This window comes from Pseudochaenichthys georgianus, chromosome 17, assembly GCF_902827115.2.
Source record: "Pseudochaenichthys georgianus chromosome 17, fPseGeo1.2, whole genome shotgun sequence".
Lineage (NCBI taxonomy): Eukaryota > Metazoa > Chordata > Actinopteri > Perciformes > Channichthyidae > Pseudochaenichthys > Pseudochaenichthys georgianus.
The window spans coordinates 34,028,982-34,315,024 of record NC_047519.1 but is presented as its reverse complement, the minus strand read 5'-3'; the positions used below and the strand labels follow the sequence as shown (position 1 = coordinate 34,315,024).

Here is a 286,043-nt window from a genome sequence, read left to right as displayed (position 1 = left end):
TAATCGTATTTTTCGCAATTACGATTATGGCTTGCAACGATTACGAAAACAAGTAATCGAAATAAAACGATTATTTTTGTATTATTATTACTTTTTTTTTTTTTTTTAAATTGGCTTTTCAGTTTAGTTCTACTTAAAGTTCAGGGTAATCAACTGATAAAAACATACTGTTAAAAAAATAATTATCCAATAAATTGATGTTTTCAAAGTAAACGGATAATCGTTCTTAATAATCGTGATATCAATTATTGACCCAAATAATGGAGATTATGATTTTTGCCATGACCGAGCAGGAGAGAGCATAATCCCCGGGGAGCTCCTACATACTCTTTGTTGTGTTTCAGAGCCAGGTGGTCCGATTCAAAGTAATACACATCTGGCTCCTCCTCCTCTTCCTCCTCCTCTTCCTCCTCCTCCTCAGCAGGCTGGCTCCTCGTCACCTCCCTGCTTTGGTCCTCCTCTTTAGCCACCACGGCCACAATGTCCTCAGCCATGGAGACCGGCCCTTCACAAGAGGGGCCCACAGAGCCTGAGGGCGCAGGTTCCTCCACCATAGGGCAGGCCTCCTCCTGCAGCTCCACCTCCCCCTCTTCCTTCAGGGGACCATTGTCTCGAGGAGGAGAGCTGAGCTTGGAGGAGGAGGCCTTGCCACCAGTGGCTGCCCTCCTGGGTGAAGTCCGCAGGGTGTATCTGTGTTCATAGAGCTCTGTGAAAGCGGGGGGCGTGCTGGATACTGAGGGGTTGTACCCGGGCTCTGTGGGGGAGGGGGTTGTTGCTAGAGGGGGTGTCGTTTCTCCTGAGTTGCTGTTGTTGTTGTTGTTGATTGGACTAATGTTCATGTTAGTGGAGGAGGTGGAGGCAGTGGCTTCCTGAAGCGGTGTTAGTGGCCGGCCGTTGGTGTCGTTCTCCGTCTCGATCACCTGCTCCTCGTGAGAGACACACAACGGCTCCCCCACCACGTCCACCTCCACCTCCTCCACCTCCTCCTCCTTAGCCACTATCAACTCGGGGACAGGGTCCATTGGAACAAACGTTGGTGCAGGCGAGGCTGGCGACTCCCCTGAGCCAGAGACCTCCACCTGCAGAGGGACAGAGTTTCTACAAGGCACAGCGGGGTGGGGGGGTGAGGGAGCTGCCGTCTGACTGCCGTTAAGCAGCAACGGGGTGTTGGAGACAGGGGGGGGGGGTCGCACTCGGCTCTTCAGTGAGTGCGCTGGGTTCCTCTGCTTTATTCTTCTCGAGTCCATTGGAGGCCTTGTGAGCATTGGGGGGCCGAGTTGCCCCGTCACACTCCTCGTGTCCATCCTCTGCCTTCCCCGCCGTCGGCTCACCTTCCTCTTGAATGTGGACAGGTGAGGCCGGAGAAGAGTTTTGGCTGGGGAAATCCTCACAACTGTTGTCCTTGCTAGGCTCCGGGACAGACACTGGACTGTCAGATGTGAGAGGCTCGGAGTCCTCGTCGTGTCCCTGAGACTCTGCGGATCGGGAGCACCGCTTGGCCCTTTTGATTTGAGAACAGGCGTCCCGCGAGCCCTTCCCTCTGTCACAGTTCTCCGACTTCTCAGGACTAATGTCTTTTTCTAAACAGGATACGCTCCGTTTCCTGGTGCTGTTCCATTGCTCCGCCTCAGCCGGAGAAGCATTCGAGTCAGTCAACTTTTCCTGCAACAAGGCCTGTTGCTGGCCATCCTGCTGAGCGTCCTGCTTTGCCTCGTACTTGGTGTCCTGCTGCGAGTCCTGTTTAACGTCCTGCTTAACGTCTTGTTTGCTGTCCTGTTTCGACTCCTGCTTGCCGTCCTGCTTCTTCTTGGGCGAGCGGGCCCTTGGCAGCGGAGAAACCGAGGTGTCCTCCGTCTGGGCGATGCTGCGGTTCCTGAGGGTTCGACCACAAAAGTTCTCATCCAATCCATTGAGCCCCACTGACGACCTTGTGACACGCGAGGAACGGGACGCGGCCATACTACGGCGGGTGCCTACAGTCTCCTCATCCTGGTGCTCTCTCCTCTGCAGCAGAATGTGGGCACCTGCAAAACAAACAGATACATGCATTACATTAGGTCCAAAACACGACTGAAGAAAGCAAATATTTACAGCTGAATTAAGACATCACGACACCACCTTTGCAACAACTATACGTTTGATTGGTGCCTCTTGCTAAGCATGCTAAAAATGAAGTCATGAATGGAACTCTGGGCGTTTCAAACAAAAGCGTTCACCGGTAGGCCTTTGTTAAATATGGCCTGGGTCATTGCTCAGCTCACACCAGAGAGTATTGATTTATCCTGTCATTGTAGCTAAGCAACCCCTTCTGTCCACGGGCAAAGGTAGATGTCTTATTACAGGTCCGTGCGGAAGAAAGTAAAAAGAGACAAAACATTACGCAATAAAGACATCTCATTTTTTGACTGTTCTTTCTCTAGCATCTATTTGGGAAACATTGCAGCTCATATATACTGCTGCAAGGAAACAGCCATTTAAGATATTACAGTGCCTCAAATACAGGATAGATTGTGTCAGATACTGGAAGATTGTTGCTCTATAAATGGGTTGATAAATAATGTAACAAAAAATGTATTATGTGCAGTGTTGGGACTAACGCGTTACAAAGTAAGCGCATTTGCAACTTGGAAATATAACCACTATTTTCAATTTGTGGGGATAAAGGACGCAAAAAATATTACGGTAAAATGTAAACTGTGTGCAGGACAGAAAGCATTGTCGAATAACAGCAATGCCAATCTCTTGAAGCACCTAAGTAATGTACATGGGGCTATAAAACTCGTCGCCAAAGACCCCACCGCCTCAACCTCCGGCAGTGACCCAGGTGGAGCAACACCATCTCAACAGCCAAAAAACGATCTTTTTTAAATCGCCACATGTCACCCTGAGTCAACTAAACAGATCGATTGCCAGGTATGTTGTTGAGGACATGCGGCCCATCGCAACGGTCGAGTCTGTTGCCTTCAGAGAACTAGTCCGCAAAATACCAGTGAAAGCATTTCATTTTCAATTGTATTGTTATTATTTTTAAAGTAAAGTAACTTGTTAGTAGTTACTTTTATAATTTAGTAACTAATAAAGTAACTAACCCATACTATAGCCTGCAAAATAATCATTAAAAAAGGTCCGATCTTCCATTTAGCCTACAACACCGATCACAGTGTCTTTTCATTTCACAAATGTCACAGCTTGAATCTCATTTGTATGTGCTTGGTAACTCGGGAGATAAAGGTGACGGCCGCGCAGCGAGCATTTGAAACAAGGAAAAGCCCTGAAGCTGTCAAGCAGATGACTTGTAAAAAAAAAAAGAGTAAAATACCTGCATCGAAATCAAATGCGTAAATATGTTTTATTGAGGGCATATTTATCCCCTCCCCGCACAGCTTACTGCTTGTTCCGTCACACAAAGAATAGATAATGTTGACTGATTTCTGACACAGAAGCAACACTGTATTACTTACAGAGACAACAGGTGTGCCATCTCACACGGCAGACTGTTTCTCTCTGAATAGCAGGTGCCAGACGACCAACGGGCTGCAATCCTTCCAGCATTTAGCTAAATGTACTAACATGGAAAAGCTCCAACAACAACAACAATCCTACACAAATCTTTACAGGCTTAGAGTTTGGACAACCACAGGAAGTTGATTGTGATGCTCTAAACCCCTGAGGCAAAAAGAAAAGGCACAACAAAGATTCGCCTGAGGTATTCCACGGACGAAGTGCACCTCTGTGCATCTGGACCAAAATGCAGTGGCTTACAGCGTAACCAGGGGAAATAAAACATAATGCTACCAGGTATGCTGATAGGTAATCAATTCTGGAAAACGTATTGTATCCTAAATAACCCACAAATACCAGGTAGCCTTCAAGCAAACACAATTCACTGTAATTTCACTCCTTTGCTTTTCTCAAAATGAAACCACTGTTGCTATCGAGGCAACTTGATTCACTTAGCGTATTATAAGCTTATACAATTGTTATAAAGCGTATACAGTGTTGTAGTACTTTGATTCTATCCATTGCATAAAGGTGAAGCAGATGCAAATCAATGTATCAAAGCTAATATGTTGTGACTAAAAAACTGCAGTAGATTTCTCATTACAAGGTAGGAGGGCCCTCTGAGAGCCAAGGCCGTTTCAATTACTGAAAAATAATGCGTGTCTCCGGTTTCTTTTCCCATCTGTCTGGGACATTGAAAGGAAATAAACATATTTTCTAACAAAACCCTGCTCTTAAGGATTACGCCATCACCAGCTTAGCCATTGCACTTTCCTTTCAAGAGGCATACTCCAAATGGTCCAGACCTGAAGGTAATGCTACCCTCCTCATGTCCCAGGTCAAAGGTTGGCGGTTTCCTTCGTCCCTTGCTTCGTTACTCTTCAGAGTTAATACCAACTGCTTTGACAGGAGCCTTCTCCACCGTTCTGTAACAACATCCTTCCCCCTGCTGTCAGTGGAGACTTCACGTCAAATATTGTTTTCGGCTTCACGAAGACATTGAATAAACACCTCCCCAGCGTGAGACTGCAATCCTCAAGCTCAAGGACTTTAAATAAAAAACATACACGAATCTGCTTCATATATATTCCTCCTGAGTAGCTGCAGATCAGCTGTGGGGTCTCCTAATGGTGTTCATGAAGATTGGTTTTGCTCGAGCAAAAACAACTCGCAACAAATATCCTCGAGGCAAAAATAACTCAATCAAACAACAGATGACAATAAAAAATGTAACGTGGTAAAGGTCATTATAAAGTGACTCAGTGGAATATGATCTCACTTGGTGTCCTTTTGCAGAAAATGACAAATTAGAGAATAGATCACAGCCATTAACGATGTGGACGTGGTGCTTATTTATATTCTTCTCAAGTACATGAATCTGTGGCCCTGTCACAACAGAGATGCGTTTTAAAAGCTCCTCACTGTGCTAAGCTAACGCAACAACAAGAACACTTTGATAATATGATAATATTCCTTCAGGGGGCAAACATAATAGTCACCTGGAACAAGCACTACCACATGCGCAAATTACTCACACTCCGCTAAAGACTCCAGCTGAGAAAGCTAATGTGATTTGGCCATGCATAAAATAAGAGAGAAAGAAAAACAGAAAGGGGGGAGCAGCTGGGGGGGGGGGGGTCATTCAGACTGAGCACTCACCATTAGACTCAGAATCGACTAAACAAATTAAGTCTGCTCATCTGACCTGCTGTCAAAAACCAGTTAACTAATCATTATTTTTAAATGATCAGGGGGTTACCGGACGGCTTTATGAAACATTTGTCAACACGTCCTTGTCCCGATAATCCACACATTGTTTTCACAGCTGACAAAGCCATTCATAAACAACTGATGCTGCCTTCAGGTGCCTGTCAGAGAAACATCACAATAAGCTTTCCATGAAACAATGGCAAGCAAGTTATTACTTTAATCCAAATACCTGTTCTAAGAGTAGGCTCAAAGGCATTTTAAAGAATGATGCGTTATGCGAGATATGTCATAAAATAAAGAGTTTTAAAAAAGGCCTGTTTCTTTTAAGTCCAAACTCTTAAAGTACAAGAACTTTTCATTTAGGGAAACAATTAAAAAACTGGCTATCATTTTTCTTAAACTTAGTTTTATTGGCTATCGTGAATCAGAATCAATTCGAATCACAGCTTCAGTAATAAACGTAAAAGAAATAGATGCTGTTGGCCACTGGTTGAAATCCTGGGAAATTATTTTTTTTTTTTACACAGTTTTCTTCTTTAAATTCCCCCATATAATAGTGCGCGTTTTAACTATTTGTACCCCTATAAAAGGTTATTCAAATAAAAATAGGATTGTTTTGGTAGACTATTCATAAATCATGTTAAAAATAAGGCCATAATGTCGGACAAGAGGTCACAGACAGACATTGCTTTGTTTTATAGGGGTCAAAAGCCAAAAGGGTTGTGAATAAGTGCTTCAGACCACAGAGCAGCTTTGATTTGTGTTTTCACTTTACTGCTGGGTATGTGACAGTCGACAGTTACAAAACACAAAGGTCCTTTGTGTGTTTATTTTGTCTCGCATATAAACATTTGACTGTGATAACTTCTATTCAAAAATATAAGAGCACGTTTAAAACTATCCCTGCCTTTTCAAGGAAAACATCTCAACACAGCAAGTACACCTGACAGAAACTGTTTTAGCATTTTGTAGTAGAAGAGTTTAAAAATGTTTAAGTCGGCAAAGGGGCAATTTCCAGTAGCAGGGTATATGCAGGAATCCTGACCTTTTTAAAGACCCTTTCCATACATTTTAAGACCTCATCGCCACTTTGAGGTTTAACCGGTTACATTGGCGACACACTTTACTAGGGATGGGTATCGTTTGAAATGTATCGATTCCGATTCTGCTTATCGATTGCGGTTCTTATCGATTCCCCGTTTCAATTCCAAAATTGTAAAAGAAAGAGGTCAAACGTTTAGATAACAAAAATATCTTTATTTTTTTAAGCTTTAACTGACATTTTCACAAATAAAAAATATACATGCAATACAAATGTGTTGCACAATAGCTGTGCTTTATTTTAACTGAGCTATGCCTGTGGCAAGCTATTAACAGGCTTTACATCCTTGTCTTTTTCTTTTTTAGTGTAGTGGAGCCTCACTTCAGAGCGTTTCGAGCGTTCACCGCGATCCATCTTTGGTGTTATGAAGTGACTGAGCTCGTGAACGGTCTACGGGAGGGCGGGGGGAGCCTCGCTGCGGGGAAACTGTGGACCCCTGTCGCCGCAACTTACATGATGCCGTTTAAAAAAATGAAGGGCGGTGCATTGCACATTAAGGAACACTTAAAACAATAAATGTGCCAAGTGTAAATATGCCGGATTTAGCTTTGAGCTACTTTCTAACTGGGTTGTTTGAGATCATAAAACATAACAAAAAACATATATTGTTCCTGTTACTGATTTCCATCCCAAAATCCAATAGAACAACAAGGGATACTCTCTAATAGTTGCAAAATAGCTCTTGAGCAAGTGCATCAGTCTCACCACAATGTTTTGATTATAAATGTCATGTTATTGCTCATTAATACATGGTTTAAGCATAGTTATATCTGTGCACAGTAGCCACATGGTTATTGTTTAGCTTTTGCCCAGCTTTATTTTTCTTGTGTTTTCTATGTATGTACATTAAGAGCACCAAAAGACCTGAGTCACATGTACGTACTTTGCCATGTATAACTGCTGATCCTGACAAGGACAGCGTATGCTCATAGGCAGCAGTTTAAACATGAATGTTGAAGGTGTCATTGCCTGAATATGTTATGAGTGGGTGCAGCTACTGAGACAGACAGTACCCATGTGTGATTGTAATTCTCAATCAAACCACTTCCTGTACTTCACTAAGCGTGTGTTAGGTGAAGTTATGTTAACACGTGCGGATTACTTTACTATTATCATGACAGACCAGGACTTACACACGGGTCATTTTCTATCAACAACATTTTATGGCTATAAAACCCAGTTAATCATAAGCAAACACACACATACACAAGTTACAACACACCTTACTAGCTCAGTGTGATGAACACTATTGTTGGAGAGGCAGCTAAGCTAACACTTGAGTTTAGGCTGAGCAATTGCTTTTAGGAGAGAGGAGCAAGCTTTGAGCCGGTTTACCGTTTAGTTGGGCAGTTCATCTCGGTTGTTGACCTGTAGTTCAACACTTCCACAGAGCCTATTGGCAACACAAAATCCACGAAGTGTTGTTGGTTTACATAACGAAAAGAAACGCTCAAATCACAACATCCCAGCTCATCAGCTGCCGAGAGATAAATGTCTAAAAAGTTGAATGCTGTTAATCCGGAGACTAGACAGCGCAGCAGCTGCATGTGCCGTCGGCTGGGTTAACACTAGTTTACAGCAGGTGAACTCTTAAGTTTGGGCTAAAGACCAAAACAGTCAGTTCATGAAGCTGGGCAGCAGGCTACACGTTAGCAAACAACTTCCAAGCGAGCGTTGACGAACCTGGACGTTAGCTTGCTGTTTAACGGACTAGCCTTAGCTAACTAACTTACCGTTAGCTCCCAGGGCTAAATATATCACATTAACGCTTGAGACACCAAACTGCAGACTGTTGCACCCGTGAAATTCACATATTATCCGACACGCTTCCCGTGACACCCAACTAACAAGTACACAACAGTATTCAAGCCTGTTTTGTTCTTCTCATGAACGACTAGTTAGCCAAGTTGGCTAATGTAACCTCTGCTAGTTATCCCATAAACTGCATCGTGCAGTGAAGAATCGTGGCGGTTTGTTAGCCCCTGAGAGAGCGACACTAACATGCTAGCTAAACTAGCCCGACAACTGATACAGTCATTAAGTCCACCAATGATACACAAACCAATGGAGGGGTTCTCTACTAACATTGTATTACACCGAGGTTTCCAGTTCACACACCGACAGAAGCGACATGATTAACAGCAGTGCTATAACGGTAGTTAGTAACCAGTTAGCAGCTAACCACGGCTAGCTGCTGCAGCCGAGTAGAAGCTAGCCAGGCTAGCTGATTGTTCCGCGCATAACTTTGCCGATGTATTTGTGTACTGCGAACAATGCCGGTAAGACATTTTTGGAGGGTCAATAAATTAAGGTTTTGTTGTAATACAAGCAGCGAACTGCAGGCATACTTCTAAATAGCGTTTGTAGCTTAAGAATTACACATACCTCACTTCCGTAAATTTGCTGCACGTTCGGCCGCAGCCATGTTTTCAATCCAGTCAACTAGTCGGGGTGTGAGGGGTGTGAGCCGACTCAACCGCGCTCTCAAAACGCAACACTGTACTGTACATTTCTGCCCTGCCGAGAGAGCAACCGGGCAACTCTTCTCGAGGTCCCCTCGTTTATTTAACCATTATTTATTGACAGTTTTTCTATAATGGAAAACACAGTATAATTTACTTTTCTTTTATATTTATCCTTGTTCCTTATCTAACGACCACTATAGGTACCCAGCAGAAATGGAAACAAAATCAATGTGATCAGTGTTAAACATGTTTTCATCAAGTTTTAATAGTGTCAGCCAGCAAAATGCAGGATAGATCTTATTCAAGTGACATCCATATGCAAAAACTTACAGTACAGCATCCTGATTTCCCCCCATCAGCATTACGCAACACCATGCCCATACAAAAGAAAAAGGCCTTTAATTAACTAAACTGATGATGCTGAATACATACTGCAATATTCTTTATGTAGCTGTATATTTTAGTGAAGATAGATCCAGATCATGAGTTGCGTGCACATTTTATGAGCAGCTTGCATTAACATGCATTTACATGTGATGTTAAACTGTGATTGAGTGTTAAAGCATGCGTTCTTAAAAGACTATGGCTGCAACAGATTTTCTACAAAAAAAAAAACTATTATCTTATTATTAATCACTCCCTTCTGTGGTAAGTTACCAAGTGCTGAATCTTTACCAACATACTATCAGTACTGGTACATTCAAATACAAACCAGACCTTTGCGTGAGCATGCCAATTTGTACGTCTACAGAACAGTGCAAAACGAAATTAATTCCTGAGACTACTCAGTAATTAGTCCCTTCATAACCTTTGATTGAATCACTTTAAGTGTCACATTTTCCTTCTCTTACCATTCATTGGACAATGTTCTCTTTCAACAAGAAAAATATGTGATATATATATATACAGCAAGGTGTTTTGTGATTCATCAATATCAGCAACACAAGACACATGGACATAAAATATGTGCTCATTTGGTCAAGAAAAAAGAAGAAAAGAAATATGGCATTCAGTGGAATTTTTAGCTGCACAAAATGTAAATGCTTGGTTCTGAAAATGACCTGACACATGAATACGACAGTGCTAATATAAATTTAAAGAGCTCTTTATACAGATTTGTACAACATGACAAACCTTTTTTAGACATGTTAATTCCCTCTGTCAGCCGTCGAAGGCTGTCACGTGGCGGCAGAGTCCTTTGCTTGAATTCTTTTTTGAAAAATAAAAGTCAAGTGCAAAATAAAAAGGTTTTTCATTTCTTGAATGTTTTACGTGGTTTTTCCAAAGCTTGTTTTCTAAACAGAGCGTGTTTCCATTTCGATTTTCTCCTCTGACTGCGATGATTCTGCTTCCTGGTGGCTGACGTTTGGCCGAACCGTTACAAGTGGGCCGCCGCCGTAGATGGAGTGGAGGAAGTTCCACGTTTCTTCAGAGATCTGCCCCGAGTCAGCTCCTAAAGAGTCAAACACACACTTTTTAATATCACTAATATCTCAAGTTTACCAATACTACAATCCACAGAGGCTCTGCAGAAGTTATAAGAACAAAACATTTGTATTTACCCATCATTTACATTGCTTTTACTTATATAATGCGTCTTCAAGGAAAAAATAATCACAATAATACAATATAACATCAATAATAGTAAGAGTTAGTACCTTGTTTGAGTGTTAAATGGCCGTTCTTGTTTACTGTTATCTTGGAATTATCAATGGCTCCCGGTTGATCTTGAAGGAGGAAGAAAGACAATTAGTTGTTACAATAATTCACTGCAGTAATATGCTTGCCTACATTACTTCTCAGAGGCACTTTCTCTTGCATAATTGTTTCAAAGAGCAATGATGTTAAAGTGTCAAATGTTTTTGTCACACGATGAAAAGCAATCTCTGCTCCCCGCTTGCTACAGAGAGAAAAAACAAATATATGAGGAGCAGAAGTCAGAAGGAAAACAGAGATCTGCAGACGTGCCAGATGTAAGCTGTTATAAATAGACAATACAAAGCAAGGGAAGCAACACAAATCTGAACGAAATATATTTTGACGCTTCGTTTTGCTGTTGCGGGAGGGAAACTTGTCTCGGGGGACTGAAGCAAACTCTTTGAAGATAAATCGAGAGAAGATGCGGGACTACAGTTTCTTTTGAACATGAGCAGCTTTTGGGAAAGGGAACATTTGGATGTCCCATAAAAACAGTGATTTTTACATGTTTTTACATGTTTTAATGTAGAGACCTGACTTTTTTTTTTTTTAAAGAGAACAAAATCAGAAGCATTTCAAAGATGTTGTGACCCTATATGATTGTACCTGTTCTTCAAAACACATTGGAAAAAAGGCAAAGCTTAGAATAGAAACAAAATGAAAGAAAAACTGAATGCAACAAGAATTCAGAGGCATTTCAATAAATAAAAAATATTACCAGATATCAAACACAACTGTCATGTATGAAACATTTTGCCCTTCAATCAGACATTTAACAGGGATGGGCGTTGAAAGGCAAGACTTCTGTCCAATTACCATTGTCTTTTCCTTTGACAAAGCCCTCCCACTCACGAAACCACTGCATGCTGATGCAGTATATGACCACTGGAGACTCCTCCTCCTGGAACGCCTTGTTCAGCTACAGAGGGGAGAGAGGAAATGGGGGAGGAGTGAGCAGTAGAGACAAGAGGGAGGAGAAAGGACGCAAAGGGATGGGGAGGAGATAAAAGGAAGGGTGGGGGGTTGAGGGAAAAAAAAAAATCAAAATTAAGTGAGGATGAAAGGATTGAGAGGAGAGAAGATGGAAAAACCTAATCAATTCTCTCTGGTAGTTATTCCAATTAGAAGACAGTCTTAACACCCCACTGCACCAATTTCATCTTTCATGAAATGAAACAATCCCTGTTCCTCTTGTTATCACACACACACACACACACACACACACACACACACACACACACACACACACACACACACACACACACACACACACACACACACACACACACACACACACACACACACACACACACCACACACACACACACACACACACACACACACACCACACACACACACACACACACACCACACACACACACACACACACACACACACACACACACACACACACACACACACACACACACACACACACACACACACACACACTTTATCTCTCCTTTTGAGCAGACACTGAGTGAGCACACAAGAACAGCTGCATCTGTCTCAATGCATTAATGATAAGGCTTTCATCGGGCTCACACCTCTCATCTCCTGCCGGGCTGAAGAGCAGCAACACATGCAGCCCATCAACTGGTTCAATAGACTGGAGAACAGGCCTCCCACGAGTATTGGATGCACAAAGGCTCACTGACACATTATCACCCACGCCAATTTCCCCTGTATTTAACGAAAACTCAATTTATTTCTGGTGAGTGTAAAAGAAAAAAAAAAACGTACCCTGACAAACATGTCCAGCTCTGATTTGCGCCGTTTCTCCAGTTTTTCTATTTCGATCTGGCACGTGTGGCAGACATACAGGTGGTTGACAGCTGGCCCTCCTCCGTACCTGCAGGGAGCCGTACACATTAACTCACAAGGATGGCATTACACTTTACAAAAAGGAAATTATACTGCTTGATAATTGACTTCCCCATATAGCTTAATGTACTCACTGTTGGATCTGTCTACTGTATGTACCTGCTGTAAAGGTGATCCCACACGTTCTGAGGGAGCATTACTACCAGGTCGTCGATGGACGTTGCTTTGTTGGGGGGCACACCTGATGAAACATATTAAAACATCCGTCAGATATTAACACTGTGACATGTTTAAGTGACAGTAAGGAAGCATGTAAGCATGGGGTAATTCATATCTTGGTTATCTTGGCCAGAATGTTTGATATTGATCAAGATAGCAAAATAGGCCTAAAGAATACTGGAACGCATTACCTTGAACTTATTTTAACAACAAATGTGTTTACTGTTTCAAAGATAGGAAACTTTTTTTTTTTTTTCTCTTTTATTGGTTAACGCTCCAACACATTGTACGTGATAGGCTAAGGGGGGCGACGTCGCTAAGCGGTTGACCAATCAAAACGGAGCTGGCCAGCTAACCAATCAGAGCAGACTGGGCTCTGGTTTCAGACAGAGGGTGAAAAGAGGTGCTGCAGCACAGGCAGTATGAGCAATATAAAGAGCTTTTTGAACATTACGGCCCGTCCACACAGCGGCGTGCGTTGAAGCTTGCCGGCGGGCGTGTCTGAAACTCGACCAACAACCAATCACATGAATCTCCCGCCCCTGACACACAAGCAGCGGTTTGATTGGCTAGAGCTTGTACTGGCATATGATTCGATTGGCTGACGCTTCTGCCGAGGCGTCAAAAGTTGAACATTGCTCAACTTTTGCAGCGAGCCACGCCAGCTACGCTCCACGTCGCTTCCCACGATGCAGTTCGGCTAAAAGTGACGTCACCCCATTCAAAGTGAATGGGCAGAAGCGTTGGAAGCTTCAACGCACGCCGCTGTGTGGAGGCTCCGTTAAAGCATGGAGACACTACTGACATGAACCTGAACATCATTATACGACACGTCCTCTTTAACCTTTTCCATCTGAGAAGAAAAACTTTCATTTCCAAACTAAAACCATAATATTTGGGTCACAAGGCAGAATAATTGGGAACCACTGCATTGCATTTCTTCTTGAGATATCATGTGCAATAACCTTTTGATGACTGCTTATTTGAAGATCTCTCCTGGGAGAAATTGCTGCCAGAGCCCCTTAATAAATGCTTTGCATGGCTAAATATATATTTCTGAAGATGCCCTTGGCTATGCAGGGAAAGTGAAAATAAACGGGTGCAAACGGATTTGCACTGAAAATAGCCTGTCGGTGCTTATTTGCAGAATTAAACACATTCTCTCCTGTGATTGTAATCCAACAGCTTTATTACAAATTGTTTTCTTTTTCCTGCTTAATGTTTTATTCCATAATGTTCAGCGCATAGGGCAGAACAGAAAGCAGATTGATTGGCACAAAAGGCTTTTAAAATGCTCCCCTCTTCTCTACTCCAATGCACGAGAAGGATCATCTGAGCACAGAGAAACAAAACCCCCTCTTAAAGTCTGCTGTGTTGTAAAGGGAATACTCTGCAGTTTACGTCAAAGTCGAAACTCCACAGCAGAGGATGAAAGCAAAGGCTGCGTTCAGACAGGATAGAGCCCCATTTCCCGCTAAACGCTTGTGCACAGAGCAAGAAAGAGGGTTTCTGTTGGGAGACAGTTTGACCTCTCAGGGGCTTCAGTACGATGATGACACACGCACCTCCATGCGAACACAGGAAGTCGTCGTTGGAAATGGGCCCCGGCTCGGCAAAGGTCTTGAACTTGTTAAGCCACTGGCGGGAGATGTAGAACTGCAGGAGGCTGGGCTCCATCATGTTGAAAAGGCCCGACACCCTCCTACGTTCCTTCAGAGCGTCCTCGTTGCTCTTTCTGCGATGGGAACAAAGACACAGATGACTCACTGCTGATCAAAAGTGAGATGCAAGTTGTGAATGTCAAAGCAGCACAGGCAATCTTAACAATGTCGCACAGAAAACTCAAAGCCTTACTTGTAGAAGAGCACATAAGCCTCGGCATTCTGGACGCAGGATTCAGACACCTCGGTCACACTTTGGTCGTCAAATTCATACCACAGATTGTTCACATCGTTCCTGCAGTACGCTATGTAGTGGCCACCTGGGATCACACAGGGGGAGGGATTAGAGCCAATGGATGCCGGGCGCTCCTGTGTGCCAATAAAGGCGGATGCCCCGGTGTGCGCAGACTTACTGCTGGCAGTGCCGTGGTGACAGATGACGGACAGCAGGTCATAGTTGGTGGTCTGGGCGGGGCTGTCTTTGGCCAGGAAAGGCTGCAGGTCCAGGCCCTCGAGCGGGAAGGACACATGGGTGCTTATCTTGGTGGAGAACATCAGTTCGTGTCTGAAGCGCTTCAAGTGGACACACAGGATCTGGAGAGGAGGAACGCACGAAGTTGTATTGTATAAAAGCGAAGAAAATAGGAATAAAGGTGATGAAGTATTAGTGTGGTCTGTATACCTCTGGCAAGCTTTGCATTTTACAAAATTTGACTCCGTTTCGTAGTCTAAGAGAAAAAAAGGATGCAGATAAAAGGTTACAGATTCACACATTTTTGTTGTGAGAAGACACAGCAGTTTAATAATCCGCTAAGTCACAATTACTCACTTCTTGCATTTTTCACAGCTGTACATGTTGTCTCCTAGAAAACAACAAGTACGGGGTTATTGAGACATCAATCGTTATGTTTGTGCTGGGAGAACAGATCTACGGCCACACGCTCACCCTTTAGTTCATCTCTCGCAAAGAAGGCCGCGAGACAATCTTGTAGCGTAACCACTGGGCCCCAGAACCAACTACAAATAACACAGAGGTGAACTTTACACAAAGAGGATACGGACAACTTAAATCAATTGTGAAAAATGTGAATAAAATGTACATATTGGAGCACCTCCATTCCACTTGTTTTGGGAATGTCCATAAGAAAAGACTTTTTGCAAAAGCCTCCAGAGTTAGTAACTATTTTTAGGAAAATAAATACTTGGAAACACAATGATAAAGAAATGGCCTATGTACTGTACACCCATAGCCTATTTAGAGCAATGGTATGATATCATTTATGAAATGTTATTAATGGAATAAGATTAGCTTCTCCATGTGGCTTTAGGAAGTGTATGCAAAATGTATGATTTTCCACAGCGCTAATCTTTTTGTTTAAATCTGTAGATTTGTATCTCAAATGATAAACACCTCATGTTCTTTGATCGTATTCTTTAAACATTGTATATGTATAGTTCAGTCAAAGTCTCCAACTAAAGTGTGAGCTGCTGTTAAGTGATCTGAAATACAAAGTGAAACCACACCTCTTGATGTATTCCATGACAAAAGAAACCCAGCCCTGCGGAGCATAAGCATCCCCACAGGAGCCGGCCTTCACCAGGGCCGTCTGGTGGGTGGCCGAGTGGAGCTTGGCCAGGTCCTCCTTCCCCGGGATGGGCAACGAGATATCCTGGAAGTTCTCCAGGGTCACAGACACCTGGCAGCAAACACAGCAAACACACAGTTCAGCTTCAGTTTCTTCTAGATTCCAGATTCAAGGCTTTTATTGTCATGTGTGTTGAGCTACAGCGCAGTTACGACAATGAACATATTAGGTCCCAGGCTCCTCCAACAGGGCAAGACAAGGGTATCTGCAGGAACCCTGAAGTCAAGACCTTTTCAGACCCTTCCCATACATTGTAAGACCTCATCGCCACTTGGAGTTTTAACCGGTTACCTTGGCGACACACTTTACCTCACATTGACTATATACAGTATTGATTGTTCTTTCTCCTTATCTTCCAACCATTTGGACGCTAACTTGCATTTCCCCATAACGATGTTATTTAACAACCGGCGTAAACGGACCTCCGCGCGCTATCAAGCAGTGAGCGCGCGATGTCCTGTTCAGATGACGTCAGATCCAACGGGATGCCATAAATAAACTCCACAGAATCACACGACACACCTACGCCATGATTACATTCAGGCAGACTGTAGAACACAACCTCTCTGGACCATTGATATACTTACTGAAAACAAGCTACAAAGTGTAATACCTTGGAAAATGCCGTTTAATACTTTTAATAGCCTTCATTTTCACTAAATTGATTTATCAACTTTTAATACTTGTTAAGACCCCGCGGACCCCCTGTTATGGCCTGTGGGATGAAACTGTTCCTTAGTCTGGTGGTTGTAGTCCTCATGCTGTCTAACAAACACCAAAGTTGATCATTTCAAAGACATTCCATTTGAGGGCATTGAAATGAAACGACTCGACGTCCTGTTCTCTCGTGCTGCTCGGCTCCTGTGCCTCCCCCCCTCTCAGCAACCCCATTATCTTTACATTGAAAAAACACACTGACCCGATCGCAGGTGAGGCACTGAACTGAGCTGACAATGGTCCCGTCAAACACATCTGAGATGACACTGCGGTACTTCTTCTGCCGCTTGCTCTTAGGCGGGCAGAATGTGGTCACTGCTGGGGGAGAGAGAGAGAGAGAGAGAGAGAGAGAGAGAGAGAGAGAGAGAGAGTGTATCACTGTATATATATATCATCAATAATATGCAAACATTTGAAATGTATGTTAACGTTGTTAATTATTTTGTATTGTGATGCTTTGGCAACATTGTTTAATTTAACTTTCATGCCAACAAAGCCCCTTTGAATTGAATTGAGAGAGAGAGAGAGAGAGAGAGAGAGAGAGAGGAGAGAGAGATGAGAGAGGGAGGGAGGGGAGAGAGAGAGAGAATAGTGTTTTACAGTGTGTAGGCAGAGACAGACAAATGATGTAACTATCACGCTAAAATCCTGGGGCAGGTTGCACAAAATGTTCCTTAAAGTCAGATTTTAGAATTCCTTAAAATAAATCAGTTGCACGAAACACACTTAAAGGTGGGTAGGTAAGTTTCAGAAACCGGCTTGAGATACACTTTTGTTATATTCCATAGAATGCTCTTAACATCCCGATAGCAATGAATATCTGAAGTGCTTTGACAACAAATCCATCCATCCATTTCATCTGTGGAAGCCGTAATACTGTAAAAAGTACAATTGCCGCCCTGTCTGTCAGCCTTCCATCTCGTGCACGCACAAATGTATCTCGTGCCCTCATTGGGCGTGCATTGCAGCAGTACTTCAATGACTCGCCAGCAACAGGCGGCCACTTTCACCAGTCTGCTGACGTCATGTTCACGTGTGTTGGAGGAGGTGCTCTGTAAGGAAGTCTGAAGGAAGGGGCGGATTCTTTTCGGCTGCGTACTTTCAAATTTTAGTGCACTCGAGCCGGTTTCTGAAACTTACCTACCCCACCTTTAAGCCTTATTTTAAAAGACTTTCTTAAAATGTTCAATCAAGTAATTACAATGTTCTCCTTATCTTGGTTGTAAACTTAAGGAATTATTTCAAGTTAGTTAAACTATTGCACCAGACCATAGCAAACAAAGCAAAAATGTAAGGTACCTCTGCTTTTATCTTAAACACAGCTTATTTGAGTGTCTACTTAAGGAGAATGCTAAGGGTCTTTTGTGCGACTGGCCACTGACTTGTTAAGCTTTGATTGCTGATTTGACTTCCTCTGATTATGCAGTACCTTTCTTGTGTGAGGGGTTGATGCTTGGCCAGCCCGAGGCAGCTTTGGGGGGGCTGCTGGACATTTTGGGAATGTGTCCCTCCATCGGGACGGGACTCTGTGGTCTGGTGTTGTTCGACATTTGGATGTCTGGGAAGGAATCTGGCACAAAGGAGGCCAAATATTAGACTTCGGCATAACTTTGACACTGAATATCACTCGGTACATTTTGAATCAAACTAAACAAAATCATTTCTTCCAAAATCACCTGACATCCTGCTTTGAACCTTGATGGCCCCCTGGCTGCTGATAATGGGCGTGTTTTCAGTGGTGGTGTCCACATCCTTGTCCATGTCCACTCCGGTGCTTCCACCCAGAACCCCATTAACTCCAGAGCGGTACAGGTCATTAATCATGTTCTTCTCCTTCTGCCACTCCCTGTTGGCCTGGATCTCTTCTTGTTCAGGGATCAGCATCTCGGCCTCGTTGGTGTCCTCCATCATCACCTTCCCGCCCTGCACCTCGTTATCAGCTCGATCGCTGCTGCCGCACGACTCGCATGACTGGAAGTCGTTGTCCGACTGACTGTGGTTGTCCCCCTCGGGGCATTCGTCCACGGTAACGCCGTTGGACTGGTCGTAGGGCTCGTGCTGCGTCTCCTTCAGCTCCTCGTGGAGTTGATCCATCAAGCAGCGCAGAAACTCCTGAGAGTCCTAAAAGCCGAGTTGGAATAATCACAAAAAAGGTGATTTCCAAATGTGTTCTAGTGAGAAAAATGAAATGTTCTGCAGCTATTTTGGTCACAGTGGTTTGTAAAAAGAATCGTTAATTTCCTCTCCCTGAAAGTCGTATAAGGCAGCACATATTCTCCCTAAATATAATGGAGTTTGACAGACACAGCAAAGCTAATTATTTTCTCCTTGTTTATCCCGATTCTGCTTCATAAAACCCAAAAGCAAACGCTCGTGAATGTGTAATCAAAGTTAATGACCCGCAGACATCCAATCTGCGCTCTCCAGGATCGGGAATGTTAACTTTATTCACAGCAATGCTGATTCCAAGGAAGCGCAGCCCGGCATGGCGTGACGAATGGATATTCCCCGGCTAACTCCTCTGAACAAACATTGGCAAGCCGAGAGGAAACCGGCCCTTTCATCAGTTCACCACTCGGGCTTATAAAACCCTTCCTTACGCACACTAGACAAAGGCTAGATGTGCTCCAGTGGAAAGTCTGTGGGAATTCTTCATACTCGTGACACCTCAATCTTTCTTTTCAAAGCCTGAAATGAAATCAAGCCATTTACCTTTTGCGTTTTCTCGATAGGATTAATGTGTGCGTTTTCATGTAAAAGTCAGAAGTTCTGCGTTAGTAATTGTAAGGCAGGGGATTCAGTTTATCTGGCTGAGTGATTCGAGCTGGAGCTAATGGGATTTCTGTGAAGGAACAAGCATGGGGGGATATGGAGTGGAACAGAAAAGGGGAGAGGCTGTGTTGTAAGATATGAGCCCACTTTATAGTCTGGGCGTCAGACCCATCATAATCCCAGCTCAGCACAAACTCATTCTTTAAGGATTCAGTTCAAATCCATGTTATGTATTCATATTTACTCGTATTATTCAGATGACTTGCAAAGCACAGAGGTAACAGAAGAAAAAAAATCCCCTCCCCTATGTCCCAACAACCGATCCCAGAAATACTGTTGAATATTTCTCCGACCGTGAAGAGTGCCTCCATGTTTTATTTATAGTGAATATGTGTGAATGCACTTCAGTTGCACATTCATTTCACCGTCTGACCCACCTGCTGAGAGTACCCTCTGAACATGGGGTTCACGGCTTTGATCCCCTGGAACAAGTTGGTCGGGACCACATATGAGGGTCTGCAAAGTGACAAAACACAGCATGCTCAACACGTAAACACAATATCAAAATTAAGTATTTTGTAATGTAGAGTTTGATATTCAGAGTTGGCTGCGGAGTCATATTTTAAAGAGGACACATTGTGCAAAATACTGTTTCATATTTTTGTTGTGTGCCTCTATTGTGACATGTTTCCATGCTTTAATGCTCAAAAAGCTCTTTGTTTTTCTCATACGCCCCTAGGCCTATCACGTACAATGTGTAGGAGCGCTAGCCAATAGCGCAAGTGTTACGAAGTGATGTCACTATGTTAGTAACATCGCTAAACAAAGGAGTCTAATGGAGGTGTCTCAGGCAGGGAGGAGAGAAACACTTCCTGGATTGAACTCGGGGATGTTAGCCTTGCACAGAAACCTATAAAACACACTACAGGAAAGGAAAACCCCCAAAAGCATAAAAGGGCCTCTTTACACATGGGGGAATAATGAAAGAGACCAATAAAGTATTCAATCAAAAGTAGCTTGTGTGCAAAGAACAACTTTAAAAGTGAAAGCGCCTACCTGTTCTTGTGCCAGAGGTCGGACACGAGTTTCTGGTAGCTTTTGCTGAGAGCGGGCTTCTTGTCCGTCTTCACCATGCCGCCGCATTCAAGAAAGAACTGTGTCAAGGGCGGGCTGCAGTGGAAAGAGGGATGAATATATCATTCATAGGCACTAAGAAGCTTTTACTACAAATATGTCCATAACAAATTGAATAAATGACCAAAAAGCTGGCAATGCTGTGGCTAATTCTGGAAAATCTGCTTGTAATCCTCAATAGGCCGAAGAAAAGCAGTTTTCATTTAGAGAGGCGCAACATAAGGCGATGCTTTTATATTCTGTTATGCATTGGAATACCGTAACATCAGCAAATCAGTGAGTATGTGTTTGCGATTACATTCATAAAGGTCACGTTCAAAAAGACAAATGGGGAAGGAGAGATTTGAGTTCAGCATTTCCACATAGCGCCTGCATTTTCCATTCATTTTGTTTCATTGCACCCACATGACTCTCCTAGAGAAATATCACAAACTCCCAGAGGCACTGGCTCGTGGTAGAAAACTCCACACGCAGCTGAAAGTTGAAGGACATAGCAGGAAAGAGAAACAGCTGAGGGGATTGAGTTTGATGGATACAGAGCGGACAGGAAAAGAGACAAACCACAGAAATGAATAAGGCATCGAGTGTTCCCTTTCCCTTGGCGGGAGAAAAGTCCTTGGAAGTGAATAATGACCGACAGTAAGTGGAAGAAGCGGCGCTCACACAAATAGACATCAAAGGAAACTTTAGAAAATGTCCCTCCTTCTCGCAGCTCAGTGACTCGCTATTTTTGGAACGTGATTTAGATTGCAAATTTTGACCCACATCTTCACCCACTTTGACTTGAATCCAGACTCGGCATCTTCAGTTTAATTAAAGAATACAAATCGACCCCCTAGGTAGACAGTATTTAAGAAGAAGAAATGGGTTTGCTGTTTCCTATCAAATTAAATAAAAAGGAAGAAGCCTCGGGCGCTGAAGTGGAGCTCTACTTTAAGTGACCACACCGACAATCCCATCACGAAGAATACATCAAAAGGATTGGTGACGGGAAGGCTGTGGCTCAGTGGTTAGTGCGCTGATCTTCAAATCAGAGGATAGCAAGTTCGAGTCCCACTGCAGTCAGCATGTCGTTGTGTCCCTGAGACACTTCACCCCAAATCAGGGGCGGACTGGCCATTGGGAATACCGGGAGTTTCCCCGGTGGGCCGGTGCTGTGTGTGGGCCGGAGGGCCAAAAAAAAAAAAAAGTTTATAAAAAAAAATATCTTTTTTAATCTGATTACAGTTACTTTCGTAAACTTGAAGTGAATACATTTTGGATTACTTATTGGAATTATTGGTGGAAAGATTTCCTCACACCATTTAATATTCATTACTAAAGTTACAGCCGAATCATCACAGCGCACAAAACCGCGCAGATGGACCAAAAAGCGGGTCCGCTCAGTGAAACAATAACAACGTAACATGGAGGAACAAAAGTCTGCATTTAAATCATGTGTGTGTGTAGAGGTGTGTGTGGTTAAAACACATCAGCCACACCGCTCTTTAGCCTTTCTAATGATTCTGAAGGTAAACACAGTGAAAGGCGGTGCGCGAAAGGCACTGCACGCTCCTCTTCTCAGAGGCTGAGTTAACCCTCCCGCTGCCTCCTGATGCTGCAGCCATTTCATGAAGTGAAGGAGGTGTTCCTTCTATAAAACAGCTGCGGGCAGCAGATACTGTAAGTGTCACAGACATGAATACATAGATCAAGGCAGACTGGTGCTCACACTCTCCTGTTTTGCCAATCTGGTGCTTAAACAAATATAGCTCTACACCCCTGGCCGAAATGTCCTTAAAATGAAGTCCGAGTTCGACATTTTAATTCATGTCCTGCCAACACTGGCAGGACAGAAGGCGACACGCCCTTTCTAAGCCATGTTCTCACATCCCAAGCTGCATCCCCAAAAAGTGTATTGTTGTTACAACAGGGTTCAGGGGGAGTGGCTGTACGGCTGCACCCGTAGGATAGAAAAGGGGGAAGTGACGTCTGACTCAGAGGTCGCGCGGCTGTGGAGAAGAACGTGTTGCCCACATTCTGTTACTGAGTTTAGGCTAGTTAGCTAGCAGGTTTATTGTTTTGGGTGCAGTCACTTTTGCCTCCACTTGCTGTTAAAATAAATGTTGAAAGAAAAAGTTAATCTGTTTACCGTTCTGTTTTATATGGGTGTTGAAGAAGAAGAAAAAGAATTGGGAGGGATGAAACCTTCTTAAATGATCACGTTATGTCCGGTGCCTTGCTCAAGGGCACCACGGCAGGGCAGGAGGTGAACTGGGACCTCTCCAAGTAGAAGTCCACACTCCAAATAGGTCTGGTCGGGACTTGAACCGGCGACCCTACGGCTCACAGTCCAAGCCCCTACTGACTGCCATAGATTTAGTCCCTAATGTTGCTCTCAAAATGGACCAGATTGATGCATTTAACTTCAACATTTAAAAAAAAATCTTCCCGGGGGAGCTTGCCCCCGGACCCTCCTAGAGGAGGGAGGCCTGTCTGTCAATTAATCCCCAGTCCACTTTTTCCCCCCAGTCCGCCCCTGCCCCAAACTGCTCCTGTGGGGATTGCCCACAGTACTGAATATATGGAAGGTGTTTGGATAAAAGCGTCTAACAAGTGACATGTAATGTAATGTAATTCAATAAACAGTTAAAAAAAGTATGCAGCAGACAAGGAGAGAAATAGTAAGTAATTACAGTTTTATGTGACTCGTAAAAAGACCAAGTGGGAACAGGAATTGGGGTGAGGAGGAGGAGGAGGAGGAATTGGGAAAGACTTCTTTGGTAACAGAAGACCCGACAGGGAACTACAATGGTCTCAAATGGTGCACTGCAGTAATTCTACAACAAATGATACGCAAATGATACGCTGCCTGTTGAGTATTACAATAAGAAAGCTCGAATCGAACTTTCCACATATGCTGAGTGGTTGAAAAAAAAATGTATATAATGGAAGCTAATGCTAAGATTACAGAGGGAACTATTTTAGAAAGACGGAAGCCACTAATGGAGGTATTAAGGGGAACATTGGGAGGAGTAATTGGAGGATATATTTCTTACAAAAGTTGGACTGCAGGTGATAATGATACCGTTAAGTTGTCGAATAAAATGAGACAAAATAACAAGGGCTTTTATTGTTAAGTAGTGTGGATATGTTCCTACATATATTTGACTGAATATTCATCCCCATTTACGGTGAACTTAAAAAGTAAATAAAACATATTTCGTGTTTGTTTCTTTTAGGGCTTTTTTATTTATTAGGGTGTACTATTATGTATTTATATCTAAATATGTTTTAATGTATTAATTTATTATATTGCAAAAGTGATGTGAGAAATAACCAAGCTAAGAATGAGTTTGAGAAACAAGATAAAAAGCGTGCTGAAAGTGAAAGTAACGTGAAGAACCAGCAAAGAGCGCATGTGAAGGGTCCGACAGGTGGGTGTGGGGTCAGCAGGTGAACACAGACTCACCAGTTGGATAGCGCCTGCAGGGCTGCGTTCATGTAGCAGGTGTTCCCGATGTTCTTCAGCCCCGTCAGGCCTGAGGGACACACAACACACCGGGGAAATTAAAACAAGCCACTCCTCAAACGCTTGTAAATTTGGATGGCAGTCGAGGTAACACCCACTCCTTTTCTAAGATTTATATTCTGCAGCAGGAGTGGAAAAAAGATGGCTACCTGCCTGGTGTATTTTAAATCAGATACTGTGAGAGCAGCTTCATCTTGTCCACCCTTCAAAGTCTGATACTGTTACTCCTGCTCAGACCAATAACTTCCACACCCACGAAGCAGTATAACATTATAGATTTTGTCATTTGAACTCCCGTTATTTGTCTTTTATTGGGGTTGTATTCATGAAATATGTTTTGTACTACAGTTGAGGAAATCCTTCGGGTGATGTAAACGGAGGCATAAAGTTGCCTTGGATTCAGCAAGTAATGCTGTTAATACGTTTTTGATTTAGTTTGTGATCTTCAGCTCCATCATGAACCGCCCAGACATGCATCATCTATCTGGACACATTCCCAGAAAACTGCAGACCCACTGCAGCTCTTTAAATCAAGGCTGAAGACTTTTCTATTTGCCACTGCTTTTTATTAAATCAATAAGTACCGTACTTTTCGGACTATAAAGCATATAAGCCGCAGCAGCTAAATTGTCCGTCTGTTTTGCTCTCGTTCTGTCTCTCGATTCCACTTATACTTTGGCGCGCTACCTGTCTCACTCTTTTCCGGCCTCCAGCTTTTCCTGCTGGAGCCCTCCGGCCTCCAGCTTTTCCTGCTGGAGCCCGCCCTTAAAGGTGGCGGGCGCGGACCGGTCATAGAGCCCATAGCGTTAAAGGTGGTTAATTTGACCTGTAGGTTCCCTAGTGGCCGTTAGCTGTACAAACAAAACAAAATGGGGGAAAAAAGTCGCGGCTTATAGTCCGAAAAGTACGGTACTCATTTCTTCTTAAACTGCACAGAACATTTGATTGTATTATTTTATACCGTCTTATTCTAGTCTGTTTTTGTATATTTGTATTCTCTTGTCTCTTCAATAACTGTTCTGAATTGATTGTGAATGTTTCTTTGTGATGTGTTTTTTTTTTGTGTGCATATAAATCAACTTGCTTTGTCTGGCTGTCGAACACAAGTCCCTTTTTGTAGCCTGCATTTGTTCACATTAAGGACAAAACATGACCATTAACAGTATGCTAAATTAGCAGTTCCTGTTGCAATGTACCCCGTTTACAGCCAGCTACCATTGTATTACTTTTAATTCAAGAACATTTAAATAACTGATGATTCTTGGGCTAAGTTTGGAGCTATAAGTAGAATTATATTGATATGCTATAGAACCTTTTTGTCTGATTCCTAAGCAGATTTAGTTGCCGTTTTGTTTTTTTTGCAATAATCACATCGGAGATATTGTCTTTGGAAAGTATAAAAGTCACTGAATCAAGATCATCTAATTATGTCTATGTATTTAGATTTGATGACTCAGGCAATCGGGTTGAAGTAGCTTATTACGGTTTGCAAAGCCTGTATATTGACTTGCCTTCACTGCAGAGAGCATTACTCCGCCTCCTGATCACATGATCTGTAATTGTGACCAAAGTAATGGAGGCAGTGACTGGTGCTAATACCTGAGCTACACCACAGGTGTGTGTGTGTGTGTGTGTGTGTGTGTGTGTGTGTGTGTGTTGTGTGTGTGTGTGTGTGTGTGTGTGTGTGTGTGTGTGTGTGTGTGTGTGTGTGTGTGTGTGTGTGTGTGTGTGTGTGTGTGTGTGTGTGTGTGTGTGTGTGTGTGTGTGTGTGTGTGTGTGTGTGTGTGTGTGTGTGTGTAACCATCGTTGCTAGTCGGCTCCTATCAGCGGCTACATGTGACGAGCGGTTTCAGATCACAGTTGTGTGTAAATCGTTGGTTAGTTGGTTTTGTTTGTCTTTCAAGCGATGTTTTGATCGCTGGCTGTGTGATGTGTTCAAGTACAACTTTCAACAGAAAAGGATAAGGGAGGGGTTTGTACTTTGAAGCCTGGCGAGCCCATTAGCTGCTCTTATTAATTCAAATCATATTCTGTGCTTTGAACTAAAGCAACGGCTGATGACTGAGCTCCTTTCACTTCAAATCATTCATGCAATGTTTATTTTTTCCTTGTGTCCTACTTGCAAAAAAGAGCTGAAAACATTGAATTACACTTTAGTCACCTCCCTGATTGGACTACATTATTTTTGATTATACAAAATCATAATCTGGGGAATAAACTGAAGATTTTTTTTAAAGGTATCTTTCCTTGGCAACTTTTATTTGTTTCCCAACAGATTTGTTGACAACAATTTGAACTTTGAATAGCGTCTTATGACTGCCTACCAGTACAGATGTAATATGTGAGTGGATTATATTACTGTCAATATTATGAGTCATTCATTGTGTGTCGAGCTGACCTCTGGCTCGCAGTTCGTCCTCCTCCTCCGTCTCCATGTCCAGGTCTTCACATCCTCCATTAGGGGGCACTCTCAGAGAGGTTGGGCTCCCAGGGGCCCTGCTTTTATCCTGGATACACAAGATCTCAACATTAATCTCTTCATCCAGTAAATTAATAACCAGCGACAATTGTATTGACAATCAACCCTAACCATGGACATGCAAAGAGAACATTTTAATGTCGCATTCAATCAATCCTCGTGAACTGTTATTCAATATTCAACCTGCTTTATGACTGCAGTACAAGATGGCACACAGAGCTGGATGTTACCTGTGCAGAATTCTGAGGGGACGGGAGGGGTTTGCTGCCGCCGTGAGGAGACCGGGGTCCGAGTTTACGCTCCAGAAACACCTCCTTCCCGCAGGCGTAGCACCACACTCTGAGCGTGGTCAGGTTCACGGTGAGGTTGTGTCTCGTCTCCTGCACACAAAGTTGTTGAAGATTGTGAATGGACATATCAGACGCAAAGGGGAAGAAAAGATAGTGGTAATTATGAATTTAAGGAAAGCTAATAAAGCACATTGTTATCACTACATTCTTCTTTATCTTAACACACGCGGCATCATTACACAATCAACATCTTGTTGTTGCTCCTATCGGAGTCCTGCTGCCTAAATCCATGGAGTATTCACTTTTATCAGAGATTCAAATCGCAAATCTCCAGCTGAACAAAATCTATTACTCGAAGCTAAATTAGTTTCTCAGCCCAAATAACGTATCATTAGGGTCAATGTATAACACTGACTAAATGAAAATGTATGTTTAACAATGTCAGCGTTTGTTTACATATTGATTTAGTGGTTAAAATGAAAATATACAGAGAATGTCTTCAAATCTTGAGGCTGCAGTGATACAGATATAGATGAGTACCTCATACAACCCCACTTAAAGAATTCAAACTATCTTTTTAAGTTTGCAGTTAAAATAGTCAAAGAAAAGAGAAGCCGGCACTGTATCCCTTGAGGCCTTCGAGCTTGAAAAAAGGCTCAATAATAGTGTTTTTGTTTGATGTTTTATTAAAAAAACGAATCATTTTAAGAAACTGCTGTTCTACTCTGGCACTCACTTCCCCTTCGGTTTGCTTGCAGGCACAAAGTCAACCTCCTTACACTTTCCAAACGGAAAAACAAAACTTTGAATACACTATTCTCGGTGTACCACTGTCTTGATCACGAGTTCTGAGCTGGGTCTCTCAGGTTTGAGGTTTAGTTTGAGGGGGGTTAAGACTTTTACACTGGCCGAGTTGTGCCGACCTACTGCTGCTCTGACAGAAAGCAGCAGGCTGGCAGGGGACAGGAGACTGAACGTGAGCAGACTGCATTATTCATCAGGGCTGCATTAGTCTTCACACAGAGGGGGGGGGGGGGGGGGCACAGCAGACTGAGGGTGGGCATGACACTTCCAAACCTTAATGATTTATGAAGGAAAGAATACCAGGCAGGGCATCAATAGTAATGGATTTATAGCTTAGAGGATGTTTTTGTGTTGTGTATTACAATTAACTGTTTATAGCTTTCACAGGAATAATTTGTTATGTTAATGTATTTCTTGTCAACTCTTTTTTTTACATTATAACTTGAAAAACAATGTCTTGGATCGAAATCCTTCCCCAGTGCTTCTTCTGCACAAACAGAATCAGGCTTGAGCTATTGCAACTTGTTATCGTGTCAGCAGCATATCAAAATGTGTCCCAACCGAACACTGCTGAACTTTTATGAGACTGCAGCACCAGGTGGGATTCTGCGTCAGTGTGTGGTCTTCATGAGGATGAGGCTTGATGCTCAAACATAGTTCAAATGGATGGACAGTGTTTCCCCGATGCTTTCAATATTAAAGATGCAGGAAATATCATCTGCTCCGAAGATTCACCAAAAAAGCTTAAGAGGGCGCCCTTAAATCAAGATGACGTGGTTTGAGTCGGGGGGTTTTCTCTGCAGGGCTGAAGTAGGGCTGCACGATTTGGGGAAATAATCTAATTGACAGATATTGCGATTTGCTTTGTTTTTAAGCGACCCAACGGAAGTTTATTGTAAAATGCGGCCAGATCTCTGGCTAGGAAGGTCGCATCAACGTGCTCCCGTCTCTAGCACCCCCGCAGACCGAGCTACGAGTGAACAAACTAAACTTACATGAAACTTCTGTTCCGTTGCTTTAAAGTCAAGCTTCAGTTTAACATTCACCCTGTAATAGATGTAACACATGTGATGGAGCATCACTAACCTGACTCAGATGCTTTGTTTCACCAAAGCATCTAAAGCTCCATTGGAAGCCATTTGGAAAAGTATTTCAAAAATTACTCTCCCCAACCTTATCTCAAAGTTGACAAGCAATATTTGAACGAATGCATTTAATACTGCAGAAGAACTGACCAACAGATCAAATTCCCATTCCTTATCTGCAATGCGAAGAAAGATTGACAATGTTTGCCTTTGTTGGAGTTGCCTCAGAAGTCCATTTGTGTGCATAATGTTTGTGTGGATTGACACAGTGTTCGAGTGGATCTCTTGCTTCAAAATGATCTGATGGAACTGTAACTTTCACAGTCACTCTCGTACAGAAGCATGAGATCTGATCCAACAGCAGTCGTTCTCATACATAGTCAAGAGATTTAAATGTTTCCTCCCCTCAGGGCCTCCAAAGCACTAATCAAGCATGGCCTTCATTCTTACAAAATGTAAAGATGGCTGCTGTGTGGTGGGAAAGAACACACAAAAGGCGGCTAGGCGAGCTGCTCAGACAGATGTCCTGGATAAGGGGACAGATATCAAATTCAGGCTCTGTGTCCAAAACCTTGGAAGTCTTTCATCAGTTGTGGCGGCTCTACTGTTGAGGAGGTTTGCACTTGAACAGCCACTTTCTGGACAATAGTGTGAGCAGCTATACAGATACTTAGAGGCCGGGCAAATTGTATGTTTGCTCTCATAATTCTCAGTCTCTGCTCCGCGCCCCACTTGGCCCTGGCGTGCAGGAGGAGAAGCTTGAGTCAATAGTGGGAGTGTAAAGATTCAGGAGGGGCAGATACGGTAACCATGGAACTGGCTGCTCAATCTCCCTCACTCTCCAGAGGAATGGGCCATTCATAATGGATGATCCACTGCTCAAATTGCACTGAATTCGGAGGTATAGGCAGGCAGGGCTGGTCCGATGCTTTTTTAACAATGAGTGCACTTGAAAAGCTAAAGAAATGCAAGCGCGGCTCTTAGATAATGCTAAAAATAAAAGGAGTGGTGGAGGCCGTTTTTCTTTGCAGTGGTATTCCTGTCCTGCCATCTGTGCGTCCTCTGCTCCCTACTGACACCACAGCTCCTCGTTGGCTTACATCTTTTTTCACTTTCCCAGTCAGGACTCCAGGACGTCCTGCTCTTCAGTCACACCCCTTACTCGCTCCTTTTGCTATGCATTCATTCATATGTGTCCCGCTGAAAGACATGAGGCTCACCTGTGAGTGCACAGTGCTGTGGTCGGTGTGAGACTCTCCGCAGCCCACGTATGCACAGCCGTTCTGCAGACAAACAGATGATGCGGGAATTAGAAGGTAGAAATGTAAGAAATGAGAATCAAAGGATTGTTGTATGTTATATCAGCATGTGTTCTTCTGGTGAGCATTGTCTTACCTCCAAACACGCCCACAGATTTGGTCCTCCAACTTTACAGTCTTGGCACTGGCCCTGGAAAAATATGAAGACACTCCGGTTAGATTCACATTGTGGTTTTTTTAATGGAGCACAGCGAGATAGCGACAATATTCAAAAATAGATTTGGCTTTTAATTCAGAATAAGTGATACATCAGGATCAGTACTTCACATCACCATAAGAAAACACACTTATTAACTGCAGTGCAATTGCAAACAAAGAAAGCATGAAGCAACCAATCAGCAGGCGGATTAGAGAATGAGAGAAAAGCCAACTTGTAGAGCTTATAAATGTGTTTTGGACCAGAGTCAGCTGATCTAATAGAAGGGAGGAGATTGTTCCATAGTATGGGTGCTGGGTGAAAAGAGCATTGGCTTTAGTGATACTTTTGCACGCGGCACAGCTTACAGGTTTTGGTTGATTGACCTAAGTATCAGTGGTCTAAGGGGTTTCTAGCTCAGACATGTAGGCAGGAGCTAAGTATTTAAAATGTAACTGGCAGCAAAAGATGAGTTATTTAAGATGTTTGGTCAGAAAGAGCTTAGACACCATGTTATTATAAGATTTAAAAAAAGAGAAGTATGTTATAAGTAGGGCTGTGGTCAGAGCCATGATGGAGGGTGGATGACTCACATGGGATTTCTGAATGAGTTCCTCCTTGGTGATTTCCCCCACACAGTCCAGGTGGGGACAGTCACAGCTGGACCCCGGAGACATCACTCACACACAGGTCTAAGAGAGAGAGAAAGATGGATGTACGTTTATTGATACAGCACATTTTCAGACACAGAGGCAATTCAAAGTGCTTCACATCATCATTAACACTTAACGGAAAGGAACAATAAATGAACATAATGGAATTCATAAGAACCATGCATAAAAGAGATACAGAATAGTTTAAAAACAACATTGTAAATGCAGTAGGTGCTAAAACAAGTTAAAGGGCTTCTGGGTAAGCAGCAGAAAAAAGTAGTGTTTTCAGCGGCGACTTAAAAGAACTCGGCGTTGGTGAAGACCGGGGGTACAATGAGTAATGAGACCAGGGCTCGAGCTTAAAGAGCCTGTGACACGGTTTTCCCCCATCATCCAAACCCATCAATTTGAGTACATATTGTCCCCTTGAAAACCGTTACTGAACTGATTTTGGATATTTGTACTTTGATAACCATTAATCTGCCTTCAATGTTGACAATTTTCTGGATCTTCTCGCGGATTCTTCAAGTCCCGCCAAATGATGGGTGACGTCATTGCGGGCACAGCGCTCCAGCTGCACCGTCCAGGATCCCAGCATCTGCATGTAAACCTTTATATATATACAGTCAGATGTAAACGCACGACGGCGCACACAGCAGCAAGCTCAGACAGCGATGACAGGTTAATGTTGAACGTGTCTGAGAGCTCATGAGGCTGAAGGATCGGTTTATGTTGTATCTGTTAGAAGTTTAGGAATGAGGTGCATCAATATGGGCGATCATATGGTCATGTAGCCAGTGGTGGAATGGGACTAAAAATCATCCCGGGACTCTCGACCGGCCCACTTCGGTACCGCTAGTAAGCTGTCAACGGGGGGAGTGGGGGTTGTCAGGGTGCTGTAGATAGTAAATGTAAATATGTAAATATTTGTGTCACTGCATCCTGGTAAAATACAAATATAATGTATAATGTCTGTGTCTTTGACATTAGCGCTGCTCGCCACCTGTGCCCTGTACTACGAAGCCAGTTCAACAGACCCTGGATATGTTTGAGTAACAAACAAACTAACAACAACAAACTAACAAACGAGATCTCGCTAAGCAGTCCTACGACGCTGGTTGTGAACTCGGTAAATCAAGCCAGGGTTTCTCTCTCCAGCTGAGAGCGCGTTCACGTCTAAGACACGAGTGGATCTGACTTTAATTACATTTGTCTCGAGTGTTTCGTCAACATAATGTGTTAAATAATACTTCTGCATCCAGTCTGTGACACTGTGAGTGTTGCACGGCCAGATGAGGCTGGAGAAGCTGACTCAGATAAGGAAATATATGATATATTATGATATTATATGATCGATGATCTGATTGATGATGTAATATGAATGATAAGTGCGACACGTCGGCGTCTTCTCTGCATACGGCAGTTTAAACTGTATTTTCTTTATCCTGTAATATGACTTGAGAGATTTAAACTCCGCACACTGAGTTGATCTCTGTTCTATAGACGCCGGAGGCGGGCAGCGTCAGGTAAAAGAAGTTATTTAGCCTTCTCAAACCTGAGCCTCACGCGCCGCCTATGGAGGATGTGCTAGTTACTTATCCGACCGGCCCACCTCGGTACCGGCCCATCGGGATTCGTCCCGATGGCCAGTCCGACACTGCACCCAGCCCACGTAAATTGTCAACGGGGGAAGCCTCGCTGCGGGGAAACGGTGGACCTAGTGTCCCGATCGGAGTGGGAATAATAATAATAATCCGTGCATTTTATCCATTAATTTCCCCAACATTGTGGTAAAAAAAACACACGTTTAATCCACGTTGTTGGTGTACTACAACTACAAAAAGCACCGGTTTGTTTTTTCATCAGGAAATGCAGACCAGCACAAACAAACGATTTTTAATCATCATCCTCACTCATCATTTAATGTATCATATGTTCGCCGAATTGACATGAAAGCACTAATAAATGTAGTTTCATCCACTTGAGTTTACAACTACAAAACGAATCGATTTGTTTTTACATCACATCCGACGGGAGGAAATTCAGCAGCTCTCACTCCCGATTTTAATCCTAATGTAATCATCATCTTCACCACGATCATCTATGTTTATGTCCGCCGAATTGACATGAAAGCACTGACAAATATGAATATACTGTAGTCAACTTCATTAAAACGTTATTAACGTGCCTAATCTCAGTAATTCACCATTTCTACGCATGACAACACACTTTGTCCGTGTTTGGCTCTCGAAGCGTTCCCGCATTGACGTCAGTTCCGGCTTCCCCCAAAACTTCAAAATGAGTCAAGGAATTTCCCCGCGATGTTCGAAATTATTGATATTTAACGGAACGGTATCGCTTTTTCTTTTTTAAACTGACGGTTCGAGATTACTAGTAGCCCAATATTTCATTGCACAACAGTTGTTGGGATGGTGTCACAGGCTCTTTAAGGACGTCCCGTCGTCCCGGGGCCGACAAAAATAGTGTCGGGGAGGATAAAAAGTAATTTTGGGACGAATTTGGGACGAGAGTTAAAATTAAAATATCCTGCTAACTCTACTACAAACGGCGATGAAAATGAAACCGACTGCACGTTTTGCGTAGCACACAGTTATTAAACCTCCTTGTCAACATAAACACACACGCACGAAACATTTAGCAACCCGCGAAATACACACACATGTAGCCACTGCTGTGCCGCTGGCTGTCAGCCAGCCGCCCAGCTGGCTGTGCCCGCGAATTCCTGGTCCGCAAATTCGCGCTCTCTATGGTCTAGCCAGATTAATATAATATGGCTCTGGGTCTAGCTATGTACTGAGTGTGTGTATTTCGCGGGTTGAGTGATGTACAATGACAATGGCATCCCGTGGAGGAATTCTGAAATGTTTTACCGTTACATCACAAAAACGCACAGCAGAACCAGACCCTGGAGCGCCGGCCTCTTTATTTACTTACTCCTCTTCATCCCCTATGAGTAATAAGGCTGAGATGAGAACCCTCCATCGTGTTTAGTCCTTAGCAATATGCTGCGCCTCCCCCCATGTAGCGATGGGTACCGAGCCCCGGTATTAAACGGGCCCCGGACCGGAATGATTAAAGACAGTGGTAACGTTAAGCTCCGACGTTATCAGACTTTTTATCGGTACAGGAGACATTTAAAAAATATATGTCATATGTATTATTGCTACATACACATTATATCGCAGTTTTAGTTTCACAAACTCCGTTTCTAATATGCAATAAGACTACAACATGCGTCAATGATGTATTTTCGAGCTTTCCAATCCAGACGAGATCTCTCTGTCCCGTCTGGGTGCGAGGGGGCGGGCCGTTCGTAAAGGTCTCCTGACTGTGTTACAGACTGTCATCCTGGTTAGTGGTTACTCTGGGTTCTGTCTTCAGGACAGTGTTGGATTTTTTTTGATAATTGGATGGGACTTGATTGGATTCAATATTAGAGTAATTTTCTCGTTTGTGTGTTTGTTTAAATATATTTGGCATTTGTTTATGTGATTGAATGATTTACTAAAATAAAAAGGTTGATGAATTATCATCTAATGATTTGTATGATGTTTTATTTATGTTAAAGGTCACTTTGAATGATTTTAACTAATGATAATGTAGAAAAAAAAGGGGAAAAAAATCGGGACGGTCCACATTAATTTCGGGACGGCTTGGATTGTATTTCGGGACAGTTCCGGGAGGATGGGGAAAAAAGTTAGTCGAGAGCCCTGAATGAGACACCATTTTCAGGTGACTAAAAAACAGTGTTGGACTTCTTGTTTCTGACACACTCTGAAACAGGCTACTGTAATCTGGGAGACGCCGCCAAACAACATCATTTTTCCAAATCAGCAACACGACCGACAAATTTCTGTTATTATAGTCACCAGTTCAAGTCCCGGAAAGACCAAGTGCTACCGAGGTGTCCCTGAGCAAGGCACCGTTCCCTAACTGCTCCCCGGGCGCCGTTCAAAATGGCAGCCCACTGCTCCTAACACTGGGATGGGTCAAATGCAGAGAAACAATTTCCCCACGGGGATTAATAAAGTATATCAAATATCAAAATATCAGCCGCTGAAGGAGATCAGCACGCTACAGCTGTCAACAAATGTGGAACAGGCAGTCTGTTGTTGTTGCTGCTGTATCACAGGAGGGCTGACGATGCAGAAAGAAAAGCAGACACAGGCTATAAGATGTATGAATAAGTTAGAGCAAATCTTAAAAGTATTCCATTCTGCTGATAACCGGTGAATTTAAAAAAAAAAAAGTCTGTTTTATGTCAACTCCAGGAAGGATTTTTCCAAAAAGATTTCTAGCACTTGATTGTTTGTTCCTAATACAAACGGGTATATGTTGATCTGTCCTTTGTGCTGTCGATCTTCCTCGTCTCCTACACACTTTTCAGTGTAGATCAGACAGCTCGCAGACATATGAGCGCTGTACAGGGATGACAGGAAACCACTGGAGGATTCTGTATCAGGTTTCCTCTTCAAATGGAAATGCACTGCTTCAGGAAGCCCTCAGGAGATTGGCTTCAGGAGTGACAAAAGACTTGGGTTACTGGAGTCTGTCAATCAAGGGTTGTGTGTTTAGAAAAACTGCTGCATCGTGACGCAAACAACTGTCTCACTGTGAGCAGGGGGCAAACACAGAGGTTTGATCAGCGACACATTCACTCAAGACAACAAGTACATCTGTCAACAAAGCCCCTTTAAAAAAATGCCGTGACTGAGTAGACGAAATGTAAGGAAGTGAGATAGCGAAAGCAATTATGATAAAGCAATTATCAGATAGCAGAAACATTCCAGGAGTCACTCAAGCTGTAAATAATTCACTCTTTATCTACACTGTCCTCAAGAAGTCAAAACAATATTGATTGTGTTTTTTCCTGTTTTGAGAAACTTTCTCTGATGAAAAAACGCCTTTTTAAACCTAAAACACGTAAAGGCACCAGAACATTGAATGTATGGCCACTTTGTTCATGGCGAGGTGACAAAGTGTAGACCTTGTTGGCAGCTGCACATGTAAGAGTGTTTAAGTGTTTATGGCACGATGACAGCAGAGCTGGGCGTGCAGCCCTCGACTGCGCTGCACGTGATTCAGCACACTTAAATCACATCATCATGGTACAACCCACACGAGTGTCGCGGCTATACCGACCAGAAACCAAATGATGTGCGAATAATCAGGTGCTTTATAAAGACCTCCAATGATCCATTCCACACGGTACTTTAGGACACAAAAAAGCTGATGAGAAACAAAGCCACACACAGTTGTATTTGTTTTAGAGGCTTCTATAATTGCCTTGCACTTTGGCAGCAAGCAGTTATAAGGTCAACAGATCAAGCTCGCGGTGCCTCCAACAGAGATCAGTCACTGTTACAGCTTATAGAAACACACACAAGGAGGAACATCTTATTAGGCAGTGGTTTCACAGTCTAGGCTCCTGCGATTACGCAATGCTAATGGAGGGAGGAATATCTTTCTATTTCACCATCCTCCTCACCCTTTCCCTTTCTCTTCAACCAACATCATGATACATGTAATCATGCACAGTGGTAACTAAGTACTCAAGACTTGAAGTACTATACTTTTGTACAGTTTTGAGGGACTTGAGTATTTCAGTTTTTTGCTACTTTGTACTTCTAACCCATTACAATTCAAAAGGTACTTTATCTCCCCAACATGTACTTAATACCTTAAGTTACTTTGCAAATTTGGATTAATTATGTTAAATATAATCAACACTTAAATAAGACTTAAATGACACCTGGAGTAAATTCACAAGCTATCCTGCACAGTATACAAAGTCATTCAATTAGCTAACACAATAATTAATCAATACTTTAAATCAAAATATATTATGTAATATATTATTCAGAAAATGGACCAACCTGCACAGTGAGTACTTTTACTTTTGGTACTTTAAGTTTATATTTGATGCTAATACTTTTGTACTTTTACTCGTGTAACATTTTGAATGCAGGACTTTTACTTGTAACAGAGTACTTCTACACTCTGGTACTTCTACTTAAGTACAATATATGAGTACTTGTTCCACCTCTGGTTAATCCTGCACAAAGAAGTATTACAGTACAGTCTGGGTGGGGCGTTGACCCAAAACCAGGCAATACAAATGGATCCGATGTTCCGAGATTCCTTGTAGACGCTTAATAACAGTACATTAACACTGCTAAGTACACCGTTACTAAACCAAAGTAGCCTGATAACAATACTTAGCAAGGAGAGCCACCACAGAAGGGTCATATTAACACTATTTTGAAAACGTACCGTTACCTGCCAGTTAACGACATTTTAACTGATCATCTGACAACTCATTTCAGCAAGGCCAAAGCCTCTCCCATAATGGAGAACATACATTAAATATCGTTTCGTGTGGCTTTGGCCTTGTCCATTTCTCAAACTGAGCTGTCAAAAGCAGGCGAGGCATTGACAGCGTCACAGTCTGACTAGCAATCTTTCGATGTTAGCATTAGCTTTTAAGCCAATAATTATTAAGCAAGTTAAAATAAATGCTTCGAATGCTAGCCATAGCAGTTGCAATATATTCGTAAGCAAGCGGTGGATATAATTAGCAATATGTGATATTTTTAGAGATTGTTTTCTATTGATAACCATCTCGTTCGTAGAATGCTACATGGCTAATGCTAGCAAGCTAACGTCCCTGTATTACATGATCACTGGCAATCCCACGGTGACTAAAGTCAGCAGAGAGCTAGCTAGCATCCAGAAATAATATCAGCCTCGATCCTTACCTGCACGATTAAAAAGACTCGACGTTTTCTTGGGTATATCCAATGCTATTTGATGTCTTAGAAACGGATTCAGTGTGTTTTTAAGACATATTTCAAACAAGAAATCCTTCACATAAACGATAATCGTTCCTGTCGCTCAGCGTGGTTGCTAACGTTACAGCTGTCTCTCCGCCCCTCTTCCGGTACAGAAGAAAACACTTCCCATAAACCATAAAGCCCTTCCCAAGTTCCCATCCAACTGTAAATATTACACTAGACATTTAATATTTGCTTTTTAAATGTTACGAGCTTTATGTTTGTGTAGAAGCATTATGACTTTAATACAGTATCATCAATCCTTAATTAGCTTAACAAATGTAGTGTTGCTTTCCATGTCATGCGTAGAAAATGTGTAATGAAAAGCAATGAGATTAATAATAAATACATACAAATATGTGTCTTTAAAATTGTGTATTACCTGAATTAAGTATACATTGGCTTTGGGGAAAAGTAGAGAGGAGAACAATTACAGTAACACTTGATGGCAACACACAATCAACCCAACCCAAGCGCTATCAAGCGTGTTTGGTGCATGTTGTGATACTAACAGTGTGGAAATACATATCAATGCAATACAAATAATAAGAATAAAATATAATACATTTCTTTTTGAGTATAAAAATCGTAAATAAAAAAAAACGTTGTTTTACTTTTTAGACTGAATCAACTGAAGATAACACAACATTAGTTATTTCTCCTTTCTGCTATGTTTAAGTGATATTTATTTACATTTATTTTTGCTTATTTGTCATTCAGCAAAGCCAAACACACACTTCATGGTTACTATCTCATCATATTTTCATGTACATATATTGACTTTCCTTTTGTCTTTGATTTGATTTCCCCCCTCATACTTAACTTTTTGTATCTAATAACCTGATTTGAATAGCAAAGATTTTGACTTATATACCAAAGGATTATCTATCTATTATTCATGCAATCAATCATATCATTTATAGTGGATAACACACCAGGATGAAATGCTACAGTAGCTCAATAATACAATTAAAAAGGGGGAATATTGATGAATTAAAAACATAAAACAAGATACAAACAAGACAAAAGAAAAAATCGATATACACTTTTATGCATGATGGATTATACATGTTTAATGTTGTTTTTATAGGCAATAATTTAAGCTTTGTTAGTTCCAGGTTTAATATGTGCAATAAGTTCATTTCAATAAGTTTTGCAATGAACATTGAACCAGTCCGGCCCTCGACTAGTACCGATTTTTTTATTTTATTTATGAGTTTGACACCCCTGCTGTAATGCAATCCTAGTATGGATTTTAAGGTGAATTCACAAAATAAATATACTGTACTTGCAATACTTTGAGAAGGCCAAGAGATGGTGCTGAAACTCCATAGAAACGACAGGGAGCCATTCTTTTATTTTGAAAGTCCCGCTGGAGACCTTCACTCGGCAGCAACTGAGGTCAGCCGGAGCAGTGTGTGCGGAGGAAAACTCTAGATGTTCAGGTAAATCCATTCATAACTACCGTTTTTACACTCGGGTAAAAAACAACCACCCATGGGGACGAGTCGACTTGTTTGTCTGTTTATTTAAAGCCGGTTCAACTGATGAAGCTAACGTTGATAGCCGTTATTAGCCTTGGTAGATAAGTTAGCATTAGCTGCTTAGCGAGGCCAATAACTGTTGAGTGCTTTAACTGTATAACCATGAGCTAAAATCATTCATATGTTCCTGAGCTAACATGAGGGTGTTGTTCTTCTTATTCATGTCCGAGTTTTTCTCCTTAAAATGTTAGTTGAAACTTGATTTAAAAAATGCTGATTTGTTGTGTATTTTTGGTGTTATGCTAATTAATGGAAGTTTGGATATTTCATTGTTATCCATGGATGTATAAAGAGAAGAGGTCTTATCAGTGTGATGATATGTATTTAAATAGCAAATTACCTGTTAACACTGCTTCACATGAGGCAAATAAATCATCATAACAATATATAAAGCACACTGAAAAGGCAATTAAAGTGATTTAAAATGCAATACCATAATACAGAAGCGTATCTAATTGGATGTAGGAAATACAAGCACACTATAGTCGTGAAATAACATCAGTTTGCTCTCTTATTAATGTCTTAATAACTATTAATAAGTGAAACATCTCTAAATGAATAGATTGCAATTGATTAAATGCATATATTAATGAAGAGGCAGACTTGTGCTTCATCATCATTTAGTTGTTTACTTGTCAGTAGTATATCCATATGTTAAATGACTCTATCTGTGCTTCTACAAAGTCCCACGCTAACTAAATCTTAAAGTCAAATGAGGGGATACAGGTTTACAAAATTCCAACTAGAAATTGATCTGCATGTTTTAGGAGTAAGAAGCAATGTTAAATGTTTGAGCCAAAGCATCGTAATTTTGTCAGGGTAAGACTCTAATGGGATAACCATGCATGTGATGAGCCTTGTGCGCATTTTAATTGGATGCTGCTGCATGTTGTCTTGTCAGGTGGATAGACAACAGATTAGAATTGAGGTCTAATAGTGAGAGACTTTGTTATTTCGTTAAGACAAAGCAATGCTAGGTTTAAAGGAAAACAAAGCCTCTTAATCTGTAGTCAGAAAGCCTGAATACAATGTAAGGTAAAGTTGAAATGCTTCTATGGGCGTGCCAATGACTCACACATTTCACAGTCTATCTGGTCTTGCATCTTAGTATATTTCCACATACAGATTGACAAGCCTTACTTTCCTCAGGTGAGGCAAGGGTTGCATTTACTGTATGTCGGTGCCTTTATGTAATAACGTGAGTATATCCCCTCATGAGCCTCCAAGGTTAAACCCTTGCATGTCATCTCCCTCAGCTGCAGCAGAATGGCGATGAGGATAAGAGGGTTGCTGCCCAGCCATGGATAGATCGTTACAATGACACATGAGACCCTCACTAGCACCCAGCTGTCTTTCAAGGCGGCTGCCCTGCGCATGGTGGACCTGCCGCTGTCCGTGTGCAGCTCCCTGACTCAGGTGAGCGTGTGTGTGTGAGTGGGGGAAGTCTGAAAACTGCTTTGTCACGAGGAGTTCTCACTGGTTTCTGTATCTGCGTCACCAGAGGCGAGTCTGTGGTGGGTACGACTGCACTTCACGACCTTTTTTTAGCTGCCTTTTATTAGGTGTGTCTCGTTTATTGATTGTGTTTTATCGTCTTAATATTTGTCCTAAAATAATAGTGGATCGAAATACGTTGGTAAAGCTTTCTGTGAATATGGAATAAGAAAGCCTTTATTGTCGTGTGCAGAGTATAAGGATATAAGAGCATTACTTTTGATCACTGTAAAGACACAGGAGAAACAAAACTCATCCAGACATCATTTAAATGAATACATTTTGCAATAGAATAAATGTAAATATTGCAATAATTTACTTTAGATGCATCTATACATTTCTTGCCCAACGTCTTAAGACTAATTACAAAGAGAGTTTCATAAACACATGGAGACTTAGTATTTATTGTTACAATTAACCTACCGTTTCCTAAACCGCCAATATTTTGCGACATTTTCTTGACAAATCGTGACTGGCACGCATCAAAATATCCACACTGTCCCCAAAAAGTCTGACATGCCTTCAACAGTTTTCTATACTTTACTCGTATGTTTTTCAATCTTTATTTCATTAATCTGGAGGACACAGTATAGCTACAACAAACATCTGTTTATTTTGTGTGTGTGTGTGTGTGTGTGTGTGTGTGTGTGTGTGTGTGTGTGTGTGTGTGTGTGTGTGTGTGTGTGTGTGTGTGTGTGTGTGTGTGTGTGTGTGTGGTGTGTGTGTGGTGTGTGGTGTGTTGTGTGGTGTGTGTGTGTGTGTGTGTGTGTGTGTGTGTGTGTGGTGTGTGTGTGTGTGTGTGTGTGTGTGTGTGTGTGTGTGTGTGTGTGTGTGTGGCCAGAGTCATGAAGCAGATCTGGTTTCATGGAGCATCTGATCTGAGCACGTCTGACTTGTGTTGCTCACAGGAAAGGAAACACTTAATTTCAAACATCCCATTCCCTTTTAGCGGCTTTTTAAAAAGTCAACACGACTGCGCAGTGAGAGCTCCACGCTGTGTTTATGTAATCTTCAGTTGTTGGGAATATGCAGCAGCAGTGTCTGGATAATCTCTCTGTCCTGGGTGAGTGTTTCTATCTATAGCCAGAGTGGGAGGTGGGGGTGCACACTGCACTCTATAGGAAGATGGTTCTTTAAAATGTGGGTGACAGGTTGGCAGCTGAGCCTCAGCGCTGCGTGTTCTGTCCTGCGGAGAGTTATGCAGCCTCAGATGAACTCTCTCTGGCGGCACCTGATGCAACAGCTTGTTATCTTTTGTTTGCCCTTTGTGCCGCCTCTCACTTCCATCAGACCTTTACCTACACTGTGTTGCTGTAGAACAATCTTCTATGTTACTGTGGACTGCAATAGCCTCTTTTGAAGCACAGCTGTATGGCCTCAGTCTGCCTAGGTTGTCTTTAGGTGGCAGACTGTTCTTACAATATTTAAAGAACATTCTCTGAGCTGCAAACACCATTTGATTTAATTATTGATGAATGTGCAGTTTTTGTTTTCAAATAATGCTCATAGTCAGTCAAAAGTACATCAGAAAATGGCCATTTCAACTTCACAGAGGCAAACGTCTTCTTTCGTTCAACCAAAAGTTACAAAAAACGTTTTAAAATGACGTATAAATGGACTGTACTTATATATGACAACAACATATTTAAGAGCAGGCAATTAGAGAATATTGGAAATGAGTCATAATTTCTACTTGGAAAAATGAGTGGAGCAATTATCAAATTATCATGAGCAATTATTTTCCTTCCTGTATATTTATTTTGAATTATTACAAAACAGCTGTGCACGAGTTTTCAATACTCTGTGCTGTGAACACATGTTGGGTGATTCTGTATCAAGTGGTGATGACGGGCAACATTACCTTCCTTCCCAATCTGCTTCACATGTAACGGTTTCGAGTTTCAATTTAAAACACTTCCCTCTTCAACAGTCAGGGCAAGGCACGTGACAGTTCACTAACAGGATGTGGAGCGACAGAGACTTTTTTAATATCAAATTAAATAGATAATAACAATTCTGCTGCTCTGGCTTCTTTTTAAGATGAATAAACATTAAAGTGCAATCTCTTCCTCCCTCTGCCTGTCCTCCAGCTGGATGTCAGCTCAGGCACCAAGAAGCTGGTGGCCGCCGCTGCCTTCGGCGCCGTCTCGCTCCTCTTCCTCGCTCGCCGCTTCCAGAGGAGGAAGGGCAGGAAGAAGAATCTCTCTCCTCAGTGGGAGCAGGACGGCTTCGAGTTGATCTCTTCGGCCGCAGGAGGGAACGGTAAAACCCTGTGATGCCTCTTCAGTGAACGAACAGTTTGTCATGTCATCATGTTGTGCTGCTGCTGCTGCTGCTGCTGCTGCTGCTGCTGCTGCTGCTGCGTCACCTTGAACTGTAAACTGCAGAGAAATGATTTTTAACTTATTTAATCTCACTTTGAAATGTTTTACACTGATGACAGTCCCGGAGTGAAATGAACTGATAAACTAGCTATTAGCAGCAGGGGAGTCAGAAAGGCAATCTTTAAAAAGGATGCGAGTTCAATCCCCAGGAAAGGGACCGTGCACATTGATGAGCACAGCTGTACGTGTGCCCGAGAAGTCCCTCAACAAAACAAACACTTATCCATTCGTGCTCATTTCATATGATCACTGCTTTCTGATCTTTGACTCGATCCTTATCTCTGAACTCTCGTCTTCCCCAGATAACACCAGTCGGAACATCACTCTGTCCCTCAGCTCGAAGAAAGGCCTCTCCTCCGGTCTGCTTCTCAACTCGGGAGACTACAGGAAACTGTCCGGCTCTCTGCTGAGCCTGGCCTCGGTAAGACCCAGGCAGGGTTTGTAAATATGTAAAACCCAGACACAGAAAGCAATAAGGAAACATTACGCCTTCTGACGGCTTTCCTCACTCATTCAAATAACTTTATTGTCCGTTCAATCAGAATAAAATGGAAATGTGTCTTTGGAACTGACCGACAAGACGACAAACACCGTACACATAAAACATTGTATATTATAGGCAATTCATACAAAATATGTTGTTGTTTTCGATGCGTTCACTGCTTGAAATCTAACTCTGCTCCCCTGTGTGTATTTCCAGGTGAAAAGCATGAACTCATCGAGCAGCAGCACCTGCGCCAACGAGTCCATCTGCTGGGACAGAGCGGTGGAGGCGGACATCTGCAGTGTGGTCAACTTACCTGTGACCACACCTGAAAACCTCTACCTCATGGGTACACACACACACACACACACACACACACACACACACACACACACACACACACACACACACACACACACACACACACACACACACACACACACACACACACACACACACACACACACACACACACACACACACACACACACACACACACACACACACACAACACCTCCATTATGCTCTTCTGTTGAAAGTTGTACTTGAACACATCACACAGCCAGCGATCAAAACATCTTTTGAAAGACAAACTAAACCAACTAACCAACGATTTACACACAACTGTGATTTGAAACCGTTCGTCACATGTAGCCGCTGATAGGAGCCGACTCTAGCAACGATGGTCACACACACACACACACACACACACACACACACACACTACGTCACCTCACAGTGGCCGTTTCTCAATGTCGAGTATACCTGCTGCAGAGCCACTATTTCAAGTATACTACATCATCGGGTGGCGCCGAATGCTGGGCATTTAAACAGTCCTTCGGCGCCACTCGATGACGCAGCATACTTGATATAGTGGCTCTGCAGCAGCTTTACTCGACGTTGAGAAACAGTGTTTGTAATTAGGAGACTTGCAGTGAATTTGTTGGAATAATTAAATCCATCCTTTTTAGGCGGTTGCCTTGTTTCAAAATGGAGCTTTTGTAGGTATTGGATGTTCAAGGAGACTCAGATTATTTTGTTGTTGTGTGTTTGCAGGTATGGATCTATTCGAGGAGGCGTTGAGGCGGTGGGAGGAGGCGTTGACGTTCAGGAGCAGACAGGAGGAAGACGACGCCAGCTGTGAATCCGTCAAGGCAGGAGACGAAGAAGCTGTCGCTGAGCAGGGCACGGAGGTGAACACACAGAAACACACCTCATTATTTAACTCCAATCCAACATATACAGGGTAATGCCACGCCTAACCACGGCCCTGCCTGGATGTTTTCCTATAAATGCACCCGACAAAAGAAACAGACGAGTTAAACTTGATCTAAAAATAACCTGTACTCCGTCGGTCTCCTCTCCTTTGAGATGAAGGCGGACAGAACATGTTGCCCTCTCTCAGTGCTCCAGGTCACACATGAGTAAACAGCACTTTGAGTTTGATTGTTTACCGGCTAACTGGATTAGTGCGGTTTGAATAGTTAATCTTGGCACCCAAACATATGCCCGTTGTCTGTTGCATAAGTCCTCAAAAACAACAGTACCCTCTCCTCAGTGCTGCCACGAAACAACGATTATCAAAAGGTTGATGAGTTATGCTAAAAAGTGGAATCGTCGAGACACAAAGAAGGGGATCTTTAGAGGGAATAGGGTTTTAAAAACGTCTTTATTTGATCTCCCTTCAAGCTGATACTTGTTCAAACAGCCTGCTATTAACCCTTCCTTTTCTAACTTTGCTTATTAGATAAAACACAACAATTGAAATAAGCCTAAATACCAGAGCGACACACAAAGAAAAAAGAAACATAGATATAAATAAAGAATGCAATAAAAAAGCAACCAAAACGCCGTCAATGATAAACATAAAAGGCAGTAAAGCAGCATCCTCTTCACCACAACAACCACAATAATCTCATCCCTTCAAAGTTAAAAACCTTAATCAGGAATGAAATGTATCCTCTTAACAAAGTGAGTTGCATTTGAGTAGCATATACCGTTATATGTCCCGTTTGTAAAATGCTGTTGTTACTTAAAACGGTTTACTCTAGGCTTTGTGAGCCATGTGTCCGTGGTTACCAGATGTTTGTGTGTTCAGGAGGGGATGAGTGCAGAGTTCCTCCTCCGGCTGAAGTCTCTGCTGCAGAGAGCCTACAGCCTGCAGGAGGAGTTTGAGGGGGTGCTGTGTCTGTCGGAGCCCTCGTCCCTCTGCCAGGGTGAGTCTCTCACACTCTGAACGGTCCATGGTCCATACAGCCGTAAGCAACTCGTCACAATGGTTCTCCTCCCTCAGATGAAATGATGTTGGACGTTCTGTCCAGAGAGGAGCTGGACGACGTGTGTCTGAGGGACAGCATGAGCATCGCCTCCAACGACTCCTTTGTGTCGGCTGCTGAGGTAACAACAAGAGGGACTATAATGCAGCATATTTAAATATATATATTCTACTTGCATCCTAGGAACTCTTTATGCTTGAATGAGAACATCCTCTTACATTTTAGGGAAAGATTTCATCAAGCAAAGTCCATTTTCTGGATGGAAATATTCCTAAAAAACAATAATAAGTAATAATAATAATGAATGCAACACTTTATACATTTCCTTGTTGGTGGAAAGAAATGTGAAGTGTGAATGACTCAAAAGTACCCGTAAAGTTTCAATTTACAAACTGAAAAGGAATTTAACTTCGATACAACCAACGTTAATATCTAGGCCAGGGGTAGCCAACACGGTGCCCGCGGGGGTAACGTGAGTCGCCCGCGGGGGCAACGTGAGTCGTCCACGGGGCATGTTCTAAAAATAGCTCGCCAAGCAAATCCAAAATGTATAAAATACACAAAACAAAAAAGGAAATGTAATTAAAAGAATCTACACCACAAGATCAGTGTAATCTGCTTAGGGGGGCGTTCACAGCGTGGCCTCGAACACCAAACTGCCCGTCGTATCCCTATTTCAGGCACTCCAGCCTCGGATGTCCGGCAGCTAGGATAGCAAAACGGAGTGTATAGTGTAGTAGGTGTTGGTGGGCTGGTAGAACCCCAGAGCAGTATCAAAACTGCCCCTGGAGGGGAAACCCCGTGTCGTTGGGAGACCCCTTGGTAATTAGGGCAGCTTCAGGACCCACAATCCCTAACCCCCAATGTTGATCCCCAGTTATACCAACCAAAACAATGCAAATGTAATATCACACACAGCCAGAGTCAAACATTAATGTCACAGCAGTGATATCACCACATCAGCAGAGCATATGTCATATTTCAACATCAATCAAAACCACATCAACCACAGTAACCAATGCGAAACAATAGTTTAACCTTAGCCGTTTCTATTCCCCTTAAACAATTTAAAATCTAAATGATCAACTAATGTCAGCCTTTTCCAGGGAAGGGTGTTCTTACCTCACTCTGAGAGCGAGCAGATACCTTCAGAAACCACCAGAGAGACCAGGAGTTGGGTCGAAGTGTACAAAGTACAAACCGGTTTTATTAAGGTTTAACAAAAATAGAGGATAACAAGAATCCTTGAAAAAGACACCAAGTCAAAATACAAAAGCAACAGGTTCAAATGTCCTAAAAAAGCCTCGTTTCTTCTTCTCTATTCTTCTTTATAGTCTTCATCCTCCTTTCTCTCTTTGTGTCAGAAGGAGGTCGCAAATGTTCGACCAAAATACAAATGATTGCGGCCCGCCACAATGAAATCAATGTATGGGAAACACTGGGAGAGGTATATCAGTGAAGTGTGAGTCATTCCGTAATCCAGCACCTGAAACAAGAGCAAGTGTAAATCACAAACTGCACTAAGCATCAAATACTCTACAAGTCGTTCACAGCAGGAGTTTGATTAAAATAGCTTCAGTCTCCAGTCTCCACCCCCCCCCCCCCCCCCCCCCCCCCCCCCCCCCCCCTGGTGTTTACCTGCAGCTCCCAGCTGATCTCTTTAAGTCACTGGGGGGGGCTGTTGTCTGTGCCTCCACGGCTACTGGTGCACTTGACCCACAAAGTACAGAAATAAACTGGTCGGCTACTGACTTGTTCCCTGAGGCTTAAATCCTTGAATGTTCAGGACCGTTATCCCCCCCCCCCCCCCCCCGAGCTGAAGGCGCTGCACATCTCCACACATCATATCAAGTAAATAGCTGTTGAACATATACAGATATTAGCACCTGTAAAGAAGTACATTTATCTTCAAAATCGAAAAAGCTTTGATAAAGGTTTTCACACCCTCCGCAACCCTGCGTGACATTTACACCGCGGGAGAGGAGGCAGAGATTAACCGGGGCGTCACTCGGAGTTATAAATAGAGCTTCAACATTCTTCCCTTTACAACATGCTGTCGCTCTGCAGCTGCTTCCACTGTAGTCTCCCAACACCTCGTCAACACGGGGAGGTCTCTGGTCTCTTCAGAAGTCGCTCTTTATAAAGTGGAAATCGGCGCATCTATAACTCATAATGGTGATTTAATGGAGGTCTACCGTGAAGCGCAAAGTGTATCCTTAAAGGCCACCTTGAATAGAACACAGCTTTATTGGCACATTTTCTCTCCTGTCACTTTTCGCTGTTGAAAACGTATCGAAACAGTAAATTATAAAAAATATTTCCAGCATATGAACTGAGGATTCTACAATTCCTTTGCCTTGATATTTCCTCACAAAGTACCTTAAAGTAAGGCAAGGCAAGTTTATTTATATAGCACCTTTCAGCACCAGGCAATTCAAGGTGCTTTACAAAAATGAAAGACATTCAGATAAAGGCATTTAAAAACAGTAAAAGATAATAAAAGAAACATTGAATGAAAAATGAAAGACATTAAGAAAAAATACATGGATAAAAGTTACAGTGCAGTCTAAGATATGAACAGTTCAATTAAAAGCAGCGACAAAAAGAAAAGTCTTCAGCCTGGATTTAAAAGTGGTCAGAGTTGCAGCGGACCTGTAAAGTAAATAGTCTTTTGTTGTAATCTGGTCTTCTTCTCTTTGCATGCATATTGGAGAATCATAGGAGGACACAGAATGATAAGATGAGATAAAAAAGGACTTCATTCATCCCGAAGGAAATGTTGTGCCAGAGTTACAAACATACAATAAACACAGCAGCACAATAATAATAACACTGTTCACTAACAGTGCAGTAAAAGAGCAATTCAATAACTACAGGAAACATAGATGGTCACATCATTAATGTAAATATTAACGGCATTAATTATGATTCAAAATGATCATTATCCACAATCCCATGCTTTCAGCTGGCGGAGCACCGAGAGCTGCGCAGCGTCCTCGCTCTGGTTCCTCACCTCTTCTACGAGGAGGCGCTGCAGATGGCCGAGGACGGAAAGATCTCCTGCAGAGTGCTGCGGTAATTTATATATGTATACATCTTTGGTATAAATAATATATGTACCTTCCTGAAACATATTGTGAGGAATTCATTGCTTTGTCTGCCAACATTTGATCTAATGTTTTTCTTGGTGTTCTTCGTCAGGACTGAGAAGCTCGGGTGTCACGGAGACATCGACTTCCTCGCCAAGTTGCACTGTGTGCGGCAGGCCTGTCAGGTACAGAATAACCTAATCCATTCAAACACGTCATGATGGAGGTTAACTCATGTCATCATTTGAATTGCCAATTATTTTTGACTAAATTGCTTCCATGTGGTGGTTTCTAGTACATTTGTATTGGTGTGTTGAAAAAATCCAGCTAGTATTGAAATTGCTCCATTACTAAAAACATGACATTAGATAGGAACGGTTTGACTCACACATTTACAGCCATTAGGTGTTGAATTTGAATTGTACATTGTTTGAGTCAAATGTCGTCTTTCTCCAGCTCATCCTGTGTGACAGAACCACCCGGATGTTTCTGGCCGACACGGGGAAGAAAATTCTGTCTTCAATTATTGTTAAAGCACAGAAGGTGAGCCTGAAGACAGATCGTGGGAATTCTAAGACTTGATAAGAGTGCTTCCCTTCCTCAATGTTTCTTTACTTCCAGAGCCCAAAGAGGTTTGAGGAAGTGTTCGAGGAGATGATTTCCTTCGTGGAGCACACGGAGCACTGGGAGAACACGGAGGTGGAGCTCGCCACTCGAGGGGTACGACGCTGCTTCTTCTAATACATATCATATATATATATCCATATCGTCTGACTGTTCGCTGTCAGAATTCAACAAGCTACCAAGAAGATGTCCTCTTTTCAAAGTGTAACACTCCCTCCTCTCCCTGACCAGGTGAAGCACTTGAACTTCTACGACATCGTGCTGGACTTCATCCTGATGGACTCCTTTGAGGATCTGGAGAATCCTCCCGTCTCCATCCAGAACGTGATCAACAACCGCTGGCTCAACAGCTCCTTCAAGGAGACGGTGAGGAAACAAGTGGATTTGTAAAATGGGCCAAAGTCAAGCACTTTTCAAGCTTTCCAGCTGTTGTAAAGTAGCTATTTATATACGGAACACACTTTATATGCAGTGAACTGATCATTTGACTTCATTATTACATTCAATCAAATACATTTTGCTATAAACAAGCAAAACATACATTTATGGACCGTTTTCTTTAGAAGGGGGACAATTACAACTACTTTATAATTCAATTCCACACACTCAAGACTTTGAAAATACATTATAATGAACAATTCAAGGATTTCTGAACAATAATACTGTAGTTACATACTTTAAAAGTTTCCTTGTTTGAATGAAATGATTTGTGCTTCTAATGTTTTCCTATTGGGGCTTTCCATGGATGATTACACCGTTATGTATTTTCGCAGGCGGTGGCATCCAGCTGCTGGTCAGTGATGAAGCAGAAGAGACAGCACATGAAGGTAAAAGTCCAACATGAATCCCCCTCTTTTCTTTCTGACAGCTTTTATTTCAGGGCTAGTTAAGAATTCCTACGGTAAATCCTATTTCATGTTCTTAATGACCGCCTCCTCTCTCGGTGTCTCAGGTTTCCGACGGCTTCATCGCTCACTTCTACGCTGTGTGTGAGCAGATCAGCCCGGTGCTGGCCTGGGGCATCCTGGGGCCGAAGAGCTCGCTGCACGACTTCTGCTGCTTCTTCAAGGTCCGCCTGTGCCCCAAACCGTTATGTGATACGCACTTTATACCTGCCAGAACCAGCTTTACTTTTAATGGCGTCACAGCTAAAGTTTCATATCTCTTAAAGGTGGGGTAGGTAAGTTTGAGAAACCGGCTCGAGATACACTTTTTGTTATATTCCATGGAATGTTCTTAACATCCCGATAGCAATGAATATCTGAAGTGCTTTGACAAAAAAATGTCATCTGTGGAAGCCGTGGCGCTGTAAAAAGCACGACCAACCATCTGAGCCGGCCCGGCTAAAGTAACTGGATGGCCTACCTGCCTGTCAGCCTTCCATCTGGGCACAAACTTATCTCGTGCCCTCATTGGTCATGTGCGCGTTCGTGTGTGTTGGAGGAGGGGCTCTGTAAGGAAGACTGAAGGAAGGAGTAGTTTTTTTCTGCCTGCGTAGTTCTAGCACACTCGAGCTGGTTTCTCCATTCTTACCTACCCTACCTTTAATATCCTGACCAAATATGTGCTCCAAAATAAGTATTTAAGACAAAAAAAAAAACGATTCTACGGGAATATTTATATATATCTGCCTCAGTGTCCTGACTGATCTCTCCTTCCCCCCCAGGACCAGGTGCAGTACTTCCTGAAGGACATCTTCGACCTGGACAAGGTGCGGTACTCCTCGGTGGAGACCCTGGCGGAGGACATGCTGCACCTGCTGCACCGCCGCTCCGAGCTGCTGCTGGCCTACCTGGGAGCCGAGTCGCTGCGGCACGCCAACATCTGCAGCGCCGCCAAGGTGACGCTGCTGCCTAGCAACCTGATGGAGGCCCGGGTGCAGTGAGAGGAGAACACACACCCAAAAAATACCAGAGCATCGAAACACTAGTTTACCGTCAGCAGAGTTTACAGGTCATCTGTCCACTTATGTTGCACAACACTTCTCATTTAAGGAATTCAATGTATCAGTTTCACCGTGGTCAGACATCACATCTCCCATCATGCTTTGTGCTCTCATTGCTCTGTATGTGAGGATAAACTGTACCTTGCCTTCACACTTGAATGGCCTCCTCTTCCCCGCTTCCTATTCTCTGTGCCATGGCGGCGCACGTTTCAAAACTATAGCAATAATACGTAAAAAAGCTGTGAGACATTTGATCGTAATTATATCGCAGTGTATATTCTGCTGTGTAAGTTTAGTGCGGTTAGGAAGAAGGGTGTTTTTCAGTATTTATTTTACTAAGTAGAGTTAAATGATGCAGGGTTTATTTATATTTTTTAAAGCTTGTAGTTGTGCCTGTGAGCATTGATTGATTTGTGATCTGCTTCAAAGATATAGTATGAATGTCATATAATCTGAGATGTATTTCAACATCCTACTGCACATCAACAATGCAAACAATTAAATGTACGAGCACATCACTTAAAAAGGGAAATGTTAAATGAGTTGGTCGTTACATTTAGAGTCCTGGAAGCTGTTATGTTTGGCACCGTGACTCACTCAGCGTATAAATCCCATTATACCTTCGATACAGGAAATACAAGATTACACACCACTATTGCGTAATACTGCAGCTTTTTCACTTCAAAACACGCTGAAAGCCTTACGACAAAATCACATGTTCCAGCCTTGTCTTCATCACTGAATGTCAGTCTTATTAATACTATATATATATATATATAAAGATTGTCGTCTGCTCCGCTCACCAGTCACTGCCATGTACAGAACAGCTTTGAGCAGCAGAAGAAAACTGAAGAATTGTATGCATTGTGTTAGATATTGACATTGTTAGTTCTTTAAAGGATGGTTTAATTTATATAAAAGGTGCACCATAAAGCAGAATACAATGCACTTTAAAATAACTGGCTGTGGATGTTCCTCTTGGTAATGTTTGAAGTTGAGGCCTCTTCAGTCACAGTAAGGTCACATCAATACCTCTTTAGGTTTGAGATGTAACCGTTCATTAATCTGTAGAAGTTTCAAAGTGTTAATTAAGTCACTCTTTCCAAGGTTTCTTCAATGTCAACAGGTTTTCTTGGTATAGTGGTAAATTATATTTAGGTTACTTTATTAATAGACATGTCAACATCATTTTTTGCAGAACGAATAATTGGGTAATCGATCTTGTTTTTTGTTGGACTACTTTACATGAAATAGCGGTGACAGACTAATTCTGGAAGTTCTGCCTTTGAGTGGGCTGTACATGGAGAAGTTTTATTTTTTTAAAGCAATTTTAACCCCATTTGTTCAGTTGCATTATTAAAAGTGGAGGTAAAGGCATTTGATGATAAATGTGAAACTATCCTTTAAGTTCATCTTGACATTTGTGAGTTGTTTGTGTATAAATAAAGCAAATATAGACTTGAGAATGTGTTTGATTTTACTTTTTAAAGGGGCCCAATTATGCTCATCTTCAGACCAGTCTGCCGATTGGTCAACCGCTTCAAGATGTGCCGCCCATCACGTACCATTTGTTGGAGCACCAGCCAATAGCAGTGTGAGTGTGACCCAGAAGTAAAGGATGTTAGCCTTTTCAGACCAAGCACCCATAACTCTCCAGGGAATGGAAAACCCCCAAAAGGATAACATGAAAGTTTTTCTTCTAAGTGAAATAAAACTCCGGCGAATGCATCCAGATCATTTCTTACAACTTTATTATGAACATGGCAACATATCAAAGTGAGAACAGCTGATTCAAAAAACAAACAGTATTTGATAATATACACATCACATGAAATCTGTTTAACCTCTAAGGCATGCTTCTGGTTTTGTCTTCTACACCCACCCCCGACCTCGGTGTTGAAACACTGAGCATTTCACACGTAGACAGACAGTAAGTGACCCTTTAAACTACAGAGTAAGGTTTGAAAAAATAGATGACCCCCAAATGTTACTGCCAATAAAACATGTGATTTAAAGTACATCACTTCCTGTCCTCGTCCAACTTTCTAAAGCACATTCCTATATATATGAAAAGGTATTAAAGAAGGCATTCAAGCGAAAAAGAAACCATCAGACAACTCTAAATACACTATGGCAATCATGGTTATAATGACAGTAATCCGAGCTGAAAGACATGTATCTGACCAACACTTTGCAATCACAGAATTTAAATGTCATTGCGTTGCTGTTTTACCTTATCACTGGAGCTCTTGAACGGTCTACGTTCAGCAGTGGGGATTGACTCCTTTTGGGGACAAACTACGACAGGGCCTGATCTATGACCAACACTGTGAGCGAGAAGTGAAGGCAGCAGCGTTTCAATAGGAGATTTGCACTGCACGTGAGAGCAGATTCACACCACGACAGAAAAATAATAAATCATGTATTTCACCGTTTTCCTTTTAAACTACAGGTTGCATTGCTAACTTCTGACAACATGGCATGCAGTGTGGATTAACCAAGGTCTAAAAGCATCGAAACAGTCGCTGTGAGACTTACCGGGATGCAAAGATAAGGCTATCATCGAATGTTAAGGACAGACGAAAAAGACAACATTTCCTCAGTGAGCCTATGCAACAACTTTTTCTGGATAACGTCACTTTTTGAAAAGTCAACAAATCATACAGCGCACATCATGCAGTTCATTCATGAAAGCAGATCATCTTTTAAAAAAAAGGCTGTTCATACTTCAGATATTATATCCTGGACATTTCTTTTTACGACTAGGCATAAAATGCATGTTAAATTCACAGGTAAGCATTTGTTTGCATGTAAATCGGTAATGTCTCTGACAAAAACACTGTTTCCTTAGGTTTCGCTTACCTGTGTTATTGCAGCAGAACCTAAGGTGCAAGGTCTGGGACGACACTGCAAAGATCAGATATAACGCACTGTTTGCCATCAGTGAACAATGCTTACAATTAACAGCCTTTCACAACAGTGCTTGTTCAGAAACATATGTCAGAAAATCAATACTGGGCTCGTCAGAAAGCACTTCCACTACTAGCATTCCACATGCTGATATAGGAGATAAAAGTTATGGAACCTAAGCATGCTACACTTGAGTTATGCAGTAGGACTTTTCTTAGAAATATGTTGTAATGAATGGCATTAATAATAAGAAAACATGACAACGGCACTTAGCAGGTCAGGTATTCAAAAACGCAAAAACCACATCCTTAATAACAGTTCCTACCAACAGTGTAACAGAGCGCTGACATTCAAACCCTCAGTTCAGAAATCCAACAGAATGCTACCTTCACAAACAGTCTAACAATCTACAAGTATCAGCATACTGTAAATGATTCACGGTCTGATGTGAGTCACACAAGGCGAAATGAGTCTCAGTAACATGTGGTAATCTAAAGCACTATTCCTCTCCTCGGAACATTTCATACTTACCCAGTGACATGGGGGGAAATGGCAATATTTGGACAAAAATACTACATATTTTTGCAGTTCAGAATGCATCAAAAAAGGCTTTTATGTCTGAAGTCAGTCACAGTTTTGTACTTACAGTATAGGAGGGCTCAACTGATGGATGAAGACTGCTTAGCCACACGCCCCTACAACATCTATGTCCTTATATTGGATAAACACTAACAGAATGGGGACAGCAAAACGACTTTTTGCAATGTTTTTATATTAAAAAAACATTTGTTTATAAAAAAACAAATTTATACATGTGAGTTAGTTCGCATTTTGAAAAGGTCAAGACACACGTTTCAATGCATTTTTGATACAGTGGCAATTTACCTGACTGTCCTGGAAGAAGAACAGCACAAAAAAAAATATAGAGATATATATATATATAACACTAAAAATATGCAACATTTCTTGCAACCACGTTTTCTGAGGAACATGTTAAGGAAGAATACTTGCTTACCGCTTTTTTAAATTTGCCTGTGGAGGAGGAAGTGTCTATATCAAGGCAAAATACAGTGCATACTACCTCAACAATGTCAGCAAACCAGACAGAATTATAAAAAAAGGGAGTGCCACAGCAACGCAGTTAATGCATGATACGAAACATGGATACCTGACGACTTTCTTGTGACAAAACATCTCTCTACTGCAGAGCAAAATCAGAAACAAGTGTAAAAATAAATGTCTATCAACAAGGACGTGTGTTGGTCTGAACCACTCGGGATCATTGCACGCACATAATGTATCTAAGAGCCTTATAGACAGTTGGAGAGAGACAGGACAGCACAACTTTGAGTCAACCATTTTGGACAATAAACCCTGGCTAGCGTTTGAAACCTCCCTCCCCCTCGGTAAAACATACAGATTCCTCTTTACCCTTTAAAACCACCCCAACTTACCAACACAGGAGGTTTAAGTTTGTTTTATTGCAAAAACACAACAGGTAATAGCATTTTAAAACTGAGATGATTTACATGGTAATGTCTACAGCTTAATAAACATGAGTTCTAACCACATTTAATGTAGATACAGGGCTGGAATGACCATATGTATAATTACCTCACTAAAAACAAAGCATTTACAAGAAAAAAGGAAAAACAAAAAAAAGGAGAAGGACGTGTTCGCCGGGAAATCTGCCATCTATGTGAAACACTTTCAAACCAAGGGAATTTAAGATCTTCATCAAGGCGGCTGCATCCAAACATTTAACAAAGGATTTTGTTTCGACAATGTAGCATTTACTCTATGTCCGCTTCACATTACTGGCCCTGTGCAGAAGAAATACATAGAAGATACATTGCATGTTAACAGCGGAATCAGCGAATCAGCTTCCCAAAAGAAAAGCTTAACACCTGTTTAGGGAGGAAGTCGTTTTGGTTAAGTGTGTGTGAAGGTGCGGCCGTCACTGGAGCCCTGTAAACCCTGAGGAGGGAAGGCGGTTACGGCACTAAAGAATTGAATATGCAGTGGTGTGGCGGGCATTTTATCGGGGTTGTACCTGAGGGGCTTGTGGTGCTGCTCCTGGGTTTGCTGTGCCGTAGTACGCAGCCTGCTGGCGGTAGTACTCCGCCCAGGCTGCGCTGTAGTCAGGCTGACCGCCAGGCTGAGAGGCAGCTGCTGCGGCCGCGGTGGCCTGAGGGGCCGCTTGACCTGAAGAACAAGAGAGATTGTTGGCACGGCGATAAGATTCAGGAAAATGAGCAGTAGATTATGTTGTCACGTGTGTTACTAGCCAATAGAAGTGCAAGTGTTACATGGTGATGTCATTGTTCTGGGAGTAAACAAAGGAGTCCACTGGAGGAGTTTCAGGAGGGGGTGTTGACTTTGGGATTTTAGCCTTTGCAGACTATTTACATGCATCAAAAGCTATATAACACACTAGAGGAAAGGGAAACCCAAATAAGCATGATGGGCCCCTTGTATCATTTTATAAGAAGGTGAACGAACCCACCACCACTTCCTATAGGTGGCAGGACAGAATCCTTCTGCCTTTATATTGGGCGGCTGGGAGAGCAGACACTCTACTAGAGAGGGCTGCTGAATGAACACAGCCACCCTTCAACATTAAAAACATTTCAATCAAAGCAACAACAAAAACATTTCTCCTTTCCAGCCATTGAAAATATAAGGAAACGACTCAGTTTCTATGAGATGACTACAATCAGGGTCAAACTTCATGACCACTTCGTTTGCCTTTGAAAACCAAGTTGCACCACTTTATATAAAGTGTATTGACCAAACTTTATTCCCGATTGTCGCCATATTGAGGCGAAGTCCCTCCCTTTCCGGTGCAACACATGGGGCCTTATTTCAGAAAAAGTATGTATTGAAGTCAACGGAGAGAGAAAACTTATCTCTCGATCCCGTTTGAATTGTGCCACGAATTACACATATGATGTTTGTCAATCTTAAAAATAATTTCCATGTCAAAAACTCAGTTTGTTGTTAAACTGTTGAAATATAAGAGTATGAAAAATACGCAACTAGAAAGACTACAAATCCCAGAGTCGCGTAAGTGACCCACTAAATATAAGAGATAGCTAAGGTAACTTTAACAAGATGCCTGTGTGCTTAGTACCAGGTTGTTATCATACCAGCAATGGGTCTTGCTCGTTCTTTCGCTTCCTGTCTGATGAAAGGACCAGGAGTGGCTTGATCAAGTTAGCTACCTAGCTAGTAGCAAGCACGTTAGTTAGCATTACAGCCTTAGCCTTGTCATTTTTATTAGCCTTAACATTAAGTAACCCAAAATGTTAAACAGTAAGAGTAGTAGTCCTATTTCGTGAACTCTTTGAAGAGTACTGTCACACCATTGTGATCATTCTATAATACACTGTTTAACCTGTTGAGCACCAAGCCTGTTTTTCAGGCTTTAGGAATCCAAACTATAACATATAATAAGTACCTTGTATCAAGATTGATGCAAAACAAGTGACATTTGACCTTTTTAGACAGATTTAGCACCAAAAAAAAACTTCTGGGGTCATTTGACCTATCTCTGGCCCCCCTTGCTCGATTTTGCTGATTGACATCTCCTTCTAACCGTAAGAGCCAATGGAATCGAGGGGAACTCCCACATACTCCTTATTTGATAATGTGTGTGTGTGACTGCTGCATAGCCAAAACCGGAAGCTGCGATAACTCTGGTGGCTACCATTAGCAGCTAACTTTTACTCTCATTTTTTCATAAAAATGGATTTATGGATTATAAATAAAACAAATTATTCGACAGAAACATTATTAACCTATGGATTAACCGATTCAGCCGCGTTTTTTCTCGTTTTAATGCCATTGAACAAGTCTTTTGATCAGATTGACAGCTACGGTGAGGTACGTGTTATGATGTCTGTGTTTGGTTCCCCTGTCGCGAGTTCGGATCACTCAGTGATGATATATATATACCTAAATAATCTGTGGAACCTCAGCTTTAATCGGATATCTTGTATGTGCAGCTACGATAAGTAATAAGGGTATCTTTATCTTGAGTTCTGTGCCAAAGTGCGTTAGCATTTTTCATTCAGGGGTCATTTAGATGCTTCTGATGAGACTTGTGTTTTGTTTTGGTAAAAATGGTTTGTATCGTCAGTGAGCTGAGATTATTCCCGTTAATAGGTTCTTAAATGTTAAGATGCCCTGAGACAGTGTCGTGAAAAAAATAAATAAAAGACCCACGAAGGGTATTTGGGGCTTAACAGGCAAAAAAAAGTCTTAATTCACAGAAGAAGAAAAAAAGGTTACTTGCAAAATTATCTTTTAAATTGACAAACATCATATGTGTGATTCAAATGGGATCGAAAGATAACTTCTCTCTCGCCATTGACTTCAATACATATTTTTTTTTAATACGGTCCCACGGAAGTCCACCGGAAGGGGAGGGACTTCGGCTCGATTACTAAAACATACAAGAGGCACTGATGCATACATAAATGAGTCGAATATGTTGCCACTATTATAACTTGATGCATCAGAAACCATATCTAATAATAAAGCAATTAAAAAGAGGACTATTAGTATTTCACTAGGAGTACTGACCTTGTTTCTTGTAATATTCCTCCCAGGCTTTTGTGTAATCCTGAGGTTGTTGACTCTGTTGACCTGCAAACAGAAGGACAATAAAGTGTCAAATCATTTCGGTTTAGAAATCAAATATGAACATAAAGGAAAATCCTTCTACATGGCTTACATCCATGAGACAAATGAAACATATTGCATCTAATGAGACAAATGAAACATATTGCATCTAATGAGAAACAAATGAAACATATTGCATTTAACTTTACAGCCATTCAGTAACACAGAAAACTCATTCATAAAGCCCAATTATAATGTAGAAAACAAGCTACTCTAAGGCTGCTCTGGGTCCTCAGCTCAGTCCTGGAGATAGTAAGACGTGTTGCAGTCTAAACGGCACAGGCATCAAAGGTCAGACTGCCTTGTGTTAATAGTAGTACACTGTAACTAGGTTCGTATATCTGCCTGTCCACTCTGCAGGCTGCGGGTCACCTGTTACAGAAACACGGCGCCGTGTAATTAGTGAATCAGCAGAGTCTGCTCCTGTCTGGGTTCAGGTCCACCAGCTTTGGGTGCTGAAGGGAAACGATCCTGTCCCTGGGGTCAAATAATATGTTCTGCAAAACCCATTAAAGGTGGAACACAACCACGTCAAAGAAGATGTGAGCACAGAACACTACTAGCCTCAAACTCAAGTACGCTACCCTGCTCTACTCCTGCCTCAAGTTTCTGCTTCTCTCAGAGGAACTAATGGAGACTTCGGTCACCTTGGCCGTTGGACTGAGTCGTGCCTGGAGCTCCGCTCGTTGGGGTCATGGGGGCCTGCGGCTGCTGGCTGTACTGAGCGTAATAAGCTGCCCACGCTGCTGCATTGGCGTCTGCTGCTGCTTTATCTGGACATAAAAAACATTTTGTTCAAGAGAAAACCTAAGATAAGAGCTGTTTGTGTTTAGCCAATGAACAATGCCACCGTCAATCAGGATTTTAAAAACACGTTGCATGGAGTATTTTTCATTAGACACATTTTTGTAGTAAGTATTTTTTTAACAAACCTTGTAGGTGCTCACTTGGATCCGGCTGTCCTTGTTGCCAGTGAGGGTATCCGTTGCCCCATCCCTGAGGCTGGTAAGGCGCTGGTGGACCGCTGATGAAGGAAAAAACATGAATTTCATTTACCCTAAACATCTTATATTATTGTCATCATGTGAAGATGTCCAGCTTGGGTGAAACCAAGCAGCCCCTGTACTTACTGAGGTCCTGGGGGTCCCTGGTTGTATGGCCCGGCGTTGTATGGACCCATGGGAGCCCCGGGGGGTCCAGGTGGTCCAGGAGGGCCGTGTGGGCCTGGACCTCCATGTCCTCCACCGGGGGGGCCGTGTGGCCCGCCCATCGGAGTGACAGGTCCCTGAATACACAGAATCACACCCTGGTCAGTAAACAAGCTTAAAAAATAAGCAATATATCCAATGGGGCTTTAAAATTAGCTCTTGGCGTCTCACCCCGATTTTCTCCTCGACTAGCTGCCTGGCGTAGTCGATCTGTTGGGGGGAGCCCCGTACTGTGAACATTTTGATGTTGGGGTCGGCGTTGGGGGGAGGATTTCTCTGCAGCTCGATCCTGGCTCCAGACTGCTGGCTGATGCCCTTTATCGTCTCACCGCCTGAACAGTTCAGAAACCATAATTAATTCACAAGTCCACTGTAATTGAGTCTGTTATTTAACCAGACATGACGCATCATCTGGTAGAGGGGCCACTTACCTTTTCCGATGATGAGGCCGGTCTTCATGGTTGGGACAGTGAAGGTGAACTCCTGCAGACCACCAGGGGGGCCCATGTTCCAGTTCCCTTGCCCGCGGCCACGCCCTCGGCCCCCTCCGTGTCCTCCTGGGGGCCCGCCAGCCTGAACGCTCCTGAGCAGGTCGGAAATGATTTCTGCTGCATGCTGCGCCTGGTCGGGGGGGCCCATGATCTGTGCTATCCTCTCAGGGGGGGTGCCGTCATCTGGAGAAATAAAAAATAAAAGGATTAGGGACCATCCAGACAGAATATAGGTTTTTGGTGAGAGACATGTTTAAGTCTTGTGTTCAGGTCTCAGATTAAAGGTTTAGGGTATCCATCAGTTCTCAGCGTGGTGCATGATTTTTCATCACGGACCAAACACATTAACAGCGTCCAAAAGACTTTGGCCACAGTAGCAGTCCAAAACATTTACCTGGTTTAAACTGAATTCTGACGCCTGTGTCGTTCTGTATTTTCTTGATCATCTCTCCATTTCTGCCAATAACAATTCCCACTGCAAACCGAGGAACAGGAACCTACACGAGGAAAGAAAATAAAACCAGTTCAGAAACAGACTCAACATCTTCTCTCCAAAATAATTGACACATCTTGATTGAAACACTCACATCCAAGCTGTCTCCACCATTTCCTCCTCCGCCGTCGCCACCATTACCACCACCATTTCCTCCTCCACCATTACCACCACCGCCGTGTCCGCCCCCAACTCTTGATCCGTACTCTCCCCTCTGCTCCCTGAAGCCTTGATCTCTGATCAGCTCCATCACCATCTCTTTGGCTTGCTGTAGAGACAAGAAATTACATCTTATTACGGCACTTCTTCACTAGTCACCAACGGCGAGCAATAAAAGACGCTTAGCCATGAGACAGTAAGGATATAATGACCGTCTTTTTACATTTAAAACATCCGTTTTAAGGCGAGACACCCCAGGTGAATAGGGTATTTTATTCTACGTCAACAGTCCTAAAATATCAATTTTCGCCATGTTTTTAGGTATACAATGTTGTATAATTCAGGCTATGAATGATATATGAACAAACCCTTCTGTAAAAGCCTTCATAATATTGATAGGAATATAACTGGAAGGTTTGGTGTCTCTACGTGCTACTGAAGTTGAAATTTCGAACTCAGAGTAGGAGAAAAAACTCATTTTGAGAAAACGACCTTTAAAGATTGCAGTGAGGCGCTAGCTAAACCCTGCTGTTCTTTGGATGACAGCTTGCGCATCGACGCTTCATCGACCGTGAAGGTATTTCATGTTCGGGGTCATTTGTATAATCTTGCTTCGTGCAAGTGACAATTGTTGTCGTCTTCTCTGTGAACGTTTTCGCCGTTCTTTTGCCATTTCAATTTCTAGCGGAAAGCTAACCAGGAAGTGTTTTAGCACACCACGTGACGCATCTGAGCGAATCACGTTGTCAGAAATTGACACCAGCCAATGAGATTTCGTTTGTTGGTTTAAGACCCCTTTGTGCTTCCACGATTGGTTGCTGATACAAAGGAAATGACCATATTTGGATCCGATGAGATTGTGCAGGAGCTTTCCAGCGATATCTCTGTTGACATGGTGCACACAGCGGTCGCGGTACTTTATGTTACGTTAGAAAGCTAACTTTTGGTGAATTTAGCAGAAATCTACAGACGCAAATAGACAAACTATAGTAAAATAAACACCTAAATGGGTATTTTTTTCTTGAAAGAACACATGTTATAAAATCAATAGACCAGTACTTGAAAAACGATGTTTTTGCCTGCCGTGTCTCGCCTTAATGTAAATGCAATTTTGATGACATTTATTTTAAGAATGTTAATAAAATGGGGTGGGGACTCACCTGAACTTTAAAGGGTTCTCCTGAAATGCGGAGTGGCTTATCAGCGCCTGTGTTTTGGGGTCCATCTTGGATCATGACCATCTTCACTCCAGCTCTTTCCTGCAGGTTAAGAGAAGAATAAGAATGTGCGCATGCCAAAAATGTCATCTAATAAACGACTGCTCTCGTTTTCACGCCCACTCTTTCTACTTAAACTCTGGCGGATGCTCACCTGAAGGCCTTTGATGGTTTCTCCTCCCTTCCCAATGACGAGTCCGGCTTTAGTGGCAGGGATCATGATCTCTTGGACCGACGTTCCGGGGCCATCGTTGTGGTTGAATGCTGGAGCTGGACGCCCCTTCTCAACTATCTCTGTAAGTAGTCTCTTTGCGGCCCTAATGGAAGAAACATTACCATTAAACAGTCTGAAATCCCTGACATGGATCCAACTAATATTAGGTGTTTGTGAATATGGTGTATAATAAAGAGTTGACTTACTGGATGGATTCTGGTCCTCCGGTCAGTGTCACCGACCTATCGGGCATACCTCCACTGTCTATATCAGAAACATGCAGTCAATTCAAAACATCTCAGTCATTATGAACTATAATTTTCTGAGTATCACTGGAGCCAAAATATCAGCAACAGATCTAAACATACCCGACGCAATCTGTATCTTACATCCAGACTCTTGCTGCAGGCGAGAGATTTGTTCGCCTCCTCTTCCAATAACTATAAGGACAAAGGGTGTTACCCTAACGCACTCATTATCAAAAGACATGCTCAAATTCTTTGTTTTTGGGCCTACACTTACTGAATCCAACCATGCCATCTGGGACCTTGAATTCCTCTGATAATGACCTGAGAATAACAGAACAGATCAATCAATGTGATCTTTGTGGTAAATATTTAAATAAAAAAATATTCATAATTTAGCTTGAGTATCTACCTTGGGGGACCACCCATTCCTCCCATTCCTGAAAACGCTGCAGAAAGACATTACAATACATTAGGTGGGAACAAATATACAACACAGACCTTTAACCCATGCAACAAATTCATGCTAATTTTGGGGGCAATTACTCAAAGGAAGGGAATAATAACAAATTACAGCCACAAATTCAACTGCAACTACAGCTACGTCACCAGTTCACTCACCGTCGTTTGTAGCCACTTTCTTCGTCTCTGGTTGGTCTGTGACAATATGACATAATAACCAGTATAAGTATCTATCATTACACCCACTATCACATTACAGTTCTTTAATCTAGAAATGGCTAATCAACATTACCTGAAATTGAAATGGTTAAGGCAAACAGCAAAAGCCTGCATAGCCACCATACATACAGAGCTAAATGTACTCTTAATTATTACGCACACCCAGAAAATCCCCACCAATTCAATAGTCCTGCTATCAAACCCTCCACGTGTTAAATGTTGGTTTCGGTCTTTATTTTTTCATTTTGTCAGATTTCTTGCAGGATATACGTATCTACGTACCTCAAGTCAGAAACTTGGTAAATAAGAGGATTTATAAGTATATTTTATACTTTTAGGGAAAACAAAGCTGAAACCAACACTGCCTCACCAGAAAGTAAGTGTATATATATATATATATATATATATATATATAAAATCACACTAAAATACCCATTACCGAAAAATTACATTAGATCACCAGTGATGGAATATAATCAAATCGATTTACCCATGTTCTGCAGTAAGGAACCACTGTAATTGTAATTATACTGCTCCACTAGTTCAATGTTGTTACTTAGTAATTCTTCATGTCAATAGTTCCTCAAATGTATACATTTTCATTGGCCCTGATTTGATAGTGAAAATGTCATCCAAGTCTCAACACATGCACCTAAACATGGTGGATTGGTTCAAATTAAAAAGGGAAATAATATGGTTTGGGATAAAATACTTAATGTTAAGCGTATTAGTTAAATGTAAATTCTAGTCAAATTAAGTTTAGTAGTGGCTAAAAAACACACATGCAAGTATTAGCTATGAAGACTTGCATTGAATCGATTTGAACCACTGACCGATATTTAGGTTAGGCATGGGAAAATACCCACCAGCGTCCTCCAGGGGCCTTTTCTGGCCTCCGTAGCCGAAGTCGTTCGTCTGGGGCGCTGAAGGAACATCACCGCCGATCTTCGCTGCAATCTGAAACAGAATAATTAAACAAAACGGAAATTAAAGATGATTTATTAGCCGTTTTTGTGTTTGACCCGTTTCTTTCTGCGGCCTAGCGTTAAAACAAAAAGAAACTACGCTCCGGAAGTGCGAGCCAACAAAGGAAAATAAAACGTCCGCTTTAAAATACATTACGGTTTTACGCCTATGTATTTTGTTCTTATCCCATTACAAGTATATAAGTGTCCGATCATTGCATAGATTTGTAATGTATTTGTTTCCACATCTGTTTTCGCTTTTCATCGTCATGGTTAGCATAGCTTAGCTTCGCGTGCTGTCGTATCTTACCTCGGGGAGAAAAAGCATCAAAATCGTGCCTTTTCGCCCCCTCTTTCGATGATTATTTTTTACTTACTTGATCAAATGATGTTCTTACCTGCCGTGCTCTCTGTAGAGCGTCTTTAAAAGCGTCATTCATGCCTGGGCCGGAGTTAGAGGACGGAGGAGCCACGCTGCTGTAGTCAGCCATATCTGATGATCTGCTGCACAGCGACTCAAGATGGACGGTTACATTCACGAGATCTGGACGGGAAACTCGCGGGGAAATGAAGTATCGCGAGAAGTGTTTAAGGCGCGGACAATACATGTTTTTTCTACGGGTAAATCTTCTCTAAAACTTTGCCTGTAGGAAACAAATAAATTAAATTGTGCAAAAGTAAAAGCCCTCCAATATAACACATTTCTAAACACCTTTATTCCTAAGGGACCACTTGTTCTGTGTTTTTTGACAGAGAACTATACATCTGTAGACTTATACAATTTGCTGTCATATTATTTACTTTGAGACTTTTTAGAAAGTATACTTGGATTCAGGGTAGTATACTCTTATTACCCTTAGTTTTATCTTATAATGTATAAATTATATGTAGGTTTAACTACCAAGCTGTAGGCTTTATAAAGTAGTAAGAATTAGCACAATCTTAACCAGATTTATAGAGCTTTATGAATTGCATTGCAGAATGATTTCTTGAAGTGCAATATTTCAAGTTTCAGAAAATGATCTGAATACATGTACTGGAGTATTATAGGACTAAAGTAGCAGAAAATAAAAATACTCTTGTTGGCTACTGCTCAATTGTGCGCTATTATTTAACTTCCGCCTTTGACTGTCCAGAATCTCCTTATCTGATAATACCTTTGTAGCTGTGTCTTTAACAAGGAATTGTTTGTAATGTTTTGCTCATTGCATGAAAACACATACACTGTTAAATTATAGATGCAAATAAGATATCTGACCACTTTTATGAAATAACATTTTATGTACAGGCCTCACACATTTACACGCCATAGCCTCAAGCAGAACATTAATACACTTTTTCACATTTTGGATTTCAAGTCAACCATGCATTTAAAAAATGTATGTCATAAGCTCTGTGTCTTTGGTAAACCATTGAGTTAACTCAAGCTTCAATAAAAAAAAAAGAGTATTCAAGATTTAATCACATGATGAATCATTGGTTCATCCATTCTTTAGTTATTCCAAGATTCAAGTTGCTTTTGTAAATTCTGTTAACTTTATTAAGAGTTCACAGTTTTTAGTGCCGTTGTTTTCTGGAGTGATCACGATCTATGCTAAAACTCTAAACTCTGTTTAGGAAACCAGATCTTCAAATGTTCTAGTTAAAGTGTAGTTTATCAAAGCACATGGAATAGCTCTGACAAAGCTGGCTCCCATCCCATTATAATATCCTCTAATTCCTCCTCTTTCATATATCCCTAAAAGTCCTTGTAGTACACCTGAAGCTTGACGAGAATCTTGGCTGAAAGCTGAAAAACAAGACAAATTTGGATGAGTAAAACGTCTCAAATGGTTCCAAATAATCTTAAAATGTGTGACAGAAAATGGTGTACCTTGTGCTTGCTGCTGAGTTCGGATCACAGCCAGCGGGTAACTGGTAATTTGTCCAGAAGCAAAGGCCACAAAACTGAAGAAAAACAGTTTGGAGTCACTGTTGTAGGTGGGATTATTCCTTGCCCAGTTCATGATCGACTGCAACAAGAAGCAAACAGTTAATATATGTTTCAAATATTTCAGATGACCGTATATTTGACCGTTGAGAGCTGAATTGTCTCACCTGATGAACTGCACACTCCACGCCTGCGTAGGGGATCATGCAGAGGACGCTGGGCTTGAATCCTCTGTAGAAGGAGGACAGCGACTCGTTTCTGTAGATGGATCGAGCGCATGCCACAACACCGTGGTAGGTGCCGGCCTGCTGCAGGTTCAACCTCACCTTCAGCACCTGTGGAGGAGATAAGAGGAGAGAGATTACTAAAATAAAACACTGTTTCAAAACATTACAAATGATAAGTTTCAGTTTATTATAGACATTGTTGGGATTAATGCAAACAACAGAGAGCAGTCTCAGGTCAAAAACAACTTCCATTTAAAGGGTCTATTATTTAAAGGTCTATTATGCTTTAAAAAAGGATGTTTTTTGCAAATGTCCATGTTGAGAACAAACAGGACTGTTTGAAACTGAAAATGTCTGATGTGAAAAGTTTATTTGAAGATACGATGGATTATACATAGGCCTACATGAACACGTTTGGTTTGCCTAGAAAATAAAACGGGTTATTTTAGAAGTAGAGTAAACAGTAACATTTACCTGTGTTTTACTGAAATTAAACAATGTCACTAATCTGCATGACTTGGACTCAGAGGTCAACAACTATTGTGGGAAAAGTCCCCAAAGCATCACAGACAATGAATAACATAGACATCTGTTAAGTGACCTCTTTAAAGTGTCTATTCTCTCTAAGGAGAATGAGACACGCCAAAACGTTGACGCTTACATGGTAATTGTATTACCATTATAAATCACAAGGAGGGGTATAAGCAAGCACGATGGCCCATTCTGCTTTCAAGTACCAGAGCTATTGAAACTGCCTCAACAGCAGATGGGTCAGGGTTTAAAGGGTCTTGAGTATTCTGTAAATAAAGTCTATAAAGAAATGACGCCAAAAGATAACACTGTGCAATTTTTCTCTCTCAACTTTTTATGTTAGTCACAGTCATCGAAGAAGTACTTGTGCTTTAATGTTGCAGCGGGTAAAGGTGGAGCTTAATTTAAATAGCTTACTTATTATTGTGCAACCTAATCTACACAAAAACCCACCCAAACGCTATGTCTGCAACTCTAGTAAAGGTCTCAAACAAATGTAGTGAAGTTTAAAGTACTATATTTTGACACCGAAATGTAGAGGAGTTGAATCCTAAAGTAACATCAAATCTACTTGATACTCGAGTCAGCAAGACATTACATTACATTGCATTTAGCTGACGCTTTTATCCAAAACGACTTACAATAAGTACATTCGACCAGATACAACCTTGAAGAAAACAGAATCATGTAAGTACATCAGGTTTCATAGAGCCAAACATTTCAAGTGCTACTCAACAGGCTTTAGATAAGCCAGTCCTTTGTTAGTATATAAGTGCTTTGTTAGCAGTTCTTTGTTAGTAATTCTATCGCTCGAAGTGGAGTCGAAAGAGATGAGTTTTCAGTCTGAACCGGAAGGTGTGTAAGCTTTCTGCTGTCCTGATGTCAATGGGAGCTCATTCCACCATTTTGGAGCCAGGATAGCAAACCCACGTGTTTTAGCTGATGGGAACTTGGGTCCCCCTCGCAGCGAGGGTGCAGCAAGCCGTTTGGCTGATGCAGAGCGGAGTGCACGTGCTAGGGTGTACGGTTTAACCATGTCTTGGATGTAGGAAGGGCCAGATCCATTCGCAGCATGGTACGCAAGTACCAGTGTCTTGAAGTGGATTCTAGCAGGAAGCCAGTGAAGGGAGCGGAGGAGTGGAGTGGTGTGGGAACATTTTGGAAGGTTCAAGACCAGACGAGCCGCTGCATTCTGGATGAGCTGCAGAGGTCGGATGGCACATGCAGGTAGACCAGCCAGGAGGGAGTTACAGTAGTCTAGGCGTGAGGTGACAAGAGCCTGGACCAGAACCTGCGTTGCTTTCTGGGTCAGCTGGGGACGTATCCTCCTGATGTTGTAAAGTGTGTATCTGCAGCAGTGGGTTGTAGCAGCGATGTTTGTTATCTAGGATCACACCCAGATTCCTTGCAGTCTGAGTCGGGGAAACAACAGAGGTGCCGATGTTGATTGTTAGGTCAAGAGTGGGACAATCTTTTCCCGGAAGGAAAAGCAGTTCAGTTTTGTCAAGGTTGAGCTTGAGGTGATGAGCAGACATCCACTGATAGATGTCAGCTAGACAAGCAGAGATGCGTGCGGCGACCTGGGTCTCTGAGCGGGGAAAGGACAGAATTAGTTGGGTGTCATCAACTAATGGCAGTGGTATGAAAAACTATGCAGGCTAATGACTGATCCGAGCGAGTTTGTATACAAGGAGAAGAGGAGGGGACCAAGAACAGAGCCCTGAGGGACCCCTGTAGTTAATTGACAAGGGTCAGACTCTGACCCTCTCCAAGTTACCCTGTAGGTACGGTCTTTGAGGTATGAGGTGAGGAGGGAAAGTGCAGTGCCTGAAACTCCAAGTTTTTGGAGAGTGCAATGGAGGATCTGATGGTTCACCGTGTCGAAAGACCTTATGAATGCTCATGTTCATCCTGCCGATAATGTCTAAAGCACCCAAGTGCTAAATATTATTCACAGTATTTGATACAACTTTTGAAAGAACATCCATAACATTCATCTGTTTGCAACTTATATCAATATTCCAATTACTTGTATATGGACTAGTCTGCACTATTTCTATTATATTCTATTTTATTTTATTTACTTGCACTATTATCTGTTTTATTGTTGTTGCACTGTTGGAGGAGCCTGTGACCTAAGATTTTAATTATCATAACTACACTGTAGCTATGCACAAATGACAGTAAAAGCCTTGAATCCTTGAAAAAAACAGAAACATATTCTCATTTGTTTGCAATAACTAAACCAAAGCATCATGATGTACCCAACTAGGACATTTGGACATTGATGATTTGTGTTAACCTGTAATGGGACACTGTTATTAAAATATGAGGACAGGACAGAGATGTTAAAGCATTCGACCTGCCTCAGATCTGTAATACCTCTAAAGGGTAGAAGGCAGCGTGGGCGACGGCCCCGGACACACAGCCCAACCCGAAGCGCTGCTGCACCGTCAAAGTCTGCTGTGTGCTGCTCTGCGTGTACGCCTTCATCTGCACAAAGTAGAGAAACTCTGAGTGAACTGCTGAATTATAAATAGGAAGCTACTGCATGAATAATTTACTATAGAGAGTTTTCCTGCGACTGCCTCACCTGGGCATAGATAAGACACTGGAGCGTAGTCTGTGGTGTTCCTTTCAGCACGTTGACGGCGTTGCCTTGCCACATCGACCGCAGACCACCAGCCCTCATCTCCGAAAAGCCCTGAGAGAAGGCTTTGGATCCATGAACCTGCAGAACACAGAAAATATCAGAAATATCAACTGCTTATAGAGACAGGGACAATACATGTGCAGTAACCTGAAAAAAAAAAACCTTTGTTGAGGAAAAGAGGTACAGGTGCTATTCGAGGTCGCTGAAATACACTAGTATTGACAACAACTGTGAGATTTATTTATTAAAAGATGTTTATGATTTTGAAAATGTTGTTGTAGGTAATAACAAAGTGCCTAGGACATCATTTAGGCTTGTCTTCATTTTCATTGTGTCTTCTTTCCCAACACCTTGCACACAAATGAGTGCAATTCTTTTTTAGCAACAAATAAGTTTTAGAGAGTTTGAGAAGCATTTAAGATGTGATCTGATCATCTTTTGTGTAGTTTACAAAGCCAAACATTAACATCTCAAACTGTGAAGAACAAAAACTCAGATAAGTGTTCTTTGTTGTTAAGTGCTGTCCCGGATTGGTTGTACTGTGTCTTGAAGGTAAAGATAGCCTGTTATCAGCTAGCCTTCTTTGTTTTACATAATTTGCCTGTTCCTGATACTTGAAGATCATTCAGTGCTGTCATCACAGTTGCTTATGCTTCTCAAATCTTTAAAAAGTTTGCTTTAGAAACAGCTTGGTCTGTATCTCATAATGTTTCTCTGTAGCTGACAAAAAATAATAATAATTACTATCTGTATTTTTTTAAGAAAATTGTGAAATATGTGCATCCAGGGCTGTCATAATATCAGATGTTCAGTACATGGCTATCATGGTCAAAATATTATTATCATTACATGTCATTTGTTAGACGCTTTTATCCAAAGCGACTTACGTACTCAATACTGTGGACAATCCCCACAGGAGCAATTTGGGGTGAAGTGTCTTCAGGGACACAACGACATGCTGACTTGAGTGGGACTCAAACTTACTACCCCCTGATTCGAAGTCCAGCACTCCACCACTTAGCCACAGCCCCCAAATAATTGATAGAAAGATTTTTCTAAAATATCCATTGAAAATCCCCAAAAATATCATCATTTATAAAGCCTACTTTAACATGCCTCAATTTGTTCAGGGTGATCCTTTTTTCATTTGAACATAATTTGATTGGCATTGCTGGAGAGAGAGATTTGAGATGTACATTGATAACGACTGTTTCTCTGTAACTGTTATACGTACTATAAAGGAACCTGGAATTGCTATCAGAATTTGTAACCACATCTAACAGTAAAACTTGTTTTGAACGCTGACAGATGCTGGTTTACATCATGTTGTTAAACTGACATGAAGAAATGTTGTGTCTTTGAGAAACCTTTAACGCCTGATGCTTCATGTGGTTTGGATTCTGTTCTCAAAGTCTATCAGAAGGTCATTTAACCAAGCTAAACAAGCACAGATCATCTAAACTGCAAAGACCTTTGGGCTCAGATGGATGTGTTACATAGTCTAGATGTTATGGGATGCTTTAGAAGATAACACATATTCACGTTTATAAGTGTATCAGATCAGATAAACTAAGAAAAGGGATGTCAGTATCTCTGTAAGGACTTGGTTGGCAATCGAAGGGTTGCTGGTTAAAGTCACAATCAAAACAAAATACAGAGTAGCTGGAGGGGTGTCCTTTAGCTTCCTTCACCTAAACCGCAGAGTGCTCCATGGTGTCGAACCATTGGCAGGCTCTAACCCACTCCTTGAATGCAGTTATATTTACCTACATGTTTATGCATGTGTGTGTTTCAGGCATTTGCCAAAAAATTGGAATTTCCCCCTGGGGATAAAGGATGTCTTGTCTTAACATGCTTTTCCCTAACACCTGACCCTGGATCTGACCTGCAGTTGTGTCTTCAGACGGTCGATGGGGGCCGTCACAGTTCGGGACACAGCATCAGCCAGACCCGCTGCCAGAACAAACGTCCTCCACGCCCCAAAGCCCGACGCCTTCTCGGGGAACTCGATGGGCATGGCACGACTCTCGCCCACATCGAAAACCTGCAGAATGAGCATTCATCATCTTCTATTCTCTGGTATCACTAACGCTGAAGTGGATGTGTCACAGTTTCTGCACATCATGATCAAAAGTAACACAGTTGACCGTGAAGCTGCCAAAAAATATCTTACCATACTGTGTTTCCATGACGACACCAGCTCCCCTATGTTGTCCACAGGGTTGAGGATGACGTGGTGCAGAAACTCAGCCCAGTCCACCGTCATGGAGCTGTCCTTATCCATCCTGGAGGATTGATAAACACGTGTTGGTTTGTTTTGATCACAGACTGTAATGAGCAGCTGTGTGATTTCCTCATCAAACATCATCCTAGTATTAAGTTACCAAAAGACCCACTGATAAGATTTCAAAAGTTGCTGGTAATGTCCTTATTGATCAGTTGTGATAAAGCTCTTATGAGCCTTTATAATATCATAATGCACAGGTTTGCTTGTTAGTGAGTTCAAATTGAAGGTCCACAAAACATTCATTTATTCTTTTCTTACAACAGGATGGTCAAGATTATAATTTTTGACTAAAAGTAAGGAAACTATGACAACAATATGTTTACACCCTAAACTGCCTATATTACAAGAGTTTATTTGATATTATTAACAATATCTAGGTAATAAAGACGTGTATGACAAAGTAATCAGATTTCAGTTTGGGCTAAATTGATATTATTTTTGATTTAACAACCATTTCTTTGGTTGTTTATTTATTTTGTATTTTTGTTTGTACGTTTTGTATTGCTTACTGCTCATTTTCTTTTTGAGCTTATGCATTTCATTGCAAAAACATGTAAAAGTGTATTATTAAAAAAAAGGTTTTCAAGTAATCTATGAGTTCTTACTAACCCATTATCACATGTGCAATATAAATACAATATAATACCCCCTGTAAAGGTGTGTGTTTCTTCTAAACGCAGGTAAACCCAGTGCTACAACTGATAAAGTCCTTTAAATACAACAAAATAATCCATGATGTAGTTGGATAAATATCTTACATTTGAATAATTTGTTTTGCATTCGGCTTTGATATGACCACTCCTAACTCCTTAAACAAACATATGATGTCCTCCTGGTCAATCACCCCTGATCAGAGAAGAAATGCACATGATTACAAACAGATAGGGCTCTTTGCGTTATCATATTTCAGGGAAGTGATACAGTAAACTCTCTGAGTGCAACGGTCACAGTCAACAGGGCTGCACAGGGTGCTGTGTACCATAAGCAAGTCTACTTTTCCTTTCTGACCTTGAAAACATAATTTATTGTCATAAAAATTCACATTAATAGCTGTTTATAAAGAAGATGAAAACATGTGATGACTCATCTTCTACATAAAACACATTGATATGCTATAATTATTGTAATAATATTCATATATGATATTGTTAAAATAAGAAGAGTAATGCCTAAAAAAAAGATTAAAGACTCTAAACATGGGGTTAAATGTACGTTTTTAACAATACTTTTGCACTTTGTCGCATTCTCTTTTGTTTCCTTCATAAACAAAACATTATCAGACAAACGTCCCACTCACCACACTTGTTCTTGTCAAGGTCATGAAAGTGGATTTTCCATTTCCTCTCTCTGTCCATCATGTAACCGAGGAACTCTTTATAATCCAACAGGCCATCTTTGTTTTTGTCATAAGATTCAATGATATTCTAGGAGAAAGTCAGCAGGTGTGTTGATTAGTGAATGAATGACATAAGGGTATAGCCTTGTGTATTGCTGTTTAGATAAACATGTATGCATTTGCAACATTACCTGGACCTTTCCATCAGCTGAGAGGATCCCATGCTTCCTCATTTCGTCTTGGAGCTCCGACACTGAAACGAATCCATCGTCGTTTTGATCCAGTTTAGAAAATAAACCACGAAACTGATCCATGGTGCATTTAGAAACAAGTCAACCCCAGTTTCAAAAAAATATGTTTCAAAAAGATGCACTCTTCTTCATCAAGGGAGAAATGCATGCATTGATAAATCATCAGATATTATTGAGCTGCAGCTCTGCTCGGACGCTGACTCATTGGCAGCAGTGCTCAGTGCAGCAGAAATGCTTACTTTATCTCAAAGAGAATGACGAATTCCCTCTATGGTGCAGCAGGTGGCGCTGCTGCTGCGAGAGAGCCCACCACCGTCCATCATCACTGTGCCCTCTCCTCTACATCCTGAACCTGCTAGTGTTCACCAACAACACACAGGGCATTGTAGCAATACAAGGACATATATGAACATGTAGGCTACTTGATGTTGTGTTGCTTGTGGTGGCAAAAAGGAAATAACTTTATCTTGGCTTAAACCACTGCAACCAATCATAGACACACGTGTTGTGTTGAGGTGGTTAAGGCAAGTGGATACAATGGGAATGATGTGGAAGCTGAGGTAGGAATCAGTGAAACACACACGCACACACACAAATGTACAAAACAAAAGCACAGTAAAGTACAATAAACTAGAATAATATCAATATTCTGCTTCTGTTGGTCAGTGGTTTATGTGAAGAAAATGATAATTTTAGAAAATAAAATGTGCGTTAAGATATACAAATTATATATTTAGGCTACATAAAAATAAGTAATAATAATACTTCTACACACATTAGTACATTATATTAAACAAAGAAAACCAATTAAGTTTTTCAAAGTTGAGGCGTAATTATCATGTCTATCATATGTGAATACGCATTGCATAGCCTATCCCATTTCACCTGTGTTAATCTCATATTATATCACACACACGCACGCACGCGCACACACGCGCACACACATGCACGCACGCACACACACACACACACTCACCGGAAGCAGAATTATTTCATATTTCTGAGTTTGACTTTGGCTCTGCGGATGGATGCAGGGAGGAGGAGGGAGCCGAGGCTATTTAAAGAGGGTCATCCAGTCACGGATAAATAGCAGAAGGTCCTCCGCGCTGACTAACCGTCTCTAAATGTTTTTCATCCGGCTCTGTGTGTCTGTCTGCGGCTTCATGTGTCCAGACTGAGCCTCTGCTGACAGCCTTCCGACGACCAGCACTGCATACATCCCCTGCAAGGGTATTTCGTGGTCGTTTTTACAAGGGGATACTTGGGGGTAAAAATGGGTAAAGATTACTATAAAACGCTGGGCATCTCCAAAGGAGCCACAGAGGAAGATATTAAGAAAGCTTACAGAAAACAGGCGTTGAAATGGCATCCGGACAAAAACAAGTCTGCATCAGCCGAGGAGAAATTTAAGGAAATCGCTGAAGCATATGAAGTGCTGAGTGATCCGAAGAAAAGAGAAGTTTATGACCAGTATGGAGAGGAAGGTAAGGTGTTTTTATTATTTTAATGTAATTATATTTTGTGTCACACCTTCAATATACCGGTAAAATCCCGTTACAAAGCCGGATTGACTGGATGTAAAGCACAGCTGGCTTTAATTCAAGTTTCTCTGTAACCAGCAGGCTTAAAAACAGCTGTTCAGCACATCATAGGCCTCGATCTGTGCATCTATTATAAGAATGATCAAATGCACCATATCTGCAGTTATAATAAGCCCCTGTTATGAGAGAAATAAAGGCCTGTCACCATTTCCAGCTCAGACTTTCTTACAAATGTGTTTAATATACATTGTTTTATTTGACAGGGATAGTGCATTATGCACTATCCCTGTCAAATAAAACAATGTATATTAAACACACTGTGCATATATATAGCTATAACCTAATTTACATCTGAATTGAATTGATCATATCAAAGCATTTGTGCACAGTAGGCTATGTCGTAACTCGGTACCTGCCATGTCGTATCTGAATCTGAACAGATGGTAATGGGTGGGAAGCATGATGTGAGGAAGGAGAACATATCACAGATAATCTCCTATACAGCTCCTATATAGGCCTATAAGAAACTACATGAGGCATAGTAAGCTTTTTTACCATTTCATTTAGCAAGTGTGCAAAACATCTTAAGGAAATGTGTACACTATGTCTCCTTTAAAGGCTCACTCAATCCATGCAACAGAGTATCTGTGTTTTTTATAGATTGGTGATAACATGGAAGTTGTTATCAGAAATGCCCATGAGTAGACATGAGTGAACACCTGAGTATATGATATATGCCTAAAATGGAAGATGTTGAGAGTGTATGGTTTTAGCATGTGTCCAGCATAGACTGCCCATTAAAAGACACAACATTTGACCTACATTTACAAGTGTTGGAGACTCATTAGGATCATTCTTATGTAAGGGAACATGACACTGAGGCTTTTTAACAGTACTATGCTGGCTAAGGCAAATTAATGATAATAACACATACCATGTTTTTCTAATTACATAATAAGAAATGTATCTTTGGTGAGGCATAATACAGCATGTTTTACCACTTTCCCCTGAAACTAACCTTATGATTCATACATTATTGAAATAGCTTGTTGACTTAACAATTAAATTCTACTGTCTTGGGGACTGGATGGTCAATGTGTGCATCATGTGTGGAATAAAGCTATCACACTGGTGAATGTTGATGACTGACGGATCATTCTATCTCCCATCAGGTCTCAAGGGAGGAAACGGGCCCACGGATGGACCGGGCAACACCTTCACCTACACCTTCCATGGAGACCCTCACGCCACCTTCGCCACTTTCTTTGGTGGCTCCAACCCCTTCGATATGTTCTTTGGGCGTAAAGCAAACGGTCGAGACGACGACGACATGGAGGTGGACGGAAACGACCCCTTTGGTTCCTTCAGTAACTTCAACATGAACGGTTTCCCTCGGGACCCTCACAGTGGACCTGGAGGGCCACGCAGGAAGCAGGACCCCGCCATCATTCATGAACTGAGGGTCACCCTGGAGGAGGTCTTCCACGGCTGCACCAAGAGGATGAAAATCTCTCGCAAGAGGCTAAATCCAGACGGCAGGACCATGCGCAACGAGGACAAGATTCTCACTATCGAGATCAAGCGAGGCTGGAAAGAGGGAACCAAGATCACGTTCCCGCGGGAGGGGGACGAGTCGTCCAATACCATTCCTGCGGACATTGTTTTCGTCATCAAGGACAAGCCACACCCTCACTTTAGGCGGGAGGGCTCAAACATTGTGTATCCTGTGCGTGTCAGCTTAAGACAGGTGAGTTATCTTCTGTTCTGGCACCCACTCATGACTGTGTGTTGTATTATTAGAGTCTGATAGATGGATTAGTCACATACAGGGGTGTTTCAGATCAAGCTCATATTTATTTTAGAGTGCTGCTTTAATGCTCTGATGGTGACAGGTGGATTTCCCCTGGAAAGTGCATGTGTCCTGAATGAGCTAGTTCCAAACTAAACACACACTTTGTCTTATGTAATCTTCAACATTGAGAAATAGGAGCCGTTTCACAGGGAGGGCAGAGAGGCGGTCGCCGCCCACATGCAGACATTTCAAGATGTACTTTTGTGGTTCATCCTACTCTCCTCAACACTTTGAGATCTCAGTGCTTCAGCTCTGAATATGTGAGCGATTCATGCGAACAGCAGCCGATCAGCTCTGTGCGACGTCAATCATCACTTGTTTTAGTTTAGTCACGTTAAAGATTTCCGATCACATAGCTTCATTTCTTTGCTTTTCTTTCTGCTAAAACATATTTTACAACTATACTCAAATAGAATATATCAACATGACTTTAATCTGACCTCCAAGAACACTTTCCGCAGCATGTCATAGTCTTCCTCAGAAATACAAGAGAAAGCACAATGATTATATCCAACTCCAAATACGATCTTTGAATAGAGAGATTACGGACAGCTGCTATCATGTGATGACCAATGAGCAATCTCCTCGACAGCTGAGCAAACTGCATCCAATAATATAGACTGTTGATGTGTTTATGGATCTTAAATGGAGCTTATGTAAAGATTATTTTGAAACAACAGTCGTATAATTTGCTCAGTGTTCAATTAACTAGGTCTAGGTGTTCGATATCTATCTATTTATCTTGGCTTTTTGTGTGGGTCTGTGAATAAATACAGAAGTCATTTATAATTGTGGTAAAGTCTTATAATAAATCATGTCAAATATATTCATACATTTCAATATAAACTGAGCGCCATGTAGCAACATCTTTAAGGGTATTTAAAGCTGAATATGGTAGATATTCAGAATGCAGGTTTTAGTGTGTTGGTTGAGGAAATCATTTAGCCAAAATGTAAAATGTAAAATGTTACAAAATCCACACATTTGCTTATCAGCAGATTGTGTCAATGTGAAATTGGACGATCAGCAACAAAACTAATGCAATATAAAAAAGTTAGGAAGAATTAAATATGATCCTTTCTCCACTTTTAGCTGAATTAGTGACATGAACATTTTCTATTGTTAAAAAACAACATTGTCAACATTGTCAAATTATTCACAATGATTGTTCAAATCTAAAAATAGATAATAGATCATTTTGGTTCATGTAATATATAGCAGTAGATCATTTGCCTTACTTATCAGTTTATTATTTTTTTTTTTTCTGCTATATTGTGTTGATATCAGAACATATTCTTACTAATATTCATTTAAAGAATATATCAGATCACTAGTTTACTTCAGATTCAGTTGTTATTATTCCTACATCATGTCTGGGTTGCTGTTTCTCACACTGACTTCCATGTTCCTGTGTTTTTCAGTCATTGTGTGGATGCTCTGTTACCGTGTCGACGATAGACGGGAACTCGTGCAACATGAAGATCACGGACGTCATCAAGCCTGGCATGAGAAGGACTGTCGCCGGGCAGGGTCTCCCCGTACCCAAAAACCCCGAGCAGAGAGGAGACCTGGTGGTGGAGCTGGACGTTAACTTCCCCGACACGCTGCCCGGAAACGCCAAGGACGTCCTGAAGCGACATTTACCTACTTAGGAAGAACGACAAGGACTAGACGAGAGAAAAATAACACATCACAGCCCTTTACTTACACACACACATACACACACACACACACACACACACACACACACACACACACACACACACACACACACACACACACACACACACACACACACACACACACACACACACACACACACACACACACACACACACACACACACACACACACACACACACACACACACACACACACACTGAGAGTTCACAGATAGACCCCCACAATGATTGTGCAATTTCTACTTAAATCTTTCTATTTTTAGCATATTGGCAGATATAATGTTTTGACGTAAAAATTGGCCGAAAAGCAACAAAACTAATTGTAACATAGAAAAGCTTAATTCAAGGCATTCACCTCTATCTAGTTTTTCCTCCTGAATACTGAGAATTGTATTAAGGTCTAATAACCGACAACTTTGAGTCGTAGCACCCTATTGTAATCAAAATGATTATTGTTATTATATATTTATATAATGAATAGTTTTTTTCCCCTAATAAGTCTACATTTTGAGGACATTTTATACAAATAAATTAAATGTCCTGCTCAATACATTTCTTGGTCACATTTCTTAAAACTTAAAACTGTTTAATGTAATGTAAAAATATCATATTGGCCTAAATTATCTGACATTTTAAAACTGAATTAGGATGTCAGGATTAAAGTTCACAGGTACGAGATTAATAGGCAAACACGTGTTAATGTGTGTAAAGGACGTCCTAAAACGACATGTACCTTCTTTGACAAGAACAAAGACTAAACGAGGGGAGAAAAGCAGTCGCCCACGTTAACAAACCCACACACACACACACACACACACACACACACACACACACACACACACACACACACACACACACACACACACACACACACACACACACACACACACACACACACACACACACACACACACTGAGATTTCACAGATGGAACCCCTGCGACGAATGTGCAATTTCTATTTCTATTTTTGAGCTATGCGGTGTTTGTATGAATACCATGCATGCTGCCGAGTTGATATCAGTGCAAGACATGAAAGATTGTCTGTATTGTTGATATCTGAAAGAAACACACTTTATGTATGTGGCAACAATCACTTTATCGTTTTGTTTGTTGAAAATATTTTGTAGTGAGTCTACAGTTGCCAGAAAAATGAACATAACTGGAGTGCTAAACTTTTTTCTGACAGGCTTCATTACTGACATTTTTACTTGTAATTCAGTGTTTAGTTTGTCGTGTAGTAGAGCTGCAATGATATATTGATTGACAGAACAAATATTAGCCAACTATTTTTGATAATAATACATTGTCTTGCAAAAATGGTTTAAAAAAAATGCTCTTTTCAGTCTCTCCAATATGGAGATGTTCTGCTTGTCTCTGTTTTATATTTGACTAAACTATATATATTTATGTTTTTGGACTGACGAAACAAGATATTTATAGGCAACACCTTTGAGAAACTCGGATGCACATTTTTAAGTTTCAGACCTAACGATTAATTGTTTTTAAATCAAAAATGATATAATGGTCACTTGCAGCCCTTCATGTCGAGATACAACCCTCAATTTGGAGGCTGTCTTAAAATCTGTGTGCAGGTTACTCAAATGAAAACATGGTTGAATGAAATGGATTGTCTTGTGTGCATCTTAGAGTTATATGTGAAGAAATTGTACTTGAATTTTAAAATAAATATTTCCACATGAAATCAAGTTCAGCTGTTTTTAATTATAAGCATGTGATGAATCCTCCTCCCTGAAATATGCCTATATTTCAATTAGCAGATAGAAATAGTTCTCTTCTGACTTACTTTTAGCAGTGAAATGGGAATTGTTGACGTAAAGCTTATATACCAGGGGCGTCAAACTCAAATACACAGTGGGCCAAAATTAAAAAATGGGTACTTGTCGAGGGTCGGACTGGTTCAATGTTTATTGCAAAACGTATTGAAATGAACTTATTGCACATATTAAACCTGGAACTAACAAAGCTTAAATTATTGCCTATAAAAACAACATGAAACATTAAATAATCAGTTGCATTCATTTCTTATGGCTCTATCTGCAGCTAAGAGTCATTTCTTATGATTACATTTTTCCACAGGCCGACAGCAGCTTCAACAAAACTATTTCCCTCAAAGAACAAACCAAACATGCCCTGTTGTCGTGAGAGACAAAGTGCAGAAGGAAACATCCATTGAAACTCAGTTAGCTGCTCTGATGCTAGTTCAAGCCAGATACTTGGCATCTCATCTTGGGTGCAAGTTCATCAATGTTTGGGGTCAGGCTCTGAGTGGAGGAGACCCTCAGGATGGAGTGAAGGTGTGCGTGCAATATACCGGAGGGCCAGATCTAATAGTAATTAGAAATGATCCTGCGGGCCGAAATGAAATCCACTAAGGGTCTGATTTGGCCCACGGGCCTTGAGTTTGACACATGTGTTTCATTTTCTATGTGCAATTAAAAATATGTTTGACTGGATGTGATGCTTATACTAATGACGAAGCTATGAATGTGTAAATATAGCTTTGTGGTCTCAGCTGCTGGAGATCAGCTGCCACCACAGAGGCCTCTTCTGTAAGTTTTCCCACCAGGGGACGCCACATCACTCACCACGGCTCAGGGGCCACAGAGGAGTGACCCTCTATATAATAGCGGGCCACTTCTGCTGACATTTGTGCTAATTATAGTTCAATCTGTCTTAAATCAACTGTTATTTTTTTTTGATTAATTCATGTCTATGCAAGGTCCTTGTTTAATAATACAAAATATTTTAAAGCCAAATAAGTTTCATTTTTTCAGGATTTTTTTGTTGCGTTTCTAACTCCAAAGTCCAAAGTATTCTGATTATTTAATTTAGTAGAAGTTCCTATAATACAACGAAAAAGCGACATACGAGATTTACTATTTTACATCAAGTTTTTGGATTAATATTAATGCTGCTTTATATGTTGCATTTTGCTTTTGTAGACAAAGGTTGTGCTCATATCAACTTCAACAACACCTACATATTCAATGTATCGCAAACATTCATAAAACCTCAAATCTGAAATGTAACTAAAGCTGTACAAATTATTATTGTACTTTTTAAGAGTTGCGGTAACAATACATCCCTTTTCAAATGAAGTGGAGTAGAAGAATAATGTAGCATAAGGGAAACACTCAAATAAAGAAAAAGTATCTCACAATTGTACTTAGGGTAGGGTAATTACTAGAGTAGAAAGTAAAATGTTCTATCTTAATAAAACATGTGTTAGATTATTTTCTAAAAGAAGACAGAAGACAAAGCCTCTGGAATACAAAGTGTTCTTTTTGCTAGAACAGATTTGTCACACATCAATATGTGTGTGTGAGAGATTTGTGCAAATGATGAGTCACTATCATCCACGGAGGGTGGAGGGTAAACACTGCTCCTTCTATGTGTGTGAGACTGATGCTGATGTTAAACTGTTGTATCAAAAAGAGGAAAAATATAGTGTTTGTTAAAGGGGAAAACATTAAGACAACACAACAAATAAACTACTTTTGTTTGTTTCAGTGGAGGAAATAATGCTCAGATATTTGACCTATAGTAAAAGTAGAAATAGTACATTGTTAAAATACTCTGTTACAAGTAAAGTCATACGTTTAAAGTTTCTCAAGTAAACGCTTAAGCACCTAAAAGTAAAAAAAAAGTTTTCATTGTGTCTGATAGTATCAGTTAATTTGCAGATACAGATGCATCACTAATTATAATCAGCGATTTGATTAGTTTAATCTGAAATGTGCATTAACATTCCTTTTTCGAATGAGAATAATGTATTTTACCAAGTTTTCACCCAAAAGGAAAATTGCTTTGGTATATAATGTAACATTCATAAAAAATAAATAAAATAAAAGCAAATGTTGAAAAAAATAATGTTAAAGAAAAATAAAATAATGGTAAACATCTTTTGAATTTCTACAAGATAAACATATAAAGAAAAGCATACAATAAGAAAAAATAAGTACTTATAAATGTAATTTGTCCGAATTAAAATCGGGAGAGCTGTGAAGTGCACAGTCTGCAAATGTAGAATAACTCTGATATTGCTGCTCTTACTTACAGGTACAATATCTGAAATATTTTCCCACCATAGAATTACCTGCAGCAGCACGTAATTAAATAAATACCAGAATAATTGTCTAATTTCGCTGTCCCCTCCTGTGATGGAGCACAGGTGCACTGGGCTGATCCCGGGTCGGTCCCACTGCGCCTGCGCCCCGCTGATAGGCAAACAGAGCAGCTATTGTTAGCTGCGGACTGAAGTCTCCAGCAGGTTGTGTCAGAGTTTATCCCACACTCACCACCTTCCTACCTGTTGAATATTCACTACACCTTTTTTTGTTTTACAAGAGCCTCTGTCGAAGAACAAAGCTAATCTGTGTGGGGCAGGTGAGGAGAGGGAAAAGTGGAAGGAAGGAAGACAGGAAATCTCGGAGGAAAGAAGGAAGTAAACACGACCGTTGGAGGACTCAACAGGTTCAAATGTTATAACAACGGACTTTTTATAAACTTCCGACGTCGAAAAACGTACTAAAACAACAAAAAAGATGCCGTTGGGACCATGGAGGAAGAAAAACAAGTCGACGAAGGAGCAATTGGTGGAAAACGAAGAGGTCGGCAGCGGACACGCAGGTGCTGGGAGCTTGGCTAATAAATCCTCGGTGAATGGAGCAGGTCTACCGCCTCCACCGGCCAACCTGAGGCCCAAACTGGTGTTCCACACGCAGCTCGCGCACGGCAGCCCCACCGGCAGGATCGAGGGCTTCTCCAACGTCAAGGAACTGTACGGGAAGATAGCAGAAGCCTTTAATATCAGCCCACCTGAGGTAAGAAGAGCTCACCTGGTGTTATAAAGAGTCATGGAAGTGATTTCGTGGTGCGTTCAAGTGCTTAATTTAAAGTATTCGCTACAAGGCTACTTTATAGCTGGATTGGATTAGTATGATCTTTAATCACTTCATCACTTGCAAGTGGAGCTACTTTTAGTCACTTTGCATTGCCTACTTCTAGGTATATTTGGTATAAATCATATTTTATTAGTTTAAAACATATTGTATTGGTAATCTGAACTGAAGTTATTACATCATTTAAGTTGAGTACAAAGGACATGCTTACCCTCTTAAATGTAAGTATAATATAAAGTATATAATAATAAACACAATTATGAAACAAAACAAATCTAAGAAAAAACTATTTTAAATTAAATTCCTCCACTACTTGTTTCTTGACATAAACTCAGCAGTTTTACTCCACTACATTTCAAAGCCACATGTTTAATAAGTGTGGCAATACGTTTCCTTTCAGATTAAGGTAATTAATAATTGATCATTTAATAAAACACAATCCATAGTTGTTAAATAGTGAACTCAAACTCTCCCAACTCACTACTCCACTGGCCCCTTGTCTGTTTCAGGTGACAGAGTTATTATAAGTTCCATTAGAGATATATATTACATTACATTTAGCTGACGCTTTTATCCAAAGTGACTTACAATAAGTGCATTCGACCAACACGATACAAACTTGAAGAAAACAGAATCATATAAGTACATCAGGTTTCATAGAGCCAAAACATTTCAAGTGCTACTCAACTGGCTTTAGATAAGCCAGTCCTTTATTAGTTTATAAGTGCTTTGTTCGCAATATATATATTCCCTGAAACCTTTAAGGTTACTGTTTGTGGCCTAAGGAGATCAAAATATGTTAAACAAACGCTAAGATTACAAAACAGTGAAATGAAATGATGCAACTTCATGTAGTTGTACTCGACTTTGATTCTTCTTTCCTACCCTTTTAATCACAACCCCCAGGTGTATCTTGTGACTGTTCGAGACCCGTGAATTGTAAAACACCTGACCAAACCGAACTCCACCTCAACCAAGTACATTAGTGAAATGCTGTTTACTCATTTTGCATCATTTTACTTTTGATCTTTAATTGGATTTTGCTGTGAATACTTAAATACCTACAGTACATTTCTAACGGTGTAGTTTTACACTGTGGTATTCCTGCATTTACTTAAAGGAGGGGTAGATAATTCACTTCAGAAACACTTTTTGTTGTATTCCATGGAATGCTCTTAACATCTTGATAGCAATGACAATAAATACATAACAAAATGTCATCTGTGGAAGCCGTGGCTGTAAAAAGCACGACCAATCATCTGAGGCGGCTCCTCTCACTACTGCAAGTTGAATACCAGCAGTAAAGGTTTGGGTAAACAGTTTTATAAGTCGCTTTTCTTAGAGATTATCCACGTGGTGTCCATTTAAAGTCAAGTTTTATTGTCCCACGTCAAAGCTATATGATGTTTGCAAAGGCACGCCCTGCCAGCATTGCACGGTGCACACCTTTAACTCTGCAATTTTAAGATAGCTCTGTCTTATCATCATTATAAAGTCACTGGATACCTCTATTTTTAGATACAGTTTCATTCAGCATCATGTTTTTCTGCAGGGCAAGCAGTATAAAAAGCATGTCAATAAGGAGGAGATACTCAAAACAAAAGGCGGCTGTTTCCTCCTCTAAGCCCAGACTTCTTAAGCTGATCTTTTCAAAGGAAAGTGTGAGTAGCATGTTTGGCTTTTGTCAGCCTGAAATACAACTAGATAGTCCGGCGTGGCAGCCTGTTTTCAGTCTGCTGTGCGGTAAAATCAGCAGACAGGAACTTCCTTCCCCCAAAGAGATACAGTCGCTTCATCCAACAAGTGTGACAGTTGGAAAGGAATTTCTCAGGTGTCATGGTACACCCTGAATCACACAATACACGACATCACAAAAGATTTACATGTGATAAGTGGAGCGTTCCCTGAAACTCACCATTTGATCGTGGGAACTGTTCTTGAGGGGCTTTAACTGCAGTTATTCACTCAGCTATCTATGGGTATATGTTCTATCATGTCTATCAATAACACTCATTAGGACTGTTCTGTCCAGACTTGTTTAGTACAGAAACTGCCTTACTGCCATTTCTTATCCTAACAACAAGCACAGAAGAGGAGCTAATGGAATTTTGGATTTCAGCACATTTCTAGCAGCTTGCTTGAAACTACTGGTACTCAAACCTTTATGTCTCTGAGCAAGTGTCTTTGAGCAAATCATTGATCGTGTGCCAGCTTTAGCACTTCTGATTTGTATAGGGATAGGAATTGAGAACATGTTCCATTTGAGAACCGGTTTGAAAAATTATGCCTCAGAGGTTTTTCATTTTTATTGAGGCAGGCATGGTTTTCAGATAAGTGCATGTTGCGAAAACTCATACCGAATGATGTGAAACTCGGCTTCGACGCTGCTGGAAACGTTCAAAAAGTCATGGCCAAGCAGACTTCATTTCACGAAGAAAAATGACAACAGTCCTACTTGTAATATCTGTCAAAGGGTCATCCCAAGTAAAGGTGGAACACAACTAACACCACTAATACGTGGAAAGGTCTTTTGACGTAAAACAGGCTTGAATTCCTGGAATTCCATGTCTTTAACTCCCTCTCTACTCAGTACGCACGATTGACACTGCTTTCCAACTGAGCAGCAGGATGTCTACCAGGGTTAAACATCCAATGTTATAACTACACTAGCGCCACATAGGCAGGATAAACAAATTGTTATTAAATAATACAATTACTGGGTTGAAGCTTAAAACCGGTGAAGGCTTATTTTTACCACAAGGACATTCTTAAGGATTAAATAAGGAAATATACAAATAATTGTATCGATTAGCAGAATCGATAATGTCATTGATATTAATAGCATCATATCAACTGGATCCCTTGTCCCACCCCTCTGTAAAGTTAGTGAAACTCGATATAACCGGACCAGTAAAGATTCCCAATGTTGTTCATTTTTGTCGTTGCCACATGAACAGTTTCCTGCTGAAGTCATGCTTTGAGTCTTGCCAAGCAGGTAACAAAAGAAAAAGAACAACCCACATTTTCAACAAAGCTTCATTCTTGGTGTAGAAAGTTTGTGTGCCACTTAATGGTCTACTCTGAAAAGTGGAATAGATAGTAACACGGAGACAAAGACAGACGCAGAAGGATGGAGTGTGAGTTGTTGTACTCCACAGCTTTTACCACAGGAAGTCCCTCACGTCCTGCTCGGTGGGCATCGCCTCAAATCTGACCAGATAACTTGTCCCAGAGGACTCTGCCCAGACCTCCTCCCTCTATAAACACCCCAAACCTCCCCCTGCTGCACGTGTTCACTGGAGGTGACCTGTCTCTCCCAGAATAAAAATCGATAAAAAAAACTACAATCTACTTTTCGATGGATACCTGCAAGTAAGGCTTTGTTCTGGTTCCAACGGTGTGCTACGATACCAAAATGACACATTTTCTCAATCTATAAAAAGGTGCTACTGATATTTTGTCCATTCTAAATTACCATTAAGTTAAAAAAGCTTCTTTCTGTAACAGTTGGAACAAAACCTGAACATTATACTTGTAGGATTTATTGCAGGGAAAACTGACGGCATCCGATTTTCAGGAATTAAGATTGAAGTTGGATCTCAGTTTTCTGCTGTAGGATTTGATTATTTTCTCTATCTTCTTATCTACTTTCTTTATGATATGATGATACTCAATGGTGTTTGTCACATTATAGTCAGTATTATGGGGGAGGAGCAAGTGGAGGGTCCAGTGCATCATGACATCTTTTTTATCACATAACTGTCAAACACAGCCTACTCTCAAAATGTGCTGAAAGAAAATAATTCCCACTGAGATCACACTTAAGCCATCTGCTTTAGCTCTTTAATCAACATGAATATTTATTTGATGTACTATTAATACACATTTACATATACAAAATATCACAAGTAGCTGTAAATAAAAGATTAAATCATATCAAGAAAATTATTCTTTTACACATCCCAGAGAAAGGATATAGTTAAGGATGGTTTTAAAAGTAATTTGTTGTGTCATTTTAAATAAGAAATCAGACACCATTTAGTAATTTTTTTAGCATGTTATCAATGTAAAATTAGATCTAAGTTAAAGGGGACCTATCATGCAAATTTCACTTTTTGAATATGTGTCTCCGGTGTGTCAGGGAACTCACGCAGCGTCAGAAAATAAAATCCTCTCTTTTCCTCCGTACCCAAATCTCTAAAAACGGGGCTACAACGGAAATGAAATGAAATGATGATCCAGATTTGCGACCGATATGACGTAATATCGGAAATGTAGGCTGGCTTTACACCCACGGCTCTATCAGAAACGTTGCTATAAACCAAAAATCAGCACTTTAGAAACAGGAAGTGAAACAGAGGGATATGAGGCATGGCTAGAATGGGTGATCTGTTTGGTATTTTGAGCAAAACACTTTTAAAAAAAATAAATATTTTTATATATCTGAGACCTATGCTATTGCCTAAATACCTTTAAATCTGATGTTGGATTTTATGCAAGCATAGTGACTTGTTTGTTAACATTTTTAATTCTGCCTTTCTGGTAACATTTTCTGAGAAAAACAAAAAATAGGAGTCAATTGTATCCCTTCTTAAATTCAGATGATCAAAACTGTTTCTAACAGATTTCACTTTACTGTCCAACCTGGTTGCCGAATAAACATGTGTGCAGTATACAGCATGGCATGTGGGTTAAACTGTAGTCAATTCAGTTAAATAAATTGGCAGATGTTGCTTCGATAATAATAATCATGCATAAATTCTACTCCTAAAATATCTGCTGTGAAGAAACTAATCATTAACAGTAATTTTGGAACTGCCTCATTCAATTTAGCGTGACACTAAAGTAAACTAGAGGACTTTAATTGTCGCACATAGAGCCATTAGAAATCATAGCTGTGTCTGTTTGTAAACCTCTCTAGGGCTCTGAGGTTATGAGTGCTTGGCTGGGCCCCATATGAATTATGTAATGAACAATAGCATTGTCTTCCTTGTGCTCATTGCCTCTAATAAGTGACACATTTATTTCCTAAAATACTGCAATAAAGCATCGTGGTGCCTTTTTAATTCGACACAAGCGCTCATGTTAAACCAAGTCACTTTATTTAGGAAGCAGAAGTGATGGAATCTGTCAGAGTGAAATAATAACAGTGAATATATGATGTAAACTTGGCTCAGTCTCCATGTTATCTCATGTAAGACACCGTGTTTCAGTCTTTACACGAAGCATTGGATCTTTTTATGTGCTCGGGTCAAAGTCTCGTTGTTGTCCTCTTCAGCTGCAGAGTTTGAGGTGTGGCTCGGAGACGTTGCTTCTCGTCCACCTGTTGCAGTGAGAGCGTGCTCACCAGGAACACACACACACATTTGCATACTCTTTGAATATCTGCGCTGCGGTCGTGTTAAAGAACAAGTTATTTTGTCCTTTTTGTTTGGCTGGTTTGCAAGTGGTAGTGCTTCCATGTACGCAGCCAGTCATTTGTTCATCAGGGGTGGGGGGGGGGGGGATTAGGGGGAATAATCTCATTTGATGAAGTTTGAGTCTGCTGTTTGTATTAGCCGAGATCCAGCACTCACTTGTAGTACTTTGATAGTAGTGTACTGATCCAGTCCAACTCAAATCAACATCACAACATTCATAGTCCATGTCGGTGTGTAAAACATTAGAGACACCTGTCATTATATTGCAGTCCAGTTCAAAACCACTGCAAATTACATTCTTCATAATAAATACTTCCCTGACAGTGTACCAAAACTAAACATTATGAGTTTGTATATTCAGAATTAATGGTGGATTTTGCTCGATTTATAGATGTTTTTAAGTAAAGTAGTCACCCAAATAGTACATACACAATTACTTAATTGTCAAATAATGTTCAGTTAGTGTAATATCATTTGCTTATACCTTTGACAACATTCTTTAAACATGAAAAATGTAACTTATTCACTGATTTTGTGACTAGAATCAAAACTGGTTTAAAATCATTATAAGAAAAATATTAAAAAAGATGGTTCCATAGAACGACCAATACTCTTTCAAGGAAATGATCTAAAAATCTCCTTTATATCTTAAACTGTACTTTCCCTTTAAAAGAGTAACACATTCTGAAGATATGCTGCAACATGATTCAAGTGAACATGTTGTGGTCACATATAAGTGTGCTTCATTACACCTGTGGCGAGCAATTTAGCAACAATTCTCCATGTGTGACATATCCAACACTAACAAGGAGTGTGTGTCTGTGGTCAGACCCGAGGTGTGTGTGCCGGTTTGTCCCTGATTGGACTGGATGTGGTTTCTATAGGGCTTTAAGTGGACCTGCAGCGCTGCAGAGGCAGCTGAGCCTGCAGGGCTTTTCTGAGGTGAGTCGAGCTTTCTCTCGGCCTCTTTGAGGATTGATGCGTGTTTGGAGACAAATTACACTCGGATAAAAAAAACAATGTGTGTTATGATTACCTGTCTGGCATGGTAGGGTGATGTATCCGAGATGGTTTGACCCCCGTTTGCTTCACTGACCTCTCTCCCTCCCATCATAGCTGTAAATGGTCTGCTATTACTGCATTGGTATCAACCCATTCATTCATCTGCAGTTTATTCTCAAAGGATTCTGTTTTCTCAGTGCATTCACGAATCAAGAAACCAACCGGTTAAACCAGGCTTACTTGAGTTTGATAATCTTAGCAGGTCAGGTTGGTTCTCAGTCTTAGCTATCAGGCTGAACCAGAGGTAAATAGTTTCAGTGTTGATGACTTCAAACCAAACCCAATAATAAGCAGCTTTTTCCAAATATGTCCTTTTTATTTAATTTAATAAAAATCAGAGAGGATCAGACACCCATCATTCTGTCAGACAATCTGAAGTTACTTAGTTTTTAGTTGTTGTAGTTATGTCGCATCTTGCCTGTTATACATTATATTAAGGCCTTTTACATACAAAGAAAATTCACACCCGTCTGCGCTAACAAGTGTAAACTGTTTTTTGCTTTTTTGATGGCATTTGTTTCGTTAGTTTTTGCTTTTAAATTGTAATCTTGATTTTATATATCTATGTTCTTCTTATTGTTTTTGAACATCCCAGTTTTGTATTTCCACGTTTGTTTCACTCTGAATTGATGGATCAGTGCTTGAAAACCAAAATCAGGTTAGCTCTAATTTGACTTTATGAAACCGATGAATCTTCCCTAAGTTGTCAGGCTCACTCACACGGACTCTTACTCTGTTTTCGAGTCACCTTTTTATGAAACAAACCCTCAGTTTTCATTCTGAAGAATCGCACACTTGGTAAATGATTACAGTGGCTTAAACGCTGACGGATGTGATATCCTGTTGGAAACTCAGCCTCACCACAATACACAGCTTACATCAGCATTCCCTGTTAACTGCTAACACACCTGACCCAGGAATAACTCCATGAGAAACAGGACATGTTCAACAGTTCCCTTTCAGCCTGAAACTCTCCTTTAATCATTCTTACCCTCTTTCTGCCATTCAAAGATCTGCTGGAGAGGCTGTAAGTGGACAGGAACAGGTTTCCCCAGTCAACACAGTTTAAGTGCAGGACATCATTTAGAGGTAGATCCAATTAAAGGCTGTATTTACTTACCTTTCTTCAAACACAGGCTGGAGGGCCGGCTGGACAGAATGCATGTATCTGGAGATTTGTAAACATTCAATACATGTATTCTCTTACTTGTATATCGTTGAATATCTGCCTGACAAATGTCTCATTTTGTCTCAATAGCAATTTATTACAAGAGCTTGGGGACTCTCTAAAGGTCGTTAGTTTTAGTACAGTTACCAATTGAGTAGCTTTGCAGCAGTGTGTCATGCTATAGCTAAAAGGAAACCACTTAATGTCATTTTCTGCTGCTGTCTCAATCAAAACTAAATGATTACCACATGTGTTGACTTTGTGACTTGGCTTGGGACCATGGGAGTTTTCCTCCATCTTTGCTGTCCATGCAGTCGGTTTCTTTCGTGTTTAAAGTTAAGTAGGGTTTTACCAGTGAGACAATTTCACTGGGCGGGTGGTGGGGGGTGCGCGGAGAAAAAAAAACAAAAAAAGTTTTAACAACATTTTTATTTATTGACTTTTCATTCCTGTATAATCATTTTGCGCAAAGATGGCACTGTTTGTCAGAGCACTTCATCCTTCTGGGATTTCATGAAGAACAGCTCCAACGCCTGTGTGTGGGGATTGCCCACAATATCGAGTATGTAAGTCGCTTTGGATAAAAGCGTCTAATAAGTAACATCTAATCTAATGTGTGTATGGGAACGCCTCTGGTGCTGGTCCATGTAGTAACGTGTGTTGTTTATTGTTCTCTCTTATCCTTTCGCCTGTATCTACTTGTCTTTCAATCCTTTTTATTTGATTTTAGATTTCTTTATAACTAATGCTGTTGATATATTGTTATTTTAAGGGTGTCTCTTACCATCTGGCCGGGGACAACAGCTGGAAATTAGCCATGTCGGCTAAAGCTGCTCCATTTACTGTTTTTGCGACAGTTCATCGATGGGGACTGTCCACGACACTATAAATAAATAAACTAATAATCTTAGATTCTATATGTGAGCACTTCAACCAATTAGGTTTGCATCTAACAATAGTTTTCATTATCAATCTATCTGCCAATGGTTTTCTAGGATTAATCGCTTGGTCTTTAAGATATCAGAAAATAGTCAAATAGTCTTCTTTTAAATAAGAAACTTCTCTCTCTCTTTTCGAGGCTTAAAACAGCCATTTTGCGTGAATACTTAACTTATGACTCATCATTACAGCAGCTGTAATGCCACATTTTAGCATCGTCTCAAAACTCATATTAAGATTTGCTCTGATTATTCTCCCCTCGACTGTGTATCTTCCTCTTTTGATTCATCGACCCATGAGTGTCTCTATATTGTGTGGTTCTGAACAGATGGCCCTGCCTCTCCTTTCACTCGCCCTCTGCGTGTGGTTATCAGGGTTGTGGTCAGGGTGGTGCAGGCAGTGGGAGGTGTAGTATCTGTTGTAGTGAGTCAGGTTTGTAAGAGGAGGACAGTGGCTCTGCAGTGTGTGTGACGCTGCATCCCAGATACACCCGTCGGTGTGAACATGCTGAGAGCAGGCGCAGCCTTGGTAACCGGGTGTAGGCGTCTGCTGCCGCTCCTCCCACTCACTCATGGGTAATGCCCTGCCTGGAAGGGGGTACTGTTATGGAAAAGATCCATCAATTCAGCTACACCCCTCCCTCCCTCGCCTCCTCTCCTCCTCTAGTGGCCTCCCTTTATTATAATCTCATTCTTTTATAGTCTGGTTTCCCAAGGCAACGCATGAGGCCATGTTGGTAAATGTGTGTGTGTATGTGAACAAGAAAAGCCCAAACAAGGCCGGCCTCGCTGCCAGAGCCTGATTGGTGCTCAAAGGTCATCCTCCTGATGGAGCAGCACAACCAGGAAGTCAGACACTAAATCCTGTCGGGGTATTCTCCCAAGCCAGAGTATGAAGCTCATATCACAACAGAGGCTGCATATGGAAATAACTCATAAGGTTGATTTAGGTAAATAGAGATTAAAGTAGATCACTTTACCTTTTATATACTTATACTTACAGTTTCAGTGTAATCATTTGCAACTATGTTTGAATTACATACGTTTTCTTTTGTATTATATTCCCTTATTTTAACTTGAATTATTTATATTTAGATTCAAAATCTATTACTTTTCTTTATGATAATTTATTAAATGGTTAGTTTAAAAACACTTATTAATAATTCTATATAGAGTGCCACAGTGACGCGTCCTAAAACCCGGGATTAAGCTGCTTCCGGGTACAAGTTGAAGTTGAAGCTTTTTTTTTAACAGTTTGCAGGAGGCAGGTACTTGCTTTCAAGCAGAACACGGGGGAAAACAAACTTAGCGGAGTGTTTACGTGTTCGGTGTAATTACGTACAACGGCCTCGACAACTTCTGTAGTCCTATTCAGCCACTTGGTAACAACCATCGTTTTTCAGACAAGTCAACTCTTCAGAAATCGCCAGTGGGCTCACTGCTGATGTATTTAATGTCGTAGAACAAAACGTGATCTCTCCCTTCAATGGGTGTCAACCACAGACCTTATTTCCAGCTATTTTCCAAAATCCTATGGAGAAATCCCATTGCTTTTTGTCGAAGGAACCGGAAGTGGTAAAATGCTAACTTACTTCCGGGTTTGAGGACGCATCACTTACCTCCCCATGCTTACCTCATTCACACCAACGCAACTCCGGTTCAAGCTCCGTGCTAGAGCTTTTCAGTAGGGATGCTCCGATCGCCAATTTCGGGGCCCATCGCTGGAATCAGTATCGGCCGATACCGATCTCCGATCGAGTGGGCGGGGCCTAAATGGAAGATTTAAACATCACTTTAAATCTTCCATTTAAAGTGATGTTTAAACTCAGTTAATGGGGCTCATTCACTGGAGCTTCCACAAACAACAATCAACTTAATTATTACATTCAAATTATGTACATTATTCAAGTTAACTTTGGAAAATAACACGGGAGAAATGAGCGGAAGCGCTCTCTTTTCCTCTCTCTCTCCCTCTCTCCCTCTCTCTCCCCCCTCTCTCTCTCCTGACAGCCTGTCAGTATCTCATGCAGCTCACTGATCCAGTAATGAGTGACCCGACAGTGAAGAATAAATATATTTATAATAACTAGTTTAGCTTGTTCCAGAGGTAGATAAAATAGCTAAGTGTGTTAGGTCTAACTCTTGTGTGTTTCGTTCCGCTCACCGGTCCGGCGGGCGGAGCTGCAGGATTTCTTCTTCACACACGTTGCATACCGCTATTTTACTCTCTTTTCCCAACGTGACGTATGCGGTGCTTTTGCTCTGGCCGAACCATTTTTTGGTGCTCAAAATGAACCGGATTCCGGAGCTAAGAGGCTCCTCCGCTGCGGTGTGAACAGGAAAACCCGGTGCTTTTCAAGCTCCAGCTCCGAACCGGCCCTGAAACACCGTTGTTGTGAATGAGGTAACTGTGGCACCATTTTTATTTTTCTTTTTATACTTTTCTTTCAGACTTTCTTTGTTAGATGTTCGGTCTGCAAACATCCACACGAAAATTATAAAAACATGATAAAGATAAGAAAAATATGTATTTAAAAAAAGAAGAAGTGTCTCCGCAGATAGCAGTATTATTATACATATGTAATATGCTCTGTTGGAAGGAGCCTGTGACACTTGCTGCTAAAAACTGCTTTGTTGTGCATAAGATAAATAAAGAAGCTGAAACTGAGATCTTATTAATAGCTTCTGTCTAGGAGAGCGTAATAAATGATTCACTCCCATCGGTCTCCTCCTCCGGGGTTTAAAGTGCTGTTAAATCAGACCGCTTGTGTATCGTGTTTCCACGGATCACATCTCCTCCCCCTCTGTCCTGCCAAGATGTGGCAGACCGTTAGGTGTGAAGCCACATTTCCACATTTCTGGCCGAGGATCACAGGCTCAGGACTTAAAACTCAGACACTGTGAGGACACTGTGAGGACACTGAGGGGACAGAGGGCATAACTTGGCTGCTGCAGTGAAGAGCTCCTGATGATTCCTGTATTTAGCACACTGCTGCGTCATCTGCACTCAAACACTTTTATTTTTGAATCTGCGTCACTCTTCAGGCTGTGACTAGCATGAGGGTCATCTGTTGATTGTGTATTAAAGATGAAGACATGTTGTCATTTACAGTAGGGCCTCGTTGTTGTTGTTGTTGTTGTTGTTGTTGTAAATGTTAAGTGATTATAGTATTTTTTTAAATGCATTCAATCACCTTTTATTGAATCATCATAATAACTTTCCACACTACTTTTTAAGCTCAGCGACCTCATTCTTCTTACTATACTTTAAAACTTCAAACATTCAATGCTTCCTCTTTTAAAACTACACAGCTATTGCAATTTAGATTCTAAACCGACTTGGCAATAAACCTGATTCAGATTTAATAATGCTTCTTTTTGAAGTCAGTCTCTTTGCAGGGTGTCCGCGGGGTCTTAAAAAGTATTAAAAGTTGATAAATCAATTTAGCGAAAATGAAGGCTATTAAAATTAAAAAGTATGGAAAGGGTCTTAAAAAAGGTCTTAAAAGGTTTTGCATCTGACTTCAGGATTCCTGCTTTGTTATGTGCTAAATCTGCCTGCTTCCTGTCTGTGTGTTTCCAGATCATGTTCTGCACCCTCAACACTCACAAGATCGACATGGACAAGCTTCTGGGGGGCCAGATCGGCCTCGAGGACTTCATCTTCGCGCACATTAGAGGGATCAAGAAGGAGGTGGAGGTCCATAAATCTGAAGATGCTCTGGGCCTCACCATCACCGACAACGGAGCGGGATACGCTTTCATAAAGGTACGAAGAGACAGAGCTTCTTATCTTTCACATTTAACCTTTTGAAACACACTTGTGTCGAGTTCCTCCTGATGCATATCTCAAAGATGCACCACAGGAATGCACTTTTTGTTTCATTTGGTTTCTGTTGATAGTGTCTGTTCAACCTTGTGTTGCAGAATGATAAAATGACGGCAAAATGCTGCTGTAAAGTCATGTTTACCAATATGCGATTCGCTGTCTTTAGATATATTTTGTTCATTCCAATATCAGAAATGAAGCTCTACCAAGATACAAATTATTCAGTAAGCTTCAGGGATGCAAACTTGTCACCTTTTGGCGAAATTCGCCGTTTTGAATCCAAAATAGGTCGTTTGTGTGATTCATGTAGATCTGCAATAAAAATATTGTTGGGGTATGGGGGGGGTCTGGGACCCGGAGTAATCTGCGGCCGCGAGCTGTTATGTGCCATCATGACACGCATGGTGTTCTTTTTTTATATATTATAATGCAGCGCGAGCTGTGTGCTCGAGTCTTCCTGCCTGTCATGGATGTATAATAAGGCTCTGCTGCTCCACGAGGAGTGTCTTGCTTCAGCAGCTACATTACCTACGGGTGCGTTCGTTAATATTAACTGTGTTGTCCGGAGTCACTGTGTTGGACCGCTGGTGAACAGCTGTTAGAACGGGCCGTTCAGGTGTTCAGAGCAGAGCTCCCTGTCGGAGCGGCAGAGCGTGATGTGCACTGAAAAGTTTTTCTGTCGCAATATTATCGTTGAGCAAACTTAACTAGCAAACTAGCATCACTATCTGCTAACGTTAGCTTTAGCCTTCGTTTTCCATTAGTTTTTTTCATAGGCTATAAACGGAGGTGGTATAAGTATATATCTTGTACTTGAGTAAAAGTAGAAGTACCCAGGTCTTGTACTTGAGTTAAAATAGAAGTACCAGAATGTAGGAACAATCCTGCAATCAAAATGTTCCTCAAATAAAAGTACAAAAGTATTATCATCAAAATATAGTTAAAGTAGCGACAGTAAAAGTAGAAGTACTCAGGTATTGTACTAGAAGCACCAGAGTGTAGGAATACTCTGTTACAGTAAAAGTACTGCATTCAAAATGTTCCTCAAGTAAAAGTATTAAAGTAGCGACAGTAAAAGTAGTCATTGTGCAGATTGGTCCATTTCAGAATAATATATATGATGTGTTTTATAATGATTGATCATGAAGGTGTTCTCAAAGCTGGTGAAGGTGCAGCTAGTGTGAATGACGTTGTATACTGCAGGGTAGCTGGTGGATTTACTCCAGGTGGAACTAAAGTCTGATTCAACACTTGATTATATTTCACATCATTCATCCAGATCTGTGAAGTAACTAAAGGTATTAAATACATGTAGTGGAGTAGAAGTACACCATGTACCTCTGAACTGTCGTGGATTAGAAGTTCAAAGTAGCAAAAGAAACATTGAAATACTTAAATAAAGTACAAGTATCTTAACATTGTACCCAAGTTTATGAACTTAGTTACTTTATACCAGTGGCTATACAGATAGAAAGACTAAGCCTTGCACAGAGGCATGAAAATACATTTTCAAAATGCTCAACAGTGCTGCCAAAATGTTAAACTCACTGCTACACAATTAAAATAAATGCTTTTATATATATTTCTATTAGATGTGACTCTTTGGCGTTTCTGTTCTTAGTAACTGCTGCTTTAGTTGTTCTGACTGCTAAAATAATCCGTTATTCCTCATTTTAAAGCCGATATTCCGTGGGATCTGGGGGCTCGGATCCTTGTCACCTTTTTCATACCTGATGAGTTTGCATCCCTGAAGCTTATTATAGTTTCAAACTAACAAACGTATTTAAATAATGTTTTTTCCATGTCATGTAGAATGTCATGTAAGGTCATAAAAGTCCCTTATGTACATACAAAAATAAAGAAGTTCCCATCCTAATCTACCAGTCTACCATAATATGCTAAGAGGCAGCAACAATTATAATATTAATTAACATATTTATATATTTTCTGTTCTTTGTGTCTAACTTGTACAAAAATACCCAATGTTTGTGTTTGGAAACCGACAGTACTTGAGAATGAATGATTGAAGATACTGAAATGACTTTATCGTGTAAACCACAGCTTGTACAGATCAGTATAGCAGTTGCTAAAACTAACTCATATTTAAGGTCACTTTACACACTTGCTCTCATAGTGGAAGTCCTAATTCAGCTCAGTGTTTCTGCTCTGTAGATGCGAACCAGTCTAATGAGCTTATTTAGTCTCAGACCTCTTACTCACAACAACAGTGCTCACATGTGCCATCATGTGATGCCCAACAGCACTGCAGCTGACAGTTTGTCACAGTAAAGCCTTAGTTGGTGTTTTAATGCTGTTGTAGCGACTTTAAAGTAGGGCTGCCACTAATAATCATCTATATTGATATATTATATATTTAATACATTATTCTGCAGATAATTGTCTAGAATAGATGAATCAGTAAAATGTTGGAAAAGGCAGTGAATTTTGAGTGTAATATGACATCAAATATTGACATTTCCAGTGCATGGCTGAAAACATGTCTTTATGAGGATTTAATCACACGGTTAATCTCATATCTAATAAAATAGTAAGCTATTATAATTGTGTCGATCGACGAATGAATGATTTCATGTTTGTTTCAGCTCTGCTTAAAATTCAGTGACAAACTTTTTCAGATATATTCAAATGTAACATATTGATGTGTGTGAAATAGAACTACTATATATTTCAAGTTAATCTTCAGTTCTTTAACATCTTATGGATCAAAAAGAGATTCTTTACAACACGAATAGCCTTTTTGATCCAATCTGGGTTATTTTACACCTAATGCAGGAGTGGTTTTACATCAGTTATGCAACGCAATGAAAGGGCAGATCCAGTGGACTTGGAGAAGTATTGCAGGAGTACACACACTGTTGTCTGCCTTTGTATTTTTATCTTGGACAAACCTTTATTTTTGTGTGTGGCGCCTGTTAAATGTATGACACGATTTTGCTGGCTTTTAATTTCCCCTGACTTGTTGTGTATTGCAGCGTATCAAAGATGGCAGCGTGGTGGACGGGGTGAAGGTGATTAATGTGGGCGACCACGTACAGTGTATAAACGGACATAACATCGTGGGGACGCGGCATTATGAGGTCGCCCGCATGCTTAAAGAGCTGCCCAAAGACAAGATGTTCACACTGAAACTGGTGGAGCCCATGAAGGCCTTCGGTGAGTCAGAGACGCCGTGCAGAAACATATCAGCGTTCACACACCTTCAGGGTTTAGTCGCTAAACATATCCAGGAAGGAGCTCGTGCTGCAGAGTTTCTCAGCATGTCGGCAAGGAATCATGAGATTGTCATTATAATAGGATTTGCATAAAAAGAAAACCTAAAACATTGGAATGCTTATCTATGCTTCAAGAAGGTCAAATGATACCTTGGCTGTCTATAATACCTTGGCGATTGCACTGCTTTTCTTTCAGGGCTAAAACATATCTTACAGAAACCATAACTGGTCATTTTTATAATGTTCATGTCTGGTTATAAGCAGCTGAAAACATCAGTGTGTTGCTGCTTAGGTTCAGCAGCATGACAGTTTGAGATACCGGGTGTTTCTCAATGCCGAGGACGCTTCCTTGGTAGGACATGTCCCTCCGAGTCAGGTCCTTCAGCAGCGAGGCAAGAATCCTTCCTAGCCTCGGAAAACGAAGAATTGTGGGGATTTTAAGACCGCGGAGGATACACATGTGCAGCCTCGAAATGTCCCGCAACGAAGGACGCCAGGCTTGGTAGAATTCCAAGCATCCTGGACATTGGAACAGTCCTTCGGCGGGACTCGGGACGTAGCATCCTTGAAATAGTGGCTCTGGAGCAGCCTTCCTCGACATTGAGAAAAACCCACTGTCTTTCCTCCTGAAGACTTTTCCTTTTCCTTTGCCTTTTATTAAATCAAATCAAAGCACTGTAACTTCTTTATAGTTTTTGTACCTCTCTTATTCTGATCTAGTTTTAATTTGTATTGTCTTGGAATTTAATAACAGTTTTTATTGTGTCTAAATGTAATATTATAAAGTGTTTCTTTGGCACTATGTCCCAATGTGTTTTATGTAAAGCACTTTGAATTGCGTTGTTGTTGAAATGTGCTATATAAATACGTGCCTTCTGATTGACAGAAATGCTTGAGCCCAGGTCAAAAGGGGCCAAACCTGCCAGCGAGAACAAGATCGGCACGGGGAGGGGGACCCTGAGACTCCGCTCCAAGGGCCCAGCCACTGTAGAGGAGGAGGTGAGCTGATTTAGGGAATCCCACTGAGACCTGGGAGTTCCTATTCTGGGAAACATAACTTTTCTCACTTTACACATGCAACTGTTGAAATGATTATGAAGAATACTTGGAAGTTGTCTTTTCTTGCTCAAGATATCATCGTAAAGGCTCTCTCTGTTGAAGATACACACAAACAAACTAAAGATGTTACTTATCCTGCAGTTTCTCCAAATCATCATGCACTATTTGTCAGCCCTCATCTGGAATAATAAGTCACTGATCAGACTTATTATGTATTTGATGAAAATGTCCAAGTGTCGTGCAAGACAACCGCAACATACTGCAGTGAAACCCAGGATGAGAATGATTGAAACCGAGTTGTTTGTTTTGTCTTTTCTAGCCAACAGAATTTGAGGAGAAGGCGGTAAAGAAAGTGGACGACCTTCTGGAGAGCTACATGGGAATCAGAGACACTGAACTGGGTGAGTGAGAATATTCACAAATATCACGAGTATGTACGTAACTCTTCTGAGGAATGACGAGATGATTTGCTTGTACGATTTTTCTAAAGTAAAGCAATAACATTACCACCGCTATAATTATCTAAGGCTAACTGCTCATTCTGCCTAGCGTACTTGTTTGTATTCATTCAGTAATATTCATTTGGAGTTCAAATGTAAGATTCACGAGCTAAAACGGAGAAGGATTCTTTCAGAAGATCAGGCCAACCTGTCATTAGACTGGGGAATTATGAATGGTCTAAGGCAGGGGCGTCAAACTCAAATACACAGTGGGCCAAAATAAAGAAATGGGTACTCGTCGAGGGCCGGACTGGTTCAATGTTTATTGCAAAACTTATTGAAATGAACTTATTGCACATATTAAACCTGGAACTAACGAAGCTTAAACTATTGCCTATAAAACAACATTAAACATTAAATAATCAGTTTCATAATTCATTTCTTATGGCTCCATCTGCAGTCATTTCTTATGATTACATTTTTCCACAGGCCAACAACAGCTTCAAAAAAACAATTTCCCTCAAAGAACAAACCAAACAAACAGAAACCACACAAAGTGCAGAAGGAAACATCCATTAAACTAAGTGTGCTGCTGTGATGCTAGTTCAGATACTTGGCATCTCATCTTGGGTGCAAGGTCATCAATGTTTGGGGTCAGGCTCTGAGCGGAGGAGACCCTCAGGATGGAGTGAAGGTGTGCGTGCAATATACCGGAGGGCCAGATCTAATAGTAATTAAAAATGATCCTGCGGGCCGAAATTAAACCCACCAAGGGCCTGATTTGGCCCCCGGGCCTTGAGTTTGACACATGTAATACATCTTGTATCTAGCTAAGAGAAATCCTGACCATCGCTACAGTCATTCAGTAAAATGTTCTTCTTCTCTTCTCTCTCTCTCTGCAGCCGCTACGATGGTGGAGGTCGGCCGTGACAAGAAGAACCCGGATGAATTCGCCATGGCGTTGGACGAGACCCTCGGAGACTTCGCCTTTCCCGATGAGTTTGTCTTTGACGTGTGGGGGGCTATCGGAGACGCCAAGCAGGAAAGATTTTAAACACGCTCCTGCCCCTCAACACACACGCGCGCGCACACACACACACACACACACACACACACACACACACACACACACACACACACACACACACACACACACACACACACACACACACACACACACACACACACACACACACACACACACACACACACACACACACACACACACACACACACACACACACACACACACACACACACACACACACACACACACACACACACACACACACACACACACACACACACACACACACACACACACACACACACACACACACACACACACACACACACACACACACACACACACACACACACACACACACACACACACACACACACACACACACACACACACACACACACACACACACACACACACACACACACACACACACACACACACACACACACACACACACACACACACACGCACGCACGCCATGTATACATCACTTCAGGGGACATTACATTGACTTACATGCATTTCCTGGAGACTTATCCTAACCTTAACCATAACCAAGACATGCCTAACCCTAACCCTTACCCTACGGTACGTCCACACAGCAGCTTTTCAAAAATCTTGAAAATCTTGGAGCTGGGCGTGTCTGACAGCTTGGGGACTTTTTGCGACCAACAACCAATCACATGAATCTCCCGCCCCCGACATACAAAGCAAAAAACCCCGGGGATTTTATGCGAGCAATATATAAATATATATAAACTCCCCAAACAGGCGGAAACCCACCAGTTTCACCCTCTGTCTCTGCCACCTCCCTCCATGCCTGGTTCCTCCGGTTTGTATCCCGTTAATAGTTCTGGTCGTAAAGAACCGGGTGATTTGCTACCGTAATTTCTCGTTTGGAATATGAGGAAATGAACTGCGGTCTGGTTCTCCCTGCTTACACGCGGTTTGATTGGCTAGCGCTTCTACTGTCAGATTTGCATAAACGTGTTTGATTGGCTGACGCTTCCAGCTCAGCTTCAAAAGTTGAACATTGCTCTACTTTTGAATCCTGGAGATCCTGGAAATCTTCGCTTCGCTCCCCCGCAATGCAGTTCGGGGAAAAGCGAGGCAAAGTGACGTCATCCCCATTCAAAGTCAATGGGCAGAGAGGCGGTGGAAGTTGCTTCTGAAGCTGCTGTGTGGACGTACCGTTAACCTTACCCTTACCCTAACTCTAATCCTAAACCTAACCAAGTCTTCACCCTAAAATTAATGATCCCCCTCATGGGGACCTCCAATTTGTCCCCATAAGGGAAGCCAGTCCCCACACGTGACTATGTAAACATATTTAGGTCCCCACATGTATAGTAATGCTAGCACACACACACACACACACACACACACACACACACACACACACACACACACACACACACACACACACACACACACACACACACACACACACACACACACACACACACACACACACACACACACACACACACACACACACACACACACACACACACACACACACACACACACCCACCCAAACTCACATCTAATATCCTCAGAATCAAACTGGACCAACTTCAACCTCCACAAACTGGAAGTGGATAAATCGTTGCTGCCATCACTTTGATCGTGAGTGTAGCTTTGGACTTTGGAGTCTTGAAGTGTCAGTAAAGTCAGCTTAGGTGAGGAATTAAACACGTAATGCTTTTTCAAACACTGGACCTGTTTCCTGGAGCCTGACGAGTTAGTGATTAATTCCAGACGTTGTATAATACCTTTGTACACCCCCCCCCCCCTTCCCTCGAGAGACTCTTAAAAGCTCTTCTTCTTCTTGTGAGAGTAGCGAACAGCGGTCTATTACACTGGGTATGTGCACACCTTACATGTTCTAACAATCAGTTTAAATCACACTTTATAGCTGTGTCATTTTGATTATACAGATGTCACACAGCTTTTTATAGATTTTTGTTTTATATATAAATGTTGCTGATTTTATAGCAGCAGCGTTGTGTAATTAGTGTAATTATAGTGGTTGTAGTAACTCCTCTTTTTATTTCCCTCCTTTCTTTTAAAATCTGTAAATGACCTCACAGTGGAGAAAAGGATACATTCACTTTGCTGATGTTTGTTTGCTCTCTGTGCCCTTACACCCCTCAGGCGTGAGCCCTTCGTCAATAGACTTAGCAATACACAGAACTGAGTTTTATTTTTAATTAAACCTTTAGCCAAGTTTTCTGACACATTCCACCATCATTCCTTATGTTTCTCGTGTTGTTTTAGTCTGTTAACATGTCATGAAATTAGTCTTACTTTTAGATGCACCCTTATTTTTTTCCTGTAATTTATTTTATCACGATAAATCCTATGCTTTAAGTCATTTTTACACTGAGACATGGCTCAGTATGAAAGACAGTTCTTTCTTAAATAAGCCATTGTTGTGTCTGGAATGGGATCAATTGCAATCCAATGTCTTCAATAAATGCCCTCGCATTAATGGACCTGCACTATCAAACTGAATTTAAATAGTGACTTGATTAGTGTCATCTACTGTTAACTGTATGCAGCAGTTTCATATTGTTTGACGAACCATAAGGGATCACTGTTGTTGGATAGACAATAAAACTTGATATACTGTTATTACTGCTGTGTCATGAATGCATCACGCTCACACACCACTGAGTTCAACAAACTTTATTTGCACACCAGGCTGTGTACATGTATAAAATACATCAAGACACATTACCAATGTTTTCATCCCTCATTCAAAGAGTTTAACCAACAAACAAAAAACGGGTACCGAGTGGTGTCACGAGCAGCCAAACAAACCCGAAAACAACAAGTTTATAGATATAGCTAAAGTATACATTAATTGGCAGGTTTAAATGAATACGTAATATTGTTTAAAGACTGAGGATAACATAAATCAGAAGTACGGAGCCTATGTTGTTATGCATGGTAAACAACACATTATAATAAACGTACTGTAGAGGATATTTGGAAGCACATTACTGTAGATGTTAATGTCAAATGAAACACTGTATAATTTGTTGGGTAAAAGCATATTACAAAAGTTGCAATACAAGGTGTTAGGGAAACTTCTATAAAGACTCGCATTTCATGGCCATATTGTGACAAACATGGAAATGTACTTCAAACTTGGCATTTTCCAGAGGTTTCCATTCAAAAACAGTGTATGCCAGTGAGAGGTAATGGCAGCTAACTTGGCTAGCGTGTGTTGGTGTTAGTCTACAGATACAGTACATGGCATTAACGGTAGACGACGACAGGAAGTGTTGGAAAAAACACCGTACAGGACAAAAAGAAATACTCAAGCACCGATTTTAATGGTTGCCTTGGTTCAGTTCTGTGTGGGGGGTGTTGCTGAGGCTCGGGGGTGGGGTGTAGCCCTTCAGCCCGACGCCCTTCAGCCCGACGCCCCCCCTCACAGCTCGTCTCCGGTGTGACCCTGCTTGGAGGCGTCGCCCGTCAGCTTCTCCTGCCCCTCCTTCATACCGGACACCACTGAGCGGGGAAAACACACGTTAGGGCTGCACGAGTCGGACAACATAACTAGGTTTGATTATATGAACACATTTGTAATTGTGATTTGATTGCGATATTGTCCTGATATGTTGGTGTTGGTCAAATGAAAGTTCAATTTTACTTAAAGAAAATCTAAATGAACCCATTAATAGTCTGGATGTTTTACCATGTTCGGCGCTGCTGTAGAAGTACTTGTAGTTTGGATTTCCGTTCTTGTTGGTGATTTCAGGATGGACTTTGCCGCTGGGATCTGTGAGGAAAGAGAACGTTAATATGAAAGGTTTGCAAAAGTTGAAATCCAAACATAAGGCTGCAACCGACCCATTTTTTTCCTTCAATTAATCTGACGGTTTATTTCTTGATTGATGTATTAATTATTTGCTCAGTTCAATTTCAGATAATTGCTTTCCTAACAACTCTCCAAATGAGAATGCCACATAAAGGTGACATATTAAACTACTTTACTAGGTTCAATCAAAGGTTGATGAAACACCTTCAACTATTTGAGATGTTCCTGTGTCGTTGTATTCCTCTGTGTTGTCCAATATGCATTGCAGTTAATTTACAAATCCTTGATTAGAAGCTTGCTTTCTCACTGAAAAATATAACCTCTCTCCACACTAGGATAAGAACATTCTACTGAAACGTTATCAGACACTGTGTTATTATAGACTAAACTATCCGTCTCGCTAATGGACGATTCTGACTCAACCGCCCCCGTACCGAGGAAAAGAATCCGAGGAATGTATCCTCCGTCTGGGCTGTAGGTTTCATCCTTTGGCTCCTCCTCATCCTGCAAACACGAGACAACGGATCATTTACAAGACCTCATAATAAATACAGTATGTTAGTGTTGGCTAGTAGCGATCATAAAACACAAGTGAATTTAAACCTGGTTAAAGAAACTGTTTATTTACGTACCTCCAGGTTGATCATAACAAAGTTGTGTGCAAGTTCAGAGATTTCCTTGGACTCTGCAAATTTGGGCTTCAGTGCTGATGTAGAAGGAACAAAAAAACTGTTAAAGGAATGGTATGCTCATGACACTCATTTTTTTAAAAATTATCATCCGATAAAACAGACTAGTCTCTGCCAGTCTCTCTTTTTTTTTTTAATCCGATGACATTATCAGTGATTTTAAACTGATTATATACTGAAATAACATCAACACTGTGGGCGCCGCCATTTCCCGGACGTGACGTAATCCATGCGTTTGGTTTTCGAAGACACGTTGATCTCCATGTTATTTACTGTAGTTTCTCTCTTCAAATATGCCTCACTGTCGCGAAATATTGCCATAATTCGGATAGGAACAATCCACGGAATGCTCGGTTCCATCTGTTGCCAAAAGGTAAGCATAAGAAGTACATTCGGAGGCAGTGGCTAGCGAAATGTGGCCGGCCCGAACCGAGAGATTTACAGGCTCATGTATGCAGCGAACATTTCACATTTCCGGACGACTACTCTGAGAGTATGATCAAACATAACATGGGATTTAAAGAACAACCATTACTCAATGGAGATGCAGTACCATCGGTCTTTCTGGTGTCATCACCGACCAGGACACCAGTTCGGCCAGTTGAGAAATCGCCCTCTGCAAGTGTGAAGCGACGGAGGAGCAGAAGTAGTGCTCGGAGTAAGAATAAGGTATGTTATAGCGCATTTCCATTGCAGCGGCTAGCCCCGTTTTAACGTCCTTTAGCGTCCAGGCCAGGACAGTTTTTGGTGGCCTTTCCATATAGCGTAGTACCGGCTAGTGTGTATTTTACCCCAGTTTTTTCCGGCCCCATAAAATCGTGATTCTATGGCCAGGGACAACGAAGCTGAGTATGCTAAACTAGAGAGGGAATCGCTAGCAAGGGTGGTACTACATGCATACATATAGTATCTTATATCATCTTCCCATTATACACACATGCATTTCCAAACATTTGGACTACCTATGTTGCAAATGTATTATCTTTTCAATTTACACACGGCATCTATTGCACGTCTGTCCGTCCTGGGAGAGGGATCCCTCCTCTGTTGCTCTCCCTGAGGTTTCTCCCATGTTCCCTTTAAACTGTGGGTTTTCTTCGGAAGTTTTTCCTTGTACGATGTGAGGGTCTAAGGACAGAGGGTGTCGTATTGTCATACTGATATGTATGGCTGAATTCCCCCATCCAATCTCTTCACATTGGTCAAAACTTGTTCCTCTGCTGACGAGTCCGAACTGAAATACTCCACCATATTTCCGTGTGTTGACAAAGTGAACGCATGGATGACGTCACGACCATCACGTGACTACTGAAAATGGCAAACATGGCGGCGGCCAGACGGAATATACAGGTCTTGATAAAAAAGAGCTATAAAATCATTATTTACCGGGGAATATCGCTGATTTTTTCAGGGTATGGTTTAAACATAACGTTTCACTAAATACTGAAGTTTTGATTAATTATCTAATTAGTGGACCATTCCTTTAATCATTATCTTATATGGCTATTAAACAAACAAAAGCCAACCTTAATAAAAATGTCCTGTTTGCCCACATTACAGACGATCATTAGCCTGAGCTGACGGGATAACTCATGTTTAATCATCTGCATGCAGTGGGATACCGTTTGTTCTCTGTCTAAACAGTGGAATAAATATCTCGCATAATACAACATTTTGAAAACGTTGCCTACTTTCCCCCCCTTTTTTCTGCTGTATCTATGCCTGAGGTTTCTATAATGAAAGGGAGAAACACATCATTATAATGTTTTACCTTTGCAGGCTCCACACCAGGTTTTGTGGATGATGAGCATGATTGGCAGTCCGCTGTCGATGCAAACATGACAACATTTACATTTTTTACCTCATTTACGTTTCAATAAAAAAAACTTCAAGTACCTTCCACAATTGTATAATGAATATTCTTTACTTGTTTATACATTATTTTACCAGTAGTTTGGTCTATTATAGTGTATTATTACTAATTCTGTATATTTTATAATGGATATACTCTTAATATATAGCTTTCTACTCTTGATATGCAAATATTTACTGTTTATTTAATTATATTTTTAACTTGTGCAATACCATGTTCACATGCTGCTGTAACAAAACAATTCCGGATCAATAAAGTTTATTCAATCTTACCTTCATACTAAGAATAAAATATAGTAACTGACTTCAGTTGAGCCTGCAACTGCCTATAATGATATATACACTATAATAACTTTATTTTTCAGTTGTTATGATATATACACTTTTAATCTTTGAATAAAACATTGAGTAAAAAATCCTGAAAATCTGCTCCAGTAATTTGTGGAAATGTAGACGTTGGGATTTCTTTAAAAGTTGTTTAAAGCCTCAGGGCTAATGATTATACAGAAGGCGGCTCAGCAGGTTTTAGGAAGTGTGTGTAATATTTCCCTCAGTGTGTGTGTAATATCTCCCCTCTCAGTGTGTGTGTGTGTGTGTGTGTGTGTGTGTGTGTGTGTGTAATATTTCCCCTCAGTGCGTGTGTAATATCTCCCCTCTCAGTGTGTGTGTGTGTGTGTGTGTGTGTGTGTGTAATATCTCCCCTCTCAGTGTGTGTGTGTGTGTGTGTGTGTGTGTGTGTGTGTGTATATAATATCTCCCCTCTCAGTGTGTGTGTGTGTGTGTAATATCTCCCCTCTCAGTGAACTCACCTGGCCTCAGCTTCTCTCTTCCCATCATCCAGCGTCCTCCAGTGGATGTTATCTCCAAACCCTGCCGGGGGGGAAGTGGATTAATGAGCACACATCCATTGTGTCACTGGAATATTATATTTCTACAGCAGGGCGGGTCTGCCCTAAATACAATATCAACAGAAGGAGTTGTCGGGAAGCAAACCAATGGAGGTAATGGAATATGCTACGTTCAGTCAATAGCTCGTAGGTTTATATATTAGCATTGGGACAAATTATGCAATATACTGAATTAAGATTCCTCCTCATCTGCATGCAGCTGCAAGGCATATGTGATTGTGAAAATAATACTACTGTATAAATTACTCATATACGTGAGAAACATATGATTTCCGTACACAATGATTGACTGTTTTGAAATAAAATAAAATAAACTATTTAAATAAAAATAAAATAGTATATCCTAAAAATAAAAAGTATTTTCTAACAGTTTTTGCCAATTACATCTTGTATTACACTATGGATATATTTATTTTATTAAGAAAACATCTGTTTCCTATGGGACAAATAACGTTTTTTTCATCAGAATGGAATCACTGTTTACATTAAAAAAGGGAATAATTTTTCTATACTGGGATTTTTGCAGTAAAAACATGTTGGTTTATCTGGAAAAACATGAAATTAAGAGTTAATTTGTGGCTGAAAAAGCGCACTTTTATTAAAACACCTGTCCAGGACGCAGAGTTAGTGATCCAGGATGTTCATACAAAGACACACAGCCCTGGTAACTCTATCAATGACCAGAAATCTGCTCACACTCGCTTCACTTTGTGTGTTAACTCCAAAAATACCAACTCACCTTTCCCGCTGGCTGCTTGAACAACATCATGAAAGCACGTCAAAGAAAACAAAACCTGCAGAGATGAAACTAAAGCGATTTTCACTAAAGACGTTTGCATTTTGACGAGCTAATGGCAACAAGCTAATGGCACTGACTGTAGTGAACCAGTGACCCGGATGTTCAACCACAGGATTTCACAATAAAAGTCTCTCGGATTAAGTTTCAAGTTTTTAATGTGTCCCTTAAAAGTCCGTTAATATAGGAAAATGATGATACAATAATAATAATAATAATGTTAATTATATAATGTTCTTTAGTTGTAGTTCCTTAAAGTTATTTAAAACTAAACAAAACATTATCTTTGCAAAAAATGAAATCCTTGTAAATTGTTTTTATTTATTTATATCAGGTCTGTAGACAAGCATTTTTCTTCTTCCTACTTCATTTCAGACATGAAAAGTTAATTGATGTTGCTTGCAGATAGAAAAATGGGTTTATAACTATGTTTATTTCAAAATAACATATTTGAGGCGTCACCCATCCTCAGCAGTGACGTTAAACTGACGTCACATCCACAAAACCGCGTGCTCCTGGCTGCGGTTTCAACTGGTAAAGTTAGACAGCGAAATATATCAAAGAAACCGGAAATCAGTACCAAAACTAAAGTTTAAAAGCCGCTTGGAACTTCTGTGTGAACTATTCATATCTTAATGCACTGTAACTTTTTATTCATGTACTTTTTATTCATGTATTTTTTATTTTAATGTTTCTTTTATTATCTTTTACTGTTTTTGAATGCCTTTCATTTTTGTAAAGCACCTTGAATTGCCTTGTGTTGAAAGGTGCTATTTAAATAAACTTGCCTTGCCTTGCTTTATAATTAATACATTCATATTTTTAGGCATTTTGCATATTAAATCCAATAGATCAAAACGTATATATCTTAACTTTATTATTAATATGTTCCAAATAGAATAAAAAAAAAGAAATTGCTGTTGTTGGGTTCACGGTCATTTTACTTTGAAAATATTATTAGGAAGTGTCTTATATTGCTGCTGTCTTGACCCTTCAGCTTCATTAGTAGCGTGAACAGTTCAACAGACTGTCAGCTTATTCCTTTTAAAAGGTAATACAATCTATTCATTTTGTGGTAAACTTCTGAGCCTGTTTGTTTTATCGTTTGATTTTGAAGTTGATGTTAGCGGTTTCCCTTGTCAGGAAGAAAAAGACAGTTCGTTTACCTTGTTCAGCGACTATGCTAATATTAGCTAAATTAGCCGTTTAGCTAGTTAGCAACATGACTAGCAGCTACGTTAGACTCAAATGTCAGTTAGAAAATAAGCCTCTGATACTTTTCTTTCTCATTTCCAATTTGTATTATATTGTGGTTAAAACATTTAGTGTATCCCTAATGGCAGTATGTCTGTCAGCTGATCCGTTAGCAGTCTGTTAGCTCAGTGCTAACGTGTGGAAATGAGGATTATTGTAGCTTTAATTGCCCAACTCATGCTGTAGGCTACAACATGTAATCACACGTGCTTCCTTAAAGCAGTGTGCGGTTAAGTATTCGGGCATTTTAATTCAGTTAAAGTATAAATATTGTAAAGTCCTAACTAAGAGTCTTGAATTTACAACCAATTAAAAGTAATTTTACTAATTGTGCAGTAAAGTGTTTCAGTGCTTTTCTATTATTTGATATGGATTAATAGAACTGCTGCAATGATTTGTAAATTGGATCACTTAACTAAGGCAAGGCAAGTTTATTTATATAGCACTTTTCAACACAAGGCAATTCATTCAAAGTGCTATAGGTAGATATAGAGGTAGATATTTTTAGTTTGAGCTTAAAATAGCAATAATAAAGATGGAAAATACTCCTGTAGAAGTCCTGAATTTACAATCAATCAAAAGTAATGGTACTCATTGTGCAGTAAAGTGTTCAGTGTGTTCAGTTATTTTCTATTTTAAAGGATTTTTTTTTTTAGATCAATACTACTGCTGCAATGATTTGTAAATGCAACACTGCTGTACTACTGTAGATGTTATAGTTTGAACATGACATGGACATACTCAAGTGAAGTACTAACATATCTTTGATTACTCGAGTAAATGTATGTTACAAACGACATGATGTACTGTTTTTCCTCCTATGTAAAATGCATGAGAATACAATAATTATACATTTGTTTTTTTGTTCGCAACCAGAACACTATGAATCAAGAAAGGCTCGCCAAACTCCAGGCACAAGTCCGGATAGGAGGAAAGGTACAGTCTGCATTTATTTTGGACATACTTATAAATATTTGATTCTCTTTTTTTAATTAAAAAAGCTCAGTATAGGAACATCAGTTGGGTTTCTCACGTTTGTCCTTGTTGACTTAGTTGATTTTAAGGAGTGTTGTGGCATTCAGCACCTGTCAGGTCTTTCCTCCTGACCTCAGCATTCCCTTTATCGAGAGCATTGCCCCTTCATCTGTGGCCTCTGTAGCTTTGTTCCACTGCATTGTGAGGTCTTCAGCTACACACTAGGTGGCGTTATTTGTTATTTTAGCTTTGACAGGCCTTCAGCCCATTTCCAAATCGCACCACATTGACACTTTTAAAAACAAGCTTTATAGAAAGCTTTTATTTTCATTGTGAATAATGTAATCATATTAGGAGCGTTACTCCTGATTATTACAATTAAAACACTCGAGCAAAAAACGCCTCCACAGCCTTCAGCACAGAGTCCTGCATCGGGTCGGGTGTTTTTAAATATTTGTTTTTATTTTGCACGTGCTGGTCTTGAAAATCAGACCCGTGCAGGACTCTGCTATAGCACGGGTTCCATTGGCTCCTTAAATCTAGTAATTTTAGTCTTGTATTTGAAACTGTTTTACCACAGATATTATCTAGAAATTAGTTATTAGTGTGTTTTTAAGATTAAATGCAAATGTACATCAAAAAGGTCTTGCGTGACCTGGTGCTGTTAAATTGTATTTGACATATTGGTAGAGTCAGCTGTCTAATCCTTTTTTGGCCTCCTCACCTGTTCTGTCCTCAGGGAACCGCCCGCAGGAAGAAGAAGGTCGTTCACAAAACAGCAACAGCTGATGACAAAAAACTCCAGGGATCCCTGAAGAAACTGGCAGTAAACAACATTGCTGGGATAGAAGAGGTGAGCCATCAGAGGAAGCCAACAGACGATTGCTCCGTTTTAACTTTTTACATTTTTGTTGTTGTTGTCAGAGTCCCGATAAGGAAAGAGAGAGCCCTCTCCGATCTTGTCTTCTAGTTTATTTTTAGAGAGCTTTAATCCAACTCGCTCCGGCAAAGTCTCTCGGACAAATCAATGCATAAAGAAACTACCCTGAAGCTCACAAGTCTCCACCATTTATCTTGTGGCTCAGTTTGCCTTTCGTATTTTACTGTGAATTATTAAACCAGTTAAAGGTTAATTTAGGGAAGTTGTGTTCAAATCTGAAGCAACGGTCTATTGCTTGAGGTTGTTGTATGCTGTAAATAGTTTGACTATTCCAAATGTTAGTCCAGTTGGATGCTCTTAGAAAGTCCTGATGAATTGTCGTTCACATCTTTCCTTAACCCCATGATGTTTTTCCGTAAGGTTAAGGAATACTGGTTAGAAACAGACGTAGGACTATATTTTTTTGACAATTTGACCACAAACTAAGAATATACACAAAGTACTGCTTATATCTTGATGCTGCAGAATCCTGTGTTATGCCCCATTTGCTCTAAATCTGACTCTGTGTTTTCTGTTTCCTCAGGTGAATATGATTAAAGACGATGGGACGGTGATCCACTTCAACAACCCCAAAGTGCAGGCGTCTCTGTCCGCCAACACCTTCGCCATCACGGGCCACGCTGAGACCAAGCAGCTGACGGAGATGCTGCCGGGCATCCTGAGCCAGCTGGGCGCCGACAGCCTGAGCAGCCTGCGCAAACTGGCCGAGCAGTTCCCACGGCAATGTAAGCGCACACGCACACGCACACACACACGCACACACACACGCACACGCACACACTTGCACAGGTACGATGTCAGGGGTCACTGTGTGACTGTAATATCAGTGATTTGTTGTCAGCCAAGTCATCAGATTTTGTGAATACTTGGATTAAAACGAAGGTATGTTGTAGTGAGAATAGTTACCACTTTCTAAACCCAAAGACCGTACACAGTAAAAAAAAAATGCAGTATGAATGTGCTGCCTTCAACACATCAGTGTATTCATGCAGATTTGTTAAACAGCTTTGTTTGTTTAGAATCACTGGAAAACAAGACATTATTTAATATGACTGAGGAACTGGTTATAGAAGTGACGATGACAAAAGAGTACAACAACGATTGAGAGGGAAGGGCCAACACTTCAATATACTAAACATATGAGCATTTAAACACTGATAATTGATAAAAGACAAAATAACCATCCCCCTAGGATACATGATTGAGAGGTGATTCAGTTTCAAGACTTTGCATGTAATTGAAACAAAAACCAGTAAAGCAAACAGGAAATAGGAGCGACTTTTCCACATGGCAACACAACTAATTATGTGATGTGTTTTCTCCAGTTGTCATGGCATTGTCGATGTCGTCATTCATCTGTCCGGGCATTTCCATCCATGTTAAGCACCACTTCAACATGGAGCTCAACTTTGGATTAACTGTTGGTTTTCTTTTCATGTATTTGGCAGCAATGGACATGAAAGCAGTTAAGGAGGTGATTGCAGAAGAAGAGGACGACGATGTACCAGGTAAACGCTTAGATATACCTGCTGTTCCCCACGCTTAAGATTATGTTAAAGATCATTCCTTTTTAACTTAATCTTTGTGGATTTATAAGAGTTATTTCCAAACTGATGCACTATGTATTTAGGGCTGTTATCATTTTATCAGCCAATAAAATAAGAACTTTAGTTGTGTTTGCATTCTCATTTTCAAATAGTTTTTTTATCAATGCTTCGGTTGCAAGCCCTTAATAATAAAGGCTTGAATCACCTGCTATGCTTTCACAAATTGTTGGACTAACAATATCTTGATGTTCTTTCTTGTTCCCTATCTTCCAGATCTCGTGGAGAACTTTGATGAAGCCTCAAAGAACGAAGCAAACTGAAGAACCCTTTTTTTCCCTCCGTCAACCGATTTATGTTTTACCTCGTTCGGACTCACAAAGGGCATTTCCTCTTGTGCTGGAAACGGTTGTTAAAAGTGCGATGCATCATCACCTCCGGAGACGTGAAGCGCTGGGTTTAGCCTGCCACAGCAACAACATGCCGATACAGTAGGTTTTCATTTCAGTAGGCTGTGACGTTGTGGAGACGGCGAGAAACGAGGATCGGCACGACTCTCAGCACCAAAAGGACTCCAGCTTATTTAGAAATAAGCTTTCTACATGGCTAGTATTTAAGAGATTGTTTAGGAAATTGCAATCAAAGTGAACTCTTCATTCACTTTACATTATAGCGTTGATTATGAATTTAATAAAACATTTTTGGGCTATTGACGCATGTCGTTATTACTTGACTTGTCCGATTGGTTTTTAGCCATTAGAAGAATCCTATTCGCCTCATGGGGAAACAGTCTGTAGTATTAACCCCCTACATATTAGCTCTGATGAATACTTGAGAAGTAGTAGAGTCCTTTATATGTTAAGAGTGTAACTGATGCTAGTTTTATAAATAGAATAAATGGTTATTATAAGCCCCACAGTGGTCCTCTTCCTTTACACGTCCTTGTATTCATAGATATCTGATCCGTTACGTAACACAATATTCTGGAAGCTGAAATACAATACTTTGAAACTAAACTTTGAGTTAAAAAAACAACTAACTATTCAAATTGCATCAATTTGCTCTTTGGCTGTGTTGCTACTGTATAGCCTGCTATGATATAATAATAATAATAATAATCAACAGTGGTGGAAAAAGGATATAGATAAAAGTAGCATTAAAAATGCATCAAAGCATAATTCTCAATGACTAGTCAACGCGATGCAATCACAATGTCTTAAGTGAATGATTAAAAAAGTGTTAGTCGTGAAACTCAAAGTACCTACATTAAAAGCACTCATTCAGCAGTGTCCCATTTCAGAATAATGTATAGGTGTATTACATTAGGATTATTATTGTTGATGCATTCAAGAGTTCATCACTTTATTGTTACAGCAAAGCATAAATAAGCTTTATCATAACCTATAATAAAAATAATTTATTTGATTATATTTTGTATTATGAAACTAAAATGAAGTAGTTATATGTTGGATCGTTTCCTCTTATATGTAAGTATAAAGTAGCAGAAATCGAAATGTACTTAACTACAGTACTGCAGTAAATGCACTTGTCACATCGCATTACTGATCACAAGTTATTTCCTTGTGTTTATTCAGGTAAAGGAAAAGGGTTTTGCACTTTTTGTAAAGTAGTTATGAAGCAAATATGAATAACTATTGATTTTAATTTCCCCCACTATAATCATTGGTTGAGTGTGCAGTGTGCACATAAGGAGACAAGCATCCCGTTTCATTGATCCTGCTCTGCTGCATCGTGCAGATCAATGACGCTCTGCTGTCAGTCTCTGCACAGCTGGAGAGCCTCACAAGGTTACCGGGGAGGAACGGGCCATTTTGGCTCCTGTACGGTCCTGCACCGTGAGGCGGGGCCGGGCTGCGGAACACCGAACCCGCCCCGGGGCTCACCTTCAGCCCCGGGGCTCACCGGGCTCACCACCCCACCTTCAGCCCAGGCTGAGTCAAAACGTCCTGCTGCTGCTGCGGCTGGACCTCAGAGCAGGAGCTGTATGGAGCTGAACAGCTTTACAGAAGCACAGATAACTGAGTCAGAACCGGAAACTGTGTTGTAGCCTTTCAAATTAAAAGCTTTAGTTGACTCGTTACCTGCATTTTACTTGCACAATTGAGTCACTTGCACTATTTATGTCTATTGTTATGTTTTAAGTATCTAGTCAACTGTATGTTGCACTATTGGAGGAGCCTGCAACTACGCTGTAGCTATCATGAATATGATAATACAAACCTTGAATCTTAAACTTTTTAAAAATAAACTTATCTGTGAACATACATGGGAGAAATCAAATTAACTCGGCCGGTTCTACCCATAGGGTTCTACCACAATATTTGACTGAGGTAAGGTAAGGTACCCCCAAGGTAATAACAGAACTAGGCAAACAGCATTTAACATATTTTTGCACTGTTGTATTAGTACTTTTATTTTATTATAGGATCTGAACACTTACACCACTGGTTAATGCAAAATGTAAGTGTGTATTGATTAATTATAACATACATCTTGTATTTCAATAAAGACTAAGAAGAAAAAAAGTTATTTCGGTAAGAGAAAATCAAAGGTAAATAACAAAGTTAACCTACAAATGAAAAACATACACAAGAGGATCACATTATATAGGCCTACTATAAAATAGTTTGCATAAATTAGTAGTTTAGTTCAATATTTTACAACAGATTTTCAAATGTAATAGTGCTTGAAGATTTACATTTAAATATGTGTGTTTAAATGTAATTTAAAATGACACTTTCTTTTAGAATTGTATTTTATGAATGAACACATTTATGACATATTGTTTAATTCACACTGAAGTGTAGCAGGTGGTATTTAACTTTGAAATACACAACCGGAAGTGGTGGGTCTCCATTCTGGCTGTCTTGATGGTGCTTCTTATTTCCCCCAATATTAACCCTTGGGGGAGGGATCCTTGAGTGCTGGCGCACAACTACGGCAGACTACAGGCTGTACTTTCCGACTTGCGCTGTGTGAGTTAGGGAGCAGCGGAGGGTCTAACTGAGGAGACTCACAAATAGCCCTCAAAGGCGATTAGGTATGACGGATACTGACGGAGGGGTTCCGCGGGAGGACTGTACGTAGAGATGAGGATTCCTCCGGTGAGTAAATGTTTTCATGACATTTCTTACACTGTCTGTTGTTGCTCTGACGTTACAACCCGCCATATTGCAACGGCAAGTGTTATATTAACTCAGCCGAATAAGTCAGTGTGGATGTGGGGTTGCATGGTCTGTTTGGCTAGCCAAACGGTGAGTGACACCGAAAGAGGTGATGCACTATTTTACGTTCAATTACACAACACGCTGCTTTACGAGCTGTGGCTAAATATTCACTAATAAAAACACTAGCAATGCAGCAAAAAGCTAAATGTACTTTTTATGACTGTGAAAAATGGGCTGTGTTAACATGAGGAGGAATGCTTTTTTAAATAACCGTTAAAACCGTTAGCCACAAAATAGCGTTAAACCGTTAGCACCAAGCCCACCGAGCAGCAGACGGTTGAGTGTCCGTCAGAGGAGCACGTCTCTCTGCCGTCACTCGGAGCACGACTACCCGCTAAACCCTTGGAGCTAACACTAGCCACCTTTTCCTCCTGATACACCCTGCTGCTGTGCAGTGGGGTTATTTATCCTCTAAACATTTCATCATATTGTTATACCCGGCTTTGTTAGAACTGTTTTGTAAACTTAACTCGTGGCCTTTTGAGGTGTGGACGTTACATTCAGCTAGCAGCTAATACAACTAATAACCTAAGTTCTGGTGCAAATAAATACACCTCAAATGTCGTGTTTGTAGCTGTTTTTTCATGATATACCACCTTTAATAACAAAGAGAAGCTTCCCATGGCTTAACCCAGGGTACCTGTGAATAATATTTACTATCTGAGGCTGTGTTTGGCCTGTAGGCAGCAGGCACACAGTGCTACTTTATGATTGCATAATCCAAGCTAATGGTCATTTGTGTTGCTCTGGAGAGTTTGTTAGTGCCATGTCTTTTACATTTACCTCATCATGTCATCTCCGGGCCTTTTATTTAAGAACTGGAGGTTGATTCATAAAAAAAGCAGTGGGCCCATCCCAGTGCCAGCTTGAATAGTCATCACCAGTGAGTGTAAAACGAATTTGTCACTGAAGAGAAATCCAGAACAGATCATATCAAAGCTTCTGGAAAGGCTTGACTACATAACACTCACCATTGTTTTTGGTATCTCTCCAGCTTGACTGAGTGACTGTTCAGGGCATTTTATTTTTTACTTCACTACATCCTCAAGCAGACTGATCCAACAGGCATGCAAAGACCAGCTCTCTTGTGTGCAGCAGAGACTTCCCAGATGTAGGTTACTGTACGCTTTCAGAAGCTATTACAAGTCTCTCCCTGATGGCAGCCCGGCACAGCAGCCTGTCTCCTCTTGCCTTTTCTTCTGTCGTGTGGCGGTTAAATGTAGATCAAAACATAAGGGAGAGAAGAAGATTATAATAGCTTTTGACACTTTATGTGAAGCAGAGTAGCTCTTTGTAACAGGAGGACAAGCTACTCTCTTTACTTTTCCCATCTTCAGATCTCAAAGGATTTGCCATTATTAACCTCTCTTTTCAGATCTATATTTTTTTCAAATTATTGAGAAGACTCCTCTTTTAAGGATACAAACCTGTGGCTTGTTTTTCTTTTATGTTTATTTCTGAAATATGTAGCCGTACTTGGGAATTGCAACTTTAAGTACTTACAGGAGGAGGTAAACAACTCCCAGTCAGGGCGTTAATCATTACATAATAATGTGTCTGTCAGGTCATGCGATCATGCTGTTAGAAAGTTGTGTCAGTCCATTCGAGAGGAAGTGATCATTGGAGGTTTTCTGTGTCCACTCGGAGGCGTCTGGAGCTCGTCTGCGCCGGGTATGGATCTATAAACGCTCTTATCAGGATGTGAGCCTGCAAACCTGGGACGTTTGTAGCACTAGGAGCAGTAGAAGAAGAAACTTTTGTTCTATTTACAACCACTATCACATTCTCAAGGACAGCTTAAACGTAAGAGTTTTGTTTCACTTAATCCAAAACACAAGTAAGTCATCGGTTTGAAATGTGTTACTGAAACTAATAATCTCAATTATTTTTTTTGCATTGAATCATTTTGTCTTTTAAAATGGCGGAAAGTTTTGCTTGTTTTATTTGATCAAAAGTCTAAAATAGGGTCAAACATTTTTTATTTTCAATATTGATTGCTTCCTTTATCTTTTGGTGTAAAATAAACATTTCTCAGCGCCTTCAGTGATGTCTTTAATCATCCAACCAATATTACAAAGCCTTTTTGTCGTCACATGGCAAATCCTTATGTCTGTGAAACTGAAACATTTGGGCTTGAAAAAAACCCCAGAAATAATTAGACAGTTATATTATATTTTATATTTCATAACCGATACAATGATTGTAAGGGAATTCCACATAATGTGTGAGGAAGTGATGCGGCTCCCTCACAGGAAACAACAGCAGGAAACCGAGTGTTGTTCTGACAGCGAGGACCTAATGAACTGTGGTAGCATTCTTGTAATCTGTCCAAGCCTCCTCGCTGTTTATGCCCTTGTCTTATTTAATTTAGCTGCCATGCCGGGATGACCAGTCAGGCATGCTTTATCGTGTTAGTAGTCCGTTAGGCCATTTCATTATTAGCATGTCTGGCTTACACTGGAGGCTGCAGCGTGGCTGTGGAGGGGATCTGTCTGGTTCTGCCATTACAATGTTAAGTGTCATCTTTTTATAACAATCTACAAAATATATATCCAGCTGCTCTAGTTGGAAGATTTGCAACATTACCATAATGTGTATGCAATTTTAGATTGAACATCTCTTAGTCTTCTTAGCCTGACAAAACAAGTGATTTGAAAATGTCCCCTAATTTTGTGAACCAATTGTTTGTGGCTCAAACAATCCCTTGATTGAAGCTGAAATAGTGAGGCCTGTAGGAGTCAGTTAATCAACATACATCTGATTCTACATCTGATAAGCTTTGGTTATTTTCTACAGTCTATGGGTTGTTATCCATCAAACGTCTATGCCTTGTTATGAGCTAAATTCTAACACTGGTGGTGATTGGTAAATGCTTGAAGTGCCAATGCTAACATGCAGATGGTATAAAGGTATATTGTGTTAGTTTAGTGTTAGCATGCTAATATTTAATAAGTTCCCCTTAATGCAAAGTAGAGATGAGGCTGGTGAGTGGACTTAGCTACGCACGTATTTTTTCTATTAGACACAATTTTGATCTGATGATGGTGCAACATTTCAAGTTAGCTGATCACCAAAGTAGTTACAGAATATTACTCGGGAGGATACCAAATTACATGGCAATCCATTTGATACATATTAAAATATTCCACCCTGAAACACCTGCAAACCTCTTCAAAGTCAGAAGGGTTTTCCTCCCCTTGAGCTTTGCCACTATCATGGCTAAAATAATACACGTCGTTTACTGATAACAGCTTCACAAACATGAAGAACTGCTTGAGTTTTCACAATGTTGTAAGAAATGTGAACAATTTAGCTATTTGTCATGTTTGTAAGCATTTTCAAGACAATATTAGCGGCTCTATTTAACAAAAGTTCAGTCTGTAAAATACATTTGAGGTCAATTAGAATAACTGCCAGGTGTGGTCGACTGCCATGCACATCTTGATTTTCTTGTTTGACTCCAGGCCACAGCACCACATGTAGCCGCTTGCATCTGATCAGTAGTCTATCTGAGGAGTAACAAAAGATTTAAAAATGAGATTGTGTAACTGCAGGCTCTCCGACTGACACGCTCTCTCATGCACTATATGTCTGCTTTAAAGCATCTCTCCAAGTTTACATGTCTAAAAATACAACCCCTTCACGCACTTTGACTAAAGATGCATTATTTAACGCCTCCGCTGAGTAATTAAATCTTAATCAGGGACGGGCTCCTGTCCTCATGGAGGTGTATTGTGTGTGTGTGTGTGTGTGTGTGTGTGTGTGTGTGTGTGTGTGTGTGTGTGTGTGTGTGTGTGTGTGTGTGTGTGTGTGTGTGTGTGTGTGTGTGTGTGTGTGTGTGTGTGTGTGTGTGTGTGTGTGTGTGTGTGTGTGTGTGTGTGTGTGTGTGTGTGTGTGTGTGTGTGTGTGTGTGTGTGTGTGTGTGTGTGTGTGTGTGTGTGTGTGTGTGTGTGTGTGTGTGTGTGTGTGTGTGTGTGTGTGTGTGTGTGTGTGTGTGTGTGTGTGTGTGTGTGTGTGTGTGTGTGTGTGTGTGTGTGTGTGTGTGTGTGTGTGTGGCAGAAGATGAGTAACAGCCATGCTGAACCTCAGGGTCATTCTCATAAGGACAAGAGGGTCCAGGGATTACACCAGAGACTAGATATTCCGCAGCGCGAAGGGTTCGGAGAAAGGAGCCGAGTCAACACATTTTCCGCTTAGTTTAAGGTGCAAGCGCGTGCACGACGTCAGCAAAACGGTGAGAGCACAGGACGGGAGGATACACATGTAGCGTGTACCGGGTGGGTCAAACCATTTCTGCAGCACCAGGAACGAGGCTGAAGGAAACACTGCTGTCAGAGCCAAGAATAGAAAACTAAATAGCTTTGACTACAAAAAGCTTTGAATTAAGAATATCGACAAAATAAATAATCCATCAGTGAATGAAACAAAGACACACCGCTTTAATTAGAGCATCTTACGAACCATTAGGCAAGCACAGCCCAGATGGAGTATGATGACTCAGGTTGGGCACCACACACACCGTGACGTCACCGCAAAATCAATACAAGAAACTCTACTACTGCTCAAATAAATATACACTGACATTTAAAAAAACATTGACAGTGAATAATAATCATAAATGTAATTTTAATAATGTAATAATATAATATAAAAAAATATAATAATTCCACAAAACTGCAATTTGTCTTTAAGATTAAGGAAAAACATTTGTCTATGTTTTACAATTCAACACATACCAGTTTGTACAGCTTCAGTCAGTCAGTTTTATTTACAATTTGTTTAAAATTAATATTTTAATAAATGCAAATGATATACCCTAAATCTACTCATAATTGCTATTCATTTTAACAATAGTTTAACTGTATAGAGTTTCATTTCACAAACTGTAACCTTAGCATTGAAAACGATTAAACATCCTAAATGTTGTCCTAACCCTTATCTTTTCTTATCAAGTCAACAGATGGAAGCAGCTCAAATTTAAATCCATAACAATGCAAGCAGAAAAGTTTAACTTTGTCAAACCTCTCCACCTTTTCCTTCAGCAGAGAGCTTTGCTCCAGGGGAACACACACACACACACACACACACACACACACACACACACACACACACACACACACACACACACACACACACACACACACACACACACACACACACACACACACACACACACACACACACACACACACACACACACACACACACACACACACACACACACACACACACACACACGCGCGTGCTCACTCCAAGGTCCTCTCATCAGCAAGGACGGACTGGGCAGGTTTACTGTGCAGTGACTCGGGCCTCATCTGGTGTCCATTCAGGCCTCTGATTGCCTTGTCGAGCGTGAATGAGTATTTGCTCACGATGTATGATTATGAGCAACACACATGATAAGCTACATGTACTGTGTTATCATTTAAAACATGGTGTTCATGGACTAACATGTCTCCCCCTTATCGAGGTGTTCTGATTCATCATCAAAACATTTGTATTTCAATCCTTTATAAAATGTTATAATGGTGAAAAGGCCCAGTATAATTTCACAGGGCTCAAGGTGAACTCTTTTATCGTTTTAATCCAACCGTCAGTTCAAAACTCCAAAGATGTTCTATCATCGTTTGTGACGAAGAGAAATTGTTAAATCTTTACATTTGAAAATCGGTACATTTTTGGCACTTTTGCTTGAAAAAAAGTCTGATACAATTTATATGTTTTTAAAATGCATTTGTTTCGTTTTTTTACTTTGAAAACAGCCAGCTAGCTTAGCCTGAACCGTAGCCGGACGTATTGACCAGTACAATTCAGAGGTTTCATTTATACCTTTCAATCGCAAGCCCAGATCAATGACTTTGCTGACTTTACTTACTTCAATCAGGAGAGACGCTTTTGATGTAAGAACACATATTTATTGCAGAGATACACAAATGAATGTACTGGTTATTTTGGCGATTAGGCTCCGTTGGGCGGGAGTCTCACTCGGGAGGGGAGAACCGATCCGATGAAACCCCCCCGGGGTCTAGACACTGGTGCTGGTGAATGGATGGTTGTGTCGGTCTGAAGAGGAGGGGCTTAGCTTGACCCTGGATTCAGAGGGACAGGAGGTGAGGAGGGGTGGAGGAGGGTTGCCTCGAGTCACCTGAAAGGACAGCTGTCGGAGGGGAGAGCAGACTTAAAAGGTTTGGCAGAGCGCTATGATAGGCTCTTGGGAATAGAGCGAAGTGATTGGTTAAGCTGGGGAGTGATGCCCCCGATCACTCATTGAGAGGAGAGAAAGTAGTTACATCGGAATAGTAAATGAAGAGTAGAGACGGTCTTCCTGGTTGAACTTGCGCTGAGCTTCACTTCACTATGATTTGTTGCAGTTCATATGCGGCAAGCATCTAGGAAATGCTGTCATCTCACTTGTTGTGTTACCTTGTAATGAGACAAGCAGCATCCTTTTCCACGCAGGATGAGAAGCAGATGTTTGACTCAAAGGTGTTTCCCTCCCTCTCTAAGGTGTGGGCGCTGGGCGCTTGCCAGACTGGGTGAAGTGAGAAGTGAGAGGGAAACCTGCTGCGAACAAACCCACCGCCTGGGACTGCTGAGGAGGACCTCTGTGCAGGTGAGGAGGGACGAAGGAGCCAGATATAATACATGTATACATAGGAGTCAGAAATGTACTTGAATCAAGACGATGTCCAAGTTACAAAACAAACCATTATCATGTCGTACAGAACACGAGGCAATTAGCTGATGAGGACGTTTATGTTCAACTGTTATTATAATGAATTTATTGTTTAAGTCGCCAAAAGGGGGTTGGAGGGGAAGTCTCTACTTAAACAAAGCGTATTGAAGTGAGAAAGGAGATATGAAACGGGCTATGGGGGACATTTGCATACTGCATGGGAATGAAAGGATTTGTCATGAAGGACTCTCTTGTGTGTCTAGGTTCACACGGCCGCCGGCAGCGTGGAGCTTCCTGACCCATGGAGAATTACTTCCAGGCCGAGGCCTTCAACCTGGACAAGGTGCTGGACGAGTTTGAGCAGAACGAAGGTGAGCTCCTCTGCTTAGAAGGATGTGGAAAGGACACGGGGCCAGACAGTGAGTCATTGTGTCTGAGAGACGGTGTAATTGTGGGATTGAAGCTTCAGAGGAGCTGTGGTCAGGATGCCCTGATGTAACCCGTGAGTAAACCAGCAGTGTGCCAGACTGAGCCTACAGGTGTCGATTGAACGTGTGCAGAGAGGAGATGGGGCTAATTGGATTATCAATTTCCCCCGGGCCCGTGTGGAACCGTGTAATTGGTGCAAGACAAGAGTCTTTTGTTTCTTCTTCACACTTAACGCTGACAATTACTAAAGAAACAGTGCTTTCACAGAGTTTATTTATGGTGATCGTGAAGTAAACACTGCTGTGTATCGCTCCCAGCTCTCCAGAACAAACGCTCTGTTATTACAGAGACGACAAGACTGCTCCTCTTCTGGATTTATGACTGAAGGTGACCCCAGAAATATGCCAGCCCTCCACACACCACATATTTGAATGGTTCTCTGAGCTCGGTGTGTGTTTTGGCTGCGAGCGATTATCTGTGTGTACTTTGCCAGACATCCAGCTTGGCAGATTAACTCTGTGTGTGCTTGAACCTGGTACAGCGCATTCCGACACAGCTTAGCATGAGTTCAAGTGAATGAAGGAAAGCACTATACAGTAGCTGACTTGGTCCTTTTGAAAACATTTGATAAGATTTTCCGCTGGTATTACCCAGCATTCATGTGTCAGCTAGCTTGACTGATGTCTCCTCGGGGTGACAGAGCCGTTTGGCCCACTTTCACTGAATTCCCACACTAATTTCCCACTCCCTGCCAACCTCATTTCTCAATGTGTCCCCTGGTTTGGCTCTCCCATTTTTAGCTCTCGATCACCTGGGAGTGTGTATATTTGAGGCTTCCTGTCTTGTGTTTAAGGATATGATCTTTTCTCCGGGTACAAATCTGGGCTGAACTGAATTGAAGAAGGCTTTATTCATAATGTGAGGATTTAAATTTTAGTCATGTCTATTAATGAAAAAAGTGTTTTTACACATTGTATTTATTTTATTTATTTAAATGTGTCGGATAAAGATTAAGCTAATAGTATTATGCTATTTGGAGAATAAGATTTTAGGGGTGGCTGCATAAGATTCTCTCTCTCCTGTGATCCAAACATTTCCCATAACTTGTTAGTGGGAAATAAATAAATACTATGATTTTCAAAATTCACAGCGTGTCAGAATTTGTCTGGCTTGATCAGTATTTGTTGTCGTTTATCGTTTCAAAAGTAACATTTTCACTGTAGCTGTATTAACCAGGCAGTCAAGCAGCAATCGTACAGCACCATACAAAATATATATCCTTTATTTAACCAGGTAAAAGACTCCTTGAGATTACAATCGCTCTTCCAAGAGTGACCTGGCCAAGAAGGGCAGCATGAAGGAAGTTACAACAGATAAAACACAGACAAGACGGGCAGACAAAGACCGCTGTACAACACAAATAAAATGGCACATTAGCCAGTCAATATGCGAAATAAAGCAAACTATTACAAATCATTCAAAACTGGCAACATTTAAAACGATTTCAGGATATACGAGCACTCACATCGACCAATGGTGTCGTGTCCTCTGTCCTTTAGGATGGACCTGAATTCCCCCATAGTGATTACATCTGAGAGTTCCAGCTCCTTCTGAACATTGTTCCAAGCTGTGGGGGCCGCATATCTAAAAGCTGTTTTACCCAGTTTTGTTCTTACGTTAGGAACCAGCATCTGAATAACATCTGGGAGCGCAGGCCATATAGACTTTCTCTTTTACACATATGTGCAAATGTAGGAGGGAACCAACCCAAGCAGAGATTTATACACAAACATTGATATAACCACAATAACAAAGAAATGAATTTTGTTTGAATGCCTATGGTATTATAGAATATAATGACAGACGTTCAACCTTTCATTTGAAACCTCAATAGAAGCTTTATATGTAAAAAAATATGAAATATTATGCAATGTGCAGCAAAGCCACTATTGGTTAAATGTAAACTCTTCTTGGAGCTGTTGATGAAATAATGTATCATGAGATCCATGTACTGATCGGTTTTCTTTCTCCCTCCAGATGAGACCGACAATCCCATTCTCTCGGATGCCAAGTGGACCCAGATCCTGGCCCCGCCGGCCCACCTGCTCTCTCTGAGCCCCGCCCTGGCCCACGCAGACCTCAGTCCCGGGGAGAGTCCGCTGCCCTTCAAAACCCTCCCCAACTCCTCCAGCACCTCCCCGGGGGGAGACTCAAAAAGACTTCCAGGTCTAGAACCTCCATCCTGGGTAGAGGAGAGGCCGGCAGACGTCCACAGCCCTCCCCTCCCCCAGCCCAACATCGGCAAGCTGGTGGGCACCGACGACCTCTCGCCGCCCCCTGTGACGGCCTGCCCTGCTGTGGAGAATGGCTGCCCTGCAAGCCCAACACTGGGGGGCCTCAGCGAGAAGATACGTTCTCCTTCAGACAGACCTCCTGGGGATTCTGATCAGGAATCGCATCAGGAGGAAAGAGCTGACTCGGCATCAGGAGGAGGCTCCACCGTCGGTCACACTCACTTCACCTTTGAGGTTGGATTAGAAAAAGAAACTCTGGCACTGAGAATAAATCCAAATGTGCAACCACCAACACACAATGGGGAAGATGTCAAACAGGAGGCCGGTACAGCGGTCTTACCGGACAATGGTCATGAAAAACAGACTGCTAACTTCAAACAGCAGCATGTAGAGAGTCTCCTGCATAGGGAACAAGACATTCGTAGTGATTGTAAGGTGGAGGAGAATGGTGTATCTCCTCCTGACAGGAACGGACTGGATATAAAGCCGAGGAGATGTGGTCCAAAGGGACAGATGGACCAACTCCTCAGAATACCAAGCCTTCCCAATGGTTTAGAGCAGGAGAGCAGTAACCATTCCAAAGCAGAGGAGGAGGAGGAGGAGCAGGAGGAGGGTTTTTCTCCCTCTCCTGTCCCCTCCAAAGAGGACTCTGTCACTGAGGAGAAAGAAATGGAGGAAAGCAAGCAGGAGAGCAGTGAGGGAGTAGCAGTGGGGTCAGGTAGCATCCAACCAAAACTCAACAATCGCCTGCAGCCGGTCAGTGTCCCCTTCGGAGGAGCGCGACCGAAACAGCCGGTCAACCTCAAGCTCCAAATCCCACAGCCTCTGTCGGGCCAGGTCCAGAATCAGCTCGCCAACAGCAGGAACAAAAACCATGACAACCAGTGTCGGAGAGGCACGCCCTCTGAAACCACTTCTAGTGGGACTGAGCCCAGTTTAGTGGTGAACGGAGAGGGTGTGGTCCACTCTCCTGCCTCGATGCCCTCTGGGAGCCCGGACAATGACCTCCAGGCCGGCCAGCAGGGCTCTCTGAGCAGGAAACCCTCCAGCTGCCTGGGTGAGGTGGCCCCTGTGTGGGTCCCTGACTCCCAGGCTCCTGTCTGCATGAAATGTGATGTCAAGTTCACCTTCACCAAGAGGAGGCACCACTGCAGGGCCTGCGGCAAGGTCAGTGCTCCAGCTGGGAGTCTTCACTCTACAATCTAAAATATATATTTTTCCTCTTACCTCTAGTGCTATATATATCAATTGCAAAGTGAACTCCTCCATGAATAGATGAACACTTTGTTGGGTGTAGTTTGCCAGAAGGTTAAAGCTGGGGTAGGTCATTCACTTCAGAGACACTTTTTGTTATATTCCATGGAATGCTCTTAACATCCTGATAGCAATGAATATATTAAATGCTTTGACAATAAATCCATAAAAAAAAGTAATCCGTGGAAGCCGTAGTGCTGTAAAAAGCACGACCAATCATCTGAGCCAGCCCGGCTAAAGTAACTGGATGGCCTGTCAGCCTGTCAGCCTGCCATCTGGGCACAAATCAAATCCAGTTTTATTTATATAGCACATTTATAAAGATTTTTGGTCGAGCCAAAGTGCTGTACATATAATAAAAATAGCCTACAGTAGAGACACTTTACAGAAAATACAACAGCACAGATTGTTCAGAATATCAGTATGAGAAAAACGACACCCTCTGTCCTTAGACCCTCTGTCCTTAGACCCTCTGTCCTTAGACCCTCACATCGTACTAGGAAAGACTTCCAGAGAAAACCCACAGTTTAAGGGGAACATGGGAGAAACCTCAGGGAGAGCAACAGAGGAGGGATCCCTCTCCCAGGACGGACAGACGTGCAATAGATGCCGTGTGTAAATCCAAGAGATAATACATTTGACAGCATATAGACCGAATGTTAGGAAATGCATGTGTCTGTAATGAGAAGATGAATCCACGAGGATGTCAGCTACAATCCTGTGGAAGCCATCAGGGAAGCAGCATGACGAGACCCAAGGCAGGACCGCAGAGACAGGTTCAGCCACGACCCGAAGTCCACGACTTAATCCAGAACTCAGGATAGAGGATCCAGGGCACAGGACTAGAGCAAGAGGATCAGCCTCGACTCCGGATCCCGGCGTAGATATAGACACAAAACAAGAACAAAGATGTGGCTGGGTTAATCGGAACAAGAGAAGACACAGACACAGACAGAGAGGGAGAAGGTCATTGGATAAAAGTTATTCTTGATAACCCTCTAGAAAGATCTCATGAACTTCCCCACTCAATCTATCAAGACCCGAGCAGTTCTATTAGATATAGGACATGAAACAGAGATAGGGACAAACTTATCTCGTGCCCTCATTGGTCATGTGTGCGTTCGTGTGTGTTGGAGGAGGGGCCTCTGTAAGGAAGTCTGAAGGAAGGGGCAGATTTTTTCCAGACTCAAACCAGCGCACTCAAGCTGGTTTCTCCATCCTTACCTACCCCACCTTTAAGTGCTTAAAATAGTACATGTTTGGTGTCAGCCTATCATACATAAGGAGACAATATGTATACACATTTTTAAAATGATCATGAAATCAATCGGATGAAGTAAGAAATAGCTTTCATGAGCCTACTGTAGCCTGTATGAGCTACTAGAGTGCATCCATTAGATGTACACTGTATTGAGATTAAGGTCGGGTGCATGACTTTGAGGAGCTCTTGCCAAAAAGCTTACTGTTACCATGCTGTGTTTTATTATTGCTTACTCCACATGTGTGTTCTCCATAATGTTCACACCTCTCCTGGGGGTTAGTCAGAGCGATAAGCCAAATGATGTTGGCCTTTCAAGATGGGTTTAAAGAAAGCTAAACTTGCAAAGCATTTTCATGTAGATTGCACATAAGATGGAAAATTAAGAATGCTTGAATTAGATAATGTATGGCGTTTTTGCTTGAACAGTTATTTTAGTGATAAATCAATTAGCAAAGGGGTTGCCTACTCATTTTGATTAGCTTCTATAATACACACTTACCTGGAATCATCAGACCTGTTTGACAATGAAGCAGTTTTTGTTTAGGTAAAAAATAAATGTACGTAAATAAAAGATACAACTGCAAACAAAAGAGGAAAAATAAGTGCGGGACAAAAAAAGAAGCAGAAAAACAACTTAAGCTTTACTGGGTTCTGTGTAAGGAGGTGATTGTGAGTTATTGTGCTGGTAGCTTTCGAGCATTACGGCCCCCCACTCAAGCAGCGGGGTGTCCTCGCAGTGCTTTAAAGTGAAGGTGTGGTCGCTGACACTGCACTAGAAAATCTCCGGACTGCTTCTTAATTTCCTGTGGTGGTAAACAAACACACTCTGCCTCCTGAGCAGGGAGGAGCTGGCACTGACACCAGCACTGGGCCCGCAAACAATATACACAGCGGGCTCCTCCGTGCACCCACCGTCAGCTGTGAGGAACCCAGTGTTTCTGGATAATGAAGTGTAATGAGGTGCTAATCCATTGAATGTAAAGTACCCTGTGCGACGCTGTAGCTCACTGGAGCGCTGGCAGTACAGGAAATGAGGTACAGGAAATCAATATCCATAATATGGGATATTTGCGGCACACTTAATCACAACTAATTTCCAATCCTCCACCTTTTTAAAATCCTCACAGTATAAGTAAAATGTGCTTTGTCGAGTGTGCTCATCACTTTGTAGGAATGTAGTTCAAATAGTATTTTTCCATTGTGTTTTGAAGGTGTTCTGTGCGGCGTGCTGCAGCCTGAAGTGCAGGCTCATGTACATGGACAGGAAGGAGGCTCGCGTCTGTGTCACCTGTCATTCTGCTCTGACCAGTGGTAAGCCGCTTTGCAAGTAGAAAGTGAAATTCTTTACAATGTATATGTGGCTTTTTAAATGTACGCTTTGTATATTTCAATCGAACTAAGGATGCTGCTCTCGTCAAAAAGACTGAAACCATTAAAAACAATTAAAATATTGGTCCAAAAAGATATTTTGTTTTGATCCCAATACTCAAAAGGTTCATATTGTGGTAAACTTAACCTACATAACTGGTTGTACACAGAAATGAGTTAAATTCAAAGAAAAACATGTTTGTAATTGCATCCAGTACATGTGAAGCATTGAACTGTATGCAGTATGGTAATGGAGCACAGAGACTATATAAATAGTCCCTTTTCACAGCTGACATTTTGACACACAGGAAAGCACAGGTGTAATGAATGACACTAATTAGGAGTTTCATTCAGGAGAGTCTGCTGGCTCGATGTAATGACTTACTGCGCCACTGATTGGGAGAAAGCACTCGTTAATTAAATTAGTTCCACCTGTGCTTGTCATAATATGACATCCTGTCAATCGGCTCAATCAGGATGAAATGGACCTTTGCCTGGTTTGTGGTCGGGATCAGATGGCAGCGGCAAGGGTTGTGATAAGAAACTGCAGTCAAGTTGGACAGTAGCTTAAAAAGAATATACAGGAAGTCACAGACATATTTACATCCTGTTGGAACTATCAGAACATGTACTGTTTTGGATTCATTTAAATGTATTTGTAGTTATAGTTGCAAATGTGAGTGTATCTGGCATTGTCTATCATTTGTTCTTTTCGTCTGCATTGTTGACCATTTTGTAATTTCTTGTTTTGATAAGCGCCCTCTAATCAAGCTTTTATTATTATCAACCACATATGTTTGGTCACAGATTGAACCTTCATAGCCTATAATCTAAAACATTACATGCAAAGGGATTTGTCTACAAAACAGACACAAATTAGCTCTTGGATCAGGTGACCGCAAAGCATTTCCCATCATGCCCTTGGGCTTGCAATTGGGGAGAGCAGCTGGGACGCCTGGCCCTAGAATCTGCGTCCGCCTCAATATCATGAGGATATTGTGTCCCAGTGCGTGACATCATAGCAAGTCAGGCCAAGTCTGGACAAATAAGCCCAGTGATAATTTAATTACCAATATTTGTCTCTTTATAGATTTTCCATTTTCTTTCAAAAAGCAGTCACCCACACAGCATGGGACATCTGAATGTAGGATTTGATGTATTGCTAAAATTACATGTTCTACTATCATGAGGGCAAGAAAGTATCTGTGTATCAAGTCTAAAAACTAACTGTACTGATGGTGGTTTCTCTCTCTGTTAGCTCCGTCTTGGGAGACGCTGGCCGCTGTAACCAACCACAGTCCGAACCCCAACAACCCGTCGGAGTACTGCTCCACAATCCCCCCCCTGCAGCAGGCCCAGGCTTCGGGGGCCCTCAGCTCCCCCCCGCCTACCGTCATGGTGCCTGTGGGAGTCCTGAAACCAGCTGGCAACGAGGGTACAAACTTTACATTGAATAAAAAATGCAATTAATTTGTTTACATTTCACAGTGGCATTCTGTCCCCAGTGATTTTAAAGAAATATTTGATATGCTACTTATGATGAGGGTTTGCTTGCATGCAGTTTTCTGTAACCTGGTGATTGTCTCATCTTCAGGCACCCTGACACGGGAGCAAAGGAGGGTGTGGTTCGCTGATGGACTGCTACCTAACGGAGACGCATCGGAGTCCCCAAAACCTGCATCATCCAGTCCGGCCCCCTCCCACTCAATGGCCATATCAACGTACTCAAACAAATCCTGCACTGCTGAACACTCCGAGGTATGCTCAGCACGACAAACATTCACCCTCAGCTAATGCTATCAGGTGAGCGTGTAATGTTCACTTCAGCTAGTCTGAAGCAACAAAGAACTCTTTCAGTGGGATTCTTGGTGGTTTACCCGCGGGGTCACAACAAACATTCCTTGTTTGCTTAATCAGATAAAGTTTCCCTCAGAACAAATACAACAAGTAAGTAAGTAAAGTTTCTTTATGAAGCGCTTTTCACAGACAAAGTCACAAAGTGCTTGACAAAACAATAAAACATCATCATAGGAATCGTACAATGTTAAATGAACACACAAGCCACGTGTTAAGAAGTCATAAAAGCACCAAAACATAATAAAAACCCAATGAAAACTAAATAATACATAGTATAAAATCTAGCACACCGGTTACCCAAACGCCTGCCCAAACAGAAATGTCTTTAAAGGAGTCGACAGGGTCAGCAGACGGTAGATGAGCGGGCAGAGCGTTCCATAGCTTAGGAGCCACGGCCTCGAACGCTCGATCACCGCGGGTCTTAAGGTGGGTACGTGGGACAGACAGTAAATTGTGCATGTGGGACCTGAGTGGGTGGGCTGATGGATATGGATGAATTAGGTCAGCCACATAAGCAGGAGTCTGACCGCGCAATGCTCTGTAGGTGCTGTAAGTACCGTCTGGTTGGTTCTGTTGCTGCTGCTTTTACACTAATTAGACCTCTGTTGATAGATCATATGATTGTTAGTGATTGCCTGCTCTGCAGACAGGACAGAGTATACAATCTGACTTTCACATGACACCGTTAAACGTGGGGTCGGTAATTTTGGAGAAACCAGCTCGAGTGCGCTAGAATTTGAAAATACACAGCCGGAACAAATCTGCCACTTCCTCACAGAGCCCCTCCTCCAACACACACGAACGCGCACATGACCAATGAGGGCACGAGATAAGTTTGTGCCCCGATGGAAGGCTGACAGGCAGGTAGGCCATCCAGTTACTTTAGCCGGGCCGGCTCAGATGATTGGTCGTGCTTTTTACAGCGCTACGGCTTCCACAGATGACATTTTTTTTTATGGATTTGTTGTCAAAGCATTTCAGATATTCATTGCTATCGGGATGTTAAGAGCATTCCATGGAAGATAACAAAAAGTGTATCTCGAGCCGGTTTCTCAAACGTACCTACCCCACCTTTAAGTCAAACTGACATAAATTCCGTAATGAAAAGATTTGAATTTACTCAAAAGCAAGGTAGTCTGACAGGAATAAGAAGTAAGTAAATTTTCTCGGAAATGCAAGCTTTAACCTTAGTCTCTTTTTAAATATTACCCTCTTCTACAATCCACCATATTATCATTTTTTTTAATTAATTTTTGTAATTGCGTTTTGGCCAGAAGAGCTATAAACAGAAAGGACTTAAAATCCAACCATAATTCATACTGGCAAAATGCAAATGTGCTTTCAAAGGCAAAGTAGCCTGATTTACAGGAAGAAGGAATTCTCCCAAGTTTATTTCTGAGAAATTCACAAATGTAATCTTGGATTTTTTTGGAGGAAAATTAACCCTTTCTGTCGCCATAATCCATAATCCATACCTTTTTTGTACAAAAGTATTACAAATAAAACAAAACTGAATTCATTAGTTGTTTGGACATAAGAGCACACAGATGCATCTATAATCCTAATCCAAACCCTTTTGGATAATCAGGGTGTCCGCGGGGTTTTAAAAAGTATTTAAAGTTGATAAATCAATTTAGCGAAAATGAAGGCTATTAAAAAGTATTAAACGGCATTTTCCAAGGTATTACATTTTGTAGCTTGTTTTCAATAAGTATATAAATTGTCCAAAGAGGTTGTGTTCTACAGTCTGCCTGAATGTAATCATGGCGTAGGTGTGTCGTGTGATTCTGTGTACTTTATTTATGGCATCCCATTGGATGTGACGTCGTCTGAACAGGACATCGCGCGCTCACTGCTTGATAGCGCGCGAAGGTCCGTTTAACAACATCGTTATGGGGAAATGCAAGTCTGCGTCCAAATGGTTGGAAGATAAGGAGGAAGGACAATCAATACTGTATATACTAGTAAATGTGAGGTAAAGTGTGTCGCCAAGGTAACCGGTTAGAACTTGAAGTGGTGATGAGGTCTTAAAATGTGTGGAAAGGGTCTTAAAAAAAGGTCTTAAAAGGTTTTACATCTGACTTCAGGATTCCTGCAGATACCCTGATAATGCATATCAATGTATGTTATAGCTCACACTCCCCCCTCGCCCCACAGGCCTCTCACACCCCTGTGGCCCCGGTGGGCAGCCCCGTGGGCAGCTCGTTCAGCCTGATCCCGGAGGACGGGCTCCCTCCCATCCTCATCTCCACCGGAGTCAAAGGAGGTACGGGAGGCCACGTCACAGGTGCTTGCCCTCATCCTCACCATTCTGCTGCCTCCTCATGGCTGCTGCTGCTGCTGCTGCTGTGTCTGTGCTTGTTCAGTGTGTTTTACATGTGCTCCGTTTCACGGCTCATGTTGCGACCACTCATTGTCAGCGGGGCGGGGGGGAGGAGAGGGATTCGTCATGGGAACGCAGTGATGATGTCCTAAATAACTGGGAGGGAATCTATCTGTTATCATTTCCTTCACTTACCTCACATGCGACTCCTTTATCATCCTCACTCCGACATGTCCCGCCCTCGCTCCTTCCCGTCCATTTATCTAACTTTGCCTCGACTCCTCCCTCCACCCTTCTCTCCTTCTTTTCCTCCCTCCACCCTTCTCTCCTTCTTTTCCTCCACATCTTCTGCAGACTATGCAGTGGAGGAGAGGCCTTCAGAGATCGTCCTCATGCAGCAGCTGGAGGAGGGAGGCCCCGACCCCCTGGTCTTCGTGCTCAACGCGAACCTGCTCGCCATGGTCAAGCTAGTCAACTGTGAGTTACCCAGACGTTCCTCTACCACTGTTTGAATAGTATTCACACTAGAAACCTCTGGAGGAGTAGTGCAAGGTTCTGCTTGTAAATAATTGGTTTAGTGTACTGTAGATCTACGAAAAAGGAGAAGTTAATATTTGTACTGCATACATTTTTAATTGTGCTTTAACTAGGCTTTTGTCTGTGAATTGCAGAGAAGCCAAAATTATGATTTGTCTTTTGTTGTACCCATTTTCAAGCATGGATTAACCAGTTAATTCCTTAATACAGTTTCTGAGTGTGCTGCCTATTGTATAATCTGCAACAATGAGCAAGCATAGACTTCAAAGCATAGACTTCAAAGCATAGACTTCAAATGCGTTAAGTTGTGATTTTATTACCCATTAGCTCTCATGCTGTATTTAAAGTGCTTTGCTGGATGTTCATTTGAGCACTTAGCAGGTATGAACATTTAAGATCTTAGCTTTTTAGGCATTTCAAAGGGGCAGAAAAAAATCCACCTTGACAGACAGATGGGACATTACAGTTTCTCAAAGTTAAATGGTTTAAAAACATAAATACTCCTAATTCACATGTAGCTCGAACTGTTATCATTAAAGCAATCCTATGTTTACTAAAAAAGCAAGAAACAAGACACACGTTTAATTTCTGTCTGTGTATTTTTAATCTTGTGCTGGTGTTGCCTTTATGTAAATCTGACTACAATTAGTTCAGACTTGTTTGGGAATCATTACAGGATTGTGCTATATTGAGATGATTCTAAGGAACTTTACTTTTTAAAAAGTTTATTCAGATGCGAAACAATCATGTTTTAACTATCTGAAAGAACCATAAGAAAAGTGTATGGCTCTGATGTAACTGTCACATGCAGGAAATAGTTACTGACTCTTTTTCTGTTCTTCCCCCCCCACAGATGTAAACAGGAAGTGCTGGTACGTGACGACGAAGGGCATGCACGCCGTCGGCCAGGCAGAGGTGGTCATTCTGCTCCAGTGTCTCCCTGACGAGAAGACTATCCCCAAAGATATCTTCACACACTTTGTGCAGCTCTACCAGGAGGCCCTCAGTGGTGAGAACACAAGTAACCGCTCCACCAGGAGGCACACTGTAAAACTAGTCCACCTGCACCGTGGGCCCGTCTGTCAGGTGCTGTTGTGTTAAAAAGAGCTAACCTTAAAGTAATGTAAGGTGGAGAAATGTCCCAGCTCCATGTTTTGTTCCATAGAGACAACCGGTGTTCCTAGTTGTCCTCTATCTGGAAATCAGGTTACTGTTCACCGCTGCTGAACTGCGTCTCTGCCTATTTCGACTTCTACTACAACTACTACTACTACTACTACTACTACTACTACTACTACTTCTACTTCTACTACTTCTACTACTACTGTTGGGGAATATTTTCCAAGGCCCATAACTCTGACCCAGTTTATCAGTTCAAACTGTCCTGACTGAGCACACGCACCTGTAACCTTGGCTGCTAGTCTCAGTGTTCTGTCTCCCTGTTCCTGCCTGTTGGCGTCAGCTGATAGAGGTGTTATGGTTCTATGTTCCTGCCTGTTGGCGTCAGCTGATAGAGGTGTTATGGTTCTATGTTCCTGCCTGTTGGCGTCAGCTGATAGAGGTGTTATGGTTCTATGTTCCTGCCTGTTGGCGTCAGCTGATAGAGGTGTTATGGTTCTATGTTCCTGCCTGTTGGCGTCAGCTGATAGAGGTGTTATGATTTTATCTTGTTATGCAGCATGTTGATGATGCTCTCAGAACTAGCTCAACACACGGGTCTGGGGTAGAGTTCTTCAGAATTGACGTGGCAACTCTCCCGTGCAGTCAGATCGTGGCTGCTGTGACTTGTGATGTGAATCCTCCGGCCGAAGCTCCAAACAAACCATCAGTGTTTGACATCAAAGCTCCTGCTCTACCCGTGTCTCTTTCCTGAGTCGGTTACTCCCACTGCATTGCTGCTACACACAAGTTTCCCCTACTACTACTACTACTACTACTACTACTACTTCCACTACTTCCACTACTACTAACGACGACGACGACGACGACGACGACGATACGACGACGACGACGACGACGACGACGACGACGACGACGACGACGACGACGACGACGACGGCCACGACGACGACGACGACGACGGCCACGACGACGACGGCCACGACGGCCACGGCCACGACGACGACGACGGCGACGACGACGACGACGGCGACGGCGACGGCGACGGCGACGGCGACGGCCACGACGACGGCCACGACGACGACGACGACGACGGCGACGGCGACGACGACGGCCACGACGACGGCCACGACGACGACGGCCACGACGACGACGGCCACGACGACGACGGCCACGACGACGACGGCCACGACGACGACGACGACGACGACGACGACGACGGCCACGACGACGACGACGACGACGACGACGACGACGACGGCCACGACGACGACGGCCACGACGACGACGGCCACGACGACCACGACGACGACGACGACGAAGACGACGGCCACGACGACGACGGCGACGACGACGACGAGGACGACGACGACGGCCACGACGACGACGGCCACGACGACGACGGCCACGACGACGACGGCCACGACGACGACGGCGACGACGACGACGACGGCCACGACGACGACGGCCACGACGACGACGACGACGACGACGACGACCACGACCACGACGACGACGACAGCCACGACGACGACATACACGACGACGACGACGACGACGACGACGACGACGACGAGACGACGACGACGACGACGACGACGACGACGACGACGGCCACGGCCACGACGACGACGACGACGACGACGACGACGACGACGGCCACGGCCACGACGACGACGACGACGACGACGACGACGACGACGACGACGACGACGACGACGACGACGACGACGACGGCCACGACGACGACGGCGACGGCCACGGCCACGACGACGACGACGACGACGGCGACGGCGACGACGACGACGACGACGACGATAGACGACGACGACGGCCACGACGAGACGGCCACGACGACGACGGCCACGACGACGACGGCCACGACGACGACGGCCACGACGACGACGACGGCCACGACGACGACGACGACGACGACGACGACGACGACGACGACGACGACGACGACGACGACGACGACGGCCACGACGACGACGACGACGACGACGACGACGACGGACGGCGACGGCGCACGGCGATCGGCGGCGACGGCCACGACGACGGCGACGGCCACGGCCTACGGCGACGGCGACGAGCGACGACGACGACGACGACGACGACGACGACGACGACGACGGCCACGACAGACGAGACGACGGCCACGACGGCGACGGCCTACGGCCACGACGACGGACGACGACGACGACGACGACGACGGCCACGACGACGACGGCCACGACGACGGACGACGGCCACGACGACGACGGCCACGACGTACGACGACGACGGCCACGACGACGGACGACGACGACGACGACGAGACGGCCACGAGACGACGGCCACGACGACGACGACGGCCACGACGACGACGGCCACGACGACGTACGACGGCGACGGCCACGGGCCACGACGACGACGACGACGACGACGACGACGACGCGACGACTGACGACGACGACGACGACGGCCACGACGACGACGGACGACGAGGACGACGGACGACTACGGCCACGACGACGACTGACGACGAGCGACCACTGACCACGACGACCACGACGACGACGACGGCGGACGGCGACGGCCACGGCCACGGCCACGGCCACGGCCACGGCACGGCCACGGCCACGGCGACGACGACGACGACGGCCACGACGACGACGACGACGACGACGACGACGACGACGACTGACGACGACGACGACGACGACGACGACGACGACGACGACGACGACGACGACGACGACGACGACGACGACGACGACCACGACGACGACGGCCACGACGGCCACGACGACGGCGACGGCGACGGCCACGTACGACGACGACGACGACGACGACGGCCACGACGACGACGGCGACGACGACGACGGCGGCGACGGCGACGGCGACGACGACGACGGCCACGACGAAGACCACGACGACGACGGCCACTACGACGACTGACGACTACGACGACGACGACGACGACGACGACGGACGACGACGACGACGACGACGACGACGACGACGACGGCCACGACGGTCCACGACGTCCACTACTACTTCTACTTCTACTTCTACTTCCACTACTACTTCTACTTCCACTTCCACTACTACTACTACTACTACTACTTCCACTACTACTACTTCTACTACTACTACTACTACTACTTCTTCTACTTCTACTTCTACTACTACTACTTCCACTACTAATACCACTACTACTACTACTACTATTTCATGAAAAATGTTCTAAACATTATCACCCTGCTGTCAGGTCTCCTCCCTCGGGGTGTGACACCTCACCAACGCTTGCCTTGTGTTGTTACCCCCGTATGCTGCAGAGCGCGATCGGCTAATATCGGCTCCCCTCAGGCTGTTTCCTTTTTAATATTCTCACTGGAGCAGTTTCAGGCTGCTGGAAAAGAGCCATACTGTGTGTGTCGTTCCTGATTAACTCGCCGTCAGTCAGGACTGGGAAGAACTGCTGGCTTTAGCAAGTCCCGGCCCCTGAGCCTTGTCATGCCGTTTTTGCAGTTTATGGCATGTAAAGCCAGCAATCCCTCTCGCATATAATTAGTAACATGAACCCTTTGTGGGTAATATGAGACTCTAGGGCAAACATATCTTTATATTCATTGCTGTAGAACTCAACTCCAAACATTCCTTTCTCAAACATACTGCAACATTACAGTGCCCAACACACTTTCCACATGTTGGTCTGCATTCACCCCGCCCCTTTCCGAATCAAAGTGTAATATTACTGCCATTTTCTCCCCCACCACCATGCCGTTTCATCAACCCCTCTTTATCCCCACATCTCCTATGCCACTAACCTCTCTCCTCTCCTTCCCTTCCCTCCTCTCCTCTCCTCCTAAAGGCAACGTGCTGAGCCACCTGAGTCACTCGTTCTTCACACAGAGCTTCCTGGGCAGTAAGGAGCACGGGGGCTTCCTGTACATCAGCCCCTCCTTCCAGTCGCTGCAGGACCTGCTGCTGCCCAACCCGCCCTATCTCTTCGGCCTCCTCATCCAGAAGTGGGAGACGCCCTGGGCCAAAGTCTTCCCCATCCGCCTCATGTTGCGGCTGGGCGCAGAGTACCGCTGTGAGTAAGGGCTAATGGGGTTCTCACTGTAGACGGTAGCAATAGTGAAAAGGGACTTAATACAATTTAATGTTATTTTAAAGTGTTTACACACAGTTTTATTCACATTTAGTTTTATTGTCTGTGGAGAAAATGCAAAAAAATCTCTATACACACGCACAAATACAATTTCAAAAGTTCATTCTTGTTCTTGGAAACGTAGTATTAATAATAATTAATATAATACTATATTTGTTATGAAGCTTTCATTCATAAGTTGTAACACATGATCTCCATAAGCAGATTATTGTTTTCCAGTAAATGTGGAAGTGTAGATTTTCATATTTTAAATAATGCATTTTGCTATTTTTTCGCTGTTAGAAAAGTAGCTAGTTTGCATTACAAGCGAAGAGATCAAGGACATTGTGGGTGACATCTAGAGCAAGGCACCTGGCTACCAGAACTACAAACACGCTGGAATAGTTTGTAGTTCCTGCTTGTAGTTTTACTTCTCTCTCTGCGCTGGATGCAGGGAAGAAAGATTTTGCAGCTGATTTTGCAGCTTCAAACTCTGCTTTCTGTTTTAATTTTAGCACACTCTAAGAAATGTATTGCTTTATTTAAATACATTTATAAGATATCTACACATTAGGGGCAGGATTTTCCTTTAACAAAATGTATATGTTTCTGTCATTCGAACCAAATGTCACCATTTGGAGAAAGGGAGAGCTTAGAGTGTCAGTGTCCTCTTCTGGTTGGTTTGATGGTTTCTTTTGGTAAATATTCAGATCTAGTTTAATCCAAATAGCTTAGTGTGTCAGTTGTCAGAAGACGCCTTTATACATCAAACTCGCCTGCGTTTCTCACGGCTTCTCGCATGAACCCGGACGTCTTGTGAGGGGGTTTATCGGAGAGCCTCCTCTCCCCCAAATCCCCTCTCTCTCAGCCGAGCTGCCTGCCTCCGCTAAGCCTCGCCTGCTTCCAGCCTGGATGGAATACATTAACACAGCCACATACAGTCCAGGCCCTTCAACACTAAATACCCTCATCGCCTAAAAGGAATCTGCCGAACACACGATGTAGCTCTCTGTCATCACCTCTGACCTGTAGTGTCCAGCAGTTTGTGCAGCACGCCATCGTACAGATCTCCGCCGAACTGCAGATCTGTTTTTTATTGCTAATGAGAGTTTGCTTTTTTCCAGCCGTTTGCTGAGATCAAGCTAAAAATAGTCGCATAAGAAGCTTTGGTTGCTGGTGAAAAATACCCTTAGTTATCAGTTGTGGATTAGGAGTGTTCCTCTTAACGGCAGGGGGTGCTCTCTTTTTGATGTGTGTCTCTTCAGCTCGTTTGCATTAATTAGTGAAGAGGAAAAAACACAGGAAACGCGACTTGGGAAAACTGGAAACGCTTGCAAAGCAAAAATAGCAGTGGAACCGAGAGTAGGAAAATAAATAAATAAAAATAATACAAACAATCAATAAGAAATGTTTTAACAGCAGCAACGTACATTTCAAATCATTTTAATGTTTTCTAAGACCATATGTAATGCCACACATTGTTGAAATATGTATTCTAAGATAACATGTTGGTAGTAATAACTTTCCATCGTGGATTTATAAACGACTAACACTTTGTTTTGCAGTCTACCCCTGTCCGCTGTTCAGTGTGCGCTTCAGAAAGCCGCTCTTCGGAGAGACCGGTCACACTATCATGAATCTGCTCGCAGTGAGTGCCTTTTGTTTTTCTCTTCCTGTATTATTATTTATTTCCAAGGGTGAAGAGTTCTGCTTTATGTTGTTGAGGAATAACATTTGCCTGGAATACATTTTCCAAACTGTAGTGCACTCTGAAGTCAGACAGAGATGACACGTTACCAAGGCTGCAGTCGAATAGTCCATTTAGCTTGGGAACCTTCTAACGGAGTGAAATGACCCGGAAGTCCCTCAGTGGCAGCCATGATAAGTGCCGTTCCAATTCTCTAGATGATAGAAAGGACGTTTCAAACCTCCTTTATAACCTCCTTTAGCTTAGGAACCACTGAGAAAATTCTGCCCCACAATGCATTGCAGCCGCAGCATTTGCCGTCACTCAACAGTCGGCCGTTCACGGAAACAACCGATTATGACCGAGAAATGATATCATGAAAGTTACGGTGCTTATTAAGCATTTTAAAACGTAGGTGGTAAGTTGCCAAAGTGCTTTGTTTTGAACGTTCATCAGTATTAAAATCAAAAAGAGAAATATGAACGTTAGTTTTCACTGAAATGATCAAATAAAGTCAACATTTCAGTCTTCACTGAGCTGTGTGGAGTTTGTTCAACTTTTAAAAGATGCTTGAATGGTGATATACACAGTGATAGATGTTAAGGACTAATGTTTATAATAAATACATCTGTATTGATTTTAAGATCTTTAGTTCATACAATCATACGTATTGGGATCATTAGTATTAATGTGGACCGGAGGGAGAGGGTGACGAGCATAAATTTCACTTTCCTTTTTTATTTAAATTCCAACTTTGGTCCTGAAGAATATGTTTCTCTGTTGTCCACGTTCATAAAGCAAAGCAGCAGCATCAGAGCACGGTGCAGAGTCTCTAGATGAGTCCCTCGTTCTTATTGAACATCCATGTTGTAGTCTGCTGTATAGAAAACTGTAGTTTCCATAGTTACCCCACAGCAGCAGACGCACAAAATGACGTCCGCTGGCGCATCATATACATGTCGGATAGTGAAAGTGCAGTCTCTTCTCTTAAGTCCTTTTGAATTCTCCTGTCCACTATCCCCTAACCCCGTGACGTTTCACTCAGAGGTCAAGGAATAGGAGATAGGGTTAGACGTTAGGAGCTGATCTTTGGATTATTCGACCGCAACCGCAGTCGCTTTACGTATTTGACTCTCATGCAGATAAATCATTTTAATAATACAGTATTCCTTTCCTCTTCATCCCTGTCGAAGGACTTCCGTAACTACCAGTACACGCTGCCGGTGGTGAAAGGTCTGGTTGTGGACATGGAGGTGAGGAAGACGAGCATTAAGGTCCCCAGTAACCGTTACAATGAGGTGAGTGCCCTGCAGCTGAGAGACACTCCAACATCACAACAAATGATGTGAACGCTCAGTGAACATTACACATAGCTCATTGTGTCCAGTCCAAAAGCAACATATATTAAACTAAATACAAAGTATAACAGAGAAAGAAAGAAATAGCCTAAAAGCTAGAAACCATAGTTAGCATTATTACTCCAGATATCTACTCAACCTTGTGTTTTGAAAAATGAAGTGCAGATAGTGTCGTCACATCTAGAATATTCAACTTCAATATACTTTAAAAAACATCCTTATTCAATACCATTTTTGATACCAAAGAGAAATTGTCACATTTAATAAAGGCATAACAATTCAGAAGGCTAAAATGTTTTCTTTAAGTGGTCAACATCACAGCAGAATGACTGTTGTAAACATCAACAATGCGTGCAGCAAAGAATAGATGGCTCGATGTATAAATATGGTGCAAATATTAAAGGTATGCAGGAGAAGCTATTACTTCTACTACTACTACTACTACTACTACTACTACTACTACTACTACTAGAAGCCTCCAGATCCCTCAGGTCTTCAGGGACTGGTCAGCTCTCTGTCCCCAGAGTCAGAACTAAACATGGAGAAGCAGCGTTCAGTTATTATGCTCCAAATATCTGGAACAAACCAGAAACCTGCAGGTCCGCTGCAACTCTGACTACTTTTAAATCCAGGCTGAAGACTTATCTTTTTGTCGCTGCTTTTAATTGAACTATTCATATCTTAAACTGCACTGTAACTTTTATCCATGTATTTTTTATTCATGTATTTTTTCTTTTAATGTTTCTTTTATTATCATTTTTAATGACTGTTTTTAAATGCCTTTGTCTGAATGTCTTTCATTTTTGTAAAGCACCTTGAATTGCCTTGTGTTGAAAGGTGCTATATACATAAACTTGCCTTACTACTACTACTACTACTACTACTACTACTACTACTACTACTACTACTACTACTACTACTACTACTACACTACTACCAATAATACTACTACTACTACTAATAATAATAATAATAATACTACTACTACTAATAATACTACTTCTACTACTACTACTACTAATAATAATACTTCTACTACTACACTACTACCAATAATACTACTACTACTACTAATAATACTACTACACTACTACCAATAATACTACTACTACTACTACTACCAATAATAATACTACTACTACTACCAATAATACTACTACTACTACTACTACTACTAATAATAATAATAATAATAATAATACTACTACTACTACTACTACTAGCTAGGAGGCCGGAGGTATTTGTCAACGTCTACTATCAGGGTCCAGTTCTCTCTCCCTTTGTTATTCGTATCTTCATTGGCTTTCATACCAGCCAAACTTGTTTTCTTGGAAGCTCCCTAAATCTACAAAACCTTTCTATTCAAACGTGTTTGGCATTAAAGCAGATTCTAGAACAGGAGAGAAGGCAGAGATGTCTCATGTTGCACGATTAAGCTTTTCCTCCGTAATAATAAATCATCTGTCTAACGAAATGAAACCCTCCACCAGACTAATGACATCAGTGGAGGAGGCTCCCTTTAAGCTCATGAATATCTCACACACACACACACACACACACACACACACACACACACACACACACACACACACACACACACACACACACACACACACACACACACACACACACACACACACACACACACACACACACACACACGTTCAGTCTGTGTAGGTGATGTGTGACAAACTCTCCGGGGCCCTGCAGCTGATCCGTATGCGTGGGCGAGTTATAGCGCTCCCTCGAGGGTGTGAATGGACGTCCGACCGGAATAAGAAGCAGAGAAACGGAACCGTGGTGAAGAGCTGGGCGTAGCGTCTGGCTGCGGGTTCTCCAGCAGATGGCAACGCAGTAATGTGAAGTGGGGAGCGTTTCTCAACAGCTTGCAGACGAGCGATCGGCGCAGCAAGTGGTTAAAGCCCTCCAGAATCTCACTTTTATTTCTGATTGGCGATGGGCGTCTTCAGAGAGAGGGAGGGGTTTTAGCAGAATTAGCGTGTGGATCTTTCTACTGTTGATACCCACCCCCGTCAACGTCTTCTCCACACAGTCTGTCATCTTAACGCATTCCACTCCAGGGCCTACCCACAGTCCCTCTGCAATTCGGCGTATCCAGGCGGCCCCTGGGTGCGCTTACTGAAACCCAACAGAGGGCAGATTAATCACACGGGTTGTATTTGTCCTTGCAGCTGATGAAAGCCATGAATAAGTCCAACGAGCACGTGCTGGCCATGGGGGCGTGTTTCAACGACCGGGCCGACTCTCACCTGGTGTGTGTCCAGAACGATGACGGGAACTACCAGACGCAGGCCATCAGCATCCATCACCAGCCCCGCAAAGGTGCCGACACGCAAACACATCCATTACCTTTCCTTTCAGCTGTCTCCGTCGGATCTTTACTATCTGGAGCTCTGAAGATCCTCCTCCTGACGGTCTGACGTTCCTCTTTGTCCTGGCTGTTCCCCTGAAATATAATTCAACCTCCATCTATTGTTGATTTGTGTCGTTCAACTGAAGTTGTGATTATTGTGTTCTACAGTTACTGGAGCCTGCTTCTTTGTGTTCAGCGGTGCTTTGAAAGCCTCGTCTGGCTTCCTAGCCAAAACCAGCATTGTTGAAGGTGAGAAGATGAACAGAATACATGTTGGCTGTAAAGAGGCTGAAATAGTAGCTGAGACATGTTTGAAGCTACCTCGCAAAGCTCTCGCTACACAAAGAATATTTGGGCACAAATTGTTCAAAATGTAATGGTTTAAACTGACCAACTGGGAAAGTGTCGATACTGTTTATAACATGAATTAGACTGTGGGGGGAATGTAAAAACAAACTAATGAGAAAATGCTTCCTGGTAATATTTTATTTGAATGTGATTGTTGGGTTAATGTTGTGCTGAAGTATCTTTAATTTGCAATGTATTTTATTACCTGAAATAGACATCCACATCTGAGGCCTGTACTACGAATCGAGTTCAACAGACCCTGGATCTGTTTGAGTTACCCGGCTTACCTAACCCAAAACAAACGCGCTCTCGCTAAGCGGTCCTACGTTGCTGGTTGTCAACTCGGTAACTCGAGCCAGGGTTTCTCTGTCGGGCTGAGAGCGCGTTCACGTGAAAGGGGCGGGGCTAGCAACATTTGAACAATTACAAACATGGAGAAGCGTACTGACAGCGCAGCGTCATACTTCCTGAATGAAAAGTGAACTATAATATTAGACAAATGAAGAAGTTAAACTTTAAACATCCATGACTTAAACACTTTATCCAGGATCAGAGCCACAGAGCTGCACCTGCAAGGTGAATACAGCTGGGAACAGAACACGTGTTTGAATGCGTACATTAACAGGTTTATGATATCACTGCCCCGTCTAAAACACGATCTGACTTCAATTACATTTGACTCGAGTGTTTCGTCAACTTATGTGTTGCTTAAAATAATACTTCTGCATACAGTATGTGACACTGTGAGTGTTGCACGGCCAGATACGGCTCAGCTGACTCAGATCAGGAGATATATGATACATTATGAAGTGATATGCCGCGGACTGTACTTAATGTACTCTGATCCGGTTACTTATGTTGTGGCCGATATTTAATTAAGCTTTCTTAACATAGCCTAATAGTATAATAGTCAGATTGCTCTGAAGATGGAGGTGATGTTCTATTCATTTTCACGTTCACACAGTCGGTGATTTTGGCCGGCCGTCTTTCCTGCAACGGCAGTTTAAACTGTATTTCCTCCGCACACTGAGCTCTGATTGGTCAGCAGGCGGTGCTATCGCTGAGTTGATCTCTTATCCTGGAACCTATCCTGCTTCGGAGCACAGACTAGGTTCCAGGATAAATCACCATGGAGATCTAGCCCGCTAAAAAGTGAACCAGCTTCGTAGGACCGGAAATCCCAGAAGTTATCTTGCTAAACGAAAATCCTGCTTCGTAGTATACCCCCCAGGCTAGCCGTTCAGCATAAGTTACCATGGCGATCTAGCCCGCTAAGAAGAGAACCAGCGTCGTAGGACCGGAAACCCAGATTTCCCCCTGAAGTTAGCTCGCTAAGCGAAAATCCGGCTTCGTAGTATAGGCCTCTGGTTGCTTGATCTGTAAACAGCCTCTCAATATATTTTCATTAAATGTACTATATCATGATACTGTATTTAATATGTATATCATGATACACAAGGCTGTTGTCACCATTTTTCCCACTGCTATCTTCATCGGACCTATTATTCCACTGTTCATTTTTTTATTTAGTCTGCAAATATTTTAAAATGCCGATCACAATGTTCTGAAGTCTAAGGTTACAGTCCACAAAGTCAAAACACATCAACTAAGAGAAATATCAAACAGAGAAAGCAGTAAATCCACTGAATGTTGTGCTTTCCAGCGATTTGTTATTGTACCTCATAACGCTTCTGGGTCTCATACAAATCATTTTACAAACTGGTCAAATCATGGAGAGGTTGAGTGGTGTCCAATCAATGACCTCCTCTGTCCAGCTGCATCGTCACCCTCATCGTGAACTTATCTGATCCTCATGCGTTAAATCAGCAGCGTTTCCTCTTTTAATGGAAATGGTGGAGTAATGGACTTGCCGATAATTAGACTCTTTGTTTAATCTTGATAATGGCTCTTTTTTCTCTCAGACGGTGTAATGATCCAGATCACAGCGGAGACCATGGACTCTCTACGGCAAGCCCTGAGGGACATGAAGGACTTCAGCATCACCTGTGGGAAAGCAGACCAGGAGGAGAACCAGGAGCTCGTCCACATCCAGTGGACAGAGGACGACCACAACTTCAACAAGGGGTGAGATGGGGGAGATGGGGGGGGGGGGAGCAAAGTGAACAGACGGGGAGAGGGAGGGCGGAAGAGACGCGCTTATCTCACGGATAATTGAGCTGATGGCTTCCCAAGCGCCGCTTTACTACTTTGCTATCACAGCGTATTCTGCATGCTCGGGAATCCTTCTGGAGGAAAGGGTTGCCGGGTGGAATGATGAGGTTTGACGAGGCTTTGAGATACAGACCAAAGCAATCAATTTTACAGGCAGTCATGATCAAATCTGCAAATTGAAATGTGAGTGGTTTCAGCTAGGGGTGCATACCGGAACCCGGTGTTACCGAAATACCGGTTACTGGCGGCTACGGTATACCGTACCGAGTTTTGTTTTGTTAGGGTCTGTAACCACTGCCAGTCTGAATGGTGTAACCAAAATTAAAATGGTGGTTTTATGATTTTGAGGAAGATATTTTTGGTTGTGAGGGTTACGCATACCCATTATATGCTTTAATGTTTTGTTTCTGGCCAACCTCATCCACAGTCTTAGGCCAGTGATCTCCCCACGAGCCTTCCGCTGTAATATCTGTTCCTGATTCCTCCGTTTTATTAAACGCTGTTGTTTTCTGTGTCTTGGTCGTTCAGTGTCATCAGTCCGATCGATGGGAAGTCCATGGAGTCCATCACCAGCGTCAAGATCTTCCACGGCTCCGAGTTCAAGGCCAACGGAAAAGTCATCCGCTGGACAGAGGTAGTAACACACTGAGGCTCATTTCACTGGTTCACCTGATCTGTATCCTGAAGGACAATTCTTCTCCCACTAGTTTGTCCTCATCAACAAAAATATATCCTGCCTGAGTGAACTGATATGGGTGGTCAAAGATCTTGAGTTCTGCTCCTCTACAGTCCAGAGTTTTGGTGTACTTTTACTCCACTACATAATCCCTTTAGTTGCTTCACAGATGTGGATGAATGATGTGAAATATAATCAACTCTTAAATCAGACTTTAGTTCCACCTGGAGTAAATTCACAAGCTACCCTGCAGTATACTACTTTTACTTAAGTACTTGATCTGAGTACTTCTTCCACCTTACACGTAATTGGGGCAACAGAACTCCGAGTTAAGGAAGTTGAAAACGGTGCATTTCTCCGTATGAACGTGATGCCTTTCGGCCAGCTGGTGGACAGAGTGCTCGACCGCATCGAGCTCTGTAGATCGTCACTTTTGAACGCTCTGTTCTCCGCCGGCGGATCTCCGTGTGCACGGCGCTGCAGCGAGTGTGTGAGCCCCCCAGGTTGGGAACCACTGTCCTAAAGCGTGTAATGTGCTATATATACACTATAGGATGTGCAGTGTACCTATGTAACGTGTATGCGTCATAACTATTGGAGCGGTTAGTGTCAGAAACAGAAACACGGCCTTTGATTTGATGTGTCCTGCCTCTCAGGTGTTCTTCCTCCAGAGCGAGGACCAGCCCAGCGGTCTGAGCGACCCGGCGGATCACAGCCGGCTGACGGAGAACGTGGCGAGGGCGTTCTGCGTGGCGCTGTGTCCCCACCTGAAGCTGCTGAAGGAGGACGGCATGGCCAAGCTGGGCCTGAGGGTCACGCTGGACTCAGACCAGGTGGGGAACCTCTTATTATATTGTGTATCATCGTAGTGTTTAGTTGGACCGTAAATAAAACGTCGGAACAAAAGCAGCACGTGTTTTGTGGAATCGTAGATATGACATGTAGATATTTAGTATTTTTTGTGTGTAAATACAAATAACTTAAAGATTTCAGAGACCATATCAATTGAACCTTGATGTTTTGCTGACAGTAGTGTGTAGCGAGGATCCAGTCTAACATGTTGTCACGGTTACAGGTGGGTTACCTGGCGGGCAGTAACGGGCAGCCCCTCCTCCCTCAGTACCTGAGCGACCTGGACAGCGCTCTGATCCCCGTCATCCACAGCGGCGCCTGCCAGCTGAGCGAGGGCCCCGTCGTCATGGAGCTCGTCTTCTACATCCTGGAGATCGTCTCTTAGGAGCGTCCGAACCCCGTTTGTTTTCTGACGTCACCCCTCCCCCCCCTCCAGCCGTTTGACCTTCACCAGAGACTGAGGCGGGGCGCAGCATCTCGTCAAAACTATGCATCGAGTAGCCGGGTTCCTGATGATCACATGACAGAAACCCTGACCCCTGCTGGTCCTGTGAGGCGCTGCGAGCAGGACACACACACCTGAGGTCAGACTGTCGATCAGTGTGTGTCACAGCGCCGTGAAGAGTATCAACTGCCTGGAAGGATTTATTGGATTTACATCGTTATATTTTACACTAATTAACAGAAAAATAGGATTAGACGGAACTCTACAAAATCTATGACTTCATTTAATCATCCGACCTTATTTATGATTTACTCTGGCAGTCGATTAGAGAAGCAATACCATTACTAAACGTAATATGCAAATGGGTTTTCTTTACAATATTATAAATTATCATAACTAAGATGTCGAATAAAAAGGTATTTAACACACCCTCATTTGTTAGATTTAAAAATAAAACTCTAATTGAAGAAGTGAGTTGATTTTAAGAAGGTGCTCTATTTATTTTATTCACTCCCACGATCCCACCTAGCTCCACTTCTGCTACACCTCCGTTTTATTTGTATTATATTTGGCAGCTGAGCAGTTTCACGTGGTTGCTTCTGTCAGAGGTGCAGAAACTAAGGACTTGCTGAATAGTAACGCAATAAACTATTAATAATAACATCCTTATTAAATGGTTGTTTTCTGTTGATCAGTGTAAAAACTAAAGCCACTTTGCGCTCTGGAGTTGTAAAACAATGATTTCCAGGGAGGGTGGATACTTTACAGGCTGTGTCTGTAGCTCATCGTCACGGTAACGCCACTGTGGCAGCCGGCGCTCCTGAAGCTCTGTGTAGCACGGAGACTCGTGTCCACTGCTGAAAGAAGTCCGGACGATTCCTTTTTGCAGCAACGTTACCAAAAAGGAACTCTTTAAATCATCCGATGAGGAACTCCACGGTGTTTCTGTGGCGATTGAATTTGTCGCACCGTGGCGCTCAGTGCCTGCAGCAGCGATCCATCAAACAAGAGACATCTAGCTTCACCTCCTTAAGCTTTATCATCAAACACCAGAGGCTTTACTTCATGTACCTGTCGTTACCTTTTTGTAAGCGGCATCTGTAGCCTCCAGAGATGAAGACGGTGTTACTGAAGCAACAGAAAGCCCTTTGGTCCAACAGCAGATGAAAGGAATCGAAAAAAGCTTTATTGACAAACTGGATCTGAACATAAAACTCATCATCAGTGCTCGTTGTGTGTCCTCCACTCAAGTTATTTCAAGGAGAATAACTGTTGAAGATGTAAAGATATATAAATATATATATAAGAACTGTATTAATTTGCAGAAGCAGTGCACTGGATTCTAAGCCATTAAGAGGAGAGTGAGAGCGAGCTGCCGTTGTGTCCTGAAAGACGTTTTTATTTTCCAACGGCAGAAGAGACGAGTGTTATTGAAGATCCTGCAGAAACAAAGAGTTGGATTGGACCTGAATCTGAATGTATCGTCCTTCCAAAGTCATGAACATCCCACTGAAGAACGCTTCGTAGGAACCGTGCAGATTTCAGTTCCTGTGCGTCTTCACACAGATCTGCTCTGGACTGCGCTCTCCTGCAGCTTCATGGACCTGGAACTATTAAAGAATGTATTCCTCCTGTTTCTGTTACAAATCTGCAATGTGTGTGTTTTGTTTCTGGCTAGACTAATCACCAAAAACCACCCTGTCGTGTCCGAATGCTCTGTACAGCGTATCTATCATTCTGCATTATGGCAATTCCTCCTGCTTTTACACTAGCTTGATTCAAACCCGAAGGGGCGACACAGAAGAACACTGCTTGGTAACACAGTGAGGGTTTTTTAAAGCAAAAACTCGTCGTCATAAGTGAGGATCAGACAATCACGTGGAAATCTGCAGACGAGCCTTCTGAGTTAGACCCGTAGCATTTAGTTTACTTCTCAATCTGAAGTATTTTAGGATCTCGTGTAGCAGAGTAACGCTAGGTCATCAGTTCTGGGTTTATTACTGTGATCAAACCAGAGCGTCTCGATCACTGTGCGACGTTCATCTGGAGTTTTTCTGTTGTTTTTCTGACGCGTGCAATATGTCCTGAATCCAAAAGAGAAAAGGTGCAATTTGTTTGACTGAAAAAGTAGCATTTTGTTTTTTTATTCGGTTACTCTCCTAAATTATAACACTGCATGCAAACCAGCTTGAAACGGTGAAGAGAGAAAATCAACTTTGCATTTTGACAGTTATATCTTTTTAGTTTGGATTCAATCAAAAGATAAATCCATTCGTTCATAAACCGGGTTTTGGTATCCAGTTTTTTTTAATAAACGTACGTCAAATGTTTAAAAAGCCAAAAACCCTGTGCATCTTGTTTCCTTTACAAATGTCAATAAAAGTGGTCTTTATGAAAAACTGTAGTATATGTAAAATAAATACTTATAGAAAATTGAAATATGTTGGAGTGGTTATTAATTTCTACCTTGTTTTCATTGTAACTCGAGTAAAACATGACAATGCGAAATTAAAACAAGAGTTTTTAATTGGTACATTTTGAAGCAGGATAGGCAAATTCAATCCACAATTCAATCCACAATATAGCCTTGATTCTGTTTTAGATTATCATTAAGTAAAACAAACATGACATCATCGTTCTTTAGAAACACGTTTTACCAGAAATTAAAATGATGTTTATCAGTGTTTTAAATAAACCTAAACATGCATTTATTCATGAAGTTTTCCTCAAAGAGAAACAAATGTGGCGACCACCGTAACTATAGGCAACCGAGTAACAGAGTGATGTTGCCGAGGTAAATCTGTAGAAGTCGGTCCGTTTCTCAATGTCGAGTAAAGCTGCTGCTGCAGAGCCACTGGCGCCAAATGCTGGGCATTTAAACAGTCCTTCGGCGCCACTCGATGACGTAGCATATTTGAAATAGCGGCTCTGAAGCAGGTTTACTCGACATTGAGAAACGCCCACGGTATGGCTTCTTGTGGAGCATTGATTATAACGCTGCAGGTGAACATTTAAAGGGCCAGTTCACTCAAAGTATTACCAAAAACGTATATTTCTCCTTCCTCTAACTGCACTATGTCTTCTGGTCATTCTTTATAAATCTAACCAGGAGAAGATGCTCCAATAAAACCACTTACTAATTACTACGTGTTCGATTTTTTAATCTGTCCCGTGGTTGTTTTTAAAAAAATGTGTCCATGTGACCTTAAAGTTGAGATTGTAAATGAATTATTATCCTTGAAAATTATTTTGTTAGTTTTTTGTTGCTGTAATTTCCAAATTCAAAACAAACAACTTACATTTTATTTGTTTTTACTCGATCTTCATGGGTTTATGGGCGAGTGAGTAAGAAGATGGGAATCCTTCCCCTGTGTCGAGTGAACTGGCCCTTTAAAACAACGAGGTGCAGTTGGTCAAAGTTGTGCTTCACCTTGTAAATGAATAGTTGGACATTTTGATCAGATGACCACCTCTCATCATCTCACTGCCAGAAGCAAATAGGCATATTTCCCAAAATGTCAAACTATTAATTCAACTAAAAATATGTAGAGAATAAGATCATCCAACTACTAAAAGATGAACTATCATGAGTTATAATGGATGTCTATCTTTTTAGATGATTAAAGATCAGCTCAGTTTGTACTGCGGAGTGTGAACAAGACAAATATAAATCTAACGCGCCCAAAGCCACAGAAAGGTCAGTGTGCCGTTTAGAGGGTCCACAGTGAGAGAACTAAGAAGGTGCCGAAGAGGGAGTGTGCTCTTTATATTAGTTAAATACATGGTACCTTGGCTTGCTCCTTTAACACACACATGAGAGACTGCTATTATCTGCTGGTGTCCTCGCGCTGAAAACAAGACACTTTGTGTTTGGAGACATCGTGGAGACACAGCCGGATAGCTGGGATTTCTTTAATGGGTTTTGTATCACTTACTAGTTAATGGCAAGTGTAACGACAGTAGATGGCGGTTGGTAAAGAAGCATTGCTGTGTCTGTGCGTGTGTGTGTCTGTGCGTGTGTGTGTGTGTGTGTGTGTGTGTGTCTGTCTGTGTGTGTGTGCCTGTCTGTGCGCGTGCCTGTCTGTGTGTCTGTCTGTCTGTCTGTGTGTGTGTGTGTGTGTGTGTGTCTCTGTGTGTGTGTGTGTGTGTGTGTGTGTGTGTCTCTGTCTGTGCGTGTGTGTGTCTGTGTGTGTCTCTGTCTGTGCGTGTGTGTGTCTCTGTCTCTGTCTGTGCGTGTGTGTGTCTCTGTCTGTGCGTGTGTGTGTCTCTGTCTGTGCGTGTGTGTGTGTGTGTGTGTGTGTGTGTGTGTGTGTGTGAGAGAATATCTTTCCCACTTTACGACAGGAAACTGAAGCCAACGGAGTCTGGCGGCAAAATAAATCTTAAATATAGCATTGAACCTTAAATTGTCTTTTCCACGTGACATAACGTGTTCGCTGCTCCCCTGTCCACCGCAGCACCTTGCTAAGCATCGTCACTCTCCCTCCTGTCAGTTACTCATAACTTGGAGCATACCAGTCGCCGTCTACCGAGTGCACGAGCCTCATAAAACCCACTACAGAAAATCCAGTCCCAGTGTTTTGGCAGCGAAAGAGCACATTTCAAATATGCAGGATTTACAGCAACAGTGATTACTTTGGTGTTAGTGCATAGTTGCAGTTCTCTATACCAGAGCTGTGAGAACAGGAATATATACACATTCATCGATACATTATATTAACTTAAGTCATGTCAGCAGCATCAGGTCACACGGAGCAGACTCACCTGGACCCCTACTTCCTCCCCGATGCATCACAAGCCTTTATCTGAGTTTAATCTGTGAGAATCAGCAGCAGTGACACGAAGCAGGAGAACAACACGTGCTTCTTGTCCGTCAGCGAGCGTCGGACTGACCTCGCCTCCTCTGAAGCGCTCCTGTCTCGCTAAGGTGCAAAAGTGTTATAAATTCAGAGACCCGTGTAGCTCCGAGTCGACTGATCCGCAGACCGTCCTCATCACTTCCTGAACGCCGTCCTCCTCCGAGTGTTTCTGATTGAGTGCCTTTAATCTGCAACCAGAGGAATTATCAGTCGGGTGAATAAACGCATTGAAACACAGAATTGTTCACTTCCTGTCAGGTTTTCCAAAAGACATGTTTGATACGAAGATCAACACTACTCTCACATGCTGTCGTGGTAACATCACGTCATCTAACTCAAAGAAAAGGCCAATGTTCTTCTACCTTTATCTTGTGAATCGTCCTGAACTCGCAGCAGCATCTAAACGAGAACCTGGGAGACGGAAAGTGAGATGTTTTCATTCAACCTTAGCTTTGTCTATTGAGATTCCAATGCTGCAGCACGCTACCTGTGACGAGTCGATCACCAGCCATCGCTCGGTGCTCGACTGCATGTCCTGTCCGCTCAGGGGCTCCCGCAGCCGGACCTTCACCTCGACTCGCCCTCCTGTCGGCTTACGACCGTCCATCACCTGGAAACAGAGACTCGAAGGTTTAACTTGGTGATATTTATCAGCGAGAGGACATCTCTTGTCTCGTGGTGCTCCGTCTCACCTCCACGATCTCCCTGATTTCACTCTGACTCTCCAGTTTCTCCAGCTTTAGGAGCGCCGTCCCGACCGGCTTGTCGCTCCGTAAGAAGCCTCTGAAACGACAGAGAGCATCAGGTGACTGCCTCCCTGCAGGGGGGGGGGGGGGGGGGGGCTCTCTGACTCACCCTTTGTGCAGCAGCTCCAGCTTGAGGCCTTTGGTCGTCACCAGCCTCCTGAAGCCGCGGTGGTTCCTGTTTATCGACAGCGTGAAGCTCTGCTTGTACTCTGGTTTCAAACAGACCAAGAGATGAAGTCTTTACATCACAAATATTACAGATACATAAACCTGTTGTTCACATGATCTGACTTCGTAATTATTTCAAATTAAACTTCTCTTTGTAAACAAAATCTATAAGGTGACTCAACATCAACTAACGATGTATTGTAATGTAAATGTCCCCTCTGTGGGACTCAAAGGTATTCTGACTGTTTTATTTTCACATACAGTTTGTGAAACCTCCACTAACTATAACACATAATAGATATAGCATAATGTGTCAAAGCACATTTTCATTTAATGGAAATAATTATAAAATGATATTCATTAAAAACAACGTATTTAGACAAAACATTATTGAAGCTAAAGATTGTATTTTGAGATTGGAACTGTATAAATATAATCAAACAAAATAGAAATAGATTGTTCTTTTTAAAGGTAGGTAAGAATGGAGAAACCAGCTCGAGTGCGCTAGAATTTGAAAGTAAGCAGCCGAAAAAAATCTGCCTCTTCCTTCAGACTTCCTCACAGAGCCCCTCCTCCAACACACACGAACGCGCAAATGACCAATGAGGGCACGAGATAAGTTTGTGCCCAGATGGAAGGCTGACAGGCAGGTAGGCCATCCAGTTACTTTAGCCGGGCCGGCTCAGATGATTGGTCGTGCTTTTTACAGCGCTACGGCTTCCACAGATGACATTTTTTAATGGGTTTATTGTCAAAGCACTTCAGATATTCATTGCTATCGGGATGTTAAAGGTGGGGTAGGTACATTTCAGAAACCGGCTCGAGATACACTTTTTGTTATATTCCATGGGATGCTCCTAACATCCCGATAGCGATGAATATCCATAAAAAAAACGTCATCTGTGGAAGCCGTGGTACTGTAAAACGGATTGGATTGCCGCCCTGTCTGTCAGCCTTCCATCTCGTGCACGCACAACTGTATCTCGTGCCCTCATTGGTCATGTGCGCGTTCGTGTGTGTTGGAGGAGGGGCTCTGTGAGGAAGTCTGAAGGAAGGGGCGGATTCTTTTCGGCTGTGTACTTTCAAATGTTCGTGCACTCCAGCCGGTTTCTGAAACTTACCTACCCCACCTTTAAGTCAAGTCAAGAAGTTATTAAATAAAGGAAGTAAACAAACATTTGGAAATAAGGAGATCACTCGTACAGTCCTAAAACATAAATGTAGCCCCTCAGAAAGACTTTAAAATAAGGTATTTTGTTTCTGCACACGGCCCTGTCGGTACCATAGTTACGCTTTACAGAAGAGAGTTGTCTTCAGTACAGATATCTCTGGGAGGAACTACAGACACACAGATCCTGAGTCTCACCTGGAGAGTTGGTGTTCTTGATGACGGCTGTTCTGTGTTTCTGCGGCTGCTCCTGGAGAACGAAACAGAAACAGAAACAGAACACTTAGAGGAGAAAAGTCTCACGTTTAGATCACAGCAGCCCGTGGTGACGGCGAACATTAAAGCGAGACGTCGGAGTGTCTCACCGCGCTGGGGTACGGGAAGTCAAACTTAATGAAGGCGTCCAGGTCGTTGGGCTGGATCCCTGCAGGGGAGGCAGGGAACAACTTTGTTTTTATTTTGGTTACAAAAGGTCAAATGAATTAAAGCTAAAAAAAGGTAGTAGCAACTTATTTTTTAATGGTATCTAAGAACAAGAACAACATCGCCAAGATAACAATTGTAGAAATAACTGTTCACCTATTGGGCGATCTTAAGTCTGATTTTTGCCTTTATTTTAATTTTACCGACAGCAAAAGAAAGAAAAGGGCAAGGCTTTGAAAATTGAATTCAAGATGTAAAATATCACTTCTTTGTTTTCATAACTGTTTGTCCAGGGTTCGCAGACAACATGTGGACATGCTGCCCTCTATGTAAGGACCCTAACCCTGGGAGGCTGTGGCTCAGTGGGTAGTGCGCTGAACTTTGAATCAGGGGACAGCAAGTTCGAGTCCCACTGCAGTCAGCATGTCGTTGTGTCCCTGGGCGAGACACTTCACCCCACATTGCTGCTGTGGGGATTTCCCACAGTACTGAGTGTGTGTAAGTCGCTTTGGATAAAAGCGTCTAACAAGTGACATGTAATGTAACGTAATGTAATGACTGAGAGGGGGAGACTTTGGTTTCTACCACTGGGAGCAGGAAGATTCATCCCTTTGACGATCACAACCACCATGTCAGTGCTGCTCAGCTCTGGGAAGATCCTGAAAGACAACAAATAAGGGATTTATTGCTTTAATAAAACTGTCTGACTAAATGACAGAAATATTCAATATATCAAACATAAGACAACCGTCAATGTCATGTTCTTTGCCAGCGGAGGATTGCTCCGTTCACTCTGAGCCTTTGCAGTTTAATGTTAAATAAAGGAGGGGTCCTCACCTGACCGTGTGAAAGGACCTCTCCTCAAAGTGATGTTTGGGAGGAGGCAGACCTTTGGACTGAGCCAGCTTCAACACCTCCAGGCTCTTCTTACAGCTGTCCGCCATCTTCTCAAACCTGGAGGAGGAGGAGGAGGAGGAGGAGGAGGAGGAGGAGGAGGAGGAGGATAATTAACACATTTAAATAAATAAACCATCAATTGAATCCAAACTTAGTCCAGAATTATAGCAGCTTTAGGAGTTTGTATGTAAACTGTTGAGACACGGGAAACTCACTTTGTTGTTTCGGTGACGTTCCCCAGGTGTGTGAACTGCTTGGAGTGAGTCATACATTTCTAAAACAAAAAAGAGACAATAAAGTTAGACAGCTCAGGGAAACTGGGAATTACGAAAATATATAATTGGACAATTTATCCAACTTCAACAAGAGCTCTGGTTACACATGCTAATATCAACAAATAATTGAACAATGGACACACAGTCTGCAGTTTCACCTCGTACTGCTCTTTGAGGATCTTGGCCAGCTGTGTGTAGAGCTGCTCTGCTTTCTCTGACATCTGCACGTCGCTGTGATGAACCAGGATGAAGTCCTCGTCTTCATCACCGGGGGGCGACGGCACCTGCAGCACAGAGAGGACAGAGAGGACACCTCAGATATAGGGTGTTTGGATTTGGAGGAAAAGCAGCACTTCTAATACCCCACATCTCCACTTGGTCTTATTTAGATATAATGGAACACAAGTATTCCATATGAGGGATAAAAGTGACGGCGATACATTTTAAAATGCACAAAAATGAGTTATTTTTAAACTATTTTTCTTTTTGTATTACTGCTTACTTGCACTATTTTTTTTTCTGTGTATCTGTGTTTTGTGCTGCTCTGTCGGAGAAGCCTGTGACACAAGATTACATAACTACACTGTAGCTATGTTCGTTTGACAAAATAAAGAACCTTGAACCTTGAGATACAAACAAAAGACATATCGAGTGAAATGAACGCTACATTGACGTGGAAAACACAGTGCAGTGTTTCCAGTTCTCCTCCAATGAGAGTAGCTCCCACTAGTCACATGTTCATTTGCATATTGTTGAAAACATCGTGCATCCGTTTGAATAAAGCATTATGTTGTGTCAGACGCTGGAATTAGCTTACAGTTGGTTTCTGAAATAAAACCAGCTCAATGAATGAAGATGTGAGATCATTTAAATTATTCAAACAGTGCAAATTGTGATCTAATTTATTCGTAGTTATTGTGTGAGATTTGGAACAAAGGAGCATAAACAAGGTGCGAGTAAGGCAACAAAGTAACCACAGTCAGAAATGTAAATGTCCGTGTCGTCACCGTGCTGATGTCCACCGTCCGCCCGCTGCGAGCCGCCTCGATCAGCGGCTCCAGGCTCTTGGCCGTGCGCAGGAACGTCTTGGCCTGATCCATGTCGCTCTTCTGCTTGGCCTGCAGAGCCGCCCTCATGTACTGCTTCTTCCTGCCCTCCAGGAACTCCGCTGGACGACACAGACACACAGGAAACACTGGCGATCAGCAACGACAGGTGGATGTGTGCAGAGGTGCTACATGGGAACAGTTGAGGTGTTCTCAATGCAAATAAGGGCAGGATGGTGTTGGCAGGAGTCCAGCGTAACAATACAGACACAGATACTAGTGGTTCAGAGGTGAAGATTTAGAGCAGGGGTGTCCGAACCTTTCTCACATACAGAAAAAGATACGAAGGTCTGGGCCACTCACTAGAGGTGAGCTATATCGCCTCATAAGTTCAGTTATAAGTTCAATCAAAAGTAGTTAAATGATGCGTGTGAGTGTTGGCAGCTCGTCCCTTCAAACAGACGCCTCAGATTGATGATAATAAGGAGAAATGGGAAGGGTCTATTTCAAGCTTGTTATGTAATTAAGTTATTAGGCTTTTTTCTTATCAACTAAGATATGTTAGAAAATGTTTCCAACTTTAATTGACTGAATCTTTTGAAAAGCGGTCTTATTATTAACACATGAATGAACTGTGCTCCATCGAAATCGAGAAACACCGGCTGTTGTTACGCCTGCTGTGACGTCAAGTTACTCCGTTCTCCGCTTGTAATTATGCCGAAGCTTCAAAGCTGTATTTATCATCTGAATTTGCCGAAACAAGTTTAATATTCTGAAAGCCAAGACTTTGTTTATTTGAAATCAGATCAAAACAAACTGTAACGGACCCTGCCGTGTTATCTATGATTACTATACTCTTACATTCAGAATGTCAGCGGAGGGAGGGGGGCTGCGCTGCGGAACAGCTGAGTGCGAGGGAGAGCTGTCTTCTTCCCTTTACAAGCTTCAAACATGTATTTATCGTGTGATTTTGGAAATAAAAGTTTCATATTCTGAAAGCCAAGACTTTGTTTATTTAAAATCAAACAAAACACCCGAACCACGAAAAACAATTTTTTTACGCAAATCCACATTTATTTTGAAATGAGCCGTTGCGACTTCCGACTGATTTCGATAGAGCGGGTCACATATTGATTTAAGAAGTACAATATAAGACAACCACAAGTTTAATTTGTGGGCCGTATTCCATTATATATTTTTTATTTGCTGAGGACCGATTCAAAATGGTCCGTGGGCCGCATTTGGCCCCCGGGCCGTAGTTTGGACACTACTGATTTAGAGGGTATGCGTCTATAAGATAAGATAAGAGGTACTTTATTGATGCCGAATTGTGAAGTGTTTGCATCGCAGCAGCATAAAAAACAAGGCATTGCACATAAGTAGAAATTAAAGAGTAGAAATAAACAATACTAGAAATTAATCTCAAAATAGAATTAAAACAGTAAAAAATATACAGTAGACTGTGAAGATAAAACATCGATACATTCTGATAAGAAAACACTATTGAAGAGCTTTAGAGACCATTTTAAAGCAGGATCTTATTCACATTAAATGTGTTAAATTAAATATAAAATGTACAGTGTGTCGGGCTATCCAAAAAAATATCACTTTGTTAAGTAAAGTCCTACTTATTGTGCTTTTAAGATATTCCATCTACTGTCAGACCTTTAAGAAAATGGAAACAGATCAGATTTCCTTTAATCATAGAAGTTGCAGGTCCATTCTCTTTCCATCAACTCATCCAATTGACTAATTGTTGCAGCTCGAATGAAACTAACTACTAATTATTAGTTTATTCCTTATAAAAAATGTCCAAACTCGAATAAGATCAGGGTTCATACACTTTTTCACCAATGATTTCCCATGACCTCTCCATGACCTTTACCTAATTTTCCATGACCAAAGAAATGACTCTTTCTCAGCGGTACCACGTTTTTATTTTAACAAGCTGTAAAATAAGGTGCGCATATGAAACATGTCGTGCCTATCTAACACAAATCCAATGGTCGGCTTACTAGCTTCTACAGACTAAAGCCACTAGAGGGCGGGATTGATTGATTGTAAAAATCTCTCACCAGTTAAATGCCATTTTACGTTTCATTACTATACAACACAGTATTTATTATCGTTATAGTATTACTATTTTGGCGATTAGATAAAATATAAATTATATTTTATGCAACTTTGGTTACATTTCCATGACTTTTCCAAAACTTTAGGGAAAATATTCCTTTTTCCAGGTTTTCAATGAGCTAAGAACCCTGTAAGATAGTGACCTTTGACCTTAGAGCCAACCCAACGTTGGATACCTAGAATATCCCTCATGTTTGTAATCCTCACAGTTATTAAATGCTTCCCAAGAGGCGGATCGGTGTTTCTCTTCGGGGACTGACCTGTCGCTGAGAGTCCCTCCCCGGCGACTGTTCCTTCGGGGGAAGTCGGCGTCTTCCTGCGTTCCGGCGCTGCGGCGGGGACGTCCAACATCAGCTTCTTCGGGTGTTCTGCACGCTTAGTCTGCAACAAGCAGAACACTCTATCAACAATGTGTCCATGAACTCTCATACAAAGATTACAATGAGCTACTGATAACCCACCTCCTCTTCCTTCTCCCCTTCTTCATCTTCATCAGCTATTTCAGTCGCATCAGCGGAAGCTATTTTATCTGCTGCATCCAGAGCAGCGATTAACCCCTGATCCGCTCCCGCTGCCTTCTGACCGGGGATGGGAGGAAAACCTGAGAGATAAGAGATCATACTTACTACAGTGTCTTAAACATTAGATGTAGTCTTTTGGTCAAGTACAAACACCTGTCTTACAGCTCACTGGCAGCTTTCAGAGCGATTCAGTTCACAGTAACAACAGAACTGGAAATGAAATCGATTTGACGGAGCTAAATATGACTCGGAAACGACACAAAAACAAAACAAATCTCACCAGGAGGAACCGGCAGCTCCTCAAAGTTGACCGCTTTTCCTGCTTTGTGAGATCTGATGGCACTCTGGTATTGCTGCAGGAAGAGAGAGGGAAAAGCTTTGTTACCGCAAATTGCTACAAGTATTGCTACAAGTATAACTATAAGTACGTTTAACTGCTAGGACTGTCTTAGGGAAGACGGCTTTTAGATGCGCAGCTCCACTGTCTTGGAATCGTCTGCAGTTGAAATGGAAACTGAGCAATCTGGTGCCACTAAATGTTTTTAAAGCTCGTTTGGATGCTACTCAATCGGAAGCTGTTGGTACCTGCTCATGTGGATAGCTGTAAATTGTAAATCCCTGTAATGATGCTGGAAGATGTCCTTTTTGTTGTTCTGTTTATGTTTCATGTGGAACTACTTGAGCAGGACTCCCTTGAAAAAGAGATGTCAATTCGATCTCAATGGGATACACCTGGATAAATACCGGTTTAAAATGAAATGAAAGTATAGAAGGGCCATTATTGCTTTGATGTCCATTTTCTGGTATTAAATGTCTTCACGGCTTTTCTTAAATCATACCCACAATTATCTTTGTATGTCGTTATGATATTTCGTAGTAACCGTTTAGCATGTAAGAGGCTAAAGGTAGCTACAGAGATCAGCGGTGTCTCCTCGTACCTTGGCGATGCGGTCGTGCATTCGGGCCTTGCGGTCGTCTCCGGCTGCTTTCGCCTGATTGGACGCCTCTGAGTACTTGGCTCGTCTCTGCTCTAAAGCCTCCAGCACGTCTTTGGGAGCCGATGGGGGGGCAGCGGCTGAGGAGCAACAACAGAGAGAAAACTGTTTCTCAAGATGTGTTTCTGTTAGTTTTAAGAATTGAACACTAAAGCCATGGTTTCAGGTTTAAGGTGAATGCTCACTGACTCACAACTGCAATGTTAACGTGCCACCATCTTAGCTTAGCATATTAGCATTCAACCAAGATTCAAAGGTTTTATTGTCACATGCACAAAGCTACAGTGTACAGATGGCAATGGAAATCTTCTGACCTGAGCTCCTCCAACAATCCAACGTATATAATAAAATACAAAATAAAAAGTAGTGCAAAAAGTCTATACACATAGAATATGATATGTACAAGAACAGAATATGAAATTAAATAATGTAAATTAAGATTAAATTAAATACGTTTTTTCCATTTGCCAAGTAGCAGTGAACACAAAGTGCAGCAGCAGGCTGATGCTTCACAAAGAAGTGCGTTTTCTCCTATTGTGTTAAACATCAAGCGAGGGCTGCTCAATTAATCGTATTTTAAATCGCAATTACGATTTTGGCTTGCAACGATTACGAAAACAACGTAATCGAAATAAAACTATTTTTATTTTATTTCTTTTTTATTCTTTTTTCAGTTGAATTCTACTTAAAGTTCAGGTTAATAAACTGTTAAAACATAATGTTCAAAAAAAATTCTTTCAATAAATGGATGTTTTCAAAGTAAATGGATAATTGTTTTTAATAACCGTGATATCAATTATTGACCAAAATAATCGAGCAGCCCTACATCAAGCTGACATGTACTGGTTCATATAAAATGGTGTTAAGAGAAACAAGGGATGTTTGTAGACGGAGCGGCATTACTGGTTACATCACATTTACATCGTGACTAACAGCGGAAGGTATTCCCACCTGGAGCGGATGTAACTGGTTGGGCGACGTCTATGTTTTGCCCGGAGGAAGATTTCTTGACGGGAGCAGACGCCCCTCCTGCGGCTGAAACACAAACACTGAAGATGAATATCAACACTCAGAAGCACACACTGCAGGCTTCCGTTTACAATATTGTTCTTAATAAAAACAAGTCTAGCAAATATTGCAGAGGTGGGACCAAGTCATTGTTTTGCAAGTCACAAGTCTTTGCGCTCAAGTCCGAGTAAAGTCTCAAGTCAGGATGGGCAAGTTCAAGTCAAGTCCAAGTCCTAAACTTTGACAAACCGAGTCTTAAACAAGTCCTTATGTGCTTTTCACCAAATGTAATGACATCGATCAACAGAATAATACTTAACAATCAAACTGCTTTTATTAGTCACATTAATACTGTGATAATCCATTTTCTCTCTGCTGGTAAAGTAACGTGTTTTCTTCTATTTTGAGAGTGATCAGTAAGGTAAGGCTACCGTGACGGTTTGATTCAGAAGGAGTTTAATTGATAAGAACCCTGATGTTCAGGTAACCAGAATGTTTATTTCCACTGTGTACAACATGTTAGAAGGGACCCACGATCTATCTTTATGCCAGGGATAATGTGCAGCGAGGCGGGCTCTATGGGGGAAATGGGACTTTTTACTGTAACTGAGAATTCCTACACTCTGGTACTTTTATTCAAGTTCAAGATCTGAACTTCTCCCACCTCTGACAATAAGTCCTGAGTGGTTACCACTTTTTTTTACAAATCCTGCACTCAGCTTTGCTTTCTCCAATATCATTGAAAAGCAGCCAGATGCTGCTTCTTTCTTCGGTTTTCGCTCATTTCTTGACTTTATCTGACGCGCTCGCATTTAAATCCGTCTCTCTGACGCTCTGCAGCTGGCCTGTACCTGCTGTCTTTGGAGCGTCTGCCCCCCACCCTTCTTTCACATAATGGTATGATCCTAGTGTGTCCTCGCCTATGAGTCTGCTCTTCTAGCGGCATCTCGCGATCGGCGTGTTGGAGACCCCTGAATTAAATGATCAAGTCACCTCAAGCCAGAAGGCTCGAGTCCAAGTCAAGTCCCGAGTCATTGGTGTTCAAGTCCAAGTCGGGTCGCAAGTGTTTTGTGATTTTATCAAGTTGAGTCCAAAGTCATCAAATTGGCGACTCAACCTCGGGTATTTACCGATCTACATTTCCTTCCTGGAAGATCCTTGTTACTTCTTTTGGATTTCAAGAACTAGTTCTTCTCGTGCCTTTTTTCTTTAAAATGATATACCACGGTCTGTTTGCAGCCATAGTTAGTGTTTTTCATTTCCAAACATGTTGCTCTTGTTATATAATATAATAAATTATAATAATATAGCGATCATATCTCACCGCCACAATTACGGTTTATTTTTCTTCTTTCTCAATGATTTTTTTTAAATATGTATTTTCTAACACCTTCACTTTTTTACGCGTTTCTTTTTAATGTAACTATGTCTCAAAGTATCAAAGAAACCAAATCATTACACCTATTTTAAAACCTTTGTAACTTTTGTTTGAGCTTATTTATCCCCGTTGTCTTCCGCTTCGTATATTCCCTCTTTCTATTCCTCTTGAAGCCTCCGTTCATTAAAAGACATGTGTAAGTTAAGCTTGCTTGGTTGTGTGCTGCACTCTTATGTTCCTCCTCACCCTGATCTGGGGACGGAGGAAGCTCACTGAGGTCGACCGCTTGTCCTTTCTCCAACGCCTCGATCATCACATCGAACCTCTGCACAGAAACAACCAAAACTGTGTCAAACATAAAGACGGTTCTGTCCCAAACGGTTTCACATTCTCCAGAGGAATTCTTTAGTCAGAATATGCAGCGACGGGCTCAGACAAGAGACTGCACACATAGATAGCAGTTTCAATATTTAAACTTCATTTGTCTTATTTTGTGCTATTGATATATTAAAATAAAGCTTTAAGAGACATACGAAATTGGTTTAATTTCATGATTAATGTGAGGTATATGAACTCAGACAAGATGTTGATATAAAAAGAACTATAAGATCTTAATTAGAAACAACTTTCTTCAGCACTAACCAGGTAAAACAGCGTGTCTATTCGCACAAATGCAGCGTCTGCTTCATTCCGACAGCAGAAACTTGCTCTCATAAAACTTGGATGAATGTGTGTTTCTAGTTGCAGCAGGAGCAAGTCTTTATGTAGCATTTAGCTTGTAGGGATATACATATCGGGACATCACTGACAAGATCAAGGAAATGACCTACTCCATCAAAATTGCAGTTCAGCAAATATATGTGTATTTATTCATAAGGAAAAGACAATAGTGATTAATCTTGCTGTATGTTGTCAAGGATGTTATCACATTGATTGCCTGCATACGTTTGTAAAAAGCATTGACCCTAATCTTATTTGGCTCTTAATATCAAATATGTACCGTACTTTTCGGACTATAAGCCGCGACTTTTCTCCCCATTTTGTTTGTACAGCTAACGGCCACTAGGGAACCTCCTAGATCTATGGATTTCACAGGTAAAATTAACCACCTTTAACGCTATGGGCTCTATGACCGGTCCGCGCCCGCCACCTTTAAGCGGCGGGCTCCAGCAGGAAAAGCTGGAGGCCGGAAAAGAGTGAGACAGGTAGCGCGCCAAAGTAAAAGTGGAACCGAGAGACAGAACGAGAGCAAGACAGACGGACAATTTAGCTGCTGCGGCTTATATGCAGGTGCGCTTTACAGTCCGAAAAGTACGGTATGTTGTTTTAATCGATAAAAAAAAAAATTCCTCCAGATTCTACAAGGAAGTTGTCCGGTTACACATTAGTTACCTATTGAGCACATTTCCACAATCAATTGTATTCAATGAGGAAGAAATGCTGCCGCACAACAGAGAAACCTGTTTTCAGGAGTCAAATGTATTCAAAACAATGCAGATAGAAATCTGGGAACAGGCTGTCCGCTGTGATGTCCATTCGCTCACCTTGCCGGTCTTGAGGTGAAGTCTTGCTTGCTCCATATCTCCCTGCTTCTTGGCTCTCAGAGCTGCCATCTTGTATTCTTTCTGCCTCTCCAGAAGCAGCGTCTTGGTCGTCGCCTCGTTCGCTGTGAATTCACCGGGAAAGAAATGCAGAACAATTACGACAATGAAAGACACACATTCATCGAGGAGAGAGAGGCTTACGATGTGATGTGTGCCAAGAGTGATGAAATTCAGAGCAGGAAATTAAACTTCATATTTTTAAAATAGAGTTACTTCGGCTAATTTACCAATATTTGAATAACTTGACCTCAAATTTAGCACAAAAAAGTCTATTTTTCCTCTGATAACCTATGTTTTGCAAACCTTTAAGGTGATGTATTTCTGTATTTGTCAACACTGTCATTGCATCCTGTCACTTCTGGAATGATCCTTTTAAAATCTGAACGTCACAACCCCTTGAGAATGCACTGTAGTCACCATCTGCTTTCTGAAGACACCAATAGTTTCACTTTTACTCTGTTGCGCTGGTCTTAGGGAATTGGACTGTTTTTGCAAGGAGGTTCATTTGCATAGAAGGGGCCACTTTTTAGCATTTAACCTCATTTGCTAACAGCACAGGCGCACTGGGATACTTCCTGCTTTGCAGCACAGACTGTCTGCATTTCGTCCTGTGCCATTCGTCTTATTTGTGCAGGTTGAGCGGCCGAAAAAGCTCGACAATCTGTTTGTGAATTTTCTCAGTTGTGCTTTGATCGAACTGGAGCATTGATGGGAAAAGGGCTAGTGTAACCCTAGCATTGTTTTTAATTGTAAGCTCCGGTCTTTTACACTTTGATTCTCTTATCCCATTATAATACCGGGTATATCTTTGTATTATCACACGGACCATCGGAGGGACTGCTCTGAGCTCTGTCTGCAGGCTCCTCTGGAGAGGGGACGCTGCTCAGAGGCAGGGAGGAGGACGACTGCTCCTCTTCACTCGGGGTGATGATCTCCGGTACAGCAGGCGGTGGAGTCGTGACCTCCGACCCCCCCTCCTGATCTGAGGGACAGGGTTCCGGAGGCGAGGGTATGGGGGGAGGGGGGCGACGGGCAGCAGGAGGAGGAGGGGTGGCACTCGGCGCTCCACTGGCGACCGGAGGAGGGATCTCTGCCTCGTTCACAGGTTTCCCTTTTTTCACGGCAGCGACCATCGACTGCAGCGTCTGTACAGAACAACATCAGTATCATCTGGACCGAAACATGTTTCGCTGCACCACAGTAGTTCCAGGCACAAATTGCCAACAAAGAAATGAGTAAACTTGTTAAGTCATGGGTTTTGAGAAGTGACTTCAAAGATGACAAACGGCACGATGTCTTTTCTTATGAGCTAAACTATATCCTCCAGCTGTTGGGCATGTGTAGTGCAGCTCAGTACACAGAAAAGGCCTTTATTGAATACTAGGGATGTAACGATATATCGAATATCGCGATAAATAAACGTCTCGATACCGTCGTGAGACTGACAAAATCTACCGCAATTTTTTTTAAACTTGATTTAACCAGACGGTCCCATTGAGATCATCGATCTCTTTTTCAAGGGAGACCTGTCCAACATGGCAGCAAGTAGGTTACAACGTGAACATAAAACAACCGATAACACAAAAGGACATCGTATTTACAGTGTATTTACATACCTAGAGACATTGACAAGTACCAACAGTATATTTATATCTCGCCCCGTCAATAAGCCTCACCTTCTTGGCAAAAACTGTATTGTTTGTGAAGCGGTGGAGAGACAATGCACAGTTTGACCCACTGCTGTCACCCATGGCCAAAGCATATCTCTCCGTCCCAGCAACATCAGTACCAAGCAAGAGAGTTTTCTCCCCAGCAGGGGATTTTATAAACGCCCAAACATCCCAGCTTCTACCTGGAAATGTGGACATGCTCATATTCCTCAAAGATAACCTTGATGATGCTGAGTGAGTGACTTAGTGAGTTAGAGTTGAGTTACTTGAAAAACTAAAGTGAAACTTGATTTATTTTATTGCAGGGTCTGATTATTAAATGTCCTTGTTTATTTGTGAGATGCAGTGGCACAAAGAAAATGCCTGCTTTGTTTGGTAGTACTAGTAGGTACAAACACACTGGTTTTCTTGTTCCAGTCTGTTACTGTCACTGTCACTTTGTTTTCAACACTTTAAAATACTGCTATCCTACTGAAATGCTGTACAAATCAGATTTATTATTTAATAAAGAAAAAATGTTCAAGTAAAAAAATAAAAGAATTTCAAATAAAAAAATTGTTTTCTTTATTTTTCAATATCGCGATAAATATTGTACCGTGGACTTGTTATCGCGATATTATCGTACCGAGAGTTTTTGGTATCGTTACATCGCTATTGAATACAAATAAACTGCTTTTATTTGTACTCTTGAATATGAAGACATGAATAGTTGTACTCAAGATGAACTATAAACAAATATACAACAAAAACAAGGATTCTACAGAACACTATGCAGCAGCGAAAAATAACAAAAAACACATGAAACACATGTTTATTATTATATTGAATAGTGGGATTTAGCTGACATTCTCGAGTATTTTAACAACATTTGTGAAGTTAAAAATATTGGTACCACAAAAAATGAAGCAAAGCACCCTTTAAGCTAATCGCTTTATTAATCGTGAATTAATCATTTGAAATAGTTTATGGATTCATGAGAACAACAGACTTTAACTCTGAAAACGATGCTGTAATCCTGCACCATGATTCTATCTATATCCAAACCTTGTCCTCAGGCCGTATCTCGACTCACCTTCAGACCACGATCGAATCTCCTGGCTTTGGAGGTCTCCTCTGCAGTTTTAGCGTTCTGTAGAGCCGTCCTGTACATGACGACTCGCTCCTCCAGGGTGTGTTGGAGGCTGCCGGGGGCCGCAGAGGAAACCTTTACTTCCTGCTTCAACACAACAACAGAGAAGAAGTGTCAACATTGTCTGAAAACAGCTGGTTAATCTACACCAGGGGTCGGCAACCCCTGGCACGCGTGCCACCATGGGCACGTGGCACCGTAACCAGTGGCACACTAGGAATAAGTGGAATAAGTGTGCAAAATATTTAAATTTTCTTTTCGGATCCTGAACGAGACCGCCGCCAGAGCGCGTCTCCTCGTTCCCTGCAGAAGGAAGACATGCACGCAGCGCAGCCCGCTCTCTTTATCTCCAGGCGACTTTCTGCCGCTTTCCTCCGTGGTGCTGATCGTTTCACCACGGAGGGAAGCACTTCACTAATTGCAGTAGGCCTACCCATAAGGAGCTGTACAAATGCCGCAGTTTTCAACTTTAGTTGAAAGCCCAGTGGCGATCTGCTCATCTCTCATCGAAATAACACGCTACACAGGGGCGGACTGGCCGTCTGTGTGTTCTGGAGAATCACAGAACGGACGGTCGTCGTTATTATTATGCCGTTTAAACCAATTATTTAAATTAGTTTGTTAAATTCGGCATCGTGTAAGTCGCGCTGACAGGTCCACACACTGCTTCCCCGCAGCGAGGCTCCCCCGCCTTCCTGTTGACAGTTCACGAGCGTCGAGCTCCTCACATCCCCCCCCACACACACACACCCCCCCCCTCAACTTCATATCAAAAAGGTTGCCGACCCCTGATCTACACTATGGGTAATTCTCTTGTTTAAGTGTTGTGTAAGTATTTGAAGTAGACTGAAACACAGGTGTCAGCATATGTGTTTAAAGGAAAGTAGATTTACCAGAAAGAGTAGAACAAGTCTCAAGTGCATCAGCCATGTTATTAAGTAAACAACTGTTGTTTAGAGGCATTTATACTATGGGGGGAAAGGGGGATTAAAGATGATTAGGCAGCTAAGAATGTAAAACAGCAAATACATGTTCCTTTTCTTGTTACCAGTAGCTAACATATTGACATGCATTAAGGTGGCTGAGGGTGTAGGTGTGCCAGAGATCAAACGGTGAATGGAACCTGCGTCAGTGACTCTGGTGTTTCGGCTTGAGGACATTCAGCAGTGGCAGAAGATTTGGAGGAAAGGGTTACAGCATCCTCAGCTTCCTCCTCACCCACCACTTCCTGCAGCTCTGCCTGATGAGGAGGAGAAGAAGAAAGCAACTGATCAACAGCCAAAGACAAGATGTGTGCACTCAAGTCAAACTTCTGGCTTTCATGTATTTGCAAAGTGTTGGAAAGTGACATTTGCTCAAGGATCTTATTCAGTCAATCATTTATATGTGTCCTTTTTATGGTGCTTTATACCTCTACATCTTAGAGGGAAGTATTGCACTTTTTACTTCACTATATATATTTAGAACTTTTAATTACTTTGTATATTCAGAAAAATACAAAACAATGTAAAAATATAAAGTTTAGCCACTAAAATACCAGTTAAAAATCTAATTGTTACATTTAATTGGAGGTGCCTGTCATGTGACTGAAGTAGCTAAATCAATAGAAAAATACAAAGTATTCAGTATTCGGTATTTGTTACAAAACTGACCCTTTTACTTTGATTTTGCAAATACAAGGCAGTGTTGTGCCACTTGTTTTCAACATAGGGTACTACCTATTTAAGACCAATAAATAGTTCAATTGTGTACAAACCATGTGGCTGATGGATAAAAGGCTTCGTTATCGAGAATCTTGAAAGCCAAGGAGCCACAGATCCTTTTGAGGGAAGAGATATAAATATACAAAAACAAACCAACCAATAAATCTTCATCGTCCTCCAAGTTGCTGTCATCTTCATCGTCATCGAGATCGCGCATACACTCGTCAGCCATTTTTGCGATGTCTTCCATGGGCAGCGCACCTACGACACAAACATCATGCCATTTAGTCTGGGTTTTATTCAAGATCAACAACATGTACTACTTGGCAATATAGTAGTATATATAAATATCAATCATTTCTATCTATAAGTAGAAAAACATGTTTTCCAATATCATAAAGATGCAGAACATTTCTTGGTTGAGTTATTGTGGGAAGGATTTCAGAAACTCGGAAGTACCATAACATACATTTTAGTGAAAAGCATAAAAACAAAGAATGTTTAGCAGCAGCCGAGTACAAAAAAACTCTTATTGTACATCCAATACTTCTACTATTATTATTATTATACCAAGAAAGAAACTGAAAAGGAGCAGATAAGTCTTTTGATTCACATGGGGGAAAAGGTGTTTGAGGAAGGGCCTTTTCCATATCAACATGACACACTGCACAAAGAGAGGACCAAAGGTAAATAAGCTCCGTGTTTGGGTGCAACCAAAGCTGTAGCCGGACAGTTTCTGAACAGATCTGAGACTTGCTATGCAGTTATTTGGACGTCTGTCAACATGCTCTGATCACATATTGTATGAAGTGCAGTCTAACTGTGAATTGGGGTATATATACTGTACATGTCAGCTGATACATAAAAAGGAAATGGAGGTACAGAAATGCTGAAGATTGTGGGTGTCATCATCCTAAAGTTCATGAGATCCTATCAGTATCTTACTTGATAAATACAATATCAATATCAGCCTAAAAAAAACATTACTGATCAGGCTATATTTCTGACTCCACACATGGGGACAACACAACTTCACATGCAAGTGAAAAGCTCATCAGACCCTACAGATATTGATCCATCACCATGACAAATAACACTCACTTTTCCCCTTCTGCTTGGCTCTCCCTCCAGCAGCAGCTTTATTCCCAGTGAGAGCAGCCAGTTCTGCCTCTAAATCCGGGTCCTCCAGATTCCCCTCCATACCCATCATCTCCTCAGAGTCCAGGTCTACAAACAGACCCATCTGAAACCAGAGTACAAGATAAACTTCACCCGCTATCATCAAGACAAAGCATTACATAAACATCCTGATCAGTGTTGTTGTTGTTGTTGTTACCTGCTTGGCTGCAGCGGCGCCTTGGCCTCTGGGCTGCGGAGCTCTCTTCTTTTTACCAAACATGTTGTTGTTGTTGTGGCTGGATGTTTAACAAGCCCTTAAGCGACACTCCAGAGATCTAAACTACAAACACAAACACGTTTAAATGATATGTTTACTGTTGTGTAGTGTCATCTGTGTGGTTGCAGGAGTTAAAGTCATGTGAGCGGTTGTCAGGTGGCTCCCAGGCAGTGAGTGGTAACCCAACTGACGGTTAGCTTAGCTAGCTGTTAGCTAACCGTGATTTTCGCCTCTAACTCTTAAAGTTTGTTTACGAGAAAGAAGGCGACTGTTAGTGTCACTGTCAGCAAACATTAAAGAGAGTTTTATCCAGCACTCGGGGCGTGAGTGTCTTTACCTGCTCGTTCAGCACTTCATCAGGTACTTCTCAGAGGAACAGTTTCATTTCTGTGGTTTGACATGGTAATTGTTTGAGTGCGCCTGCGCAGAGCGAGGGAGCGTCCAGCGCTAATTTTAAAGGCGTAGCCCTCAGTTCTGTCTGCCGGGCGGCCCCGAGTGACCCCTCCATTCACAAAAGACTTGGTGTGAAAATGTTTAAAAAATAATAAAGTTCCGTCATTTACTGATAATGATATCATTTATTTTATGGATAACTTGAATGCAATCTTTTTGGTAAATGTACTGTTTTTCTCCAATTGTGTTATTGATGCATTATTATATTTGTTGAATCCACGTTTGTTTGTTTGTTTGTTTGTTTGTTTGTTTATTTTATTAAAAGGACAGTGCACATTAATTCACATTGCTGTAAATGAGCCAGTATTAGCCAGCAGGCTAATTTTCAACTGTTGTCCTTGGCAAGATGTTAACTGACCACAACAAGACTAGAAAATAAAAACATAATTAAATAGAGTACAGCAGACAACATCAGTACACCAATAAATAAATAGCAGTACAACAATAAATAAATAGCAGTACAACAATAAATAGGAACAGTAGTACAACAATAGAGAGGAACAAACAAACATGCAAACAGATGAAATATCATCATACCTTGATTCAGTTAAAAGTGTTCACATTTTTGATTGTTTAAAAGCCAGTTCTTATGATTGTGGTTAAATGTATGATAAGAGGTGTTATTCCTGATCTGTATTGGTATTGTGTTCCAGAGTGTAGATGCCCTCACCGAGAAACAGTGTTTGCCAAAGGAACTGGACCTAAGAGGGACGACACAGTCCCCTCTTAGGGCAGACCTTGTGGTTCTGCTGTTTGAATTGTTCTGTTGTATAAAAGTGCAGAGTGGTGGGGGTGCCTTGCCGTTTAGAATTTTAAAAATGAGACATGCATCAGTGTGTTTTAATATATTTTCCCAGCTGAGCAGGTTATGTTTGTCCAGGATTTTGCAATGGTGGTATAGCTTTGGTTTTTTGTCAAAAACTTTGAGAGCTTGCTTGTAAAGTGACAGGATAGGCCTTAATGTTGTGCTATTCGCCTGGGTCCAGCTGGTCATACAGTATGTTAGGTGGGGAAGGATCATGGCAGTCATATAGAGTTTTGCAACAGGTGTTGTCAAACAGTTCCTTATATATCTAAAATTTGCTAGATTGTATTTAGTTATTTGCATTACCTTTCTCACTTGTTTTTTGAAGGATAAAGTAGTGTCAAGGATAATGCCTAGATATTTGAAATGTGTAACTGTTTGAATGACCTCCCCAGACACATAGACCTTGGGTTCACAGTGTGATACAGTGTTGGTCTTGCTAAAAAACATACAGACTGTCTTCTTAACATTCAGATATAGCTGAGAGTCAGTAAGCCATTGATTTACATGAACCATTGCATCATTTAATTTGGCCGCAGCTTGGGCCTTGGTTTTTGCATGGACATAAATGACAGTGTCATCAGCGTACATTTGCACCTCACATCCAGTGCACACTGAGGGCAAGTCATTTATATAAAGGCTGAATAGTATTGGGCCCAGGATAGATCCCTGGGGTACACCCAGTTCATTCCTCAGGGGTGGTGATGTCTCGCCACTTACCCTTACACACTGAACTCTGTCTGACAGATAGGAGCTCATCCAGTCTATTGCACTGGGTGAGAAATTAAAATAGGACATTTTGTGAATGAGTACTTGATGATTGACTGTATCAAAAGCTTTCTTAAGATCTAAGAAGATTGCTCCAACAATGCCTCCTTTGTCCATTTTTAATTTAATATTTTCCACAAGGAAACAATTTGCGGTCTCAGTGGAATGATTGGCTCGGAAGCCGAATTGCATGGGGTGTAGTGTGAAAGGACTACTGTTAAGATGTCCAGTCAATTGCTCAGCTACACATTTCTCAGAGATCTTAGACATGACAGGTAAAATACTAATGGGCCTATAGTTGTTTGCATCAGTTGTGTCCCCGGATTTGTGGACTGGCACAACAATGGCTAACTTCCAGTCTTTTGGGAATGTTCCCTCCCTAAAAGAGGTGTTAATTATTTTGGTAATTGTCCCTGTGAGGGTGGTAGCATGTTTCTTTAGAAACAGAGAATCCAGTCCAAAAGTGTCTTTTGATTTGGAATTGTTTAAAGAAGAAATTATAGAATTAACTTTGGATTCAGAAGTCTCTGTCAGGGAGAAGACTGGCTGTGTATAATCAATAGGTGATGAATGTATTTGACCAATTTGGGGACTGTTTATAGTCAGCCTCACAGAATCAATAAAATGGTTATTAAAAATAGCCGCTATTTCTGCTGGCCCCTTACATAAGGTTCCATTGTTACTGATCTCCAGCTGCTTTGTTATTTTATGTTTTATTTTTACGTTCATTTGTGTATTCATCATCTGTTGTGCCAAATATACAAAAACAAAATAAAAAGAAACCTGACTCCCGTTGAGTTCAAGTTGATAATAATTGTGAACACATGTCTGATTTAATTAAAGTACATTTTATAATACGTCTCTTATTATGCAATTATGGTGCCGAATTTCTTTCTTTTATCTTTCATGAAACAGTCCTGTGACATTATGGTTTGTATGTGTGAGAAAAATGTAATAAACTATAAGAGTTTAATAAAATAGTCTATATCTAAGAATTCCTCACTTTATTCTCAGATACGTGGCTTTATTATTAAAACTATTATTCGATTTTCCCAGTCAGAATTATTAGGATTGTGCCTCCAACAATTTTGAATGATCTGCTTAAACCCTTTTTCCACAGTCAGTTGATGCTGCCAGCTAACCAAGGCAGATCTGCCAAATATTTATTTTTGTGATACATTTTTGTCTTTTCAGAAATAATACTTAGATAGACATTGAGTCCAACATTTGGTGTTTCATCTTTCTAAATCTTTTGAACTATCTGGCCTAATTTCACAAACAGATGAGAAATAAAAACGCCAAAATGACTTTTTAGATAAAGAAACATTTATTCACTCCATGATAGCAAACAGACAAGGACATCTTAATACTTAACAAGCTTCATTATACCAATCCAGTTCAGAAGTGTTAGGAAAAATTAATAATTATAGAAAGTTAAAGCCTGGCGTTTAGTGCAAGAAGAATCTGGATTTGGCTTAGGGTTATACTTATAGGAATGAAAGTGTTACACAAACTGCTTAACATGAAAATGTGTTCATGAAAAGTCGCAGCCTAGCATGGAGCGATGTTACTAATCCCATTGGTTGCTGCTGAGCAGTTTGGGATACGACGTGCCGATGCATTGCCCGTTCCGATAGACGATGAGCTCCAGCAGGTACTCGTCCACCTTCACCTCCACAGACGTCCTCTTCTCCGTGGACATGAGGAAGATGATGGTGAAGAGAGCAAACTCAAACTCTGGACTGACGCCGATGAAGACGCCGCCGACGGGCTTCACCAAACCTTTCCAACTGAACTGCAGATTCAGGACGTGATCGTCCTCATCCGGCTGAAAAACAAGATCATTAAGAAATACATTACAGTTCAGTTCATCTTTTTTGTCCCACAAGGGGGTATTGGACTTGTTGAAGAGCACGATCAACAGAAAACCTCACATTTTTTCAAGTCATTAAAGTGTTTTCGTAGGGTGAGCAAAGAAAATGTCCTTCAAACTTAAGTATTTGTAAAAGGTGCATGTGTTAACATTTGACTTTTATGCTAATTAAGCATTGGAATTGGAAGAAATTAAAAAAAACATATTGAAGGAACACAGTACCTCTGACCTGAAGGGAGAAGATACAATCCCTCAAAGTATCCCTCAGAGTCTTAGCGATAAAAGATGTCTGACAGGTTTTTCTGTATCTTAATCATGCATATAACATACTGTAGTATCTTCTTACTGTGTTCTTGTTTGCTCTTGCTTTGTAGCCTTTGTAGTCCAGATGGTCGTGTTTCTCTTGCAGGTAGAACTGGACCCAGTTGTGCAGACCCAAGATCTCCCGGCCGAACTTGGTTTCTCCCACAAACACATGTTCAAATCCACAGGAATCCTTACTATAATGAAAACAAAAAAAGTCAAATATGGCTTTGTTAAGTCTCCATGTATCTGAGATCATGTTTAAATGTATGTCCTTATCTACTGGGTTTGTATTCCTGCAAAGCTGAAGCATAAATAGGTAACACCAGTGCTGGAATACAATTGAGAGCATTTACTGAAGTACTTAAGTCTTTTTATTTCCGCCACTAAGAACTTTTACTCCACTAATATTCAGAAGGGATGTTGCACATGTACTTCATCACATTCATCTGACAGCTTGAGTAACTTACGATACTCGCATAAAAACATAGAAAGACTTTCTATTATGTGATTTATAGTACCACCAGAAGGCTGAAGAATGGCTGAGCTTTTGTTTTAAAAAAGAAAGATTTGTCCACAATGAGTGCAATGTTTAATACTTTAAGTACATTTTCCAAGTACACTTGCTTTTACTGCAATAACCTTTTGTAGTGGAGTATTTCTACATTGAGATTGGAGTACTTTTACTTTACATCTACATAATGGCTCTGTGACTCTTCTCAAAGATGCAGTAAACATGTCATTATTGTAACATGTGGCTTCTGCACTCCCTCTGTGAGACTCACCCTCCGCTCCTGTCCCTGTGGTACAGTCTGAACCAGATGTCATACAGCTGTCTCTTGAACTGATCGCAGTCTGACGGGGACTGTCCTTTGTTGGACAGATATCCGTGAGCAAACTGTAAAGAAAAACAAACAATAAAAACATGTTTCAAGCTTTCAAGGACAAAATGGATCATGCGAAGGTAACTAAGACACATTTCAGTTTTTTATGTGACATTTTTTACCTAATTCAATTTGGATTATTTAAAGTAAGCTGTAGCTGATACTGTGGGTGCATATTTAGTTTCTTTAACATTGCCATCCGCATGCTTAAAGCCTTCAGTGTTTCCTCAAAAATGTATTATCAGAATAGTAGGAAAACCTTTTGGCAAAAAACAAACAACCCGGAGTTAAACAAACTGACTGGTTTAGCTTTTAACTAAATAAATGTGTCACACAGTGAAAAGCATGTAACTGGTCATTAAGCAACAGCTTGAAAAGCGTTTGCACATACAAAGGGGACATTCATTATTTGATCAGAGGTTTACAGAGTGCAAACTTCATGCTACCCTTTTCCTAAATCTACTGCACCTTCATGACAGCGGTCTCCATCATGGCGTCGATAAAGAGCTTGTTCTCTTTCAGCTCCTCTGAAGTCACTTCCTCTTGTACGCCTGTGGACATCTCATAATTGTCCAGCAGGTTGATGAAATCTGCATTAAAAAAAGACACATGCTCGTTTCAAAATTGCAGGTGGCAAAAGGGTAATGGAAAAACAGGAAGTGCTACTTACGTAAATATGTCTCGATACCCTTGAGTTTGTCTTCGTTGACGTAGGTGAAGAGAGGAGCTCTGGCCCGGTCCCTGGCGTAGTTACTGCCCTGAGCCACATAGCCTGCCTTCCCCTGAAGACAACACACCGACACAGAGATATGTTAACACGGACTCAGTTTGCATTCGGTGACACTTCACTGTGACTCCTATCTAGTTGGGGTTTGCATGTATTGCATGTATCTCTGACTGCATGGTTTGCATTGCAGATAAGTGAATATATGGTATTTGCAAGCAAGAAAAATAGATAAATAACATGAATTATTATGACAGGTATTTCATCAGGAGAAAATCAGGAGCCTTACATGAATGGTCATTTATCATGTTTTTCTCATTCTATAATAATACACAAATTATATACATGTAAAAAATAAACACAATGAAAAATATATAATTAAATATTTAATAAATATAAATAAATAGACTCTTTGTGCCCACCTGGATTAATACCGTTTTATATTTGTTTTTAGTTTTTTATATTCAGAAAAACAAGCTTAATTTATTTGTATAATTCTGGATAAAGGCAGAGATGGGATCTGACCTGGAGGGAGATGATGTAGTCCGTGCCCGGCCGGAGACGGTTTGTGTCGAGGGTCCAGAGCTGGTTCAGCACCTCGGTGAGCTCCCGGTCCGCCTGTTGACTGGGAGGAAACACCAATAAAACAGCAAATGATATGTAGATACAGCTAAATGACAATGGAAAAACTGTTGACTAAAATGTGAACATGATGTACGGATAATGAAACTGAATCTGAAATAAAAACTAAGTTAAAAAAAAAAAAACACCAAATTAAATAGAGAAGTAGACTAAACAGAAAAGGCACAATATAATAAGATTATTTACAGCATGAACACACACACATTTTAAAATCACATCAGAATACTAAAAGTTACATAATTTTCAAAATACACATCCTGTAACAGTTCTTAGGATTTAGCAGCCATGTATATCGTTTTAACGGCATATATATATTTCACGTATAGCACATATTGTAGTTGGATGGTATTTAACAGCAGCAAGTTACACCATTTACAAAATACACATCTTGTAACAGTTCTAAGGATTTAGCAGCCAGGTATATATTACACAGTTATTAACGGCATATATATATATTGCACAACATAGTTGGTTTAAATAAGTGGTTTTGAGTTGGTTACACGCCTTTTTTAGTATCATGTTAACTTCTGTTATCTGAAGGATTTCATCAACACAATCACATGATGATAAGGTTTGTAAACAACACTACTCGATTGTTTCACTGCAGTGGTCGTAAACACAGGACCTCTTTAATCGCGTAAGTCAACTAAAGGTTATTAAACACTCTAAAATGTTTAGCTTTTTGGAAACTGCAAATCTGTCTTGCAAAGGAAACGTTTAAAAACACTCGACAACTGGCTGAAGTTTCACCAATTATTAGCTGATGAGAACAAACATGCAAACAACATGAAAACCTCTAAAATACAAATTATTCTCTTGTATTTCTGTAAGACTTTTTGTTTGTTACCCAAAAAAAACGTACCTCCTTGCCATTTTCTCCGTTCAGTGCCAAGATGTAATGTAACAGTCCTGACAAGTTCCTCTTCATGCAGACAGTTATCTGAGATGATTATCATGACGTTTCTAAGGGAGCCAGCCAATTAAATAAACGCCCACATTCCCTCCCTTTTCTCATTAAAATAACGGAAGTCATCTTCTGGTAATGCATTAAAATAGAGTATCCGTTTCAATTGTTTTCTTTCTTAAACCAGTTAACAGCTAAGCGACTCTAATGCTTTTTAGGTTTCTTTTTAACATTACAACATTAACATTAATGTAATATAATGTAATGTAACAACACCGCCAGGTAGGTAGACGACCCCCAATTCCTTTATTATCTTTGTGAGTGTTCATGTTTTGAGAGATGTTGTGTAGGGACACACCCCCCTATCTCCAAAGTACGAAAAAAAGGTCATGTCATCCAATTATTTCAAATCAATCCTGCCTGCTCAGTCGTTTGAGCAGTCAACTGCGCTTGAACTTTTATTTTGAAATCCATACATGCAAAGTAAAAGGAAGTCGAATTACGCGCATGCGCAACAACCACACACGTTGTTTTGGAAGTTGTTAATGCAAAAAACGTAGCTACATATTTCCGTGTTTTAATAGTTTTACCAACTCTTTACGTGTTTTATCGTTGTTTCGCATGTGTTTCCTATTTTGGAGTATGATTACCTGTTATTAGCTGTTGCTAAAACTAGTTGACAGGGAAGCTGAAGTTTAAAGAAAGCTAACTAGCCTGATAGCTTAGCCCTGTGCAGCGACAGCATGGCAGCTGTACTGGGGCTGATAGCTGGGAGCTACGAGCAGGTCACCTTTGGGTACACAGTGAACACTGATGAACCAGTAAGTTACATTTATTTATTAGTAGTTAGTTATTTAGAAAAAAGGGTCTAAGCTGTAGTTTCTTAAAAACGTGTTTGTCGCTGTGATTGATGTGCAGTCCAACAGGGTAACACAACTTGTTTGTGATGCAATGAACATAGGATGTATTTTAAAGGAATGATGGACAGTCAATTAATAAGTTATCACATTAACAGACTTGGGTGTATATACAAAATACATTTCAAATGATCAATTACATTCAAAAGCACTATAAGAAACCATGGTTTAAATGGGACATTGTTTACTGTCCTTTAAATAAATAACTATGTATTTTTATTGTTAATTTTTAAAAGAAGAAATCTGACGAAAAAATAATACTTCTGCAGGTGAGGTAGAAACCCACTAAAAGCTTATTAAAGAAAAGAATATATAAATATCTTAAGAAATAAACGACAAAATGTCTAAACAAAGGAAGGAAAATAAAACACTTTATTACCAACAACAACAAATCTCCTTAAAATGTTGTATACCGTTGAAAACATGTATTTATTGTTTGTCCTGCAGGAGTGGACAGCGAAGGCAGAGTTCACTCATCACGCCCACACAGCGTCTATATCAGCCGCAGCAACCAGCGAGAGGTTTGTGGTCACAGGAAGCAAAGATGAGACCATCCAGCTGTACGACATGAAGAAGAAGATCGAACACGGAGCTCTGCTGCATCACGATGGTGAGACATCTTCAGGATATCATCTATTTAATGTCAAGTCATGAACACCAATTCTACCATGTGGAAGTAGTAGCTGTGGCTTAGTGGCATGGAGATCTCTGGTAAAGGTGTTGTAGCAAACTGCTTTTGTTTCTTGATTGGTAATGTTTAAATGGCTGTTGGGGCACTTTTATCCCGTTGGTGTGATAGACTTTGTTACATTTTCTATACTGCTAGCACATCAAGTTTAAATAATCATCAAATAATTGACCTTGTTTGCTTTTTACCAAGAAATGAAAAGACTCTAGCTTGATGTTTGCGCACCTGAGCTTAACTTCTCTGTCATGCAGGCACGATCTCTTGCCTGGAGTTTTACGGAACGTCTCATTTACTGAGCGGAGGAGAGGACGGACTCATCTGTGTTTGGGGCACGAAGAAGTGGGATTGTCTGAAATCCATCAAAGCTCACCAGTAAGCAGAGAGAGAGAGAGAGAGAGAGAGAGAGATGCTGCAGTAGCACTTGTAGCACGTGATAGTGGTGCCTTGGATTTGTATTGCCATGACGAGTCAAATGAACTCGCTTTATCTACCTGCTGTTTTCCCTCAGAGGTCAGGTCACGTCGCTGTCCGTCCATCCATCTGGAAAAATTGCACTTTCAGTCGGGACAGATAAAACTCTCAGGTAGAATCACCAAAAGACAATCGTATTCAATCGTTCTTTTATAGTTTTTATAATATTATCTTTTCAGTTAAATTGGGATAAGCATCTGTTGCTTGCTAATCTTTTTTTAAACCTATACAGATATGGTCTTGTAAATAGGAATAGCAGTATGTATTAAAAAGACAAATATATTAATATTTAAAGAAATAACTTTTGAATATTTGTATCCCTTTTTAGAACATGGAATCTTACAAACGGAAGATCGGCCTTCATCAAAAACATAAAACGGAGTAAGCCTCCCTTTAAATTCTCTAATTAAGGACTGTTCAAGTTCTTTAATGAATGTGTGATCAGTGTGTTTGAAATCAATTGTTCTTTTACACTTCTAACAGATGCACACATAGTCCGATGGTCTCCTGATGGGGACAAATATGTGGTCGTGGTGAACGACGAGGTGAACATCTACGACCTGGAGACCGCCTCTGTGACGGCAACCATTACAAACCCCAAGAGGATTTCATCTGTGAAGTTCTTAAATGTGAGTTATCTGACTAGAACAAATTACACTTCTAACAACATGTAATCATGGGGTGAGAGGTCGATGTGAAGGGGGAAAACAAGGTCTTTGTTTAAAGTAGACTGCGAGCACCGAGGAGCGAACACACACACACACACACACACACACACACACACACACACACACACACACACACACACACACACACACACACACACACACACACACACACACACACACACACACACTAATGATCCCCCTCATGGGGACCTCCAATTTGTCCCTATAATGGAGGCGAGTCCCCACACGTGACTATGTAAACAGATTTAGGTCCCACAAGTATAGTAATGCTAGTACACACACACACACACACACACACACACACACACACACACACACACACACACACACACACACACACCACAGGAGGTCTTTTCTTCCTATTGCCATCACACTTTATAACTCCTCCTCCTTCTGCAGGAAGGATAATTAAACTATAACACCATGTGCAATATTAGGTTAATCTCATAACATCTGCAGTTTTTATATTTAACCTAATTTTATTTAGTACGATGAGAAATTAGCTATTAGTTGTTTTTAGTATTTGATATTTAGTATTTTACTTGAATGTGCAATATGACTTGTCACCAAATGACTTGTCACTGTCACAGGCTGCTACCTATTCTCTACTGGGGCACTGTAATACGTTACTTTAAAACGTTGTATATTGAGCTATTGTATATTGCATACTTTTATTATGATGCATCTGTATTGTAATTTTGGAGCAACCTGGCAAAAATAATTTATTTCGGGATTAATAAAGTTCAATCTAGTCTTATTGTATTACATTGGACCTGGGAAATGACATGGTAATCCATACACGGTCAAACAGAAATCTTACTTTCATTTTTTCAGAACTCCATTCTTGCGGTTGCAGGAGACGATGAAAAAGTGAGGTTTTGTGACCTGGGAAAAGAGAAATGGGTGTGTGAGTTTAAGGCTCATGAAAACAGGTAATTTGAGTGTTTGTGTTCTTTACTTACTTTCCTTTCAGATCTATTTATTTAAAGTGTTTGCACCTGCATTTCTCTAAAACACATTTCTATAATGAAAGAGAATTGGACTTTGTAACTACAGAATATAATCCTATCAACATGTTGTGATTTCAGAGTGAAGGCGGTCGACAGCTTTGTGATGGAGGATCACTGCATACTGGTGACGGCTTCAAATGACGGATTCATCAAAATGTGGAAACTTTATCTGAAAGAGGCATGTCTTTAATTTGATTTATACATTTTTGATAACACATTTACTTGTAACTTCCACCAAATTCCTATTGAAAAACCATTTACCTTGCAGTGACACAAAAACAACATTCCCATAGTGTAACTACTTATAGGCATATACCTTCTTTGCGAAGCAGAATAAAGCGTTTTTTAAATCAAATAGTTAACATATATTTTCAAAATAAAAACAAGAATATGCAAAATGGCACTGTCGTTCCCTGCTGAGCTGTTTCTTAACCTACCAATGTCTTTTTTAGAGAGTTGGTTGTAGCCATTACATTTTTAATTAAACAATACACTTCCATTTGCCTTCTCAGAGATAACCAGTAACAAATAAATCAATTAAAAACAGCCACTAGGTTTTATTTTATCCTCTTAACATTTGATGCATCAAAGCCCATGGCCCACCTCTCCTTTCTTCACTAAATCCTAAACTCCTGCCTCCTTTGTACTCCTGCTGTCCATCAGGAGCTGGAGTCTCCCACTCTGCTCATGGAAGTGAACACAACGGCCCGCCTGACGTGCCTCGCTGTGTGGAAACCTTCGTCTGTGCAGCCGCCCGCTGAGGAACCAGCCGCTCCGACCACGACACCTCAAGGTCCTGCAAACACCGAGTCATGTCTCACTTCTTCTTATTAAATAGATTTGAGCTAGAGATATTAGAGGGTATAGCTGATTGTATTAGTTTGTACATTCTATGTAACATACTCTGTTCTTATAATCTGTTTGCTTTGGTCCACAGAACTGATTCAGGAGCTTTCAAAGACGAAGAGAGTCCGAATTGCAGCAGAAGAAGTTATTCTAGAAGACGAGAGCAAACCCAAGAAGAAGAAAAAGGGCGGTGGAAAAAAACCTACAGAATAATTAAACCTGTTTTGTTATTCATGGACTGTTTTATATATTTGTGTCACATATGCAAGTGCTCTTTGCTGTTGCTCCAGGTTTTGTGAACAGATTTTGTGAATATATATATATATATATATATATTCCTTTCCTGTCAACAATGAAAATAGGAACAATACGAGGGAAAATTAGATAATCAACAATAAAACATGTTTTATAATCCTCAGAATTGTTTTCTTTGGCAATGCTCTTGTTTCCCATAGTGATGGGATAAAGTGCATTTAAGAGATATGTTGGCTGTTTTTGTGGCAACACAGCACAAGTCTATTTTGGAGTCATTGCTTTCTGTCTATGGCAAGGTTTAAGACTGATGATGTTTCAATAAAAAACAATGAAGTCTTACCTTTTCAGATTGGGCCTGTGTCCTGTTTTTTCTGAGTGCCAGAACATACGAGTTCTATCTATAGGCTGAGAGCTATTGGATGTGCAGCTCTGGAAAAAATAGAGACCACTCCAACATGTTTTTAAATCTCAATCTCTGCATGTATGGCAGCCACTTTATTCCAGTGTCTGTTGAATTCCAACAAAGAGAAATGTTGTCAGTAGCTAATAGAATAAAATAAAACAATTTACTCAAACGCATACCTAGAGTAAACCCAGAGAAACTAGATAATTTTGCATTCGTCTCTTACATTTTTCCAGAGCTGTATATGCTTTCAGTTTCCCAATGAGTGTATGTCATTGAAGAGGGTTGCGTTTACATATGTTTCTGGTTTTAAATGGTTTCATTATTTCACATTATAATCTGGAAAGCTCTTTGAAGTGAAGGACAATTTAATAATCATCGCATACTTTTACTTTGAAATGACACCGGAAGTGACACAATCACGGTAACATTAGGAAGTGGCTGGGTGCCAAACAAACGGGGATAGTTTTAAAGTATAGGTAAGACATGTTAATATTCTTTTTTAATGTATGTTTTGAGGGACATTTTGACAATAAAATGAATTCGCAAATTATTTGTCGCTTTAATAAACGTGTTACTGTTATTACATTCGGATTCAATGCTGCTAAATCCAACATTTCCTCATAAACTTTACTACCACACCAGCAGACATGGCTGTGGACTGGATTGGGTTCATCTATGCTGCTCTGGTGACAACAGGAGGACTCATAGGTTACTTTAAAGCAGGTAGGAGACCATGCCGATCATTAACTACATGCACATTTAGTTAAAAGCACGTTTTAAACCTATTTTTATTTATTTTTAACGTAGATGGACAGTTTGAAACTACTCTTCCCTAACTGATTCATAATTATTATTTATATTTTTAATTGAATTAGAACACAGATGTAGGTCAACCATGACTGACATTTATCTCGACCTTTTTATGTTTTTGTTTTGTGCTGTGATTTCAACCATTTGTCTTATCCTATGAGGGAGAGGGATACAAACAAATTGACAACCTGCCTACCTGTCTTGACCTTTATATATACAGGCTATGGTCTTGACGCTGTATGTGTTGTTTAAGAAAAAGGAAAATAAAGTTTAAAAAAACCTATTTGATTTCAAGTTTATTTCACCCTTTCAAAATAAACCCCGTTTCCTCCACAGGCAGCGGGGCCTCTCTGTCTGCAGGGCTGCTGTTCGGTCTGCTGGCTGCTGTCGGTGCTTTTCTGGCATCTCAAAACCCAAAGAATGTCTGGCTTTCTCTCGGTGAGCAAGTTTGAATTTGTTAAAGTATAATTGCAGCTTTCACAAACACATCTGTTTCCCTGCAGGCACCTCTGGGACTCTGGCGGTGGTGATGGGACTGAGGTTTCTCAACTCCTGGAAGTTCATGCCAGCTGGTTTAATGACTTTAGCAAGGTGAGACAGAATCACTTGTTATCAGATTTTAATTTCCATCACAGATAATAATCATTCATATACATTTTGCTTTAGTTTTGTCATACACACATACATTACTTTTCATTTTTAACCATATATTCTGTTGTAAATGTTTATTTTCAGTGGACTGATGCTGGTGAAGATCATCGCTGGCATGCAAAAGAAACCACATAAATCTTAAAAATATGTACAGATGTTTTTTCAGTGTGTCAATGCATGTTTACATTACAATTAATAATTTGTGTTTCCACATACTGTACATTCACAAACATTCCCTTGTTTACTATTACATTCTGGTTCTGTATAAAACATGTGATATAAAATGTGACTTTATAAGATAAGGTACGAGAAAGAAAATACATTTGTATACAGAAAAGTAATGTTTTTATCTTTAAAAATATATCTGCTGTTGTAAAATAAAAAACTTTAATACAATATAACGACTTCATTGTCTATTATTTAAATAAAATACTGACTAGGAGTTATGGGACACATGTACGACACTGAACAATATTTTTTAACGTGGCAACTGTAACAGACTAGCAGGAAACACTTCTCCGTTAGAGTATTTCCTGGCTCTAGTGCAGTGGGAACGGGTCTCATGAGTCTTTAGTGGTGCAGAGTGGACTGGTGCTACTGGTTTCCTTTGTATTTGGCGGTCCAGTCGACCCTTCCGTGCACCGGCTGCAGGGTCGAGCTCCTCGGTAAAGAGCTCCACCCTGAGGCGCTGGGTCCAGAGATCGGAGGATTCAGAGATCGGCTCCTCCACCCTTCGTGCTCTGGTAGATCGTCATGAGAGAGGGGAAACGTTTAGGCCTATTCCGGGGAAGCAACATCAAACTGCACACATTTTAGGTTTTTTTTTTACCTTCGTTTGAGGGTAGTAGTTTATTTAAGGAGGTCTTGTTCTTGGATGATTTGATTTTGGACTCAACTCTTAGATCCACTACAAGATTTACAAAAAGAAAGTGGGCAAATATTCAGGTTAAAAGAATGGCAGCGATACGAAATCAAAAAGTGCGTAACATGAGCTTTTTAAAATGGTGGATAGAATTTGAAATGCATATTTTCCATTTTTTTTTAAAACACATAATGTACGTTCTCTTCAGTCAGAATATGTAAAGAAATAATAGACAACTTCCCACAATATAATGGAAGTGGACCACAGACACTGGAAACTGATAATTTATATTATAGACCTGCAAATCAGTTTCTAGATCAAGCGATTTATCTTTTTTTTTAAATTATATATTATATTTGTATTCTATTTTACCTAACTATCATTATTATACTTTGTACAAATGTGTGCATGTATGTCTTTATATTAACTCTTCAATATTACTATAAGACAATTGATACAAATACAAATGAACACATTCTTCAGGGCTGGAAAACTTTAAATCTTCCTTAGTCACCGACTATCTTCTTAGACATCTTTAAGGACTATGTTCTGACTCCAGGGGGCGCTTTGCCCAGCTATGACGGAAGAGCAAGAGTGTACACGTAAGGAAACTGCTCTCGAAAGAAAAACAATGACGCTTCCAGTTATTTCTAGTTATTAAAGGAAGCACTCACGGGCAGAGCTGCCTCCTATGGGGGCCAGCGTGATCCTCTGTCTCGCTGATCCTGGTTCAGCCTTCTGAAAAGGGGGCATCTGTGTCTGGTTCGGGTTCTTGTTGCTCAGGAAGGAGTCTGTAAGGACAAGAATCACATCACTAACTGACGACCTGCTTCAAGTCTAATATAATCCACTGCTGATGTTATTACTGGCTTTAATATTGGGATTTCAACAATGTCAATCATTTCTTAATAACAGCAAAGTAGAGTAGCTCTGAACAGATACCTTTAGAAAGATCGCGATCCTCCAGAGTCTTTTCTTTAAGAGGCTGCTGATCTGCTAGTCTAGGAAGACTATTGTCTAAAACCCACAGCACAACATAGAGAGAAGAGAAGAAGGATTAAACCCGATAAATAAAATAGGAAATCTCAACTGTACCTATTTATATGTTGCATTTACAGGGCTGTACATCATAATGGATCCAAATCTGAGGCCATGGTTCTCAGCAGGAAACCGATGGACTGTCCACTCCAAGTAGGGAATGAGTCCTTACCCCAAGTGAAGGAGTTCAAGTATCTCGGGGTCTTGTTCTCGAGTGAGGGAACAATGGAGCGTGAGATGGGCCGGAGAATCGGAGCAGCGGGAGTGGTACTGCAGTCGCTTTACCGCACCGTTGTGACGAAAAGGGAGCTGAGCCAGAAGGCAAAGCTCTCTGTCTGCCGGGCCATTTTCGTTCCTACCCTCACCTATGGTCATGAAGGATGGGTCATGACCCAAAGAACGAGATCGCGGATACAAGCGGCCGAGATGGGTTTTCTCCGCCGGGTGGCTGGTGTCTCCCTTAGAGATAAGGTGAAAAGTTCGGTCATCAGGGAGGGACTCGGAGTTGAGCCGCTCCTCCTTCGCGTCGAAAGGAGCCAGTTGAGGTGGTTCGGGCACCTAGTTAGGATGCCACCTGGGCGCCTCCCTAGGGAGGTGTTCCAGGCACGTCCAGCTGGGAAGAGACCAAGGGGTAGACCTAGGACCAAGTGGAGGGATTATATCTCTTTGCTGGCCTGGGAGCGCCTTGGGACCCCCCAGTCAGAGCTGGTTGATGTCGCCAGGGAAAGGAACGTTTGGGGATCTCCGCTGGAACTGCTACCCCCGCGACCCGACCACGGACAAGCGGGAGAAGATGGATGGATGGATGGATAATAGAACGCTGCACAGCTTTTTGGTTGGCCAATTTTTGAACGATTTCTCCAGAGCGTTTATAAAGTTAACATTTATTGAAAAAGGATGAATGTTATTGTTTCCAGATTACATGTTTTTACAAAAGAATTCTGCTTCAATCTTTACTTTCAAAAACAAAAATTGTTATTCCCCTCAAAAAGCTGAGTTTGCCGCACCGGCGCACAGGCAAGAGATGATTTAAAACCAGGTTATCATTTCATTTGTGTTCCGAAGTCTTTCTTACCTTTATTTAGAGGAAACCCTGGCGTCTTTTCTCTGGTTAAACCCGAGGCGCCCCACAGGTTTCTGCCGGTCACCGGGCTTTCTGCTAAAGAGCTGTTCTTTGGATTTATGCCTAAAAAGGACAACAACTGAGTGAACTCCTGAGCCCACACAACAAGTTACAATTTAAGCAATGATACATTTGGTCTGTTGGGTATTTGTCTCTTTCTGCATTTAGGCTCATTCGTGCATTATTTTTTAAACTTCTTATTTTTTCACAGACACAACATAAATAGGACATACATGGAGATGCTTACATAACTGCACCTGTTGCACATCAGGGTTAATCATTCATGCCCTCCTTGGACACCAAAAGGACATTTCTTGATGCTATTGATTTTCATATTGTGCAAACACTATCAACACATTACATTATCACTCCCCCTCATCAACAAAATGGTCGCACAATACCTGCATTATTAATTTAATGAATTCCCTTAGATCTCTTTTCCTCACCGGGCAGATATCTGGACTGGCGGAGGTAGTGCTGCTTGGCGGACAGCGTGGAGGATTCAGCTCGGTTCAGCCCGCTGTTGCTCGGCAGCTTTCGTTCTGCTTTGTTCTGCGACTCTGCCAATCTAGACACACAAATATCACATTATTGTATTTTTTCACAACAGTAATGAAAACTTTTACATGAAAATAAGGAGGTCTAACCGACAGCTGGGCCCCCCTGCTGCCCCGTCCTTCAGAGAGCTGATGGTGGGCTTTTTGGAGATGGAGACTCCGGCGTCTGCCTCCTCTCCGTCGTCCCAGCTGTCCTCAGATCTGTTAGACGCCAGTCCCCAGCGTCTGCGTCCCGTCCTCACTGCACTCATGCTGTTCTCTGCTCCTGTAGGCTTTGAAGTAAAGAAGAAATAAGTTCCAAAGCTTCAAGAAGATCTACTTTTTACAGTCAGAAGCTGCAGTTTGTTGATACCTACAGCCTGATAGCTCATTGGTTGCCTGCTTTTCACCAGGCTGAGGGGTTCCTGCTGTCCCTGTGTCAGCGTGGAAGAACACATCCTTTGTTTTGGGTTTTGCTCCATGTTGTTCTGAGGGAGAAGTATCTGCTGAAGAGGCCGGTGCACAGACTGGCTGCATCTCTGGGTGCTACTCTGCTCCAAGGACTCCAGGTCCGTCTTACAGAAGGACAGAGGCTTTGTTCCTGAAGACGCCTCGTACATCTTTGGCTGAGCCTTGTGCTGCTCCGAGTTCTTCAGAGGAGCACCGAGCGCCGGGCTGACGTGGAAGTATGGATACCGTAGAGCCTGGAACACAGGGAAGATAATCCTCAATTACATCTGTGCTCATGTTTATTTTAGTAAGTAAGAAGCTCACAACATTGCATAAGGAAGCAAATTAATTATAGAAAAAGAAAAATGTGATACATTAAATACAAAAATGTAGGCTTTTCAAAATAAAAGCCCAGACAAGCACATGAAAATAAAGCAATGGATTTGTGTTTAAAGGACATGTGATTGATTTTTAAGATATACAGTATATAGTAAAGTACTAATGAGACAAACCATAATTGCATATTTCTAACACTGAAATGTAAAACGTACACAAATAAATATTTGGAGCACTGAACTACTTTTATACTATTTGTAATTTTCAAGCTATTAGTTATTGGAATAAGGTCAATGGACGTGCATTGCTGCAGCTGTACACACAGTTTGGTTGTACAGCAGGTAAAGGTAAGCTCATTGATTCCCACTTTGAGTATCTAAAAACAGATACTCAAAGGTGCTCAAGATAAAAGTATTCACCAAACACGGTTGAATCAAAATGAGAGGGTTGTCTTCACTGTATGTTTCTTTTAAGTCTACGTTCAAACTTAAAGGGTTTTCAAAGTACCTGAACAGCACTCGGTCTCTTCTCAGGGTCCCACTGCAGCATGTCTCTCATCAGTGTGATCGCCTCGCTGCTGGCGTTTGGGATCAGAGATCTGAGGCTGGTGGGGACGCACTTTGGGAAGCGGAAGTTCATCGAGGTGGCAAGCTTGACGCCCTCAGGCCAGTCTGGCTGATGTGGAGAGAGACAAGAAAGCAACTGTGAGTCACAAGAACTTCACAACAAAAGAAATTAAAATACTAGTAGCGGACAAAAATCCTGACAAAATGATCAAATGCACTGTTGAGAAAACCTCTGAAATATTTGATAAATTGAAATCAGTAATGTAGATTTAATAAGTTAGAGGGTAAAATCCCTTTGCAGCCTTTAAAACCAGATTTTCTGCACATTAGGATATGAAATGACAAGAGACAGACAATATCTAGTCACATACTAAAATGTTGATAACATGTTCATACGTTGCCCATTCTGACTATAGATCTGTCGGTCAGAGCTAATAATATAGAAACTAGAAACAGCTGTTTGATGTTTGCGTCAGAGAAGGGCAGAAGTTTTAATTTCAGAGGTTGGTGCACCAGCAGCACCAACATGTGACTTTGTGCTGAGATGGCTCACCTTCTTCAGCGTTCCCAGCACCTGGCAGATCTTGAAGATCTCGTCCACCTCGCTGTTTCCAGGGAACAGAGGTCTGAGAGTGTACAGCTCCGCCATGATGCATCCCACCGCCCAGATGTCGATGGGTGAGCTGTAGCAGTTAGACTTTAGCAGAACCTCCGGGGCCCGGTACCTGTCAGAACCAAGCAGATTTACTCATGGTGACTTCACTCTAGTTTGGCTTTAATTCCTGTTTGGTCCTTTTTCCAAGGAGGTCACTGTTTTTATTTGGTTTCTTTGTCTAGATTACATACAAACTAATGACTGTCATTACATTCAGTGGAAGGGTGTAGCATGGGCAAGGGAACAGGAGGATACACTAATGATCTTTCACTTTTGTAAACATTGCAAAAAAGGGCATTTGGTCTTGGCAGGCGTGTGTTCTCTCTCCAAGTGCCCTTCTAGTTTAATTTATGTTCTACTTTACTGCAGTACTTTTTGTCATTAAATTAACTACATTTCCCTACAGGGTCCATTTTATTTCATCTTACCTTTAGAACAATAAATGGTTGTGTCTCTTCTATCTAACGAGAGCTACAGCTTAGTTGCAAAAGAGCATATCTTCTCACTTTCCCCAAGTGGTATGTAATCATGTAAATAGTATTATTAATTGTAATAGTATTCCTTTTCTTTTTCCTTCACTATATCTGTAAAGCGTCTTTGAGCACCTGTAAAAGCGCTAACAAATTAAATCTATTATTATTATTATTATTATTAGTAGTATTAGTATTGGTTGTTGTGTAGGAATGACCTGTACTTTTTTTTTTACATTTTTTAATTTTTAGTCAATTTATTGAACATGTCAGAAGCAAAACATACAACAACAATAATAATATATATATTCTTTTTCTTTCTTTTCTCACTCATAATAATTACCGTACTTTTCGGACTATAAACCGCGACTTTTTCCCCCATTTTGTTTGTACAGCTAACGGCCACTAGGGAACCTCCTAAATCTATGGATTTCACAGGTAAAAATAACCACCTTAACGCTATGGGCTCTATGACCGGTCCGCGCCCGCCACCTTTAAGCGGCGGGATCCAGCAGGAAAAGCTGGAGGCCGGAAAAGAGTGAGACAGGTAGCGCGCCAAAGTGAAAGTGGAACCGAGAGACAGAACGAGAGCAAGACAGACGGACAATTTAGCTGCTGCGGCTTATATGCAGGTGCGCGTTATAGTCCGAAAAGTACGGTATAACAAAGTACAACAAATAAATAAATAAAAGTAATTCTCAAATAGTCTCTGTCATGTTCAACAGATGAAGCTTAAAAAAAAGCTTTTCTGGTCCATACATTTTCCTTATAAATAAAATCTGAGGTCATCAGCGACATGTTTGTCTTGTTTGTTTTTTACAAATCAATCAGAAAGAAATTACTTTTACAATTACAAGACATAACAGATGGGATTGTCCAGGTCCTGTTCATAACCATTCATGATTTGGCTCCTAAATAATACTTTCAGTTTAGATAGACTTGTACAATAAGTGCATCGTTACAGTTATTCCACAGACCGACACCTTTTGATGAGATGAAATGTACTTTGTTCGTACTGTACACTGCCCTGATATCCTCGTGGAGATAAATGAGTCTCACCATCTTGTGGACACATAGTCAGTGTAAGGTGGCTGTGAGCGGATCTCTCTGGCTAGTCCAAAGTCAGCGATCTTCACCAGCTCTGGGCCCATGCAGAGCAAGTTCTCCGGCTTCATGTCCCGATGGAAATACCCTGAAAAACATCAAGAGAGTCACATGGTCTGATGTTTGTATTGTTCTCTCAAACTAAATAGTTATTGCCACCAAGTTTCTACCACGATTACAACCACTTGTATTACTAATAATACACAATCCACTATTTATTAAAATCACAATTTGATCCATTTTTGATTGATGTAAATGTGAACTATATCTAGATTCAAACAGAGTTAAAACATGTCTGACCAAAAGAAAGATGTTTTAACCGGACACAGACAAGCAAGCCTTGAACAGGGTTTGTACAAAGTCTTGTTTTGTTTCAAGATTACTAATATGCTTACATGTTTCTGATATTTCTTGTAAAATGCTTGATTTTCATCCCAATCTGGTGGTTTCTCTACACAATCCCACTGTTTGGTTGCTATAGGTGAAATGTACGAACCCTGTTGGAAAGGGAAAGCGAAATCAGAAGGCTCTTACCGTGCTTGTGCACAAAAGCTAAGCCAGACAAAACTTGGAACAAAATGTTCCTTATCTCACTTTCAGAAAACATCGTATCTTCCCTGGCGGCGGCAAAAGAGGTAAAAGACAAGAAAACAGAAAAAAGAGGGGGTAAAGATAAAAACACTACGCAAACAATCAAGTGGGGGAAACACCAGCTCACAGTAGCACTGAAGACAGTGTTGAAGGAAGAGAGGAAACGTGTTCATCTTTGGTACCACTCACACCTCCTCTCCTCAAGGGAGAGAAGTGAGTCATTTTTCAACACATCACAGTTTTAAATGATGTTTTCGGTTTACTCAATTATGAAGCATTTATACCAGGACAGTGCTGACAGCTTGATCATACAGACACAACAGGAAGTACTCAGTGTATACTCAAAGGCTTTGCTGTAAGTCACCTACCATGTTTATGAATAAAGGACAGTCCCTGTAATATCTGAAATGTCATGTTTCTGACGAGTGACTCAGGGAACAACTTGTTTCTGAAAAAATCAAGACCGACACATGATGACTCAAGCTGACCCAAATCATTCTCACATTCCCAATGGTGACAACAAAACCCACTGCAAAATGATATGACAAAAAGAACACAGCTGGTAAATGTCTGAAATAAAGCCGTTGCTGTAAGAGGAATTCTTCTTACCTTTCTTTCATGAGCTGATAGAGGTTTTCTTTCATATACTCAAAGACAAAGTAGAGGTGGTCGTTTTCTCTGATCACTTCCCTCAGTTTCACCACATTGGCATGGTTCAGCTTCTTCAGTGACTGAAAACACCAGCGTTACATTATTTAAAATAGTCAATAATTAGTCAAATAGCTCATTGTGTAGGGACATTTCTCAAATGCCTGAACATAGTGTTTGAAATGTGATATAACATTCATCTCCAAACTAAAACAAAACATGCCCAAAGAATTTAGATTTTTTTTTTTTTCATATAGTCTCAGGTAATGTAGTTGATGATCAGGGAATGCAAGAGAAAGAGAACATTTTAAAATGGATATTTGTTGTGTTTTCATTTTCAAACAAGTTATGACAAAACCTAGCCTCATAACAAATTCTCATTTAAAACTTCAATAATAAATGAATACACCTATTTATGTAGTTTCAAACCATATTGATTGGACATTTAAATATCAATCACAACTTGGAAATACATTTTGCTGTCCTATTAATAACTTTACTTGATTATTTGAATGTTGCAAAAACAAGCAGAAAACTTGCTTAATATAATAATTACTGACCCGCTGTTGTATCAACTATATTTTTTGTCTACACTAGAATATAATTACTCTCACCTTAACCTCTCTTAGACTCAAGCACTCATCCCACGAATAAAACTTCCTCTTCATTCTGTTAGGGGTGAAAACAGATATATTAATTCAAGACTTCTTTCCAGGGTATGAAATGGCTTCCTTTATGGTGACTATAGGCTCCAAACAAATGTTTTATCAGCCATAATAGTAGTACAAATAGCATCCTGTCAACATCACTATATTTAAACGTTTGAACTTTGCATGGAAATGTTTCACGTGTGTAACCTGTTTGAACCTTTCCCCTTCTTCCCTCTCATACTCCAGGAGCAACACTACGCGGTGTACTTTCACTTCTTTGATGGTCATCAGCAGTGTCAGCTTGCACTATAACCTTACATTTACAAACAGTGCTTGAAGGAGCCTCGTGAAACATTCATTATTCATTTCTTGCCAGAGATCTTAAACAGCTCATCATTCAAATGTAGTGAACTGTCAAAAAAGGACGTCATGACAACAAAACCTAGGATAATAATAATATTTATAGTAATACTAATACTACAGTGTCTGTGCATCTTCACAATACGCCTTAAACTTGTCATTCCAGAAGCTTATTTACCTTAAATTCCTACACACTCAAGATTCAAAGGCTTTTTTTTCATGTAGCCTACAGTACATGATATCTATGATGTAGTGTTGGCAATACAATCTTAAGCCCCAGGCTAGTCCAACAGCAACATCAAATATACTCAACATAAAAAAGAAAAAGAGATAAATAAAATGACGCAATAGACACAATGGTGCAAGTAAGTTGCATGAATACGAATACAAACAGATTAAGATGTAAAACAGAAACAGAATGCAAAATCAAATACTATATTGAATACAAATGGTGTATAAAATATATAATCACATGATGCAGACAAATGCAAAACGTAACTTTTTTTTTTTTTTGAGGACACAACTCGTTAGGGTCTAGATTCTTGAAGCACTCTGAAGCAGTCTCTCAGAGTTTAATCAGCTTAATGCTCCGAGACAAAACCACCCAGTTTGCACTGACCTCTTAATGGCCACCATCTCCCCCGTGTCGTTGCTCTTCCCCAGGAGCACGCTGCCATACGTGCCGTCCCCCAGCTGCCTCAGCGTGGTGTAGCGGTTCATCGTCCACAGAGAGCCCTGCCTCTCCTTCAGCGAGGAGCCTGGACAGTCCCACACAGGCCAACAGTTGGTCATCGTAAGCACAGTAACATCCCTCCACAGATCAACAGACACCTATGCTACTCTGAGGCAACTCAAAGACTCAGCAATAAAACACGAGTGCTCATCCATTACCTTTCTCTCTGCAGGTGGGTGATTAAGGAAGGTGGAGGTTTACCTGGCGAGGGCGAGTGGAAAAGTGACACTGCCGGCTGCATGTGTCTCACCTATCCTGAGCTAAGCCTTGACGGCAGACAGAGGAAGGGCTGCGAGGGGATTAGAGCTGACATGTGATTAAGTGCCAGGTAACAGGCTCACAAGAGAGCACTCATCAAGTCCACTTCAAAATAGGAGTAGGACACTAGTGACACATTTTGTCAATGGTGGAAGAAATAGTTAGATATTTTACTTAGCTCAAAGTAGAAAGGTATCAAAGCATACTAAGTAAAAATAAGTGTCATACTTGTCCAGCGTAGTGCTACAAGTCTGCATTAATTTGAGTAAAAAGTTCACATTACATGGAAGCTATTGAAATGATCAAAACGTTTTTAATTAAAAAGGTGCTATTTTTTCATTAAAAATATGTATATTAAATATAATGTACACTCAAATCCAATACAAATAGATGTGTCCAACTTGCCTATTATAGATATACAATATACAATCTCCTACTTGTAGTAATACAATGTAATATGACATGTAAGCTATTGAAAGCTGAACAAATCTTCTATTAAAAATATTCATGACTATCAGGACACACCAGTAATAAAAAAACATTTGCTACAGAAGACACATTTATTATATTTTGTAAGCATAATTTGTACTTTTTATTTATTTTTGCTTAACGTCCAAGCAAACACGTTGAAATGTTAATAAATGTGGTTTGTGTCATATAAATGGTTATTTATTGATGGTCCCTAAGTGGACACTGGGCTAACCTAATTATACTGTAGTTACTGAATAAATACCTTAACATGTTGTTGTTTTTCTCTCTCCTTTCAAAACAAAATGAAGTTGATTGATAATATATACCAGTACATCACAAGCTACAAAACGTTGAATTCTAAACCATTAAAATCACGGTGTCTGAAAACGTTATCATGTAGCATCATGTGGCTAGTTAGCAAACAACAAGCAGGCCTGCATAAGAGTAGCCTAGGACTGAAGCTAAAGAGCTAAATAAGCTAACATTAAACGACTGACAAGCCTTGATGTTCAGCCATTATATCTTACAGACACGTCATGTTGGTGTTGCTGTTTTAACCAAATATTTAAAACTTTAAACTTAACTAAAACTGACGTACCATGGGAGGCATTTCCGTGCTGATGGAGGTGATGAAGAGATGCTGCTAGCTTTGTCGGAGCAGTTTCCTGTCTCCTAGGCAACGCAGAGACTTCCACAATAAAAGGAAATACAAATAATACTTATATTATCTACAAAAGTGTGCACTGTGATGGACCTGAAATAGTATGAAGTATATTAAATAACATTAAAATACAATCAAATACAATTATCTGTATATTGTTTTTTGTTTTTAACAGCTGTTTTGGTGTTTTTGCAATGACGTCAGTTGCCAGTTTTTCTTTAGGTCTGATGTTAGTGTATCAAAAGCAATATTGACCTTGTTACTATAATACACATTTACTCACCAGAGATATTCTATTGTTTAACTTTTATGTTACAATATAGTGCTCCATCTGGTGGTTCTTTTTTAAACCTGCATCTGATTGTGACATTGGTCCTTGTAATCCTTGTAACCTACCTTTTTTAGACCCCTTAGTAATTAGATCTTATTAAAATATCATTGTTTTGTAAAGCAGTCACAGTGTATGTGAGCAGACTGCTGTTGGGAGGCTGAACAAAGAAAATCAACAAAAATACTATATATTTAAATGTAATATAAGTGGGGTTTTCTGCATTTTCTTTGCAAAATGATAAAACAGCTTATGTTATTGCTAAGACCACATGAGAACGACCCACAGCCCCTTAAAAATATCCCAGGACCCCAATTTGAAGACCAGATATATCATCCACATAATAGTGTTTTTATAGCGGCACTTGACCTGCTTTGAGGCTAAAAATAGGCCTATTATATTTAGATGTTGGTAAATAACACTTGGATTATGGGAATGTAGGAAACAACTCGCATGGATAAGAATAACATAATGAAAAAGCTCATACAAAAAAACAATATATATAAGCGATTAAACGTTAAAAGGTCTAATTGACACAATAATGCCTTGATTATTGTAATGATATTTAGAATTCTAAATATTATCTTGAATACATTCAAATATTAGAACATATTTAAAGAGCATGACTGTGCGTAAACAGTGATACAAAATAGATCATGTTCACTCTCTATCGGGCAGGAGGTGTCTTTAGGTATGCAGGCATGCGATGTGAGGAATGAAAATCATGACCAGCATTCTCTAAATGGCCATACTGTAGTACCGTGACGCGCCGTGCATTGCACCTAACAACTGTGCAGTCAGATTGTTGACTGTCTGCGCAGCGGATAGTCGCGATTTTTTCCAAGGTTGTGCTTTTGGTTACTTACGGTAAGATGGACCCGCAGTGTCCACTAAAGGATCAGGTGATCCACTAACTACGAAGCAAAGGCTGACTGGGGAAAATGCAAAATGACATATAGCAAATGTCGGAGCATAATTCATTCACATTTTCGGCTCAATTTCGGACTTAAATCGCACCGCTGGAGCTCCAATGTGACGATGGCTCGCTAGGGCTGCTGGCGCAACTGCGATTTTTTTGATATTTTAATTTATGAAAAATCACATTCACAGACAAATATTGGTTTCAACATGGGGCTGTGCTACAGTTTGCGTCCCCGGCTCTTCGGGGACCTGAGCGGCTCTATCTCCAACGCTACCTCGGACTCGGACCAGCCTCCGGACGCCGCCGCCGTGCCGACCCGCGCCGGTGGAGCTCGCCCGGAGGACACCGGGGGATGCGGGGAGACCTCAGCGCTGCGCGGCCCGGTGCGCCCCGGGGACCCGGCCAGGCTCCCGGAGCAACGCCGTGGAGACACCGGTACCGACGGTGTGCTCATACAGAACGGAGGCGGCGGAGGAGGAGGCGGTGGTGGTGGCGGTGGGGGAGGCAGCGGGAAGGGGACAGGGAAGGACCGTGGCCGACGCTTACAGCTGCTGCAAAAGACTAGCACCCAAAAGCAGAAAAACTGGGACAAATTGCTGGTGGAGGAGAAGGAGGCCGAGAAGGAGGCGAAGAAAGTCAGTAAGAATATTGACAGGGCGCTGAAGGAGCTCAAACGGGAGTACAAACAGACGCATCGGCTGCTGCTGCTCGGTAGGTGCCTCTCTGTTGTTGGACCACCAAGCTGTTTTATTATTAGAAACAAAAACGGACTGGCCTTTCCAAAAATTATGTCACTACTCTGGCGAGGCCTTATTGCCACCACATCTGTTGGCTGGGTGAAGACTACCCCCTGCGGCTGGCAGTGACAGATGAGGAAGATGTCTCTGGGTCTGCTGTCCTCTTACTGTTTATCATGATATTATGAGGAAAAGCCAATTAATAATGTTGTAGGACATCAGAAGGGACCAGTAGCTAAACACAGGTTTACAGAAAACACCTAGCATGTGGCTATTGGGCAATGCCTACCCTGAGAAAAGTAGTGTACAGTAGCCTGTATGACATATGACAAATACCCTGTCGAAATACAAGTGTAATGTAATATAATAGTGTAGTCCAAACATATGCAGAGAGTCCACTTAGTTTTGGTGTATTGGGCCATATTTACTCTGAGTGTATAGCATAGCATAGCATAGTAGGCTATAGTAGAGATTATTGACTCAGATATAGCATTTTGAAATAGATTGATAATGTAGTATAATAGAGTAGTGGCTTGTAATGTTGTGTAGTGTCATTGAGAGGTGGATTTAGTAAACACATGTGTAGAGAGACCATTTTTGTTGTCTTTTGGGACATATTTAGTAGTATATTATAGTATAGTCGAGATTATTTGACTTCAGATGAGAAATACCCTTTTGAAATATAGTATTATAGAGTTTAGTGGCTTGTAATGTTGTGCAGTGTCATTGAGAGGTGGCTTAAGTATACAGGTATTAAGGGAAACTTATCCTGTTAAATATTACTCTGAACATTTGTATTATATAGTAGGCCTAAAGTGTTGTGGCCTGTAGCAGTGTTGTAGAGTATTGTAGAAAATATCACTTAGTTGTCTTTAGTATTCAAATAGAGGGAGCACTTAGCTGCCTATTTGGCCATGTTTACACTGATGATGAGTATAGTAGAATAAGATAGTGTTGTCTATAGTATATGACAACAACAGATGAGAAATAGCCTTATGAAATAGATGCATACTATATTATAATGGACTGTAGTGGCTTGCAATTTTGTGAAGTGTCATTAAGAGGTGGGTTTAGTAAACAAACATAAAGGGAGACAACTTGTCCTTTTTAGTTTTAACCCTGGAAGTAAGGATTCGGCTTATAGTATACAATACAGGACTACAAAACTCATTGTGGGCTATACCATAGTTGAGTGTTGTATAGTTTTAAAGTGGGTATCATTTAGTTGGCTAAAGTATACCAATATGAAGGTTAGACCACTTAGCTTTTGCCTATGTTTACTTTGAAAAAATCAAAAGTATAGTATTTCAGATGAAAATAGCGTGTAGTTCAGTTTGACAAGACTGCCGTCAATCTGGTAGTAGAGATAACAAATAACTGACTTAGTGTTGAACATTTACAGTTTAGATTTTCAACAAATAAATGTACTGTGTGGTAGATTACAGTGTGGTCTATTGGCCGATATTATAGTAAAATGCTGTGCAGTGTAGGTGGATATTTTATTAAGTTGAGTAGGTAAAAACATTTTTATTGGTGTGGGAAAATGAGCTTCAGTTCTTAAAATGATGAATTAATCCACAAAGTATGCTAACAGATTGATTCCAATCTTGATCATTAATTGGACGAAGAAACACTCCCTGATTACAGCTTTACATTCTATATGTAAAGAATTGCTTGCTTTTGAATTTGAGTACACATGAAGGTATTTATCATAGCTGCTAAATGGCCGTACTGTCATAAGTAATCACTTTAACATCATCAGTTAGGACTCTGGCACTTGGTTTGATTTTTAGCATTTTATCAAGTAAATGATTATAATTAGATAAAAAAAAATAACAACCCCTTTTATTTAATTCATAATAAAAGTATCTTTAGTTGAAGCCCTTATTGGTTTATTTGGGTCTATATGAATTACAGGGCGTGTGTCTCTTTGTGGTCATACATTATATTGCCTTACTGGAATCTGCTGATAGTTTAAGTATTTGTTCAGATATTGGTCATTCGCAAAACATAATTGTTCCTGGAAATGTCATTGTAGTTCTAGGTGGATGTGTCAGTCAGGCCAGAGCTCTCTACACTGTTACCCTGTTGTTTATTTTTACCATACACAAAGTAACCATGTCTATATTATATGCTTATACGTTACTTTTCAAAAGGTCAATGCTTTACCTTTTTAAAGAGAAAGTCTTGATCAGAAATAGGAGCTTTAAGTTGTATCAAAGCTACCCATAATGAGGAAGTATTCTGATTGTTTACATAAGTTATCGGACTAAACCTGCACTGTGAAAATACTGCCATACAAGAAAAATTCCTGCATTCATTACATGTTTTTGATTAATATCACGGCTATGTTGCATTTTTTAGGTGTACAGCAGGTGTTTATGGTTATGCTATTTTGAAATATTCTGCTCATCTTTCACTTTATCACACATCAACATTTAAAAAATCACCACATTTGGAGTAAGTGTTTTTGCACTAAAATGATAAGTAATAAATCAAAATGTATAATAGGATTTTTAGTTTTTGTTAGCAGTCTGAATTTGCAACATAACGAGTAACTAATTGCTCAAATAAATGTATTTAAAATGACTGTCAATATATCCCTCTGAGGTGTAGTATAGTAGTAGTAGTAGTAGTAAAGTATCTTACATTTGTATTTCAAACACATTGCATGTATTTGCTTTACTTTTACCGAAGTAATATTATATATATATTTGTTTTGTGTTTATAATAAACGGCTGCTTGTTAAATTTCACGAGTAAACAGTTGTCACTAATCACACACAGGAAGAAGTGGCTCATCCTAATAAAGTCACACAGGGAAGTGTCATAAATTACAGTTACATATATTGTGTGACCTGTGTCATTTCAGCATGTCATTATGACATTTGGCGGCCTTCCTTAGTGTCAGAATGATTTATTCCTTGTCCTGATAAACGCAGTAGTCTCAGCACCAGACACTTTTGGTTTTCTTGAGAGGCTTTTCAAGACTTTATACCCTCCATTTCTCCAGTGGGACTCTTGTTGCATGCCAGAGGTGGTTTGTGTTCCTTGGAAAGTGGACACCTTTCAAATAGTGTTACATTTCAAGGCAACGTATGCTAGCTAATCTGGGTCACTTTATCTGTTTGTATTTGCTGCAGGTATTTAGTTGAGTAACGATAGCCATAAGGAGCTCTTGTTTATCCTAAGTGGGCTGACACTTCAGCTTGTGCTGGAGCTGGAAGCCATCATTTGAGGCATTTTTATTTGTGACTTACATTTGGAAATATTTTATTATGGAATCTCATTTGGTATCCTATACTGTAGTTCACCTCTCACATTTCTGGTAGTTTATATATAATAGATACAAAAATGCATTGCGTAACATTTTGTTTTCAAATACAGAGCGTTTAAGATTCAGAAATGACATAACTATTTTCCTTGACAATCACAATGAAATAATTTACTGATTATATAACACATTTTATTTCTGAAAGATAGGACTGTTCGAGTAATGCAAAAGTAATTATGACCTTTCCCCAATCCTAAGTAAGTGCAGTAAACCAAAACTTTATTAAAAATAAGTTTAAAAAAAAGTGGCTTGATTTATTTTGTAAGACATGAGTAACAGACAGTAAATATCTCTCACAGGCTTATATATATATATTATAGAGCTGAAAATACTACATGCAATTCGTCTATCTGTAGGAAATTAATTAGCCATAGTATTTTGGTAATCAGTTTTAAGTCAATTTTAGAGCAACGGTGCCAAACCTTTACTGGTTCCAACTTCTCAAATATTAATATATTTACGTGATTTTTTTCTTTGGAAACATTTTGACAGGCATTTTATACTTATTTTTTTACATTTTAAATACAACCAATTGATTTATTAACAACATAATTAAATAATAGACATTAAATGTGATATAAAACTTTTGGGTCCCTTAGAAACTAATACAAGACAGAAATAAAGCTTGATCCCGCTGTCCTTTGTAGAATTAGACCAGGGGTGTCAAACTCAATTTCATCGCGGGCCACATTAGCATTATGGTTGCAGTCAAAGGGCCGGTTGTAACTTTTAAGACTATATAAATATATTATATAAAATAATGTATTATATTACATTATTGCCTCTGAATTGGATTATTATCAGATAGGATAATAAGTTATAACTTAGTAATGAACTACGTCTGAAAGCAGAAGTCCAGGGCAAATAATTGCAAGTCTCTTCAGTGCACATGGCACAAAACAAGATGCATTGTGGGACATGTAGTTTATGGGCAACGTGCTTCTGTAAATCGGCATGTAACAGTATAATAAACGTAATATATTCTTTGCAAGCTCTTGCGGGCCACATAAAAAGAAGTCGCGGGCCGGATTTGGCCCCCGGACCTTGAGTTTGACACCCCTGAGTTAGACCTTAAGGCTTGTGGATGTATAACGCTGTCGCTTTTACTACCTTATTGGCTCAACATTGTGCTCTATTTATTATATATATATATATATATACACACACATTTGAGAGAGCATGAGTACTTCTCTTATTTATTTCAAATGTTGCCAGGTTAACTGATATTGTGATATATAATCTTTTTATCTTAGAGGCCCCAAAAAGTCCAGGCTCATATTTAAGTATTTTAGAAGCCTATTCAATATTGCATTAATCAAGGTAGTTAATTTGTCTTTGAAAGCGAAGCACAATGTTTAATGCCAATCTAAATAGGGTAGAGTTCAAGTCAAGTACATTACATGCTATATTTCTTATCAGTTAAGATTACATTACATGTCACTTGTTAGACGCTTTTATCCAAAGCGACTTACATACAGTCAGTACTGTGGACAATCCCCACAGGAGCAATTTGGGGTGAAGTGTCTTGCCCAAGGACACAACGACATGCTCACTGTGGGACTCGAACTTGCTACCCCCTGATTCAAAGTTCAGCACACTATTCCACTGAGCCACAGCCTCATTCTACCTAATATGGACTTTACTTTGTGAAACGCTGTCCTGTTTAAAGGCACCATAAGCCTAAAATGCTTGTAAAACTGCGATAAATAACTGATTATAAATCTGAATTCCTATTTATAGATTTACATACAGTGTCGGTACCTAGAATGTAAGTTCTGGTTATTTCGTAGAAAGGAAGTGACTAAATTGTTTGGTCTCCTGGATCAGATTTGCTACAGGCCTTTGATAATATCTGCTCGAGCTTTCCTAGTAGCCTTAACTTGCTGTTTCATATCTCAGCCTTATCACCATTCACGAGCCTGAACAACAGTTTGCTAACAATGAAGTGCACTCGCTAGAGTCGAGGCAGACGGGCCAATGAATAGCCAGTTTAAAGTCACTGATTCGTCTGAGGACGACCGAGAGAGAGAGATTTTCACAATTTGTTTGTTTTTTGTGGCATTTTTTTTGCATGTGAAGCCATGTATTTCAAAGAAAGCTAACTCACTGGTATACTGTAGAGCCCTTCCCTACAATACCAGTAGGCTAAGGTGAACTTTGCTTTGTTCTGAATTGGTTTTATCATTGACCATTGCTGAACTTTGCTACTAACACAGTTCCAGGTTCGTGTAATGAGCAACAGGATGTACTGGAGTATGAATTATCATCACATTTATGATACTGATAGCAGATACAAAGTGAACCACACCACACTAGAAGGACATTGGACTGTGCTTATTCTCCAGGTTCTTTGCTTACTGTATGATTTAGTCTTTCTCATGAGCCTCTGCCGCTTAAGAGAGTGCCATAAAGGTCCTTTCAGCAGCTAAAAAAAAAGAACCAGAGAGGCTAATTTTAGCTGGATATCATTTGGATGTCTGCCTTGTTTTTACAGTACATGCTTCAATACAGCCGCCGCTATTGAAAGAACATGGAAGATTTATACATGGAAAATAACACTTTAATGGTTTATTGTAACAGTTCGCTGGCAAAACACTTTTTTACCTGGCAATGTATTTTACTGTATTTAATGTTTTCATTAGAGTGCAATCATTTTGCAGAAACGCCAAAAGGAAAACTGGCCTTTGTGGTTTCCATTTTGCAGTACAGGCCACTATCAGGCTGAGAATAGTAAAGACATCTTGAAAACAGAGTTTACTTGCAATAGAGTATTTTTAGGTCTTAGTATCGCGTGTTTACTTTAAACACTTTCCAACATTGCACACATGCACACATACTGACAGAGACATTAATCATGAGAGATAACTTCCAACTATTACTTACACAAGTTGTGATGATAGTTTAAAGCTCTAGACAAGTTAGAAGACATACAAATAATCTGCTTTTAAATAATATGTTCTATTTGACGTGGTTTTACCCCCAAAAAATAAATTGACCTTGTTAAAAATGTGTATAAAAACACATACTCCTTCTTTCTCATTGAAGAATACAATATTATCTCTATGCAAATGGTGTTAACAGTTAAATATCAGTATATGCAGTGTAGGAATGTAACTAAGTTAATTAAATCAAGTAGCACACTTAAGTAAACATTTGAGATACTTGGTCTTTACTTGATTGTTGTCATTGTATGCAACTTTAGGCTTTTTGTTTTTGTTAAGTGATGCATTTAGATTTTTTATTAAGAAGTATATAATTATTAGGTCAATACAGAAGTTAAAATACGCTTTTGAATCCTTTACCAGCTGCACCATTAAAGTTATTTTAAGCGAGTAAAGTCATATATTTTATATTATTATTTATTATTTTACCTAAGTACTCCTTCCACCATTGAGCATATTTAAACACGATGCTCCAAGTTCCCACACCTCACTTATGTAGGTTGCAAACTGAACCATGAATGTCCTCCAAATTGGATGTACTGTCATAAAATGTAGCTCAAACATACACATCTTAAACTCAGATTGTTGGCACAGAGTTACTTTTCTCCTCTTCAGCAGATTCATTTCAAATCAGATTAACCTCAACCAATCTTCAAAACAAACACACCCTTTTTTAAAGTCTAGTTAAGAGGAAGCCACAGCAAGCTAAACATTAAAAAAAGATACTTCTTCCTAAAAAGTTGACTACTTATGCAACAAAACCTGATTCTGTTTAATTCACAGGGCGCTGTGTGTAGTTCCGCCTCTCACCACTAGAGAGTGATGTGGGCCAGTTTCTTGTTTTGACCTTGCTTTCTGAGGCAGGGAGACTGGGTTTCTTTTATAATGTGGGTGTGGAGGGGTTGGTGGTTTTAATATTTTCACACTACTAAAGGTGAAGTGAGGGTTCCAGTTGTGATTTGCATGCCACACAACTGTGTTGCACTCATTTCACTACATTCAACTAGTATTTGCTTTGTGTTTGTATAATGGAGACAATAACAGCACACTCCTTGTTATGTTGCACACATAATCATTCACGGTCGCCTCATGCTTCTAAGGTGATCTATGGGTGTTTTTCATAGCATACAGTGCAGAACATACATAACTTTGTTTCTGACCTCAATACAAAGTGTTGTGTTGTATGTTAGCCTAGCATTAGCTTTATTGCTAAGGCAGGCCTACTAACTATACCAGTTGCTCTTGAATGAAAAAGGCTTAATTCTCTGACCCACACATACTGACAGAGACATGGATAATGACAATATATCAGTTACTGCTTCTTCCAATAGCACACAATGGTAGTGTGCAACTAAAGTGCAATGTTGGTTACTGTAAAGACAAACCTGTACAAACCCACACCCCATACTGGCCTAGTTTCGAGCAAAGCCACAGCAAGCTAAACATAAATGTCAGACAAAACTCACAACAGTGACAGTTTTCTCCTTATCGGCTGAAGCATGACTTGCACTACTGGAGTGTAGAGGTTCTGGTGCATAAACTCATGAAATAAAAACATGACAATTAAAGTAAGATAATTGACTAACTCCTAAATGAAGGGCCCCTATGACAAATCATTTGTCCTGTGGTTGTTTTTAGTAGAGCGGCAACTACGTTTTTCATAATGTATTGTTTTATCAGCCAAAAATACAAAGATATTCAGTTTAATCAAAAATATGTCCATATTATTGAAAGGCTATAAAAACAGCCTATTTTTGATAGAAAAATGACAAATAATCACTTGGCTGACTTGCTGCTCTAGTCTTTAGTTAATAGTGATATATTATGACTTTATGAAGGCATACTCAAACATAATGCACATTTTATTTCCTATAGTATCAGAACACTCTTAAATAAGACACAGCCTTGGTATTTTGTATGATTTTGGGGAATACTCGTTTCATGCCAGTACAGTGTTGCAGGGTCTCTGCATCTTGCTCAAGGGTACATACGCAGATGAAAGATTGAATCCATTTGTGTAAAGGGTTTGCATGATGCATAATCTATTACTTTAATACATCTATGTCTACATGCCAACTCTGCCAGGTAAGGGATGCTGTAATGGTTGTTGAAGCAGCCTAAAATAGAAAGTCCCACATTAAGATAAGTTTGGTTATTTCACTGTCTTTCCTGCAGAAAGAGAAGAAGAACTCAGATCCTTTACTGTAGTTTTACCTTCACTATTATGCAATACAACAAAGTGAAAACAATCATTTGAATATAAATATCATGCTTTAAAAGCAAAAGGATAAAAGTAAGTATTTGTACACCAGAGCATACTTACTTTTACTTTCTTATTACTACCTATAGATCTTCCACTCCTGCTGCAGGGTAGGTCAATCTATCACATCAAAATGTTAATTAAATTGTATTTATATTTAGTATTTATAAATGGTGGTATTCAGTCATGTAATGAAACTAAGTACTTCACTTAAGCTCAATTTGAGATACTTTTACTTTAGTCTTGCCATTTTATGCTCCTTTGTACTTTTACTCCAATACTGTACTTTTTACCCCACTATTTATTCGACAACATAATTAACTTTGCAGATTCAGATTGTTACTGTCCCTTAATACAAATCAGCTAGTCAATTATGTTGAATTATTATAGATTAAGCTACCGGCAGAGTATCAAGTATTTAAAACTATTTCTACCTTTACCAGCTGCAACATTGACATGCCTGTAATAGTTAATATTCTAAAATGGCCCTTTTCTGCATAACGAATACATTTACTTTTAATAGTATATGTATATTTTGTTGCCTACTTCTGTAATATTACACCAGAATGAAATAAAATTAAAAAAAGTATTAGCATCAAAATATACTTCAAGTACACAAAGTAAAGTAGGCTACTCATTATGCTGATTGGCCCATTTCACAATCATATATATATATATATATATATATATTATATTTGTTATTATTATTGATGTGTTTAGCAAAGCTGCTAAAGGTGCAGCTAGTTTAAATGACTTTTTATGCTGCAGAGTAGCTAGTGAGTTTAATCCATCTTATTTAATTGTTGATCTTATTGTTTATCATTCATCTATATCTGCAAAGTTACTACATAAATGAAGGGTGTAAATATACATTTGTGGGGTAAAATAACAATATTTACCCATGAATTGTAGTGAGGTAGAAGTACAAAGTAGGGAAAGAATCCCTGAAAATTGTACCTAAGTAGCCTACAGTACTTGATTAAATGCACTTAGTTACTTCACACCACTGTGCCCAACAGTTTTATCTACATTATGCCACATTGGTGTTATTTCACTTTAAGTAAATGATCCGAGTACTTCATCAAATACGTACGAGTAGTCCTCATTCTCTCACTGACCCCAGGCCTGTAATGTATAAAGAGAAAGAACATTTACATTTGCACTTCAGTAAGTAAAGTTGTAAATGTACTTACTTACAAGTAAACACAAGTCCCTGAAAAGTGTACAGTACTTGATTAAATGTACTTAGTTACTTTACACAACAGAAGGTTTTGTTTGTTTTGTTTTAGTTGTATCTACGTTATTGCACATTGAAGTTGTTTCACTTTAAGTAAATGATCCGAGTACTTCCTCAAACACGTACGAGTAGTCCTCATTCTCTCAAGGACTACAATGATGGCCCCCAGGCCTGTAATGTGTAAACTACAGATAGGTAAAGCCCAGAACACACACACACACACACACACACACACACACACACACACACACACACACACACACACACACACACACACACACACACACACACACACACACACACACACACACACACACACACACACACACACACACACACACACACACACACACACACACACACACACACACACGGGTTGCCAGTTTGGGTCAGGGCCACCTCACTGACTAGAAGAAGAAGAAGAAGAAGAAGAAGAAGAGACCCAGCCCCTCTGTTAAACCAGCACACGGACAGAGGCGTCCGGGTTTCCACCTCCACCCCCTTTGCCGTTTAGTTTGATAGCAGAATAGCGACAGACTAAATCGGGAATGGCTCCTCTCCCTTTTTCACACAAGTTATAAAATGCTATATCAGTACGGGTTGTTAATGTTACAGTTTAACGCTGTTAGTTTGTTTTCCACCTCCACCACCACCACGGTCCACGGCTACTTCCTGGAGCCACAGAGAGAGGCAGTGCTGAGTTAAAGAGACAGATAGAAATTCAGATAGAAAAAAAACACTGAGAGAAGAGAGGGGTTGGAGAGACGCGATAGGAACAGTTGACTGGATTCCCAGAAATTGAGAAACCCTCTCTCTTCTTTATTTATATGTATTTTTGATATTTCTTTGTAAAAACCGAGCCATTAATGTCCGTCGGTTTGTACACTGACACACGGTTTGGATGACGGTTGGCTGCGGCTAAAAGCGGAATTGTAACGGGGGAACATATTCCTCTCCCCTTACGACGGAGACGACTCGCAGAGATTTTTTTTTTCCTTTTTTTATTTTACAGTATTGCTATTTTTAAACCGCAGAATCAACCCGGTTGTTATTTTATATTTTTTTATATATAATTTTTTTTTACGATTCCACAAGGAAGGGGGTTAGGGCGACGGAAGATGGGTTGTTTGGGCAACAGCAAGACTGAAGATCAACGCATCGACGAAAAGGCACAACGAGAGGCGAATAAAAAGATAGAAAAACAGTTGCAAAAGGAAAGACAAGCGTATAAAGCCACACACAGGCTCTTATTACTGGGTAAGGTTGATGGCTATCTGAAAGCTAATCCCTTTTCGTTTACCGAACACGTAGCCCCATTTGACAGCGCTTGCAATAATAATATGTCATGGGGGTGGATATTGATGGAAGGCTTCATTTCCAAAAAACATGTATGTGTTTTAACGATAACCCGGATGTCGCCTGTTCGTGGTTGGTGATATTTTCATGTGTTTCTTTGGTCGAAAGGTGCGGGAGAGTCCGGAAAAAGCACCATTGTGAAGCAGATGAGGATTCTACACGTCAACGGCTTCAACGCGGAGTGAGTGCTTTCTTTTTTAATATAACATAGCGACATTAACGCCTTAAAAAAAACATATTAATGCTTATGGCTTCCCTCCTAATGAATAACACTATGGAGGCCTGTGAATGGATTTTCCCCAGGCACTGCAGCGCCTGTTGGGCCCAGTATCCCATGCAAAGCAGCTAATATCTTTCCCCCCTCCTCTCTCTGTCTCTCTGCCTTTTCCTCCTTTTTTTCGTGTACATGTACAGTTATCATACATATGTGATGATCTCAGTGTCACACAGATGCCAAATAATTCACCGTTTCCTGTTTCATGTAAGAGAGGGTGAAAGGTTGTGATCGACACAGGCCTATTGATGATTTGTTTTGCTGCAAGGCCTTGCATGGCATTGATCTTACCAGTGGTCTTTTTTAAACAGGCCTAGTACATGTCAAGAGTCCTGTAACTGTATGAAAGCCCACTGTATATGTAACATGGAGGCTGGATTTTAAGAGCATAGGAGGCATTATCTAGCATTTTTTTAAGATACAAATAATGAAGACAATCATAACTACAACACCTCATATACCTTTACTTTAGCATTTTACTGAACACCATGGTGTATTTCCTTGTTACCTGGTGCATAGTCCAAGCTTGGACACCTGTAATGTATGTATACATGTTATAAGAATACAGTGAACCCCTATTCTTATTTATTACTAGCTTGATTAATCTTTTGTGGTCTGCTTTGCTTGATGTTTTCGTAACTCCTGCCCTGCACATCTACTCTCTCCCCATGCAGAGAAAAGAAACAGAAAATCCAAGATATTCGGAAAAACGTGAAGGATGCCATAGTGGTAAGTTTGATCTGTATCACTTCCTGATCAACGTGTCAACGTCTCTGTTGTTACATCAACTGCAATCACATTGTACTGATTATTATTATACAGGCCTTTTTTCATGTACTCACCCCTCTTAATGCTTTTTTGTTTGTTTGTTTTCTCCCATAACTTCTGCTTTGTAGACTATAGTGTCTGCGATGAGCACTTTAATACCCCCTGTCCTGCTAGCCAACCCAGAGGACCAATTCAGAATCGAATACATCAAAAGCATAGCACCCCTCTCCGACTTTGACTACTCGCAGGTAAGACGTTCATAAAGTTTGTTTGCAGATGTGGATATGAGTGGTAGTACATATGTGCTTATTTTGTCTTTACTAACTGTGTGGGCGTTGGATGATGTGTGACCAGAGCGTTTTTGTTTTACGTCAAACAATGTAGATCTTGCTGATGGAGCTCAATGATGGCAGATGCAATTTTCCTATAACAGACCTAATGTTGCCTCTATTCTTTAATTTATTCCTTTTATGATGTTGTGGGCTCTTTTTTTGTTTTAAATCAACAAATCAGAGGGCATTGTTTTTTCTCCTGGGAGTTATAAGGTTTTAAATGGAAATGAAAACGTACTTGTGTGAATCAGCAGTTAGTTGATTTAAGTGCTTGTCAAAGGTTTGATCGCCTTTTGTAGCCGGAGCAGATGTACTGTATGGATGTGGAGGCGAGTTAGAGCACATGGGATTCTTTTCAGTATGGGATCAGGCATTCGATAGTGCGAGGTCATGTGCTGGAAATGTAGGTGATGTTTTACATAATTTTGAAAGTGTTACTAGTTTGACAACAGCTGTGTAGCATTGCAAAAACAGGAATGACCGAGCTGTAGATACACTTTTTGAAGACTGGCTTTGTATTTATTCGTTGTTAAAACAGTTGGCCTTCTATGGGAACTATTAACACGTGATCATGTATTAATCACGTACTGGGTTCGTCTCTTTTTGGAGTATTGATCTGAACTTTTGCTGTTGGTTCGTATTGGAGTCGACAATGATCCCAGAGAAATTGCAAACACATTTGTTTTCTTTTAAAATACAAAATATTGTCCTTTAGATCTGAAACTATTGGTTTATTCTTCCATAAGTCAATAATCAGCAACTATTTTGGAAACTTTGTACCTGTATGCCAAATATCCTGATTTCTAGCTTCTCCAGTTTGCGGATTTGTTGCATATTTTTGTTTTCTAATATTGTAAACAAAATATTTTCGGGTTTTGAAAATGGAAATGTATCAACATTTTTCAAATCTATTAATTCATTTTATTGAAAGCGAGTCATTTCAAGATGGAAGCTTCGGTTTTAAGACATTTTGATTTTAAGGAATAGAGACGATAACATTTGCTGCAGCCTATATTATTGTCTTTGGGACAATATTGAGTAAAGTTTGGGGTTGTTTCAGATGAATACATATGACTTTTGCCACAATATGGAATATGACTTTTATAACAAGGCCTCAAAGTCGAGGTCATATTCAGGTTTATCCATACCATCCCTTCACTGCTTTGTCTTTAAAGTGGGTTAGTGTTTGCATTGCTATCTTACATCTTTGCATAATGTTTCCCTCTCAGCTACTTTATTTACATCACCAGAATATCCATTTAAAGGAGTTGGGTGATCATTTCCTGACAGGGCCCACAGTGAGAGTGTTAACAGGGCAGCAGTGGATGCTGTGTGAGGGTCGGGCCATGGGGAGAGTTCCCAGGCCGGGCCAGGCCCAACGAACAACATGGCTCTGTTTGGAGTGTGTGCTTGTCATCAGTCTCGGGCTTCACTTGTGCCGTCAGTGTCACCACTACATTGTCACTTAGTGCCACCAGGCATGATACCCAATACAGCAGCGCGGGAACACGGCCAATCACTAACCTGTGGCTTTCACCTGTTGGCGCCGCTGTGAAATATGGAAGTATGTTTTACCCGGAAACTTTGTGAGAGATGATGTCACGGTGAACCAAGATCATTTATCTAACCGGGAAACCGTTTGTCATTTATACGCATTCTGTTCAATGCATGGCAATATGATGTAGTAATTGTTATAGCCGTGGATGGGGAAGCAGAAGAGGACAATATTCTCGGACTTCCTACATTTCCCTTGATTGACATGCGTTGTATATATTCAGATGGAAAGAGTGAGAGTGACAATTGGGATACAAGTTCATCACAGGATCCCAAAGCCAAAGTGGTTACATTCAAATGTGTCGAATAAAAAGTTAAATAAAGTTTTTGCTTAAAAAGTTATATAGGTTTATTGAAATATTTTTCTCTCAATTGACTCATCAACTATGCAACTAATCGTTTGCTCCTATTGCTTTGTCATATGACATACGTTACTTGGACCATATCAAAGTGTTGCTAAAATGCTTGACTGCATATGACCATGGAGATGAGTCACTAGACTCCCTTTTTTATTGGCTGCAACTTTTCGTTAAAAACTTTTTCTTTTAAGAAGGTTTTCTGAAACCAACTAATCTCTGAATTTTAAATTCTTCACACACTTTAGGTCATTCAAACAATCCTTTATTTGTTAATCCCAAATCTCTGCTATATACAGTGCCTTCTTTCATGAAGGCTTGACTCAACCTTATCATTTGTTGACATGTTTTTGTGGTATCAATTGAACAAATATAGTTGTTTATCAAATGATATAACTTTATTGGGCATTATAAGTTGATGTGATAGCATAGTTAGGGGCGGGCCGTGTCTGGCTAGTCAAATAGGAAGGCGACTAGCATCAGAACTATAGCTGCCGGCCCCTGAGTCATGAGTCAAGGTGCTGTAGGTGGAGAAGATGGTGTCTCTTCTATGTGATCAGGTATTGGATTTCTTCCTGTATGATTATAGTTTGTTGGTGTACTCACATGGAATATAGAGTCACATGACAAGATGGATCATTAATATGAATGCCTCCATACAACAAAATAGGCCTGGAAGTGTTGGCTACATTTCCAAAAGTTTTTTACGGAGTAGATTTTCCTTTGCATTTTTCTTTATGACTTGTATGTTTTTTAAGACAACCATTTCCCCCTTGACTTCTTATGTAAACCTCTTAGCTTTGCTTGCCTGTACTCTCATCAAAGCATCCTTTTCTTTTTGTAAAATATTTCCCTGCAGTAACTTAGGATAACAGTGGGCCTATGGAAAAATAAAGCACAACACAAACGGTTGTCTATGCAAATGGAAACAAATGTCACTGTGGTAGCTATGCTAGCCACCCGGCGGTGTCTGTCGTCTGAAGTGGAGCAAATTCAAATGAGCCCCTGTTTTCACACAATGTAGCTTTCCCTCCGTCGGACATGTTAAAGCCGACATGTTCTGTAAGCCTTTCCTTTTAATGCTAAAACAAGCAAGTCACTAACTATTGAGCTAACATTTTAGACCTGTTCATGGTATATAGATACACTCATCACAAATACAAGGATTAAGCCCACACAAGTTGTTTTTAAGGGCTTATTAATCAAGATAAGAATTACAGTATGTTGTGGAAGGCGAACTTCATATTATGTTCAGCAAGATCCCTAAAATACTGATCTATTTTTGTGCCTCGATTCAGAATAACTGCACCAATGAATGGTGTAAAATGTACACCATGGCTAAATGTGTGCACACCAGCAACTGTCAGTGAGTACCTTTATTCACTGTTGGCCTGTAAACTCTGATGACAGTTTGCCATCCAATTTCTATTTCTATTGAACGTGACCTGCTTTTGCTGCTTGTGTTCCTCACTACAGCCGTACAGGGGTTACACGTCGATAGCACTGCCTCGTCGTTAGCGTCTTGGTGATTTCTCTGATGAACAGCTTCAGTTCAGGAAGTTTGCTCTTTCCTCAAATGTATTACCTGAAGATCAGCAATGTGGGCCAAAGGGTGGCATGTGGGGCTGCTCCATTTCTTGGTACCATGTTATGAAAGATGAACAATGTCAAAACAGTCGCTCTCTCATTGGCTTTGACTCTTTTTTTTTTTTAAATATAGCCACATTCTCTGTACTCTTTTTCTTTTTATGACGGAGGTAACTCATGAAAGTCAGATCTCTCTCTGTTCTGGGTGACCATTATCTAAACAGATATTCCTTTCAGATCCAACACATGCAGTGTTGATGGTTTACTGAGCAGCTAGCTGTTTATATGTCTGGCTGTGTATGGAGGGATTTGGGATTAGTGGCTGTACATTTTACTCTCAGACCAAAGGTCTCTTCAAAACTTTACCCAAAGGAATTTGAGTGTCCCCTCGCGACGGAAGATGCAAGCCATTTGCTCCACGACTTTTGTTTTGCTAAGTCAAATCAGATTCAGGCCATTTTGTTCCCCGTCAGCCTGTCCTATATGATTCAAGTGAAATATTACATCACACACTTGATCAACATTAGGCTGAAGTAAGCATTTGTCCAAGCGGCAGAGCCACCAGAGAATCAGCATCTGGTGATGGAGGGGAGTGGACTGGGAAGAGCACAGGAAAGAGTTAAACAAGCTTGTGTTAAAGCAGATTCCCTCCTGGTCTCTTTCCGTGTTATCAGTTCCTCTGTAGGGCACTGCAGCACACACTGCATTTATTCAAAGGCCCAGTGTCACACGCCTCTGTGGAAAAGAGCCCTAAGGACCATACTCTGCTTCCCCCCCCTCTCTGCCCCTTCCACCCTCTAACCCACGTCCTCCCTCTATCCAGTCCCAACGCTTCCTAGCTTTGTCGGGCCCTTCTTTTAGGTTTTGAAGCCTCTCCACGTCTTCCAGGGTAACACAAATTGTCGAGACCTGCAGAACCAATAGCAGAAGAATGTAATCAACGCTGTGAATCTTATTGATATTAGTTGAGGTGAAAGTTTGACTGTAACAGACGTGGAAGCAAATACAGGCGAGAGAGCAAACATTGGCCCCATTTTCTTTGATAATCACAAGTTTGGTGTTTGGTACAAAACTGAAGTCAAACGGATGGAGGGTTAATGTGTCGCACTTTAATGTACACCCGTAACATGGTAGCATCCATGTTACGGGTTTTCTTGACTTTTTGCCCGAAGCGTGGGCCGATATTCATCTGTAACAAATAAAAGTAAACAATTCTTAACATCTCTTTCTCTGTGAGGCTTCTGTGGATTCCCTCCATGTCGAACTTAATCACCGGATCTCCCCGAGCATGTGATCATTTATCAGGCTCCTTCTCCATCGCTCCCTCTGGTTCGGGGCTACTTTCACCCTCTCCCCAGTCAGAGCGAGGAGTGCAGAGAGTCATGTGGTGGTTCCAGGCTAGAGGAGGAGCCCATCGGAAAGACATGTGCACAGTAGCAGGCGACGAGGGATATTAGCCCAATCATCTTTGTTTAGGGCATACAGAGAGTCCTGGGAAATGTTTTAAAGTCATTGATAAGACGAGCTCCCCTCATAAAGCTCCCACTGAGACGTGTGTTACAGCATCATGTAGCCTTTGGACTGAGTTTGCACAGCTGTATTGGCGAAGCTCTATTTGTATATTTTAGGAGATTTGATTTACGGTTTCTCAAATGTGAGCACAATTAAGTTATGACTAGTGTACCACCTTTGTTGCTTTAGGTTACAGTTCATAGAGGAGACCTTGTGATCAGAAAGTCATGAGTTGAAATTCAGGAACTGTTGGATCTATCGAGGAAGTGAATGAGAACTCATACCACCTCCCTCTGCCACTGCTCGTAGAGACAGAGTAATTAATAGCAAGTATTCAAGTAACTGCATTCAGTGTTAATAGTTTTTCTTGAACTTGTTTGAAACATTAGCTCTCATTTGAGAGGCAGATATATAAGGCAGGGCTGCATTCAAACACTTTTTAGAGTGACCTTATTAGAAGGATGTTACTTTGAGTTGAATGTGAATCTATTTTCCTAAGAAAGGCAATGTGTAAGAAGCTGTTCAAATTAAGAAAAAGTGGCCAGCATTTTTGATGAGCATTCATCTGACCAATTGTAACTTAGTTACTCTAGTCTTCACAAGTGCTGGTTTGTACTCGGCACAAACACAGAAATGTGAAAATGTGTGATTTTAGGGAGACTCGCGTACTGGATCTATTTCTTGATAAACACCAGTGTATTTATCCTCTTACTTCCTTGTTCAGAGTCTCTGGCTGCACATTGCTGGATTGGTTCTGAAAGCTTATGTTGTTGTGTAGTTACATTTAGAGATTTGATGGTATTGAAACAAACCTGGCAAACTTTTTTTGACAACACTGTTCTGGACTGTTGGTCACCTTCAAAATATTTACAGCATTTGTTGGTAATTGTATTTTTTTCACGTCAGATATAGTCAGGCTACATGTTTCTTCCTGTTTCCACTCTGTGTGCTATGCTAAGCTAAGCTAATCATATTACTACTCCAGCTACATGTGTATAGTGCAAGCGGTGTAATGAATGTCACTTTATTTCACTCTCTATCACTCCATCCAAAACACAATCCTCAATTTGAATAAAGGGATTTTACTGATTAACTTCCTGTAATAATGAATACAGCTCGTAGGTTTTTTAAATGCTACACTCCGATATAAATATATTAATTGAAGCACAATATATTTAGTTAGATAAAAACATGTTGTGATTTTTGCAAATGAATACATCTATCTTTGTTTTTATAGATTTTGACTTGAAAACGCTCTGAAGCTTTTGGAAATGTTTGGATCAGACGAGCCAGAAACAATCCTACAAGTGGAATTTTCAAAGATTATAATATTAAATGATTAGGTTAGCCCAGGGGTCTCCAACACGTCGATCGCGAGCTACCGGTAGCCCTCAATAAGTAGCTCGCCAAGCAAATCCAAAATGTAAAAAATACTCACAAAAAGGAAATGTTCTTGCTTGATTTGCGGGACCAGCGTTGCAGTCGGGAAGAAAAGCAATGTGGAGCGGGACCTCACCGCTTCATAAGGAGTGTGACCTTTCCTTCGGGCAGAATCTACACATCAGCCCCATGGAACAGCCTAGTCGTGCCAGCTTATACATGAGGGGCAGAGTTTTACTGTGTGTGTTGCAACTTGCATATATATGTAGTGCACTTGACGCACACACGCATGGCGTAATTTCCAGGGGGGACATGTCCCCCCCACTTTTCAAAATCCCGTTTGTGTCCCCCCACTTTACAAATATGTTTATTATTTTTTAACGCAAGCCGTCATCGCCACGGAGGACCACACAGCCTCTGTGAGCGAGCGAGACAGAGGGAGAGAGAGAGATAGAGAGCACACCTTTATCTATTTAATATAGTTGTAAAAAATAAAGTAAGAAATCATTCCAATGTGTACCAAAGGACAGTAAAAAAAAAAAGGGGAGTGATTAATAAAATATGCATAAATAAAAAGAAAGAATGCTAACTCGGTAAGATAACATAAGATATGAATAAACCAGTTTAAATGATTTGTTATTGGTTGTGATCATATTCTAAAGATGTTTGGATTATTGAAAAGTATACAGCTCCCTTTCATCTGAGTGTTGAGAGCTGTATCCATAAATTCATGTTGGGCTCAAAGTGCACCAGATTGATGCATTTCACTTCAACATTTAAAAATAATCTTCCCGGGGGTGCATGCCCCCGGACCCCCCTAGAGGAGGTGAGGCCCCCCCTAGAGGAGGTGAGGCCACCCCCAAATAAAGCAGGTTAAAATAATTAAATTGAATACATTTTCTTTTAGTAAACCCTGGAAACGGGTCCCACAGACCCAAACAGCACACACAGGTTAAGGGTAAGCATATGATAATGTTAAAATGTGCTAAATATATACAGTACACTGCAAAAAAAAAAAAAAGTAAGAGTAGCTCACGACTTGTTTTATTTTTTGAAAGTAGCTCTCATCCTGAAAAAGGTCAGAGACCCCTGGTTTAGCCTAATCTTTATCTGCGACTGTGCAGATATACAAGGCTTAGACAAAATACATAGACATGCAATAAAAGAAAAAGCAAAAAGCCGCGCAGCATTCAAATGTTGATTTATTATTGGAATGTCCACTTTATGAATGACGCCTGTTGGTAAAGCCCTTTTATTGTACAGGCAATGCTAAAAGTGTTCGTATGCTATTGGAAAGATATTCTAATGCACTCTTTGCTCCTTATAATGAACGGCAGTCCTTGGCACCAAGTTGCTTAAACAGCTCATTGGCCAACAGTGCAACACAGTGGTTGTGCCGGGCAGATGTGTGTGTGTATGCACTTTATGTATGTGTGTGTGTATGCACTGTATGTATGTGTGTGTGTATGCACTGTATGTAAGTGTGTGTATGTAAGTGTGTGTGTGTGTGTGTGTGTGTGTGTGTGTGTGTGTGTGTGTGTGTGTGTGTGTGTGTGTGTGTGTGTGTGTGTGTGTGTGTGTGTGTGTGTGTGTGTGTGTGTGTGTGTGTGTGTGTGTGTGTGTGTGTGTGTGTGTGTGTGTGTGTGTGTGTGTGTGTGTGTGTGTGTGTGTGTGTGTGTGTGTGTGTGTGTGTGTGTGTGTGTGTGTGTGTGTGTGTGTGTGTGTGTGTGTGTGTGTGTGTGTGTGTGTGTGTGTGTGTGTGTGTGTGTGTGTGTGTGTGTGTGTGTGTGTGTGTGCGTGCTCTGGTTGTATTGTGTGCAACTGAGAGCTGTTGTTGAAAAACTGTAAGACCATTTAGAAATCTTTGAATAAATGTACCGAATTAGCAAACCATTCTGTGACTTTTCGTCATAGAGCTTCTCAGTTTTCATGGCAGCACGAGTTTCACCCACTTTAAGTCACATTTTAGACAACACGTTCAGATTTTCAAATGTCTGCTGCACTAGTTAATCGTAGGTTACTCATCACAAGGTATACTTAACTGTATGCACCAACATGTCTAAAATACATGGTCTGCTTAGTGGGCATGGATATGGCCTTTGTTAGCCGGTCTAACTGAACTAAACTTCCTTAAAATGATTAACACTCTTGAAGGGATCATTTCCTTGCATAAATAAAAGTGGGCTTTACGTGTAAAGCACAAGGACTTGGCTCACAGAGGACGATGTTCATAACTTTAGACTAAGATCGTGCATTCCGCTTGAACCATATAATACATGTATTCATTAATTGAAATCTGCTGACCTTCCCATCAAGACATAGTACTTTCATTTTGTTGTCATTTGTAAATGTCTGATCCTTAATGCTTTCGTCCTTTTCTTTCCTCAGGAGTTCTTTGATCACGCAAAGAAGCTGTGGGACGACGAAGGAGTGAAGGCATGCTTTGAGAGGTCCAATGAGTACCAGCTCATCGACTGTGCACAATAGTGAGTTGAAACACTTTGTGACATTTTGTGGTGTGATCTGGAGCTTATGATACTCGCGGGTTCGTATGTAACTAGATGCATTGTGTAATCAGTTACTCGTAGAGCCATTATCGTAAGAACAAGACACATTAGCTGTTCTTTTTGTGCTTTTTGTCCACATCCCTTCTGTCTCTATCCTCTCTGTGTAAGGTAAGCGCTCTGCGGTGTGTGCTGGTGTCATGTCATATATGAATATGGCTGATATATGTTTACTCTGGGTGTGGCAAGACAAGCGGCAGTTGACAAGCGGCAGTCCTTTGGAAAATGATACTTATATCGTCTCATGTCAGCGTGTTGACATCTCACCATGGCAATATGCAAAGCCTGGCCAGGCCTGAATTAAAATGCCCAGCTGTTGCATTTGGAATTGTTTGGATGTAATATTTGTCTGTAAAGTTAATATGTAATAATGCTGCATTTAAATGTGGGAATGTAATGATGGTGATTGTGTACTTGTGGAGGTAAAAGCCTCGTTTTAAGGGACCAATGGGCTTGAGAAATGCTCTGATTTTTGGTATCAATCTGTGTAGTTATTCCAATTGCACTCTGAGAACGGCAGTGTGTCAAGGCGCAGAAACTGATGCTTCTTTGCACGGTGCCCCATATTGTTTGGGAGGCTCCCACTTCACCTTGGGCCACCATAGGTGCTCGTCGCACACAGTGGAGGGCCCCCGTCTTGCCTGTAAAAGGAAGTTTGGATATGCAAAGTGACTCACTGATTACAGTGTTCTCCTTCTGCTTCCTCTCTGACTCACCTCTGGATTCACATGTAAATATGAGGACATGTTCATGGTACAGACTCTGGAGTGCACTGGAAGTTGTCCCCTCCCGTCCCAAAGGTTGGCTTCCTTTATCTCTCCGGGTTCGCTCAAAGTCACACTTTATCAGCGGCTGGAGATATTGTGTTGTTGTCAGCGATCTCTGAGCCGGCCGCGGTACATGGGTGTCGAGCTGAAACGGTTTAAAGATGGTAGAGCACGTAGACAAACAGTCTCTGTACTCTCTTCCTGAATATCTTCCGTTCCTTGAACATAAATTTGACTTCGGGTCAAGTCTTCCCCTGGTTGCCCTGCCTGAAAGCAGCTTCCATAGAAAGGAGAGAGATAGTCAGGTGATGGTTGGAGAGTCACATGAATCTGTAAGGTGGAGCTGTTACAGTCCAAGGCCTGTGTTTGTCTTTGCTGCCCTGAGTCAGTGTGTGTCTGTGTGCAGTACGACTGAACAATATTATATAAAAAAGCGTCTTGTGTTTTATTTTAGTCAATATTCCAGTGTCATGTAATATCGTTGTATCATCAACATTTAAAATCTAATTTCTTAATCATTTTGTTGCAACTCTGAACATGAGGTGGTCGTCTTTGTGTTGTTGTTATTCGGTTTGTTTTGTAGCACTGAAACCATTGAGCCTGGCTTCTAGCACAGACAGCTGTACGTGGACGTGGACAGTAAGCATTAACAGAGTGAATTAAAGACATGCAGGATGTTAAAGTGTCTTGTATGCGACTGTTCTCGTGTTGGAGTGCGTGTACTGGTTTTGAACTAGGCTTTTTGTCCTTGTGTTGCGAGTAGCTTTGCATTGTTGTGCATCAAAGTGATTATACATCTCCTCTAAAACAACACAAATACAAAATGACTGATGCTTTATTAGTTATTCTCGGTCCCAGTTGCCTGTCCTCCATGTTTCCAACCTCCTCCTCTTCAATATCATTCACTTTTGTGATTTGCTTCTCTCTCCTGCCCCTTTTTGCTCTCCTCCTATCACGGCCTCTCTGGCTGTTACACTGCAGCTTCTGATTGGTTAACAGCTGGTGAGCAGTTGCATGTTTGGCCAATACATTTCCATCAAGCTAACACATTTATATTACCGAGTCTAGAGGAGATACAAATGATAATAAGTTACAGCTTTATGTGGTTAACTATACCGTTAAACACACAGGGATTTCAGTTAAGCGGTGGTTAATTATTCTTGTAGTTCTGTCGTGGTGGCTCTTGTTTTACGTCAGGTGTTGTGTTCTTCTCACTTTTCCTTGCATTTTCATTGATGTGAATTCACTTAACTGGAAGGATCTGTTTTCACATTTGCAGATGATTTGGAAATCTCAGTGTTCAGTAGAAGCATCACAATATGCTCTATTGTCAGTGTGTTTGATTAATGTCTGGAATTTGTCAGGCTGCGTGGCCTCTCACTCACTTCCTCTCTGCTTTAACCTCAGCATGAACTATGTGGACGGAGGGCATTCATAGATACTCTGTCCTATATGGCAGCAAACCTGTCTATGTGTAAAGGCCTACACACACACACACACACACACACGCACGCACACACACACACACACACGCACACGCACACGCACACGCACACACGCACACACACCCCTATTGTTGTTATGACCAGCAAACTACAATAACTGTTCTTAGCGACTATCCTGGAAGTAGTGAAACGCTGGCAGACGGCTCCAGCAGCCAACTGGGTTGAAAGGAAGGGAGCAGCGGTCATAACTTTGGACTCGGGCTGTATTTAAACAAACTTTATACTGTTGGGAGAACGTCCGTTGTGTTGGTTTGGCTATTTCTCCAAGACTATAAGGGTCTGCCTGTTAGCTTGCCCTGTCTTCCTAGTGCTAGCTCCTTTTGAACTTTGCACCGACCCGACCTGCTCTTAGACCCTTAGTCGTCCCAGGAAGCTTTTTCTGATCACTATTTATTTAGATTTTTGTTATAGGCTATGTCTTTGGTCACAGATGTCGTAAGAGTGCTTTCTTTCACAGAGAGTAAATTAAAGAGGAAGTTGTCTGACATGGGTAGGAACAGAATGAAAGGCTGCAAGTTTACATGCCTACAGTCAAACACACTAGATAAATGACACCAAATAACTCCACGAGGGATTAAAGTATGGTTAGATTGATAGCTATAGATTTTGTGAAGGCAGATAATTCTCTTGTGCCACCTCGTCTGTGTTGTCCTTCACAGACCTTGCTACACTGGCAGATATTTTTTCCAGCAGGCCTGGCCCATTGGACAGAGGCACAGGAAATAAGTATGGGCCGATGGCGAGCGCTTGTTATGCCAAAGAGCATGTCCATATCGATGCTTGTGGAATCATGTCACTCATTGATCGGCCCTCTGCATTGCACATTTATACGTTTTAAGAGCACAGATATGTGTCTGCCAGTTGATTGATTACGAGCTATTTTCAGCGGCGGCAGGCTGGTTCCATTGCAATGCTTTGGATGTGTCAACGGCAAAATCAAACACTTTTTCACACGCACATCTGAACTCCCAGGCCTCCTGCTCTTTTAAATGGTTGCAGTCCCACAGCAAATATGACACAATGTATGACATGCTTCATACGCTAAGGTATTTCATACTATAGGATGATTGTTATTGGGTGGTGGATGCTGTTTTTGCTGGTATGGAGCTCTTCCTGTGTCGCTGTGCTGGGCCAGAGGAGAGCTGCCCTGGATGGAGCTAGACTCTGAGAATGTAACTGCAGAAATGTTGCTCTGAAAGACAGCTGAGCGATACAGCTGGTTTATCCTGCAGTGAGAATGAGGCCCGGGACAGAGATGGCGCTGATGCTATGTTAGTGACAGGAGGGTGCGCTATGAGGAAGTGGTATTTTATCCCCTATTTGTTGGAATAGCTTGAGTCAATGCATGCACATTGCATTGTGGTCACGGTACTTTACCAGAATGCTTTCAGTGTTTTGGCAGAGCTAACAGAGCTAACAGTGCTAACCTGAGGGGGAACCACAGGACGGCTGCTACATTTGTGCTACAAGGTTGTGGGCCGGGAATGAGTGCAGTGCAGTGCATTAGCTAGCCGCACACAGCACTAACATGCACACGCGGCCGGACCTGCTGTGTAAACAAAGCACAGAGAAGCTCGTATTACCACACACACAAGCCCAGGTAGACTTTACTCCTATACATCTTTACCTAGACAATAGTTTTTTGCTACTAGGAGTGTGACTCACACGTTTTACGGTATGATATTATATACATACTTTTTCATTGAAATGATTGATAAAGACTTGTTGATGGAGTTCTGGTTGCTGGTCAAAGATGGTGAGCAACTTGTCAGTAAAGGAATAGCTGGTACATCTAGAGTGAGGCTGGACTGTTGTTGTTGCTAGCTTCAGGGCTAACCCCCTTCACTTTTATCAGCAGGTGGCTTGCAAGACACTGGAGCTTGAGGCTTGAGGAGTTGAAGCATTAATCTACTGACAAATTAATATGTATCAATTTTTTCCCATCGCATCGATGCTATTGTATCGTTGCTCATTGAGTTGATGGATTTATATGGATCATTGTACCCCCCTCCTACTACTTTAATGTCTGAATATCAACTAAAAAAAAGTTAAACGAACTAAAACAACAAAGTGATTATCAAAATAGTAATGAATTAATCAACACATTATCTGACATAAGAGCATTACACACTTTTTTTATGTAATACATTGAACTAGTATTTCCAAAACTTTCCAAATCCTTACTGTGTTGTATTCAAGATTAATAAAAGTAAAGTTTGTACATGTTAACATTTGATCTGATTTAGACTCTGCTTAATGAAACTCAGTGCATCACAGTGTTTTCCAAATTTGTCACACATTTTTCTTAATTCACAAGGAACATCACAAGTCGGGATTTTATGTTATCTAGTTGGTCGTGGTTGTCGGGTGTACAGCTGTGACGGGACAGATCTCTGGGTCTCAGAGATGGGATTGTGTATCGACATGGGCTGGGGTGTAGTGCTGGAGCTGGGGTGTAGTGCTGGGGCTGGGGCTGGGGTGTAGTGCTGGGGTGTAGTGCTGGAGCTGGGGCTGGGATGTAGTGCTGGAGCTGGGGCTGGGATGTAGTGCTGGGGTGTAGTGCTGGCGCTGGGCTGTAGGGCTGGAGCTGGGGCTGGGGTGTAGTGCTGGAGCTGGGGCTGGGGTGTAGTGCTGGCGCTGGGGCTGGGGTGTAGTGCTGGGGTGTAGTGCTGGAGCTGGGGCTGGGATGTAGTGCTGGGGTGTAGTGCTGGCGCTGGGCTGTAGTGCTGTAGTGCTGGGGTGTAGTGCTGGGGCTGGGGTGCTGGGGTTGAGGTGTAGTGCTGGGATTGGGGTGTAGTACTGAGGCTGGCGTGTAGTGCTGGAGCTGGGGCTGGGGTGTAGTGCTGGAGTGTAGTGCTGGGGTGTGAGGCTGGAGCTGGGGTGTGGGGCTGGGGTGTAGTGCTGGTGTGTAGTGCTGAGGCTGGGGCTGGAGTGTAGTGCTGGAGCTGGGATGTAGTGCTGGAGCTGGGGTTGGAGTGTAGTGCTGGAGCTGGGGTGTAGTGCTGGGGTGTAGTGCTGGGGCTGGGGTTTAGTGCTGGTGCTGGAGCTAGGGTGTGGAGCTGGAGTGTAGTGCTGGTGTGTAGTGCTGAGGCTGGGGCTGGAGTGTAGTGCTGGAGCTGGGATGTAGTGCTGGAGCTGAGGCTGGGGCTGGAGTGTAGTGCTGGAGCTGGGGTATAGTGCTGGAGCTGAGGCTGGAGCTGGGGTGTAGTGCTGGGGTGTAGTGCTGGGGTGTAGTGCTGGGGCTGGAGTGTAGTGCTGGAGCTGGGGCTGAGGTGTAGTGCTGGAGCTGGGGCTGGGGTGTAGTGCTGGAGCTGGAGCTGGGGCTGGGGCTGGGGCTGGGGCTGGAGCTGGAGCTGGAGCTGGAGCTGGGGTGTAGTGCTGGGGCTGGGGCTGGAGCTGGAGCTGGAGCTGGGGTGTAGTGCTGGTCACGGGACTCTGTCACCAGCCTGGGGGCCACTGACACAGTCATCTGGGGCAGTAAAGTGCTAAGAATGGCCGGCATTGTCAGCTAGCCCCGGCCCCTGAAGGGCCTACAGAAACAGAGGGGCTACGCTTCGCAAACAGTGGATCTCCTCAATAAGGAGCCTCTTCTGTTCACGGAAGAGCCCGAGAGAGCGATATTTATACACCGGCTGCATGTCACTGCTGCTTTTTCCTGTCACCAATAAGTTGCTTCATTTCTTAATGTTTAGTGGCTTTGATGTTCCTCAGTGTAGCACCAGCAGAAGAGGCTGATTCTGACGGGGCTCTTCTTACGCGTTTGAATGTAATGACTTGTTTCAGATTAGTTGTATTTTAAAAACATAACATGGATTTCTTTATGCTTGGATGTTTGTCTCTCTGCAGTCAGAGCATCATTTGAGATGTTGTGATATGTATAGACCATGTCTAAACAATCACTGTCTTAAGGGTTACATCTGAATAATCCATACACGTTAACAACTAGAGAGAAAGGAAGTAAATAGATGAATAGGATTTGTCAGTAGTTTAAAGAAAGAATAAAAACAACATAGGATTAGTTTGGTGTGTTTTATGCTTGGATCCTGTTATATAAAAGATGGATGATGATGTATATCTATCTTTTGGTATCCTCATGTTTTTGTTTGTTCAGGGCTGAAGCCACTTCCAGTAAACACATCTTTTATAGATAGCCTCAAAGGTTTCAGTTCAATGTATTTCATCTCCCATATCTTTCTAGTAAATTGCTTTATTTATTTTTTAAATGACTAAAGCAAAACTCACATCATAACTACGACTACACCAAACGCTTAATACATAAATACTTTCTTTATGTGAAGAATCATAAAGTGCCTTAATCCAGATTAACAAAAACCTTTGTGTCGCTTGCTCAAATCAGATGACCCTGCTGTCAGCTGACTGAGGAGGAATAATCAAAGAGGGTACTGTGTGTGTGTGTGTGTGTGTGTGTGTGTGTGTGTGTGTGTGTGTGTGTGTGTGTGTGTGTGTGTGTGTGTGTGTGTGTGTGTGTGTGTGTGTGTGTGTGTGTGTGTGTGTGTGTGTGTGTGTGTGTGTGTGTGTGTGTGTGTGTGTGTGTGTGTGTGTGTGTGTGTGTGTGTGTGTGTGTGTGTGTGTGTGTGTGTGTGTGTGTGTGTGTGTGTGTGTGTGTGTGTGTGTGTGTGTGTGTGTGTGTGTGTGTGTGTGTATGCATGATTTCTGAGGAAAAAGAAGGAGTGGTTTTGAGCTGAACCGTAGAATCTGATCTACTGGAAGCTCAGTGGGACTCCATCTGCACAAACCACTGTCCTTAAGGTTGTTAGAGCCCCCTGTGGGGCTCTATCTCTCTCTCTCTCTCTCTCTCTCTCTTTCTCTCTCTCTCTCTCTCTCTCGGTCTATCTATCCAGTCCTCTCTTGAGGCCCGAAAGCGACAGCAGAGAGGATGTTGTAGAACACATGTTGTTCCCTATATGAAGCCTTTTCCACAGTGTGTGTAAACCCAACGCTTAACGTCTGAAAGCTAGTAATATGAATGGCTCTTTCTGTGGTTAAAGTACCTTGAATGTTGTTTGAAGTTGTAGTCTTAAGAAAGCTCTCAGTCTGCCTGGGCATTTGGAAACAGTTAAGAGAGCCTAAAGCTGCCCAGCATAGCATGCTACATGTCACAAGATTAGCTACACTGCCACTGTGTTTTTATTTTGTTTCTAGAGACCAGAGGCTGTGACAGACTGTATTTAGTTCGTCGATGAGTTGGATCACATTTGAAAGCGGGCATTGGTCTATTAATACAACAAAACGATACACATTTTTAGAAAATATTCAAATAAATGACAAAAATTGCCTTCATTCCTGTGAACATGTTGAGTCACTTTCATCTCAGTTCACATATCAAATTAGCAAATGTATGTCGTCTTTAGTTTGTTTTAATTGTTAGTTTTGTCTCTCTGAATGTTTGATATGAGCAGTGCTGCAGAGAGAAATGGGAGTTTATGTTCCACTTAAAGAAGGGGAATTGTATCTATAAATAGATTTTTATTTTTGGGTTAAAATGTGCGTCCATTTTAAAGGACAGACAGAGACACAGAGCGAGGCTTGTGAATGGCGGATATCTGCGAGTCTGTTACTGTGTGCTGACTACAGACACGCATACAGTACACACACACACACACACACACACACACACACACACACACACACACACACACACACACACACACACACACACACACACACACACACACACACACACACACACACACACACACACACACACACACACACACACACACACACACACACACACACACACACACACATACATACCTTTCTCTCTCTCTCTCTCTCTCTCTCTCTCACACACACGCATATACACACCCTGCTGTTGACCAGGAGTGTAAAGGCACAGACTGCTGGAGGACAGCAGTGGCGCTGCAGGTTCCCTGCTCAGAGATTGTGGAATGGTCGTCCATACACCCCCCCCCCTCCTCCTCCTCCTCTTCCTCCTCTCTCCCTCTCTCTCTCTTCACTGAGGCTCCCCCTCCTCTCTCTCCCCCCCTCTGTCGCTCCCTTTTCTCCCCCTCCCCTTCCACCCCCTTTAGAGCTTATGTAAACTAGCTGTGGAGCCAGGGCAAGCTGAGGCTATTTTTAGCAGCAGCACTGCAGAGCAGAAACTGGCGGAGGGTCACGTGTGCGCAGCCGAATCAAAGGGAGTATCCCGGCAATGCGCTGTAAACAAAGGGAAGGTCAGTAGCAGAAGGTGAGACACAAAACGCCTCTGTGTTGGTTTTGTGCGCGAGAGTGTGTGTGTGTGAGAGGAACTACTCACCACCCGGCCATACCTTCTCTCCTCTTAATGCCCTGACATAAAACAAATCATTGCGATTGTATGAATGCACCCATACGCTTTCCTGCCCCCTCTGTCTCCCCCCACTACACACAAACACACAGCTCAACCATTTCTGCCACTGCTAGAGACAGCGAGGGTGGGGGTGAATTGATCAAAGCAGGGTTTGACACGCGAGGAGACATTTTGCTGTCTAATCATGACAGGGGCTCCCAGCTCCACACTCTCCCTGTTGCTGCTGAGCCGGCCTATCACAGTGAGCAGCAGCAGCAGCAGACTTGGAGCCGTGCAAAATCCATCAAAAAGCACATGACTACGTGTGTTTAGCATTGGCATTAGCATGTTTTCTATCACATGGGGCCTTTCAAACCCCCAGCGCCTGCTCTGGGTTTGGCCTGTTTGTGTGCTGCTCTATTCCAGGTCGTGTATTCTGTTAAGCCTGGCTGGTTAGCATCGAGGCTAGCAGTTAGCCGTGTCCAGCCACACCCAGGCATAAGGTCTCCTTCCACCTCGACCACTAGTCAAACAAGACTCAACTTTCACCTTCTGTGGAATGTGGTCAGAGGGGGGCACAGAGCTATTAATAGAAAGCTTTTATATTTCTCTGTCACAGCGGTTTGTTTGCCTAGACAGTTTGAGCTGTTGGCTGTTTCATCAGGCCTGGCTAAAGGAGGTAGCTCGGAAGCTAACTTAAGTAAACATTTGGCTCCAGCACAAGCCATGGTTGGGCGGTTTGGTTGGTTGATTCATTGTTGAAGGCATTCTTAACCTGAGATTCTGCAGCTTCTACATACTGACCAGATAGATAAGATAAGGAGATGAGCGTCCTGATTCCTGACTTAACAATACATTATGTCAGGGCAACATCCGGTTCCTCTTCTTATGCCATAGTGGTTCTTCAGAGTAATACTGTACCCTAAAACAATATTTATTTAGAAATGTAATTCCAGTCCACACCTATTGTGTTTTTACAGCTGCTAGGTTAAACAAAGGCGTAATGTAGTTACATGTTGCCTTGTGTAAACTGCTACACTACATTTGTCCTCCAGTGTCTGCTGAGGCATAAACACCGGAAACATTAGATTAAAAATGGATGAGTTCATCAACAGAAAGATTTATCTGCAAATATTTTGGTGGCAAATCCTTTTATTTTAGTTCTAAAGATGTTAGATATCTTTTTTGGCTGGGTAGTAAAGCTCTACCACCCACTTAGATATCTCACTAGCATGTCATATATGTTGAGTGTTGCTTGACAAAAAGAGGACTTTAATGACCTTGGGTTTTAGGAAATTGAGTTAAGTATTTGTTTGTGTTTTCTACACATTTTCCAGACAACTTAAGAAAGTAGTTGTCCGATTGATCAAAAAGAAAACGATGGAAACTATTTGTATTACTATAAATATACTTAATCTGACTAAGGGTGTATATTGTAACAATAAAATACACAAATCAGCAGCATACATATGTTTTAACCCTGGGTATGTTGTCGACTTTTAAGATGCCAAGTGTGTTTTCACTGGATTCCCCTAGCAACACACGAAACTCACACCAGCTGTATCTCTCGTCAATTTAGTGGCCATTTGTAGCCCAGTAAATTCAGAAAGTAGAAATCACTTGTATTTTATGTTAAAATAATCATTTGCAATGTAATCTGAATATTTTGATATGTAATACATTACATCTAGCATATTTGACAGCTGTGTGAAAAGGTGGAATGTGGCTTGTACTGTATAAGCTATGGGGATAACATTTGACTTAAAAGCAAGTCCTGTGACCTCACTGAACATGACGGCAGAAACTACCTTGGTCATTTGTTTGCCAGCAAGCATTAAAGCCGCTGTGATTTCCATTTTATTTTTTGGCGATTGAACCGAGGATGTGTTTCTTGTTACAAAGCTCTCACAATATCCCCACAGTCCGCAGTTACCTCTTGGCCATACAGAGTCATTTTACAGTGTGCATTACCGTAACCAGGCCCATCTCATGGGACTCCTATTGACTGCGCCGTAACTTGTAACATCCTTATCAATTATCCCCACGGTTCAGCTCTCAACTCTTATAACCTTGTGTGCGTCTAATTTATCACAGCTGACACTGTCTGTCATGTTGTGACACACTTTGAGTCTCTCCACTAACTGTAATACAGACTACACACATTACATCTGATGTGACTTATTTTTGGTTGTGTGCGTGAGACGGTAGCACTCCAAAATAATCTCCCCGTCTTCATGAACCTACATTTGCTGTGCCCTCCCACTGAAGACACACACACACACACACACACACACACACACACACACACACACACACACACACACACACACACACACACACACACACACACACACACACACACACACACACACACACACACACACACACACACACACACACACACACACACACACACACACACACACACACACACACACACACACACACACACACACACACACACACACACACACACACACACTCACAGTGACACACATACAGTGTAACGCTAGCACAGAGCACGGTTCTGCTTTGTGTTGATGTATGGGAGAGTCTGGGAATGGAAGGATACAAGTGCGGCCTGGCTTAGGAAGAGACGGGGGATAGAAAGAGAACGAGAGAGAGGAGTGGTATGGACCGACTGGGGTTGCCATGGGAACCCAGCTGCTAAAAGCAGGCAGGGTCAGTGTGGAAGAGAGGCTGTGTGCAGCAGGAGCGAAGGGATGCCACCCGGAGGCCGCTTTGGGAACTACACAAACACACAGCTGACAGCTCGAGTCCTGGCAGAGAATGTGCAAAATCTTTTAGAAAAAGAGTGAAAAAGGAAATGACAGAAAGACCCAGGTACACTATTTTATGAGGAGACAAGTGAACAACATATAAAGTGGGGACATTTAGTTAATTATGGTAAGCATTGCAGTTGCTGATAAGACAACTTAAAGACAGGAGAACACTAAAAACCTCCAGAATTAAAATAAATAAAGACGGCATGACAGTATGTGAGTTTGTGCCTCGCAGGATGAATAACAGAAACAAGAGTAAGGCACCTGCTTCACATCCTTTTTGGATTTATAACGCACTTATAAATAAGCCTGTAGCGTGAATGTTGTTTCCTACATATCAATTAATATTATAAAATATTATGCATATATAACTTTATTCTATTGCCTTTTTATTTTGTATTTTTGTCTCGTATGCTACTGATACTACATGTATTTAAAAAAAAAAAAAAAAAATGTATTTCAATGTTAAAATAACAATGGAAGCAAGAAACTTTGAATAAAAAAAAAAAAAGAACAGACAGTTGAAAAGGAAACGAACTTATACTTTTGCATGGAGACTGTACTCTGTGGATTTGGTGAATTGATAATGGCAGCTCGGTTCAGGTTATGCAATCAGCGCTGACACTGTAGACTCCCCCGTCTGATATTAGTCATTGGTTATTGACTTCTGATTAGGGGAAAAGAGGAAAGGCTCATTTTCACTGGGTCACCGGTTGACTTGGAAGCGGAACAACTAATTTAATTTGACATGGAGGCTGTGGTTGTTTACGGGCGAGAGAATTGAAACCTACTCGATATTGTTGATTAGACTATTTTTGTTTTTGTTTTCTATTTTTGGCACAGACTAATTCAGTAGCTGACAGATAGTGTATCGATGTTGGGCCTCAACATTATTTAGAGAAACCCATAAGTCAATTTCACTATGAGAACTGTAGCTGGGAGCTCCACAGGGATACGGCTCAGGCCTGATGATCTCCGTGTTCCCGCTGCAGCGTGAGTTAGGACTCTTTATAAGCAGAGGTAATGGTGCACATACTGTCGACATTAAGCAGAGACAAAAATGGCATTTCAATGTATTTCACATTTTTATACAACACCTTTCAAAACCATGACTTGATGCAGCCCTGGAAGGCGAATTGGCAGGCACTTTTGTTTACACAAGATTCGGTTTGACTTTCAGGAGTGTCTCCGTTCTTGCTCCTATATTTAGGAAGTACCCACTGAGCCGTTGATGGATTTGTCTAGTTTGAGATCTATCTTCCAAACTGCACAGTGTTGCTGTTTGGAAGGATCGAGTTGAACTCCGGGCTCAGATCTTTCCACCAGGTGACCAGGATCCTGCACAGCTCCACCTTTTACTTTCTCTGCCAAACCTGCACAATCTACAGTCTACTAAATATGTTTTTGGTGACAATAAAGCATTAAAGGGAAACGTCGAAATATAATATCATAGTGTTTTAAAGGTGGGGTAGGTAAGTTTGAGAAACCGGCTCGAGATCGCTAGAATTTGAAAATACACAACCGGAGAAAATCTGCCACTTCCTTATAGAGCCCCTCCTCCAACACACACGAACGCGCACATGACCAATAACGCGCACATGACCAATGAGGGCACGAGGTAAGTTTGTGCCCCGATGGAGGGCTGACAGGCAGGTAGGCCATCCAATCGGTTGGTTGTACTTTTTATAGTATTACGGCTTCTACAGATGACATTTTTTTATGGAATTTTTGTCAAAGCACGATATTTATTGCTATCGAGATGTTAAGAGCATTCCATGGAATATAACAAAAAGTGTATCTCGAGCCGGTTTCTGAAACTTACCTACCCCACCTTTAAGGCCGTTATAGGTCAAATATGTACCTGTTCTTCTTCCATGTTAGATCAGGAAATATTAAAACCGGCCGACTTATTAAAACTACTGTGTGTTTAACTCTGCCAGGCTGCTAGCGGTAGCCATGTTGCTAACGATACGCGAACAAACAAAAGCAGTGTGTTGTCTGTAGGTCTAAGAGAAAACAGAAGTAGACGGCGCCAACAATGACACCACTTGGAAACACTAGGAGTAGAAAAGTTGAAATTCTTTCCATCTCTGAGTTTGTTTCCCACTGAATATACAAGCTTCTACTGACTCCATAGATAACAGTTGGGCTGACATATCATTTTAGGATTGCTCAAAGTTTGATAATTGATTTGTGGGGTGAAGATGTGGGTTGGTGATCCCATTTAAAAACACTTTATATAGTGTCCTGTTTAATATTGTGCAGTTATTGTTATCACTGTCATGTTAACACCTGTAAGAGATCAGTGGTGCCGTTTTCTGTATCATTTCCGTCTATGAACTTTAACTCAAGTTGGTTCTCTTTTCTTTTGTAATTCAGTTAGTATATGTCACGGATTGTCACTTGATCGTTCTTCTTGTTCACAGCTGAATAAACAAAAACTGAGCTCCAGTTATTACACAGCACCAGACAATATGCAAAGGCCCTAAAAATGACTTTACCAGCTCGAGTCAGTGAGGCTGTGCTGCCATGTTCTGCACTGAGCTTTAAAGCGCTGTCACCAGTCAGTTGGAGACTAAAGTGAAAGTCCATTATGCTGGCATGAGCGGCTCAAAATATGGAAACTATTGATCGGGTCCTCTGCACTGCTAATTAAAGATGCTCCACTATTTGTAAAAAGTCAACCCAATTATCAAATGAGCACATGAGGCTGGGAGCTGTTGGCTGGTGTGAAGGTTGCCGGGGACTTTTTTTCCAGCGTTGTGACAACTTTTCACCGTTTATTTTATTCATCTCTTGTACAACAACTGGCTCTTTTGTTTTGGCACACGTTGATGCATACAGTTTATTTTGAATGTTCAAATGATTTGGTTGCTATTTGTTTCGCTTCTTTCTGTTGTCTGTAGCTTTATTTGCATTTAGGCCTATTTGTTTGTTGTGGCTTTTAAAAAAGATACACAAGCTTGTATCGGTGCTCTGGTTTAGAAAGAAGCACCCGTGGAGCTGTGTGACCCATGTCCCCGAGCCCCGGTGTGAGGCGTTTGAATGCCCCCGCCCCTCCACTACCACCACCACCATCTTCCCTCTTCCCCCCTTTTTCTGCTCAATGGACTGTCACATGTGACCCGAAACCACGTGGGATCTGAGGCCCGAGGCCCCCTCCCCGCATTAACTGTCCCTCAACATGTTGGTGTGTGAATGAGCTTCTGCCTGTCTCTGTGTTTTATGGAAAGATGAGGCCAACAACACGGAAAAGACCAGGCCAAGTCAAGTGATATTGTCCACAACAAAGACTATACATAGCAACACAGACGGGCCCGCAGGACGAGTACAGTGTGTTTTGGTTAAATACAGAGACAGCCCGGCCCCGCAGACAGAACGAGAGGCTCAGTTATAGACAAGATAGTGGTAACGTTCTTATTCAACATGCCTATTAAGAACAAACTGTCACAGACTGGATGTGCCGGATTAATGTGGTTTGATGGTTTAGATTTAAGTGGAAAAGGCAGGGCAACATTTTCTTAATACAAAAAATAAACCATAATACTTGTGTTGTACGCATACTAGGAACAAAGTGGGAAAAAAACAACTGGTGGCCTGTTGTCCCCTTGAATCCACCAATGTAACAAAGCGACCACATCACATAACGGTCCCAGCAGAGAATAGTTCTGGGAGGAAATAGAAGAAACCGACACAAGCCGCAGATTTCCCCGGACATGAGATCCAGCTCGTCTATTTGTAGCGCTGGACCAGAACAGCCTCGGAAAACTGCACCAAACCTTTTTGATACAGCATTATCTGGACGTCTGCTTGGTAATCGATGTTATCTTTTTCTGTTTCCTTCCCCCCCCCCCCCCCGATCCTTGTTTTATTTTTCCCTTACTGTGTAGAAGCTCTATATTTGGCTCTTCAGTGCTCTGCCAATAGTACTTCTGTCACATGGCAGTCACAAAGCGCTCTGTAATTATAACCTTGCTAGGTTCCTGCATGATGACTGACTAAAAATACTCCCGCATTGTTGCAGTGATGGGGTAAAACGCTGGATTTCTTGAGGTTTTTGTTTTTGTGTGCGTGAAACGGTGTCTGCTCAGGGGAGACGAGTGTTTGTGATACTCTGCTGTGTGTGTGTGTTTATATTTTTAGATGTGTGTGTCTTGTGCAGTTCATTGGGTTGGCTGCTTTGGTTCGCCTTGGTTCCAGGGAAGCACTGATTGGAAAATAGATTATTGTGTAACTTGTTAAATGTTGATCTCAACCCGACACGATGCTAACGTCGGCACTGATCAGGGCCAGTGTTCTGATCTGTGTTTCATGATAATGTTTATGGTTTTCTTTGTTTTATTTTAAATGATGAGAATAAAGAAGAAATTCGACATAGTGTCAACAGAGGTCAAGAACCCGAGACTTATATAAAGGACACGAAAGAAAGCACTTTCTTGGATATTAGCAAATTGCGTGGACATTTGTGTTTATAGTGTACAATATATTCTAGATCTAAAATGTTAATATTTAGCAGATGAATGAAAATAATTCAATGTTTGTTTCAGCCAGAATTCAGTAAGGTCTAACATGCATTTTGAACCTTATACAACTTTGAATGAGCTATTACTGCTGTTCCCCTTATAGTGAGGAGAAACCGTGCTAACCTGTAGCTGTGAGGAAGCCCAGAAGAAGTTTCCCGGTTACTCTAGCTGATAAAGTCATAATCTTAACCTCTTCAGGTGATGATTCACATGATGTCCATTGTCCTACAGTCATAAAGTTATTTTAAGCTACACAATTGAACTTATTTAGAACAACTGTCCGAAGGTCAATTAGTTTAAGACGAGGTGTGGAGGATTGTGGGAGTTTTTTCATACGATAAGACTTCTGTTCAGCCTGGAGAGATGACTCGGCATACCTCGTCAGGTTGTTAAGTACAAACTGTAGTGTGCACTAAGATAATAAATAAGCACTTTAGTCTGTGGTAACATGTGGCATGCATTTGTCATGTTGGCGACATTGTAAAAGATCATTTAAGAAGCCAATAAAAAGAATCATAGTGCATTATGGAAATGTGTTTGAAAGGTGTGCCGATACAGTAGATACAGCTTCTTTGTGTCAGACAGACTAGTTCTCCTTCATAAATAGCCTCACTTCTGCTTTTTCAGCGGACTGTGAGGCAGAGAAGAAGTCGGTGTGATGAAAACATTGTTGTCGGAGCACATGAGCGCTGTCTCTGTTATCTAATGCTTCATAATGGAGCATTCATTCCCGGCTTATTTAATTCGACATGAGTCTATTAAATGTGCTTCTTTCAGGGGTGAATTAAAATGAACTGACAACCATACATGTGCATCCATCAAGTGTTAATTGATTAAGTGGAAGTCTTCAGTTTTACTTAAATTACATTTGTAATGACTGATTTTAAATGCCATTTTCTTAAATGCCATTTTCTTAATGTCTTTCGTTTTGTAAAGCACTTTGAATTGCCTTGTGTTGAAAGGTGCTATATAAATAAACTTGCCTTGCCTTAAATGCCCTTTTTTAAATTATATATATTTACTCAATTCTTTGTTTGTTAAAGGCTGGGCATTTAACATTATCCTAGTCAAAGAGAATTCTAACTATTCTCAATGAAAAGTGGAAATGTGGTCTTTTTTATATTACCCGTGATATCGTCACCGTCAGTGTTTAAAGACGTCTGCGCCGCCTCGTAGTCGTCTTGTCTTAGTCATGAAAAAAGGTTGTTGACGAGCGTATGTAGTCATAGATTGTGTTAATGGCTCTAACGCTGATTGCTTGTAGCCGTGACATCCTGAAGCTGCAGAGGGCTTTGGGGGAAAATGAACGATGATCCTCGGCTTTATCTTTTCCTTAATTTGTATCATTCTCTCCATTGTTTATTGATATTAAATAGTATTGCTGTCATAATGATGGCTGTGGCCTGGACTACTGATTAGTGATGAATCCAAAGTGCGGGCTGAACCCGAAGGCTCCAGGGTAATTAGTTGTCAGGTTTTTGCTTATTTTATTTTCTGATCAATTCACAGTTTGGTTTATTCAAAATAACACATTTTCTATAATTGAAGACTTCAGCTAATTCTCAAAAAAGACAAACATTTGTATTAAGTGGTTGCCAATTTATTTTGGACTAGTAATCAATTTATCAGCACATGTTTGAAGTTCAGTTGATAAACTACAGAGAGCAAGAGAGACGTTTAGTCCTTCACCTTTAAGGCCCTTTTGGGGAGTAACACTTTTACATTTCATGCTCACAAACATATTTATACCAAAGTATTTTCAAGTGCATTTTGCTTTGGGAAATATACATATACATTGTTGTAGATTAAAAGCTTTGTTTTATGTATCGAGGTAGGTAGGTAGGTAGGTAGGTAGGTAGGTAGGTAGGTAGGTAGGTAGGTAGGTAGCTGCAAGTTGGGAAATTATTTTGTCACAGCAGCATTTTGTCAATCTATAAAAATTACAATCTTATTAAAAATAGAATAAAATACAAACGTAAAAAATGTAATGACAATATATACATATTCTCATTAAAAAAGGGCATATATTTAGAGTAGTATCGAAACACTATAAAATATAGAGAATGAATTAGAATACTATCTAATATACCAATCTACTAAACATATAAACATAGTGTACTATATACATAACAAAAATGGTGTGCAGTCGCTTGAAACTAAAGCAATATATATCCTGTCTGGTGCTTTTTCGCACAGCAGTGCAGTAATGGAGCTTTTTTTAGTCAATATTAATAGCACTTCCGCTTTGAAACGGAAGTTGGAGCAGAAAAGAAGGCAACGTTGAATCACCCTAGTTCAGGTGGTGAATAAATAGTTGTTTTTGATGATGTGATGCAGATGATCCAGGGGCTGAGTGACCCCGTGTCCCCGGCCCACTGTCCTGAGCCTCTGCTGTGCACATGCTCTCAGTGGTGAAGCAAGCTGTCTAACCTCCACAATAACCGCCTTATGTAATCACTCTGGCTAGAGACAGACCAAAATAGCCCAGACTGAGCAGCCCTGCCCTCTTGTGGCGAGCGGCCGCCTCAACACCGGCTGCAGAGAGTATCTGAGAGAGGAGGCAGACATGGCGGCCGCCTTGTGCAGCTTCCTGTGTATCTCACTCGAGCGAATGAATAACTGACGCAGCACAACGGGTTTCATGAATGATATGAAAGTTGTGATCAGAAGTGAAGACTGTTGGTAAAGAGACAAGATTGTGGGGAAAGATGTCTGGGGTTTCTCTGTGAGGTGAGCTCCGGATCTCTGTTTATGCTTTAGAAATCAGTAAATATGGAGATTCATCTGATGGATTTCCTAGTTTGCTTTGAATTGTTTTATTTATTTAAATCTTACTCATGTTCCTGCAGACTTATTAAGCCTGTGTTGTTTGTTTCTTTGCAGTTTCCTGGACAGAATTGACTCTGTAAGACAGAACGACTACACACCAACGGACCAGGTCAGTCCCGTCACTGTGCACAGTCTAACGTATGGAAATCCCCTCCAAACGCCTTTCTGAAATGTTACTGAACTCGACACGTCTTCTCTTCCAGGACCTGCTACGCTGCCGAGTGTTAACTTCAGGGATTTTCGAGACGAGGTTCCAAGTAGACAAAGTGAACTTTCAGTAAGTGCTGCTCATCTTTCACTCAGACATAAAACACACGTAAAGGTAAAGACGGTGCTTTCTTTGTCTGGTCTATTCTTTAATTAATGGTTTATTCAAGCAACTAGGAATTTATATTATATACGCAGACTAAATGGACAAAATACATGCATTTGTAACCAAGTATGTGCCTGAAAAAAAAAATGTGTGTCTTAACATACTTACTATTTCCATCTTAAAATCCAAAATACTCAAATGCCACAGAAACACGCGGGGTCAACCAAAACTTTACGTCGATTTTTTTACCAAAGCATAAATCTGCTTCCCTTTTGCTTGACTTTTGTTCCTATATTCACGGTTAAGATGAACGTTTCCCCCCAGCTATAAATCAGCCAATAGAAGTGAAAGTCAATGTTTTGTAACCGTTTCTGATGATGTCAGATGAGATGACCCATTTCTGCCGCCGCAGACACAACAGACTTCTTCCGCAATTTGAATCGAGCCTTTGTTTCAAATAATATCTTCCTGAAGGGTTGATGTAAAAGCTCAGGTACACAACCTCCATTAAACTGGGTCGAATTTCTATTTGGGCTCGTACATTCAATCCCCACAAACCTCAAAACAAAACCATTATTTGGAATTCTTACTGTTGCAGCAAAAAAAAGTAATAACTAGAAAATGTCTCAAAGCGGACATCCCTTCTCTCGACGACACAATCCATGAAATGTATGTCATGGAAAGAATCACCTTCTCAATGAGGCTTCAGGAAAACACATTTGAGGAAATATGGAAAAAGTGGAGAATCTACACGACCATCCCTTGTTTGACTGTTTCTATACACCGATTGAATGTATATGCAGCATAGGTGTGTATGTATGGACACATGTATGTGGTATTGTATATATGTATGTTGATATGTATGCATATGTACATGTGTAGACATTTGCCATTTCAAACAACCACTGTGTACTTTTTATTTTATTTTGACACATTTTGTTTGCTATTTTATTTGTCATTTTCGGGTCTCTAAAAATATATGATTTGAAAAACTGTACTTTTGACATAATGTGACCGCAAATAAATAAAGATGTTCAGGCTTGCTAAAGACAGTACAATATGAACCTGAAGTCCAGACATGAACTCTTTGACTATACAGTGCAGCAACACGTTGTGAAGTCTAACCCAGTGTGTTGTCTCCTCCGTAGCATGTTTGATGTTGGAGGCCAGAGAGATGAAAGGAGAAAATGGATCCAGTGCTTTAACGGTGAGACTTTTCCTTCTTCATGTTGAACTTTACAACACAGTCTCCTCCGATCACATCTCACCTGTCATTAAGCACTCCACCTCTCATGGGTTATTTCTACACACATGATGTCAGAGAGCTGTCCTCATGTGGTTCCTCTCTTCCTCTTCTTCTTCAGACGTCACTGCTATCATCTTCGTGGTGGCCAGCAGCAGCTACAACATGGTAATAAGGGAAGACAATAACACCAACAGGCTACGGGAAGCCTTGGACCTCTTCCGCAGTATTTGGAACAACAGGTGAGGCAGGAAAGACTTGCATCTAAGGGGGCTTCAATGGTGTTAGGAGTAGGGATGCTCCGATCGCCAATTTTGGGGCCGATCGCCGGAATCGGTATCGGCCGATACCGATCGAGTGGGCGGGGCCTATGGGGATCTTCCATTTAAAGTGATGTTTAAAACTCAGTTAATGCTCATTCACTGGCGCTTCCACAAACAACAACCAACATAATTATTACATTCAAATGAAGTACATTAATCAAGTGAAATTAACTTTGGATAATAACACGGGAGAAATAACGGGAGCCTCTCTCTCTCCCTCTCTCTCTCTCTCTCTCTCTCTCTCTCTCTCTCTCTCTCTCTCTCTCCTGACAGCCTGTCAGTATCGTCTCATGCAGCTCACTGACTCAGTAATGAGGGACCCGACAGTGAAGAATAAACATATGTATAACTAGTTTAGCTTGTTCCAGAGGTAGATCAAACAGCTCAGTGTGTTCGGTCTAACTCTTAGTGTGTGTTTTGCGTCACAGCGGGCAGAGCTGCAGGATTTCTGCTTCACACACTTTGGATACCGCTATTTTACTGTCTTTTTCGGACACCTTGAAATACTGCCAGACCGGTGAAGCCATTTTGGCGAGCTTGTTTTGCCACACAGAGAAAAGTGTCATGTATTTTACGTCATGCGATCGGCTCTCCTGATCGGCCTTTATAGAGAGCACCGACCGATCGGCAGAGAGTGAATATCGATCGGAGCATCCCTAGTTAGGAGTAGTCATCTGAATATACTTGAAGTTGTAAAATCAACATGCATAGCCTTCATGTTCTGGGAGTACATTTAGTCTAAAAACAAGAATTTGACTTATAATACCTGCTGCTTTAAGGTCATTGAGATATTTAAAGGGCTAATGCAACGTCCACATCTCTTTTGCCCCTATAATGTCCGGTCGTGTGTCGCTAACGAAAGCATCAAAAACAGCCCTAAAAGTAAAAAATAAACACTTCTTTCAATATCATCACACTTTTTATGTCGTAAAACTAAACCAAGATGTTCAGAGGACCGGTCGTTCCATCTTTTGACTTTAACTGACGGGGTTTGATAGCCATGTTGACTCTCATGCAGTGTGGATACTCATTCTGTGGCGTTGTTTTTCAGATGGTTACGCACTATATCGGTCATATTATTCCTGAACAAGCAGGACATGCTGGCTGAGAAAGTATTAGCTGGAAAATCCAAAATTGAAGACTACTTCCCCGAATATGCTCGCTACACCATACCAAATGAAGGTTCGTGCCCCGCCGAAACAAGTACCTTAGAGTTCCTCTTTATGTCGGCATGTGTTTGAATGAGAATCTGTGTTTCTTTTAGCAACTCCTGAACCTGGTGAGGACCCGAGAGTGACGAGAGCTAAGTTCTTCATCCGAGACGAGTTTCTTGTAAGTATTTCTCTGTTTGTCGAGAGCTGAAGTTGATGACTGTCCAGCCGTGAATAGCTTCATCCTTTTAATTCATTGGTCAGTGTTATTGTATGTTACGTGACTTAGTAGTAGGAACAGTAGGAGTTGAAAAGGGGTGTCAAACTCAAATCCCCAGGGGGCCAAAATAAAAGAATCTGTACCAGTCGAGGGCCGGACTGGTTCAATGTTTATTGCAAAACTTATTGAAATGAACTTATTGCACATATTAAACCTGGAACTAGCTAAGCTTAAATGATTGCCTATAAAACCCCAATGGCTTTGTCATTGGACCTGGACTGGGGGGTGTCCTCAGGATGGAGAGAAGGTGTGCGTGCAATATACCGGCGGTAATTAAAAATTATCCTGCGGGCCGAAATTAAATCCACCAAGGGCCTGATTTGGCCCCCGGGCCTCGAGTTTGACACATAACCCTAATACAACTTGTATTAAAAGAAACACTTATCCTAAGCTTTTAAAGATGCTCCCAAACGACCAGACTGTGGATGAAATGATTCTGTACGGCCATTCTGTTTTTCTAAATCAAATTTAATTTAAGGCTTTTTTTAAATCCAAGGAAAATAAATGTATATATTCCGAAGAAGTAATACTTTACAGCAGATATCAAACTTGAAAAACAGACAGATGATTTGTGTCACAGACGGTAAATGACAGATGGCTCGCACTCAAAGTTAGAAGGACAGGAAGTGATCTTACAGTATGTGCTGAGGCTGCGGAAAAAGCTTATAATATAGACATAATGTGATATTTGAAAGGAAGGGAACTTTCCAGAAGTTTCTTAAGGACGAAGGTCAGGAAGGTGGAAGGAATTCAGAGTGTCTAAAAGACGACCTCACATCTCAATCTTTATTTATTTATATAGCACATTTAAAACAACCTCAGTTGACCAAAGTGCTGTGCAGGGAACACATATAAAATAACACAATAGGAGTCAAATAATAATTAAAAACATATAAAAACACATACAGAATGGATATTTTTCAGATTTTGAAATCTCAATAAAAACTGTTTAACCCTTCGATGCCCTTAGAGTGACTGGACCCTACACTCTTCCATAAGTGGGTCAAAAAGGACCCGTATTAGAATAATGTGTTTTTATGCCATTTTATTTTTCACTTGTATAATATTTATTATATTTTGGTTCACACTAGAAATATTTTATATTTAATTTTTCACTGTTTACATTTTGAAAAAAACGTTTTGAACATATTGATGCAAAGATCTCCGCTATTCTGAGACCCTCACAGTATTCCAGTCCCTTTTCAAAACTCGTCTCCTCTTGTCTACTCGTCATAGCCCACCCCTCATCAATCCATGCCGGTTGATCAAGTTTGATAGTCCTAAACCCCCCACCCTAACCTTCCCTTATATTGTAAAGCGATTTTGAGTCCTTGAAAAGCCCTATACAAATATAATTTATTATTATTATTATTATTATGATACTGACAAGTATCAGATATTGCTGTGTAAAATGATCTTCCTGAGAGGTGTCACTTGTGATGTAGTCTGTGTGTTCTACAGTGAATGTATTCCTGACAGCAACAGGTGATAAGAATCAAAGGTTCCTATAGGATCCCATAGGAAATGCATGCGGGTCATTTTTGACCCACTTATGGAAGCTTGGGGTAGAAATACAAAAACTACAATTTCTTAAAATGTATACAATTTAAATACAAATGTGAATGGCATGAAATCCAAAACATGTTTTTTGAGGAATAGCTGGAATATGAAATGATAAAAAAATGTAATTACAAAGATACTTCAAGAAAACCAGCTCACCGGGTCAAAAAAGACCCACTTATGCATCTAAGGGTAAAAAAAGAAAGCACATACAAATATCAAAATGTTATGCTCAACTAGTATCACATGGTATTTCCTCTCTCTCCTCTCAGCGGATCAGCACTGCGAGTGGCGACGGCCGACATTACTGCTACCCCCACTTCACCTGCGCCGTGGACACAGAGAACATCCGGCGGGTGTTCAACGACTGCCGGGACATCATCCAGAGAATGCACCTGCGGCAGTACGAACTCTTGTGATGGGAGACGCCTCCGTCAGCCTTCTGTGTTTCTCTCCACCATTCTGCATCCTTGACGAACCCTTCCTCCTCCTCCTCCTCCTCCTCCTCTACTCCTCCTCCTCCTTTACTCCTCACCCCTCCTCCCTGAAAGAAACCCTCTGACCACCCCCTCCTGTCGAGGACTATGAAGTACTACTGAAGTGTGTCAAATCCTCTTCCTCTTCTTAACTTCTTAGCTTTTTGTACGTTTTTTTTTTTTTTTCTCTCTCTGAGACCGATTCCTCCCCGTTTTCACCGATGTGAAAGGAAGGTTTGGGAACAAAGTTGTTGCGTGCCGTTTCTTTCCTTCCTTTTCTTTTAATCCCTTTTGAATGCCTTGATTTTTGTCATTCCACTAAGCCTTGGGCTACCTCCTATTTTTTATTTTTTTTGCCCCTTTGTGTCCTGTTTTTTTTTGTGGCTTTGTCATTGGACCTGGACTGGTGGGTGTGGATACATAAAAACACACCTACAGGACCTCAGTGTAGAGGCAGTGTGTGTGTGTTCAAGTGTGTGTGAAGGAGGAATGCCATGTGAGCGAGCGCATGTGTTTATGTTTGTGTGTCACCTGCCGGGTAAAGCTGGCATCACCACCATGACCTTTGCCCCCCCCCCCTCCCCACCCCTTCTATTTTATTTTGTTTGCCCCGTCACCCCCTCTGCCCTGCGTCTCCTCTCCTCGGGACGACACCCCCCGGAGAGAGAGATGGGGGAGGGGAACCGAGTGGATGAAGAGATAAATGCACTTTGCATCAGGTTCCTTAATTTTTTTTTTGGTTGTTGTTGTTGTTTTTTCTCCAGAGGAAGCATACACACAATGTAGCATCACAATATTTATTACCCCGTCACGATGTTAGCTTGCCGAGCGGCCGAGTGGAGCGGTGAGTGTGAGGGGTGGGGGGGCAGGAAACACGGAGAAGAAGGATTTAAATGAAGGAAAAGGGACTGAGCTCTCTGCACCTTAGCCCTGCTGCCTCCACGGACTCGGACCTGCCTCCTTTTTCCACACAAACCACCCTTTTAGCTTAGAGATACTGATGGGAGGGGAGGGCGGGAGGGGTGGAGGGACGGGAGAGAAAAATGTATTGTTCTCTTTTTTTTCTTTCTTTTTTTTGTTAACTTGTACACTGTGCAAGGTTGAATTATCCTGTACAGACTGTAAAATGTAATATTATTTTGTACAACTTAATTGAAAGAAAAACAAATCTACTTGTAGATCTTTGTGCCTTGATTATGGCTGTACCTGTAAATGAGCTCAGATGTAAGTATGTTTTTGACTGCGCTGTACAGCTTGATGTCAATCTCTATCAGCAGCGGAAGACTGCGGGTAGGGGACTTTCTCTGTAGAGTTTAGTTTTTTCTGGTTTATAAAAAAAAAGGAAATGCTGTTTAGTAAAAAATAAAAAATAGGGAAAAAATCCTAAAAACCTGTATACATTATGCAAATTAACCACTTACCTGCAGTGAAGACCAGATGTTGCAGCGCCATGCCTTTTTTTCTTTCGTTCTTTTGTTGGTTTTATTTTTCCTCCTTTTTTATTTTAATTTTATTTTGAATTTCACAGCTTTAAACAAACATTGGAAATCCATTGAAAGTGTCCAAATTGCAACCTGGTGTTGTTTTAATAGGAACCAACGTTTTTTCGATATGAAGTGTGTCTGAGATCTGTACTGATGTGCGTGCCTGTGCGCATGTGTACATAAAACAAACATAGACTCACAGACGCATTGTGTGTGTGCGTGAGCGTGCGAGGGCGAGTGTGCGTTGTGTGTAAAATTTTATAAATGTATGTACATGTAAATTTATAGGTCTATATAAATATATATGTACAATTATACATGTTTAATTATGTGTGTGCCTAGGTGTACATACCTATGTATGTATACGGTAAATATGTATACATACACACATAGGAAAGCATGTTTAGAATGGAGATGAATAAATGAGAGCGTGCAATATTAGTAATTCTTTGGTCCTTTGGAGCCATACCCAATGGCACAGGCACTATGAATGTGTGAGCAGCACCCAACAAGACAAGCTCTTCTCCTTGTACAAACAGCATCAGCCTTTTCTTCTGCTACAGTACACGTCTATCCCCAAAAGAGAGTGAACTGACTGGAGGTGCAAAAACCTTGTTTGGCCTGGGAGGATGATTAAATGACATTTTTATTTTCTTTAAATAAAGAGGCACATTAGAGGACTTTGCTTTATTTCCATCTTGGTGTCCAGTTGTGTCCAGATTTGTTGCCGTTGTTGTTGTTTTCTTTGTGGATGTTGCGTCAAAAAATGTCTGCGTCAAAAAATGTTAGATTCGTATTTTACACATTTTAACCAACTTTAGTTCTAATTTGAAATACAGAAATGTGATTTATTTTCATCATTTTAACCATTTAAATGACAGATTGTTTACACAAGGCCATTGTTGTTATGAAAAGAAAACCTTTTATCATTTTCTGTATAATTAATGGAAGGGGATTTATATATTTTTTACAGACAAACATACGTCAATGATTGGGTAGAGTGTGGATGTTGATGCATTTTTATTTCAGTGTTTAAAACAAAACAAACACTCTTTACTTAATTAGTGGACAAAAGATATTTAGAAAATCTAATTTAACATAATTTTTAATATATTTAAATGTTAAGCAACATCATCCATAATCACCACAAACAAGTCTTCATTAGTTTCCAGAATGTAAACCCTTTTATATTCTAGTTTTTTTAAATCAAAAAAAGGCCACAAATATTACACTTATCCTGTAAACGAGTATTTATTTTTGACAAGGAAAGTTTATATATCTATATATATATATATATATATATCACAAGGCAATTCAACGTGCTTTACAAAAATGGAAGACTCGGAAATGGCATTTAAAAACACCATTTACAGGGTGTCCGCGGGGTCTTAAAAAGTATTAAAAGTTGATACATCAATTTAGCGAAAATGAAGGCTATTAAAAGTATTAAACGGCATTTTCCAAGGTATTACACTTTGTAGCTTGTTTTCAATAAGTATATAAATGGTCCAAAGAGGTTGTATTCTACAGTCTGCCTGAATGTAATCATGGCGTAGGTGTGTAGTGTGATTCTGTGGAGTTTATTTATGGCATCCCGTTGGATCTGACGTCATCTGAACAGGACATCGCGCGCTCACTGCTTGATAGCGCGCGAAGGTCCGTTTAACAACATCGTTATGGGGAAATGCAAGTCTGCGTCCAAATGATTGGAAGATAAGGAGGAAGGACAATCAATATTGTATATACTAGTAAATGTGAGGTAAAGTGTGTCGCCAATGTAACCGGTTAGAACTCGAAGTGGCGATGAGGTCTTAAAACGTATGGAAAAGGTCTTAAAAAAGGTCTTACATCTGACTTCAGGATTCCTGCATACCCTGAAATAGGAGCTGGGGTTAAACTTCCCCCTAGCACCCTAGCTAAAATGTAAGATATACGCATGAGCAAAGCTAAAATGACCTGAAAATGTAAAGCAGAAATGTCCCTGTTGGCTCGAGGGTTGTTATGGGGGGTTACAGTATCCGAGGGGCTGGGTTACAGCAGGTGTTACTGACAACATTAGAGAAGGCTCACGTGTCCCGGACAGTAAAGACGGAATAAGTGCAAAACAACAGAACCCTAAAACTGAAGCAGCTAAAAGGAATTTAACTCATTCATTTTATTATTTAGCCTTATGCTTTTTCTAGTGGCTGCTGTGAAAAAGGCCCATTGATAAATACAAGAAATGTTTTCATCATATGCCCAACAACAATTACATATGAGTCTCTGTCTAAGGCCTCCACCTCCAATGCTAATTAAATATATTAACACCATTAAAAACATCATATTCAATGATCACATACAAATTGAAAAGCCAAACATTAAGAAGTGCAAGTTTTAATGTCTTCATTTAGTTATTCTGATCATTTAGTGATAATTTCATTCATAATTTAGTTGTAACGTTTTATCAGGCAGAATTGTTGAAGTCCTAGTTTCTCAAACGCCAGGATTCATTCATTCATTCATTCTATTTCAGCTTAATCACTTAAAACCTGCTTAAAACTAACAAAAATGCAAAGATATTATGTTGGGCTCTGATAAATTGTGACATGCGGATTTCATATTTTTCAGCACTTTTTATAGACTGACAATGAATCAATAGATGAATTGGTTTTTAGTTGCATCCCATTTCTTGAACATTTCAGGTAAATCTTCATATTGATGCAAAAATCTTGTAAAAAAATATACTTTTTGTTTTGCTAAGTTTACACATGACCTAATTTACAAAGATATTTCACAGTTCGCGACACAATGTTTCCAAACTTTGACAAATGAATAAGTTCCCAGGTCATATTCTCCAGCTCTAATACAAACGAGACAAATGGAAGCAGGAATCATATCTCAATCATATTTTAATCTTTTTCTCATTTCACATGATTTGGCGTTACAAATACAGGTTTGTGTTTCATCACATCCATCAGCTGGTGTAGAACATCTCAAAATAATCTCTCTCTTCCATAAAGTGACATGGCTTCAGGCGATAGATTACATCTCTAAAAACAGACCTTAAGATTCTCATTTGTTATTTACAGTTTCAACAAAGCTTCACAAACATTTGGCACAGACAGTCAGCAATACATATTTTCAGATATTTCTTCATAGTAAAAACAACGAGGAACCGGGGAGGAGATCATCAGACGACAGAGAGGAAAGGTGAGATGTGCGTTTACATTAAAGTGACGAGACAAAAACTGACTTTACCACCTGAAATCAGACCGTGAGCATTTACTCCTTTTGTTCTTACTTTACGGCACATTTGTGCTTCCTTATACTCACAGTTTAACTGTAAAGTCAATATTTTACTTTTCTGTGCTTCTTGTGCTACAATAATCTCTACCTGCTTGGCACTCCCAAGGAATATAAAACTAACACTATATGATTGTTAACAACAATTTGGCACAAAAATCACCTGCTTTCTCATAAATATCATGTCTTTTTAAGACATTTAAAACATATATAAGTGTCCTTCACAGTGCCGTAAAACATTTGGACAAACATAGTTTTGTAGAGGAACTTCACATTTAAATCCAGTGAGCTCTCCTGGTGCACTCTGGGAAACGTAGTTCACAGAGACTTGTGCTTCGCCAGCAGGCTGAGGCACTGCAGCAGGCCCTTCATCCACACGCAGTGGGCGAGGAGCAGCAGCAGCAGGCAGCCGCCGGCCGAGCAGTACACCCCGATCACCGTGCTCTCCTCCGGGAGGAAACACTTGGACATGGCGAAGCTGCCGGGGGACACCGAGGCCTGAGAGGGGGAGAGGGAGACAGGGAGATAAAATAAGTTAGAGGTGATAACTGCTATTATTGCTGCTTAAAGGGGCCTTGGCCACCAGGGTGCGTCCCAAACACACTGTGTGGTTCCTTGCTGCACATTTTCACATTCATCTGACTAAACAATCCCTTATATTTGTATTGCCCCCATAACAGAGCTTGATAGGTCTATTTGACATAATAGTTACACATTTTGGGGGACAGTAGAATATATTTTAAAAAAGGAAAACTAACCAGATTGTGTATTTAAGGTACTAAGAGTAAATGTACATTTAACAAATCACATCATGTTTATTTATTGCAGATATTCATATTGCAATGTTATGTTGCGGTATCGGGTCAAAATGTAAGGAACCAGAAGAGGAGGTTCATATTCGGAAAAGACAAAAGAGAACTTCACAGATCATAGAAAAATCATAGCCTCAAACTACTCCTGAATAAAATATGTTCAGACGCTTGTTTTTCCATGTGTTACGTTTTTTTGTTTTTTAAGCAAACATACTGAACACAGCTGCCTTCTGTGGTTCCGCCTCACAGACACTCTAACAATAACACATTTCATTTATAAAGCACTTTTCTAAGTAATCCAAGACACTTGTATTAAAACCAACGAACATACAAAAATGCGGAAAGAGGAACATTCAATGGGAATGGACAGAAACTACAAACTATAGTACAGAGATCAGATCTAAGTCATGAAATGAGGGAAGGAGTTTATCAGGAGAACTCGGGAATGGAGAGGTGACTTTTAAAGGAGCGTTTGTTTTGCTCACCAGGATGAAGCTGGGGTTGTTCCTGTTCCTCCAGCTGAAGGACGGCACGCTGATTTCGGGGTACTTGTTGTCATGGAGAACCTCACACCCGCTGTGTGTGTGTCCACTGAGGATGAGGCGAGGCTTGAACCACTGCAGCAGCTGAGGACACACAACACATCGCGGCTCATCATCTGATCACACGGGAACATTTCTGACTGGAACGTTCAAGGTTCAAGGCTTTTGCGTGCATAGCTACAGTGTAGTTATGACAACGACAATCTTAGGTCACAGGCTCCTTCAACAGCAACACAATAAAACAGATAATAGTTTCAAGTAAATAATATAAAATTGAATATAAGTAGTGCAGAATAGTCTATATTGTAGTGCCGAGAGATAGGGAGTCTGAGGCGGTGCAAAGGGGAACTTTATTTGAGAGCAGCTAAGGTCATGTTGTCCGGTTGCAGTCCGGGAAGAAGAGCGAGAAGCCAGAGAGGCTTCTCAATACTCAAATTTCCCCTCCTCGACTCCTCGACTCCTCGGTCCTCCGGTAGTGACCCGGAAATGAATTTCAGCGCGCCATTTTGAAGGACGTCTCATTTCTCTAAATGCACACCGAGGATCGAGCATCGAGGAGGCTCTCTGGAGGAGCTATAACCGAGGATACACTGATGGTTCCTCCGCGGATGCATTTCCGGGAACGGTGGAGGCGTGACGCACGGCCGGACTTATCTCAGCCAATGACAGCTCTGCATGCATCCCCTGGATATTATTTGAGAACCTGCTCTCATCGCAACGCGATGTTTACAGTGAGAACAGCTGTGAGGTCCTGCAGAAAGCAGAGCAGTGTGTAGAATATATATCACTCAGTATAACAGGCCTACTCTCTTTATTTGCTTTAGTTTAGTAGATATCTACAAAGAGTCCATATTTTTCTAAAACCATTTAGTGCTTCACAATAAAATACACAACGGCTGTAGCCTGATTATGCTTTAGCAGCTGTAGGTGTGTGTGGTACAGTATGTAGGTGTGTGTTGTACAGTGTGTAGGTGTGTGTTGTACAGTGTGTAGGTGCGTGTTGTACAGTGTGTAGGTGTGTGTGTTGTACAGTGCGCAGATGCCGCGGACAGACGGGTCTCAGTTGGTTTGATGTCCTTACTTTTAATACTTGCAAATACAACTTTTGGCCCGTAATTTCAATTCCCCATTTCAGCGACCAGAGAGAGAGGGGGGGGATATATCCAGTCTCTGATTGTGTTACGTTATTATGAGAGTGCTCTCATACTTTAAATTGTATATATTTATATAAATATATGTGTGTGTGTGTCCCCGCATCTGTAGCCTGTTATTGTCTCATTACACCGCACTCTCAATGAATTCAAAGTAAATATGTGGGGGAACAATGTTCAGCTGATCTAACAGAGATTATAAAATATGACAAAACACTCGACAGCTGATGCAGCTGTTGCCACGTCATAATGAACGGACGTCGCTTTAATATGACCGCTCAGAGGAGAGCAGGGCTGCAGTCGGATAGTTTAAAAATCAGCTCCTAAATTCTAACCCTATCGTCTATTCCTTGACCTCTGAGTGAAACGTCACGGGGTTAAGGGATAGTGGATAGGAGAATTTAAAAGGACTTAGGAGAAGAGACTGCGGTACTTTAGAGAATCCGAATGCACTTTCACTATCCGACGTGTTTATGATGCGCCAGCGGACGTCATTGTGTGCGTCTGCTGCTGTGGGGAAACTATGGAAACCACAATTTTCTATACAGCGGACGACAACATGGATGTTTAATAAGAACGAGGGACTACTGTAAACTCATCTAGAGACTCTGCTCCGTGCTCTGATGCTGCTGCTTTGCTTTATGAACGTGGACAACAGAGAAACATATTCTTCAGGACCAAAGTTGGAATTGAAATAAAAAAGGAAAGTGAAACTGCTCGTCACCCTCTCCCTCCGGTCCACATTAATACAAATGATCCCAATACGTATGATTGTATGAACTAAAGATCTTAAAATCAATACAGATGTATTTATTATAAACGTTAGTCCTTAACATCTATCACTGTGTATATCACCATTCAAACATCTTTTAAAAGTTGAACAAACCCCACACAGCTCAGTGAAGACTGAAATGTTGACTTTATTTGATCATTTCAGTAAAAACTAAGGTTCATATTTCTCTCTTTGATTATAATACTGATGAACGTTCAAAACAAAGCACTTTGGCAACTTACCACCTATGTTTTAAAAAGCTTAATAAGCACCGTAACTTTCATCATATAATTTCTCCGTCATAATCGTTTTTTTCCGTGAACGGCCGACTGTTGAGTGACGGCAAATGCTGCGGCTGCAAGGCATTGTGGGGCAGCATTTTCGCTTCTCCTGCCGGTTAGGGAAGTCCAGTGGTTCCTAAGCTAAAGGAGGTTATAAAGGAAGTTTGAAACCATAGTCCAAACAATAGTCCATTTAGCTTAGGAACCTTCCTAAAGGAGTGAAATGACCCGGAAGTCCCTCAGTGGCAGCCATGATAAGTGCCGTTCGAATTCTCTAGAATGATGAGAATGATAGGAAAGGAGGTTTCAAACTTCCTTTATAACCTCCTTTTGCTTAGGAACCACTGGACCTCCCTAACTGACAGGAGAAGCGAAAATGCTGCCCCACAATGCCTTGCAGCCGCAGCATTTGCCGTCACTCAACAGTCGGCCGTTCACGGAAACAACCGATTATGACCGAGAAATGATATCATGAGAGTTACGGTGCTTATTAAGCTTTTTAAAACATAGGTGGTAAGTTGCCAAAGTGCTTTGTTTTGAACGTTCATCAGTATTATAATCAAAAAGAGAAATATGAACGTTAGTTTTCACTGAAATTATCAAATAAAGTCAACATTTCAGTCTTTACTGGGCTGTGTGGGGTTTGTTCAACTTTTAAAAGATGCTTGAATGGTGATATACACAGTGATAGATGTTAAGGACTAACGTTTATAATAAATACATCTGTATTGATTTTTAGATCTTTAGTTCATACAATCATACGTCGTATTGGGATCATTTGTATTAATGTGGACCGGAGGGAGAGGGTGACGAGCATAAGTTTCACTTTCCTTTTTTATTTCAATTCCAACTTTGGTCATGAAGAATATGTTTCTCTGTTGTCCACGTTCATAAAGCAAAGCAGCAGCATCAGCGCACGGTGCAGAGTCTCCAGATGAGTTTACATCAGTCCCTCGTTCTTATTAAACATCCATGTTGTAGTCCGCTGTATAGAAAACTGTGGTTTCCATAGTTTCCCCACAGCAGCAGACGCAGAAAATGACGTCCGCTGGCGCATCATAAACACGTCGGATAGTGAAAGTGCATTCGGATTCTCTAAAGTACCGCAGTCTCTTCTCCTAAGTCCTTTTTAATTCTCCTATCCACTATCCCTTAACCCCGTGACGTTTCACTCAGAGGTCAAGGAATAGACGATAGGGTTAGAACTTAGGAGCTGATTTTTAAACTATCCGACTGCAGCCCTCATTTCTTTAAACGTCTGCTGCTTCCCCTCCGCTCTCCTCGACTCCCCTCCTCGGTCCTCCGCTCGCATCTCCTGTGGGCGGGTCTAAGTCTCGAGGAGGGGAGTCGAGGAGGGGAAATTTGAGTATTGAGAAGCCTCTCAGGAGGGCACACAATATAGACAACACATAACATGTCCGTGTGGAAACAATACCCCCAACTGTAGTTCCATGTGTGAATTATGTACCCCATTGTATTAATGAGTGGTCACTACAATATACAAGTCATTGGAATACTGGTATATGAGTTTTAATTGGATAAACGCGCTTCAGAAGAGATGTGTGCTGTAAGAGAAGGAGGGATAATGGTGTGTGTCTGCAGACCCTCACCCTCTGGGACGCCTCTTTAGACAACACGTCGTACTTCTCTCTGAACAGCAGGTGGCGCTCTTCAGGAGGAGCCGCGTCCCGCCCCGTGCAGCCGGCATCGCTCACTCTGAACAGAGGGTAGTGCTGCAGACGGAGGAGCATTGATTATAATGCTCCTTACTATGTGGTCTAGTTCAGAAGGCTTTATATTACAGTAAATACATTTAAGATGAAACTAAACAAATTATAAGAAATTAAAAAATAAATGTACAAAATGTAAAATAAATTACAAACAATAAATAACAGAATAAATATTCCAAGATAAAACTGAGCAATCATATTAATAACAATAATAATAACAGGTACAGTATGCTAAGAACTAATGTGAAATATAGAAAGAAAAACAAGGCATGAAAATAACACAAAAAGTAATAAGGAAGGAAACATTCATTAAAAACATAAATATTGAACATTTAAAAAATCATGTTATTTTGTTATGCAAGGGTGACATCCCAGAGTTAGAGAGAAGACTAAGAGGGCTATTTCATTCCAAAAAGAGCGGGACCACAGCAAACACATGTACAAATGACTACTTGTGTCTTATATTATGTTTTCATTAGCAAAACTCTATGACAGGGGCGTCAAACTCAAATACACAGGGGGCCAAAATAAAAAAAATGGGTGCTAGTCGAGGGCCGGACTGGTTCAATGTTCATTGCAAAACTTATTGAAATGAACTTATTCCACATATTAAACCTGGAACTAACAAAGCTTAAATTATTGCCTATAAAACAACATGAAACATTAAATAATCAGTTGCATTAATTTCTTATGGCTCTATCTGCGGCTTTTCCAGAGTCATTTCTTATGAGTACATTTTCCCACAGGCCAACAACAGCTTCAACAAAACGATTTCCCTCAAAGAACAAACCAAACCTGTTGTCGCAAGAGACAACGTGCAGAAGGAAACATCCATTAAACTAAGTGTGCTGCTGTGATGCTAGTTCAGATACTTGGCATCTCATCTCGGGTGCAAGGTCATCAATGTTTGGGGTCAGGCTCTGAGCGGAGGAGACCCTCAGGATGGAGTGAAGGTGTGCGTGCAATATACCGGAGGGCCAGATCTAATAGTAATTAGAAATGATCCTGCGGGCCGAAATTAAATCCACCACGGGCCTGATTTGGCCCCCGGGCCTTGAGTTTGACACATGAGCTCTATGAGGTGCAACAAATCATTTTCTATATCTTAACGTATACAAGTTGAAACAAAAATTATTGATTTTTTGGTTGATTTTTCTTACTTTTTATCTTCTTTAACTGTGTTTATGTGTTCACCATGTGCACCAAGACAAATTCCTGGTATGTGTAAACTTAGTGATTCTCACACAAAAAGAGGCAGCAGAGAAACTGTCGAAAAAACGTCCAGATCTGGAAAAGCTTTCGTGCTAAATGAGTAGAATAATAAAGGACTCGAGTTGTCAACGATTGATTTGAACGTCATTGCTTCAGCTTGCTCTGAACTAAACCTGCCAGGAGATGGAGCTGTGGAGACCAGAAGGGATTTGATTTACAGAGACAACAAACAGATGGATCCACATTAGAGAAACAGGAACACATTTTTACTCCACAAATTAATGCAGACAATAAATCAGCTGCTCACATTGTCTTTGCTCAGTTGAGTAAATGTTTACAGGATTGGCTTGAAAATGTTTGAATGTGTGTGTGTGTGTGTGTGTGTGTGTGTGTGTGTGTGTGTGTGTGTGTGTGTGTGTGTGTGTGTGTGTGTGTGTGTGTGTGTGTGTGTGTGTGTGTGTGTGTGTGTGTGTGTGTGTGTGTGTGTGTGTGTGTGTGTGTACCATAGGTGTGTACATTAAAACATCTGCTGGTCGCCCCTCCTGTTTATCCTGGCTATGAAGGAAGCCTCTAGAGAAAGCCATGTGAGACAGAATCCACATGCCTTAAAGACTATGGAGCTTCAGCAGTGGGAGTTTATGACGATAAGCAAAGGAAACAGCCTGCGAATAAAGGGGATTTGGATTCAGAAGTAAATGAATTTGTAAAACAGTTAAGGAGGAACAATCCAGTGATAAATGAAGCATTTGACGTACAGAGTTTGTGAGTATTATATCACGATTTCATTCATGATTCCCCCTGTCAGAGCTGCTGAGGGAAGGTATCTGCGTCATGGTTACAGACACACATGCAGTGGTGACAGTGCATTTACTCTGCTGTGCCATTTTGACAAACTGCTGGTACGTTACTTGAGTATTTCCATTGTGTGCTACTTTGTACCCTTACTTTACTACATCTTGTTGTAGTAAATATTGTATAAACTAAAACATCCAAATGCCTTGATGTGTAATTGTTAATTATGAAGAAAGTAAAGATATTATGTAATATATAAATGAGAAAGGAGACATGCTGCAGACTTGGTACTTTTAATTTGTATAATTAAAGTACATTTTGCTGATAATAATTCTGTATTCTTACTTAAGTACATTTTTTTTTTAATTGTAATGGAGTATTTAAGTCCCGCCTAAATACCCACCTCTTTTCCCTCGCTTACCAGTCAGTCTGAGCTGTCATACCTATTTGTATGGTTTTACTGTCTGTCCATAGCCTTTATGTGCCTTGTATTTATTCTTATGTGTGCTTTTTAACTATTCGTGTAATATTATATTTTATTATAATGTTATGTTCATTGTGAAGCACTTTGGAAAACCCTCTGTTTTTAAACTGTGCTATATAAATAAAGTGGATTGGATTTTTAAGATTTTATCCATCCCAATGGATCCAAATGATGGTATTTCTACTTCTACTTGAATAAAGGATTTGGTATACTAGTGTAAACAGTATCTCACATTAGTTCTATGTTGAATAACAACATTGAAATGCTCTTAATTGTAATTGTTGATGATACAGAAAATAATAATATGATATGATAAAACAGTGTGAAAGGACTTGATGGTTCTACTTTGACTTGAGCACAGGATCTGCGTCTGAGTCCATGCAGTAAGTAAAGTGAAGCTGCAGTTTACCTGCAACATGATGGGGGGGGTGGGCGGGTACGTCTGCGATCCCTCACAGCTGCCCGAGTTCTGCAGAGAAGACGACATAAACAATTCATCGTTAGTCTTGTACACAAACTCACCATGCGTCCTCAAAAATCCCTCTTATTTCACATCCTTCAATTCTTTCTATTTTAAGATGTGTGCTGTTTGCAGGCCGACAGAAAAGCGTCTTCCGCTTTAAGGAGTCTTTAAAAAGGACTCAACACCTGCTGCAGGTACGGCGTAGCTTAAGTGTGTGAGAGATGTTTCCTCCTCACCTGAAGAGAACAGTTGAGGTCTCTGGAGAGTTTGATCAGCTCCTTCTCCACAGACTGGCAGATGGGACAGCCGTCGCCGTGCAGCGCCACGCTGTTCACCAGCAGGAAGCTGAGCAGAGGGAGGAAATACACTCAGTAACTCTGGCACAAAGTCCAAAAGAGCTGCAGAGATAAATCATAGTATGCTGTTTTCATTCTGGGTGCTTTAAAGAGCTCGGTCGGATGTTTTTAGGAGGGGTTTATGAGGTACTTATCCAGAGTCAGCATGAGATTAGGGTTAGGGTTCGCCCATACGCCGTTTGGAGGAATCAGAATTGGGTTTATAACCAGGTTGGTTAAACATACGAGGAATGTTCTTAGTATAACTGGTGCTTACATACGAAGAAAGAGGACATCTTTTTCAAGAAACAACTTTTTTTTAAAAGACTATTGTAACAATGAAAAAATAACGCAATATTTACACAAAAAATCCAAGTACAGTCGATACTAAATTATGCATTGTATTGCTATGGACAGGGGCAGCGGGGGGGTGCTTTGTGGCCACATAAATAAATCAATATCAGTTTGTATTTCTGTTACGTGCCGCAGTTGGTGCTTGTGTGTGTGTGTGTGCTTGTGTGTGTGTGTGTTTCTCTCTCTCTCCCTGATTGTCTCCAGGTGCAGCCTTTCCCCCAGGTGCTCCCAATCAGGGCCTCCATAAAGGACCTGAGGAAGGCTGCAGTTGCCTCTCTGCTCCTCCTCCTCTGGCTGCATGTGTGCAGCATGTCTCTGTGTGAGGCCTGTGTTGTAGTGAATTGTTAGGAGATGTGCTCCAGTTGACCTGGTTGTGTATTGTTTAATTTAGTCACTTTCTTTAAGAAGAAAGTTGTTCTTACTAGAGTTACTTTAAGTTTGTTTTCGCAAATTGGCTGGTGAGCCTGTGTTCTTTTTGTCCATTAAAAGACCTGCTCGTGGCTTCAGAGACCAGTTTCCTCTTTTTTCTCGTGCCTGGTCATCTTTGTGTTTTGTTACTCCCCTTCGTACCCCTAGATTTGGAGGGAACGTAACAATTTCAAATATGTTCACCACTTCATCTCCCTGTCAGACAGCCCTTTCCGACGGGGAAGAGAAGCCTTCATGGCATCACATCACCCCAGTCCTCAAAGACCTCCACTGGCTTCCTGTCTCGCATCAACTACAACATTCTGGTCCTCACCGACAAAGCACTCCACCATCTGGCCCCCCCTTATCTCACAAACCTTCTCACTCCTTATGAACCCCCACGGCCCCTCAGATCCACCGCAGCCGGACTCCTATCCACTCCCACATCCACACTCTGCAGCTTTGGGGACAGAGCCTTCTCAGTGGCAGCTCCTAGGCTCTGGAAGTCCCTCCCCCAAGATCTCTGTGACTCTGAGTCCCTCACAGTCTTTCAGTCCCGCCTCAAAACACATCTTTTCAACTCTGTCTACCCATAAGCCCCCCCCCCCCCCCCACTTCCTCTTGACTGCCTTTTTATTATTGACTTACTTGTTTGCCTGTCCTTGTTTGTCTACCCTCCCTCATACTGTAAAGCGTCTTTGAGTTGTGAAAAGCGCCATATAAATAAAATGAATTATTATTATTTATACTCCTTTGACAAAATCAACAATTTGTCTTCACAGATCACGGGAGATGCTTTTGTACTGCTGCCTTGATCACTTAGTGTGTTTGTCTTACTTTGGTGTTTTAAAGGGTTAGTTTGGATTCAACTAAATAACACAAAACACGCTAAGTCATCGATGCTGGAAAGTCCGGGAACTTCAGTTGTTGACAAAGTAAAAGGACTGGAGTCTGGCGCAGGGTTTCAGGTCCCTGTCAGTCAGGGATGGCTGACGTGATGCAAGGCAGTGAAAGTATGATAAATATAGTGGACACCTCAGCAGATTATTTTATTTTTTTAGGAGGATTAAATGCATGTTGCTGCTGCCCACGTTCACAGTAAGACACTGCTTTTCTCCATCTGTTTCCAAACTGGAGACATCCTTTAAACTACTTTATTTGCAATAGAAACCTAATTAAATTGCTTTCAGGAAATCCAGGACAAACTTGAAGGACTTTCAAGACTGTGACAAAAATAAGTGACTCCATCAAAAGTAGGTTTGCTGCAGCAGCACCGTGTGAAAACAGGGATGCAATTCGTCATGCTGTGCCTGTAAGTAGAACACTTCACGGCCTGTTCTCTTTATTAAATCACGTTGTTCTATAATAGACTGACTCAGTGGATTAAACCTGTGACCTTCAAGCTTTCTCACTTCAATTCCTGCAGGGTTATCGTGTGAATTGCATCCTCTTGTCACTCACTTGACTCCCTTCTTGGTGACGATCCTGGTGGAGGAGGCGTTGAAGACCTTCTCGAAGCGCTGCAGCTTGAACCAGTCCATCCTGCAGGGAGACACAACACGCTCGTCACAACGTAAACAACAACAAAACAAGGAGCCTGCTGCTCAGTCTTTCACGTCGTCTCGTTACAACGGAGTCTGATCAGAGCACATATGTCTGCATTTCCCCACATTTCTGAAATCCAGGCATCGAATACTGAACTGCAGGATGTTTTTATGCGTGCTTTGGTATTAGCATTTGCCACTACATACAGAGGGGGAGGGGGGGAACAACATGACATCCAATACAGGCTCTAAAATAAGCATAATGTATAATAAAGACCTCTGTGGTACAAGTAAAGCAGTATAATGGCAGGTGATGCTTCAGGGCTCTGTGGATGTGGTTGAGTTTTTTTTATAGGCAACGTATATCTGGAACCAACTCCCTTTAACAAACATCTTATAACCAAAGTTAAATACTTTATGTTTGCAGCTGACTTTGTAACAAATCACTTGTTTATTACACTGTAACCGTGATGTCTAGTCTTGCATTGTGTAACTGTATTATTCTATGTAACCTTGAGTCCTTTTGTATTCTCTTGTCCTTTGGGTTGTTTTTAGCACTTTGATGCTTTTGATACTTTAAAAGTGCTTTGCTGCTGGAATGTGCTTTGTAAATGAACTTTCCTTTCTTTTTGGTTTTCTGACAATATACAAAACATAATGACGTCCGAAAACTCCTCCGTGACCTTACAGGTATCTATGCACCTCTTAATTGCATCATTAGCAAGTATTGAAGGTTATGGACGGTCCTTTTGTTCTCACAGTTTGCTGAGTCGCTGCAATAGGAGGAGGGTTCTATTGACATTTTTCTGGCAGCTAACGTGACACACTCCCTGAACTCTGCACATTGTTATCCTGATTAACCTGATCAGGCGGGTTATCAGTCTAAAGATTGAACAATAGGAACACTGCTCTTACTCATAATGGAAGCCGATGTCGTGATTTCCAACCAGCACAACCAGTTCTGTTTCAGCCGAGTGTCTGAACATCCTGCGGAAGCGCCGCACGTCGTCCTCCCAGTGCTGCAGAGAGAGAACCAACAGCAACACCAACACACGGGTTCAGCACAGCCGTTAATAAGACAACAGTCCTCTGGGAAGCTCGTGAGAGTTAATGGGATCTCTGAGGGTCACCCCGCAGCCCCCATGGGTGACTTAGCTTTGATTCAGAGCCAGTGTTGAACCTCAGGGGCCGAAGACGCTCACAGGAGGCCTTTAATTACATCAGAGCTACGAGATGTTTTCATACTGATTTCCCTAAATGGCTCCTGAGGCTGGTTTTAATCAGGGCTGACTGACAGATGATTCATTGACATTATTTTAATAATAATCGAGTCATCTTTGAAGTCAATTATCCGGCAAAATTGTAAATTATGTTATGTAATGTGCATTTTCTTATTTTTTCGTAAGATGTTTAAAGGGTTCGTATTTGTATTTTGTGCCTCTCCTGTTTACATGATTTAATGTTCATTTATTTATTATTCTCATACTGCCTGTGCTGCAACCCCCTGATTGGTCAAGTGCTTAGAGATGTCCCGCCCCTGCCCCTTAGCCTATCACGTACAGTGTGTTGGAGTGCTAGCCAATAGAAGCCCTAATATTACGTCACTATGTTACAGAAGTAAACAAAGGAGTCACTAAAACCTATACTGTATAACACACTTGATAGGGCTCGTTATATTTGGGTTTTGGTCATGGCAATTTGAAGACAGCCCTTCGAGTTTGAAGACATTTTGAATACTTTTATTAAATGAAAATTCAGTCAAAACAGAAAAAGAATCCCGAGTTGCCCTACTTTAAGTACAAATCATAATTTTGCAAATTCAAAGCTTTGATTCCTCCAAGAGGAAACATCAACAAAGGTTAGTCCCCTCACTGTTAGAATAAATGCATTTTTAGCAGGTCTTGTATTTGCTGGTTTTAAGGAGGATTTTCTGCTTTTTCTGTGAACAATGTCTGAGACAAAAGCACTTTGAAGCCGTTTGTTTAAGGTCCTGGAAGGTGTGACCTTTATCTATCACTATTTTACGAGGTGTGGACTATCATGAAATTTAAGAAAATACCTGACAGATTTATAGACAATGAAGATAGTTGCAGCCCTATTTCAAACAAAACAAGCAACTTGTTCTTGTAACTTTCAACAAGCTTTTCTTTATTTGTTTCTGACATGTAAACAAATCAGTCTAGAATATAATTGACACATGGATCCCTGATGAAAACCTTTAGAAGCAGAACCACTTGAAGTATTTCCCCGTCATCAAAAGCTGTGTGTCCTTCCTCTTGCAAAACATCCAGAATACAAATTACACAAGAGCTGTCAGCCAAGAGTGAAGATGAATGAGGAAGCTGACAGGGAAACAGAGTATTAGTGCAGATTTTACCGTCTGAACTTTGTTTTCTGTTTTAATGAGGCTTTCCTCTGACTTCACAGATCCCCATTTGACAGTCTCGTAATGAGTGAGTGAGAATTCCCAGAGGAGGTTTTTAATCACAAAGCCTGATGCATGTTGGGATGAGATGATTCATGCGGTTGTTGTTCATGTTTTCTTTTTAATCCTGCAGGCCTGGATGTTGCAAAATGATGATGATCGGCCTCTGCTCTTCCACCACCACCACCATCATCATCACCATCATCACCATCACCATCATAAGCACAGTGGGTTTGCAGATAAAGCACAAAGAGAAAAAGCTTACCTTCTGCGAGCTCCACTTGCCTTCGTCGAAAATATCCCCGAGAATAAACACTATTTCGGGCTTGAGCAGCCACAAAGCGGTCTGGAAAGCCCTCTCCATCTGCCATTCCCTGTGCGTGTTTGGAGACAACAAGTAAGCGTTATGGCTTGTTTTTGTTTACACTCCTGCAGAGCCCTGAGCACAGACGATAAAAGAGAAGTGATGGATTGCATGAAAACAGAACAAAAATGACAACCCCTACCTCCTCAGCTTGTCAAACCAGTGTCCCCCCACGGCTCCCAGGAGGTGGGTGTCAGACAGCACCATGGCGCGGACAGATGTGGAGTCCAGCGGCCGGCCGTCGATGCCCTCTCCACCTCCTCGAGCATGGCTGATCTTCGGCCAGGCACACTTGAGGATGGTGGGGAAGTAGATGAGATACTCACAGTAGAAGAAAGCACCGACCAGGAGAATCAGCACCAGCAACACCACCCATCTGGCGCTAAACCTCGGCATTTCTGCGTTATTCTGAGGCTGGGATGCCCTGACTTTGCGCACTGGCGGCGGTGATGGAGCGGTCCATGAGGCATCTTCTTCTCTCCAGACCCGAACACTGCTCAGGTGTCCAGCCGAGTGATGCTCATCATGGAGAGCCGCTCTGAGGCTGCGCCGGATAAACAACAAATAAATAAATCAAATAAAAATAATACATCCGTGTGGAGAGCTGGCGATTAAAAAATATATTGGATAAAAAGTAAAAAAATAAATTCCTCTGCTCGTGGCAGCCGAGAGGAGCTGTCAGTCTGCCGCTGTTTCGAAACCAAAGATCTCCTCTCCGCTTTTAAATCGCAAACTGGAAACAACACTTCCGGTGATAGGCTTTCAAAATAAAACTGTTTATAGTTTACAATAAAGGTCACAGTGTACCTCAATGCATTTAAAGAACAATTGTATTTAAAACGGCAACTACTTTGCACACGTTATTATGTATATTTTATGTATAGTGTATTTAATAGTAGGTTATTCTATAATAGTGTATTACTAATTTATTCTGTATATTTGTATGTTGTGTAATCTGGAAATACTCTTTAGATATGTATGTTTTCTATTGTTAATTTGTACACACAGTAAATTAGCTGTCTCTTTATATATGTTTCTGTTTTAGATGCTAAAGATAAGTCCTAATTTAGGATCAAATAAGTACATTTGATCTAATCTAAATCTAACTATACAAATATGTGTTTGAGCAGTGATGAAAGAAGAGCAAAGTTGGGTTTTACTTAAGTTAAAATAGCTAAATCAAAGTGTAAAATCCTGTGTAAATCACATAAGTAACACGCTATTAAAGTATGCAAAATGGCTAATTTCATTATAATACAATATAAACATTCTGAATCTAAACTTATATTTGTTTAATTTACGAGATCCTATAGTTGTTTTCTAAATGCAAAATAGGGCTAATGTATTCAATCAACACATTTCATAACCAAAGATAACCCAATTGACAAATATTAAAGGTAAAAACGAACATACAATAAAAGGCAATACAAATAATTCAAGTAAAAGCACACAGAGTAAACCAATACAAGCTACACACAACCACAAGCCCACATAATGAATACAAAGCAATGAAATAAACACACATACCTCAACACAAAGGCAAAACAGCTCACTTCCGGTTTCCCTCTTGCTGACACCTGCGAGCTTGACTGTGTTTGTGGAGAAGAGGACGGATGGTTGGCAGGGGAGAAAGTCATTTATTAAAAAGCCAAGCTATCAGCTGTCTGTGAACTATAAAACTATTGATAGATGTAAGAAGAAAAATTGCGTTTGTCCACAAAAATACCTTTAGATGGAAATTATCCAACAACTATGGGACAAATGGGATTAAGTGATTAAGAGACACAATCTAATCAGCCTGAGCCTCCTTTGTGTTCGCAGCTCTGAAATTAAAACCCGAGGAGTTTGAAGCTCACAGGAAGTCTCTCTGACGAAACTCACTAATCACAGCCCAGGGTTACCTGCTTAACCAGTTCTGATTTAAAGACTCGGTCAGTCATGTATTCTTCCCACACATGCCTATAACAGGCCAAGCTGCCGTTCTCCCTTTGCCTCTAAAACATTCCTCGTAGCTGCAGAAAAACAGACTTTTTGTGCAAGATTTGAGTCGTGCAGAATGAGGAAGCTTCAGGAGTGAAAAGTAGAGCAGTGCACAGCAACATCCGGGGGGGGGGGGCTGACACATGGCAGATGTTCAAACATGCTTTGGTCCACACTCCCAACAGGCGTTGAAGACATAAAGAGTGATTACTGAACTGTGACCTGTCCTTCAAATGTACAGCTTTATTTTAAACCCTCAAACGGAGACCCTCAGCTTTAAGTGTGAAAGAGAAAGTGCTGAGAGATTCAGTAATACCAATAAACACACATCCATGAGTAATTTGGAGTGACTCTCCTTGGAAAGAAGCAAGAAATGCACTCTTTTATGCTAAAAATCTTTTCATTCAAAGTCAGTTATTACTGGGGATACTCAGTAGATTTCTGGAGCTTTAGGGGGTCGTTACCCTAAGGGAAGCTCAAAATCTAGATACAAATGGCATAATTATTTGGCTGAAGTCAGTTTGTTAGGCTAGTATTCAGTATTTCTCCACATTTATTTAATTCCCAAAGTAAAAATTCATTTGAATCGTCATTTCGAGCTTTTAGTCAGGAGTTAAAAGGGCTGTGTACTGGGTAATACATCTACAAGTGGTAGTCCTCCCTGGAACTCTCTGGGTGCAAAGCCTAAGAGTAAATCATTTCCATGGGATTTGGGAGGACGGATAACAGGCAGAGCCCAGCGCTCTGAAATCTGTGATGCGACCGGCTGGCCTGCATTGTTATCACCCAGGAAGAGTGCCTCTTCAACCCCTAAACAGCAGTGGACAGCTGCTAAAGGGAGAACTACAAAAAATCCTCCTAAACCACCAAGTGTGCCAATCCAGAACAGATACGCTCCGCTGACCGAGAGCCGGAGATCTCTTTCTGATGACCTGGATAACCCGTCCTCTTCACACAGCAGGGTAAGGACCAATAGCTACTCCAAAAGTAAAAGACTAGAGGGAAAGCTAACGACTGGGCCTGAAACTCTGATTGTGGGTGACTCTACTGTAAGAGATGTAAAAGGTCTGTGTAATAAGAACAACACCAAAGTACTCTGTTTTCCCAAGGATATGGTCTCTGACTTGGCTGAGAAGATCCTGCATATTGGGGCTGAACATCCGACTGTGAAGAATGTGGTACTACACATTGGAACAAATGATGTTGTGAAACAAGAGTCAGAAGTGCTGAAAGAAGACTTTAAATGTTTGTTGGAAACTGTCAGCTCTCTAAATGCAGAGGTGTTCATCAGTGGCCCTCTACCGCCAGTCAGAAGAGGAGTGGAGAGATTCAGCAGATTGTTTGCACTGAACATGTGGCTTTCAACTGCCTGTACTGACCATTCTGTGCATTTTATTGACAATTTTAACTTTTTCTGGGACCGCAGACATCTTTTTAAGGCAAATGGAGTTTGTCTGAACAAGTCAGGAGTGAAATTGTTTATCTCTAACATATTCAACTGCCTGCGTCATCAATCTGTTCCCTCTGCCAAGGACAAGCGGCAAGAGGAATAAAAACAGGAGAAAGACACAACACATCGCGCAGAAAACCCTGAAGAAGTATCACTGCACCCGCCTGAGGAATGTTCTGATTATGGGAGACCTATGACACAAATGGAGGAGTCTCCACTGCCCGTCACCCTCCCTGTCAACGCCTTTGAGGATACTCTTCATTCATCCCCCAGCTCTCTCTACTCTCCGCTCACCCTTTCACCCTCGCCCACCCCCCTGGAGTTCGATGACCGCATGAAGGCGACACGCAGGGTTGGCAGCATGTCCTTTACCCCCCCCCTCAACGACGCCCACCAAAATCACCGAAGCAGAGATGCGCACCATCTCCCCCGGCTTCATCACCATGCCTACCACAATCATCCAAACCAAAACAATACAAGGAAGATGGAAGCAGATTTCCAAACCCCCCTTTCTACAGTGTATCTCTCACCCTGCCCTCCTATGATGAGAGGAGCAGGGTGGTGGGCATGGGCGGCGCCAGGATTTTTTTGCTGCAGTAGCTTAGCAGTTGCTATATGACAGCACGGCGTTGCTAGTTAATTTTCAAAATATACAAACAATACCAGTGGGCCAAGCACGAGCCTGTTCATATTGTAGCGTTCACCGCTATTCAAGATCACTCAAGCCTTCAATGTCGAAAACGTTCTCTTTATTTACAGAACCAATCAATAGTGTAACACGCATGACTTTCACGTAACACACACCGGAAAACGCACACACATACACACCTGGAAGGGGCGGTCTCTCCCTAACTCCCACCAACAACAACATTGCCTAAATAACGCACTTTTCCTCCTCTCTGGCCTCATTCTGTGACTCTTCTTCTCCTCCTCCTCCTCCTCCTCCTCCTCCTCCTCCTCCTCCTCCTCCTCCTCCTCCTCCTCCTCCTCCTCCTCCTCCTCCTCCTCATTCTCAGTTCTCTTCTCCTCATTCACAATTCCCCGTGTTAGATCTCACTGTCAGCACGCCTCGAACAATGCGCCATGTCGGAAAATACAACACATTCTTGATTCATTTAAAATGACCATTTGTAACTGAGAGGAGTGACTGCTCATTTCTGCCGAGATGCTCAAAGGGTGAGACGCTGTGTCTGAGAATCACTGACTAGCAGAATTTGTATATTCTGGAGTGGAGCTCTGCAGAGAGCAGGGTGGAGGAAATGAGGGCAGTGGATCATTACGGTGCGGAGAAGAGCAGCGCTAGTTCCACTGCAGCTCGTGGTAGCAGCTAGCTGGTCCTGCTGCTGCGGGTGCAGCGGGTCAGAACGCGGTCGTTTACGCTGACTTATGACTGTGAGAAATGTTTCCATTTTCGATCTACTGAGAATTAGCCAAGTAACAGTTCACGCAGTAAATTACAACGACCCGCCCCTGATAGATCCCGCGAAAATGTATCATATGTATACACATTCTCGCGGGCTGCGAGAATGTGTATAAATATGATACATTTTCATATCAAAACAATGGGGTTGCTAAGCCGTTGCTAGGCCAATTGTTGGAGTTGCTATAGCAACTCCTAGATACCCCCTGGCGCCGCCCCTGGTGGTGGGTCCTCCCTCCCCTTCAAAGCCTGATAGGGATGTGTGTGTACAAAATGCTGCAAACTGATATCTGCTGGGTCCAGGCTCAAGGGCGTATGGCACTCAACTCTTTCCAGGACATGCCTGTAGCTTTGCCGATATCTGTGTTGATAGGTAATAGATTAAGAGCGGTGAACATACAGGAAGCGCTCAAACGTTTGTGTGAGTTCATCTAATTTAGCAGTGATTCCATGTCAGCCACAGCTTGTTACAAAAAACCTGACTGATAGTGTGTTTAACGAACTTAAACTAGCTTTATTAAATATCAGGTCTTTGGCAGGAAAACATTTTTAATCAATGATTTTATCACTGAGCACAATCTCGATTTTATGTTTTTAACAGAAACTTGGATTGAACAAAATAACAGTGCAGCTGTTCTTATCGAATCAACCCCTCCCAACTTTAGTTTTATGAGTCAGGAAAGAATGCATAAGAAAGGGGGTGGAGTTGCTATTCTGTTCAATGATTCCCTTCAATGCAGGAAGACATCTTATGGGAACTTTGCTTCTTTTGAATATGTGGCCCTTCAGCTGAAATGCTCCTCTCGAGCTCTGTTCCTAAATATCTACAGACCACCCAAATACTGTGCAAGCTTTTTTGATGATTTTACCGAACTGCTGTCTATAGTGTGTATTGACTTTGACCGTCTAGTCATTGTTGGTGATTTTAACATCCATGTTGACAACCCCCAGGACAGAGGGGCTAAAGAACTGTTTTGTGTTCTTGATAGCTATGGACTGACTCAGCATGTGACGGAGCCCACGCACAATAAGGGGCACACTCTGGACTTAATTATCTCAAAGGGTCTGAATATCTCTAAGGTTGTGGTGACTGATGTTGCACTCTCTGATCATTCCTGTGTTTTCTTTGAGAGCTCTATTTCTGTTCACACAAGTGTTCAAAAAGAGGTAACCACAAAGCGATATTTAACTGAATATACTAGGGAAATGTTTACTCAGAATTTTTCTTCCACACTTGCCCCTGCTAACACCTCAGTAAATGAGCTAGTAGATCATTTTAATTCAAAAATTTAAATTGTTATAGATGCCATTGCTCCAACTAAGGTAAAGGAAGTGTCTGGCAAGAAAATATCTCCATGGAGAAAGGCCATGAGCGTGAAAACAGAAAAAAGAGAATGTCGAAAAGCTGAACGCAGGTGGCGAAAAACAAATCTCCAGGTTCACTTTGAAATCTATAAAGAGAGACTTGGCCTTTATAATTTGGAATTGAAAAACGCACGACAGTCTTTCTTCTCTGACATCATTACCAAAAACAAAAACAACGCACGCGACTTGTTTGCTACCGTCGACAGACTAACTAACCCCCCAGTGTCAGTAGCCTCTGAATTTCTATCCACCAGGGCGTGCAATGATTTTGCCTTTTTCACTGACAAAATTCAGAAGATCAGACAAGCAATCAGTGCCTCTGCATCAGGAACAGCAAATGTGTTGTCTTCTTTAAAATACATCTGTTCTCCCAGCTGGCTCAGTGTGGGTTGGTTCTCTCAGGCTTCCTTAACACAGCCAGGATTATAATATGGAAGAATGCCTTAATATGAGGACTGAATCAAACTCTGGCTGATTAAAGCCTCAAACTGAAACATCAGAGTGGAAATTCACTCAAATGTGGGGTAGCTGCCTCGGATTCATTAATGGAGTGGTTTATTGGACAGTCATTTGAAAAAATGAAATGAAAAAAGGCCTTATGTCGTGGGTTGCTGGGGAGGATCATGTGACCTGTCGTGCTGTTGTGTTTTCTGTGTGTGTGTGTGTGTGTGTGTGTGTGTGTGTGTGTGTGTGTGTGTGTTTACTTCGATACCTGCAGAATACCACACAAAATATATATTTTGTACTAAAGATCCAGGATGTTTGAGCAATAAAGAAAAATCCATATGACAAGAGAAATTAACAAGAAGGAGACCTATCAAATAAAAAACTCGGAGTAGGCTACTTAATGGTGTGATATGTGTAAGCAATGCTATCGTTTACGTAACACCTGAATGCGACATTTCCATGAGTCAGGTGTTCATATTAAATGACTCTGACTGCTCGACACTCATTAGAAGCTGTTCGTGCAGATGTTATGCAGCGCTGGTCAAAAGAGAAAATGTAGCTGTGATCCCCCCCCCCCTTTCCTGAGACCTGCCAACGCTGTTTCACCACGGCTGAATTTAAATGTGTGACTCTGGCTGCCTGTCGTGTGAGGGAATAATCTGTCCTTTAGAAACGTTTCATTTTGGATCTGAAGAGAAGGACATGCAGTTGTTTGTTCTCCGATTTTTTACCCCCCGGAGAATATGTTATTTCAAACTTAAATGAACATTTCAAGAGGCAGGTCACCTCATGTCTGTAAGGTTAACATGTTGCCACAACCAGCAGCCTGTTAGCTTAGCATACAGATTGGAAACAGTAGGGAACAGCTAGCTTGGCTATGTCTGAAGGTCCTTACTTATTAACACATTGCCTCTAATTTGTAAGTACAAGACCCAAAGATTTTTAAATTACAGGTTGTGGTTTTACTGGAAGTTGCATGCAAAACAGTTGCCTGGCAACCAGCTGAGGATCCAGGATGTTACTGCTCTTGTCCAAGAGCATATTTAGCAAAAACCCAGATGTAAAACAAATAGTTTACAATAAAAATGTAAAATGTGTTAAAATGTTGAACTATTCCTTTAAATGTCCAATATTGTTGATGACACCCCCCAGCCCTTTGATGTTTTATTTTATTATTATTATTTGTATGTATTTATCTTTTCATATGTCTATATTATTATTATTATTATTATTATTTGTATGTATTTATCTTTTCATATGTCTATATTATTATTATTATTTGTATTGATCTCTTTTTGTACTTTTTCCTCTTATGTTGGCTATGTAGATACAGCTAAATGAAAATGGAAAAACTGTTGACCAAAATGTGAACATGTATGTACACTGAACAAAAATATAAATGCAACACTTTTGTTTTTTTTCCCATTTTTCATGAGATGAACTCAAAGATCTAAAACATTTTCTATATACACAAAATAACCATTTCATTCAAATATTGTGATAGTGAGCACTTCTCCTTTGCCGGGATAATCCATCCCACCTCACAGGTGTGGCATATCAAGATGCTGATTAGACAGCATGATTATTGCACAGGTGTGCCTTAGGCTGGCCACAATAAAAGGCCACTCTAAAAATGTTCAGTTTTATCACACAGCACAATGCCACAGATGTCGCAAGTTTTGAGGGAGCGTGCAATTGGCATGCTGACAGCAGGAATGTCCACCAGAGCTGTTGCCCGTGAATTGAATGTTCATTTCTCTACCATAAGCCGTCTCCAAAGGCGTTTCAGAGAATTTGGCAGTACATCCAACCGGCCTCACAACCGCAGACCACGTGTAACCACACCAGCCCAGGACCTCCACATCCAGCATGTTCACCTCCAAGATCGTCTGAGACCAGCCACTCGGACAGCTGCTGCAACAATCGGTTTGCATAACCAAAGAATTTCTGCACAAACTGTCAGAAACCGTCTCAGGGAAGCTCATCTGCATGCTCGTCGTCCTCATCGGGGTCTCGACCTGACTCCGGTTCGTCGTCGTAACCGACTTGAGTGGGCAAATGCTCACATTCGATGGCGTCTGGCACGTTGGAGAAGTGTTCTCTTCACGGATGAATCCCGGTTTTCACTGTTCAGGGCAGATGGCAGACAGCGTGTGTGGCGTCGTGTGGGTGAGCGGTTTTCTGATGTCAATGTTGTGAATCGAGTGGCCCATGGTGGTGGTGGGGTTATGGTATGGGCAGGCGTATGTTATGGACGACGAACACAGGTGCATTTTATTGATGGCATTGTGAATGCATAGAGATACCGTGACGAGATTCTGAGGCCCATTGTTGTGCCATTCAGGATCGGCACATTCATGCACGGCCCCATGTTGCACGGATCTGTACACAATTCCTGGAGGCTGAAAACATCCCAGTTCTTGCATGGCCAGCATACTCAGCGGACATGTCACCCATTGAGCATGTTTGGGATGCTCTGGATCGGCGTATACGACAGCGTGTTCCAGTTCCTGCCAATATCCAGCAACTTGGCACAGCCATTGAAGAGGAGTGGACCAACATTCCACAGGCCACAATCAACAACCTGATCAACTCTATGCGAAGGAGATGTGTTGCACTGCGTGAGGCAAATGGTGGTCACACCAGATACTGACTGGTTTTCGGGCCCCCCCAGACCCCCCCAATAAAGCAAAACTGCACGTTTCAGAGTGGCCTTTTATTGTGGCCAGCCTAAGGCATAAAAACTAAGTAAAAACAAATAAAAAATCCAATATTGTTAAGAGTCACTTAAAAAATAAAACAAAGCCATTAAGTAGAGTCTTTCTATTTAATTTTAATTAAAAGTGTAATGTTTATGTTACAACAAGGTCTCCATATGCACAGTGTTTCTCGATACCTAGGTTGAAGAAATTTCCTTTTCCTCCTTTAAAGGAACTGGTGACAATTCTCGCCCAGCCGTGTTCCCCCTGAAGACAAAACAAAGCATCCATTAGTTATTCTGCGGGCCAAAAACCCAAATCAATGAATTTCATGTACTGAAAAAACACTGTCTGGTAGGTAAATGGATAACAGAGTAAATCCATGACTAGTAAAGGTTCAAGGCTTTTATAGTCATATGTACATAGCTACAGTGTAGTTATAACAATGACATTCTTCGGTCACAGGCTCCTCCAAGTAAAGTATTTAGGTGTGCATGTTTTAGCTGCAGAGGTGATTCATTCCTGACTGAGAGCAGGGTGTGGTGCAAAGAGAGAAAGAGACCAACCCAGAACTCTCCCCAGGAGTTCCTGACGATCCAGTACTCGGTGCCGTCCACCGCCACGCCCCACCCAGCCACAGAGATGATGTGATTGGACAGAGACAGCGGGTGAAACTCTGAGAATATGCCTCCCGAATATTCCACCAGGCCGGCGGTGGCCATCAGGGCACAACTGAAAGAAAGAAGGAGAGGGGTTAAACCTGACTTCACCTACTTATGCAGCAAGTTTAATAAGACAATGCAGCCTTTTGTGATTCACAGAGAAAAAGTGAAATAATATATTGTAAAAGGATGACAGTAAAATAATGAAATGCTAAAATTGTGGGGGAAACTTCTGAAGCAATTGGAGTCAGGACTCCGAGAGACACGAGGAGAGCTGGAGCTTTGATGGCAAACACTGACGGTTTATTCGGAGCTTCGGCCGGAGAATTCACAAGACATGCCACGGGCCACGGGTTGACCACACGGTTGAGATGCCACAATCAATTCTGAAGAACCCTCCTGTAGCTCCAGGTTTTAACTAGTTCAGAGTGTAATAATCAACATTCTTCAATAGATAGACTAAACAGCTGAGGACACTGAATCACATGTGTTGTCGCTTATGGCTCGAGGTCATCTACACCCCGAGAAGGATGTGTCCCACAACAATAACTATCTCTGACAGAGAGTTGTCCGGTCATAAACTGGCTGCATCAACAATATGCTAGGGCAGCCCCTCCTTATGGGAGATAACGGCTGCTTGGTCAGCTGCGTCAGAGGGCGAAGGAGGGCAAATTATTCCCCAACAAAAATCAATAAATGAAAGTGAATATAATGAAGTAAATAAACACTAGGATACAAAATGGTGAACAAGAACACAAGTTAAAAACTAAGGCTATAACATAACATCAAATTGAGAAGAAGAAGAGGAAGACTCTTCGTTAATCCCACATGGGGAAATTCAGTTTAAAAAGATTTAATTGATGTTTTTTATTTCCTTATATAAAAAGTCCTTTGTTGACACTATTTTTCAATAAGAGTAAAAACTCTTTATCGATTTCAAATTGGGAAACTTTTTAAATGTTAATAAATAAAAATGTGAAAAGAGACTTGGGTTAAAAAAAGGAGTCAAATAGATTTTCACATTTCTTTCAAAGTGCTTTCGGCTGTTCAAGCAGGAACACAAAGCGTCCTTGTAACTGTGAGAACTTTCAGTGCCAAATTCCAGGAACACAGTTTTCTGCAATGAATCTGCAGTCAGAGCTTCACTAAAGCAGTTTCTCCTTCAAGGTCTTTTATTGATATAATATGTATACAAGTTTTATTTGGATAATATAAACTCAGATTTCTCATCTTATTTAAGCTTTTTAAGTCGCAATCCTATAATTTCCATACATTTCCAAAAGTTTGATCCAACAGATCTGCTGGAGGTGTCAAAAGGAACTGGGGGAGGAAGACTTACTCTACCTGATGGGCCCGTTGGTGTAAATCTCAGCTTTTATCTTGTCTCTTCCAGAAACTTCTCCATAGTCGCCAACTTTCCACAAAGTGTAGTTCTTCACCACAGCACACGAATCAAAGGAGCAGGTGCCACACTGGTTAAACTGCTCACACTCTGAAACAAATCAGATAGTTTAATATGATTTAAGAGATAATAACAAATTATTTTAATTAATATATGGAGATTTCCTTCTTTTTTCTCAATTTTATAACACAATAAATGAAATATGTTGGATTTTCAGACTCAGAAATAGGATTTAAAGACACCCTCTATGATATTGTTAATTTGTTTTGTTTGAGACTCAAAACAGCTGCTTTAAGGAACAAGTGGAGATCTATGATATTGTTTAAATTGACCAAATAATATATTTGTATTACAACATGACAAACCTGCCATCATCTGTTCCTAAAAATGACAAATAGAAATACATTTTAAAACACTACAACCAACCTGATGATATCAGTTTACAATATAATAACACTTCTCTAAACTTTTTACACAAAAAATTGCCAAAAATAAGTGGACTCCAAACCATTACACCAATATTTGACTATTATAAAAAAGCTTTAAAATTAAGATTTCCCTCAATGAAACTAAGAGGTCAAGCACAAACAAATGAAAAAGGATAGCCCTGCACCAGGTTGTCGACATACTTTTGGCCAAATAGTGGAAACAGTATGCAGGGTGATCAGATCCATTAAAAGATAGAAATTATTATTTTTATACTTTGGTCTTTGGCTTGGTAGTTGTTGCAGGTTTCATCAGGGATGCCATTCCTGTGTGCGTAGGCGTAGACTCTCAGGTGATCTCCTCCGTGACAGGAGCCCGCCCGACCACAGTCGATCACGTTCTGCACCGACAGGTAGGCCGACGGCCACACCCCTCCTCGCTTGATGTTGATGCGGTCTTGGACAAAACAATAACAATACAAATGTTGAAATGGGAAAACAATGTTGAAGAAAATACAGTTTTATCTTGTCAGACTGCATGTTGCTGACTATAGCACAACTAAGGATGACAGGTATTCATTGAGATCAACCATCTTGTTTCCAAAGGGGGAAATTCAGTACATGAAACAAAACAACACATTTGCACACACAAAAGCTCTTCTAGGTCTAACCTACTCTACACATAGAAATACAAAGTTATTTACATACATTTACATGCCCCTGTATTAGCACTTTGCTTTGACAATAAATACGTTAAACATTTAATCTGTGGAAGCCGTGGCGCTGTAAAAAGCACGACCAATCATCTGAGCCGGCCCGGCCAAAGTAACTGGATGGCCTACCTGCCTGTCAGCCTTCCATCTGTGCACAAACTTATCTCGTGCCCTCATTGGTGAAGTGCACATTCGTGTGTGTTGGAGGAGGGGCTCTAAGGAAGTCTGAAGGAAGAGGCAGATTTAAATTCTAGCGCACTCGAGCTGGTTTCTCCAAAATGACATACCCCACCTTTAAGATAAGATGCCTTCAAGATTTAGAAGGGATCCAAGTGAACTGGACAGGTTGTTAGACAGGCTAGAGCTTTAAATTTAAAATTTAAATTTAAAATAATCGTACTAAATATATGAATGTATGTATGTCTGTCTGTCTGTCTAAAATATATTTTACATTAATCCCATCTTCTATCAACCCCCCCCCCCCCCTTGGTTACCGGCCAGTGCGCTGGTGGCCCCCATGGCCCAGCAGGAGCCGCAGTACTGGGGGATGTGCTGGTTTCGGGTGGTGCTCACATAGTTCTTCCCCTCGATGTTCCTCCAGTCCCAGGACGGAGGAAGGTCCGACACTTTCACATACTCATGTGGCCGGGCCTTTGTCCTTAAACATGTAAAAAGGGTAAGTCATACAAAAGTAGTGGATAGAATATAAAAACACTTTATATCAGAAAAAGTCACAGTTCTAATTTGTACATTTAGATGAATGTACCATAAGAAACCAAGTTGTAATGATCGCTGTCATAAAACCCCAAAATAAAGTAATAACGTTTCTACAGAAATTGGCATGCTTTCATTGACAAATTGTTGTCTCTAATTTGGTGCAATGACAGTTAATCAGGCAATGCTCTTCCATTATAATAATAATTACTCTGCAAGCCATGCAGGAATGGGCAACAATCAATATATCTCTATTCAAACCCTATGATAGCTTTTCAATATGTAGGCCAGTTGATTGTTCATTTGAAGGGATATATTTCCAAGATCAATACCATGTTATGATTTATAAGAATATAGTAGGCTACAAGCATGTAATATCTTCACATGTCATATTTGTGTAAAATGTCATTTCACATTTTGCTGTAAATAATGTCTATATGTAAAACCTACACTTGGTCAGGTTAACCATATGACCATTAAAATGGTGATTATCAAGGGAGACATACCAAATAATATTGCAAAAATGCATGAACAAGACAATATAGCAGAGCAGTAGAAGTTTCAGATAGTTCACTTAAGTAAAAGTAGTAATCATACAGTGTAAAGATATACCGTTTAAAATGTAAAGAACATTGTAATTACCAAAATAATTCATTATGTGTAACCATGTGCTGCAGGTCTCCCTTGAAAAAGAGATCGTTGATGGGATTTTCACCTGGTTAAATAAAGGCTACAAACAAACAAACATTATGCATGATGATGGCCCATTTTAGAATGATAACATACCATTAAATTGCGTGATTGATATGCGAGCATCACGGATTGTGCAGCTAGTTAAATGTGTGTCATATTAATAACAGTATATTCTGCTTGGTAGCATACCGTTATGTATTAGTGGATTAACGTGTTGTTGATGTTTTATTTTGGATTAAGCCTACCTTTCAAAACTGTAACGTTACTTAAAACAGTACCTGCATGAGAGTGGATGTTTAAGTTAAATTGTACCACTTTGTATATTAACTTTAACACAAACATAGCCTTTTTTGTAGAAAACGTACGAAGATTTCCGTTTGTTTACTCACAACAACAAATCAAAATCCCTAAACTGTGCCCTGTCAGAGCAACACGAACATCATTTCTCCACTTACTTTACAGAGTCTGGAGTCTCGTCTCTGATGGGTTTGTAACACGGTTCAGATATTAGTCTTGAGGAGATGATTTGCATGGAAAACGAAGATAAACAAAGCAGCAGCGGTAGGTTTGTTATTGAAGACGCCATGTTGGATTTCCTCTGTCACACGCGCAGCCAGCGCCCCCTGTCGGCTCATGTTATCATGACAACAGCGTCCCACAGGAAGTTGAATTGATCGTAAACACGATAGGCCTACATGTATTACTATGATTATTACATTGATATTAAAGCTGTTGATTATAGCCTATATGGTAATTTTTTCATAAATAAATGTAAAACAACAACAGTTACACTTAATTTACCTTTTTAATACTAACCCAAGGGATTAAAATGGCAAATGTTACAATGAAATCTTTGAACAAGCATTCATAGGCCTACCTTTTGTAATTTGTGGTTTGAATGATCCCTTATGAGTTGGGTAAGTACATGGCTGAAGTATTTGTACATTGAAATGTTATTTTAATAAAACAAAAACAACAAAGTAGTCCTTTATTAGACCAAATGAAATGAAAATAGTTTTTGGGATGTTTGTTTTGTCGATTATTTTATGAAATATTGTTTAGATGCATACACATACACATATATAAAAGTCTACTTTGTTGCTCACCAACATTTTAAACAATCAAACGAGACAATCAACTAAATAATAATAATAATCCATAGCTTAATTATTATGTACATTTTTATATTTGTATTTGTAAAAGTAGTTCATTACTAATGTGTTCTATACTTCTGTCTCATATAAAACATCTCTATTTTGATTTTCACCACAGTGATCAAAGTCTATATGTGTCAATTAAAACAGGTGTTACAGCAGTGCAGGTTTAGCAGCGTCAGCAGGAAACTTTAAATAACATACTCAGTTACAATCACATTAGGACTAATGCAGGGACTGATGAGTGGTTTGGTTTTCATATGCAGCTCCTAACAAGGTTATGAAATCACAGGATGAGGCTCAACTTCAATCAAGGTTTGTTTTTGTGACTGGGAAGCACTATTGTTTGTGCTTTTAATGATTACACTAGAATCAGATTAGATGTGCATTAGCTACCTAATGAACCCCCAGCAGGAGTAGAGATAAATCACTCACCAGTTATTCTTGTTGTGACATCTATCTTCAGGTTGGGATGATGCTTAGCAGTTCATATCAAATCTGCTGAGTAGTAAGAGGAAAGTATGTTCGTGCGTTAATGTCGGTGTCAAAGGTGGAAGATGGGCTCTAAAAAAGTAATACGATGCAAACAACCATAATGATAATATCTCTGTAGTAGTACATGCAATATTTCTGGGAAGTGAGTACATTCACTTTTGGCACATTCAAAGCAGGACCCCAAACGATTTAACAACTGGCTCTTAGTCTGTCATTGATTTGTTTTTAAATATAGAGATGTTTTAGGTCATTTTGAAATGTATGAAATCACGCAGCCTCCTTCACGTACGGCAGTACAAGTTGCAGAAGTAAAGTATATAAATATAAACAGCACTTCATCACAGAGCAAACATTGAACCATGACTCTGAACATCTGGAAATGATGATGTATGTGACAGTGAGGATGGGGAGGTTGTGTTTTCCCAGAAGGAGTCGCTCACCTCAAATCATTTATTAGTCTCCACTCAAAGCTCATGAAACCATTCGCAAACAAACCTCCTGCTATTAAAAAACACAAGTAAACAGCTATAATCCTGGGCTGACAAGTCGACCTCAACCTCTGACTGGATGAATACTTTCTTGGTCCTCATCGACATGAAATAATATTTTTGTAACTAAAATATATGAAATGGAAGGTTTATTTTTAATGTAAACATGCTTAGTCTAAACTGAAACTAAACAGATCGAGTAAACTTCATTTAATTAGATTCAGAACGCAAGGTATGCACAATGAGTACAAGGAAACGCCATTTTCAAGTTATTTAAATACTAACCCTATTATAACCATCTTCAGATTCATATTTACATTTTGTTTCTCTGCTGTGACATGTCTCCATGCTTTAATGTTCAAAAAGCTCTTTATTTGTACTGCCTGTGCTGCCGCACCTCTTTCCACCCTCTGTTGTGATTGGTCAATCACTTGGAGATGTCCCGCCCCTTAGCCTATCTCATGCAATGTGTTGGAACGCTAGCCAATAGAAGCGCAAGTGTGACATGGAAATAAACAAAGGAGTCCAATAGAGGCAGGTCCAAGACATAACAGGTCATCTTTAATTTATTCACATTGATAGATAAAATGATAGATAAAACATCAGATCAGATTACATTGAACTTGAACACATATTATAACATACAATTGAGAATATTTAAAGTTAATAATTTAGGAATATAATTAAAAACACTGAAACGTCTTTAAGTCATTTTCTCTGTGTTTTCTCTGAGAGCAGACACCGCCGACTCCTCTGGAGACGTCCATTGTGTTGCGACACACATAGACTGTTGTCTGCTGCAGCACCAGAGGAATGAAGTCCCGACGACCTTTGACCTCTGAGATCATCGCCCCTGCGTCGAAAGCCGAACTTTTCTCCACTTTGGCACTTCTTCCAACTCACAAACAGTCCTCAATAATACATGGCCTCACAACATAAGGCTGCTCTTTAAATCTGAGTGCTGTAACTCTTTCAGGCCGTAATGTGATGTTACAAACATCCCAGAGGTAATACAAGAGCCTCTGTCAACATATCAGTTCTTTCTGACGAGGCCGACATCCTGGATGTGCGCATTAACACGAGTATCTTCCTGCCAGCTAATGCCGAGGCGATGACACCACTAACAGACCTTTGGATAATGCATGCCATTATACTTCTTTAAACCATTCTCACAAAGAGCATCAATTACAGATGTATCTTTAAGAGATGCCGAACAAATGAACAGAACTCGAATGATTGGGCTGCCGGAAGAAACCAGGTCGAAGCTATTTTGTATTACGAATGAATAGCGATAGCTGAAGCTCGAGTTTCTTCAGTAAGCAGCCTGGATTTACAGATGGCTTTCATTCTAGACTGAAATATCTCAACAACTATTGGATAATTAGTTATTTTATGGTATTCATGGTTCCCATAGGATGAATCCCACTGACTTTGTCGATCCCCTGACCTTTAGCGTCACCAGCACATCACAGAAACATATTTAAAAACCTGGCTCTATGGAATATCCGCAGATGGTGAATCCTGGTGACATTGGTGATTCCCCGATTCTTCCTCACGTGCCACAATTAGCTTAAAGTGTGATTTTGAGAGGAATATCTCAACTACAATGGTAAGGATTACGATATTACGATATATATATTTACGACATTTATCAAAGACATGTATGCGCCCCTCAGGATCAATTCAAACCTGTGTATTGATCCCTTTATCAAGGACACATCTTAGTTTATACCTTTGTAGCCGTGCAAGCATCATGAGACGGGTTGCGAATGGTGGTCATTTGACTAATGTAGTCCAGACTGAAATCACAACAACTACTTCATTGATTGGCAATTGATTTGTAGATACAATAACGGTTCCCAGAAGATGAATCCTTGTGATTTTGACATGAGTTTAACTTGTAGATTTGAGTGAAATGTCAGTACACTATCGATGTGTTTTGGTCAAATTGTGCGCACGCATTCACGTCTCCCTCAGCATTGATTGTTTCTCTTTTGAGATGTCCTGACTTTTTATTGAACGCCGTCATGAAGCCGAGATTTACATTTCCTGACAAATAAATGGAGTTGCCTCGTTAACTCATTACGCTCAGCCTTACTGTCAGCCCAGATGTACTTTTAGTGCTAATTTTCAAAGGCACGCAAAACATCAGCATGTTGGCATTGCAATTATAAGTTAAGCATGCTAATGAAATCATTTAGTAGAAAAGGATGGCAGGAGAAAATAAAGTCAAACTTAAAGAAGAAGTATTAAACCTGCCTGTTTCACACCCTGATCCCATGTATGTGTATGTTTAGTATGTCTCGTTGACATGATCTCATCTGCAACAACTACTGAACAGGAGGTTTAATCACATTTCTTCTAAATTGAAATCTGGGAGTTTCCATTCAGAGATATACACTAAATGTCTGTCTAAATTCCAGAAGAGACGATCTGCAGCCGCAGCTACCACAGAGGACACTAAAAAGCCCACTTAAAGCAGAGGCACCTTTAGAGTGCATGGAAAGTGCATCCATGTAAATATTGAACAAACGCACAGTTTGGATTTCACTCACGGATCAATATTGAAGCAATCTGCACGATAATCTCATTTGCACTTCTGTTTTCTTCTTGGCAGAAGCTGCTGCAGACCGGCAGTGTGGGATCTCCAGTGAATCTACTATAAACTCAACGTTTAGAAAGATTTTCACAAAAGTAATGAATATTTTATGTTGGCAGGGTTTCCGTGATAGACTAGACAGAAAGGATCTCAATCTGCTGCTGATGTTGTGTGATGTTGTGAATACATAGACTGACTTCTGAGATGCTTTGTTAACTGTGTCCTTAAATCTAAAAGATTATTCCTAGCGATATTTAAGCAAATAATGACTCTAATTTCATGAATCATACATAATGTCTGCTGTAAGTATTACCCAAGGAGGCACACTATAGTCAAAAGTATTAAGACATCTATAAATGAAACCCTTGTGACTGTGAACATCACATTGAGCACATGTTTCTCTGTGAGACTGAGATTAAGAATCTCTTTTCCAAGGGACACCTGGCCACGAAAGGCAGCATCACAAAGAAATATACATAAAAGGAGACAAATCTCAAAAGGAAGCAAAATTAATTTTACACTCAAAATGGTACGTTCCATAATCAGGTAAATACATTTAAAAAGCAAATGCGAGGCAAGTGAACTTTTACCAAAATACATTTGGAAAACCATTTATTTAAAGATTTATGCACCGGGGATTGTAATGTTGAACCTTTAACTACAAGAACTACAATGTAGGCAATACTTTAAGGTATACGTTATGTTAAGATAAGATAAGATAACGGCATCTATTGCACGTCTGTCCGTCCTGGGAGAGGGATCCCTCCTCTGTTGCTCTCCCTGAGGTTTCTCCCATTTTTCCCTTTAAACTGGGTTTTCTCCGGAAGTTTTTCCTTGTACGATGTGAGGGTCTAAGGACAGAGGGTCTAAGGACAGAGGGTGTCATATTGCCATACTGATATTCTGTACACACTGTGAAGACCACTGAGACAAATGTAACATTTGTGAGATTGGGCTATATAAATAAACATTGATTGATTGATTGATTGATTGATTGATTGATTGATTGATTGATTGATTGATTGATTGATAAGATATACCTCTATTATTCCCTATGAGATATTGAGGTGTTTCAGCAGCAACAGAATAAGAGAATTAAGACCAAAACGACATGCAGTAAAGAACAGGGGTCTGTTACTGCTGTACAACACAAATAATTCCTGTTGCTGATACAGTGTGAGGCAGGTTAGTCGGGAACATCTGACCTGAACCTTCCCTGTGTTCTCTGTGAAATTGGTTTGTACATTTTGACGATTTGTCAATGACGACCTCTCAAGAATTGGATGAATAATGGATCAAAGGCAAATGCTACTTAAGATTCCCATCCATCTGAGGGATTAGATCAGCAGGGCCCGACTTCAAACAGCAGAAACAAATCAAG

General features: G+C 41.2%; 18 protein-coding genes across 36 annotated transcripts in view; 8 read left to right on the top strand and 10 right to left on the bottom strand.

Moving 5' to 3' along the window:
- zzz3 (zinc finger, ZZ-type containing 3) overlaps positions 1-8,824 on the bottom strand; it is a gene marked incomplete at its 3' end in the record, with an annotated part of 16,876 nt that extends 8,052 nt beyond the window's left edge. Inside the window, 4 exon segments of the mRNA XM_071206399.1 lie at positions 328-1,184; positions 1,186-2,024; positions 7,649-7,706; positions 8,699-8,824. Coding sequence (XP_071062500.1) covers positions 328-1,184; positions 1,186-1,959 — 1,631 coding nt within the window.
- Positions 8,825-9,018: 194 nt separating this feature from the next.
- usp33 (ubiquitin specific peptidase 33) lies at positions 9,019-37,671 on the bottom strand. 3 transcript variants are annotated; one of them, XM_034104589.2, is made up of 24 exons: positions 37,506-37,671; positions 30,667-30,765; positions 30,014-30,067; positions 29,839-29,901; positions 26,670-26,819; positions 26,359-26,467; positions 23,901-23,970; positions 20,372-20,485; positions 19,753-19,831; positions 18,220-18,664; positions 17,973-18,113; positions 16,746-16,861; positions 15,705-15,877; positions 15,127-15,197; positions 15,010-15,043; positions 14,863-14,908; positions 14,594-14,774; positions 14,374-14,500; positions 14,085-14,254; positions 12,460-12,541; positions 12,220-12,328; positions 11,293-11,395; positions 10,437-10,505; positions 9,019-10,231 (listed from the first exon to the last, which is right to left on the bottom strand). In XM_034104589.2, exons 2-24 carry the CDS (start codon positions 30,748-30,750, stop codon positions 10,074-10,076), a joined length of 2,748 nt encoding a protein of 915 aa, XP_033960480.1. In that variant the 5' UTR covers positions 30,751-30,765; positions 37,506-37,671; the 3' UTR covers positions 9,019-10,073. The 3 variants fall into 3 exon arrangements, with proteins under 3 accessions (XP_033960480.1, XP_033960481.1, XP_033960482.1); XM_034104590.2 differs by having other exon boundaries at positions 16,746-16,858; XM_034104591.2 differs by having other exon boundaries at positions 17,973-18,101.
- Positions 37,672-38,946: 1,275 nt separating this feature from the next.
- miga1 (mitoguardin 1) lies at positions 38,947-52,886 on the top strand. Its single transcript, XM_034104446.2, has 16 exons — positions 38,947-39,025; positions 40,381-40,540; positions 42,709-42,880; positions 43,305-43,423; positions 43,703-43,835; positions 44,543-44,679; positions 45,585-45,702; positions 45,780-45,883; positions 48,728-48,837; positions 48,964-49,036; positions 49,308-49,394; positions 49,473-49,571; positions 49,707-49,841; positions 50,249-50,302; positions 50,428-50,544; positions 51,142-52,886. Exons 2-16 carry the CDS (start codon positions 40,442-40,444, stop codon positions 51,358-51,360), a joined length of 1,776 nt encoding a protein of 591 aa, XP_033960337.1. The 5' UTR covers positions 38,947-39,025; positions 40,381-40,441; the 3' UTR covers positions 51,361-52,886.
- Positions 52,887-53,154: 268 nt separating this feature from the next.
- fubp1 (far upstream element (FUSE) binding protein 1) lies at positions 53,155-65,218 on the bottom strand. Of its 6 annotated transcripts, none has more exons than XM_034105365.1 (19): positions 65,067-65,218; positions 64,558-64,681; positions 63,665-63,700; positions 63,456-63,492; positions 63,321-63,367; positions 63,167-63,238; positions 63,005-63,062; positions 62,739-62,901; positions 62,528-62,626; positions 61,303-61,476; positions 61,110-61,212; positions 60,656-60,898; positions 60,396-60,556; positions 60,147-60,301; positions 59,949-60,040; positions 59,664-59,789; positions 58,918-58,980; positions 56,384-56,535; positions 53,155-56,153 (listed from the first exon to the last, which is right to left on the bottom strand). In XM_034105365.1, the coding sequence occupies exons 1-19, from the start codon at positions 65,178-65,180 to the stop codon at positions 56,145-56,147; spliced, it is 2,028 nt and encodes a 675-aa protein (XP_033961256.1). In that variant the 5' UTR covers positions 65,181-65,218; the 3' UTR covers positions 53,155-56,144. The 6 variants fall into 6 exon arrangements, with proteins under 6 accessions (XP_033961256.1, XP_033961258.1, XP_033961259.1 ...); XM_034105367.1 differs by having other exon boundaries at positions 63,188-63,238; XM_034105368.1 differs by having other exon boundaries at positions 64,591-64,681.
- Positions 65,219-65,987: 769 nt separating this feature from the next.
- Positions 65,988-74,098, bottom strand: slc25a24l (solute carrier family 25 member 24, like). The gene is made up of 10 exons (XM_034105060.1): positions 73,845-74,098; positions 73,615-73,741; positions 73,076-73,163; positions 72,204-72,315; positions 71,916-72,074; positions 69,971-70,108; positions 69,760-69,870; positions 66,787-66,954; positions 66,563-66,701; positions 65,988-66,478 (listed from the first exon to the last, which is right to left on the bottom strand). Exons 1-10 carry the CDS (start codon positions 73,965-73,967, stop codon positions 66,303-66,305), a joined length of 1,341 nt encoding a protein of 446 aa, XP_033960951.1. The 5' UTR covers positions 73,968-74,098; the 3' UTR covers positions 65,988-66,302.
- Positions 74,099-74,899: 801 nt separating this feature from the next.
- Positions 74,900-80,686, top strand: dnajb4 (DnaJ heat shock protein family (Hsp40) member B4). The gene is made up of 3 exons (XM_034103752.2): positions 74,900-75,388; positions 76,618-77,192; positions 78,719-80,686. Exons 1-3 carry the CDS (start codon positions 75,178-75,180, stop codon positions 78,947-78,949), a joined length of 1,017 nt encoding a protein of 338 aa, XP_033959643.1. The 5' UTR covers positions 74,900-75,177; the 3' UTR covers positions 78,950-80,686.
- Positions 80,687-83,222: 2,536 nt separating this feature from the next.
- gipc2 (GIPC PDZ domain containing family, member 2) lies at positions 83,223-102,204 on the top strand. 2 transcript variants are annotated; one of them, XM_034104779.2, is made up of 6 exons: positions 83,223-83,824; positions 96,074-96,259; positions 99,313-99,493; positions 100,439-100,551; positions 100,931-101,012; positions 101,954-102,203. In XM_034104779.2, exons 1-6 carry the CDS (start codon positions 83,546-83,548, stop codon positions 102,103-102,105), a joined length of 993 nt encoding a protein of 330 aa, XP_033960670.1. In that variant the 5' UTR covers positions 83,223-83,545; the 3' UTR covers positions 102,106-102,203. The 2 variants fall into 2 exon arrangements, with proteins under 2 accessions (XP_033960670.1, XP_071062349.1); XM_071206248.1 differs by lacking the exon at positions 83,223-83,824 and adding an exon at positions 95,400-95,467 and having other exon boundaries at positions 101,954-102,204.
- A 2,550-nt stretch (positions 102,205-104,754) lies between these two features.
- txndc12 (thioredoxin domain containing 12 (endoplasmic reticulum)) lies at positions 104,755-110,276 on the bottom strand. The gene is made up of 7 exons (XM_034105179.2): positions 110,119-110,276; positions 109,281-109,341; positions 108,371-108,423; positions 106,543-106,616; positions 106,345-106,414; positions 105,788-105,871; positions 104,755-105,600 (listed from the first exon to the last, which is right to left on the bottom strand). The coding sequence occupies exons 1-7, from the start codon at positions 110,216-110,218 to the stop codon at positions 105,521-105,523; spliced, it is 522 nt and encodes a 173-aa protein (XP_033961070.1). The 5' UTR covers positions 110,219-110,276; the 3' UTR covers positions 104,755-105,520.
- An 867-nt stretch (positions 110,277-111,143) lies between these two features.
- On the top strand, positions 111,144-115,601 carry LOC117462977 (transcription factor BTF3 homolog 4-like). The gene is made up of 6 exons (XM_034105363.2): positions 111,144-111,226; positions 112,306-112,365; positions 113,144-113,257; positions 113,868-114,069; positions 114,793-114,852; positions 115,165-115,601. The coding sequence occupies exons 2-6, from the start codon at positions 112,312-112,314 to the stop codon at positions 115,209-115,211; spliced, it is 477 nt and encodes a 158-aa protein (XP_033961254.1). The 5' UTR covers positions 111,144-111,226; positions 112,306-112,311; the 3' UTR covers positions 115,212-115,601.
- A 2,224-nt stretch (positions 115,602-117,825) lies between these two features.
- Positions 117,826-153,737, top strand: zfyve9a (zinc finger, FYVE domain containing 9a). Of its 3 annotated transcripts, none has more exons than XM_034103651.1 (19): positions 117,826-118,013; positions 124,644-124,749; positions 125,076-125,183; positions 127,279-128,702; positions 131,262-131,361; positions 132,677-132,853; positions 133,013-133,176; positions 135,433-135,541; positions 135,953-136,075; positions 136,989-137,144; positions 141,111-141,335; positions 142,958-143,040; positions 144,273-144,377; positions 146,630-146,780; positions 146,980-147,060; positions 149,082-149,244; positions 149,860-149,965; positions 150,664-150,840; positions 151,083-153,737. In XM_034103651.1, the coding sequence occupies exons 3-19, from the start codon at positions 125,114-125,116 to the stop codon at positions 151,242-151,244; spliced, it is 3,576 nt and encodes a 1,191-aa protein (XP_033959542.1). In that variant the 5' UTR covers positions 117,826-118,013; positions 124,644-124,749; positions 125,076-125,113; the 3' UTR covers positions 151,245-153,737. The 3 variants fall into 3 exon arrangements, with proteins under 3 accessions (XP_033959542.1, XP_033959540.1, XP_071062336.1); XM_034103649.1 differs by having other exon boundaries at positions 135,433-135,562; XM_071206235.1 differs by lacking the exon at positions 117,826-118,013 and adding an exon at positions 119,833-119,939 and having other exon boundaries at positions 135,433-135,562.
- A 75-nt stretch (positions 153,738-153,812) lies between these two features.
- Positions 153,813-174,848, bottom strand: cc2d1b (coiled-coil and C2 domain containing 1B). Of its 2 annotated transcripts, none has more exons than XM_034105051.2 (26): positions 174,761-174,848; positions 174,364-174,486; positions 174,129-174,270; positions 173,185-173,288; positions 172,448-172,564; positions 171,268-171,411; positions 169,352-169,670; positions 168,466-168,587; positions 167,168-167,246; positions 165,487-165,570; positions 164,479-164,615; positions 163,821-163,893; positions 163,481-163,620; positions 163,280-163,400; positions 160,848-161,008; positions 159,999-160,124; positions 159,781-159,839; positions 159,506-159,622; positions 159,254-159,327; positions 158,611-158,669; positions 158,444-158,495; positions 157,019-157,118; positions 156,856-156,946; positions 156,651-156,773; positions 156,526-156,574; positions 153,813-156,351 (listed from the first exon to the last, which is right to left on the bottom strand). In XM_034105051.2, the coding sequence occupies exons 2-25, from the start codon at positions 174,424-174,426 to the stop codon at positions 156,563-156,565; spliced, it is 2,619 nt and encodes an 872-aa protein (XP_033960942.1). In that variant the 5' UTR covers positions 174,427-174,486; positions 174,761-174,848; the 3' UTR covers positions 153,813-156,351; positions 156,526-156,562. The 2 variants fall into 2 exon arrangements, with proteins under 2 accessions (XP_033960942.1, XP_033960943.1); XM_034105052.2 differs by having other exon boundaries at positions 171,268-171,408.
- A 2,928-nt stretch (positions 174,849-177,776) lies between these two features.
- On the bottom strand, positions 177,777-181,820 carry LOC117462709 (uridylate-specific endoribonuclease C). 2 transcript variants are annotated; one of them, XM_034104991.1, is made up of 7 exons: positions 181,738-181,820; positions 180,759-180,858; positions 180,180-180,291; positions 179,978-180,099; positions 179,411-179,523; positions 178,669-178,822; positions 177,777-178,277 (listed from the first exon to the last, which is right to left on the bottom strand). In XM_034104991.1, exons 1-7 carry the CDS (start codon positions 181,746-181,748, stop codon positions 178,020-178,022), a joined length of 870 nt encoding a protein of 289 aa, XP_033960882.1. In that variant the 5' UTR covers positions 181,749-181,820; the 3' UTR covers positions 177,777-178,019. The 2 variants fall into 2 exon arrangements, with proteins under 2 accessions (XP_033960882.1, XP_033960881.1); XM_034104990.1 differs by having other exon boundaries at positions 181,723-181,796.
- A 454-nt stretch (positions 181,821-182,274) lies between these two features.
- Positions 182,275-187,002, top strand: pak1ip1 (PAK1 interacting protein 1). The gene is made up of 10 exons (XM_034104530.1): positions 182,275-182,600; positions 183,144-183,306; positions 183,636-183,756; positions 183,893-183,967; positions 184,184-184,236; positions 184,339-184,484; positions 185,379-185,476; positions 185,633-185,732; positions 186,218-186,347; positions 186,492-187,002. The coding sequence occupies exons 1-10, from the start codon at positions 182,523-182,525 to the stop codon at positions 186,611-186,613; spliced, it is 1,086 nt and encodes a 361-aa protein (XP_033960421.1). The 5' UTR covers positions 182,275-182,522; the 3' UTR covers positions 186,614-187,002.
- A 451-nt stretch (positions 187,003-187,453) lies between these two features.
- On the top strand, positions 187,454-188,695 carry LOC117462140 (transmembrane protein 14C-like). Of its 2 annotated transcripts, none has more exons than XM_034104230.2 (5): positions 187,454-187,537; positions 187,707-187,784; positions 188,208-188,309; positions 188,375-188,462; positions 188,607-188,695. In XM_034104230.2, exons 2-5 carry the CDS (start codon positions 187,709-187,711, stop codon positions 188,662-188,664), a joined length of 324 nt encoding a protein of 107 aa, XP_033960121.1. In that variant the 5' UTR covers positions 187,454-187,537; positions 187,707-187,708; the 3' UTR covers positions 188,665-188,695. The 2 variants fall into 2 exon arrangements, with proteins under 2 accessions (XP_033960121.1, XP_033960120.1); XM_034104229.2 differs by having other exon boundaries at positions 187,469-187,537; positions 187,704-187,784.
- Positions 188,473-201,607, bottom strand: LOC117462138 (serine/threonine-protein kinase MAK-like). 4 transcript variants are annotated; one of them, XM_034104225.1, is made up of 17 exons: positions 201,559-201,607; positions 199,972-200,061; positions 198,531-198,669; positions 197,516-197,570; positions 196,863-196,984; positions 196,197-196,279; positions 195,618-195,750; positions 193,987-194,158; positions 193,375-193,542; positions 192,459-192,785; positions 192,193-192,374; positions 191,992-192,113; positions 191,498-191,608; positions 190,327-190,401; positions 190,059-190,175; positions 189,352-189,429; positions 188,473-189,262 (listed from the first exon to the last, which is right to left on the bottom strand). In XM_034104225.1, the coding sequence occupies exons 3-17, from the start codon at positions 198,629-198,631 to the stop codon at positions 189,117-189,119; spliced, it is 1,992 nt and encodes a 663-aa protein (XP_033960116.1). In that variant the 5' UTR covers positions 198,632-198,669; positions 199,972-200,061; positions 201,559-201,607; the 3' UTR covers positions 188,473-189,116. The 4 variants fall into 4 exon arrangements, with proteins under 4 accessions (XP_033960116.1, XP_033960115.1, XP_033960114.1 ...); XM_034104224.1 differs by lacking the exons at positions 196,197-196,279; positions 201,559-201,607 and adding exons at positions 196,622-196,701; positions 199,636-199,662 and having other exon boundaries at positions 198,531-198,933; positions 199,972-200,023; XM_034104223.1 differs by lacking the exon at positions 201,559-201,607 and adding an exon at positions 199,636-199,662 and having other exon boundaries at positions 198,531-198,933; positions 199,972-200,023.
- LOC117462139 (guanine nucleotide-binding protein G(olf) subunit alpha) lies at positions 201,184-248,525 on the top strand. Of its 2 annotated transcripts, none has more exons than XM_034104227.1 (12): positions 201,184-201,995; positions 213,258-213,330; positions 214,098-214,152; positions 214,320-214,439; positions 223,301-223,398; positions 242,230-242,284; positions 242,379-242,452; positions 243,637-243,695; positions 243,853-243,973; positions 245,106-245,236; positions 245,319-245,386; positions 247,318-248,525. In XM_034104227.1, the coding sequence occupies exons 1-12, from the start codon at positions 201,491-201,493 to the stop codon at positions 247,462-247,464; spliced, it is 1,506 nt and encodes a 501-aa protein (XP_033960118.1). In that variant the 5' UTR covers positions 201,184-201,490; the 3' UTR covers positions 247,465-248,525. The 2 variants fall into 2 exon arrangements, with proteins under 2 accessions (XP_033960118.1, XP_033960119.1); XM_034104228.2 differs by lacking the exon at positions 201,184-201,995 and adding an exon at positions 212,232-213,050.
- A 3,623-nt stretch (positions 248,526-252,148) lies between these two features.
- On the bottom strand, positions 252,149-267,605 carry mppe1 (metallophosphoesterase 1). Its single transcript, XM_034103629.1, has 10 exons — positions 267,484-267,605; positions 266,099-266,500; positions 265,858-265,966; positions 264,083-264,186; positions 263,085-263,165; positions 260,763-260,871; positions 260,473-260,532; positions 257,456-257,578; positions 253,585-253,725; positions 252,149-252,785 (listed from the first exon to the last, which is right to left on the bottom strand). Exons 1-10 carry the CDS (start codon positions 267,591-267,593, stop codon positions 252,606-252,608), a joined length of 1,419 nt encoding a protein of 472 aa, XP_033959520.1. The 5' UTR covers positions 267,594-267,605; the 3' UTR covers positions 252,149-252,605.
- Positions 267,606-275,411: 7,806 nt separating this feature from the next.
- Positions 275,412-280,518, bottom strand: LOC117461754 (cathepsin Z). Of its 2 annotated transcripts, XM_034103656.2 has the most exons (7): positions 280,382-280,469; positions 279,876-279,963; positions 279,014-279,177; positions 278,084-278,263; positions 277,324-277,471; positions 275,884-276,049; positions 275,412-275,584 (listed from the first exon to the last, which is right to left on the bottom strand). In XM_034103656.2, the coding sequence occupies exons 2-7, from the start codon at positions 279,899-279,901 to the stop codon at positions 275,471-275,473; spliced, it is 798 nt and encodes a 265-aa protein (XP_033959547.1). In that variant the 5' UTR covers positions 279,902-279,963; positions 280,382-280,469; the 3' UTR covers positions 275,412-275,470. The 2 variants fall into 2 exon arrangements, with proteins under 2 accessions (XP_033959547.1, XP_033959546.1); XM_034103655.2 differs by lacking the exon at positions 279,876-279,963 and having other exon boundaries at positions 280,382-280,518.
- Between the last annotated feature and the right edge of the window lie 5,525 nt (positions 280,519-286,043).

Excerpts from the sequence above, each read along its gene's own strand:
- zfyve9a (XM_034103649.1), top strand. The coding sequence starts at position 125,114 with ATGGAGAATTACTTCCAGGCCGAGGCCTTCAACCTGGACAAGGTGCTG. Across the intron at positions 133,177-135,432 it reads GCACTGCTGAACACTCCGAG|GCCTCTCACACCCCTGTGGC; the intron begins GTATGCTCAGCA and ends CTCGCCCCACAG. Across the intron at positions 143,041-144,272 it reads CTATCATGAATCTGCTCGCA|GACTTCCGTAACTACCAGTA; the intron begins GTGAGTGCCTTT and ends TCCCTGTCGAAG.
- LOC117462138 (XM_034104223.1), bottom strand. The coding sequence starts at position 198,703 with ATGACCAACTGTTGGCCTGTGTGGGACTGTCCAGGCTCCTCGCTGAAG. Across the intron at positions 192,786-193,374 it reads AGAGACCGAGTGCTGTTCAG|GCTCTACGGTATCCATACTT; the intron begins GTACTTTGAAAA and ends CCTGTGTTCCAG. Across the intron at positions 192,114-192,192 it reads GCAGGGGGGCCCAGCTGTCG|ATTGGCAGAGTCGCAGAACA; the intron begins GTTAGACCTCCT and ends TTGTGTGTCTAG.
- cc2d1b (XM_034105051.2), bottom strand. The coding sequence starts at position 174,426 with ATGTTTGGTAAAAAGAAGAGAGCTCCGCAGCCCAGAGGCCAAGGCGCC. Across the intron at positions 169,671-171,267 it reads GATTCGATCGTGGTCTGAAG|ACGCTGCAGTCGATGGTCGC; the intron begins GTGAGTCGAGAT and ends TGTTCTGTACAG. Across the intron at positions 163,621-163,820 it reads GGAGCTGCCGGTTCCTCCTG|GTTTTCCTCCCATCCCCGGT; the intron begins GTGAGATTTGTT and ends CTTATCTCTCAG.
- LOC117462139 (XM_034104227.1), top strand. The coding sequence starts at position 201,491 with ATGGGGCTGTGCTACAGTTTGCGTCCCCGGCTCTTCGGGGACCTGAGC. Across the intron at positions 213,331-214,097 it reads GTCAACGGCTTCAACGCGGA|AGAAAAGAAACAGAAAATCC; the intron begins GTGAGTGCTTTC and ends CTCCCCATGCAG. Across the intron at positions 214,153-214,319 it reads ACGTGAAGGATGCCATAGTG|ACTATAGTGTCTGCGATGAG; the intron begins GTAAGTTTGATC and ends TCTGCTTTGTAG.
- LOC117462709 (XM_034104990.1), bottom strand. The coding sequence starts at position 181,748 with ATGGCAAGGAGGTACGTTTTTTTTGG. Across the intron at positions 180,100-180,179 it reads GGGTATCGAGACATATTTAC|ATTTCATCAACCTGCTGGAC; the intron begins GTAAGTAGCACT and ends TTTTTAATGCAG. Across the intron at positions 178,278-178,668 it reads CAAGAGCAAACAAGAACACA|CCGGATGAGGACGATCACGT; the intron begins GTAAGAAGATAC and ends CTTGTTTTTCAG.
- miga1 (XM_034104446.2), top strand. The coding sequence starts at position 40,442 with ATGACACATGAGACCCTCACTAGCACCCAGCTGTCTTTCAAGGCGGCT. Across the intron at positions 49,037-49,307 it reads GTGTGCGGCAGGCCTGTCAG|CTCATCCTGTGTGACAGAAC; the intron begins GTACAGAATAAC and ends GTCTTTCTCCAG. Across the intron at positions 49,842-50,248 it reads ACAGCTCCTTCAAGGAGACG|GCGGTGGCATCCAGCTGCTG; the intron begins GTGAGGAAACAA and ends GTATTTTCGCAG.
- gipc2 (XM_034104779.2), top strand. The coding sequence starts at position 83,546 with ATGCCGTTGGGACCATGGAGGAAGAAAAACAAGTCGACGAAGGAGCAA. Across the intron at positions 83,825-96,073 it reads TTAATATCAGCCCACCTGAG|ATCATGTTCTGCACCCTCAA; the intron begins GTAAGAAGAGCT and ends GTGTGTTTCCAG. Across the intron at positions 101,013-101,953 it reads AATCAGAGACACTGAACTGG|CCGCTACGATGGTGGAGGTC; the intron begins GTGAGTGAGAAT and ends CTCTCTCTGCAG.
- dnajb4 (XM_034103752.2), top strand. The coding sequence starts at position 75,178 with ATGGGTAAAGATTACTATAAAACGCTGGGCATCTCCAAAGGAGCCACA. Across the intron at positions 75,389-76,617 it reads TGACCAGTATGGAGAGGAAG|GTCTCAAGGGAGGAAACGGG; the intron begins GTAAGGTGTTTT and ends ATCTCCCATCAG. Across the intron at positions 77,193-78,718 it reads TGCGTGTCAGCTTAAGACAG|TCATTGTGTGGATGCTCTGT; the intron begins GTGAGTTATCTT and ends TGTGTTTTTCAG.
- LOC117462977 (XM_034105363.2), top strand. The coding sequence starts at position 112,312 with ATGAATCAAGAAAGGCTCGCCAAACTCCAGGCACAAGTCCGGATAGGA. Across the intron at positions 113,258-113,867 it reads ACATTGCTGGGATAGAAGAG|GTGAATATGATTAAAGACGA; the intron begins GTGAGCCATCAG and ends CTGTTTCCTCAG. Across the intron at positions 114,070-114,792 it reads CGAGCAGTTCCCACGGCAAT|CAATGGACATGAAAGCAGTT; the intron begins GTAAGCGCACAC and ends TGTATTTGGCAG.
- LOC117461754 (XM_034103655.2), bottom strand. The coding sequence starts at position 280,512 with ATGGCGTCTTCAATAACAAACCTACCGCTGCTGCTTTGTTTATCTTCG. Across the intron at positions 279,178-280,381 it reads GAGACTCCAGACTCTGTAAA|GACAAAGGCCCGGCCACATG; the intron begins GTAAGTGGAGAA and ends TACATGTTTAAG. Across the intron at positions 277,472-278,083 it reads CTACCAAGCCAAAGACCAAA|AGTGTGAGCAGTTTAACCAG; the intron begins GTATAAAAATAA and ends GATTTGTTTCAG.
- slc25a24l (XM_034105060.1), bottom strand. The coding sequence starts at position 73,967 with ATGGATCAGTTTCGTGGTTTATTTTCTAAACTGGATCAAAACGACGAT. Across the intron at positions 73,164-73,614 it reads CCTTGACAAGAACAAGTGTG|GGGTGATTGACCAGGAGGAC; the intron begins GTGAGTGGGACG and ends TTCTCTGATCAG. Across the intron at positions 72,075-72,203 it reads CGTCATGGAAACACAGTATG|GTTTTCGATGTGGGCGAGAG; the intron begins GTAAGATATTTT and ends CTCATTCTGCAG.
- txndc12 (XM_034105179.2), bottom strand. The coding sequence starts at position 110,218 with ATGCAAACGTCTTTAGTGAAAATCGCTTTAGTTTCATCTCTGCAGGTT. Across the intron at positions 106,617-108,370 it reads CTGGTGTGGAGCCTGCAAAG|CACTGAAGCCCAAATTTGCA; the intron begins GTAAAACATTAT and ends CTTCTACATCAG. Across the intron at positions 106,415-106,542 it reads TTGTTATGATCAACCTGGAG|GATGAGGAGGAGCCAAAGGA; the intron begins GTACGTAAATAA and ends TCGTGTTTGCAG.
- pak1ip1 (XM_034104530.1), top strand. The coding sequence starts at position 182,523 with ATGGCAGCTGTACTGGGGCTGATAGCTGGGAGCTACGAGCAGGTCACC. Across the intron at positions 182,601-183,143 it reads CAGTGAACACTGATGAACCA|GAGTGGACAGCGAAGGCAGA; the intron begins GTAAGTTACATT and ends TTTGTCCTGCAG. Across the intron at positions 185,733-186,217 it reads GGAAACTTTATCTGAAAGAG|GAGCTGGAGTCTCCCACTCT; the intron begins GCATGTCTTTAA and ends GCTGTCCATCAG.
- fubp1 (XM_034105365.1), bottom strand. The coding sequence starts at position 65,180 with ATGGCTGACTACAGCAGCGTGGCTCCTCCGTCCTCTAACTCCGGCCCA. Across the intron at positions 64,682-65,066 it reads TAAGAACATCATTTGATCAA|ATTGCAGCGAAGATCGGCGG; the intron begins GTAAGTAAAAAA and ends ATTCTGTTTCAG. Across the intron at positions 63,368-63,455 it reads GGAATGGGTGGTCCCCCAAG|GTCATTATCAGAGGAATTCA; the intron begins GTAGATACTCAA and ends TGTTATTCTCAG.
- usp33 (XM_034104589.2), bottom strand. The coding sequence starts at position 30,750 with ATGTCTCCGGGGTCCAGCTGTGACTGTCCCCACCTGGACTGTGTGGGG. Across the intron at positions 26,468-26,669 it reads CCCCTCAGAATTCTGCACAG|GATAAAAGCAGGGCCCCTGG; the intron begins GTAACATCCAGC and ends TTGTGTATCCAG. Across the intron at positions 14,775-14,862 it reads AAATGCAAAGCTTGCCAGAG|ATCCTGTGTGTCCACTTGAA; the intron begins GTATACAGACCA and ends CCTCCTCTCCAG.
- mppe1 (XM_034103629.1), bottom strand. The coding sequence starts at position 267,593 with ATGACTTTCTCCCCTGCCAACCATCCGTCCTCTTCTCCACAAACACAG. Across the intron at positions 265,967-266,098 it reads TGGTTTGACAAGCTGAGGAG|GGAATGGCAGATGGAGAGGG; the intron begins GTAGGGGTTGTC and ends AAACACGCACAG. Across the intron at positions 260,872-263,084 it reads GTCACCAAGAAGGGAGTCAA|CTTCCTGCTGGTGAACAGCG; the intron begins GTGAGTGACAAG and ends CCCTCTGCTCAG.
- LOC117462140 (XM_034104230.2), top strand. The coding sequence starts at position 187,709 with ATGGCTGTGGACTGGATTGGGTTCATCTATGCTGCTCTGGTGACAACA. Across the intron at positions 188,310-188,374 it reads GAATGTCTGGCTTTCTCTCG|GCACCTCTGGGACTCTGGCG; the intron begins GTGAGCAAGTTT and ends GTTTCCCTGCAG. Across the intron at positions 188,463-188,606 it reads GGTTTAATGACTTTAGCAAG|TGGACTGATGCTGGTGAAGA; the intron begins GTGAGACAGAAT and ends GTTTATTTTCAG.